General features: G+C 41.9%; 2 protein-coding genes across 2 annotated transcripts; both read left to right on the top strand.

Annotated features, from left to right (window-relative positions):
* Positions 1-106528: 106528 nt before the first annotated feature.
* Positions 106529-239844, top strand: LOC134611804 (protoheme IX farnesyltransferase, mitochondrial). The gene is made up of 7 exons (XM_063456044.1): positions 106529-106673; positions 131022-131149; positions 136605-136896; positions 138801-138925; positions 193627-193697; positions 222719-222951; positions 238288-239844. The coding sequence occupies exons 1-7, from the start codon at positions 106544-106546 to the stop codon at positions 238698-238700; spliced, it is 1392 nt and encodes a 463-aa protein (XP_063312114.1). The 5' UTR covers positions 106529-106543; the 3' UTR covers positions 238701-239844.
* Positions 239845-262731: 22887 nt separating this feature from the next.
* LOC134611802 (heparan sulfate glucosamine 3-O-sulfotransferase 3B1-like) lies at positions 262732-287651 on the top strand. The gene is made up of 2 exons (XM_063456043.1): positions 262732-263313; positions 284687-287651. Exons 1-2 carry the CDS (start codon positions 262928-262930, stop codon positions 285303-285305), a joined length of 1005 nt encoding a protein of 334 aa, XP_063312113.1. The 5' UTR covers positions 262732-262927; the 3' UTR covers positions 285306-287651.
* Positions 287652-288358: the final 707 nt, after the last annotated feature.

The raw sequence follows: 288358 nt of genomic DNA, 5'->3' as shown, positions 1-288358 counted from the left end.
CTTTGAAGGGAATTTTGAAACCCTCGGCAAATCCCGCCCGAAGGAATTCTGCCACGGCCTGATCAGCGTATTGCCTTAGCCAAGGCAACATCGCGCCTACCTTCACTGGTGACACCCCCAGCGGGAGCTGTGGGAGCGGCCGCTCCCGCTGCTCCTCCCCCTGTGGCCGACTTACCTTTCTTGAAGCACCTGTTGACCCCGTGGTTCCCGCCGCACCCTGAGCATTCGTGCCGGAATCTACAAGCGGATCCCCACTTACACTGTCCTTCGTTGAAGGCCCAGCAGGCACCTTTCTTTTGACCTGCCGCCACCGCCCCCCCGGGAGCGGTGCCGGCAGTCCCTGGAAAGGGCGCACTCTTTTGCGCCATCATTAACCGCATCCAAAGCGGCAGGTCCATTTGGTCCCAGCGCATGGAAGGGTTGGCCGCCAGTCGCTGGCGGAACTGCTCGTCGTACCTCCACCATGCCAACCCTCCATAGGTGCGGTATGCGTCCCCGATTCCGTCCAAGTAACAAAACAACTGGGAGCAGCACTCCGGCCGCTTCTCCCCAATAACACTGGCCAAAATGCAAAAGGCTCGCAGCCAATTGCCGAAGGTTTTCGGTATCTTGCGATACCTCCGCCTTTTCTCCTCCTCCTCCTTCTTGGCGTCTTTTTTGTCCTCCTCTTTTAAATCTAAGAATTCCTCCAGGGGAAGAAGGGAAAATATTTCCACGAATTCCCCTTTCGCAATCTTCTCTTTCACCTCCCCTTTCAAATGGCAACCCAACGGCCCCGCGAAGGACACATGTACATTCTGACGTGCTGCCTCCGTAATGTCCCCCCCCGTCACGTCGATTACCCCGTCCCCCACCGATGATCCGTCAGGCTTATCAGTGGGACGCGTTTCCTCCCTAGTACCACCTGTCACTCCTGAGGATACCCCCACCAACCCCGACCCACTGCCTTCACCTGCTGACCAAACCCTATCGAACCTAAGTGGCTCCCTATCCTCTGACCACGAATCTATAAATGATTTCAAACAATGTATGAATGTCCCCGGGTGTGGTGTAGAGGTAGACTCACCGCTGATGCCCCTGGCCGCCGCAGGCCGCGGGGTTGCTGTCCCTCCATCCGCCATTTCTGACACTGGAGCTCCCAGTAGACGCCGACTCCTGCCCGCCTGGTCCCTCCTCGGAACCGCTGGTGAGTTATTCCGCGACCTGTAAGGAGAAGACATCCTGGGTAGTCTGCCCGAGTAGCTCCCTACCCGCCCTTCCTCCCTACGCTCTTCTCCGACTGCCCTGGATCCTCTCCACTGCTCTTTCCGACCTCCCTTGCTGAGCTCTCCCCGTCGCTGCTCCCTGAAGCTCCTCTCTGAAGATCTCGATCCACTGTGCCTTCTGCTCCGCCTCCCCTCCTCTGACCTGGACCTCCTTCTCCTCTCTCTGACGCTGAACCTGGACTCACTGCGGCCTAGCCGTGAATGGCTCCTGTCCCTGCTGTCCCATCCTCCCGACCAGCTCCTGTCACTGCTGCACCTGGCGCTGCTGCTGCGCCGCTGGCCGCCCCGGCCCTGTGCGGCCGCTTCCTTTTCACTAGGCCGTACCTGAGGGCAGCCGGATGGGCCCCCCCGCTCTATACTGCCATCTCTAGTTCCCCGGTATCGTGCTGACCCCACAGGCTCTCCCACAGCCGCTGCGCCTGGCCCCCCACCGGCCGCCCCGTCTGACTCTGCCCTAGCCCCTAAGGATAGGCCGCCTGTCGCTTTCCTAGCTCCAGAGACCCTCTGAGCCGCCCGACCCGCTCCGCTGTCCTCTACTCCTAGTCTACTGCTCTCAGTCCTGGCCCTCCCTCCGGCCGCCCCTTCGGATCCCTTGCTGGCCTGGTCTCCCCGCACTGCCTGGCGGACCGCTGGTGCTGTAGTAACCCGACTAGTATTCCCACCTTGCCCCTCAGTGATACCGCTGGAGGTTGACTCACCGGGACGCTCAGTCCGTTGCCCACTGGCCGCGTGGGTGAACCCATCCGCAGCCGCATGGTCCACTGGAGGTGCCGCAGTCCCTCTTTCCGCTGTCCCGCCGGCCGCCATTACGCGGGGCGCCTTCTGACTTCGTGGCCTCCGTTTTGCGCCCACAGTCGCCTGCCCGGCGGGTCCGCCCGAAGGCGCCTGCCGCATTCCCTCCGCCGTCGCCGTGCCCGGTCCGGCCTCCGAACCGCCGACCGCTGAAGGGCTCCTCCGCCGCCGGGCCGCTGGGGCCTCTCCCGGGCTCAACCTCTGTGGCGGCCTGGTCCTCCGCGCCGACCTCCTCTCCGGTCCCTCCGCGTGGGTGGCAGCAGCCCCGATCTGTTCATGCAGCCACGCCAGCCCTCGATCACGAACCGCCGCCCGAACTCCGTCCAAAATCTCCTCTAGGGACGCCATTACCTGCAGAGGGAGAAAAAGAAAAAAGAACTCCGCCGACCAGCCACAAGTGACAGGTCAGTGCAATTCAGATTAACTGGCTCCTCACTTAAGATGGCCGCCTATTTACACTACCTGACTCCTCCCCTACTTAGCCCCGCCCTGAACATCCCAAACCTTTCCACCTGCCTACTTCCTGGCCTTGTCAAGGCCCACTGTTTCACTGTTCCATGGGCTTCATGATTTCCAGTTGTACCATAAAAAGAGGAAACAAAATCCTACTTAACTCCAAATGTCAATCAAATTCAAGTACTGTTGTATATTACTTTAGGATAAATTCCAGGTGTTGTAATGCACTGCTCGGTTCCCCAAATCCCACAGGCGTCATCCTACCAGCTGCAGAGGAGGTTCACTTAGTTGTAGAATTAAACGACCTCTAAAGTCACCCAGACCACCACATCTCAATGAAGTGGTTTGGGTGCAGTGGTTCTGTTATTTGAATCCTTTAACGTAAAACATTGCAGTTTTGTAGAAATGGTAGTGGCCTATTTTCTTGACATGCAACTACAGGCGGTTCCTCCTCTAGAACCAAGGGAAACTCTGTTCTGAAATTAAATTCTGCTGATAGCAGCATTTGATTTGTGAAGCGTGGCATTTGGCCATGCATGCCTAATTCCAATCCAATGCTTTTCTATGAGAAGCATCGGATTGGACGATATCGCAAGTGACATCAGCTTGGATGCTAACGATAATGGAGAACTTGCTGGAGGCTTCAATGATGTGAAGCCTCATTACATTTTATAGTTTAAAGGTGAATGGACAGTGCTCACACTGCCATAAGGTAACCTATAGTGCCAAAATAAGAATTATTTTTTGGGACTATAAGTTCCCTTTAAGAGGAGGTGAAGATACTCTATCTGCGCACTGTACTGATGTATCGTTGTGTTACTCAGCACAGCAGCAGTAGATGCTGTATGGAACTTTGACAACGTTCCTCTTCAGAGTGCATGCTATTAGGCCCTTGGCATCTCTACTACAAGCTCTGAATATCCAGTGGGTCTTTATTGGCTGTGCATCTGCCTCATTGGCTGTACCTGTTTAAATGGTCTAATTCATGTTCCCTTTCTTCTATACTCACTACATACACCTTTCCTCTGTCCCAGACTGTATAACAGGGGCTTCTGCCTGCTAGTAAGAAGGCAATGAGAGAAGTGGACAAGTTGAGTGCTGGGGAAAGTCCTTAGAAATCGTGGAGCTAGCGCATCATTAGACGCATTTATGCCAAGCTCAGGGTGCTGTCTGCACAGTATGCCCTTTGTTGGTCATCCTGCATGATTGGCAGGCAGCCTGTCATGCATTTACAACAGGTTGACCTTCCAAATCTTCGGGCAGACATGCCCCCTTTTTGGGCGTGATGGCCCCTTTGGGCAGTTCTGGGTACGTGCCTCACTTTTATCCATCCCACTGACATTCTGCTTCACCGGACACTGCTGTTAGGGGATAAGGATTTACTTGAAAGATGAAAGTGAGAGGATATGTGTTTTCTGATAGCTATATCCTGTGAGTTTCCCTCCAGCACCACCACGGCCAGATACATGACGCTTGGGAGGTAGGACTGTTTTAGTGTTTTCTGTCGATAAGATTCTGTAAATAGGCCCATTATAATTGTCAGCACCAGGCCGAATGGACTCGTAATCTGGCTCTGCTTGCAGTATTGCACTTACAATGCAGTTGTTGGCACTTTAATATGTAATGTTGGACACGTTATCTCACATTTAATGTATATTCGTCTTGCATTTCATTTATTTATTTTGTCTTTTTGTTGTGGCACTATAGAGAAAAGTCACACGAGTGTTTTGTATCAGTTAATATTTCATTAATTGTCTTCGATTAGGTCCTACAAGCACAATTTGATTTTCATCTGCCCCGTACTAGATAAAGTAGCCACACTGATTGCATATAGCCTGGGTAATGATGCCGTCTAACATACAATAAATACTTTGTAGAGCATATTAATCAGGCGTAAGTCAAGAAAGTTGGGCGAGCAGCTGTTAAGTTGGAAGGTATGTCTTTGACAGATTAGGGGTGTAGAATAAATAGAGTAAGTAACTGGTTACCATTGGAGAGTGATGTGGAATGTTTAAATTAGTCAGTACTTGGTTATTGAAAGAAAATTAGTGACTGGTCAGAATGTTACAGTTGGTAGATATTAATAGTAGAAGGGAGACTCTTTATGCAAAGCATTCATAGAGGAGAGTGCGTGGCTAATTTGGAGAGGAGTGTCAGTGTTTGATTAAAGTAGGAGTAGGCAACCTTTGGCACCCAAGATGTTGTGGACTACCTGCCCAGAATACTCTTACAGCCATAATGCTGGCAAAGCATCAAGGGAGATGTAGTCCACAACATCTGGAGTCCCAAAGGTTGCCCACCTCTATACACTATAGGCACCCAGACCACTTCAACTCATTAAAGTGGTCTGGGTGCAAAGTCCCTAATGTTCTTAGTCCTGTTTACATCGAGGTACTAAGACAGCCTCTAGTGGGACAGTCACTAGAGATGCTCCTGGGATTTTACCGGACCTTTGGTCGCCTAACTGATGTTGGTCACAGCTTTATTCATTAATTAATTAATATTAACTCCATTGCCAGCAACAACACAAAAAAAAAAATGTCAGATGCCGGATGAGAACCGGCAGGCAGCTTCCTATATAGTTAACTTTTTGAACCATAGTCTAAATCTGTCTGCGTTCGCAATCAGCCTCCCTGCAGACCATGACTTCCCAAGCTGAAGTAAGCAGATCTCCCTTTTCCTAAACTGATCTTTATCAAAAGAAGTTAGAAAACCAAAAGAAAGCAAAGCAACAACCAGCACACACACAAAAAAGCTTGGGGCGAGGAGGAATTGGTCAACCTCACTCAACTGTCCTGCTGCGCTGCCAACTGGTAAGTCCCACCCCTCATTCTCCTTTATTAGCGAGCCAAACACGTTTCAGCGAAGTATACATTTTTTTAAACCTTGCCCAATCCATTTCCTATCTGTGTGTAGCAGCAGTCATGCTCCCCCCTCCCAAAGTGTCCAGGGGGATGCCTGTCTACTTCTCCTGACACAAAATAATTTAAATAACAAAGATTGGGGCCCTTGCCAAGAGCTCTGGACATAGACAGGGCTATTTGCTAAACTCTGAATTCTCACTTATTAAATCTGAATGCAAAAATAGCTGTTCTGGAATAATTCTCTAACTCTGCTATAGTCACAATATAGCTATATCATAGATAGGGCTGTCATCAGGGGGGTACAACCCCTACATACGTAAGAGGCCTGGGCCACCAGGTGGCCTGGCGAGCCGGGGCCCTATATGCACAATATGATCCTGAAAAATACTTGTAGAGGTCAAAACGTCGATCCACATGTTTGTGTAACCAGTTTTACAATTAAAATTGCGTTATTGAAGACGTATGAGTGTACCCTACTTGTGCTATATATATATATAAAAAATTTAAAAAACACCCGCACATTTTTTGTATGTATGTAGCATTGAGCAGTGTTTGGGTGTTTCAATGTAAGCATGTTTTTGTATGGAGTATGTGTGAGTGAATGTAGGGGTGTGTTTGTACGTAGTGTTGGCATTTTAATGCAGGCATGCATTTGTGTGTAGTGTTGGCGAGATGCAGTGGTGTGGTTATATATAATGGTGATGTTTTAATACAGAGGTGTGTTTATATGTAGTGTTTACACTGGAATGCAGGGATGTGTTTGTGTGTAGTGTTGGCAAGATGCTGAGATGTATGCAGATATATACACACACTGACACATGCAGATACAGACACACAGTCACAAACAGATACAGAGACACACATATACACACATGCAGCTACACAGACACACATACAGATACACAATGCCATCCTCCTGTTTCCTACCTGCTGGCTGAGGCTGTTGGGAGTTGGGCTCTGGTTCTCTCCCAATCAGTGCCGCCCTCCATCCTGCGCGTCTCAGTATTAGCTTGGAGGAAGTGACTGAATTTCACTTCCCCCCTGCGCTGCCATTTTATTATGACAAAAGCCTGGTCGCACCATTAAAGCACCGCAGATGGTGACAGAGGGAGGGGTTGACTGTGACAGAGGGAGAAGGTGAGTGTATAATGGCAGGGAGGGTATTATGATTATTTAGGGGTAAATTTACAATAATATCATTATCTTACCATTCAGGGGGTGTCTCTCACCAGGGTCAGGCCGTGCAGTAGGTGCAGGGGATCTAGACAGGCTGACTCTGACCCCCTGCATGTTCAGAGTGGCCTCGCAGGGGAGACACCTGGCAGAATACACACTCTGTGCCCTCCGCTAGTACACTCCATAATAACCTCTGTGGTGCTAAGTGATGACTCAGAACACTGGGCTGGGAATCCCCTCCCTGTGCGCTGTCACCCCCCCCCCCCCCCCCCCCCTGATTGGTACACCACTGAATTCAAGTCTACGATGTGTTAAAGATCGAAGCTGGAGACGTCTATGGACATTGCTTAAAAATCCTTTGTGACTTGACATTATAATATTGCTTGTTTCACCAAGAACACGTTAACTACATTGTTATAATTCCAGACTGGTTAGTTCCAAAATATAATCTCCTATTATTTTGTTCTTAAAACGTCTAAACTCAGCGTGGTCTTGTCAGCAAGTTGCGTTTGAATTTCCTTATCGAAACATGCACCATAATTCGCTTGTGCAAGGTTATCCAACAATGGTACTTACAAGGTTAATAACACAGACACCTATGATAACCTTATTCCCCAGCCATTTAAAAGTTCAATTTCCTTATTTAATTTTCTTGTTGATTTGAATAGGGCACCTGACCCTGTTGTGCATAAGAAGCACAATCCTTTAGATTCCCTCAAAAAGACTCATAAATCATTAATCTCCATCCTTTGCCCCATATCTCTCCCGCCCACACACACACACGCCCGGCCTCCTTCCTCAGGCAGATGTGAAGTTGAGTACCTTTTGATAAATGAGCTCACATGCCATGGACCCAGCTCTAAGACTAAAATCTCATTATCTCCCACATTAATCCGGCTAGAAATTAAAGCAGGCCTGAGATTGCTCTGAGTCACGAAGGGACGTCAGGGACCCCTGCAATTTTGATAGAAGTCAAGCATTTATCATGAAAACGTAGTGTGAGACGTAGGACAATGTCCAGTGACTTCACTTTGAATATTTGGAACCTGATTATATGGCCTGTGAAGCATCATCACTTGGTTTCATATCACCAAATAAATCTCTTGCAATACCAGATTCGGCTAGGACAGTGTAGAAAATTTATTGCGACTCGCTTTATTCACGTTGCATGTGACATGTTTTTTCAATTAAGTGACTCGCACTGCTGTTTGGTTTCAAGTTTAGTTTTATAACATACAGTATGGAGTTTTTCTTTTGTCTGCACAGAATTTATCCTGAGCAAAGCACCCGCTGATAGTGACTGATCCTCATTCCTTCACTCTAATAAATGCCATAGATGAGATTTCTGGTTTAAATTGTGCGTATAAACCACACTTACCTCCCCAGCACTTATATTTCAGGGTAACATCATCACCTACGAGGCTTTAAGCGATCATTGCTTTGCGATAAGCTTGGAAATAGGTTGAGTGGACGCTTGTGTTCCAAAATACCCCAAGCTCGCGTGCATCCTCGTTGAGACGAATTGGAAATATAAGCCTTTGGGATTTATTTAATTTTTTTAAATTGCACAACCAATAGCTAATGTTAAGCTGGATATCAGATTGCGCAAAAATTCCATATGTGACAGTTCTGCTTTAATTACAAAACAAAATAAAAATAGCCTTATATATTAAATAATTTACCTAATTGGCCACATAATGTCATCTTGTATATTCCTGGTTTATATGAAAGTTGCAAGATCAACAGACAAGGCTAGCAAGTAGTTTACTGAGCATTATTTTTTACTTATTAGATTGTTTATACATTCTTAGATGTTGTCTTTGGCCACTTATATGACAGCAGAGGCATCTGATGTGCCCAGAAAAAAATAACAGAGTTTAATGAATAGTTAAAGCCCTTTTCCTGATCTCTAAGTACCATCATATATGGTGTGTTCACAAAAACAGCTAAATAGTGAGCCACAAGCTCAGGTGCTGCGTAATTACATGGCGAGCCTCTTGTGGATTGGTTCCTGGACAGCCTGGGGCTGCTGATTGCTGGGGTATCAGGTGGGACAAAAGGCTGCACATGGCTCAATTATCCACAGTACAAAATCAGGACTGGCTTAGCAACACCCCAATTATTAACTGCAAACAATGTTTCAATAGGTGTAAAATTATCCAATCACATTTCAATGATATTTTCAGATTTACTGAGCAAGGGGAGGGTAAAAATACCCAAACTGCACCCTTTACAATATATCTCAATGGGTATTCACATTCCTTATCCACTCTAGAGGGAATCAGACTGTTTTCTGGATCAGACTCTTGGTTGGGGGCAGGATAAAACTGTTCAAATGTATCCCCCACCTAATGCTCATTGGGGAGGTGCCAGTGCCAGGCAGGTCCCACCAGACTAATTTACTGGTTTCATCCCAAAAAGGGTTTTAATCACAGCAGTGGTTTAGCAGATATTCCCCCAATGATGTTATGGCAGGTTGGGGCATAAAGAATGAAAAAAAGCCTTCCTATAGTTAGATAGGGGGCAAATTGTCCCCATGTACTTTTATTTTAATGTAACTTTTTTCCTGTGGTGGCTGGTTGGCAAGCTCTGACCAGCTACCACAGACTTAATCCTCCCACGGCCAATACCTTTTTTTTCCCCAACACTGGTTAAGAGCAAGTGGGCAGATAGTTTGGATTTAACTATTCAGTCACGCTGAAATCCGGAGGACATTTAGGCTAATTTGGAGCCGGTTTTGCAACATCTGGACGTTGATAAACCTGATGAACAATGACTGGATTTTGAATACCTTTTCAAAGGGGGGCAAAGGGGGAGACCTAAAGAGTGTTTTGAACCCTAAAGTTTCAGGAATACACATTTTAATGAATAGACCAGTACGAGTTTACAGGTCGGAACCTTCACCAGAGATCCTTTAGATTGCCTCAAATACCTCAAATTCTGCAACATCTGCTTCCTCCAGCATGAAACTTGTCTGTGTTAGGGAGGGAGGGGATATATTTGGGTAATGTAATTATTTATATTTATTCCTTACTTACTTTAAATTGTTTATGGGCTAAAGGAACACTGTGTTCAACCTTTGGTTTGGGGAAATAGCTTAAAATGACTTCATCTTGAGACACAAAATGACTGGTTCGTGACTTTCCCACTCTATACAGGAACTAATGGGTTTTCAGGGACACCACTGGGAAAAGGCAGAGAAAATCAAAATGGAGGAGGGGCCCGTGGCTTCCCAGTCTCTTTTTTTTTACCAGAATGTCATATCAGTATTTGTATTTGTATTAGTGAGGCCTTTTGGAACTTGTTATTTTCTGTATAAAGGAATACACAGACATGTCAGAACATTCCTAAAACCAGGCCTTTCTTGTATACAAACACAGAACTGACCCTGGATACCAGAAATCTCGTAAAAAACTAACCATATAAAAGTTTAACCTCTTAAGGACACATGTCGAAAATTTTCCGTCATGCCGGTCTTTTATTTCTGAAGCTGTGTCCTTTTGGGGTTGATTATGTCTTCCCTATACAGATAAACTTCCAGCATTAGAGCCTAACCTTTCTCACTGTTTCGTAACCAAGGCACAAACGCACCTACTTGTTTATTATAATGAATTTAACTTGTAATGTTTAAAAATATTCAATTATGACATATGAATTAAAATTTCGAACCCCCTCAATATCTTTCTGTCCTTTTCACGCTACCTTTTTTTGTTCTTTGTTGAGTCCTTTTTAAATTGCTAGAGGTAGGGAGGAGGATCTATCACGAAAGTTGCAAAAACACTCAATGGAAACTAAATGTTTTAGTGCATTGCATAGAACACCACTGAGCTAAGGGAAGGGTCATGTGTGAGCCTTGTGCACGGGTTATGGCAGGGGAACGTAACTTCTTCCTGAAGCAAAGCAGGTATTACTGTGAGGTCGGTGTGGTTCTTGTGTAACCAAAACTCTGCAAGTTTATATCACTGGGTCTGGAAAAAACTACACATATTTTAGTTTTAAACTCTATTGTCATGAGTGAAGGAAAATTAATAAGTAAGGCATTCAGAATATCACGTTTTAAGTTAAGTTCCCGATCTGACACACACTCATTCATTGACACACACACACACACACACACTGACAGACACACACTGATTGATAGACACACTGATACACACAGACTCAATGACAAACATACTCTCACTGATTTGACAGACACTCACAAACACACACTCACAGACAAACACATACACACACACTCACAGACAAACATACACACACTCACACATACACTTACAGAAATACACACTCACACATACACTTACAGACACACACTCACAGACAAACACACACACACTCACACATACACTTACAGACACACAAATTATTAATATTAAATGTCCACCCAGCCACTCTACCTGGAGAGCTGGCGTGGATCTGTCCCTGGGGTCCAGTGGGGCTTCACTGCGGCGGGTGGCTGTGTTCTATTCAGGCGCGGCGAGGGAGCTCTAGCCTCTCTGCTCTGCTCCTTCGCGGGCTGTCTGCTGATGCCAGGTCATATCATATTCCGGCTCCCGCGGCATCAGCAAACATTGCGCGAGAGAGCAGAGCAGAGAGGTTAGAGCTCCCTCGCCGCGCCTGAATAGAACACAGCCGCGCCGGAGGTCCAGAAGGTGGCCTGGCAGGAGGGAGCATTTCCCTCCTGCCGGTCACTGAAATCTTGCACCCCCAGAGCCGGTGCGCCCTAAGGAGGCCGCCTGTGCCGCCTTATGGACGCGCTGGCCCTGCTTACACCCACTTCAGTGTATTTTATCCCCCCTTTTTGTGTGACTTACACCCCCTTGTGTATCCTTTAGTTCACCTCAACCCCATTGTGAGTCTCTTATGTCCCCTCCCTGAAAACCGAAGGCATTGCAAATGAAAATGATGCGTGAATTTGAGGCCAAAGCCTATCAAATGCACCTAAATTGTGTCGGTGCCTGGAGTGTCCTATTAAGCAGTTAATGACCACTCTGTATTTTAACTCTTTCACCCTTGCACTATAACCACTTGGATACAGCAGTCTCTGCTTCAATAATATCATGTTTCCATGCTCGCGCTATGATTAGGGCACCAGGACCCTGCAGAGAGCGCAAAAACTGTGCTGCCTGCATGATCTGACCTCAGTGGGCAAGCCTGAGTGATGGGCAGGCATTCTGGCATGCATTCACATCAAACTGAGCTGCTATTAACTCAAATGGCCTGGCCCCCTTTCCGGGCACAACCGCCCCTTCAGGGGTGGAGCAAGTGACATGATTGCGTCACTGGCCTGTCTCCTTTACCTGCCGCCATCTGAGTTTGGAGGTATGTATGTATGTATGTAATACTCACAAGTCTATATGGTCTTTTTTTAATGCCATGCTACAAGGATATCTGGAAAAATTGATCCTGGTTGCTCTAATGTAAAACCTTTATTTTATTTTTTTTACTGCGCAGTACTTTTTACTTGCTGTATGGTGACTGTATCTTTAAGATTGAACAGCTGCAGAAGTGAGATTTTCTGACGCACCATATGCCAGGCGAATTTCCATCAACGTGATCGCTCTCCAAGGGCGATAACGCTTGTAGGACAAATGATGATAGCAAGCTAAAAGTGTAATTATTCATTATTGAAACTTTAGATTGCTCTCTGGCCAGTGCTAAAACGAGGTAACAAGAAGAGAAAAGTGCTCCCGCCCTGGCCCCATAACCTCAGCGTCTGGAATAAAAAGCCATTGCGAAAGGTGCAAAAAACTATAAATTCTTGGCACAATGGGATATGTTTGTCAGACAGACTCTTAAGGCTCATGTTAATTCATTGTGATTCTGGGAGAGCAGAACAAATGACCGTTTTCCTTAACCTTCACCCAAACATGCTTTTTAAAAACTTCAAATGAGTGCAGAACCTTTAAAAAAAAAAAAAAAAAAAAAAAAAGCAGCTTTAGCCCCATAAAAGCTACTGGGGGGAGGGGGAGTCATGCATTGCCCTGGTCTTCCTTTAATCTTCAGTGTTTGGAACTCTATGGAATCTAGATGCTCCTTGACCTGATTATGACTAGTACTCCCCAAAAAAACTCAAATGCCCGGGCACAGGATGTTTAGCAGAGGCATCGCTTCTCCGTGACACTGCAACACTCTCATACAACTACTCATGACCATTAATCTTCTTCAGCTAAACCGAGAAAAATAAATTATTTACATTAGGGATAATATAGAGGATTGTCTCTGGATTAAATTTTCATTTGGGACGTGTTAACGCTGGGCTTTTTAGCAAATTAGTAGTTGGTTTCCCTCAGAGTCTGTCTAAAGCATCTGAGTCATTTGTCAACTTCATGTCAACACCCTGGATATGTCTTCTTAATGTGTAGTTTAATGGATGTAGAATATACAGTTTAAAAAATACAGAAATCTGGGGGTTAAGCCACTAGCTTCTGAAGAAGGTACCCAAAGCCATCTGTATAATGATCATCTTGGGTGGCAGGAGACCACATTCAATTCCTGCTAACCTGATAGCAACAAACTGTACTACTTTGGATGAATCTGCCACCTGTGAATTATTTGGAAAGGGGTTTATCATTATTAATAGGAAACAAACTGAATAAACGTTATGGAACATTCCATTCCCATTCCACAGAGTTTTCAGTCTACATTTGTGCTTTCTAAGTCTTTAGAATGTTCAGAACTGTACCAATGTGGGTAGTGTGAAAACCAGGTCTGTTGAGATTCTGACCAACGTTGTCTTTTTTCCAATAGTGCATTGTGGGGGTTGGTAGAATAAGGATATTTGGTGGAGTGCAGAGATATATTGGTTATACTGCTGCAGATTAGGATAATTAATTTGATTTCCCATAATGCACTTTGGGTAGCCCTGACGGTTCTTCCCTATAAGCAGTAGCCAGGACTACATTTTTAAGGGCCTAACCATTCAGGAATATTATCCCCTAACACAGGCACTTGTTTCTTAAACTAAAATACTTATTTAATCTGAACTGATTTAAAGCTTGTCAGATACAAACCTGCAACTGACTGCAGTACAACTCTCATAATGCTTTGTTAGACAAAAGCACCGCCTAGGCTTTGCAAAGGATTATGGGAGTAAGTGGTTTGGTAATGGTTAAAGGCAAGGTGAGGCATCCTCTGCTTCCCAGCAGCTTCCATGATAAGTCTTACTCAGCGTTATACAATGTATAGTCCACAGTAGTATGAATTCCGGAGATTCCGTTTCCCTGGCAGCAGATCCATATTTGGACTTCTCTGTATTAATACATCATGTCTCTCTGCTGACTCATCATATGTGAGGCTTTCCTGTATTGCGACAATCGTTCTGTTACTTATTGATACACGTATGAGATTAAACGTGACACCTTTATGTCACTCAGATCCCCCAGATGCTGTTTAAATAAGACCAACAGCAGCTGCTACATTTAGTGAAATATTGTCTTCAACGCAGGGGCCACCCAAGCAGAACAATCTCATCATGTCTGCCTTGGATATCCAGCTGCAGACTAACGGGAGATCCTCGCAATTTGCAGCCATAATTATGAAATATTAGTCAGCGATGCTGTCTGCAGACGCATCCAATAAAAATAAAAAAATGTTATTGTCTTTTATTTACAAATCACGACCAAAAAAGTTGTAAAGCAAAAGAGTCATAATTAATAACACAAATGATAATTAACCTCTTATTATCAAAGGGAGGTAAGAAACAAGAGATAATGTAAGCCAATAGCACTTTGTGGGGTATGCCGGGCCTAATGGACTATTGGGTTCTCAAAGGTTGATTTACACACAATGACTAATACATAGGTATCACCCTATTTATCATAAAACCAAAAGTCATGTCCCACCAATGGTTCATGTGACCAATATGCTGAAAGTCAAGCGTCGTATTGGTACATACTACTACAAGAACACTGTAGACATCTCATTGAGCAGGGCCCTCAACCCCTCTGTTCCTGTGAGTCCAACTTGTCTGGTTACAACTACATGTTTGTTCGTCCACCCATTGTAAAGCGCTGCGGAATTTGATGGCGCTATATAAATACCATAATAATAATAATATTGGCGTCATGCAATTATGCACGGCATCGTCCTGATTTTTGCTCGATACCAGAAGCATAGTTTTAACAAACCAAGTAACAAGCAAAACTCACGCACCATGACCCCAAAATTTTGTTTTCCACTTTCAAGATAAAAATAATGAGAAAACATAATGGAAAATACAGAAGAACATTCTATTTATATGTATTTTTTTATATCAGTCTTATATTCTTAGTAAGGGCCTGTTGCACATTTGTTGGCTTACACACTAATCATTGGTAGTAAAGACTTTTTGGAGAGTTGTAATAAATACTTTTTGACAGTTGTAAGCAGTTAAGGTTAACATGGGAAAATAAAGGATTGTACATATTTGGAACAAGGTCTGGGGGTAACCTTTAATATACCCCCTTCATCTAATTAATAATCTGTATATAGTAACTTTATGGGTTTTATTTATTGCTGTTTATGATCAATTATTATTTAATTATGTTTTGGAGCTTTAATTCATCACTTTTTCTGTTTGTGTTTATTATTTAGGGATCATTTAAAAACAAAACAGCTATATGCACAAATCGCCATTGATAATCCCCCTTATGCTGTATGAGTCACTGTTATAAATTGGACCATTTCTAATATGGGCATTGTTTATTGGTTTTTATATTTTATCCCTACTATACTGTAGGTGGTAGTAGATTGAGTGGACAATTTTTTTTTTTTGAACATCATGGATACATTTTGGTTAAGTGTATTTATACATATACACACCTTGTACACATGTGATCAATTCTCCCTCATGGCCAGAAATGAAATGTCTTTATATTTCATGAATTAACAGTGTACTTAGTTAGTGAATCTCCCCCTCACAGTACGATCGTGTATGGTTAAGTTACACATTTAGTGACATCATAGCGATTCACTAGATATTATCAGGGCTGGAGGAGGGGGTTTCACATATTCTGTCACCCTGTATTGACTTACTCGTTACTATCAGTGAATAAGGAGGAGTTTCAATCGAAGCTCACCGCCCCCTTCATGTTCCCCCTCCGCCCACGTGATTTGACGATGACGTAGCTATCACGTGGGACGTATGCGAATGGAGTAGGGCGTGTTTCTCCGTTCAGACTCTCAATAGGCGAGCACGCTACATGGAAATCAGCTGTTCGGTATGTCTAATTACATACCGGCTATATAAGAAGTGTGAGTTGCGATAGTGTTTTGTATTTGCCCCTGACGACGGCGTCTAGATACGCTGAAATGCGCGTCGGGCTTTTTTCTTAATTTTATTTTGATTTCTTTCACTATGCACTGGGGTTATGGGTGGTAGAACTTGGACTTCGATATTTTATTTAATCTAGTAGGTTTGGTAAGCATTAGCATGAGGCTATTGCTGAGGTAACAGGATTCAGTCTGGGCAGCATTTAGTTGTCAGCATGGAGCCTTAAAGTGATAACCAGGTCTTTTGAGACTGTTCTATGTATATAGATGGAGTTTTTCTACTTATCTTAATATATGCACTAGGTTAATATCCAATTTAATTAATTATTGTGTTTTTTTTTTGGTTCCTATTTCGGGCTGTCTGTGAAGATACTGCAGGCAACAGGGTTCCCTTTTGGGCAGCATTTGGCTGTCAGCGTTGAGCTTTAAACTGAGTAATAACCAGATTTGTTTAAATTGTGCAGTGTATATAGATGGGGTTTTACTGCTCGCTAAATACATGCACCAGGTCTATATCTACTCTTTAGTTCTCCGGTTGGGTTACCGGTGTAGTTACCTGCAGCTCTACCTTGGCAATCATACCTTACCTTCTTTAGTATTAACTAGGTTGGAGTCTAAGTATTTTTTAGCTATTGGAACTAATAAAGTATTGATTTTTAACTATTTAGCAAACCTGCAAAGGGTTGTACTGCTTCTTCCTGGCACTATACCCATTTGGGCATGGAGGTCGGTGAATTAGTTATTTATTTCTTTTTTTTTGTATTTACTATATTAACTAGGGTTACCCCCTGTGTATTAGTACAACCCGGTGACTTTCATTTTTCAGACTTCAGGTTACCACTGGAACCGCAGTCTACCTATAGACAATTACATATTTGGAACAACCTTCAAGTTACTTTGCTATTCAAAGTGTAGTATGTTCTTTAGAATAATGCCAGTGGAGGTCGTAAATGCTAGCAGTGATGTGGATATGGTAGTAGATACCTGGAATAGACTTCCAGTAGAAGCAGTAAAATAAATTACATTATTTTGGACTATGTATAAAGCTTTTCTAGCAACCTATTTCATTGCCCCTACATCTCAGTGATTACTTTTCTAGCAACCTATTTTATTACCCCTACTTATACCCTTTGCGTCACTTTACCCCCCACTCCCTCTAACATGTAAGCACATTGAGCAGGGCCCTCAACCCCTCTGTTCCTGTGCGTCCATTTGTCTGGTTACAATTACGTGTCTTTTGGTCCACCCATTGTACAGCGCTATGGAAGTTGCTGCCGCTATATAAATAATAAAATAATAATAATAAAGCTCTCCTAAAGGAAACGTTAAGAAAATCAATATTTAAATTAGATTGAATAATTGTTTATTATCTGCTGGGACACTCTGACCTTTTTGCTAAATAGTTGTAGACAATTTATTTTTTACATATAGCTACTAAAACCTATTGCTTCCTACTTAAAAATGAACAGAATGGGAATGACAGGGCCTGAGACATTTTTTCAACCTCAGTTACGAAGTATCTAATCAGAACATGTCCATTGAAGCTGCAGGAGAGAGTTTTACTACGATGGTTTGTCACTGTATAGTAATTTGTTTTAATCATAGCTCCTGTACATGTCGTAACGTTTTAAGGATAAAAGGCAGACAATCAGGATATGTTTAAAAAAAAAAAAAAAAAAAAGACTGGAGTTTACAGGGTATTTTAAAATCCATCAAGCACATGATTAGTCTACAGGGGAGTCTTAGGTGGGATACATCTTGGCTTCCAAATAGCTTCTCGCTCGGTAAGTCAGCAATATTTACCCGATACGTAGCCAATCCATCTATCTTCTCAAGGTTAATGGTAAATATGGTGAGTGTTTGATTGGTAAATGACGTGTTACATTAATAAAGTCTTCAGAAGAAGTGAGACATCTGCTTGAAGCTTTCAAACATGTTCTGTGTGTCCCCTCTAAACGCTATGATTAATGCATCCTCTGTATATACAATCAGCAGCCAATGTTAAGGTTGAATAATTATTAGTGTGTTCTTTGTTTAAACTGTCTCTCAGTAAGCAGTGCTACAGTGGCTCTCTCGCACACTGTATTATTCTAGACTAGGAAAAGATTGAGAGATATACTTTTAATAATATGGACGTTTAGAAAAACAGAGAACAAGATTGGCTCTCCAGCTGTCCTTAGACTAAAATTTCCCTAGTCCTAGCAGAGAATTGTGGAAATTATAGTCTAACGCAAAGTCTAACACAGCTAAAAGGCGAATCGTGGACACTCGCGTTTTAGAGTGCAAGCTAATTTACAGGACCGCCTTCCTCTCCTGTCCCAGAACATCTAAACTTGTAATAACGCCAGTTGCATCTGCCTTTCTTACAGGCACTGACGGAAGCAATTCTTTCAGTAGCCTGAAAAATAAAACCTGTGTCTAAATGTAAATGAAATATATTTTTTTCCGATTGTGTAATTAAACTATAAATACACGTGAGATAGTTCGGCGTAAGAGAGTCTGCTGTTTCAGTCAAAGGTTTGATTTCCACAAAGGTCTTGTTTTTGCCTCTACAAAGTTGATCAAACTGCAAGCAATACGATGGGTAATTTCTAGAACCATGAATTGTACTATAGAAAAATGAAATGTACTTTGTCCTCTGGGATAGGAAAATTTGAGCACAAATATGGTTCTGAAACATTTTCCTGGCTTCTTTCATCCATGTTTAAAATGTAATTGAGAAAGAGTTGTCACTGCCCCAGAATCCCTTTTTATATTCAATTGTTACACACAAGGCGCAAGGTGATGACATCACAGGCAGATTTCTACAGCTGAGACTTGACGCATGTGGGTTTTTTTTTTTAGTTTGTTTTTATTGAGCCACTGTCCTCACCCATTATAAACAATCAATTCAACAGCTTTGGTCAATTAAAGATCATTGTATTAAGAAATCGGTCTTTTTTGATGTCAAGCTTGATTGAAGACATACGGCTTGGGGTTTCTTTTGTTTGTAGTCTGGAAAAAAAATGGCCTAATGATACTTTCAGCAACTCATCCGAAGCTATTTATCTTTCCTCAAAGCCCGACCATTACTTTGCCTCAATCATGACGTAAACAGATTATTTTTCCCTTTGAGTCAATAAGTGTGATAATTAACGTATTCATAGAGACCTTTAAAATTCTGTCTTTTGGGTATGAAATGTCAGTTATCAATATTTAAATGTAGTGATGATCACAGCTTGCACTTTATCTGCAGTAAAGAAATAATGTCTGTAATAGAACAATTGCAGTATCTATTGGGGGTGTAATTACCCCAATCCCTTGAATCTTATTTATTCATGAAAATTGTTGAGAATTGACAAGATACATTTTTATCTAATACAGCTAACTTGGGAAAATTCTCAAACTTAACTAATTTTACAGTTTGGCTCTGGCTTCGAAATTGCACTTTTTAAATTGCTTCGCCACAATTCCCAATTTAGTAAATTAACACATTTGCGCTCCGAAATGCTGGACAGTGTTAAAAATCCAGGACTGATTGCATTATGAGTAATACATTTATGATAACGCTCTATAACGTAGAATGCAAGAAATAATCAGATCTGGTATTTTTTTTTTATACTAAATAGCCTCTGTAGGTGACATTGTAGCAAATAGTTGTGTTCAGCCAATCAAAATACAACCGTCAGTGACCTGAAACACAACGATGAGGATAGGCTAATGGCAGCCTCCAGTCTTCCTTAAAATGTTTAAGTCCTGACAAATTAAGAGCAAATCATCAATAATTTCTACGTATCTATTTTAATTCCTTTAAAATGCTCTGTTATATAGACTAAATTTAAGTTGAAGTAATGATACGGTTTAAATTCAGTCGATGTAAATGTGAAATCTTTAAGTGAAAGATGTGATTTAGAACAAAATCATTAATGACTAGTGATGTCGCGAACATGAAATTTTCCGTTCGCGAACGGCGAACGCGTACTTCCGCAAAAATTCACGAACGGACGAACCCGGCGAACGGACGAACCTGGCGAACGGACGAACCCGGCGAACCGCCATAGACTTCAATAGGCAGGCGTATTTTAAAACCCACAGGGACTCTTTCTGGCCACAATAGTGATGGAAAAGTTGTTTCAAGGGGATTAACACCTGGACTGTGACATGCCGGAGGGGGATCCATGGCAAAACTCCCATGGAAATTTACATAGTTAATGCAGAGTCTGGTTTTAATCCATAAAGGGCATAAATGACCTAACATTCCTAAATTGTTTGGAATAATGTGCTTTAAAACATCAGGTATGATGTTGTATCGATCAGGTAGTGTAAGGGTTACGCCCACTTCACAGTGACAGAACAAACTCCCCGTTTAACGCACCGCAAACAAAGGCAAACAGTCCATTTGCACAACCGCAAACTCCCCATTTGCACAAGGCTGGATACCAAGCTAGCCATGTCCCGTTCCTTGTCCTCACTGATGTCATTGAAAGTCTCTTCCTCTACCCAGCCACGTACAACACCAAGGGTCCCTGAAAGGTGACAACAAGCCCCCTGTATTTTTTTTTTAAATGTACACTACTGTTACACCAGATATGAGTTGCACTGGTGTGACACTGTGCCCTGGCAGGCCCTGAAACGCACACGTGTGAAGGAAACTGACTACTATTATTTCACAGTCAAAAAATTATTATTTTTTTTAAATGCAAGCTATTATGACACCAGATATGAGTGGTGGCACTGGGACCACCTTAAAAATATTGGATATCGCAAAAAATCATGATCACTATATACTAGACATGTGCAATTCGTTTCAGTCCGAATTAAAATTCGGCCGAATTTCAGATAATTCGGACATTTGGGTGCTTCCGAATCTCCAAATAGTTGAATTTGCGAAGTGCCGAGTAGCTGAAGTCCCAAAGTGCCGAAATTACCGAATTTCCGAAAGTGTAGTAGTGCCGAATTGCTGAAGTGCCGAAGTTCCGAAGTTGCCGAAGTTCCGAGGTGTCAAAGTGCCGAAGTTCTGAAGTTCCGAAGTTCCGAAGCACAGTATTGCCTAAGTACAAATATACTTACGCAGTGAAAGAAGAAGAATGTTACACTGTATACAATTTCAAATAAAAAGTATACAAACATAGACAGGATTCAGCTGTAAGCATTTGCAACATTTACAACAATCAAGTAATACACATTCATATAAAATGTAAGTTACTAAGCCAGTCAGTGTAATGACAGAAATTAATAAGAAGATAACTCCCTAATTCCCACGGTATTAGGGAGCTATCTACTAAAAGGCTGAAAGACCTAAATTGGTCTTTCAGCCAAATTTACTAATACTAAGTAAAAATTACTTAGTATTAGTAAATTATGCCCCTACTCGCTATACCGCGAGTAGGGGCATGTCTATTAAACAGTGAGCAGTCTGTGGCACTCTGATTGGTGGATTAAGTAACCAATCAGAGAGTTATGAGTCAAATTACACAGCGTGGGAAAATTCCAAAGAACTTTCCCAGACTGTGTAAAATGACACAGAGCACTCTGATTGGTGGATTTAAAACCAACCAATCAGAGTGCTGTGACAGGTAAATGTAGAGACTTACCTGTCAGTCTCTTCATTTACCTGTCTGAGCATTCTGATTGGATGGCTTAAACCCACCAATCAGAGTGCTCTGAGCCTAATTGCAGGGTGGGGCAAGGCTTTATAAGCCTCCCCCCGCCCTGCAGAGATCAGTCTGCGCGGAGCCCTCGCCGGGTGAAGATGGATTATTTTTTTTTGCGCTTTTTTTTTTTTGTTTTTTTATTGCGTCGGTTATTATGGATTTTTATTTGCCCTTTTTGGGGCTGAAAAAAGATTTTAGAAGAAAGAAAACATCAAATGGTAAGTGTATTTTTATTTTTAAAGGTACTTAGTTAAATGGTCCCCCCTCATTATTTTTAGGGTGAGGGGGGTAGGTAGGAGTTTATTTTTTGGGGGGGAGGGGGTGACTAGGGGTTTGGGGACCCCTAGTCACCTGGGGGGGAGGGGGGTTAAATTTTCATTTAGGGCCCCCACCCACCGCTCAGGGGTGGGGGCCAGGGGGAGGACATTAGGTCCCCCCCTTATTCTTGTTTAGGGCCCCCACCCACCGCTCAGGGGTGGGGGCCGGGGGGAGGACAATAGGTCCCCCCATTTGTATTTAGGGCCCCCACCCGCCGCTCAGGGGTGGGGGCCAGGGGGAGGACATTAGGTCCCCCCATTTGTATTTAGGGCCCCCACCCGCCGCTCAGGGGTGGGGGCCAGGGGGGAGGACAATAGGTCCCCCCTTATTTTTGTTTAGTGCCCCCACCCACCACTCAGGGGTGGGGGCCAGGGGGGAGGACAATAGGTCCCCCCCCTTATTCTTGTTTAGGCCCCCACCCACCGCTCAGGGGTGGGGCCAGGGGGGAGGACATTAGGTCCACCCCTTATTTTTGTTTAGGGCCCCCACCCACCGTTTAGGGGTGGGGGCCAGGGGGGAGGACATTAGGTCCCCCCCCCATTTGTATTTAGTGCCCCCACCCGTCGCTCAGGGGTGGGGGCCAGGGGGGAGGACATTAGGTGCCCCCCCCCTTATTCTTGTTAGGTCCACCCCCCCAATTTTTATTAAGGGCCCCCACCGCCGCTCAGGGGTGGGGGCCAGTGGGGAGGACTATAGGTCCTCCCCCCTTTTTTTACTTTAGGGCCCCCACCCGCTCAGGGAGGGGGGGGCCTTTTTTATTTTTTTAAATTTTTTTTTAACAGTGAGCAGCCACAGGCTGCTCACTGTTTAATAGACATGCCCCTACTCGAAGTATTGCGAGTAGGGGCACAATTTTTTTAGTATTAGTACATTTGGCTGAAAGACCAATTTAGGTCTTTCAGCCTTTTGGTAGATAACTCCCTAATACCGTGGGAATTAGGCAGTTATCTACCAAGCGGCTGCAACAAAAGTCCTGAAAAGTCTGGAAATGCGGGAGGGATAATGTATAATAAACACAGGTTACTGGCTATGGATGGAAAATGTATAATAAACACAGGTTACTGGCTATGGGGGGGATAATGTATAATAAGCACAGGTTACTGGCTATGGGAGGGATAATGTATAATAAACACCGGTTACTGGCTATGGGGGGATAATGTATAATAAACACAGGTTACTGGCTATGGGGGGATAATGTATAATAAACACAGGTTACTGGCTATGGGAGGGATAATGTATAATAAACACAGGTTACTGGCTATGGGGGGATAATGTATAATAAACACCGGTTACTGGCTATGGGGGGATAATGTATAATAAACACAGGTTACTGGCTATGGGGAGATAATGTATAATAAACACAGGTTACTGGCTATGGGGGATAATGTATAATAAACACAGGTTACTGTGTTTATTATACATTATACATTTTTTATTTTTTTTTAACAGTGAGCACCCACAGGCTGCTCACTGTTTAATAGACATGCCCCTACTCGAAGTATTGCGAGTAGGGGCACAATTTACTAATACTAAGTAATTTTTACTTAGTATTAGTAAATTTGGCTGAAAGACCAATTTAGGTCTTTCAGCCTTTTGGTAGATAACTCCCTAATACCGTGGGAATTAGGGAGTTATCTACCAAGCGGCTGCAACAAAAGTCCCGAAAAGTCTGGAAATGCGGGAGGGATAATGTATAATAAATACAGGTTACTGGCTATGGGGGGATAATGTATAATAAACACAGGTTACTGGCTATGGGGGGATAATGTACAATAAACACAGGTTACTGGCTATCGGGGGATAATGTATAATAAACACAGGTTACTGGCTATGGGAGGATAATATATAATAAACACAGGTTACTGGCTATGGGAGGATAATGTATAATAAATACAGGTTACTGGCTATGGGAGGATAATGTATAATAAACACAGGTTACTCGCTATGGGGGATAATAAACACAGGTTACTGGCTATAGGGAGGATAATGTATAATAAACACAGGTTACTGGCTATGGAGGGGATAATGTATAATAAACACAAGTTACTGGTTGTGGGGGGATAATGTATAATAAACACAGGTTACTGGCTATGGGGGATAATGTATAATAAACACAGGTTACTGGCTATGGGGGGATAATGTATAATAAACACAGGTTACTGGCTATGGGGGGATAATGTATAATAAACACAGGTTACTGGTTGTGGGGGGATAATGTATAATAAACACAGGTTACTGGCTATGGAGGATAATGTATAATAAAAAAAAAATGAATGCAGCTTCAGACTTAATATAAATTGTATGCTGTCTAGGAGGTGGGAAGGTCTGGGAGGGAGGGTCTGCTGCTTATTGGCTGGAATGTGTCTTCTGACTGTGAGGTACAGGGTCAAAGTTTACTCAATGATGACGAATAGGGGGCGGACCGAACATCGCATATGTTCGCCATCCATGGCGAACGCGAACACGCTATGTTCGCCAGGAACTATTCGCCAGCGAACCGTTCGGGACATCCCCATTAATGACCCTTTAACTAATCAGCCTGTTCTTTGTTATGAGTATAGATAAGTGAGTTCAACACATGTGCCGTTTTCCTCTTTTGTAAAATACAGCACATAACCAAGGATTAGATCAAGATTGGATCATCACAATCCTAACACAACATTATCTCAAATTGAATCACACTCTTGACATCTCAATAGGTGACGAGTGTTCTTAATTTCTGTGCCAAAGCTTTTTTACAAAAAAGGGTATTTGGGCTATTCCTATATTGCTGCTGCCTCTCCCCTATCTGTAACTGGGATCATGTCAAGAGATCTTATAATAAACCTAGGATAGATAACTAAACACAATATAACATGAAGGTTAACATTGCTAGAGATGTATCTTTTAAAGGGAATTGAAAAATGCAGCAATATGTCTAATCATACGTAGCTTAATAATGACACAGATGGTGAATATAGCTGTCACTGTCCTGTCTAATTATTACCCGAGGTTGCTGAAGTGAGTCTGGGTTTATTTGGTTCTAGTATTTATGAACATCACTTAGAGAACACTCCAAGAACCATAACAACCTAGTTTCTTACATAGGTTGTGGTGCATGTGTCCCTGCACACAGAGTCTTATCATTGCAAAATTACTGAGCTCTAAGCCCCACCCATTGTTTAGAGACTTCTAAGGGGAAAACTTAGCTTCCTCCTTGCCCATACAAGTATTGGTACTTAGTGAACCCACTGGGTATGACACATCATAAACATACCTACCTCTTTCTATTGGATCTATGATACCTTGCCCATACAAGTATTGGTACTTAGGGAACCCACTGGGTATGACACATCATAAACATACCTACCTCTTCCTATTGGATCTATGATACCTTTTGTAACATTTTCATTTATGAACTCAATATCCCAAACTGGTTATAGCAGGGGGTGGGCATCCTTCGGCATCCCAGATGTTATGAACTACATCTCCCCTGAAGCTTTGCCAGCATTGTAGTTCACAATGGCTGAAGTACTAAAGTTGAAAAAAACATGGGTTAGAGGTTTATGGACTAAGCTTAGTTCTGCAATTATAGACATGGATTGTCAGGATTGAATAAGCATTATCAAGCTATTTCCTGGTGTGAAATTGAAGGTTTATTCCACCAATGTGGGCCAGTTTGACCGTACATGGAATATTTTAAAACCTTTTGAGAATTGAGCTGACTCTGAGACCCTGCAACCAGAATCCATGCATGGAGTGTTACCTTCTACATTGCTTTATCTCATTTCATGATCTGGTAAAATCTCACTAAGGCGGCTGCAGATTGTTTTATTTTTATTTATTTTTTCCTTTTTTTTCATAGTAAATTCGTTATCTATTTTATTCTTTTTTTTTTTAAATGGACGTCAACTCTTTCTTAGATGTGACAATCATGTGCTGTTAGATTAGATGTTTCAGCGTTGACATCCATTTTTGTCCATTATAGGGGATGTGTCATGCTATGAGCTGAAGTACCGGAGGCTTCTTATCCCTAGTACCGGTAACCCAATCCCAAAATAGACGCAGCCATTATTCTAACACATAGATATTTTCCAATACAATAAACATTTCAATCTCACCTGCCAAGCAACCATCACAACAGGCTGTCCTCGAAGAGCTAATCTCCTTTATCCCCCAACTGTATACAGCTTTTTAATCAAATTATAATTCCGCCTTGAAAACATCTATCAGTTTACATAGAAATCAGGCTGGCTTCCTTCCACTATGCGACCAATTTGAGAAGCTGATCCCTGTGCTAGCTATCAGTAGATGAAGGACAGAAAGGGGGCTTATTCGCTAAACAGCAATGGCTTACGAATTGATAACTTTTGAAAAAGTTTTCGAGGGCAAACTGTGTTCTCTCATTTTTGCTGATTGGTATCTGGTGTCCTCTTATAGTGCATTGCATGCTTATATTCTGTTTAATTAATTACTAGTAATATGGGGCAAACATAAATCAACAATAACGTTCCTTTATTATAGGAGATCTTCTCAAACGTGAATGTCACAGAACTAATCATTGAGTGCTTTGCTTTTATATATTTATTCTACATTATATTTACCCAGTTTGAAAGGAATAATAGCAGGTTAAATGAACATTCCAACATTAAAAATCTATGTTTGGTTTCATCATTAAGAGTTTTTCTTTAACCTTTTACATGCCAGACACCCCCTTTGAAAAAGATAATCACCTCCGCTTCACCCCTGTCCAGGTGAAATTGGCGCATGATCAGCAATAGCCGTTAACGTACCAGTCAAATGCAGTGATCACCCAATAGAATTTTTTTTAAAGGAAGCATTAGACTAATAGTGCTCTATGGAAGCTTCTCACGTCACATGATCATTCAAGCAGAGAGAACCAGGAAGCCCTCCAGGCCATCAGCTTGACTTCCAGGGGGCCTTCTTAATTTAATTCTCTTAAATTCTGCTCTGTTATGAATTGGGACAAGGGGGGCATGCAGTCAACTTATAAAGCACTTTAGCAAGCTGAAGTGCTTTATGGGTCTGAAGTGCCTGTGAGTAGAAATCTTTATGAAATACTTTTATCGACTATGTTAGAATGTCACTGAAATGAAAGTCAAAAGATATCACTTTATCTTATGCATTTTTGCTACACTTGATGAAGTTTGAAAAAGACGGAGCTTCCCCTGCCGAGTGTCGTCATTACCCCCAGCCGTCACTAGTGACAACTTGATTTAAAAGGCATTGTCTATAGAGGCTCTCATGGGATCCTCCATAGACGTATATCACTGTGCTCTTGCGCACTGCTGAACTGGGCCCTTGCATTGCAAGCGGCAAAGTCACCATTGGTTGTCCAATACACAGACCCCAAGAAGGTGACAGAGTTGCTTTAAGTATCTGAGGAGCCAGTAGCATCTCTATAGCACCAACAGACACTGTTCCGACTTAAATGAGAAATCTTTATGCAGAAATGTCTGGGTCATGCAGTTTTCCATTTCCTGCTCGAAGTTTGACTACTTACTGTTTGAAGTTGGACTTAAAGCTGTGCAGGAGATTTTTAAATTTTATGTATTTATTTACACAGTTACATAGTTACATAGTTCCATAGCTGAAAATAGACTTGCGTCCATCAAGTTCAACCTTCCTCACATTTGTTTTTGCTGTTGATCCAAAAGAAGGCAAAAAAAAACAGTTCGAAGTACTTCCAATTTTTCAACAAGCTAGGAAAAAAATCCTTCTTGACCCCAGAATGGCAGTCAGATTTATCCTTGGATCAAGAAGCTATTACCCTGCATTGAAAAATTATATCCTTGAATATTCTGCTTTTGCATGTATGCATCTAGTAGCTGTTTGAACATCTGTATGGACTCTGATAAAACCACTTCTTCAGGCAGAGAATTCCACATCCTGATTGTTCTTACAGTAAAAAAACCTTTCCTTTGCCGTAGACAAAATCTTCTTTCTTCCAGTCTAAACGCATGACCTTGTGCCCTATGTAAAGTCCGGTTTGTGAATAGATTTCCACACAATGGTTTGTATTGGCCCTGAATATATTTGTATAATGTTATCAAATCCCCTCTCAGGCGACGTTTTTCTAAACTAAAGAGGTTTAAATTTGTTAACCTTTCTTCATAGCTGATATGTTCCATTCCTTTTATTAATTTTGTAGCCCGCCTCTGCACTTTTTCTAGTGCCATAATATCCTTCTTTAGAACAAGTGCCCAAAATTGCACGGCATATTCAATATGTTGTCTTACCAGTGATTTATAAAGAGGCAAAATGATATTCTCATCCCGAGAATGAAGGTCCTTTTTCGTGCATGACAATACCTTACTGGCCTTGGCCACTGCTGATTGACATTGCACATCGTTGCATAGTTTGTTGTCTGTAACAATTCCCAAGTCCTTTTCATGTGTTGTTATCCCTAATTCGCTTCCATTAAGGGTATACCTTACTTTTGTATTCTTTATGCCGAAGTACGTAACTTTGCATTTTGCAACATTAAATTCCATCTGTCATTTTAGTGCCCAGTCCCCCAGTCTATCTAAATCCCTCTGCAGCAAAGTAATATCTTGCTCACATTGTATTACTTTACAGAGTTCTGTGTCATCTGCAAACAATGAAACATGACTTTCAATGCTTTTTTCAAGATCATTTATAAACATGTTAAATGTAAGGGGTCCCAGAACTGAACCCTGAGCGACACCACTTACCACCTCTGTCCAGCTTGAAAATTTACCATTTGATTTATTCTACAGAAAATGTGCATCTGTCATCATTTAAGTTCTTTGGGATAATGCTTAGTCCTATAGTACATATATCCATGCACGTTTGATGCCTGGAATGTGCATTTAATGATGATATTTATTTGACGTAGTGTCTAAACTTTGTTTTCATCACTTCATATTATACAAAATTCAGTACTCTGTGAGCGCAGAGCAGGGGTTAGCCATGGCCAAGCTAACGACCATTAATCTTTCTTCATTGTCTAACATCAATCAACGCAGATTTATTGGACACACGTCACGAAAATGGCTATTTATTTCTCCGCTGGTACTCTTGACGCGATGCACAATCATTTGTTCTCATCTTTTGTGTCCTGAGTTTTTAGAGCAGCGCTCGGCACTTGGAGGCACAATGCTGCGTAAGCACTCTGCCCGTTCTTAATTAATGTTTTCCAGCATAGCACAAGGGCCTATAATTTAGAAAGATGAAATAGAGCACACCTTCATGTCTAGCAGCGATGTTTGCTTTGACAACACAAACGCAGGAAAACTGCTCTCCAGCTGAGATCGTGATTCCTAGCTAATAATCTGCCAAAATAATCATTGTTTTCTAGAAGTATCTGCCAGTTTAAAGCAGATTAAAGTTTATAGATCACGTGGGTGGAGAAGATGATATTGGGTGGGAGGGGGGAACTTATTATTATTATTATTATTATTTAATTTTTTATCATTAAAGCAATACTCCAAGTAACTAGTACAACAGGCTGTAGTGGTTATGGTTCTTGGAATTTTTATATAAGACTTGATGTGTTTATTCCTATATGTTTTTAAAGTAATACCTGCATGAATGGGATTACAAGGGAGATTACATTTTCTGAAGCTGTTAATATTAATAATAATAATAATAATAATAATAATAACATTTGTCACTTGCATTTTTTTTCTCTTAACTCCTGACAAAATCAGGAGACAGCAGCCATTGTAATACTTTACTGGACTGCACTCAATATAGCTAGTTAGTACAGGGAGGAATAATGCATTCAGTATCCTCCACCACACGAGACTACAGCGGAGTCTGATTTTTAAGAAGACTAAAATCGTGTGTGATGGGTTCTTTTTTTGCAGACTACAAGCAATGTATTATATAACATATAATGTTTGGACTTATGTTCCCAACACAATAGCTGTCTTTCTGATAGATTTTTGTTTTGTTAGATCTAAGGTTAGCCAAAGTTAATGAATATCAAGAGAAAGATATGTCATTTTATTTAACTCAATAATTTACATGATTTCCTTTTATTTTCCACAAGCAATACTATCACCAAACATTACTTTTGTGTGGCTTAAGTATAGTCAGGGCTGTCATCAGAAATTTTGGGGGCCCTGATACAGCTTAGGTCTGGGCCCCGAGGGCCTGGCTCTGAATCCACCCACAGAGCCTGCCCCAAGTCCGCCCAGAAGGATGAACTGTGTGTGTATAGTGGATGTAGAATGTGTGTAGTGGATGCAGATTGTACATTGTACAATTGCCTCCCAGGCCGCCCGCATCCAGCAAAAAAATGAAAATTCAGAATCCCCTGCCTCTGCCTCTGGCTGGGGACTCAGATTTTTCAACTTACCTCACTCTTCCTGCAGCCAGTGGAGTCGGCCTCTCCTGATGATGTCAGGAGGAGGGGGAGTGACTTTCACTGCTCTTCTTCCAGGACAGCTGGGGAGTCTGTGGGGAAGAGCAGAGGAAGTCACGCCCCCTCCTCCTGACATCATCAGGAGAGGTCGACTTCACTGACTGTAGACTGCTGCTCCTGGCTCCTGCCCACCACTCCCTGGCCTAAGGTAAGACTCAGGGTAAGACTACCCTCAGCCCTGTCCCCTTAGTCAGCCCCTGTCTACTGGTTTTAAAAGTGTAAAGTTTGGGTGTATGTGTGTGTGTGCCAGTATGTCTGTCTGTGTGTGTGTCAGTATGTCTGTCTATGTGTGTGCCAGTATGTCTGTCTGTGTGTGTGTCAGTATGTCTATGTGTGTGCAAGTATGTCTCTGTGTGTGTGCCAGTTTGTCTGTGTGTGTGTGTGTGTCAGTATGCCTGTGTGTGTCAGTATGTCTGTCTGTCTGAGTCAGTATGCCTGTAACAGTGTGTCTTTCTGTGTGTGTGTGTGTGTGTGTGTGTGCCTGTCAGTGAGTGTGTGTTAAGGTGACTGCCCCCCCCCCCTTTCAATCACATGGGAATGGTGTTTACTCTCCTCTTGGTGCAATGGGCCACTTGACTGGATTTGCCCCCCTCCCCTGGTTTTGTGTAATGTATGTTTGTACGCATTAGATGCAGTCAGGGGCGGACTGACAGGTCGGGCAGATCGGTCATGGACCGAGGGCCCGAGGCAGTCAGGGGCCCGGCAGCACAGCCATGATCTGGCTGAGGAGATCAAAGATCTCCTCAGCCAGAACAACAACATGATTTCTCTGTTATTCCAGTGATATGCTGCAGGACCCCTGCAGCATATCACTCTGTAGTTAACCCCCTCCCCACCTCACCCGTTTCTCCTCTCTTAGGGAGACCTGGCAGTGAGTATTCAGTTCTTGCTGCCAGGTCTCCAGCCGTGCGGTGCTGTGTGTGAGGAGGAAGAGGCGGGGCCAGGAAGTGACATCACGTCCTGCCCTGCCTGAAGAGCAACCGGAAGATATGGAGCTGCAGCAGCCTGGCAGACAGCACAGGTAAGCTAATTTTCATTCAGCTTAGCACCACCTGTCTCCCTGTACCCACCTCAGCCCCCACTGTACCTACCTCAGCCCCCACTGTACCTACTTCAGCCCCCACTGTACCTACCACAGCCCCCCTGTACCCACCTCAGCCCCCACTGTACCTACTTCAGCCCCCACTGTACCTACCACAGCCCCCAGTACCCACCTCAGCCCCCACTGTACCCACCTCAGCCCCCACTGTACCCACCTCAGGCCCCACTGTACCCACCTCAGCCCCCACTGTACCCACCTCAGCCCCCACTGTACCCACCTCAGCCCCCACTGTACCCACCTCAGCCCCCAGTACCCACCTCAGCCCCCACTGTACCCACCTCAGCCCCCACTGTACCTACCTCAGCCCTCCTGTACCCACATCAGCCTCCTGTACCCACCGCAGCCCCCCGTACATACCTCTGCTCCTACCTCAGCCCCCCTGTACCCACCTCAGCCCCCCTGTACCCACCTCAGCCCCCCCAGTGTCCACCTCAGCCCCCACTGTACCCACCTCAGCCCCCACTGTACCTACCACTGTACCCACCTCAGCCCCCAGTACCCACCTCAGCCCCCACTGTACCCACCTCAGCCCCCCTGTACCCACCTCAGCCCCCCGTACATACCTCTGCTCCTACCTCAGCCCCCCTGTATCCACATCAGCCCCCCTGTACCCACCTCAGCCCCCCTGTACCCACCTCAGCCCCCCCAGTGTCCACCTCAGCCCCTTGTACCCACCTCAGCCCCACTGTACCCACCTCAGCCCCACTGTACCCACCTCTGCTCCCACCTCAGCCCCCCAAGTACCCACCTAAACCCCCCTGTACCCACCTCAGCCCCCCTGTACCCACCTCTGCTCCCACCTCAGCCCCCCAGTGCCCACCTCAGCCCCCCGTACCCACCTCAGCCCCCCGTACCCACCTCAGCCCCCCGTACCCACATCAGCCCCCCTGTACCCACATCAGCCCCCCATACATACCTCTGCTCCCACCTCAGCCCCCCTGTACCCACATCAGCCCCCCCCAGTGCTCACATCAGCCGCCCCCCCAGTGCCCACCTCAGGCCCCCTGTACCCACCTCAGCCCCCCAGTGTCCACCTCAGCCCCCTGTACCCACCTCAGCCCCCCGTACATACCTCTGCTCCCACATCAGCCCCCCCAGTGCCCACATCAGCCCCCCCAGTGCCCACATCAGCCCCCCCAGTGCCCACATCAGCCCCCCCTGTGTCCACCTCAGCCCCCCTGTGTCCACCTCAGCCCCCCAGTGCCCACCTCAGCCCCACTGTACCCACCTCAGCCCCCAGTACCCAGCTCTGCTCCCACCTCAGCCCCCCTGTACCCACCTCTGCTCCCACCTCAGCCCCCCTGTACCCACCTCAGCCCCCCTGTACCCACCTCAGCCCCCTGTACCCACCTCAGCCCCCTGTACCCACCTCAGCCCCCCCTGTACCCACCTCAGGCCCCCTGTGCCCACCTCAGGCCCCCTGTACCCACCTCAGCCCCCCTGTACCCACCTCAGCCCCCCTGTACCCACCTCAGCCCCCCAGTGTCCACCTCAGCCCCCCAGTGTCCACCTCAGCCCCCCAGTGTCCACCTCAGCCCCCTGTACCCACCTCAGCCCCCCGTACATACCTCTGTGCCCACCTCAGCCCCCCAGTGCCCACCTCAGCCCCCCAGTGCCCACATCAGCCCCCCAGTGCCCACCTCAGCCCCAGTGTACCCACCTCAGCCCCCAGTACCCACCTCTGTTCCCACCTCAGCCCCCCTGTACCCACCTCTGCTCCCACCTCAGCCCCCCTGTACCCACCTCAGCCCCATGTACCCACCTCTGCTTCCACCTTAGCCCCCCTGTACCCACCTCAGCCCCCCTGTACCCACCTCAGCCCCATGTACCCACCTCTGCTTCCACCTTAGCCCCCCTGTACCCACCTCAGCCCCCCTGTACCCACCTCAGCCCCCCTGTACCCACCTTGGCTCCCACCTCAGCCCCCCTATACCCACCTCTGCTCCCACCTCAGTGCCCACATAAGCCCCCAGTACCCACCTCTGCTCCCACCTCAGCCCCCCCTGTACCCACATCAACCCCTCTGTACCCACCTCAGTGCCCACCTCAGACCCCAGTACCCACCTCAGCCCCACTGTACCCACCTCAGCCCCACTGTACCCACCTCTGCTCCCACCTCAGCCCCCCAGTACCCACCTCAGCCCCCAGTACCCACATCAGCCCCTAGTACCCACCTCTGCTCCCACCTCAGACCCCCTGTACCCACCTCTGCTCCCACCTCAGACCCCCTGTACCCCCCCTGTACCCACCTCAGCCCCCCTGTACCCACCTCAGCCCCCCTGTACCCACCTCAGCCCCCCTGTACCCACCTTGGCCCCCACCTCAGCCCCCCTATATCCACCTCTGCTCCCACCTCAGTGCCCACATCAGCCCCCAGTACCCACCTCTGCTCCCACCTCAGCCCCCCGTACCCACATCAACCCCCAAGTACCCACCTCAGCCCCCTACCCACCTCAGCCCCCAGTACCCACCTCAGCCCCCCTGCTCCTAGCTCAGCCCCTAGTACCCATCTCTGCTCCCACCTCAGCCCCCAATACCCACCTAAGCTCCTCCTCCACACACCACATCTCCCCTTGCACCCACCTCAGCCCCTGTCTACCTGTACCCACCTCAGCCCTCCTGTACTAACCACAGCTCCACCTGCACCCACCTCAGCCCCCCTGTACTAACCACAGCTCCCCCTGCACCTGCCTCAGTTCCCCTGCACCTACCTCAACCACCATTCCTCCTTACACTCACCCCAGCATCTACCTATCCCTGTACCCACCTAATCCCCTATGCATCAACCACAGCCCCTATGCCACCTCCACCTACCATAGCTCCTATGCCTTCCAGTACCCACCACAGCCACTATGTCCCATCCTGTGCCCACAACAGCCCCTTGTCTATCCGCACCCACCACAGCTCCTTCTTCACCCACCACATCTCCCCCTGCAACCACCTCAGCTCTCCCTTTACCCACCTTAGCCTCCTGTCTCCCTGCACCCACCTCAGCCCCGTCTGCATCCACCACAGCTGCTCCTGCACCCACCTCAGCCACCATTCCTCCCAACACTCACCCCAGGATCTATCTATCCATGTTTCCACCCAAGCCCCTATACTCCCACCACATCCCTTATGCCACCTTCAACTACCATAGCCCCTATCCCTTTCAGCACCCACCACAGCTCCTATGTCCCCTCCTGCGCTCACCACAACATCTATGTCCCACCTCATACTCTGTCCAGTCCCACCCGCACTTCAGTCCCTGTGCCCCTCCGCGCCCACCTCAGTCCCCGCGCCTCACAGTGCCCACCACAACCCCTGTGCCTCCCTGCACCTATTTCAGCATTTATCCCCCTACACACACACTACAGCCACTATCCAACCTATACACAGTAGAGCCTCTATTATCCAAGCACGCACACACTACAGCCCCAATAACCACCAGATGCCTACTACAGATTCTATCCCACACACACTGCAACACAGCCAGCCCTCTCTACTCACATAATTCACTGCAAATAGCCCCATTCACACATACAAAAACCCACAAGGAGCCTCACTGTATAGACACACCACAAGCAGCATCCCCACACATACAAAATTACATGCAGCCTCCCTTCACATACACATCACAAACAGCATACTCACCATTGCAATACTGCACACAGCCTCCACACACACAACTTTTACAATCACTTATATAGCGCCAACATATTCTGCAGCGCTGTACAATAGGTAAAACAAGAGAGAGGATTAATCTAACACAACACTTTGACATACAGGGACATAAAATCACTAGCAACATCCCCACACACACAACCCCACAAGTAGACTCTAAACACATGTGGCTACTTGTAAGGTTGTACATGTGGGGGATGCTACTTGTGATGTCCTAAGCAAAATCAGTGGAAGTGTGTAATTAAATTTGCTTTATTTTAATTGCTGGGGAGGCACGCCAGCAAGGGTTACTCCATCTAAACACAGTGTTTATTAAAACACTGGTTTTGGTTGGATTAACCCCTTAAAAGTAAATCTGGCCATTTTGGGGGGAACTCAGGGATGTGGGAGTCAGGGATGTGTGGTTCTCACACATCCATTCTGTGTGCTGGGCAGCCTACACATAATATATGTGTAAAAGCAGCAGAAAGAAGGGGGAGAAGAATAGCAGGGGACCAGAAAACCTTGTACCAGGACCAGGAGGGCGGGCCCTTGATCACCCACTGCCCGAGGGCCCTGTGAGGTGTCAGTCCGCCCCTGGATGCAGTGTGTGTGTGTGTGTGTGTGTGTAGTGAATGTAGGTGTGTATAGCGAATGCAGAGTGTGACTTTGTATAATGACTGCAGTGTGTGTGTTTTTGTAGTGGATGTAGTGTGTGCATAGTGACTGCATAATGTGTATAGTGAATGTAGTATGTGCATAGTGACTGCAGAATGTGTCTAGTGAATGTAGTGTGTGTAGTGAGTGCACAGTGTGTATAGTCAGTGGTGTATATAAAATAATATGAAATAATTCCTTAGCCCTTCATCTACACCAGGGGTCCTCAAACTGTGGACCTCCAGATGTTGCTGAACTACAACTCCCATGATTCTTTGAATTACATTGATAGCCAGAGAATCATGGTTGTAGTTCAGCAACATCTGGGGGGGCCGGAGTTTGAGGACCCATGATCTACACACTGTACTCAATGAGCCATGTACAGAGTGGCCCATACGTCCCTACCCATCCAGCACACAGACACACTGGATACATAAGATTAATGGAAGGGGAGAGACTTATGGGCCATCGTGTATACTCTTGCACAGCGGTGTAGGGCCAATCTTTGAAAGTTTCTGCTTGAGTACTGATTAATGTCCTAGTGGAGTAATTTGTCTCAAACAGGATAAGATTGGTGCTGGAGTATAGGGAAATAGAAGTTAGATTTTGTTTTGCATTGCAAAGGAATGCAAAACTAAACCAGTCCTGTGTATATACATGTGGTTGTGAGAGAAGGGGAAGCTGACTACAAACATTTTAAAATAAATTAATGTATCACTTTAAAAAGTAACTTTTATCTTAGATTCTCAAAACTTGTAATGTGGGATGGGGAGTATACATGAAAACCTTTACCAAAACTTCATGATAATTCATCAATTAGATTCTGCCCTTTCTCACTATGAATGCCATTCTACTGTTAGAGAAGCTTCTGGGAAAAATCATTGGAATTGTGTCCGCAAAGGAGTGATTTCTACTTAAATGTTCTCATTAATCAAAAAAGCACAACACCTGTCTATGATGTGCTAACTTTAAATAGCCTGGTGGGCTTTAGCAACCTAACTCAACCTACTTGTCATCAAACTTTTCTATCAGGGGCTTTTATGATATAGCATCTCTCCTAATTAGAATTTTGCACCAGTTGTAACAAGGGTAAAAAAACTAAATAAAAAAGATATACAAAATAGAACATAGAAACATATCGGCAGATAAGAACCATTCGGCCCATCTAGTCTGCCCAATTTTCTAAATACTTTCATTAGTCCCTGGCCTTATCTTATAGTTAGGATAGCCTTATGCCTATCCCACGCATGCTTAAACTCCTTCACTGTGTTAACCTCTACCACTTCAGCTGGAAGGCTATTCCATGCGTCCACATAAGCAGTCTATTAGGAAGATGGGAAATCATAGATTCTCAACAATGAAGATGAGACTTCCCAGTAGCAATGTATTATCAAAACCATAGTTAGAGTTCAAAATGTCCACATGCCACTAGCCATAGGCTAGTGAAAATCCATCCTTCGCAATTATAACATCATCCCTGGTGAGAGTGTCATGGACCCTCCAGTATTGCAGTGGCAAGCAGCTTTTAGGCCTGACTAGTAACTAAGGATTTGGAACAACTCCACTATTTGAAAAGGATGGACAGAGGGACAGCACTCAGGAAGTCATTGTACCATAACCACTGCAATACGTTGTAGTAGTTATGGTGCTTGGAGCATTCCATTAAACATGGAGTTTAAATTGTCACTAAATGGGTTGAAATCTATTGTTGCCAACTTGCAAACCACCATGGTGAAGGGTGTTGCCATCACCATGTCCGACTCATTTACTGATTCTTGTTTCGCTGATTTCCATGCACTAACATAATCTGTGATGGCAAGACATAACTATGGAGGTATGAAGGAATTACAAATTTTCGCAGGGATTTCCCCTGTCTCCACAAATCCTGATTTAATAAACCTCCCTTATTTAGAGGCACGCTGTCTCTGGCCAGCGTATGTCATAGAACCCTGTGGGCACCGAGGGGAAATCCAATGTTTGTTTTTAATAAGAATACGTTCCTGGATCCCTGGCTATAAACTCGTTATCAGTGACATGTAATCACCCCTGCCTAATGACAATAATATGTGCTTATTTACCAGACACAGTGTTCTTGTACAGTTCATTAGCGAGATGCCATTATTAATGCACTCTAAATCACAGATGCAGCTGTTCAGTGGACTCAAACCCCAGACCTGTGGCCCCCCAGGAGATTGTTACCTAACATAGACGCAAGGTCAGTTGTGATGGTCAACTGATGGATAACACAAAATCTTAATGGCACAAAAGCAGAAAGTTACCAATGGTAGTTTATCTCATATCTCCAGAAAGTTACCATAAAATGAGCTAGATGCAAACGTACAACATGCTGAGCTTGCAGAATTGATAGAAATGTATGCCTTACTGTATAATCAATGCAACTAAATAACTAATATTTTTTTATTTTCAAATCAAACATGGCAAACAATCTTTCTATTGCAGCATGAGACAAGTCGATATATCTGGGCAAACCCCTGATGGCAAACTCAGATCATATATAATTGCATGTCTATCAAACTAAGGGTAACAGGTATATATTTATATAATTCCATTAAACACTATAGTATAGTATATGTTATATAGCAAGCAGATGTGCATTCATTCATGAACAGACCTTCATTTTTGCTTGTTAATTTGTTTCTGTTTAGTTTCGTTTCTCAGACCATTTGGAGATGAGAATAATTGTGGGAATTGTCACGACTAGTAATGTGGTCCAGCACGCAGAAACTATGTAAACATATACATAAGTAAGAAAAGGAAAATAATAGGATAGAGCGTAAACCGGACCTTAGAATGGGCGGACTAATACGCTAGAGACAGAGAATGGTCAAAGGGAAAGCCGAGGTCAAGGAAGCCAGAAAATACTCAATACCGATTAAACAAGCCAAGTCAGGGAAACCAGAGATCAGAATAACCAGGGAAACGCCAAGGATCAGGATACCAGGAAATCAGAAACACAGAATTAGCACTTTCAGGAAACCAGGAAACTGAAACCACGACATGGCAAAGTAATGGGGAAAGCTAGGGGTTTAAATACCCCTCTCTAGGCTATGATTGGTCAGAGGGCGACCTCTGACCCCAAAACGTGCGTGTGCGTTGACGTCGTGACGTCACGCACACGTTAGTATAATTTTCGGGGGCGGAGCTACTCTTAGGCGCGACCACGTGGTCGGCGCCATGTTTGATTCGGGCGTGATGCCCGGAAGAACGGAAGGAGCGGTTCCCGGCTCGCCGACGAGCAGGTAAGCTCGTGTTGTCGGCGTGGCCTTGCCGGTCGGGCACGGCCGTGAGGCTCGGCGGGCCGGTAACCGCAACAGTACCCCCCACTCGAAGACCGCGCACCGGGCGGGAAGGACCCGGCTTAAGAGGAAAGCGGTTGTGAAACGACCGGATAAGACGGGGCGCATGGACCCGGTCAGCAGGAACCCAACAACGTTCCTCGGGACCATAACCCTTCCAGTCAACGAGATAGGACAAGACACCTCTGGATAATTTGGAGTCCATGATAGAATGGACTTCGTATTCTTCTTGATCACCCACCACCAAGGGCGGAGGAGGAGTGGCTAACTTGGTGTAGCGATTGCAAGTAAGGGGCTTGAGCAGAGACACATGGAAAGTATTTGCAATTCTCATATGAGCCGGAAGTGCCAAAGAATAGGTCACTGGATTAATACGTTGGGTAACTCGAAAGGGACCTATGTACCGAGGGGCAAATTTCATGGACGGGACCTTAAGCTTGATATGTTTTGTGGAGAGCCACACCCTGTCACCTGGAAGATATACAGGATTAGCGCCCCGTTTTTTGTCAGCTTGGGCCTTTGCTCGTAATGAAGCTTTCTGCAGAGCTGAATGGACGGAATCCCAGGTGTCATGAATTGATTCCAAACGGGTGTTCAAGGCAGGAATTTCCGTGTCTGAGAATTCAGAAGGAAAAACAGCGGGGTGATAACCCTGATTTACAAAGAATGGACTGTGATTAGAAGATTCATGAGTGGCGTTGTTCCTGGCGAACTCAGCCATGGGTAAGAGCTCATACCAGTTAGATTGATTGGCATTTATAAAGCAACGTAAATAGGCTTCTAGAGACTGATTCGCCCTCTCTGCTGCTCCATTAGTGTGAGGGTGATATGCCGACGAAAAGGAGAGTTCAATGCCTAATTGCTTACAAAAGGAACGCCAAAACCTAGAAACAAACTGGGTACCTCTGTCAGATACTATGCTTTTAGGTACACCGTGCAACCAAAAGATCTCTCTCAAGAATATTTGAACTAGATCTTGTGCAGATGGTAATTTTTTAAGGGGGACAAAATGTGCCATCTTTGTGAACCTATCGATAACCATAAGGACTGTATTAAACCCGTTTGAACTGGGTAGATCCACAATGAAATCCATGGCTAAGTGGGTCCAAGGAGCACTGGGTATGGGCAGTGGTTGTAAGAGTCCAGGAGGCGATCTAGGAGGAACTTTAGAAACGGCACATATTTGACATGCCCCAACATATTCTTTGATATCATTTCTAAGAGCAGGCCACCAAAACCTCCGGGAGATGGCAGAGAGGGTTTTGTGAACTCCAGGATGGCCTGCTGTGAGGTTGTCATGGAACAAATCTAGTACCTTCTTTCTAAACTGAGGTGACACATACAGTTTGTCCGGAGGTTTTCCCACAGGTGCCTGAGTTTGATCCGCTATTATGGCACAGAAGAGTGGAGAAGACACTTCGGTAACTGTAGTGGCAATGAGGCATTCAGGAGGTATAATAGGATATATCACCTGTTCCGGAGCTTCATCTGTCTCAAACTGCCTAGAAAGTGCATCTGCCTTGGTGTTTTTAGTACCAGGCCTGTACGTAATTATGAAATTGAATCGGGAGAGGAACAATGACCATCTAGCCTGACGAGAGGACAGTCTCTTAGCGTCCCCGATATAAGCCAAATTCTTATGATCCGTAAAGATCAAAAGTGGCTCTTTGGAACCTTCTAAGAGATGCCTCCATTCCTTAAGGGCAAGTACAATGGCCAAAAGTTCCCTATTCCCTATGTCATAATTCTTCTCTGCAGGTGTGAGTTTGCGAGAGTAAAATCCACAAGGATGTAAAGGTGTATCAGGACTTTCTCTTTGAGACAGAATGGCTCCAACTCCTGTCTCTGATGCATCCACCTCTAGGATAAATGGTTTGGTTGGATCAGGATGGGTCAGGACAGGTGCTGAGGAAAATAAAGATTTTAACAATTCAAATGCCTCTCTTGCTTCTTTGGGCCAAGATGTACAATTTGCTCCTTTTTTGGTTAAATTGGTTATAGGGGAAATCACGGAGGAAAAACCCTTTATGAATTTGCGGTAGTAATTCGCAAAACCTATAAAGCGTTGAGTGGCTTTAAGGCCCTTGGGTAATGGCCACTGTAAGACTGCCTCCAGTTTACGGGGATCCATCTGGAAACCAGACGGAGATATAACGTATCCAAGGAATTGTATCTCCGTTTGGTCAAACTGGCATTTTTCCAGTTTACAGTAAAGGCCGTTCTGTAACAGGGTTTTCAGTACAATTCTCACATGTTCGTGATGTGTCTCTAGGTCTGGGGAATAGATGAGAATGTCGTCCAAGTACACTAGAACGAACATGTGAAGGTACTCTCTTAGGACATCGTTAATAAAATCCTGGAATACCGCTGGAGCGTTACATAATCCAAACGGCATAACCAGGTATTCGTAATGTCCCATTCTGGTGTTAAATGCGGTCATCCATTCGTGACCGTCCTTAATCCTGACTAGATTGTATGCGCTTCGGAGATCGAGCTTGGTAAAGACTCGAGCTCCCCTCAATCTGTCAAACAGCTCTGATATAAGGGGAATAGGGTAGGCATTTTTTATGGTAATCCTATTCAAACCCCTATAATCAATACAAGGGCGTAGGTCTCCTTCTTTTTTAGAGACAAAGAAGAATCCAGCCCCGGCTGGTGAGGAGGACCTACGGATATGACCCTTTCTGAGAGCATCTTTAATATATCCTCCAAACAAAGATTTTCCTGGGGGGACAAGGCATAGACTCCTCCCTTGGGAGGCATAGTCCCTGGTAATAAGTTTATGGTGCAGTCATAAGGTCTATGAGGAGGTAACCCTTCTGACTGGACCTTGTTAAATACCTCTTTCAAATCCATATACTGCGGTGGAATTTGTGTGGTCAAGGGAGGTGCAACAGGAACATTAATGGTACCAATAGGTTGTGGGATTTGCTTAAAGCAAACACCTTTGCATCTCTCACCCCAACTCACAATCTCTCCTTCAATCCAATCCAAACGTGGATTGTGTTTCAGGAGCCAAGGGAAACCGAGTATTATCGGAACTGTAGGTGAAGATATGATTTGAAAGGTCATTTCTTCAGAGTGAAGAATACCCACTGAAACAGTGATTGGCAGAGTTTCGTGTGTGATGAAAGGCTGGGTAAGAGGCCTTCCATCAATGGCCTCGACTGCTATCGGTTTCTCTTTATGTCTTAAGGGCAGGAGATGTTTTGCAGAGAATTCTTTGTCTAGGAAATTCTCCGCTGCCCCAGAGTCAATCATAGCCTCACACTGAACAGTAGTGTTCTTGAAAGATAAGGTTACTTTGACAAGGAAACGGTTCTTAGTCAATTTAGGGGACATATACATCACACCTAAGGTCGGTCCCCGTACGTGCCTTAGGTGTGCAAGTTTTCCGGCCGAACTGGGCATGACGATCTTAGATGTCCCTTCTTGCCACAATACATACATAACCCCTCGTTACGTCTGTGTTGTCTCTCTGCCTCAGTGAGTTTAGCGCTACCCAATTGCATGGGTTCAGGTTCTGGAAGAGGCGTTTGGCTACTCACCACTGGGTTAGAGAAACGAGGGGCTATGGACAAATTAGAACGTCTGTTACGTTGTTTGTTTTTCTCTCTCTCTCTGAGCCGGTTATCAATGTCTATCATGTATGCAATAAACTCATTAAGATTAACCGGAAGGTCTCTAGCCGCAGTCTCATCTTGTATACTCTCAGCTAGACCCTCAGAGAAAGCAGCCACCAGACCACTATTGGTCCAATCAACCTCAGACGCTAATGTCCTGAACTCTATTGCATAATCGGCTACAGAACGACTGCCTTGCTTGATTCTCATAAGGGCTTTGGCAGCGTTCTTCTCCCTGCCTTTAGGTTCAAACGTAGCCTTAAAGGCCGTAAGAAAAGTATTGTAATCACGGGCTACTGCGTCACCACTTTCCCATAAGGGGTTAGCCCAGGTCAAAGCTTTTCCAGTTAATTGGTTCATCAGATAGCCTATTTTTGATCTATCTGTTGGGAATGAACCTGGGGAGGCCTCAAAATGGTATTCAATTTGGTTTAAAAAAACTCTGAATTCCTTAGAATCACCTCCATAGCGAGGGGGCGGTGACAAGGTTATGGACGGTGGTTTATGTGGTACGGGAACCACTACAGGTGGCGGAACCACAGTTGGTACCGGAGGGACCTCTAAATAGGCAGTCCTCTGGAGCAAGGTCTGAAATGCCTGGGCAAATTGGTCTAACCTGTGGTCCATATCCTCCACCCTACTCTCACATGCGATCATATGCTTGCATAGTTCTGCAGGATCCATGGCCATGTCGTAATGTCACGACTAGTAATGTGGTCCAGCACGCAGAAACTATGTAAACATATACATAAGTAAGAAAAGGAAAATAATAGGATAGAGCGTAAACCGGACCTTAGAATGGCCGGACTAATACGCTAGAGACAGAGAATGGTCAAAGGGAAAGCCGAGGTCAAGGAAGCCAGAAAATACTCAATACCGATTAAACAAGCCAAGTCAGGGAAACCAGAGATCAGAATAACCAGGGAAACGCCAAGGATCAGGATACCAGGAAATCAGAAACACAGAATTAGCACTTTCAGGAAACCAGGAAACTGAAACCACGACATGGCAAAGTAATGGGGAAAGCTAGGGGTTTAAATACCCCTCTCTAGGCTATGATTGGTCAGAGGGCGACCTCTGACCCCAAAACGTGCGTGTGCGTTGACGTCGTGACGTCACGCACACGTTAGTATAATTTTCGGGGGCGGAGCTACTCTTAGGCGCGACCACGTGGTCGGCGCCATGTTTGATTCGGGCGTGATGCCCGGAAGAACGGAAGGAGCGGTTCCCGGCTCGCCGACGAGCAGGTAAGCTCGTGTTGTCGGCGTGGCCGTGCCGGTCGGGCACGGCCGTGAGGCTCGGCGGGCCGGTAACCGCAACAGGAATGATGAATCGCAAGCTGATTTGCATGAAGTGCCCTGGTTGTGCCTTTTTTCAGATGACAGACATGACTACAGAGCAAAATTAATCCAAAATTATAAAAAAAACTAAACATTATGCATTATGCAAAGAAGCAACAGATTATTTGATTTGCTAGGTTGAATATATTCCTATTTCAAAGATGACATCCTTTTTACAATTCAGAGGTAAGTGTCTGGAACTTATTCCTCTACATACCACTAAATGTTGGAGTAGATAATTATTACCATAGATAATAGTAGCAATATGTGTCCACATAAATGAACAACAGAATTTAGGGGAAAAATATTGTTTCTATATTTCCTACATTAAGTCACTTGGGTCTAAGAGCTATAAATCAAGCTGTTAACAGCTTCGACGATGATACAGTATTCTGACGATATGATGACATGTCTTGATTCATGTCAAGAAAAAGGAATAATAAATTTTATTTCCCAACAATGAAGCCCTTTTATTTGTCAGTAGAGCATACAAATGTACATATGATGTGTTAACTTTTAAAACAGTTCAGTAATTTTTAAGATGTTTTTGTCACACATTTGTACTATGACTTATCTCTAGTGCATATAACATAATCATTCCCAGCATGCTTCTGGTTTTTACACCTGATTGAACGCTTATCTACTAAAAAAAAAAAGAAGAAAAAAGTAGATGGTTTACAACTTTTCCTGAACTTAGGGCACACGAGAACGATTTAATATTAGCCTAATAAGCTCTAATATAATACATTTCACAGTTGATGGATGAAATTTCATTACTGCAATATCTTAAAAACTGTAGAACGGTTACAGAAAGAAAAAAAAACATGTTTTAATATGAAATAAAACACCGTTGTATTAATATATGTTTTTTTTTTTTTTTTTAATGTGTACTGGGAGAAGCCTGTGACTAAATTGGAGGTGCCCTTATTCTTTGTAAAATAAGCATTATAACAGAAACACTTAAAATAAACATGACTTACGGGAGACATAAATGACTGCAGATAGACGGGATATTATCTGCTGTTGATCTAAGTCCTGAGTGGCTCGTTGTGTTAAAAATAACAAAGATTACTGACAGCGAGGACTTGAGATTTCCATAAATAAACTGTGAGGTCTGTTAATAATTTCGAGAGGCGGCACAGCCTGAGCAATATTCTCTGACCCAGCCACCATTTTAAGGATCAACGAATTTGCCTAGCTCAGAAGACGGGAATGTTTGCCTTGGGTCAAGTCCACCGATCCTGCAAACATCTTCTTGTGTGCAAGAGCAGATGGCATTAAGACTGGTCAATGTGGTAACAATTGGGGGCCACTAATAACTTCCGCCTGCTTCGGGGGATCAGGAAATCGTCCGGCACGGGTTCGACTGGAATGAATTGGGGGCCATTGTTGATTATTCCACCATTCATCTGTTTCAAAAACATTACAACACGTACATGATTTTATATAAATAGACACAGTAAGACGGTACTGTATTTTACTCAATATAAGACTCACTTCAATATTTCAAGTAAAATGCGCCTTGTAAAGTTCCCCATACCTTGCATAAAGAGTATTCGCAAATATCTGAGGAGTCCGTTATTTTCCTTAAATGTTTGTTCCTTAATGTTTAGAATCAGCATTTTGTCTTCTTTTGTGTCCTGCAATAAAATACATATTGTGTATTTAGTGAGAGAAGGATATATACATATAAATGCACAAACAAATCTGTTTGTTTTTTTACAGAGAAATGAAAGGTAACTTTGAGAAAGAATCAAAGAATGTTTTTTTAAAATTCTTTATTTTCATAATATTTTGTCATAAATTAGATATAACCCAGAAGTATCAACAAGCAGAGGTGGGAAGGAATATTCTCAGTTTCAAATACAAGTGGGAATATTTCAACATCTGCTATCTAAGTGTTGGGAAATCATACCCGCGCATACTCAGGACCTCATCGTCAATAGCTTGTGAAATTTTCTAAGGGTAGACCGTAAGGGAAGGGTCACAGGACAGATAAGTGTGACCTCATTATTGCCCCATCCTCAAATATTGGTGCTTTTCCTACATCTCATTGCTGGCTCATTTTCACCAGTGCGCTGCCTTAGTCCTAATTAGTCCGACTATGAGTTTATTTACTGCCTATGTTCTTTGTGATCGAGTCCTATCATATTATATTCTCATTTCCTGGCTGAGGTTTTCAGCATCTTCCAGCTCAGGAAGGGCCCCAGTAGAAGAATTTGTCAATAACATTAAAGGGTTACTTCAACCAAAAACTATTTTCATAAAACTCTAGTTTTGGTTATAGTAACCCTTTCTGAGGTGGTCCGTCTTTCGGAGTTCATCTCTCCTTCGTTCCAGCCCAGAGTCCAACTTCTCCCTGAAGCCGGATACTCTTTGCCTGATGTCACTTTGTCATCATTGGCTGTCTGGCACCAACGCGGCGTCAGATGCCACTTTAACTCAGACACACCTCTAGCAGCTAATAGGTTAATCTCCGCATGTGCAGCATTTCACATACAGACTCCAGGAACCATAACCACTTCAAATCAATGAAGTTGACCTAGTGCTTGGAGTAACTATGTAACAAAGAGGTTTAATTACTTAACTATGAGTTGTAGAGAATTAAATTTGAATAGCAAAATTCAAGCTAAAATAATGAAGCTGCAACTGTACCGGAGTTGGAAAAATATTTTTAAATCAGCCATTTTTACTGAAATTTAACAATCAGCATTATAATTTGATACAATTTGAGATTTAGTGAATAAACTGCAGAATTTGAAATCACAGACAGAGGTCTTCAAGTCCAACCGTTTAACGTTGGAGCTGTTGATCCAAAAGAAAACAGAAACCCCATATTACAGAATTCTCATATATTTTTTCATGCAATATGTTATTGATAACAATATTGATGTGTATGTATAGCAAAGTTGTTTAAAGTGGCACTGTCCCCCGCATCCCCCCGAAAAAATTGTATTTCATAAAGATCGAATCTGAAATTTATTGAAAATTCCAATCTAGTCAAGAGATTTGCAGAGGGAAAGTAGGGACTACTATGTCTCTGTATATTTCCTTCACCTGACCTTCAAAAACTCTGTGCGGAGCTACAGTGTCAATCCTGATAGCCCTCTCCAGTGACGACTGTAGTAAATTGGATCTGTATATGGTGGAACCTGCGGTCTCGCATGCGTGAGAGTACTGCAGTGATGTTGGCTCCTGGGCCTGCGACGGACAGTTTCAGGTAAATAAATGTTACATTTACCTGCCTACCTCCCCCCGCCACCGGACCACCAGCAGTGATGTCATCAACGTGGGTCTTTGCAAATTCGGCAAAGTCCTCAGATGGTGACAATTGGTGGTTTGCTCACAGCTGCAGCTTCAACGTCCGTAGTGCAAGACATACATCTCTGCTTCTTGGCCTTCAAAACTGAAATTTTTTCACGTTTTGTTACATTTTCCACTGTGTCTGTGATATCCCCCTACAGGGAATTCTATGTCTGGGCTTCACTCAGCTGAACCTTTTTCTTTCCTTGTGGCATATACCTTCCTTCATGTTAATAGATGCGTCATGTCACCCTGAATGTCCCTTGATTGACAGGAACCTATAGGCTACTGACATAGAATATATTTGTATAATATTAATCATATCTCCCCATTTCTAAGATAAACAAAGACAGCTTTACTCGGTTTACTCAAAGCCCAAATTCCTGTTATTCCCAGGGGAAAGTAACTAATACAGAGTGTGTAATTAAAATACAGACTATTTCTATAATATACTGGATTTCATTTAAGGTCTGTCTGATGAATTTCAGAGCAAATGTCATTGTTACATTCTTCATATCATACCCTAAATATGTTTATTCTAGCATTTACAGTGGGCATTATAATTATGTTACACCCTAAAAAATTATAATTTCCACATATCATAAAAGAAATGTCCTGTATTATTTGCCAAGATTTCTGTCAATAGAAAGGTTACTAGAGAGCCGATTCGGCAGGACAACTTGGCCCGACATCACAGGTTTGTTCCCTGGTATTCCACAAAGGGAACTGCTCACATCATGCACAACTCTGTGAATGTGCAGCTCTGAATGGTGTCTATCTGGATTTTGCGGTTTTACATAGCAGTATCGAGTATAGCGTGATGTGAAAACAAAAATGATTTAGAATTTTATGCAAGGCTAGTAAAGAGCTGACCAGACATTGCTACATTTAAAGCAAAAGTGTGAAAAGTATATAATGTGATATCTGAATTATTTTTCACAAGGTATGTTTTTAAACAACCAGTGCAGTGTTTTGGCCAGCCATCAGAAATCCTTCTAATTATTATTATTATTATTATTATTTTATTATTTATATAGCGCCATCAGATTCCGTAGCGCTGTACAATAGGTGGACTAACAGACATGTAATTATAACCAGACAACTGGACGTACAGGAACAGAGAGGTGGAGGGCCCTGCTCAATGAGCTTACATTCTAGAGGTTCTAATATCTTGATGCAGATTTAATCATGAGAGTACGTTTTCCCAGGACTCGACGACCTGCCCTTTGGTCTCATCTCCCAATTGTATCAGTCTACAAGTATTTGGTTTACCCATATGTCCTGCATACCCCTATTCCAGCACTTAGTCATACCCCTATTACAGCATTTAATCATAGGTATTTGTGATGGACCTAATCCAGCAATGTCATTTCGCAGGTGTGCTTAACTACTGCAACAAAAATAAATTTGGCAAATCATCTTCCTTCCTGGAATGCATTATATTAATTACATATTTAAACAGACATTGGATGTTTACATAGCTTGCGCTGTGGTCTGGAAGCTAAACTGTGATTTGCATGGTTTTGGCTCTTAGCATACGGACTGCACTGCAGGGAACAGCCTATATCTGGGATTCATTACAATCTCCCCAGCTCATAATTAGTAGCCAGGTCATCTTTATTGTCATGCCAATGGACAGATCAGCACTTCCCGACGAGAAGCCTGTTTGAAGTTAGCCGCAGCAGAAGAATCTGCATCATATGGCTGAATACATCATTACAGTGGATGCCTAACCCGGCCCCCATTGAATAGACCTGGGGTATGGCGTACAGTCTGGTTTAATGGCTTTCTGATTATAGATGATCAGTCTCTTTTTACGCTGTCTGAATTATTACATGCTTTGCAGTCATCAATCTCAAAATGTTTCACATGCAGAGAGCAATGAGCTGTCAATCCTGTCCCAGAGAAATTAGAGTTATTAGCCGGTCTTTTTATTTATTATTTTTGGGGTTTCTTATTAATGTGGATGCAAACGGGGAACAGGTGATGTGTAAAAACTCCAAGAGGACTTTATAAGTAGAATTCTGTAGACTTGATCCAGATTGATTGTTGATCCAAATAGTGTTATCCCAATTAAAAAGTATTACATAATGCTCTGTTATTCTGTATCTCTGTATCACTGGACTGATACACTTACTTCAAATTAGAGAAAGAGGACAAATTCATGTCTGTTTCCTTAATACATCATCAATAAAATTATTAAAACTTAAAGGGACCTGCCAATTACCAGGATTTTTAATATTATGTTTATGAATCTCCTCTATTTAACAAATGTGTATTTTGTAATGTGTGTAAAAAATAAAATGAAATGTAGAAATCCGCACTGCTTTATTTGCTCGATCTAGAACAGGGCGCCTCCATCTTGGCTTTGTTAGCTATCCTTCCAAACTCCGCCCTTTTCACCTGCCAGTCAGCATACAGGAAGCAGATTGAACTGGGTTGTGATGTCAATTGCTAAATCTTTGACATACATTTAAAGTAACGAGCCTCACATGGGAAAAAAAATGCAAGTTGTAAATGATTTTCAATGTTTTATTCAATTATGTAATTTTAGAGAAATGACGGTTACCCTTTAACTTGGTTTAGTCGTTGTAAGACGACTTGCAAACTGTTCGATTTTTCAACCTCCTGGTGTTTTATAAAACAAGTTGTAGGGTTTAATAAGATAAATGTTTTAAGCACAAGAAACATGAAATATTAAAGGAACTGATATAAAAAGCTGCCTTAATTTTTTCAATATTTAAGTGACTCTTTTAGGAATAGATTTATACCTTCTAATTTCTAAAGAGAAATAACTGCCTCTTTTGGTCACACGCAGGTAACATACCTCTGTAGAGGATCGAACATGGCAAATTAACTCTCAGCCTCTGGAGAGGACCGACCACAACATATTAATCCTCAGCCCATGGAGAGGCCCGACCACGGCAGATTAACTCTCAGCCTGTGAAGAGCACCGTTTTCAGCAGATAAACTCTCAGCCTGTGGAGAGGACTGTCCACAGTAGATTAACTCTCTGTCTTTGGAGAAAACTAGTTGCTGCGTATTAACTCTCAGCCTTCGGAGAGGACCGTCCACAGCAGATTAACTCTCAGCCTCTAGGGAGGACCATCCGCAGGAGATGAACTCTCACCCTCTAGAGAGGACCATCTGCAGCAGATTAACTCTCTGTCTCTGGAGAAGACTGGTTGCTGCGTATTAACTCTCAGCTTTTGTAGAGGACCGTCCACAGCAGATTAACTCTCAGCCTCTAGGGAGGACCATCCGCAGCAGATTAACTCTCTGTCTCTGGAGAGGACCGTCCACAACAGATTAACTTTCAACCTCTGAAAGTGGACCAGCCACAGCAGATTAACTCAAAGCCTCTGGAAAGGACCAGCCACAGCAGAAGATTATCTCTCAAGTAGAGGTTCAGGTCAAGATGACGTCTTCCAGGAGAATATCCAAGTCAACTGTGTGAACGAAAAAAAACCCAGGGTAGAAATGATAGGTACCCAGAAGAACACATTGGGGGTGTACATTAAAAACGCTGTAGTTGAAACAGCAGGTTTTACATTTTGGAGTATCACTTGAGTGATGCTGAAGTGCATCTGCATTAAAAAGAACCCAGTGTCGTTACAGTGCCATTAATAACTAGCTACGGTTAGGGTTAGACTTAGGAGTACTTGGGTTAGGTTTGGAAAATGTTGTGGGATAAATGGGCAAAGGGTTAAGGCATGTTTATGATTGAGGGTACTTTGAGCTAAACTGTTCTTTAGGCAGGGGTGTCCAAAAGACAGATCCCCAGATTTTTTAGAACTACAGCTTCCATGTCATTCTAAAGGCATGCAAAGCATCATGGAAGTTGTAGTTTTACAACATCTGGGGATATACCTTCTGGGAACCCTTGGCGTAACGGAGCACCTGGTATCAAGATTTTGTGAACTGCAGTTCAAATTAGTCTCAGTCTTAACCCCATAAAAAGGCGTAGCTCAAGCCTTTAACTACTCTCTCTTTTTTACTATTATCTACTTGAAGAAGCCCTTGAGTCGAAACGCGTTTAGATATTAATTTTATTACCTTATAATAAAGAAATTATTTTGACATAAAATACTTTATAGCCATTTTCTTTCTTCCTTTTTCACCTGACTATACATATATTGCCTATCTGACGAGAAGCCTAAAGAATCCTTAGGTGGGATTATACCACCCAAGCGCTTTCATTGAGCAGTACAAGTCTGCCCTATATACTGTGAGTAGTATATTTATACTTTTTTTACACCTTTTAACTACTATACAGAGAGCACTATATATTTTATTTCTCTTTCCTGGGTCGGATAATACCAACTTTGACGTCGAATCTGAGCCAGATAATCAAATATTACTCCGCATATCCTTGAGTGGGGATTATTCCACTTCACGTGCGCTATACCAGAGCTAGATTTCAGCTCTGAAAAGTGTGAGTAAGACTATTTCTATTTTGTATACCATTTTATTCATCTATATACTGTGCCATTGGAGTTCCTTTTGTCTTTTCTCCACATATTACTCCACTGGATTTCAAGCACACTACTGTGAAGACACACTCCATTTTACGTCTCAGGATCCCTGTTCTTACACATGGCATCTACCATTACGGACTAATGATAAGTGTGATAAGTGTTTTGGACTATTGCCAACTATTTATTTTATAATTCATTTAATATTCTATATTAAATTGTACTATTTTATATCACTTACTATATACATTTTTATATGTTTTATTGTATATTTTCGGCGCAACCTTATTTTGTTCTGCTTTGTATCTTTATACTAATGTCTGAGTTAACATCTGTGAGCTCCCACTGGTATTCTCATTGGCACTGCACATCTATTCCATTTCTACCAAAAGCAATTTATATAGTGCATTTGGGTTCGTTATTACACCTAACACTGCAAGTCAGCGTATCACTGCCTTCTGTGGGAGCCAAGTTCTTTACTTCATCATTAAACGCAGCTCTTGGTTGAGCTAGAACTTCATCATTACCTTAAATTCATTTGTTTGCATTCCCATCCTGTTTACATTTTATGGATCTGCTATGCTTCCAGTAAAGTTTTTGTACATTGTCTTTTGTATTTTTTTGTATTTATGTTTTGTTTTTTTTCGGTAGTACAAAGCTACGTTAATGATGAATATCTGTAAAGGAAGCCCACTTAGAAGTCGAAAAGTCTTCTTTGACTTAATAACGTATTAGTTCAGACAGGATGAGTCAATGGTTTTTCCCCAGTGGTTCGAAAAACCTTTAAAGCAAGACATTTAATTACAGCTCTAAACACTTGTTATAGCATTCTGGATAGCATCAAAGTTGCAGGCATCCGGCCTCAGGGCTAAGCCAACTAATAAATCTCCGCTCACTCTCAATTTGGAAGAGGAAAAACAATTCACATTTAAGCAAATCAAGAGGAACTTCTGTAAGTGGAGGAATTATTCATTTCATCGATCAAAACCCTGTCCATACAAAGCTAGAGAAACACTGGTTTCATTCAAAGATAATCCTTTAAAGTGTACGCAGAGATGATTGCGTTTTCGTAGGTAATAAAATGTTATCTATATGTTATGCTACTATAAACTCAGTACTGCCGACTCTCAAACAGGACAAAAAACTGCATCAGTTCTGGCTTGGAGTGTTTATTAATAATATTTTAAAAATCCACACATTTAAAGAATTTCAGGGCTATTTACTAAAGTGTGAATGTAAAGTGAATTTCAAATTTAAGGCCAATTGGAATTGGAAACATTCTCTAATACAGCTATCAGGCCCAGACTGGCCATCAGGTAAACCGGGCAAAAGCACGGTGGATCGCGATGACCATGGGCCGAGGCCGGCAGGTGAGATCACCTAATTTGGCAAAATAAAACATGCCTGCATTCCTTCATATTACAAACACACACACAAACACACAATTTGCAATCAATTAACACATTGAGATATCGAGATTACTTTTTAACCTGAATCTTGTACCTATTTTTGTCAGCTCTTAAAATAATTGGAGTGTTTTGCATTCTACTTGCATTAATTGCTTTTAGAATGTCTTGCTATTACACCCCCTGCTTCATACCATGTATTAACCCACTACACCCCCTGCTTCATACCATGTATTAACCCACTACACCCCCTGCCATCATACCATATATTAACCCACTACACCCCCTGCTTCATACCATCTATTAACCCACTACACCCCCTGCCATCATACCATATATTAACCCACTACACCCCCTGCTTCATACCATCTATTAACCCACTACACCCCCTGCTTCATACCATCTATTAACCCACTACACCCCCTGCCATCATACCATATATTAACCCACTACACCCCCTGCTTCATACCATATATTAACCCACTACACCCCCTGCTTCATACTATCTACTAACCCACTACACCCCCAGCTTCATACATCTATTAACCCACTACACCCAGTAGTAAGTTAGGGGGCAGTGTATGTGTGAGAGAGCTTCAGTGTGTGTGTGAGTGGTGCAGTATGTGTATGAGGGGGCAGTGTGTGTGAGAGTTGCAGTGTGTGTGAAGCTTGCAGTGTATGTGTTTCGAGCAGTGTGTGTATGGGGGCAGTGTATGTGTGTGCGTGTGGCAATGTATGTGTATGTGGGGCATTGTGTGTGGGGCAGTGTGTGTGGGGGGGGCAGTGTGTGTATGGGGGTAGTGAATGTATGTATGGGGGCTGTGTATGTGTGTATGGGGGGCAGTGTGTGTGGGGGAACTGTATGTGTGTGTGAGCAGTGTGTGTGGGTCACTGTGTGTTTGGGCAGTGTTTGTGGGGCAGTGTGTGCATATGAGGCAGTGTGTGTGTGGGGCACTGTATGTGTGTGAGGCAGTGTGTGTATGGGGGGTAGTGTGTGTGGGGCTGTGTGTGTATGGGGGGGAAGGAGAGTTGGGAGGCTTTATAATAATATATTTTTTTTATTTAATAAAATTCTGTCCCCCCTCCCTCAAGGTAAGAAGGGAGGGGGGACATTTCTCCATCCCTGGTGGTCCGTGGGGATTCCCTGGTGGTCTTAGTGGTGAGAGTGAACTCTAGCCCGCAGCTGCAGGGCTAGAGTTCACTCTCGCGAGATCCAGGCATTTGCCGTGGTAACCGCAGCAACACTCCGTGCTCGTGAGAGAAGGACCTGCAGGCTGAGCTCCCGGGTCCTCACTCCCTCTCTCCCCTGCCAGCACGGTGCCTGCGGACCGGGGAAGGAGATCTCTGATCTCCCCTCCGGTCCGTGAAGGCACATTGCAGGGGTCACATTAGCCGGCAGGGGAGAATCTCGGCCTGCCTTGTAAAATTGCCCCGTTGCCTTTCCCCCCTCCCCCCGGATTCGCCACTGCTATGCACACACTACTCTATATATGCGTACACACACAATTAACACATCCCCTTTCTGGCCCCGCCCCTCGCAGTGGGCTACTCTACCATTAACTGCCCGGCAGAGGCGGCTCTAGACTTTATGAGGCCTTAGGCGAAACTCAAACATGAGGCCCCACTAACAAAAAAGTGTCACATATACACATTGATGCACAGTTTACCTGTGTATGTGCCTGAGAGTGTGTCTGACGGAGTATCCTTGTGTGTGAATGTATGTCTCTGTGAGCATGTTTGCATTTTTGTCTGAGACCCTATGTGTATGGGGTAGCTGCTTGAAGTGTGTTGTGTGTATAGGAGGGTGATGGTGAGAAGGAGAGGCGGGTGATGGTGAGAGGGGGTGATGGTGACAGGAAAGTGATGGTGTGGGGGGTGATTGTAATGTGAGAGGGGTGATGGTGATGTGAGAAGGAGGGGGGGTGATGTGAGAAGGAGTGGGGGGTGATGTGAGAAGGAGGGGGGGGTGATGTGAGAAGGAGTGGGGGGTGATGTGAGAAGGAGGGGGGGTGATGTGAGAAGGAGGGGGGGTGATGTGATGTGAGAAGGAGGGGGGGTGATGTGAGAAGGAGGGGGGGTGATGTGAGAAGGAGGGGGGGTGATGTGAGAAGGAGGGGGGGTGATGTGAGAAGGAGGGGGGGTGATGTGAGAAGGAGGGGGGTGATGTGAGAAGGAGGGGGGGTGATGTGAGAAGGAGGGGGGGGTGATGTGAGAAGGAGGGGGGGGTGATGTGAGAAGGAGGGGGGGGGTGATGTGAGAAGGAGGGGGGGTGATGTGAGAAGGAGGGGGGGTGATGTGAGAAGGAGGGGGTGATGTGAGAAGGAGGGGGGGTGATGTCAGAAGGAGGGGGGTGATGTCAGAAGGAGGGGGGGTGATGTCAGAAGGAGGGGGGGGGTGATGTGAGAAGGAGGGGGGTGGTGATGTGAGAAGGAGGGGGGTGGTGATGTGAGAAGGAGGGGGGGGTGATGTGAGAAGGAGGGGGTGATGTGAGGGGAGGGGGGTGATGTGAGGGGAGGGGGGTGATGTGAGAGGGAGGGGGTGATGTGAGAGGGAGGGGGGGTGATGTGAGAGGGAGGGGGGTGATGTGAGAGGGAGGGGGTGATGTGAGAGGGAGGGGGGGTGATGTGAGGGAGGGGGTGATGTGAGAGGGAGGGGGGTGATGTGAGAGGGAGGGGGGTGATGTGAGGGTTGATGGTGAGGGGGGTTGATGCTGAGGGTGGTGAGGGGTGATGCTGAGGGTGGTGAGGGGTGATGCTGAGGGTGGTGAGGGGTGATGCTGAGGGTGGTGGGGGATGGTGAGGCTGAGGGTGGTGGGGGATGGTGGTGCCTGATGCTGAGGGTGGTGTGGGGGGCAGTAAGGCTGAGGGTGGTGTGGGGGGTAGTGAGGCTGAGGGTGGTGTGGGGGGTAGTGAGGCTGAGGGTGGTGTGGGGGGTAGTGAGGCTGAGGGTGGTGTGGGGGGTAGTGAGACTGAGGGTGGTGTGGGGGGTAGTGAGGCTGAGGGTGGTGTGGGGGGTAGTGAGGCTGAGGGTGGTGTGGGGGGTAGTGAGGCTGAGGGTGGTGTGGGGGGTAGTGAGGCTGAGGGTGGTAGTGAGGCTGAGGGTGGTGGGGGTAGTGAGGCTGAGGGTGGTTGGGGGTTGTGATGCTGAGGGTGGTGTGGGCGGTAGTGAGGCTGAGGTTGGTGTGGGGGGTAGTGATGCTGAGGGTGGTGTGGGGGTAGTGAGGCTGAGGGGGGTGGTTGGGGGTGGTGATGCTGTGGGTGGTGTGGGGGGTAGTGAGGCTGAGGGGGGTGGTTGGGGGTGGTGATGCTGTGGGTGGTGTGGGGGTAGTGAGGCTAAGGGTGGTGGGGGGTGAGGCTGAGGGTGGTTTTGGGGGGTAGTGAGGCTGAGGGTGGTGGGGGGGTAGTGAGGCTGAGGGTGGTTTGGGGGGTAGTGAGGCTGAGGGTGGTGTGGGGGGTAGTGAGGCTGAGGGTGGTGGGGGTAGTGAGGCTGAGGGTGGTGGGGGTAGTGAGGCTGAGGGTGGTGGGTAGTGAGGCTGAGGGGTAGTGAGGCTGAGGCTGGTGGGGTTAGTAAGGCTGAGGGTGGTGGGGGTAGTGAGGCTGAGGGTGGTGGGGGTAGTGAGGCTGAGGGTGGTGGGGGTAGTGAGGCTGAGGGTGGTGGGGGGGGTAGTGAGGCTGAGGGTGGTGGGGGGGTAGTGAGGCTGAGGTTGGTGTGGGGGGTAGTGAGGCTGAGGTTGGTGTGGGGAATGAGGCTGAGGGTGGTGGGGGTAGTGAGGCTGAGGGTGGTGGGGTTAGTGAGGCTGAGGGTGGTGGGGTTAGTGAGGCTGAGGGTGGTGGGGTATTGAGGCTGAGGGTGGTGGGGGTAGTGAGGCTGAGGGTGGTGGGGGTAGTGAGGCTGAGGGTGGTGGGGGGATGGTGAGGCTGAGGGTGGGGGGATGGTGAGGCTGAGGGTGGGGGTAGTGAGGCTGAGGCTGGTGGGGTTAGTAAGGCTGAGGGTGGTGGGGGTAGTGAGGCTGAGGGTGGTGGGGGTAGTGAGACTGAGGGTGGTGGGGGTAGTGAGACTGAGGGTGGTGGGAGGGTGAAGCTGAGGGTAGTGGGGGTAGTGAGGCTGAGGGTGGGGGGTAGTGAGGCTGAGGGGTAGTGAGGCTGAGGGGTAGTGAGGCTGAGGGTAAGGCTGAGGGGGTGAGAGCCTACCTTTCCTGGTGGTCACCCTTCCCTGGTGGTCCAGTGTGGGCTCCCTGGTGGTCTGGTGGCCATTGCTGCCTTCCGGTCTGCAGCTCCACAGAGCTGCAGACCATGTAATCTCGCGAGATGTCAGAGCGTTGCCGTGGTAACCCGCGGCAACGCTCTGATTGGCCGGTTCTCGCGAGACACATGGTCTGCAGCTCTGCTGACTGCGGAGCTGCAGACCGGTGTCTGCGGTGGCCGGGCAGCCAGGAGGGGCCTCGCACCCGGCGGCATACCGGGCAAGCCGCCGGGCCCCCTCCTGGTGTCAGGTCCTCGGTCACTGACCGAGGACCTGACACACTCTGCCAACAGGCGGTTTAGGCGGCCGCGAGGCCCCAGCCAGCGCGAGGCCTTAGGCGGCCGCCTAAACCGCCTAATTAGAGGGCCGCCTCTGCTGCCCGGGCTGAATTTTCATCCCAGTCCGGCCCTGACAGCTATGCTTCCAGTTCTGCCACTTTGTCCTAAAATGTGATATTCTGTTAGAATTTTCTCTTTAAATTAATAACGCAATAGGTGAAAGAGTTTTTAGAGTGTTCTTTATACATATGTTATTGACATAGAGATAACCTGAAAGCATGATGTTTGCAACAATTATGCACTTCTTGCACTGTCATAGTGCCAAGTGCACCTGGTGTATGTGTGTGTGAGTGTGCTATCATTGTGCTGTGTACAGCCGGTATATGTATCTGTGCTGAGTGCAGCCGTTATATGTATCTGTGCTGAGTGCAGAGGATATACATATCTGTGTTCTAATTAGAATGGGTATATGTGTGCTATTACAGTGCTGAGTGCAGCTGGTATATTTATCTGTGCTGAGTGCAGCCGGTATATGTATCTGTCCTGAGTGCAGAGAGTATATAAATCTGTGTGCTAATTAGAAGGGGTATATGTGTACATTGCCGCAGTGCTGAGTGCAGCTGCACACTACCTTTGTGAATACTGCATTTGATATTTGGTAAGTACGCAATTCATGCACCATACGCAGCACAGGAAAAAGTGAGCTTCGGGCAAGTGTACGCGAATGTGCTAATGAAGTCACTAGCACAATGTATGGTTTAAATTCTATTACTCGGCCTGAGCAGAACCTGTGATTTACACATATAAATAATGAGAAAATCACTTTAAAGTGTACCTGCCCTGGTGCATGCAAATTTATGTTTAATTAAAGAACATTAAGTTAATCTATTCATTGTGCTAGCAGGAATGATAGCAGATATATAGCTTTTGCAATGATTCAATATAAACATTTTGTGCTCTCACCTGTCAATCAGGGTTATGCCAATGACACAATATGTAAGCCTGGGGGGGAAATACTCACAGGCTCTCTGTTAAGTGTAGTGCACTGTCCTGTATGAACGAGAGACACGACACTCAAGTATAAAGATGTTGTGCTGGTGTCATGGATGACATGCACTGTGCCTGCAGTGTAACCAAGCTGGGGCAGTCGGGTAGAAGGGTGTGTGGGAGGTAGGTATGCAACGTGTAAAACGTGCATGATGGTGGCACGGCTGGAGAAAAGGTATGTTTGTCATGTCTTTTAAATGATGAATCATATTTTGACTGCATAAGGTAGGTTACAATGAAGCTCTTGTGATATGTACACTGCAAGAAGATAATAACTAAAAGAGACCATTATATAATAGAAATTATAAAGACATAATTATCAACATGTTTCTTTAAGCAGAAGTGGTGTATGAATGAGAGAGCCTTCCAGAAGGTGTGATAATGGCAGGTGATCGAGGGACAGTTAGCGTTCTGCTAGAGCAGCTAGACTTTGAGCTCTCGAGAGCAGAACCTTGAACTCTGCGTGCATCCATTCTATTGTTTTGGTTACGTATCAATAAATACTTTTTTGATAATGCTGCACAGGATTTGATTGCTTTTTGTGGGTGCAGGTATATCAAAATAGAATTAACACTAGATAACAATACAGAAAAACATGGTGATAAGTTACAAAAGTACGCAAAGAGACTGTACTGGAATAAATGCGCCTAGATGAAGTCGTCACGTTTTACAGCGTTTGAGAAATAACATTAGTACTGTGAACATGTTAGTTAGCGCCTGGAAAAATCTTTAAGTTACATAGCGATCGAGAAGCCAATAGAAGAATTATGTGTGGCATGTGAGTTGTTATTTAACATAAGGGAAACATTTGCCATTCACTGTCCAAAACAGTAACATATAGCTATATTGTGACCTACTCTCAAAGAATTTTTGCTCCTCATTGGGGAAGTCCACTTTCAAAAGAAGAATAAAAGTATAAGGTAGAGAAAAGAGGACGAGAGTGTCAGGATCGGGACAGGGATCCAACACGCAGAGTACAAACAGGTACAGGGTACGTATACCGGACCTTAGAATGGCCGGACTAACGTAAGTAGTAGTAAAGAATGGTCTAGAGACAAGCCGAGGTCGAGAGAACGAGAGAGCAGGTAAACGAGAGACGAGCCGAGTCAAAGGGTAATAGAGGTAAACGAGGTAGAACAGACAAGCCGGGTCAAAACCAAAGAAACTAACAGAATACAAGAGCACTGAGTGACTAGACAAGCTAGAACCACGACAGGGCAATGAACAAACGTAGAAAGCCCTCTTTTATACCCTGATTCTAAACAGGTAATCACGCCCCCGACGAATCCTCATTCATGCTTGGGGCTTGATTGACAGATCGGGTTGGGTTGTCGTCATGACGTCGGCTACTGAACGCCGCGTCATAAAAGGAAGTGGATCCCTCGCGGCCGGCGTGTAAACGACCGAGGGAACCGCGAGGAACGAGTGATTCAACCCTTTTGCGAGGAAGAACGTCCAAGTGTCTCACCTCCACAGAGGTAGAGACAGCAGGTACCCTGACAGTACCCCCCCCTCAGAAACGCCCACCGGGCGGAAGGAACCGGGACGAGATGGAAAACGGGAGTGAAAAGCCCTGCGGAGGCGAGGCGCATGCACATCCTACTGAGGTATCCAAGACCTCTCCTCAGGACCATATCCCTTCCAATCAACCAAATATTGTAACCTCCCCCGGGAGATACGAGAATCGATGATGGAATTGATTTCATACTCCTCTTGTCCCTCAACCTGAACAGAGCGAGGAGAGGATGCAGTGGAGGAAAACTTGTTACATATTAGGGGTTTTAACAAGGAAACATGAAAGGAGTTAGGAATGCGTAAGGCAGATGGAAGAGCCAGACGATACGCAACAGGGTTAATTCGAGTCAGGACCCTGTAAGGTCCAATGTAACGAGGAGCGAATTTCATAGAAGGAACCTTCAAGTGAATGTTTTTGGTACTCAACCATACCCTGTCCCCTGGAACAAAGACTGGAGCCGCCCTTCTATGTTTATCAGCGTGTTTCTTGAACAACATGGAATTATGCAGAAGAATTTGTCGAGTCTGATCCCACAACTTCCTCAGATTGGCAACATGAACATCAACCGACGGTACTCCTTGGGAAGGAGAAACCGAGGGAAGAATGGAGGGATGAAAGCCATAATTCATGAAAAAGGGGCTAGAACGAGTAGAATCACAAACAAGATTGTTGTGTGCGAACTCTGCCCAAGGAATCAGACCAACCCAATCGTCCTGGTGTTCGGAAACGAAACAACGCAAATATTGTTCGATCTTTTGATTAGTGCGTTCAGCAGCTCCGTTAGACTGGGGATGATAGGCAGAAGAGAAATTCAATTTGATACCCATTTGAGAGCAGAATGACTTCCAAAAACGGGAAACAAATTGGGAACCTCTATCAGAAACAATTTCGGAAGGTATCCCATGTAAACGAAATATCTCTTTAGCGAATATCTCAGCCAATTCAGGAGAAGATGGAAGTTTAGGTAAGGGCACGAAATGAGCCATCTTAGTAAACCTGTCAACCACCGTGAGAATCACAGTCTGTTTTTTAGAAACAGGTAAATCGACAATGAAGTCCATAGCCAAACAGGTCCATGGTTTCTCGGGAATTTCCAACGGATGCAAAAGCCCACATGGAAGCGTCTGAGGTCGTTTAGTCTTCATACAGACCTCACATGCTTCGACGAAATCCCTAATATCTTTACGTAAGGTGGGCCACCAGAAATCTTTGGCTATTAAGGAACATGTCTTACGAATGCCAGGATGCCCAGCCACCTTACTATTGTGAAAGCATTGTAGCAGTTCTAGTTGGAGTTCAGCAGGAACAAAATGCCGTGACTCAGGACTCTGTCTAGGAGCCAGATGTTGTAGCTTCATAATCTCGGCAAGCAACGGAGAATTAATCCTGAGGCTAGTGTTGGCGATAATATTGCACTTGGGAACTATAGAAGAGAAAACCGTCTCAGATATAGTAGAAGGTTCATGTTGGCGAGACAAAGCATCGGCCTTAGAGTTCTTAGAACCAGGTCTATAAGTGAGCACGTAATTAAAATGGGTGAGGAACAAGGACCAACGAGCTTGTCTGGCGGATAAGCGCTTGGCCTCCCCAATATAAGACAAGTTCTTGTGATCCGTCAGAATAGTAACAGGATGCAAGGTCCCCTCCAATAAATGTCTCCACTCCTTTAAGGCCATGATAACAGCTAGTAGTTCCCTGTCACCAATATCATATCTGCTTTCAGTCCCAGATAGTTTCTTGGGAAAAAAACCACATGGATGTAATGGTTTATCCACGCCTAACCTTTGAGACAAGATGGCACCTATACCTGTCTCTGAGGCGTCTACCTCGAGTAGGAAAGGTAAAGTTGTATCGGGGTGAACTAAAATTGGTGCAGAAGCAAAAAGTTCCTTAAGTGTCTTGAAGTCAACGAGAGCTTCAGTAGACCAAGTCTTAGTGTCAGCCCCCTGTCTGGTCATATTGGTAATAGGAGCAATAATGGAAGAGTATCCTTTAATGAAGCGCCTATAATAATTGGAGAATCCAATAAACCTCTGAATGGCCTTGAGACCCCTAGGTAATGGCCAATCTAAAATAGACTGGAGTTTATCCGGATCCATTTTAAAGCCTTCCCCAGAAATCACGTAACCAAGAAAGTTTATCTGAGATTGATCAAAACTACATTTCTCCAATTTGCAGTACAACCCATGTTGTAGGAGTTTGCGCAATACCCTTCTGACTTGTCTGTGGTGGGTCTCAATTTCTCTAGAGTCTATTAGTATATCATCTAAATATACAATAACACACTCCTGTTGAAATTCCCTAAGAACTTCATTGATCAGATCCTGAAATACTGCCGGTGCATTACAGAGCCCAAAAGGCATTACCGTGTACTCATAGTGCCCATATCGAGTATTGAACGCTGTTTTCCACTCGTCTCCCTGCTGAATTCTGGAACCCTTTAAACGATCAAAGAGCTCAGTAATCAAGGGAATTGGGTATGCATTTCTGATAGTTATTTTATTCAAACCTCGTAATCAATGCAAGGCCTTAACATGCCATCCTTTTTATTCACAAAAAAAAAAAACGGCCCCGGCAGGCGAGGATGATCTCCTAATGAATCCCTTGTCTAGATTCTCACGGATATACTCCTCTAAGACTAAGTTCTCCTTAGTGGATAAAGGATATACATTGCCCCTCGGAGGCATAGTACCAGGTAGGAGATTAATCTTGCAATCAAAGGACCTGTGTGGAGGTAAAGTATCAGCATTCTTCTTGTCAAAGACTGCCTTTAAATCTATGTACCGAGACGGTATTTGTAAGTCTGTAGACTGGGTGGAGTTAACCGGTGTATTACCTACGCAAAGTGGTGAGACTTTCTGTAAACACCTGTCCTGGCAATCCTGACCCCATGAAGTTATCTCCCCTAGCTCCCAATCAATAATAGGGTTATGTTTCTTTAACCATGGATACCCCAGAACTATAGGAACAGACGGGGAAGAGATAAGCATAAGAGATATACCCTCCTCGTGTAAGATACCAACATTCAAACTAACAGGTATAGTCTCATGCGAAATCACAGGTTCAGATAATGGTCTACCATCTATGGCCTCAACGGCCAAGGGAGTATCTCTTAGCTGAGATGGGATAGAGTGTTTAGAAACAAAAACTTGGTCGATAAAGCTCTCAGCAGCTCCGGAGTCTATCAATGCCATAGTCTTTATTACTCCCTTCTCCCATGCTAAAGAAACCGGTAGTAGAAGCCTGTGATCTTTATAATTGTGTATAGAGGACAAAATAGAAACACCCAAGGCCTGTCCTCTAGAGAAACTTAGGTGCGAGCGTTTCCCGGACGATTAGGACAATTTAGGCGAAGGTGCCCTCTTACTCCACAATACATACACAATCCCTCCTTTCTTCTGTACTGTCTCTCCTCTTCTGAGAGGCGAGTATTGCCTATTTGCATAGGTTCAGAAAAAACTGGGATAGTGGTTTGAGGACTTTGAAATAAAGGAGCTAGTTTAAAGGAAGGTCTACGAATATTATCACGAGTGTTCTGTCTCTCTCTTAAACGTTCGTCAATACGAGAAAAAAAAGAAATTAAATCCTCCAAATTTTCAGGGAGCTCTCTAGTAGCCACCTCGTCTAGAATTACATCAGATAATCCGTTTACAAATACGTCTATATAGGCCTGTTCATTCCACTTAACTTCTGCCGCCAAACTTCTGCCGCCTGAACTCTAGTGCATAATCCACAAGGGTTTGGTTATCTTGTCTAAGGCGCAATAGTAATCTAGCTGCATTGACCTTTCTACCTGGAGGGTCAAAAGTTCTTCTAAAAGCAGCGACAAAGGCATTATAATTATAGACTAACGGATTCTCATTCTCCCACAGAGGATTGGCCCATCTCAGAGCCTTATCAATGAGGAGTGTAATAATGAATCCAACCTTTGCCCTATCTGTAGGGTAAGAGCGAGGTTGTAGTTCAAAATGAATACCAATTTGGTTTAAGAAACCACGGCACTTCTCCGGAGAACCACCATAACGTACAGGAGGTGTAATACGGGAAGAAGCACCTACAGTGGCTACTTCTAGACCTGAACTTACAGGGGGGATGGACGTAGCTCGCATCTCTTCCGGTGGATTACTAGATCGAGATAATAAAGCTTGCAGCGCTGGAGCCATCTGGTCCATTCTGTGATCCATGGCATCAAATCTAGAATCGGAAGGACCAACCTGAGTGTTTGTACCTGCAGGATCCATGGCCCTGTCGTAATGTCAGGATCGGGACAGGGATCCAACACGCAGAGTACAAACAGGTACAGGGTACATATACAGGACCTTAGAATGGCCGGACTAACGTAAGTAGTAGTAAAGAATGGTCTAGAGACAAGCCGAGGTCGAGGGAACGAGAGAGCAGGTAAACGAGAGACGAGCCGAGTCAAAGGGTAATAGAGGTAAACGAGGTAGAACAGACAAGCCGGGTCAAAACCAAAGAAACTAACAGAATACAAGAGCACTGAGTGACTAGACAAGCTAGAACCACGACAGGGCAATGAACAAACGTAGAAAGCCCTCTTTTATACCCTGATTCTAAACAGGTAATCACGCCCCCGACGAATCCTCATTCGTGCTTGGGGCTTGATTGACAGATCGGGTTGGGTTGTCGTCATGACGTCGGCTACTGAACGCCGCGTCATAAAAGGAAGTGGATCCCTCGCGGCCGGCGTGTAAACGACCGAGGGAACCGCGAGGAACGAGTGATTCAACCCTTTTGCGAGGAAGAACGTCCAAGTGTCTCACCTCCACAGAGGTAGAGACAGCAGGTACCCTGACAGAGAGAAGAAAAGAGACAATGGAAGATTAGAGAAGGAAAAGTAGGGTTGGCGCATAAGGAGAGCAGAGTGGCACCATGACACCCCAAAGACACACATACAAGCGCTCCCCAGAACGCTGTCTCTCTGGTCCTAAGCCCTCAACATCTGAGCAAAACTATATTTAAAAAAAAAGGCATGTTGGTGTTGTAATTATCTGCATACAAGTGGTAATATCCTTCATTCATCATGGGGTGGACAAGATCCCAAAATATCCACCCTGGTGAAATTAGTGTACAATATGAAAAGATCTTGAGTTTCTCAGAGTCACTTTAACAAAGTGATTAGTTCATTAAAGAATGAGTTGACTAGCGAGATTATAAACTTAAACAAACAGACACAATTCCTTAACAGCGAACCTGTAGACTTTTATACCAACTCTCGTAAATAATCACAATGATTTATAGTCTTTACAACAACGTCAACCCAGTGACGACTAAGCATCATGGGAAATGCTTTTTCTTAAACATTTGTATTGCTAAAATTAGCCATCTCTCTGCTGGTTTCCCTTAGAGTGGTAATATTAGCTTTTATGTGAAATTATTCACCGATATGAATTAGTCATGCTCCATGTATGGGTCACTGCCAATTTAGCACAGTGCTGGGCAATAGCAAGCCTGGTTTTATAGCCGGTCATATAGTGGGAGCATTGGCTAACGCCGATCTTTTCCCACCATTTTCCTGCATAATTCGCTGTACACTATTATAGGAAAATAGAAAACTATGAGAGATTTGCAGCCAGGAAACTTTAGTCTATAATCCCAAATAAATTAAACTTTCTTGCTGTTCTCATAGAAGAGAAAGAAATAGCATTTATTTTTGTGTGACACAGTTATGTTGTTCATCTCCTGCCTATTAAACACCGTGGTAGCCATTTTTAAATGGTCCCAGGGGACCGATATGATGGAACTCATTTTTAATGAACTTTTGTTTAAGCATTCTGAAATTAATCTTCATAAGTATTATAAGTGTGAGTTGTTAGGTTTGCGGGTCAGTGGCTTTTTCTAGATGGATAGTGTGATGCTTTAGCCCTTCCCGTTGGGATAGGTAATGATTAAACCTGCTGAGCCAGGATTAGGCGGAGTGGAGTGGGCAGAAACCCAGCAATTCCAGAGTTCTTAGCAATTCCACGGACAATTCCATTCTATCCAAGTATGGAATGTGTTTGTTGTTAACCTCTTATTCAATAAAACATAAATTGTGGTGAACTGACAAATAATTTGCAATTCAGTTCAAAAATTCTACTTTAACCTCCCTGGCGGTATGATTATGTCAGGAATTTTGTACCAAAAGCGGTACCATTTTTTTGCATTTGAATTACCCGCCCAGTTCCGCCCCCATGTCAGGCATGTCAATCAAATTTTAATTAATCAAATCACATAATTACGTTAAAAGATTATTTAAATATACATGTAGAATTTTAATATATATGCATTTATAGGTATTTAAATTCTACGTGTATACTAATGTAATCTTTTATGTAATTATATGTATTTATCTATATATATATATATTTGCGGTTATTTGTATTTTATATATATATAGATATATATAGAATGTCATTCTAAGTGTATTTTGTTACCGATATATATAGATTAATAACAAAATACAGTTAGAATGAAATTACATATGCATATATAATTTATATTAAATTTTGTTTCAATATTTTATTATTTTATTTATTTATTATTTTAATTATACGTATTTATATATAATATATATATGTACATCTATTATATATATAATATATATACATATTATATATATGTAACGTCATTCTAAGTGTATTTTAATATTAATATATATATACTTACATTAATATTAAAATACACTTTGTATGACGTTACATATATATAATATGTATATATATTATATATATATAATATATATACATATTATATATATATAAAAATATATTTAATTTATTTTTACACTTGTCTTTTATTTATTTTTTTATACTTCCCACCAGCAGGGGGACTGTCTGATATTTCAAACAGTCCCCCTGCTGGCAGATCCACAGCCAGCTATAGAGGGCCATGTGATCGCTCTTTGAGAGCGATCACATGGCCCCCGGGGGCCTGATTTGCCGTGGGAGGGCTGCCTGGGCTGTGAGGCAGTCCTCCCGAAGCGGATCGCGGCGAGGTAAGTACATCTTACCTCCGGGGGCTCTGTTATCTACCCCGAGCGTGACTCGGGGTTACCGCTTCTGGCAGCGAAAATTAACCCCGAGTCACGCTCGGGAATACCGCCAGGGAGGTTAAAGGGTAACTGTTACTTCCAGGGTTATTCAATATTATATTTACTTGTCCCTAAATAAAACAAATATGTATTTACGAGGCGTGAAATAAACTCAGATGTAGAAATCCACACGTCTGTATCCTGCGATTGGGAGCCGCCATCTTAGCTCTCTATGAGTCATTGTTATAAGCTCCGTCCTTTACACCTGGCAGTCCGCTCAGAGAAAGGAAAAAAGGGGAGACATTAAACAATGTTTTTATAAAACATTTGCCCTGGCTTTGTCTGAACTGGATAATGATGTAAAATCTTTATTAGAAATTTTAAAAGAAATTAAAAGCATCTCAAGAAATAAAGGTTGACATAAATTATAGGTGATTTTCAACGTGGGTAACTCTAAGTTGTCTACTTACCACTGTTTATTGAATATTCTGCAAAGTATGGCCCCTTAGAGTCAGTGGTTAAAGGGACACTATAGTCACCTGAACAACTTTAGCTTAATGAAGCAGTTTTGGTGTATAGAACATGCCCATGCAGCCTCACTGCTCAATCCTCTGCCATTTAGGAGTTAAATCCCTTTGTTTATGAACCCTAGTCACACCTCCCTGCATGTGACTTGCACAGCCTTCCATAAACACTTCCTGTAAAGAGAGCCCTATTTAGGCTTTCCTTATTGCAAGTTCTGTTTAATTAAGATTTTCTTATCCCCTGCTATGTTACTAGCTTGCTAGACCCTGCAAGAGCCTCCTGTATGTGATTAAAGTTCAATTTAGAGATTGAGATACAATTATTTAAGGTAAATTACATCTGTTTGAAAGTGAAACCAGTTTTTCATGCAGGCTCTGTCAATCATAGCCAGGGGAGGTGTGGCTAGGGCTGCATAAACAGAAACAAAGTGATTTAACTCCTAAATGGCAATGAATTGAGCAGTGAAATTGCAAGGGAATGATCTATACACTAAAACTGCTTTATTTTGCTAAAGTAATTTATATGACTAAAGTGTTCCTTTAACTTCTAATGGTATGGGTGCTGCAAGATCACAGCCTTGGGGTGTATGTACAGTACATCATGTACTGAGAGCTGGTGTGTGCCTCTCAAGCATGTCTATATAAATATATATCCCTTATCAACATGTTATAAAGTCCCATTATCTCAGTAATGTTCTGTGCATAGCCTGTTGTTTAGATCTGAAAGATTGATTTTTTTTCTAAGCTATTTACAGGCTACACCGAGTGCATGCCAATTAAATCGTGTATCTACTCTGTAGTTCTGCATATTATTATTATAATTTACATAGCGCCAACAAGTTCCATAGCGCTGTACAATGAGATATCTAATAATGCCTCTCTGCTTTAGATATCACCTTGTGCAAACTATTAAATCAGTACCAGGACCTGGACCCACATTAAATACAGTTACCTAGATGCCAAGAGAGCCTTATATTTAACAACCCCTATTGGGGGCAAGAAGGCACAATGAAATGTTAGTAGCGTTCAAACCAACAATTACCCCTTGTATATGCCTTGCCTATTGTGGCTTTCCTTGGTGGGGCTCAGTTAGGAAGGTGGCTGTAGAATGTATTTATATTTTATTGCCTTTGCAAGTATCTGCTCATACAATCACTATGGTATCAGAAAATTCAAATGTGCTTCTCAACAATACTGACACGCGTACTCTGTATGTCCGACAGTTGTCCTGACTGCTGAGCTGTAGGGGTGCCGTAAAAACAAGGATAATGCCACAAAACAGACAAGAAAAATAAATTACTTTTATTGCCAAAGAATGTTTTATACCTTAGTCAAAACAGTAAAAGTTGCAGTTTTTATTTTCTATTTTATGTTTTATGATAATCTGATTGTAAAAGTGGGACGTTTCTTTCAATTCAATCCTATGTCAAGTACATTTAAAGGCTGAAAGACGAGCAGTCTCTCCGTACCTTATTGCACTCCCCTGATTCATTGCCTGACCTTCTACTTTAGAAACTTGCTTTTCAATAAGGTGCTGTGCACCGTCTACACCTCGAGGAAATTAAAAGCCACTTATTACTTTTGCTGTGAGGTATAACAGACTAATATTCGATGCACTTACTCTGACATCAAGTAGATTCCGACGTCCTGATATCAGTGACACTTCTATAAGAAAATACTGCTTTCAATTTTCCTGCAGAAGAAGACCTGTTGATTGACACCATGTTTATGCCAGTGAATCTAGAAAAAAAAACCTGTGTATTCTGAATGAAAAACAAATCCAATTTGTTCATTATTTTCAAATACATGTGGGCAATGCTTTCTTAACGGTTTGCACTCAGAGTTGAGATAAAAGCTTGGCTCATTATATTGAGCAGAGTAAGTGATGAGAACCGCACTCAGTCCCAACGGCCAAGGGTGCTCCAGAGCAGGACCAGCAATCCCAGTACAATAATCCAAGAAGAAAAAACTCACAGGCACTCCAACTTCAAGCCGCAGGCAGATTTATTATGACAGAATGCAACACAACGTTTCCCCCCTCTGTTGATGTAGCTTGAAAAAGACCTTTCCGGTCGAAACGTTGCGTTGCATTCTGTCATAATAAATCTGCCTGCGGCTTGAAGTTGGAGTGCCTGTGAGTTTTTTCTTCTTGGCTCATTATATTGTCAAACAGAGAGAGTTTGTTCCATGGTTGTCGCAATCGGTTTAGCGATAAGTCCGTAAGCACTAGTATGGCTGTCTCTCTCATTAGCGATTACTGGTTATTTCTGTGCTAACAAAAAATGTAATGTTTAACGACTGGGAAATAGCAAATGCCGAAACCTTAAATGTCTTCCACCCAATTTCCGTTCTAGATGTCAAAATATACCCTTGTTGTTTTTTGACAAAAAAATACACCCAGTGTACCTGCTGTGTAAATCTGCATATTCTCAATATTCCTATAACAAAAAATACATTTATTCTATATTTACATTCATTTAATCATTAAAGCTATGTATAGACATGTTCTGGCCTTCCAACCGTCCAGATTTTGGTGGGCCAGTCCCAATTATCAGGTCCTGTGCCCCTGTCCAGACTTTATTCCCTGGTGTACCACTTTAGGTGATATCCTCCTTTTGCTCAGCCCATCTATCTATGTCTCCCCTTAACCCAACCCTACAATGAATAGTGACCCTGGGAGCAGTGCTTTGAGTTTGTGCAGATTTTGTCGGGTCTTCATTCACTGCGCTGCCATATTAGTGTTTCCAAGATGTTGGCCATCGGAAATCTCTGCCTTTGCCTTCCTGAGAAGGACCTCTGGTGGCTTGCTTGGAGCTGTGTAGAAATAATGACGCAATACTGCCAGAAGCGACACATTGTTGACGCTAGGAGGGAGGGGAATAATAAGTTAATAGCCAATGACAAAGTTGGCAAAGGACGTGGAACTAGATTAAAACTTCACCCTTTGTCGACTTTTGTCAACCTACAGGCTATACATAAGGAAAGTAGTCCCCACTTTTCCTCATGTATAACTTTTAATATAATCATTAAAATCGAACAGGCCTGCACAGACACACTAGCACAACAGTAAACATTAATCTAAAAAAACAAAAAGTGACAGTGCCTAACTTGCATGAAAATCAACCCTGATTTAGGTTACACCGTTTTTTTTGTTGTTTTTTTAAATACCAATACTAGACTCTTCTAACATTTTTCTAGAGTTAATAAAGACAGCTTTATTTTTAGTCTTCACCACATTGTTTTTCCTTAGTGGATGATTTTCAATGAAATTTGCAGCCTTTTTTTCTCCTGATGTACACTATTTCATGAATTGAGCCAGTTATCCAGTCATTGATTGGTGTTTACATTTTACGTATACTTTGTGTCACCAAGTCTTAAGGAAATGTGTAGATTGTACGTAATAATCAGTCTTTACGTTTTCTGGTTTTAGCTGAATGCTGTCAGTTTAGTGCTCAGTATTAATAAAGTACCAATTATTATGTAGCACTGGGGAAAAGCCAACAATACCAGTTATACATACACTACAAAAGTAACAGAAGACCCTGCTTTAGAGGTTAAAGTGGCACTCTAACACCATAACCACTACAGTTCAGTGCAGTGATTATGGTACTATGAGTTTGTGCATGTAGTTGTAGTTCTCTCGTTTTCTGTCACAGCATGATAGAGCTGTTTGAAAGGAAAGGTCTCCCCTATGAACCTGCAGCCTGTCCCCCAGGACTCCCAGCCTTTGATTGGAATGAACCGATGAAGTAGGCCGCTCCAGTATAGCATACGGCAGTCTCGTACGAAGGCTTTGGGAGAGTACGGTGGAAACGAGCTCTTTGCAGCTGTAGTGGTTATGGTGCTTAGATTAACCCTTAAACCATTCATGCCCTATTTTCATATCCTGTGGTTATAACAGTTAGAAAAAGGCAAACATTTTATTTTTTTATTCTTAGTGGGATCAGTACATTTAATCTTTTAGGTGCAGCAAACAGTAGGGTTAAAATCTGTTTTCAGGACAAGCTTTATTACGGATAAACTATATCCTCTGCACAATTTACATTTATTGCTGCCTTAATTCCAGTAATGTAGAGTATGTGTCCCAGAGACCCCCGTTTCCCCCCCTCTGTTGATGCAGCTGCGAGACTTTGACGGATGTCTGCAGTTATTTACTGGTCTCTAAAATGGACCTGTCAGTTATACTAATGTCACACTTTGCGGCAATATTGCTAATGTCTATGTGTGATGAGATTGCAAATTTAACAGGCATCCCTTGTTGTCTCAAGCAAATTAGCTGAAAGTACCGGCAACTAACACGCAGTTTGCCTTCGTATCACAATGTGAAAAGGCCCAGTCTGAGAGCAACCATAGCTTCTCGCTAATTATTATGTGACAACAGAACACGCTAATGGCTTAAAGCAGAACATTCCCCCAGTGACGGAGAGGCACTGCAAAAGGCTTTGTTTTTGAGTTGTGTTTATTTCAGAAGTGACATCTGACAAATTTGTTTCATATCAGTCTTACACTGGAATTATTTAATCATTGTTATTATCATCAGCATTGATATAGGACCATCATCACTTTTCTTCAAATACAAAATAATCTTAGAAATCAGTGATAAGAAATGCTCTGTAAACCCATCTGTGGGTTATAGTCATGTACCCGCCAACCCGTGTTGCTAGTCGCTTAATGTGGACAGATAAAGTGCTATAGACTTTCGGGCAATTCGGACATTCGGATGCTTCCAAATGTCCGAATTGCAGAAGTCCCAGATTTCGGAAGTGCCGAACCGAATGGCCGAAGTGCTTTGGATTTCTGAAAAGTGGCAAAACAAGAGAGGGAGGGAAAATTATGTGAATGATGACAGGGTTAGGGTAGGGTTAAGGTAGGGTTAAGGTAGTGTTAGGGTTAAGGTAGGGTTAGTGGTATTGCCGAAGAACTGAATTGCCGAAGTCCTAAATTCTCTAACCCGAATTTCTGAACCGAACCGAACCAAATTTTTGGATCATGCACATGCCTAGTGTCAATATCACTTTTCTGAGAATTATGGGAATTAAACATTTTAAGCTTTTATAAACAACGCTATCATGACACTATTCTCTTATGAATTCTTAAAAATTATATTTACACTTTATATCATTTTATTAAAGAGCACCACAATAATAATATGATATAGGAACACAAATGAGTAAAGAAAACCATTAGACATGTGCACCAATGAAATTTTAGTTTTCTACGAAAGATTTTGTTTTAAATTAAATTTTTTTTTTTTAAATTCTTTATTTTTGGTGCAAATAAGATTAACAGACATTCCTGTGGTGCCACGACAGCAGGCACAGGTGAAGTGATGCTTACAAAGTCGTGGTAATATACAGTTGCACATTTTTTTTTTTTATGAAATAGGATAACATGTTAGAAAAACAGGCTAAAAACATAAGCTTATTTCACAAGGTCCGCATAATAACAGTGAGTTGGATCATAAAGATCTGTGTTTATAAAGGTCGTAGTTAAATTCTCGGTAAAAGTAATCAGGTCGCCGCAGTGTGCATACTGACACCAGCTTTAAACTCAACAGAACGTACAACATATAGCATGAGTGATTAAGGAAAATAGTATAACGATTAGCACAGATATAACTTGAATGGCAATAGTGCTGCACGTGTTATAGACAATAAGCATTTCTCGTGAACCATTAGGTAAAAATAATGTACAAGATAGCAGTAAAGTAGTGATATATGCATAGCTTTTTGAGGAAATAAACATACTAGAGCCCTTGCTTATACCCACACGCTGGGTCTCCCCGTGGCTGCTAAGGAATACAGGGAGAGAGCAGGCCATATAATTCTGGGTAAGATACAAGAAATGCACGTTTTAAATTATAGAATACGATAATTTCAAGTGAAATCTCAGGCTAGGCATGCTAAGATTAGTAGCGGCAGTACTAACAGTATGAAGTAATTAAAACATGCAAATTCAGCTATGTATTCACACTCCGTTGTAAAAATAGAATAAAATAAAATAAAAAAGGAGAGAACAAAAAACAAACATGGAATGAGCAGTGAGTGATCTGTCCCGATGTTCAGCCCATACCCTTTGGGGGTAGGATGTGATCATGCTTACGATCACCGATTCGGGACGCCTGGCTCTTGTGCGAGATTCCCAGTCCCGGTAGTACACGTGAGTGAGGGCCTGCTATGGGCATCAACCCGTCGGTAGCCTGTCTGAAAGTCGTGGGTACCTGCCAGTAGGTTCCATTGGGGAATCTCCCCAGTTGCCCCTCTGTATCCTGTGCTTGCTTGTATGCATCTCTCAGGCAGGGGATTAGGTTCTTGCCGGTTCCCATACGTTGCTGCACTTTGATTGCTTGATTATGTCCCTTTACTCCGCTGTCTCTGTTGAAGAGGTCGGCTCTCACCGTAGTAGTGGAGGACATGTTTGATGAGTGGAGGAGGCTTGGAGGATGCCGCCCGAGTCCCTTCGATGATGCAGGTTTCTGTCTTTGTGCTAAGTGTGGGGTCCTGGGGATTCCCTTTACTGGTCCGCAGTGTGCTGAGCGTCTGGCTCGGCGTAGCCCTGTCTGCTGCCAGGTCTGTCGTTTGAGGTTAAGGGCCCGTCTGGTTCGCCGACTATGTTGGTGTCGCTTGCTAGCTCCATTTAGGTGAGGGAGCTTGTGTCTGCTTTGAGGGAGTATTGGTAGTACCTTAGGCGAGCTTGTGGCTTGTCTGTGAGCCTCTGCTTGTCGCTCCCTGGCCTCCATTTTCTCCCAGAATGCGGCTATGATGGCATCCATCTTGGCCATGAGGTCTGGCTTGTCTGCTATGTGAGCGCACGGGGCAACGGCCATTTTGCAGGGCCGCGCCTCGTCTCCCAGCCCACATGTCTCTTTCTTGGGGTTCTGTGCCCGCTCGTGTCCTCTTACGGTCGGGCCGGGATAACCCCCACCGGCCCAGGGGGGGGGGGGGGGGTGGCAGGGTGCTTGCGGAGCTGTTTCTCCAGTGTGTTAACAGGGAGAGCGGCCGCCTCTCCCTGTCTCCGTTGCTTGTAGGCCCCAGCCATCTTGAGTTCCCCTACACCGAATCGCTTGTGGAAGGTATCAGGAGTATCACCGGGACATTCGTGATGCAGGTAATATGTTCCGGTTTAATATTTGTCCCGTTTTCGGTAAGTTATCGTGATAATCTGTTAGTCCAGCGGGAGCTCAGCTTTCATGCGACTGCTCCGCTTGCTGGCTTGGCCCCCCGTTTTCAATAAAAATTTTATTCGTCAATCCCGAATTTCGTCTTCAGACGAAAATCGTTAAAAATATGTTTGTTTTCATCCATTAGGACGAAAACTGCACTGCACGTGTGCCAAAAAAAAAAAAAAAGTAAGGAGGGAGCCGGCATCTCTACCAACTCCCACCTTGTGAAAACAATTATTACTACCCCCCCCGCATTAAAATCCATCCGCAAGTAGGGGCATGTCAACTAAACAGCGAGCAGCCAGTGGCTGCTCACTGTCATTACACACTAATTATAAATCAATATTGGCATATCTCGCGGCATATCGCCTAAACAAATTTAAAATTACAAGTGACTGGACAGCTATTGCTGCCCAGTCACTAGTACAATAAATGGGGTGGGGGGCTGGCACAGGTAAAATCCTGCTGCCCCTACCTGTGCCAGCCCCACCCCCCCTCCCTGCAGTAGGGGCATGTCACCTAAACAGCGAGCAGCCAGTGGCTGCTCGCTGTCATTTAAATCAGTATTTTACATAAAAGTGAGTGAGAGCTATGGTAAGAGAGAGTACATGTAACAAAATGTTATAGTAAAACTATAACAATGTTGCAATAGGAAAAAGTAGCTATTTAGATCTAAATAGCTACTTTTCCCACAGTACTCTTACCAGCTCTCTCACTTCTATGTAAGTTTAAATGACAGCGAGCAGCCAGTGTCTGCTCGCTGTCATAAAACTAAATATAAATCAATATGGGGGTCAATAGGACCCCCATATTGATAAAAAGGTTAAACCCTCCCCAATGTCCCTACTCGCGGCATACTCTAAAGCAGTGTTTCCTAAACCAGTCCGCATGGCCCACCAACAGTCCAAGTTTGTCAGTGTCGCCATTGGAATAAAAATGGAAAATGCATAAATCTTGGTCAGTTGCTGGGCCATGGGGACTGGTTTGGAAACCACTCCTCTAGCGGAAAGCCCAGCTCTGGCCATATGATATTAAAGAGCTAGGAGTCCAAATACCTCTATATGAAATTGGTTTTAGTTAGGAGAAGCTCTTCAGAGAGGCAAAAGGCATTAAAGAAAGAGCCACGTGAAGAAGTCATAGTCCATTACATAGTCGAGGAAGAAGGTATGTGTTGGCCCAAGTCAGGTGTGGAGACAAATAGGGGTACCTCAGGTACACAGACCTCAAACAAGCAGAGGGTGATGCAGTGTGCAAAGTGGAGCAATAGAGATTTTCTTAGATTTCTCTCAGAAAGGCTTACAATGAAACACTCTCAGAAGCTTCAAGACATACATCAATGATGGTGCTGGATTCATAGGGTAAGACACTGGACCTTAGAGAAGTCTTGTGTGTCATGTTAGGCAGTCAGGCCATGCCCTCCTACCTGTTATTTTCTTCATTTTCCATACATTTGTGTTTCTTGAAAGAAATTGAAAATAAACTACATAAGCATGGCTCAATTGGATTTATTTGCTAAACAGGAAAATTAAAAAAACATAGACAAGATTAGAAGGCTTTACAAAAACTCTTCAACTCAGATTATTTGAGTTAATGGGTGTCTATTTCATGGGCAGGACTTTGTGTTGTCTGACTATCCTTGGATAAGTGTTTATTGATATATTAATGGGACATTTATTACTTTTTTTTATTGGAGTTAACATTTAAGCAACGTTGCCTTCATGCATGCGTACATCTAGGTATGTGGGTAGGGAAGTATCGACTTCATTGTTTTATAGTTGTTTAAGAGGCACTTATTCCATAGGAAGGGGGCTCACTGTTTGGAGAGGAGACGGCATGAGTCCTGCCCATTCAGGTAAGTGACAATAGGTGGTGGCACTCTGGTGGACTCAGGGACCTCTGTGCTCAATAAGATCCAGTTGCACATCCATTGGCATGAGAAAGGAGTAAAGAGGCACATAGAGTGAAGGATTGGAGATGGTCATTTGCTTGCCCCCATGGGTAATAAAGAATCCTAGAGACCATTTTAATATAAAAATAAAAAAATAGATATAATATTATTTTGCAGCTAGGAGGACTTTTGGTTATTTAAGTTTGATTTCTCAAGGGGTATTAAAAAATATGCCTGAATCAGACTTTGAATTCCTTGCAGTAGACCAATTCAGGGACAGTTGGTTTATAAACCAACTGATGATAAAACAGGTACAGTTCTTATCGATTTGCTTTAATTTTTAATTGAACCTCATCGAAACAACAGCAGTATGCAAATTCATGCAAAATAGGCAAAAGGTCAATCAATTGGCATTTAATGAATTGCTGACGTGGTCATGGTTTTTATTTGGATACTGTCCGCAAATTACATCGTTCAACTGTTTTTAATGAATAACCCCAATATAATCTAGATATCTAAAGAATGGAGTACCTTAATATGGGCGCCTTTTCACTCTCCGCGGATCTCTGGTTCCCAGTACACAGTCCCAGAATTATTTTGAAAGTAGTGACTGTGAGAAATGGCATTGCAGATGGTGGTTTGGTAAAAACAAAATGCCTATGGTTCTACAATGGAATGCTCGCCTCGGACATTCCATTTGGTTGTTTTTCGTGCTATTTAATTCTGAGCATGTTAAGAACCAGTGATTTGGGGGGGTTGGTATTTTAACCTTTTTGCCCTGGAATCAGAGCTCCCAGCCTCATTCTCCGGCATAGGTCTGAACGGCTTATTAAAGTCCCATCATAGATCTTAATGCAGAGACCCTCGATCCCAACAGATGTGTCCTCTCATTAAATGTGCCTGTAATATGCTTTAAGCCGAGCCTTGCTCTATTAATGCTTTGTTTGTCTTTAAGCACAGATGGATATTTTTATGAGCCTTACTTTGCTGTTGTTGCTACCCCTTAGAGGTTCGGGCTCGGGCAGCTGTCTTTCCAGTGACAAGATATTTCCCCTCCGGCATCGAGTGACACATTATGGGGGCCTTATATTATTCTAGTGTGTGTAGCATGGCTGACCATTAACCCTCTGAGTGCCAAAAACGCAAATGCATTTAAAAAAATAAAATATATATATATATAAAATGAATGTTAATATGATATTATTGTACTCAAGAGGTACATGGAGTCCCAGCTAATGCCCAAATTAGCCAGTCCTGAAGTTTAGGTGCAGTTTATGTGTGTGAGCAAAAAAATCACCACATATTTGTTGGTTATAATCCTTTGCAATTTCATTTATGGCTGTATATACCCATTGTACAGCGCTACAGAATCTGACGGCGCTATATAAATAATAATAATATATATATACACTGATCAGCCACAACTTTAAAACCACTGACAGATGAAGTGAATAGCATTTTAGATGATATCGCTGCAATGGGATATATGAAGGGAAATTCATGTGTTGGAGCAGGAAAAATGGGCAAACGGAAAGATCTGAGTGACTTTGACAAGGGCCAAATAGTGATGGCTAGACCACTGGGCCAGAGCATCTGCAAAATGGCAAGCTTCATAGGGTGCAGCAGCAAAATTGGGGGGGGGGAGGGAGGGGTGGAAGGTGGGGGGGCTGCATGCTCAGGGAGCCCATTGGAGGTCCAAGCACTTAGGGCCACCAGATTGCAAAGTGTTTTCAGGAGCCCGGATGACCCTGTAATCTTTTCAATGCTGGGAAGAAGTGAAAGCCGGTCAATTCCTCCCAGATAACACAGAGTCACTGACTCCCAACAGCCTCAGCCAGCATGTGGATCAATATGTGCCCAAGTGTATCTGTGTGTCTGTGTCTTTGCATGTGTCATGTGTACCTGTGTGTCTGTATGTGTATTAATGTGTGTATGTGTATCTGCATGTGTGTTAGTGTGTATATCTGTGCATCTCTGTATCTGTATGTGTGTCTGTGTATCTGCATGTCTGTCCCTATGTGTCAGCATGTGTGTTAGTGTTTGTACCTGAATGTGTGTCAGTGTGTTTATCTGTGTGTCTGTGTATCTATGTATGTCTGTGTATATGTGTGTCTATGTGTATCAGTGTGTGTCTGTGTCTATGTGTATCAGTGTGTGTATTTGTCTGTGGCAGTGTATATGTGCATACATCTCTGCATTCAAACTCCATTACACACAAATACAGCCCTACGTTCATACCACAACACTTCATACAGACACACCACTACATACAAAGACAAAAAGTACACAATAGCAAGCAAACCACGGCTTTCAAATGGCAACAGTACATAAAAACACACAACACAACTCTATACACAAATACACCTCTAAATTCATACACACATACTCCATACAAAACATGTCTACATTCACACATATAAACACTACTCACTGCTAAATGCAACCCTGCAAGGATGTGCAAATGGTAGATGCCCAGCTGGCAATGCACTGTGGGAGTAAAACGACAGACATACTTGGGATAGGGAGGCCCCCCCTCCTGGGATAGGGAGGCCCCCCCTCCCCCAAAATCTTGCACCACTGAACTCTCTACTTCAGCTACCCCAGTGGTGGAGTGCTCCCAGTATGCAGTGGTTAGTACCTACCAAAAATTGTGCAAGGAAGGACAACCAGTGAACCGGTGCCAGGGTCAAGAGCGCCTAAGGCTGAAATGCTATTGTAGCTCAGAGTACTAAAAAAACTTAGTGTTGGCCATGATAGAAAGATGTCAGAACACAGGGTGCATCACAGTTTGCTGTGTACCTGCAGACCAGCCACAGTATTCACCTTTAGCATTGTCTGGTCTGAAGAATTGCGTTATCTTCTTTATCAGGTGGATGACCAGGTGCGTCATTTACCGGGGAAGAGATGGCAGCAGGGGGCACTATTGGAAGAAGACAGGCCGGCCGGCCAAGGACTTAAAATATCTGCTGCTAATGTCTTGGTACCAAATACCACAGGACACGTTCAGATGTCTTGTGGAGTCCATGCCTCAACACAACAGAGCTGTTTTGGCAGCACGTGGGGGACCTACATGATATTAGGCTGGTGGTTTTAATATGGCTGATCACTGTATATGCGTATGTATATATACACACATATACTGGGCCATAAGCTGTTAGCCATGCCTTAGAAGTTATTTGCCACTGCAATATATAACATACTTACCAGGGGAGAATTTTTGCTCAGCAGGGCTAAATCTTTACTTGCCAGTGGCTAGTAGACAGTGTAAATATTATGCACTGCATAAGTACAGATTAACACATCTGCTGGTAATGGAAGTGGTTGCTTAGTGTATGTTGGACCTGATACCTATTCCCAAAAAAATTCTCCGCTGCTGGGTCAGTGGCTCTGAATCTGTGAGTGTCTCTTAAGGTAAAACTTTTACATCACAAGCAAAGAATTGGTGAAATGAAGGTTATCTTTCTTCAGCTACAATACAAACGGTATTTTTTTTTTCATACACAAATAATATATTGACACACTGCATGGCTGTATTACAATAACCCGTGCCCTGCATGCAGTATGCAAGCTCCTATTTAAAGGGGCAGTGTATGTATTTTGTAGAAGGCATGCAGCAATACTGACAGCTTAAGAATTTCTTTAATGCAGAGAAATTCCCGTCACATTCTCCTGACATTTCCCACCACCTTGGAACATCGAATTCAGAGCACAAACTGCAACATTAATATTCCTCCCATCGTCAGCTATATGTCACAGCCTTTAAAATGTTCTACTTTGTGAGAAATCCCTGGAACTTCTCACCTTCTTCTAATTAACAGCAGGGGTAGCTGCTACCTGCTCCAGCAGCTGTACTTCAGATGAAAATCTAATTAATGTGTTTTTTCCCAGAAAAAAAAAAAGATTTGTGTTTTTTTTTTAATCTGAATCATAACAGATTACGTAAATATGGTTATCAGCTCCTGTTGCAATCCTAAGTGATGTTCCCAAACTAGGTGGATGGCCCACGTGCCCTTGTCTGGGTTAGGCTGGTAAGCTACTCCAATTTAAAGAACCTCACCCACTACCACAACTTTTTTTTTTCCCATGCAATTTTAAATATTACTACAGGGGGCGATCTTGCCTCCTGGGTTCACGTTTCTGACTGGCCTTCAAGTATGGACTGCTTTACATGTCCTATTCAAAGAGTTTTGTTCTGCAATGGCCTGTCTACAAACCAGAGGACAAGAAAAACCTGTACTCAGGCCGTATCTAATTTTGATGTTGCAATTCTTCTCTGCTCACAGGTTTATTGACCAAAGCGAGAATTCAAAGTGAATTTCAAATTTAAGACCACAATAGCCCAATGGAAAGAATACCGTTAATGATCATTTTAGCAAATAACCCTGAAAGTCTCATTTTCCAACGAGATTCTATTTTGACTTCATAAAAACAAAATTGTTAGTTTTGCTACCCATTTCATAACTCTTGAACTCTTTATTTGTATCTGTAACATTATTGGATCCATGTCTTGCTCTGTACATTTGCTTTCTCACTGACTGACGTCTCTCCCCTGTCTGCTCTTACAAGTTCCTTCAATCTTTGTTTTTTCCTGTCCTTAGGACACTCTGGTCTTTCTCCTGTCTTGCTTCCTTCTTCCATTGCTGTGTGAGGGCAGTGATTTCACAAATGAGTTTATTTGGAATTTTTAGCTCCCCCTGCAATGCCGGCCTGTAACGTTTCATAAATAATTTATTGACAAAATATATTAGATGTTTTTATTATACGACATACCTGTCTTCGGTTTCACAGGGTAGATTACAGTAGCTTTAGCCTATAAATATAACACTAATGCTTTTTTGGATATGCGTTCGCAGTCTAATGACACACGACACAGGGATGAATTTGGCCCAAGTTAATTTCTTGTGGGGGTGCGTTACACAAGACAGCTGCAGCAACAATTGAGTTTAGTAATCTAGAAAATCAGTTTGCATTGATTCTGGTAGAGATCTATAGAAGCACAAGCAGGGGGCAGACTGGAGACTTTCAGCTTTGAGGGAAAAGATAAATATTATCCAGTAATATAGTGAAGCAAACATATTTCTACCCATTTCTAACTGGCTAGTTTTTGTACATTAAAGGGACACTATGGTCACCAGTACAACTACAGCTTAATGTAGTTGTTCTGGTGAGTGTAGTATGTACCTGCAGGCATTTTAATGTAAACACTGCTCTTTCAGAGTCAATGCATCTCTACAAGGAGATACTGATTGGCACACCGGTTATTATGGCTTTTTATTTGGCCTTTTTTGGGGCTGAAAAAAGAAGATTTTAGAAGAAAGAAAACATCGAATGGTAACTTTTTTTTTTTTTTTACAGGTTCTTAGTTAAAGGTCCCCCCCTCATTATTTTAGGGTCATTATTTTTTTTATTTTTTTTAAGCAGTGAGCAGCCACAGGCTGCTCACTGTTTACTAGACATTCCCCTACTCGCAGTATAGCGAGTAGGGCAAAATGTACTAATACTAAGTCATTTTTACTTAGTATTAGTAAATTTGTCTGAAAGACCAATTTAGGTCTTTAAGCCTTTTGGTAGATAACTCCCTAATACCGTGGGAATTAGGGAGTTATCTACTAAGCGGCTGCAATAGAAGTCCCGAAGTCCAGAAATTCCGAAGTGCCGAAGTTCCAAAGTGCCGAAGTTCCAAAGTGCCGAAGTTCCAAAGTGCCGAAGTTCCAAAGTGCCGAAGTTCCAAAGTGCCGAAGTTCCAAAGTTGCCGAAGTTCTGAAGTGTTGAAGTGCCGAATTGCCGAAGTCCCGAATTGCGAAAATCCCGAATTTTGGAATGCCGAACCGAACCGAAAATTTTCCCCATGCACATGCATACTGACTATTCTTTGAGTAGTAAGACAGAGTCACAGGGCATCCAACTTGTTGGCCATTTATTTCTAGGCGCACCAAGACCAAATCACACAGCACCCATCTCTGTCCTTCTTTATTGGTGTTACATTAACATCACAACATATTATTCTGTAAAGCATTAAAATCTTTTAAAAACTGGTTTAGCAGTGCTCATACAGTATAATAATATATATAATAATATTATACAACTAATACAGTATATTCGACATGTTACCATTCCTACCGTAGAAGCAATAAACACATAGCTTTTTTCGGGCATGTATCTCTAAATCCCCATGTATTTGTAGAGTCATGCGCCAGTTGTTTGTGTTGTACAGATGAAAAGGATAGAAATTGAATAGCCAGCCAGAATGATGAAATTAAACGTACGATGGGGAATATTAGGCAGACAGTGGACGCAAATGTGTTTTTAAACAATTTTAAGAATGCAGACATAACACAACAGGCCCTACAGACTTGTTTAGCGTTTTTAATGCAGGGTTTATGGGCAGGGCGGCTCTAGAAACAGGATCACTTTAACTTAAAAGTAAACCCATTTATTTTAAAGCTGGGTAGGTGGGCCTTATCAGGTCTCACCCTCTATGTTCCCATTTTATGTCTCCCAGTAAAGGCTTTAAAGTGTCTTGACTTCAAAACAGCTTGAAAATAAACAGTCCTAAAAGAGAGTCAGTTCTCAAGCAACAGAACAGGTACTGTGTCCCTCGCCTCCCCTTCACCCATTTAAATGGCAGCCTAATAGTGCACTCAGTGTTACGAATACACTCAGTGCCAACATTCATCCCATAAAATCATGTGAATGTCCCATACTGTTAACAGGCATTCCAATCCACTCAAAAACGGACCAGCGACAGAATGCAGGGCCCATGTGGAAACATTTCATTCAACACTAACTAACTGATAGCAAGGGGACTGAGGAGGGACGTTCAGGAGAGATGTACTTTGTAAGGGCTGTATGGTAACAAAGTGTAGTTGAAGGGATAGACATTCTTACATTAATATTTTCGATTCAGAAATCCTATTGTCCAGTCTGGATACGGTAAGAAAAACTATTATCTACCCCAAGAATGCCATTTAGGAGTAACAAAATATTTACTTTTCTGAAAAAAATATGCTTTTAGGGTCTAGTATAGACCTTCAAATATCAAATCTTAATGTTTTTAGTCATCATGCACTGCACGGTAAAACCAAACGTGGGTTTAGTGGGTAAGTGGGGTATACTGACAGAAAAGGTAAGGGTAGGGTAGAAAAGTAGGTTGCTAGGATAGTATTCACTGAGGGTTTAGTATTTTGTTTTAATGACAGTTGCAGGAGAGGAATCAAGGTGCGTGAAGAGGAAGCTGTTACAAGTTTAATTGATAGTGATGTCGCGAACATGAAATTTTCCGTTCGCGAACGGCGAACGCGAACTTCCGCAAATGTTCGCGAACAGGCGAACCGCCATAGACTTCAATAGGCAGGCGAATTTTAAAACCCACAGGGACTCTTTCTGGCCACAATATTGATGGAAATGTTGTTTCAAGGGGACTAACACCTGGACTGTGGCATGCCGGAGGGGGATCCATGGCAAAACTCCCATGGAAAATTACATAGTTGATGCAGAGTCTGGTTTTAATCCATAAAGGGCATAAATCACCTAACATTCCTAAATTGTTTGGAATAACGTGCTTTAAAACATCAGGTATGATGTTGTATCGATCAGGTAGTGTAAAGGTTACGCCCGCTTCACAGTGACAGACCAAACTCCCTGTTTAACGCACCGGAAACAACCGCAAACAGTCCATTTACACAACCGCAAACTCCCCATTTGCACAAGGCTGGATACCAAGCTAGCCATGTCCCGCTCCTTGTCCTCACTGATGTCATTGAAGGTTTCTTCCTCCACCCAGCCACGTACAACACCAAGGGTCCCCGAAAGGTGACAATAAGCCCCCTGTATTTTTTTTTAAAATGTACACTACTGTTACACCAGATATGAGTTGCACTGGTGTGACACTGTGCCCTGGCAGGCCCTGAAACGCACACGTGTGAAGGAAACTGACTGCTATTATATTACAGTCAAAAAAGTTTTTGTTTTTTTTAAATGCAAGCTATTGTGACACCAGATATGAGTGGTGGCACTGGGACCACCTTAAAAATATTGGATATCGCTAAAAATCATGATCATTATATACTTTCTCTACAAACCTCTAAAACGGACCAAACTACTCATCCATCCGCTATACCACTTTATCCCACCTAGAACTAGTGCCCAGTTAAAATACTTGACTCTTACTTACCCACACTCAGTCATGCCACACACATTTCACCACTACTCTCACTGAATCCCTCTGACTAGGGCTAAATTCATCTTCTACATCAGAACACTACTCCTAAGATTGGGTCGTATTCATGTCTCGGGTCTTTCATTTAGAATAGGGGCAGTGTGACAGACCCATCCGGCGGGACTAAACCTATTTGGGTTCGTCTGATTTGCCCAGTACTTATGGTCCCTGAGAGATTATGCGAAGGGTTGCGACTGTGTACAAATGACATTTCAAGTACAGCGGAAACTAATGAAACGCCCAAGCTACCAAAGTCCTCGAGGTGGCCGACATCGGACAAAGGACCACGTGGCGGCGGCCATTTTAACTTCGAACCCGCCGACCCGTACTATCGACGATACTTCGACAGTTCAACGAAAGTCGAAGTACCGACCCACCTCGAACGGGACTTAGCCATTTTTAGGCCAGCAAGTGACCGACCGCACAGCCCGAATCCAGGGAACTATTTTGGGCAAGAAAAGGTACCTGCGGTCGGTCATAAACGGACTTTCGCGTAACTTTTTATTCACTGAAGGGATTGATGTGATTTTTGAGAATGTTTATGTTTTAAGTATGCTGAATCTGAATATGTGCCTCTTATGTGAATATGATGGATGGATTTGAAGTTATGAAAGTTGTATAAAAGTATATTTCAAACTGTATGTATAATAGGATTATGTGTCACACCAAGGGGAGGGAATGTGTGGGATGTACCATCGATGCCAGTGGTTATTTTATGCCTCCCCTTGGGTGTGGCCTGTGTGTGTGAAATGCAAATAAAAGGCAGGCTGGCTGATCCAGTCCTCAGTTCATGTTTTACCCTCATAATGGAGCTTGGTCTCGTTATTGGGGGAACCGGGAATACAAGTGACTAACGACTGTGTCTGGAGCTCGGAAGGTGGTACCGTAACAACTGGTGGCAAGCGACGGGATGATCTTCAACGCCCAAAGAAACCGCTACGACCAAGAATAAAATGGAACTACAATACCAAAACCTGAGAAGAGCTACCTTAAAAGACTTATTGGAACAAAGGGGCGGACAGGCCAGTAACCTCAAGAAGAGGGACATTATTGCTTTATTGCTGGAAATGGATGGAGTACCAGCGGCAGAGGGAGCCAATGGACCCAGCCCAGACGACCGAACCCCCGAGGAGGCAAGATTTGACCGGGCGGTAAGAATTCGGCTGGCCCATTATGGCCCCAACCCCTCCGCAGAGATCATCACCCAGGTTCAAGCCGCTGTGGAGGCCAGCCTGCTACGCCAAAACGGTACTGCAGCGGCCCCAGTCACAGCAAACCCGGGGGACAAACAGAAAGTGCCATTTGCGGCCTTCAAAGCCTTCAGTGAGACCGAAGGTGAGATTGACGGGTACCTTGCGGATTTTGAGCGGCAATGTGCTCTGCACAAGGTACCCCCGGCAGACTGGGTTGCTATACTGTCCGGCAAGTTATCCGGCCGGGCCAACGACGCTTTTCGGGCTATTCCGGATGAGGAGATCGGGGATTATGTTACCGTCAGGGAAGCTTTACTTGCCCGGTATGCCGTTACACCCGAGGCATACCGGAGGAGGTTCCGGGACACTGCAAAGACCACTGGGGACTCATACGTGGAATGGGCCTGCAAGGTACATCGCACAGCCGCCCACTGGATGGCAGGATGCCAGGCGGTGTCGGGAGAAGAGGTGCTGCAGATGTTTTTATTGGAACATTGTTTCGACAAATTGCCGACAGGGGTCAGAGAGTGGGTACGAGACCGTAAGCCTTCCACTCTACACGAGGCGGCTCGCTTGGCCGATGAGTACACTGACGCTCGCAGACTGGACAATTCCATCACCAAGGCCACAGCCCGAGCGGAATACCAACCAGCCGCTGCCACGTATCAGCCTCCCATAAACAGACCATCTGCACCCTCTCCGACTGCCCAGTACCAACGTCCACCCCGGTTTAACGCCCGAGAGTACTCTGAACCCCTTCGGTGCTTCCTGTGCAATCAGCTAGGGCACCGGCGACAGGAGTGCCCGATGAACCGTGCCAACAGGAACCAGTCCTGGAGGAAACCCACGGGGGCCCCTTCCCCAGCACCTCTTCCAGCAGTCCACTGTGTAGAGGAAGAGGAATGCTGGGGCATATTACATGAGGCGGACCCTGTTCAGGCTGCCCACCAGGACAATCGACAACACCACAGACAGAGTGTAAAGGTCAACGGAAAGGAAGCCAGTGGGCTACGAGACACTGGTGCAACCCTGACTTTGCTCCAAAAGCACCTAGTGTCCGAAGCTCAACATACCGGGGATACCGTGGCAGTACGAGTAGCCGGGGGTGCAGTATTTCGACTACCCGTGGCCCGGGTACATTTGGATTGGGGAGTAGGCGCTAGACACGTGAATGTGGGGGTCATTAAGGATTTACCCGCTGATGTTCTTCTTGGCAACGACTTGGCCCCCCTGGTTTCGGCCTTTGCTCCCATGGGCCCCGCTGCAGTGGACGCTGTTACGACCCGTGCCCAGACCCGTGCCACTGAGGCCGGCCCACCTGCTGTTGAGACCCAGGTAAGACTCTCTACCCCGACTTGTACCTTAGACCAGGCCCCGTTCGGCTGGGATACCCCAGAAATGTACGGGAAGGAAACTAGGGAGGACCCGACGTTAGCCAAGTACAGGGCCAGGGCCGACGCTGGGGAAGAAGGAGTAGGTGGGGAACACTACGAGTGGGTGGGGGATAGGCTGTACAGGATCCCGAAACCTTCCCCGAAACCGAATGCCCCTCCGCAGAAACGACAACTAGTAGTACCTGCAAAGTATCGGCAGGAGATTCTGCGGATTGGGCATGACGTGCCGTTAGCAGGTCATCTAGGTTCCCACCGCACAGCTCATAGAATCACCCAAAACTTTTTCTGGCCCAATTTTAACCGAGATGTGCGGATGTATTGTAGCACGTGCGACACTTGTCAACGGGTAGGTAAGCGGGGAGATCATCCAAAAGCTAGGCTACAGCCGATGCCTATCATTGGAGAGCCCTTTTCCCGCATAGCCGTTGACATTGTGGGTCCACTGGCCAGGGCTAGTCCATCCGGTAAGAAATATATTCTTACTGTGGTAGACTACGCCACCCGTTACCCAGAAGCAGTAGCGCTGTCTAATATAGAGGCAGAGACGGTTGCTGATGCCCTGGTTAAAGTTTTTACTAGGGTCGGGTTCCCTCAGGAGATCCTCTCTGATCAGGGAACCCAATTTACCGCTGTGCTCACCCAGCAGCTGTGGAAGGTGTGCGGCATCAACCCGCTACTTAGTTCACCTTATCATCCACAGACTAACGGTCTCTGCGAGCGATTTAATGGTACCCTCAAACAGATGCTGAGGACCTTTACTGACTCTTGCAGAGACTGGGAGCGATTCCTGCCTCATCTGCTATTTGCATACAGAGAGGTGCCCCAGGAATCAACTGGATTCTCCCCCTTTGAGTTACTCTATGGGAGAAGGGTCCGTGGACCCCTAGATCTCATTAGAGGACACTGGGAGGGGGAGACGGAGCAAGAAGGGACCCCCATAGTACCATATGTTCTGGAACTCCGGGACCGCATGGAGAAACTATCCCTGATGGTAAGGGAAAATCTCCGGGCGGCCCAGGGGAGACAGAAGCGATGGTACGATCGGGGCGCTCGACAGCGGGTCTTCCAGGTTGGGCAGAAGGTCCTAGTGCTCAAACCTGTGAAGGCAAACAAGATGCAAGCATCTTGGCAGGGCCCGTACAAGGTGTTAGCTCAGGTATGTGATACTACCTATCTTATAGCCAGCTGTTCGGATGAAAGGGTACAACGATCCTTTCATGTGAACATGCTCAAGGAGTATCAGGAACGACCCGAGGATGTTGCAGCAGTTTGTGCCCCAGCTACTGACGACCCAGAGAACTTACCTTTACCTGACCTGTTAGAAAGGGATCCCCAGACCGACCTTATTAGCCTCGTACAGTTAGGTGACCGACTAAGCCCGGCCGAGAAAACCCAGGCCAGACAGCTTCTGTGGGAGAAGCAGGCGACGTTCTCCCAAGAACCCGGGTACACCAACCTAGCTATACACAAAGTCGAGACACCCGGACAGAACCCCCTACGACAACCCCCCTACCGTATCCCGGAAGCAGTCCGAGAAGGAATGCGGAAGGAGATACAGGAGATGACCCGCCTGGGGGTTATTGAGCACTCAGATAGTCCGTGGGCGTCGCCCGTAGTCCTAGTACCCAAGAAGGATGGGACCACCCGGTTCTGTGTGGATTACAGGCGGCTCAACGAGCGGACTACCACTGACGCCTACCCGATGCCCCGGATAGACGAGTTACTAGACCGCATTGCCAGGGGGCGCTATCTGACCACCATTGACCTATGTAAAGGGTACTGGCAGATCCCCCTGGCCGAGGATGCTATCCCCAAGTCGGCATTCGTCACCCCGTTTGGCCTATACCAGTTTAAGGTTATGCCATTCGGGATGAAGAATGCTCCGGCTACCTTCCAGCGTATGGTGGATAGGCTCCTCGATGGCTTCCAGGGATTTGCATGTGCCTACCTGGACGACATCGCGGTCTACAGCGAGTCTTGGGAAGACCACCTAGTACACGTAGGGGTAGTGCTGGACAAGATTCGGGCCGCCGGCCTGACTCTGAAACCAGACAAGTGCCATTTAGGCATGGCAGAAGTACAGTACTTGGGTCACCGGGTGGGTTGTGGGAGCCAGAGACCCGAACCTGCTAAGGTGGAAGCGGTAGCTAACTGGCCCACACCTATCACCAAGACCCAAGTGCTTGCTTTCCTAGGGACAGCAGGGTATTATCGACGTTTTGTCCCCGACTACAGCACGATTGCCAAGCCCCTGACTGACCTGACTAAAAAGAACTTACCTAGGCAGGTCCTGTGGTCTCCAGCTTGTGAAGCCGCGTTTCGGGCCCTGAAGCAGGCTCTTGTGAATGCCCCTGTCCTGGCTGCCCCAGTCCCTAACAAACGTTTTCTTGTCCACACAGACGCTTCCATGTATGGACTGGGGGCTGTGCTGAGCCAGGTCGGGGAGGATGGAGGAGAGCACCCTGTCGCATATCTCAGCAGAAAGTTACTACCTCGAGAAGTGAGTTATGCGGCAGTAGAGAAAGAGTGTTTAGCCCTGGTCTGGGCACTGAAGAAACTGAGCCCTTACCTATACGGACAAGAATTTTCTCTCGTAACAGACCACAACCCCCTTGTCTGGCTTAACCGGGTCTCTGGGGACAATGGCAGACTGCTGAGGTGGAGTTTGGCATTGCAGCCTTACAATTTCACTATCAGCTACCGGCCCGGTAAGCAGAATGGGAATGCGGATGGGTTATCCCGGCAAACAGACGTCCCTATTCTCCCTAAGTCCGGTCATCCCCAAGTTGACCCGCCACAGGGTCAAGCCGGGTCTGCCGGAGTGTTCCACAAGGAGGGAGCCATGTGACAGACCCATCCGGCGGGACTAAACCTATTTGGGTTCGTCTGATTTGCCCAGTACTTATGGTCCCTGAGAGATTATGCGAAGGGTTGCGACTGTGTACAAATGACATTTCAAGTACAGCGGAAACTAATGAAACGCCCAAGCTACCAAAGTCCTCGAGGTGGCCGACATCGGACAAAGGACCACGTGGCGGCGGCCATTTTAACTTCGAACCCGCCGACCCGTACTATCGACGATACTTCGACAGTTCAACGAAAGTCGAAGTACCGACCCACCTCGAACGGGACTTAGCCATTTTTAGGCCAGCAAGTGACCGACCGCACAGCCCGAATCCAGGGAACTATTTTGGGCAAGAAAAGGTACCTGCGGTCGGTCATAAACGGACTTTCGCGTAACTTTTTATTCACTGAAGGGATTGATGTGATTTTTGAGAATGTTTATGTTTTAAGTATGCTGAATCTGAATATGTGCCTCTTATGTGAATATGATGGATGGATTTGAAGTTATGAAAGTTGTATAAAAGTATATTTCAAACTGTATGTATAATAGGATTATGTGTCACACCAAGGGGAGGGAATGTGTGGGATGTACCATCGATGCCAGTGGTTATTTTATGCCTCCCCTTGGGTGTGGCCTGTGTGTGTGAAATGCAAATAAAAGGCAGGCTGGCTGATCCAGTCCTCAGTTCATGTTTTACCCTCATAATGGAGCTTGGTCTCGTTATTGGGGGAACCGGGAATACAAGTGACTAACGACTGTGTCTGGAGCTCGGAAGGTGGTACCGTAACAGGCAGCTTCGGTCTCCTTCAACACTGACACTCCAGTGCATATTATTAAAAGATTGGGCAGATGGAAATCCTCAGTCTACAACCGATATATTCCTCATCCCGAGAAAGAAATGAGGAAAGCTTTTAAAAGTTTGGCTTTGTAAATTTGATGCAGTAAGTGTGTTTTTCTTTAATACCTTTTCACCCTCTTTGCATGAACCCGATTTACATATATTACTAATATGTTTCTGAACATATATATTATATTATTCACTCACTCACTCTCTGGGCCGGCCTAAGACATCATTCTGCCTAGGTCCAACGATAAATGACTATGGGGGATAATGTATAATAAACACAGGTTACTGGCTATGGGGGGGATAATGTATAATACACACAGGTTACTGGCTATGGGAGGGATAATGTATGATAAACACAGGTTACTCGCTATGGGAGGATAATGTATAATAAACACAAGTTACTGCTGGCTATGGGAGGATAATGTATAATAAGCACAGGTTACTGGTTGTGGGGGTAATGTATAACAAACACAGGTTACTGGTTGGGGGATAATGTATAATAAACACAGGTTACTGGTTGTGGGGGGATAATGTATAATAAACACAGGTTACTGGCTATGGGGGGATAATGTATAATAAACACAGGTTACTGGCTATGGAGGATAATGTATAATAAACACACAAAAAAAAAGAAAAAAAAAAGAATGCGGCTTTAGAATTAATCTAAATTGTATGCTGTCTAGGAGGTGGGAGGGTCTGGGAGGGAGGGTCTGCTGCTGATTGGCTGGAATGTGTCTGCTGACTGTGAGGTACAGGGTCAAAGTTTACTCAATGATGACGAATAGGGGGCGGACCGAACATCGCATATGTTCGCCATCCGTGGCGAACGCGAACATGCGATGTTCGCCAGGAACTATTCGCCAGGAGCTATTCGCCCGCGAACCGTTCGGGACATCACTATTAATTGATATGCTTTCCTGAAAAAGTGAGTTTTCGATAATTTTTTGAGTGAGCGTGTAAAAGACAAGGGAAGGGAGTTCCACAGGAATGGTGTAGCCCTACAGAAGTCTTGAAGGCGACCATCATAGGTGGGAGTATGGACAGAGGATAGACGCAGGTCTTCGGAAGAGTGCAGGGGCCTAGATGGCACATACTTGTATCAGACTGCAAGAGCGTTGCAATTCCTGTGCATGCGCAACATTTTTCAGTTCTTTCTGCTTCTGTAAGTGTGTTGTTTTTACCACCTACAAAAATATAGCTGAACCTGGACTTAAGGGTCTTGCCATTAACTTTTTTTTCGTACAAGGGTCTCGATCTCAATCAGTTCAATCTGAGAGATTTATATACCGGAATAGAAATATGCTACGTTCCTTTTCAATGTTCAACATTTAAATGACGGTTATCTATCTCCTGGAAAATACCAGGTAGACATAATCATTTAACTGCTCAGGAAGGTATTAGCGAGAGATGATTGTATGTCACTGCTACCGGGTCTTGCTTCATCCGAAGCTGCTTCTGACCTTTAAAAGTGAAGGCCGCGATATTGAGGCAGTTATGCTTTTTGGATTTAAATTAGATTGCCGGTGCTATAAAATTTCATCCAGGCTAATGGCTACATGGTAATTAGCCCAACACAAAATCGTTTTGACATTTCCATAGAAGTTTGCTTGCTAAAACGAGCACTAGCTAATCCAGCAATATGAATCACCCCACAAGGTTTTTTATATGTAGATAAAACTGTCCTAATCCTTTTTAATCATGTCCTGTGCTTATACTAACCCTGATAACCTTGCCATTGCCTGTACTAACACAGACTGCCCTGGCTACTAAGCTGTTATTATTATTATGTTATTATTTATGTAGCGCCAACAAATTCCGTAGCGCTGTGCTAAACAACTGCTCATATTCTTCCAGTAGTGATCCTATTGCCTAAACTGTGTTAACAATCTTAAAAGTAAAGCAAAAAAATCTCAAGATCTAGGCACCATCTCTATGATTGCTAAATTACATAAACAATCAATCATATAATGTTTTAAATCTATAGATAGAACAAACATTGCCATTACAAAACCTGTCTGTGCCTTTCGTGTGTGTGTGTGTGTGTTCGCGGATTTGCAATACTTCACAACAGGTTGTAGGTTTACGCTTTTTTAAGTTTATAATTATATTGATGGTAAAATTTGTTTATAATCAGTTTTTTTTTATAATATTCAAAGTTTATTGAATTAAATGTTGAGAATACAGTAAGTAGTAAGGAACCGTTTTTGCATGGTTTAAAACAAAAAAACAGTGAAGACAATGTACATGTACTATGAAACAACAACAAAAAAACTCTATTAGCAGAATATGTGTTATTTGTATTGTTTGTGCTGTGAGGAGACAGATGAGCTAATGTAGACTGATAAAAGTGATCTCCTGTCCAATACAGACAAAATGATCATTAACTGTTAATGGTACTTGTAGGTGTAGTCTGTGGTTGAGATCTGGGTTCTCAATTAGAATAATCTCTATATTTTTTGATTTTTTTTTTATGACAAATTATAATTATAAAATAATTGCTATTATTTATTTTATTTTATTTATTTTATTTATTATTATTATTATTATTGCACATTGCTATTTTATATCCCTGCTGCAGTGTTTTCAAAATTTATTATTTCACTACATTTTCTACTGCAAATCTTATGACGTCAGAAAACATGCAGTGTAATGGGGCGTAACGCACCATCTATCGATTTAATGAGACATGTCAGTTTTTCTTACATTTTCCCCTAAATTAAAATTTGCATTAAAAAGATTAATGGGTTAACTATGGTAAACAGAAGCAATTTACAGATAAAAGCATGCAAATAAAGATTAGCCTTTTTTTTTTTCTTTAATATGCATTTTAGCCGTGGGCTGGCAAGGGACACGGTGTTTCAGAAAGTTAGACCCCAAATTATAATGCGGTTTAATTAAGTTTAATTGCTACAATGAGAAGGAAGACTGCATTATCCAGAGGAAACAACTACTCTCAGCCCTAGCTAATATTCAGAAGAGCTGGTTTTAAAGGGGACATAAAGTAAGATGTTACTGAAACCGTGTACTAACATATAAAACAAATAAAACAATAACATGCATAAATATAGACACCACAAACTCGGAAAACATAAGTGGAGATCCAACTGTTTTATGGTCTGTATAATTCGGCTCCTTTTCTTTACAACGAGTTTTTATTTTTTTATGAGTTTAATTTGTTGAGATTATCTACACTATTTTTTTTTATTTATTTTTTTTACATTCTCTCATCTCAACTCTCATCAACACAACTCCTCAGTACATATTGTAAGTTTAATGTTGGTAGACTATGTGGTTGTGCATCTGTCCATCTTGGTATAATAAGAGCCAGTGTTTGGCCATCACAGTTTGCCTCCCCTGATCTGCAAATCAGATTTGCCCAAGTTGAGTTATAGTTGTCCCTGCGTGACAGTCAGATTGATTTTTCTACTCAGTGTGATTGCAGATGTCATTATACACTCAAGGTCAGTTGAGCTGTTATGGACTACATTTACCATAATTCTCCGCGAGCCTAAAGGAGAAACATCATCCCCACTCTTGCCTGTCCTATGTAGTAGACGTATAAATTTCATCAAAATAACACAATAAATACATAAACTGCTACTACTGTACTTATGTTCAATTTCTGTATTTAAACTTCAGCCTCATATAGTAGGTTAATACCTCACCCCTGGTACCTCTCAAAATTCAAAAGCCCTCTACTTCTCTTTCTGTATTTAGGAGATTGTTGAGATCAGTAGGGCATGGTTGTCAGCTTGTGAGTAAGCGTGACTGCAATAATCTATAGACAAGTAACATAAATAAATATTTATATTCATATGTATGTTGAATTCTATTTATATTGCAGCAACTGTGTACACACAGCTCAACAAAGACACAATGGAAAAGCATTCAAATGTTGAATTGCATTTGATCAAATTGATTTCCCTTTTTGAGATGCGTTTACCTGGCAACCAGTTAAGTGGGGAAAAAAAAAAAAAAACGTCATTAATCACCAGAGCAATACAAAAACTATGCGTATGCCATGTGGGTGCCATTTTTTTTTTAATCCATTTATGTTGTTTTTAGTGTATTCTTTTTAATTAAATTGTGTCTTCTATGGGAAATTAGGGCAAGCATCAGATCTTTTTTTAAAGGACCACTATAGGCACCCAGACCACTTCAGCTCAATGAAGTGGTCTGGGTGCCAGGTCCACTTATGGTTAACCCTGCCAGCTGTAAACATAACAGTTTCAGAGAAACTGCTATGTTTACTTTAGGGTTAATCCAGCCTCTAGTGGCTGTCTCATTGACAGCCGCTAGAGGCGCTTCCGCGCTTCTCACTGTGATTTTCACATTGAGAATGCTTTCCTATGGACTGGCTGAATGCGTGCCTGGCTCTTGCCACGCATGCGCATTCAGCCGATGACGGGGAAAGGAGGAGGAGAGTCTCCAGCAACGAGGGAGCCCGGCGCTGGAGAAAGGTAAGTGTTTAACCCCTTCCTCTCCATCCAGCCCGGCGGGAGGGGGACCCTGAGGGTGGGGGCACCCTCAGGGCACTATAGTGGTCCTTTAAGTAACGCAATCTCCCAGTAGTTGTTAGTCAGGAAGATGAGCTTGGCTGCAGCATACATTACAGACTGAAGAGGGGCAATGAGGGTATCTGGAAGCACGATAAATAGTGATTTGCAATAGTCAAGTAGGGAATTGATGAGCGCATAAAAGTGCCCTAGTTGCATCTTGAGTTAGAAAAGGACGAATTAGGGCAATATTTTTAAGGTGGGAGTTATAGGATTTGGAGACAGACTGAATGTGAGGAGCAAAGGTAAGACCCAAAAGTAGCAGTGAGCCTGAGGGACGGGGTCATAGGTGTCCAATTGAGTTGCAGGGAAATTGATGGAGGAGGACTATTTGATGGGGGAAAGATGAGGAGTTAAGTTTTTTTTTTTGGTTTTTTTAATTCTTTATTTTTGTTATGCAGGTGAGTACAAGGCGCATACATACGCCACAACAGCGTATATTTATGGTTAAACATAGGTTAAACTGTGGCATGGAAAAAAATTGCACATTTTTGTTTTAAATAACATATTAAGCTAGGCAGACATGTCTAAGTGATAACAATCCGTATGAGATTGAACATGCTTGAAGCATCTTGACCGCCTTGGTACTTAGAGATTGTACTTAAGAAAAAAAAACAGTAACATGGTATAAACAGTTGCACCAGTTTGCGATTCTGTGCCATGATGACTAATGTATTTGGATAATCAGGCATTGACTATGGCAGTGACAAGCTATTTAATAAACTGTCACATTTTTGTCATGAGTGACTTCAGAGACATGTCCTAGGAGGACAAAGCAATAGCTCTTAGTCTGCACTTTTTTTGTTAATTATGCACCAAGTGCTACTGCTGGTTTGTGGAAAAATAACAGGGTGAAACTGGGGATCAAGCACGGCTTGCATAACCTGGGTTAGATAAAGGGACCCATGCCTATATGTACATGCTCGGGGACGATGCCATTGTATGCTGAGTGAATGAAACCACTAAGCTATGCAGAGAGTGGATGTACATTTATAAGCTCTATGTTGGTTGCCAGTGAGGGGACACATAAAATGCACAGTACAATTAAGATTAGGTTAAGATCCAGACAGGGATGACAAAGTGGAATGTAAGTGGTTAACCTGGAAGTACTCTTGAACTGGGGATTACTAAAGAGCATGTTAAGCTTACATTCAGCTACCATAGTTATAGCATGTAGCATAGTGCTTGACTTGTTTGTTAGCCTATCCCCATCATTGGGAATTTACTGTCCCACAGAGCATGGGCTTGCAGGCCGACAGCCGGAGGTGGCAGCTGCTGATCTTGCTTGTGCCTTTCTCCCTTCTCCTCGGCTCTCCGCTTGTCGTTCATGTGTTCCAAGGGGCTGGATGGCTGTGGAGCTCCACAGCTCACCGCTTGTCTGCTCATTGCCTTTCGTCGCGCGGCTCGTTTTGCGGCACGTGGGCGCTTCCTCCGCCGTCTCAGGCGTAGCGGGCCTCTGGAAAGTGCTGTCGGGCAGCTTGGTGTGTGGCAGGTAGGTCGCATAGGAGTTATCACGGTCTCGTGTAGTGGTTGCTTGGCCCTCAGCTTCTCCCAAAATGCTTCGATGAGGGCATCCAGGCGCTGGAGAGTAGTGGACACCACTCCTCCTTGGGTGAGGGCCACCGCAGCGTCTGCCATCTTAGGGAGACCTTTGGCAGTAATGTCGGCTTCTGAGGTACTGCCGTGGCTCCTTAGTGGGTCACGAAAGCCTGCCGGGTGGGGACCGGGATAACCCCCACCGGTCCAAAGGGGGGGGCAGCGGGGTATCAGTAGCTCGCTTGGGGCTCCGCCAGTGCCTGTCCGGGAGAGCGGCCGTCTCGCCCCCCCAGGGCGCCCGCTAGGCCCCATTGCAACTTGGCTACCAGATCGCGTGAGAGGGCCGCAGGTTGTGTTCCTCTGTCCCTCTGTCATGTCGTAGGACTGAGAGGATGTATCAGGCTTAGGTATAGTTGCTGGATTAGCTCAGGATTTCAGTTTGTACATTGCGTTCCAGGGAGCTCCCCAGAAACACGTCTGGTCGCCATGCTGGTCAGGCCCCGCCCCCGAGGAGTTAAGTTTTAAACAGATTTCGTTTCACAAAATGGGAAGACATCCAGGCCGAGATGGAAGAAAGGCAGTTAGGAGTTAAGAGAAATAGCTTTTAAAAGTCGCCAAAATTTGTGACTAATTACTTCTCCTCCCTGTTTAGTAGGCTACCAGGGAAAGATGCGGCTCCATTGGTTGCACCTATGCCTTTTACAAGAGGCTGATTTTTTTTATCTACTTTCCATTGAAGTGGCCATTATGGACACTTTTAGCTTGGGTTCTCCTGAGACCTCCTAGGACAGGCCAAGAGACTGAAGAAATAGTGGAGCTTTTGCAATGTCTTGTAAGGAGTGCTGCATGTTATCCTTGATTAGGTATCAAAAAGACCAGGGGTTTTAGCCCAAGGGTACATTTTACCTCCTACATTTAGTAATTTAATAAGGAACATCCACTCCGCCTAACCACCCCCCACCACCTACATAGCACTCGTGCTTTTGTATTTTACTTTATGTAAAACCCACTGTCATAAGGAAATCATGGTGGGGACGGACGGTCAGATGAGGGCCTGACAGACCCCCTTCAATCCCGTCCTAAAACCCCACCCTTTAGAATCCCAAATTCTAACCCTAACTTTCTTTGACTTAAATTATGGCATCAAATCTTTGAACTGATTCAGACTTGCATTATACCTGCAACCACACTGTGCTGTATAAATAACTCCCAATATAGTGCTTTAAAGTGGCACTGTCACTAAATATGTAACCAGGAGCATAGGCGTGCGCAGCCTATTGCATTAGGGCATGCACCCTAAAGCACAAACACACACACGCTGCGTGTTTATATATATATATATATATATATATATATATATATATATATATATATATATATATATATATATATATATATATATATATATATATATATATATATATATATATATATATATATATATATATATATATATATATATATATATATAGTATATATAAATACATATACACACATACATATATATATACACATCAATACACACATATACACACACACTCTTGCATACATACATGCACAGACCCGCACTCATATAAATATCAATACAAACAGGCTTGTAAGGTGGTGGTGGGGCTATTAATGTGGGGTGTGGGTCTAGTAAGGTGGGAATGGGGAATGGGACTAATAATGTGGTGGTGGGGGGTGGAACTTGTAAGGTGGTGGTGGGGCTATTAATGTGGGGTGTGGGTCTAGTAAGGTGGGAATGGGGAATGGGACAAATAATGAGGTGGTGGGGAGTGGGACTTGTAAGGTGGTGGTGGGGCTATTAATGTGGGGTGTAGGTCTAGTAAGGTGGGAATGGGGAATGGGACAAATAATGAGGTGGTGGGGAGTGGGACTTGTAAGGTGGTGGTGGGGCTATTAATGTGGGGTGTAGGTCTAGTAAGGTGGGAATGGGACAATTAATGTGGTGGTGGGGAGTGGGACTTGTAAGGTGGTGGTGGGGCCATTAATGTGGGGTGTAGGTCTAGTAAGGTGGGAATGGGGAATGGGACAAATAATGAGGTGGTGGGGAGTGGGACTTGTAAGGTGGTGGTGGGGCTATTAATGTGGGGTGTAGGTCTAGTAAGGTGGGAATGGGACAATTAATGTGGTGGTGGGGAGTGGGACTTGTAAGGTGGTGGTGGGGCCATTAATGTGGGGTGTAGGTCTAGTAAGGTGGGAATGGGACAAATAATGAGGTGGTGGGGAGTGGGACTTGTAAGGTGGTGGTGGGGCTATTAATGTGGGGTGTAGGTCTAGTAAGGTGGGAATGGGACAATTAATGTGGTGGTGGGGAGTGGGACTTGTAAGGTGGTGGTGGGGCTTGTAAGGTGGTGGTGGGGAATGGGACTAGTAAGATGGAAGCTAATGTGGGGTGTCGGTCTAGTAAGGTGGGTAGTTGGGATTGTAAAGTTGTGATGGGGAATGGAACTAATAATGTGGTTGTGGGAAGTGGGGCTAGTAATGTGGAAAGTGGGGCTTGTAAGGTGGTGATGGGGAATGGGACTAGTAAGGTGGAGGCTAATAATGTAGGTGGTGGGGGTAGTAAGGTGGGGAGTGGGGCTTGTAAGGTGGCGGCTACTAAAGTGGGGAGTGGGGCTTGTAAAGTGGTGGTGGGGAGTGGGGCTATTAAGGTGGTGGGGGTAGGAAATAGGTCTAGTAAGGTGAGGAGTGGGGCTAGTAAGTTGGTGGTGGGGAGTGGGGCTAGTAAAATAAATTTGTCAAGCACTTACTTTGTTAAAAAAAAGAATTCAGGGGTACCTGCTTAGTGTCTGGACTTCAATGCTTCTTAAAAGCTTTCGCTGTCACACAGTTGGAGCACCGCCCGCACTCAAGGCCCATCTCTCTAATTAGAGATCCTTCCGCAACTTCAGGGAAGACCGTGAAGGCAGAGCACGGCAATGTCACGCTGGTACGTGCGTTGCGCATCATTAGGCTACTCCTCCATGCTTTGTCTTTCTCCACATTAAAGGACCACTCTAGTGCCAGGAAAACATACTCGTTTTCCTGGCACTAGAGTGCCCTGAGGGTGCCCCCACCCTCAGGGTCCCCCTCCCGCCTGGCTCTGGAAAGGGGAAAAGGGGTAAAACTTACCTTTTTCCAGCGCTGGGCGGGGAGATCTCTGCCTCCGATCCTCCTCCGTTCCGCCCCGTCGGCTGAATGCGCACGCGCGGCAAGAGCTGCGCGCCCATTCAGCCGGTCGCATAGGAAAGCATTTACAATGCTTTCCTATGTACGCTTGCGTGCTCTCACTGTGATTTTCACAGTGAGAAGCACGCAAGCGCCTCTAGCGGCTGTCAGTGAGACAGCCACTAGAGGATTTGGGGGAAGGCTTAACCCATTAATAAACATAGCAGTTTCTCTGAAACTGCTATGTTTATTAAAAAATGGGTTAACCCTAGCTGGACCTGGCACCCAGACCACTTCATTAAGCGGAAGTGGTCTGGGTGCCTAGAGTGGTCCTTCAAGTAGTGCCCTGTCTGCAAGAATGAATATTCCTGCCTGACGCTTGCTGAATCGCTCTTTTCACCCCTCTCTTTTCAGCGCCACATGCCTCCACCGCTGAGGTACTTGTAGAAGCGCGCAGCACTTCTACAAGTGCCGCAGCGGTGGAGTCATGCGGCACTGAAGAAAGAGGGGTGAAAAGAGAGATTTAGCAGCGTGAGCAGGCACAGTGGCACCCCTTACAAATGTGCGCCCTAGGTCGGTGCCTCCTTCTCCAATAGGTGGCGCCGGCCCTGGCATCCTAGATTAGGCTGTGCCCATGCACACCCGGCACACCCAGTGCGCACGTGTCCTGGAGTGCAATTTCTCTCTCCAAATTACTGGGGATTATGGAACAACAAAGAAAGGGTACTTAAAGACACGTTAAGCAGCATTTTAAATTTTGATCATGTCTGACATTTTACCACGAATATTCGCTCCAACTATCACTTCAGTGTCCAGGGGGATGTTTGTAATTTGAGAATTAGAATGAGCATTTTTTAGTAAATTCTCTCCCCTTTCAGATGTTTATTTGAAGTTATACTGTGCTATTAGGGTATAATGCCCTCCTCTATACCTAAATACAAATTAAGACCACCCAGGTGCAGTGTAAAATAAGAATAAAAAGAATAGTTACTTCCTTTTATGGTCAGATATAACAAAAGGATTCCTCTCAATCCTCACAGTACATATAAGGTAAAACAGAATATATCTAGACCTATAGAAAAATAAAAGAAAGCGCTCATAGGGGATTAACGTTAGACCATAAGTGTCCCCTTGGATTTATATCACACTTACAGAATATCTGTATTTTTCAAGCTCATCAAATTGGTGGATCTCCCCAGATTCCTCGAAATTAGGATAGTAGATTAAGCATGCAAAAGATAAAAAATATCATAGTGCAGCACTGTTTGAAAAGTAAAATCACAGCTTTTAATGGTTACACTTACAATATAGTAGTAGTAAAAAGGCTCATCAAAATGATTCTGTTTTCTTCCATCAATGTGGGGCCAAAACGTCCTTATAAAGAGGTCAGGCAGGCAAAACAGATATACAGTTATAAAATAATAAAATGCCAATCAAATAAAAAGTCTCAAGTCTCTACGCGTTTCGTCTGGGTCACCAGACTTCCTCAGGAGTAGTGCTTCAATCCCTCTGGGGGCTTCAACTTCCTTATATAGGTCTCCCCGCCGGTATTTCAATCCAATTTTCGAAAAGCCGATCAGCTGTGTGTCGGTTTGTTCATTCGCTCCATATATGGAGTTCCGGATCCTGCTTGTGGAACGCACGTGCGCTCCATAGACCCGGAAGCATCCATTTCCTCCTCATCTGAGCGGACGTGCGTCACTGGAACGCACGTGCGTTCCACTTCATCCGGTTTACATATCGACATCAGAAGGTCCCCATAATGCAAACAGAAAAGAATAAAATGGAATTGAATAAAATAGAATTACATCATATTAGTGTTAGTGTACAATCATTGTAGATAAGTTTGTTTCGTTCTTTGTATATACAGTGTTATTTCTAGCCCATATCTGATTTGGTCTAAGACATAATAGAATCAGGATTTTGTATTCCCACAGCTAATATTGGTCTATCAGGACCTGAATGCTATCCATTAGTATGTTAAAATCTCCTGCTCTATAACATTACTGAGCAATTCATACTATATATAGGGTTGTGTGTTTTAATCACACTTCTCTTATTTACATGTTAAAAGTATATAATGTTGTTTAAATGTATAAGAAAAACAAGCTTATTACGGGGGCAACAGAAAAAGGGGGGAGGTTTGTGCAAGAGGTGATGGTGGCAAAGGGAGAGATTCTGGAGTCACTGGTCAAAAATATGCATATTAAATATACATATTTAAAATAAAATATACAAAATAAATAAATAAATAAATAAATAAAAAAATATATAAATACAAATCAAAATAAAAATAAAAATAAAAATAAAAATAAAAATAAAAATAAAAATAAAAATAAATAAAAATAAAAATAAAAATAAAAGTAAAAATATATGGATAGAATTAATAAAAATTGATGTTATAGAAAAAATTATTATTATAGAAAAAATTATAAATTATAAATTATAAAAAACAAATCAAATCAAAATCCACATTTAATCCTAGTGGTTGTAAAGTTTTGAGCCTATGTATCCAGAATCCCTCCCTCTGTCTAAGTTTGGTGATAATGTCCCCTCCCCTTGCATCCAAAACAACTTGTTCAATGACAATCCAGGACAGACTATGTGTTCTGAAGCTGGGACACTGATTACAGTGTGTGGGGACTGAATGGTTCTGAACCCCCTTCCTTATATTGTTCAAATGTTCCAAAAAACGTATTTTGGCTTTCCGTCCGGTTCTCCCCACATACTGTGCCCCACAACCACACATGAGTAAATATACCACATTGGTGGATACGCATGTTATATTTCCTTTGATTTTGAATTCTTCTCCGGTGGTTGTGCTTTTAAAGGTTTCAATATGGCTTGGTCTCAATTTGCAGGCTTTACATTGCCCACATGTATAAAAACCCTTTCTACTATTATGTCTTCCAGTTTTATTAGGTAATTTAAAAAAACTAGGTGTGAGATGTGTCGAGAGATTTCTCCCTTTCCTATATATAACTTTGGGAATATTTGGTATTCTACGTCCCAAAAATTCATCAAGCTGAAGGATGGACCAATGTTTTTTAAAGATTTTGTTGATGTGAAACGCTTTTGAGTTAAACTGCGTGTTAAAAGAGTACTCAAAGGGATTTCTTTTGTTAATTAGTGGTTTGGATCTATCAACCAAAAGGTCCCCCCTATTGGTATTCCTGATCTTTTCTGCCTCTGCCTTTAGATGCTCTTCTCTGTACCCTTTTTCTACAAACTTTTTAATCAAAAGGTCTGCTTGCTCTTCATATAGTTTTTCATTCGTGCAGTTCCGTCTCAGCCTAGTGAATTGGCTTTTGGGGACTCCTGAGAGCCATTTGGGATGGTGTCCACTATTTGATTGAATGAAACTATTTACATCTGTGGGCTTAAAAAAGGTCTTGGTTTTTATTACTGAATCTTCAATAAAGATTGTCAGGTCCAGAAAATCTATGCTTATTGGATTGTAAATTGGTGTAAACACCAGGGACAACATGTTGTTGTTGAGATAGGAGAAAAAATCATCAAGTTGTTCATCAGACCCTTTCCAGATTACAAGGATATCATCAATGTACCGACGCCAGAGCACCAGGTTTGCCCCAAATGGACTGTCAGTCCAAATGAATGAACGTTCCCAGCTGTCCATAAAGATGTTTGCATAACTGGGGGCAAACCTGGTGCCCATAGCCGTACCCTTGACTTGCAGAAAGAAATCATCATTGAACATAAAAAAATTGTGTGTCAAAATAAACTCAATTGATTCAAGTAAAAATAACCTAAATTTGGGATCCAATGTTACATCTCCCTCGAGATTTTCCCTCACGGCCTGTAGCCCTTGTTTATGATCTATTACGGAATATAAAGAGCTAACATCCAGCGTAATCCAGATGTAGTCTTTGCACCATTCGATCGAATCCAGTTCTTGTAATAGATGTTTTGTATCTTTTAAGTAGGACTTCGCTGCTTGGGCATATTTTTGTAGTGAGTGGTCTATAAATTGTGACAATTTGGATGTGAGGGAATCGATGCCACTTATTATGGGTCTCCCAGGTGGATTAGTTTTGGACTTATGTACTTTCGGGAGAAAGTAAAAAGTTGGGATTCTGGGATGTTCTTGGAAAAGAAACCCATAAATGTTGGCATCGATTATGTTGTCAGTTACGGCTTTCTCCAGTAATATTTTTAATTCGCCCTTAAAGGGTACATTAGGGTTACTAGAGAGTTTGGTATATGTGGTAGTATCCCCTAACAATCCCCTAACAATCTATAGGCCTCTCCTAGGTAAAAATCAATAGACATAACCACTATCCCTCCCCCTTTATCTGAGTTCTTAATGACTATGTCGTCTCTTTTTTTCAGATGGTCTAAGGTTTCCATCTCTTTTTTGGTCATATTATTGCAAAACTCTTTTTTGTTAGTTAACATATTATTTTTCTATAGGTCTAGATATATTCTGTTTTACCTCCTCTATACCTCCCTGCTTAGGAGGGACAGTCTATATTTTGGACCCAAATCTTTTTTATGAGCTCCATATCGTTGGTGTGTCTGAGTGTATAACAGAGCTCCACAGCAATACTACTCGCAGTAATGTATCTTTAAATGTGTTTAGAAATCAGTCATTATTATTAATTCAGAACTGCACTGCCCCGCCCCTAAAATTAAAATGTCCCTCCTCGTTTATTTTAGATGTTGGTAGGTATGTCAGACCCGGCTGTCTAAATGACAGGATGGTGCAACCCAGAAGCTTTATAAAAGTGCAGATTTCTCTTGAAACCTGCAATTTTCTAAAGTGAGAAAGGACACACTGTTAAAGGGACACTATAGTCACCAGAACAGCCACAACCACAGCACACCGCTATACAAAAATAAAGTGTCTCTATCCTCATTTTCCTACAGAGCACCGCAATTATGGAAAAACCTCAAGGACACAGTCTAATCTTCATTCAATCTAAAATCCTTTACGTGATTTATGGCAATATACCTCAATACAGAATGCACCTGTCATGGTTGACTATATTTATTACCTGTTAAATGTATTTATGTGTGTGTGTGTATATATAATATTGTATTATTTTTTGTAATATTATATTCTACCCTATTGTAACAAAGCAGTGTTTGTGGGCCCAGGACATACTTGAAAACAAGAGAAATCTCAATGTATCCATCCTGTTAAATATTTTAATAAATAATGTAGTTGTTCTGATGTCTATAGCTTGTTCCTGTAGGCTTTTCAATGTAACTAGTGCCTTTTCAGATAAAAAGCAGTGTTTACATTGCTGCCTAAGAACACCTCTAGTGGTTGTCACTCAGATCACACTGTGCAGCACTGACGTTCAGCGTCTCTGCGCTCTTCATGGAGATGCTGAACGTTCCTAATAGAGATGCATTGATTTAATGCATCTCTATGAGAAGCTGATAGGCTCAGTCAGCGCAGCGTTTAACCACAAATCTGTATTCCTAACACTATACAATCCCCACCATTTGCAGTATATTTTAAAAAATAATGTCATAGAGCAGGCTTCCCCAAACTCCAGCCATCCAGATGTTGCTGAACTACAACTCCCATGAGTCTCAGCCTTTTTCATTCATAGAATCATGGAAGTTGTAGTTCAGCAACATCCGGAGGGCCGGCGTTTGGGCAAGTCTGTCATAGAGCATCATTGGGGTTCGTAGGTGCATGGGCGCCCCACCGCTGATTCTGTCGTAGAGAGTGACGTAATGCGATGATTCTACATGACGGCACTGCACACACACTCACGACGTCATTGTATGCCTTGGTATGATGGGAGCTAGGAACTTACATGTCCCCTCTCCATAGGATAGCCGCGCTTTCAAGCCCTCTAATAAAATAATGTATTTTTTTTAGGCAAATTAAAGGGGGGGGGGGGGGACTACAGTATGCACTGTGACAGCTTTAAGTGGGTGAAGTGGTTATAGTGAGTACAGTGTTCCTTTAATGGGAAGAACATGAAAAGGGATTCCTTGCAGTGTGTGGCATTCACATGCTGCAGGATTTCATGTTTATGACTGATTTGGTTGCCTAGCAGCAGCATTGGAAGCCTGCATACAGGGCAGTACACAGTGTGGATCTCTGACCCTGGTCTGCTGGAATGACCCAGAGTAACCCTGGGAGAGGGACCGGAAGTGCGTCACTGGACGTTTCACGTCTGACTTCCGGGAAAGATGGCGGCGCGCATGGACTGAGAGGGCAGAGCGGGCAGAGCGGGCGCAGGATGAGAGGTAGCAGCCAGCAATGCGGGAATCACAACATTCACTGAGATTATCGTGTGACAGAGCGGGCTGGGCACAGTGTGTGACCGGTATAACCCGCACGGTGTCCTGCAATGTCTGCCTGTGTGCTGGGAATGGACCTGAATAAAATATAATGCTGGGTGACTGACCCACAATGCGGCTGGTTTGACTGTATAGGACATAACATACAGTTTACATGTCTGCAATATGGCTGTGACCTAGTGTGCAGCTGGTGTGACTGTATAGGACATAACATACAGTTTACATGTCTGCAATATGGCTGTGACCTAGTGTGCAGCTGGTGTGACTGTATAGGACATAACATACAGTTTACATGTCTGCAATATGGCTGTGACCTAGTGTGCAGCTGGTGTGACTGTATAGGACATAACATACAGTTTACATGTCTGCAATATGGCTGTGACCTAGTGTGCAGCTGGTGTGACTGTATAGGACATAACATACAGTTTACATGTCTGCAATATGGCTGTGACCTAGTGTGCAGCTGGTGTGACTGTATAGGACAGGGGTAGGCAACCTTCGGCTCTACAGATGTTGTGGACTACATCTCCCTTGATGCTTTGCCAGCAATATGGCTGTAAAAGCATTAAGGGAGATGTAGTCCAAAACATCTGTAGAGCCGAAGGTTGCCTACCCCTGGTATAGGACATAACATACAGTTTACATGTCTGCAATATGGCTGTGACCTAGTGTGCAGCTGGTGTGACTGTATAGGACATAACATACAGTTTACATGTCTGCAATATGGTTGTGACCTAGTGTGCAGCTGGTGTGACTGTATAGGACATAACATACAGTTTACATGTCTGCTATATGGCTGTGACCCAGTGTGCAGCTGGTGTGACTGTATAGGACATAACATACAGTTTACATGTCTGCAATATGGCTGTGACCTAGTGTGCAGCTGGTGTGACTGTATAGGACATAACATACAGTTTACATGTCTGCAATATGGCTGTGACCTAGTGTGCAGCTGGTGTGACTGTATAGGACATAACATACAGTTTACATGTCTGCTATATGGCTGTGACCTAGTGTGCAGCTGGTGTGACTGTATAGGACATAACATACAGCTTACATGTCTGCAATATGGCTGTGACCTAGTGTGCAGTTGGTGTGACTGTATAGGACATAACATACAGTTTACATGTCTGCAATATGGCTGTGACTGTATAGGACATAACATACAGTTTACATGTCTGCTATATGGCTGTGACCTAGTGTGCAGCTGGTGTGACTGTATAGGACATAACATACAGTTTACATGTCTGCAATATGGCTGTGACCCAGTGTGCAGTTGGTATGGCTGTATAGGACATAACATACAGTTTACATGTCTGCAATATGGCTGTGACCTGGTGTGACTGTATAGGACATAACATACAGTTTACATGTCTGCAATATGGCTGTGACCTAGTGTGCAGCTGGTGTGACTGTATAGGACATAACATACAGTTTACATGTCTGCAATATGGCTGTGACCCAGTGTGCAGTTGGTATGGCTGTATAGGACATAACATACAGTTTACATGTCTGCAATATGGCTGTGACCTGGTGTGACTGTATAGGACATAACATACAGTTTACATGTCTGCAATATGGCTGTGACCCAGTGTGCAGCTGGTGTGACTGTATAGGACATAACATACAGTTTACATGTCTGCAATATGGCTGTGACCCAGTGTGCAGTTGGTATGGCTGTATAGGACATAACATACAGTTTACATGTCTGCAATATGGCTGTGACCTGGTGTGACTGTATAGGACATAACATACAGTTTACATGTCTGCAATATGGCTGTGACCTAGTGTGCAGCTGGTGTGACTGTATAGGACATAACATACAGTTTACATGTCTGCAATATGGCTGTGACCCAGTGTGCAGTTGGTATGGCTGTATAGGACATAACATACAGTTTACATGTCTGCAATATGGCTGTGACCTGGTGTGACTGTATAGGACATAACATACAGTTTACATGTCTGCAATATGGCTGTGACCCAGTGTGCAGCTGGTGTGACTGTATAGGACATAACATACAGTTTACATGTCTGCAATATGGCTGTGACCCAGTGTGCAGTTGGTATGGCTGTATAGGACATAACATACAGTTTACATGTCTGCAATATGGCTGTGACCTGGTGTGACTGTATAGGACATAACATCCAGTTTACATGTCTGCAATATGGCTGTGACCCAGTGTGCAGCTGGTGTGACTGTATAGGACATAACATACAGTTTACATGTCTGCAATATGGCTGTGACCCAGTGTGCAGCTGGTGGGACTGTATAGGACATAACATACAGTTTACATGTCTGCAATATGGCTGTGACCTAGTGTGCAGCTGGTGTGACTGTATAGGACATAACATACAGCTTACATGTCTGCAATATGGCTGTGACCTAGTGTGCAGCTGGTGTGACTGTATAGGACATAACATACAGCTTACATGTCTGCAATATGGATGTGACCTAGTGTGCAGTTGGTGTGTCTGTGTAGGACGTAATATACAGCTTATCTGTCTATAATGTGACTGTGATCTATTGTGCAGTTGGCATGGCTGTATAAAACCCAATGTACAGCTTGTGTCTGTGAACGGTTGTGCAGTTGGGCTGCAGAATTCAAGGGTCACCATAAGAATGGTTTGATAGTGCAATGTTTGTAAAGCATAGAGTATCCTGCTCAGCTCTGAAAAGTTTATTGGCAATGAATATAAATTATCCAAATATAAGCCAGCCTTTAAGAGATGACAATTAGGCAATTTGAACTCCTGTCTTCTAGGCTCTTTTTTCTTTTTTTTTTTCTTTTTTTTCCTCAACGTGGGCACACCACATGCACAACTTGGACTGATCTCTCTTGGTGGTTTAAGAATATCAACACTGATAAGGAAACCAAATAGCTGTGAACATATGGCATTTTCTAGATCACTGTATTTTACTACAATTCACTTCCTTCAGCGTAATGTAGTTGTTCTGGTGTCTATGTCCTGCCTCTGTAGTCTTCTCAGAGTTTACATTGCTGCCTACTAACACCTCTAGTGACGTCACTCAGACGGCCACTAGAGGTGATTCTTAAACCAGTGCTGCATAGTGGGCAGCACTTGCGTTCAGCGTCTCGACACTCTGCATGGAGGTTCTGAATGTAGATGCATCTATATGAGGAGATGTAGAATGGCACAGCATTATGTCACGCTTGCACAATAGCTTCCCAATGTTTTCCCATAATAAATCATAAAGATTGATTACCTCAGCCATAGAGGTGGGGCCAGAGGTGGCGAAACAAGCACAGTGTGGGGAAAAAAGGGGAGTAAAAACACCTTTCCCATGTGACCGGAGGGGACTGGTAACCTACACACACTTACTGTAAGACAGATACACATTTTCTCACACACTCACAAATAATCTTTTTTTTATTTTACTTTATGCTCATCCACCCTACCTTTTGAATTGAATCATTTCCCTGGGGTCCAGTGGGGCTTGTGTAATCTTCAAGCCCTTCTAGCTCTGCTCCGTCACGTGTTGTTTAGTGATATCTGGGCCAGAGTGATGTCATATTCCAGCTCCCATCATCACAGCAGAGCAAGAAGAGCAGAAAACCTTCTGCACCGCCAGCTGGCTGCCTCTTCCCTCCCTCGGCTGCCCAGCTACACTCTCCCACGTCTGGACATCCTCCCTCCATTGCCTGCCCAGCTCTACGCGCACCCGGCTGCCTCCATGCTCCCTCAGCTTTTGAATGTGTATTGCACAGCATTAAACTGTGCCTTTAGAGTAGGCTATGCTTATAAACAATAAAATAACAGAAGAAGAAAATTAGATTAAATAATGCATGTGAGTCAACCGTTTAAATTAACTACAGATTATTTGACCATCGACAATGACTAAAATAAAGTGAGAAATAATTTCCTGCATGTATCCAATTCATGAGTCTGGCATCTCACAGTCTCTAATACAGTATGTCAGGGGCGACTGCAAATTCTCACCACAGCAGGAGGGTAGTTAGGCTGTAGCCAAGCTCTCCTGGTCGTTCCTTAGAGGGTTGGTACCTCGGCTTGTTTGCAATCCGGTTGTTCGTTGCCTACTGGCATTGACAGGTGGAAGCCGCTCCTTCAGTTGCCCGCATTGTCGCCTGGTATAGATTGGACATTCCGTCTATCATCGGACTCCCAGAACTGGATACGTATTTGGTCAAACGTGTAGAGCTTTGCGTGTGTAGTCGGCTTTTTCTCCCTGTCTGCTCCTCGCGTAGTGTCCATCATTTTGCAATATGGAGATGTGTAGCACCACAATGAATTCCCAGTTCCTAATAGTCTTTCAGCATGTCGGTAAAGACTGGCATAACCTTCTCTAGTCCAAATAGGAGGGGGGTGTTTTGATGGTTCTATGCTACAGTTCTATCTTGGTCTGGGATCGTCCACTTCCTTCTCTGGAACGGGCAATTAGGCCGCAGACGTCAAGACACAGTGAAACAAATTTTTGTCAGCAGTCGAGGTATCTCAATGGTTGGAAGGACCTGTAGATCTGACAGGGTCTGAAAATCAGGCTATTTATGTCATGTCCATAGGAGCTCCAGTGAAACATGTCTGCATGGCAGTCAGCCCCACTCCCCCCTCCCATTACAAATTTATATTGAACACAGGAGGCAGGGAAGATTTTATAAGTCGTTTTGAATATCAAATTGTGTTAGAATTTTTATAGCTACAAGGTATGTGATTCATTTGATAGCTTTAATATTCACACCTTTTGTATTATTACCATGAGAGTGATAATTTGTGCATCTCTCTGGGATTATGTTTGTTATTATTGTTTACGTCATGGATTTTGCAACCACAATGCCTCAACTATGTTAAACAATTATGCCTGCAAATATTTTTTACAAGGTTGTACATTGTAAAGCCAGTTTCTGCTTGCATTGATTTACAAATAGGCTGTCTGTTTTCTGCTAGTAGTAACCATTCACAATTTGCTGGTAAGGTGTCTCCCTAGAACCCAAACTGAGGCAATGAAAAAAAAAAAAGAAATACATTTATAGACTGGCAAAACATTGTGCGAGGTATTCTGTTCCACAAAATCAGAGCTACCGCTCGATGGTGAGTCAAACATTATAAAATGGAATATGGCAATATTCCAATATGATGAAATGGTTATAGTACCTGCAGTGTCCCTTTAACCCCTTAAGGACACATGACATGTGTGACATGTCATGATTCCCTTTTATTCCAGAAGTTTGGTCCTTAAGGGGTTAAAGATATAGTGAGCTGCATGTTTCAGCATTAAAGGAAAACTGCAATGCCCAGCCACCCTAATGTAAGTAGTCAACCTGTCTGCTAGGCGCTGCTCCGCACCTCCTTTCTGGAGGAAGGAACGCCAGAAGTTCCTGAACTTCTGTTAGCTGTCCTGTGTGAAGGCATGCAGGGACCTGTAGTGGTTATGGTGGCAGGAGTGCTATGCCAACCTAATGGAAGTAGTAAACCTGTCTGCCGGGCACTGCTCAGCACCTACTTTCTAGATGAAAGAGCGTAGATAGCTCCTGAATGTCTGTTAGCTGTCCTGATTGAAGGCATGCAGTGCACTGTAGTGGTTATGGTGATAGGAGAGCCCTGTCACCCTAATGGGAATGGTAAACCTGTCTGCCGTGCACTGCTCAGCACTTCCTTTCTAGAGGAAGGAGCGTCAATAGCTCCTGAATGTCTGTTAGCCATCCTAAGTGACTAGCATGCAGTGCACTGTAGTGGTTATGGTGCTTGAAGTGTTCCTTTGAAGGTGCTTTAATCTTTATGAAATATTCACATTCACTGTGCTGGGATTTCACTGAAATTCCAACACAATCAAGAGATCTAAGACAAAGAAGGGACTGCTTTGTTTATGCGTTTTTCCTATGCTTGACTGCCGCCATGTTTTGTCATTTCTCCCCAGCTATAACTAGTGATGGCTGTGAGGAAAAGCACCCTGTATATGAACGCTCTTGCGGTCTCACGGGATCTTCCATAGACATCAGTGAAAACAGATTTTTTTTTTTTTTTAAGTTTTAAGTAAAAAATAAAATAAAAATAAATTTAAATTCTCACGTTGTGTTGGAATCCGTTCCAAAAATTGTTGTCCACTTGTTTTCAAGTAGTTTGGCAAAAACAGCCAATGCCTGGTCCCTCAGCTGCTGGTCAGATTATAGGAAAGTGAAAATTTGCATTATTTGTCCAACCTTGAACAGAAACAATACTCTTATTTCTTCCAGATTTCTTCAGCCACATTGCTACTATTTGTTTTGGAAGTAAATATTTTACGCAGCAGCACAGACACAATCTGGTACAAGTTGTCTCAGTGCTGCTTTTACCTGCTTACATTTCCCCAATCCCATTTCTTCCCTCTCCTAGTGTCACCGTTAGGTGCTACTTTAGGGCATTAGCCACAGATGCTGAATTTAAATTCCATGAAAGGGAGCTAAAAAACTAAAACATATGCTATGGCTCGCTATCTATACGCAGAACCTGGAGATCTTTTCTGCACAAAAATAAATCCCTATATTCGTGGTCTGGATACCCGTATCTGTAGGACTCGTTTAATATGTTGCAGCATAGTGAAAATAAACGTGATGTCAGAACTGGATGAGGTTTAGAAGGATCTGAGCGCATGTACTGGCAGTGTATCCAGGGTCTGTTTTACGATGGCAAGAGATTAATGTAAATAAAATAAATGCCAGCTGGCATCCTTATTACTCGCTACATATAAATGTTTAGTTAAACCCTTTGCGGCTAAAGGCATCTACAGTGAAATCCAGATTATTTTTGTTGGGAATGTATCAAAGCAATTGTCCTTGTCATCTTCTATGTTCCAATTAATCTGTATTATAACTCATTGATTAGCCTAGAAGTGTTCGGTCCACTTATGCTTATTGACTTCTCTTTACACAGGATCTTGCCAGAACAGCGTCAGTCTCAGTGATTTGTTATTTATATCTTGGGCCCTATTAACTAAACAGTGAGATATTTTTGGAGACGACAACTAACTTGCAAACAGATTAAACCCGACTTTGGTTATCGACTCATCAGAACTGTATATAGTTGATAAATGTCCCCTTTTCCTTTCAGTGGGAAAGGAGTTAAGGAAAGTTAAGGCTGCCCTATAAAAATGCCTAATGTTTTTATTAGGTTTTTCGCTACAAATCCAACATGGGCCCCAGGCAGCGTGACAATGGAAACTTTTATAAATTTGCTCTCGTATTTTTTTCTAGGATCACACTAGCTAAACAACGCAGTGGATAATCCCAGCGACCAGTAAATTTTTATTTTAGAAATGCTCAACATGTTTTCTGCGTGCAGATCAAACTTGCAAATGATCATAAATTTGTGTTTTATTGGCGCATGGTTTACCAGCTTCACTGTCCGTTTATGATATGACAGCTGCCACTAATAAAATTGATTTTTTCAAACTGTGTTAGAAGTGAAATTGTGTAAGGTTGATATTGCCTTTCTTTACTGCAGGGCTCTAAAACGTGAATTTTTTTAAAACGTGAATTTTAATTTTTTTTGTTTTTTGTGGGCATTTCTGTGGATGGAAAATTGTTACTTTTAATGCATTATTTTTACATTTTGAAGGCCCATTCAAGTGACTGCTCGATGTTTCTCAATGATAAGTCTTTTGGAACCTCTTATAATATGTTGCCTAAAGAAACAGTCAAAGAACCATAAGCACTGCAACTTAATAGCTTAATGGTTATTTTGCTGTGAGTGTTCTTGCACCTTCCCAAAAGTAATTTATCGAACTGGTAATGCACAATGTGACACTTACCTGGGTCTCGCTGGGGGGGCCATGCTGTTTTTAGTTTTTTTCAGAGCTGGAGAAAGCCAGAAGTTGTTTGACTTTGAGAGTGTTCAGCAGACAATCTTAGTCAATGAATGAACACCTTCATTGGCTATATTGCTTCCCCTGCTCAAGAAAGCTGAATGCAGCATGGTGCCTGACAGGACTCAGGTAAGTGTCAAACCATGCTAAAAAAGTTTGCCAGCTGCCTACTGATTTGAGGCGCACTCCTTGACGTTCTACCCCGACCTGCCTAAAGCCATGATAGACTGGCAGAGATCGCTGAAACTCCTAACTACGGAGTTCTACCCCGACCTGCCTAAAGCCATGATAGACTGGCAGAGATCGCTGAAACTCCTAACTACGGAGTTGGCGACATGCAAAATCCCATACAGATGGGGAGCACCTCTCCGTCTTGTCATTCCGCACAACTCCAGTACTCTCAGCGCATGTTGGAGAGCTTTGTGTGCAGCCCTGGCTGGGACTGACCAATGTGACTGTCAATCCGCGTGATGTGGTCCATCCACCTTCTGGATGGGGCTGTTCGCTCACTGACACCAGGTTCTGGCTCAGCCACTTCCTGTAAACACAACCTTACCTGCCAGTGTTGGGTATGTAATGGTATCCCCAGCCATCAACAGTATAATGATATGCCAAACCTACTCTTACTTTGGTGGCATCTTTTTTTCCTTTTTGAGAAGAACTTGACTGCAGTTTGCTTCAGCTATTTTCAATCGTATCTCTTTGCATCACTGCGATCAATTTGAGTAAAGCATAAATCCGTGCAGCTCTATTCAGTTTCAGTTCAGTTCCCAGTGAATATAGGAAATCTCGGAGGAATGTTATCAGCCAAATTGAGGAGAAATGAACTCCGTGACAGTGACCAAGTTTTCTGCGGATTCGCCATTCAGTGAACAGACCTCCTGAGTATTTGCTGAAATTCTATCACAAGTTCGCTTGACTGACTCATATGTTGATGCCTAAAGCAGAGTCTTTCTAGGTAAAATAGTATGCTCCCTTGACAGAAGGGAGACTTGACTTCAACCTGCAAATTCAAACCTGTATTTCTTTTTCAGGGTTTTTTAAAAATCCCAAATTTTACAGCCTTACCGTGTGTCTCATAGAGTCTCGAAGGTACACAAAGTTTGTGTTTGAATTTGTACTTCATTTAGCACTGCGCTTGTTTACGCAAATTGCATGATATTTCCCATTAATCTTTCCAGTGAGGTAACTCACCACTTGCTAAAATAACAGGACTTTATATTTTTGTAACAGCAGTTCAATTTCCTCACCCTTCCACATTAACAAGGCGTTCTAAAACTCTGGTATATGGCTGGCGATTTTAGGAACGACAGAGACTGGAAAAATCTGAGCGAGTGTTTGTTTAATACTTGGCTAATGATCTTGTGAAAGTGCTCGTCCAGCGTGTTTTTTTTTTTTTTTTTTTAATTCTTTATTTTTGTAGTGCGTATTTTAGTTACAGGCATACACATGGTACCCCAACGGCATTCCATATGTAGGTTACGTTACATTAGTTACAGTATTGGGTCGATAAGCAGTGCACTTTTTTTTTTTTCGTGTACAAATATTAATAAACGCAGTATTTGAATCAAGATTGTATAAACATGTTTGCAATACATATCTAAGCTATGCTGCTGACTTCAGTTTGCAAAAGGGAACGACCTAGACATATATACAAACAGGCTGAGTTGAATGTTTAAATAATTAGAGCAGGTCTAACGAATCTGACACAAGTTAAGCTATCTTAGCTGGGTTGTGGCTTGATAAGAAAGCTAGGCATGAGTAACAGGCCAATATAAAGGCTATGTGTCTGTTTATGCTATATATTGCAACGATGTGGGCTATATTTACCGATGGACAGCCTTGATGTATTTAACTAAAGATTACTGAGGCTTAACATATTATCAAGGTTGGTTTAAATGCTTAATGTCACCCTGGCTGGTCTAACTTGCACGGGTTGGTGTAGGCCCTGGGGATTGTCCGTGAGGCTGGTAGGTTGCTTCTCCGGTATGCGCCGCTTCATGCTCAACCGATGTCTGGCCTGGCTTGGTAGTGTTGCTGGGTATAACTAACCACCAGAGTGGGGGTTCGGGCAAAGTCCAGTAGTTGGTGTCCTGCGGGTCCTCCGGATCGGGCATCAGCTTGGCAGAGTCCTCTGGGATAAATAATAAGTCGCTTAAAGACTGTCGCTTGGAGTCGTTGGTATCCTCTTGCTTGAGCTGCCGCTTTGCTGAGCTTGTGGTCAGCGGGTAATCCTATAGGTGGTTTGCGGGAGCATGCCGTTGTGTGCAGTAGTCCCTGGTCCTCAAGGTGAGTAAGTGCAGTCAGCGGCTTAGACAAGCTATTTGCTCTGCTTACTCTTAGTAGTTCTCGGTGGTGGGCTAGTGTAGACTTCTCTCGATGGTCCGTGGTGCGAGGAGTGAGGGTCGCAGGCTTCTCCGCCTCCCCAAGGCTCCGTCCGGAGGTCCCGAGCATTGCTGGGGGCTCATTATAGTGGTAGCTCGTCTCTCGCCGCGACGCACATGGCGTCCGCCATTTTATGTAGTGCGCCCGGGTAATCATGCGAAGCGGTAGTGTCCCTGGGCCTAGCTCGCCGAGCCGGTGTGTAGGACCGGGGATCACCCCCCCGGTCCATAGGGGGGGGAGACGGGGCCGGATCCGCCCGGGGTTCGGTCTCTGGCCGGGTGCTGTCAGGCAGGATAGTGGGGCAGCGGCCGTCCGCCCCACTCACCGCCGGCGAAGGCCTCGACCGGTCTGGCGGCGACCTTCCCTCCAGGGGACTGAAACTTGGGAAGCCGGCCTCTCCCTGGATCCAGCACCTCCTCGGCACTGATTACCGTTGCTGTCGGTCCATAATTATTATTTTTCGTCGAATATTGGCTTTTATGGCCTATGATTAGCAGGAGCTGCTCTTTCATGCGACTTTCCCGCTCGGCGGTCCGGCCCCGCCCCCCCCCGTCCAGCGTGTTTTTACACCAATTACGGTTTTGGTTGATGACAAAAGAATATCTGATGCGGTGAACGTTTGCTTTTTTTTCCTGGGGATTGAAAAAGCCTCACTGTTTTCCCAAATCGTTCTTCCATGTTTTGATGAATAACCATCTATTTAAGGAAATCTTTTAACACCAGAGAAGCCTTTTAACTATGAGCAGAACATTATCAAAGGGATTACAGAAATTCTAAAAACAATTGAATGCGTTCTGTTACAAAATTCAGATTTTTGTTTTGTTTGTAATGGTGAAATTCCACTTCACATTAAATGGCAGACCAGACCACATAAGCGGATTTAGCATTAATAATTTATGCCACATCATTTAATTCTGAGCAGCACTAACTTTATCCTATTCCCTCTTGGCTCTATTTTAACAAACACGTGGTGCTGATGGTCATCTTTAATAATTTTTTCGTCAGAGGGACAGCTTTTCAAACCAGAAACTGTGCAGGTAATCAACAGCTCTCCTTCCAAGAACACATTGTATAGCTCTATGATCATACGTGGGGCTGGCTTTAGTGTGCATGGTCTAAGATAATATGTGGTCTTTACTAAAGATGGCCATCCCTTTAGATGCTCTGAAGTGTTGTTAACATATGTATTCATTACAAAATAATACTCTACAAATCAGTATTTTTTGGGGGGGAAGGGGGGTTAGCCAAAGTTCCGAGTGAGTGTTTTTTATTTTTGGTTATCCACTGAACATGGATTATCCTATTTTATGTTTTTTATATGTTCAATAATAATAAAAATGAAAGTCTTCCTTGTGTTGGAGAATATGACCGTGTGTCGCTTAATAATGAATGTATAAACCGACTCCTAATTTCCGTGGATGTTTGCCATGCCTGCTCTATGAATATCTCATGCAAATCCTTATTGACATATTTTGCTTGACACTATAGGCACCAAGACAACTTCATTTAATTGAAGGGGTCTGGGTGCAATGTCTCTGTCCCCCTTAATCGTACAATGTAAAACAGACAAAAAAAAATGTTTGCATTGCAGGATTAAGACTGCCTCTTGTGGCTGTCTCGCAGACTGCCTCTAGTGGCTGTCTCGCAGACAACCTCTAGAGTTGTTTCCTGCAACTTCACAAAGTTTAACTCTATGGAACGACTTTGGATGTCGTCTCGCTTTGCATGAGGATGTTTAGCGCCTTGAAAATCCCCAAAGGAAAGCATTGATTCAATTGTAAATGTCATATTTGTGGGGGTTTTGTTTGTTTGTTTTTAATTCTTTACTTTTGGTGCATAGAGTATACGTTACGTAATTGCTCGCAGTGCCCCAACAGATGTTGATAGCGTTCCAAGCGACATATAATAACAATGGTTAGGCATGAATAACGTTGCACATTTTTAAAAAAATATAATAGAGTAAACAGTAGTGTGATCCAAGTCAAAAATACTAACTAGACGTAGGGACTAACTATTCTTACAGAAATACATGAAAATGAACTGGTGGTGTTGTAACGTAAATAGGTGAATAACCCTGGATAGCTGTGTTCACATTGTAAAAATGCCCTCTCACTTTCTGTGATTGTTCTGTCAATACCCTCCCTTAGTTACTAATAGCCCTTTCGTTGAGTGCACAGACAGAGCAAGGAGAGTGTTGACGTGTGTGTGTGTGGTGTCCGGTAGTGGGTAGGTCTTGTGTGGAAGTGTCGGCAGTGGGGGGTGTACTTATGGTGCTGTGTAAGCTCCTGTCGTATATCTTACAACTGACGTGTGCTCTTGAGAGGTCCTTAACTCTCTGGACGAATAAGGGGAACAACAAATCAGTGAGTTTGAGTGCAGGCTTCATTGTCATGGGCTATCCCATCGTAAGGGTGACAGTTGGGTATTGTCTTAGTGCATTATGTCACTAAATGGAGAACTTTTAATCGGTTTAATATACCCAACATACAATGTTATATTTCTTTAACCATGCCATGTAATATGTTTTAGCTGCATTTATTACATGAAGTTCTGACAACATGTAGGTGACCATCTTGGAATCAAATCACATTTTTGAAATCCTCTGCAAGAGATACTGAATAAAAAAATTGCTGGTAGAGTTCATGTGATTTTAGCAGCCAATCAGGATCTGTTACTCGCAAAGTAAATTTACAGGTTCAGGAAATCTGTTACAATGATATAAATACAAAAGTGAAGAAAACAATAGTATACCAACTAACCATAAATAATCAATCTGCTAAATTGAAGGGGTTCCAGGTGAACCTCACTAACACACAAAGTGATAAAACAAGAAGCAAAAAAGTGGAAAACACCTTCAAATGAGCATACAATTAATACAACCTGGAGAATATATCCAGAGTATGAATATTCTATATAAGAATATAGTGAAATCTGAAATAATAAAAAATATATATCATAGCGTAATACAGTTTAAATATAATAATGAGAGTGTGAAGCAAGTATTGAACTCACAAACGAAAATGCAAATCAGGCCTCTCACCCCCCTGGGGTATATGTGATATTGGTCTTGATAGTAGATCAAAATGGAAGTATGTCTTTAAAGAAATGGATAAAAAGAGCCATACATAGTGAAGTATGTATAAAAATGTACAAAAAGTATTTATTGGAAACACTTACAGACATAAAATAGTAGTGGGCATATCTCCACTCTCAGTGGAACTGGATGGCAGTATGGAAGCTGAAGGCACAAATCCAATTTGAAGTTGCAGAGAGCAGGAACAATAAATGGACATAAATTAAAATCAGATTTTAAATAAATATTGGTATATCTTACAAAGAGACAATGTACTCAAAGAAATTATTCCTAATAGACCTATGATTATATATAAACGAGCAGCCAATCTTAAGAATAAATTGGCCCCTAGTCTCCTTCCCGTATACCCTTCATCTACATCTGGCTCTGATACCGGAGAAACTGACGGAAGCCAAGCACAGAGAGATGGACACAGGTTTCTTCAGGAAGGAAGAGATTCTTTATTGGATCACCGATCGGGACTCAGAGGGACTAGCGTCACCAAAATACAGCAAAGTCTGAGTACTGAATACATAGAGTACATTCCTTATATAGCACTGTAGCTCCTCCCACAATTAACTACACCCACACATACCCTTAACCTATTTAATAAATAGAGTCTAAACTCATCCATCCGGTCTAACCACGTGGCTCATCTGATACAAAGGAGAGGGACGCGTAATTCCAGTTCTTACATTCCTGCACCTGGTCAGTACAGTGATAACAGTATCTTAGCTACGTGTAATTAACTAACTGATACTACAAACACATATACATACATATGCCTTGTGGCAATCTTAGCCTGCTAAACTTGTATTTTACTGGAATTACATCACATTCCCCCCTTTGATGCCTCTGATATTTCACAATTACTTGAGGCATCACTTAACCTTGGTTTGCATATACCTCAGGTTACCATGAACCAGACCAGACTTATCTTATGATGTGAATCTTTTAACACTCATCTTCCTGCATTGGTTCTCCTTGATCTAGAGCCTTATACTTATATATCGCCATTATCTGTGCAGCAGCCTTCCTCTCTGCTATACTTCCTATCAGGCTTTGCACAGACCTAACTACTAAGGGTATAAGACACGGTAGGAGTAGACACAACAGTAAAATCAGTAGGACTCCACCTACCACTGCCTTAAGCCCTCCAAACCACTCATACCAGCTACCAAACCAACTACTTGGATTGTACCCTTTCCATACCTGAGTAGGCACATGCGCTAGTTTAACCATATGGCTAGTAAGCTCAGCTATTGCTTGCCCTTCGTCATCTATTTGAAGACAGCAATTGCTCAGGTTAAACTTCCCACATACACCTCCCTCTACTGCCAAAAGGTAATCCAAAGCTAATCTATTTTGGTAGACTGCTGTCCTCATCCTGGTGTTATGCTTCGCTAGAAGATTGAGTGCTTGTGAGGTCTCATTAGTAATAATCTCAACCACCGCCTGTAATCTTATAATACGGTTGAGCATATAAATTGGGGTTCTATAACCAAAGGTACCATCTTCTGCCCACGTGGCTGGCCCATAATAATCTATGATACGCTGGGGAGGCCATTCATTATCTTCCCAGGTGCCTATCTCTAAGGGTCCCCTTTTCTTCCTATGATTCACATCATACACTTTAACACCTAAAGTCTCACCTGTTTCAATCGGTAACAAGAAGAAGGATGGTTTGAGCATACCCAACACACATGCCCCTTCCCAGTCCTGTGGCAACTCCGAATAGGCTTTCTTACCACAGATCCAGTACAAATTTGCTGGGGCTCTCCAGGTAGATGTGATGGATAAATCAAACCACACATCCTTTAAACTGGCATATCTAGCAAACGGGTTAGATGGTTCTGAGACATTTGAAGCCGACCACCAAGTTGTATTTTTAGTATCATCATCATAAGCTTTTTGCCCTAGACAAGTTAATTCTCCTACAGAAGTATTATACATTATTCCTTTCCTTGCTATGCAAACATAACCTATGATGGAGGTCTTTAATCTCCACTCAGATTTACCTCTAACACTCAAATGATAATCGGCTTGTGTAGATATTAGTTGGTCAACTGCCTCAGAACCGGACATTACCTCCTTTGCTTCCCAAGGCCATTGGTCTCCCATGTTAGTACCTCCACACACATAGCAGTTGGTAACATTAAGACTACCGGCAATACTTTCAGCTAGGTCAATGAACAGGTTTTTAGCGTTATGGGGGATCTTATTATCTATACTCATCTCTTCATAAAAGGAATGGTATACTTGATGAGTCTGGGAGGATACCGTATCAGTCTCTATTCCTATAAACAATAATGTCCCAGGATCTAAACCCGTCCCGTATATCTGAAACCCAAATAAATTTCCATACTTATCTAGGAACTTGTCGGGGTTATTAATAAGTATATGGACTGGGTTGCATTCCATAGACTTACAATAAGGGCTAGTCGGCAACTTAGTCACTATCATGTCTTTATCTACTGTCTGTCCCCAAGTCGCCCACCCCACACAAGACCAATATGGACAAAAGTTATAGTCTTTATTTGGGCATCTAGGACTCACATATTTATTTTTACTACTGGGACAAATATATTTATCATTAGACCCATACGTCCTCTCCCATCTAAGATCCCCACATACATTCCACGGTTTTCTACCACTTGATATCGCCTTACATGCATCAAATAGCAGAACACCCGAAGAATGTACGGATTCTAACACCGTCTTATTAATTAGGGTCCCCTGAGGATCTCCATTCCTGAGAGTCAACCAAATTGTACGAGGTTGATACTCTGGACTGAAGCACTTAGGTTCTCCTACTCCTAAATGGCACACACTATAGTCTATATTTAGGTATCTACATCTTGATACCTCTCCTTTACATTCGTATTGTGAATGCCAAATTAGGGTTTGGGAAATATGGTTACCTGTTCTCGTAGTCTTAATGCATACCTCACAGCTAGGAGTGTCGGTACCTCTACCTTCCTGAATATAAAAACACATATAAATAAACACAATCAAAAGCACATCTTTCGCCGTCATCCTCAGTCTTCGTCCGTGCGATGGAACCTCAGCTTCCAGGATGTGAGGGCTGCAGGGAATGGAGTTCTGCTCGTCTTCACAGGTGTCCCTTCGAGACTTTCCTGGCTTATACACTATGTGTTGGTAAGCGGACAGGCTTTATTATGGCCTTCTCACTCACACCTGTAACAATAAAATTTGTAATCCACAATAATTCCTCGTTACTCCGACTGAGTAGTGCGTTTCAACCGGATCTTGCAGGGATTCTCTGGATCTGCTGTAATTTGCCAAGAATCGACTGCTGCTGGTTTAACCCTGGAGTGATGTATCCACGGAGTTACTTCGGCTACTTTTATCGCTGTAGGGGTAGACAAAAGAACAACATAAGGACCTCTCCACTTGGGCCCTAACGGTACATTATTCCACTCTTTAATCCACACTTGGTCTCCTGGATGATAACTATGAACAGGGGGATAAATATTCACAGGTAATCTATCTTGTACCCATTTCTGTACCTCCTCCATAGTCTTACCCAACTCTACAACCTGCTGCCGGGTAATTCCTTCTCCCAACTGACTCAAGTCCCCCCTTAAGTTACCAAGTACGGGAGGTGGTCGCCCATACATGATTTCAAAAGGAGAGAGGCCCATCCTTCTGGTAGGGGTACTGCGGATTCGCAATAAAGCTATGGGTAAGAGAACGTTCCACTTAAGTTGGGTTTCCTGACACATTTTAGCCAACTGGTTCTTTATAGTTCTATTCATTCTCTCTACCTTACCAGAACTCTGGGGTCTATATGCAGTATGAAGCCTCCACTTTATACCAAGCATATGAGTCAGTTGTTGTAGGCACTGATGAACAAAAGCTGGACCATTGTCCGATCCTATAGAACAGGGTAGTCCATATCGGGGTATTATTTCTCGTAGCAGGAATCTTACAACTTCTCCTGCTTTCTCTGTACGAGTAGGACATGCTTCTACCCAGCCTGAATAGGTGCACACAATTACCAACAGGTAACGATGTCCACCCGATTTAGGCATTACTGTAAAGTCTATTTGTAGATCGGACATGGGGAGTCCCCCCATAAACTGGACTCCTGGTGGCTTTACTGGTCCTTGTCTTGCATTATTCTTAGCACACGTTACACATCTGCGTACAATGGCCTGAGTCAAGTTGGACAATCTTGGTATGTAGAAATGTTTCCTGAGAGATTCTTCAGTACTGTCTCTCCCAGAATGTGTCCCGTTGTGATAATTTTGGACAATTTCTACCGCTAGTGATGCTGGTATGACTATTCTTCCATCTTCTAGCTGATACCACTTGTTCTCCAAATACTTTCCCGGTTCAGTCTTTAACCACTCCTCTTCTTGAGCTGTATAAACTGGAGTCCATTGGGACAGTGGAGTTGGTATAAGAGCAGCTATATGCCCCACATACTCCTGTCTTCCTGATTCAGCAGCACGCTTAGCTGCACTATCTGCCATCCGATTTCCCTTGGTTACATCACCATCTCCTCTCAGATGCGCTCGACAATGTATGATACCGACTTCTTTCGGCTCCCACACTGCTTCCAATAGTTGTAGGATTTCAGCTGCGTACTTGATTTCTTTGCCTTCTGAATTCAGTAGTCCTCTTTCTTTATACAAAGCTCCGTGGGCATGAGTGGTTAAAAACGCATACTTAGAGTCCGTATAGATATTTACTCTTAAACCTTCAGCCAATTGTAACGCTCGTGTTAGTGCTATTAATTCTGCCTTTTGTGCTGATGTTCCTTTCGCCAGTGGCCGAGCTTCTATCACCTTGTCTATTGTTGTCACTGCATATCCTGCATAGCGGATCCCTTCTTTCACATAACTACTGCCGTCGGTGTAATATTGAACATCGGGGTTCTGGATGGGAAAATCACGAAGATCTGGTCTACTTGAAAATACTTCATCCATTACTTCCAAACAATCATGTTGACTTTCAGTAGGTTGTGGCAAAAGGGTAGCTGGATTTAAGGTGTTTACAGTCTCTAAATGCACTCTTGGGTTTTCACACAACATTGCTTGATACTTGGTCATACGGCTGTTACTAAACCAATGATTTCCTTTGTAATCCAACAACGTCTGTACTGCATGTGGGACTCGTACATAAAGTTCTTGACCCAGAGTGAGTTTATCGGCTTCAGCTACTAGCAGGGCGGCTGCAGCTACGGCTCTTAGACAAGATGGAAGTCCGCTGGCCACTGCATCCAGTTGCTTAGACATGTAGGCAACAGGTCTTTGCCATGATCCCAAGTACTGTGTCAATACTCCCACAGCCATTCTTCTTTGCTCGTGTACATATAAGTAGAATGGTCGTGTGTGATCAGGTAGACCTAATGCTGGGGCACTCATCAAAGCCTTCTTCACATCTTCAAATGCCGTTTGCTGTTCTTGGGTCCATAAGAAGGGGTCGTGCTCTGTACCTTTGATGGCTGCGTACAGAGGTTTTGCCAGTATCGCATAGCTGGGAATCCATATCCTACAGAAGCCTGCTGCCCCCAAGAATTCTCGCACTTGTCTTCTATTCTTGGGTATTGGTATTTGGCAGACAGCTTCTTTTCTCTCTGGCCCCATAATCCTTTGACCTTCAGAGATATGGAATCCCAGATACTTGACAGTTGGCAAACACAACTGAGCCTTCTTCCTGGACACCTTGTATCCTGCCTTCCAGAGAATATGTAGTAGATCGTGCGTTGCTTGCTGACATTTTTCTTTTGTAACTGCTGCTATCAACAAGTCATCTACATATTGTAACAATACACATTCTCCTGGGATAGACTCGAAATCCAGTAGATCTTGACTTAGAGCTGAACCAAATAGGGTAGGTGAATTTTTAAACCCTTGGGGCAGTCTTGTCCAAGTCATTTGGCGTTTTGAGCCCGTTACAGCGTTCTCCCATTGGAAAGCGAAAATACATTGGCTTTCTGCGGCAATTCGGAGGCAAAAGAAGGCATCTTTGAGATCTAAGACTGTGAAGTAAGTAGCCCCGCCCGGAATTAAAGCAAGCAGGTTATATGGATTGGGTACAACTGGATGTATGCTAACAACCGCATCATTGACTGCTCTTAAGTCCTGTACAGGTCGATACTCATCTGTACCGGGCTTTTGAACAGGCAGCAATGGGGTGTTCCAGGGGGAAGTACAGAATTTTAGGATACCATACCGTATGAACTTATCCAGATAGGATTGGATGTTCTTCTTAGCCTTCTGCGGAATGTGATATTGTCTTAGGCTCACTGGATAAACCCCATGTTTCAGTTCAATTTTTATTGGTGGAATATTGCGGGCCAGTCCTGGTGGGTTGTTCTCTGCCCAAACTCCTGGTATGTTAAACAATGTCTCATCACTCCTAGGGTTTTGGCTAGTCAACACTGTATAAAGTCGCCACTCTTCTTCCTTTGGTACGGATAAAGTCATAATACCTGAAGGTCCATTAAACTTTAAGGATGTTGTTCCATTTGGTAGGAACGTAATCTGCGCTTGTAATTTTGATAGCATATCACGTCCCAGCAATTGGACTGGACATTCAGGCATATAAAGGAATTGGTGTTTTACTACGTGGCCTCCCAATGTACAGAGTCGACTTTTAAGAACCGGTTTTTCAGCACTTCTTCCAGTTGCTCCTATCACAGTAATAGTCCTTCCAGATGGAGGAGCAACTAGATTAGTCACCACTGAATGTTCAGCACCAGTGTCGATCATGAACGCACTCCTTTTCCCCCCTATTGATACATCGACCATAGGCTCCGCTCGACCAAGGGGGATGGAGCCCGGTCGGTATCAATAGTCCTCCATGACAGTGTCAGCCAATCCTACAAAGTCCCTACCTTCTCTATCGCGGGACCTTTGCGCTGCTGGAATATACCTGTCTTCCCTAACACTTCCTCTGTTCCCATTACTCCCTCTATAACCATTACTCCCTCCGGGGCCTCCTCTACCTCTCGCTCTACCTCTAAAGTTTCTGTAGCCTGCCCTGGGTTGGTCTCTCTCGTACTGCTCTCTTTGCGGACATTCGTTCCTCCAATGCCCTTCTTCCTTGCAATACGCGCATTGATCCCTACTCAAAGGCTCCCTACTCCATCTATTATTGCCTCTATCTGGGCCCCGTTTATCTACGCCTGCGATCGCTACCGCTAGCATATCAGCCTTTTTACGCATCTTGCGCTCTTCCTCTTTCTTACTTTCTGTATCCCTGTTCATATAGACCTTATTTGCTACCTCCATTAGTTGGGTGATGGACATACCTGCAAACCCTTCTAACTTTTGTAGCTTGCGCTTAATATCTCCGTATGCTTGGCTGACAAAGGCGGAGTTAACCATTCGGGAATTGTCTGCGTCTTCCGGATTAAAGGGGGTATACAAGCGGTATGCCTCCAATAATCGGTCATAAAAGACACTGGGCGCTTCATCGCTTTTCTGGATCACCTCAACTGTCTTCGACATGTTAATGGCTTTCTTTCCTCCGGCTTTCATGCCAGCAATTATAGCGTCTCTATAGGCTCTGAGTTGAACCATATCAGCACCATTTACATTCCAATCGGGATCGGTGTTGGGATAGTGTGTCGCGGCCCATGCTGCTGGATTAGCTTGGTTCAAAGCACGGGCTCTATCTTCTAATGCTTTAATGGCTGCTTGATTTATTCTTGTCCTTTCCTCATTGTTAAATAAAGTCATTAGTAACTGCTGGCAATCAGCCCATGTCGGATTATGCGTCTGTACTATTGAGGTGAACAGATCAGTCATGGCTTGTGGTTTCTCAGTATACGAGGAATTATGGGTCTTCCAGTTTAAAAGGTCGGTAGTGGTAAATGGGACATATACGAAGACTGGGTCAGCGTGTGCCATTTGACCTGCGGCATCGATATAAGCTGACCCGGGATTCAGACGAAGAGGCATCTGATAGTGCTTTAATTGTTGGGCACCAGTCAACTGTCGGGTTTGGATGGGGCTACGTAGAGAGGCGTCAGTCATGGGTTCCGGTCGGGGAGAGATAGGGTATGGGGATGTGGGAGGTCGGTTTTGGGAAAAGGTCGTAAATAAAACACTTCGAGCCGAGCTAGATGAAGCTTGACCGGAAGTCTGAAGTGGCGCCAAATCAGGATATTCGTTTCTAATGGGGGTGGATTCTGGTTCCGGAAGGGGAGATTTAGTACGAGGGGGGGTGGATCCTGTACTGGAGGAGGAAGCGGAAGTGGATGAGGGTAATGAGGGGAGGGGTGCAGGACTTCCTGCGTTTGCGTCACTTCTTCTTAACGGAAAGTAAGGGGGCGGCAAAGGGATCTCGGACTCAGGGGGCGTGTCCAAAATGGGCCTAACACCAGTCCTAGTGGACGAGCAAGTCCTAGCTACCATGAGGCGACACTGCTCCTCGTGGCATGTCTGGAGCCATTTTGGCGAGTCATTTACGGCCTGTCTCCAACAGTCAATATAAGGAAACTGGCCGTAAAGTTCAGGCCTACCCGATACAGCCACGTGTAAGCGCTGTACCAGAGTTGGATCCAAACTGCCACGTGGCGGCCATGCCGCAACCAAAGTAGGCCACTCCCTAGTACACAAAGTGACCAAACGTACAGGAGACATCTTTACCCCAAAATCACAAACTTTGAATCCCTTTTTAAAATTCTTAACCATACATCCTAAGGGATCCGGAATCGTTGACTGCGACGCACCCATACTTAACAATGGAACGTCGTCGACAACGAATACTATACACGCGTACTATTCAACAGTCACACCCGTTTCCTCTGGCAACAGCACCACGTGGTACGGTTACCAAGTGAAACGTACACAATAACAATAAACACTCAGGGAATTCCCGTACACACACAGCTGTTACACCAGTCACTATATAATCAATATTATGCCCTTTGGCGTAACTATACAGTCACCCACGCTATAATTCTCTATATACGAATTACCCGTCTATAACACACCCCAGTAACATCGTCTTTTACAAATAGCGGTTACAGTACGGTTAGCATAGGTCAAAGCACAAGTTAAGGTCACAATACAATTATTAGTGGTTATGGTGTTAAACATGCAATGGACGACAATGATTAGTACTTATTATATAATGTCAGTAAATATACAGGGTTATGGTACCGTGCACTATAATACAGCAACACACTATTAACACTCTCGCTAGACGGCTGAGCTCGCGCTATCTAACAAGATATACACTTTACTAAAACAATCGTTAACACATTTACAATTCCCAACTAAACTATTGGCCAGTACCTTGAATGGACTACCTAAAACTATATACACCCGTTTTGGTTAGCCACACTGCCCAATCACCACATATATAGCGAGCTAGAGAACCGAATTTACACAGGCGCCTCTTAGTCGCACTATCAAAAGTCTAGTGGGTTCCAAATTTACACGCCTTCCCACTTAGCCCAGATAGGATGAGAACTAGCGAACCGAATTTACACAGGCGCCGCTTAGTCTCCCGGTCCCTCCGACCTAGCGAACGTAATATACACCCTAGAACGCTAGTCTAGACAAGACACCGGTGTCCGGCTAGGGCTATTTACACCAGGACCCCGCCTGACTAACCAAATCAAACGGTCTGACTAAAGAGCGTTCGATCGAGCGGTGCGCCTTCGCTCCTTCCCTCCGACAGAGGGGGCAGATACACAGATTCAAAACCCCTTTGGGCCTACCGCACAATCGGTATACCCCTAGTGGGTCCTGCCGTCTAAAACAGCAGTTGTCTTACCTCCTCGTTCCTGAACCTGAGTTCACACTCATCGACGGGGACACCCCAGCACTTCTTACGTAGAGGCCGATGATCTCCTGGACAACAGACCAGTGGCGCCGAGACGAAGGGAGGTCCACGCAGAAGTTCAGGGGTGCAGCCGTAGAGAACGTGGGCAAAGATAGACCGTCTCACGCCTCTGCCTCTCAGCTACCGTTGAACGATGAGCTTCCCGGCCAATGCACCAAATGATACCGGAGAAACTGACGGAAGCCAAGCACAGAGAGATGGACACAGGTTTCTTCAGGAAGGAAGAGATTCTTTATTGGATCACCGATCGGGACTCAGAGGGACTAGCGTCACCAAAATACAGCAAAGTCTGAGTACTGAATACATAGAGTACATTCCTTATATAGCACTGTAGCTCCTCCCACAATTAACTACACCCACACATACCCTTAACCTATTTAATAAATAGAGTCTAAACTCATCCATCCGGTCTAACCACGTGGCTCATCTGATACAAAGGAGAGGGACGCGTAATTCCAGTTCTTACATTCCTGCACCTGGTCAGTACAGTGATAACAGTATCTTAGCTACGTGTAATTAACTAACTGATACTACAAACACATATACATACATATGCCTTGTGGCAATCTTAGCCTGCTAAACTTGTATTTTACTGGAATTACATCACAGCTCCTTTCTTCAACCTGTAAAGGGCTTCTATTGCTGTGGACATTGTTCCACGTGCAAATATCAAAAGAGAAAAATCACTAATTTTACTCAAACTACCAAAACATATCTTATTAAGAAACACATTCAATGTTCTACTACCTTTGTGATCTATTTACTTCAATGTGGGTGCGGAGCCCAAAATGTGGGCCGCACCTCTAGAAAACTCCATATTAGACTCTTAGAACACTTCAATAATATCAGGAAGGGCAAACTTGATCATAGTGTTCCAAAACATACTTCCATTTTGATCTACTATCAAGAATCACATATACCCCAGGGGGGTGAGAGGCCTGATTTTCATTTTCGTTTGTGAGTTCAATACTTGCTTCACACTCTCATTATTATATTTAAACTGTATTCCGCTATGATATATATTTTTTATTATTTCAGATTTCATTATATTCTTCTATAGAATATTCATACTCTGGATATATTCTCCAGGTTGTATTAATTGTATGCTCATTTGAAGGTGTTTTCCAATTATATAAATACACCTTGCCTTGTTCTGATGGTTCCTGTGTTTTTTTTCTTCTGGTTTCAGGTGTGACAGGAATGTGCCTGGCACGGCTTCACAGGGCACTCACAGCACCGCCGGTAAAATGCAGAGGGCTCTACATATACATGAGGCAGAGTGAATGCTGGCTTTTATTTCATCTTTCCAAACGCAAGGTGGGTATACAAATCGAAGAACAGACTTTACCTGCTGCACCCCGACATTATGCGATAGGTATACCATTAACCCATTGTAATGCCAAGGAATCCTCTGTGAAGTTTAATTTCCTAAAGATTTTTATAAATTATTTCAAAATAACCAGTTTAGAAAACTCCCGCCTTTATCTAATTTGGACTTTTACCAATTCTGCTTTTCCCCCATAAAATGTTCAGTATTTTCACAGCACTATAACTCCCTTTAATACTACATCATTGGAAAAATTATATTTAAAAAAAAAAAAATAATAATAATAATTAGGATTAGGATGTCTCTATTCCTACATTAAGCATTAATGCATTTTTTTTTTTTTTTTACAATTCTTTATTTATGAAAAATAAATTTTGTTACACACGGTAAACATTGAGGGTTCTGAAAAACATTGTGTAGTACGTTATGATATCACATAGATGCAGCATGGGTATCCGTAAACGACAAAACGTACATGAATGAACTGTAGAGGTAAATAACAATAAACATGAGAGCTTGCAAACTCTTTTACATATACGCCCTGCTCGATATGGGTTTACTGGACTTCATTATAGCTATGGCTTTTGGCTTCAGAGAGGCCGCCACATCTAAGTTGTACCTCTAATATAATGTCAGGGATCTGAAGTATTGGGGTTGGAGGTGTGGTGTTGATGGTGGGGGCGTATGTCCTGTTGCGCATCGGCAGCCATATCGGTTAGGGGAGGTTGTCGGGGGGGGGGGGAAGAGCGTGTCGAGAGTGCTACGTTTTTCTTCAGTTGATTGTGTTGTGGGGGTTGGGGAGGTGCGTATTAGTGGTGAGAGAGAGAAAAAAGTATGGGAGTGAGAAGATGGGGAGAGAGATAAAGAGTAGAAGAGCAAGGGCAAGAGAAAAAAGGAGGGGGGGCTGGGGAGTGAGGGGTAAAGGGAGTCTGGTGACGGGGGATGGGAGAAGCTAAGGAAGTTGCAAGAAAAGAGGTTTCGTCTTCCCTCTGTCCCCCAACCCCTTGGTGGTCAGCGGGAACTCAAAGAGCAAAGGGTCCCATATATTGTTTAAGTGGGTTGTGGCATCGTGGATCGCTGCGGAGAGTTTGGCCATCTTTCTAGCATCCTGCACTTTGCGCAGAACTGTGTTTAGCGGTGGGATGTCTGCCCTACCCCAATTTTCTGCTATTGCTTTTCTCGTCGCTAGCGCTACCTTGGCTATTAGTTTATTTTGGAATCTTCTATCCAGGGGTCAAGTGGTACGTCTGTATGTAGTACCCTGGATACTAGTTTAGATAATTGGAAACACAAATTTGCTATCTTGGTGCATTCCCACCGTAGGTGGAGGTATGTGCCTCTGCTCCCGCAAGCCTTCCATCGTAAGTCTGATAGGCCTATTTGTTTTAGTCGGAGAGGGGTGAGGTTTTGTATGCTTGTTTCTTGTGGTTGACACAAATGTAAATTGTGGCAGTGGCTCCCCAGTTGGCCACCCAGTCTGTCGGGTCTTCCAGGGGTCCCAGATCCCTCTTCCAAGCCGACACATATGATAGTGAACCTTTGTAGGAGGTTGTGAGTATGGTAGAGTATAGAGTGGATATTTTGCTCTTATGGATTGGGGCTTACATGCATGTGCGTTCGGAGGAGGTGAGGGACCTGGTACCTGCTTGTTTATTGGCACGTGTGTCCAGGAAGCTACGTATCTGGAGGTGGAAGTGGTCAAAAGTGTTTAGTGGAGTTTGTTGGGGGAGGTCTGGGAATGGTATGATTTTTGGAAGAATTGGTGGAATCGGAGGAGGTCGTTGATTTCAAATCTAGCAAAGTGTTGGTGTCATCCCCGGGGTAAATTGAGTGTTGCGTAATACTGGGCTGAGGAAGCATTTGGTCGCAAGCTTGTCCCATATCCTAACTGAGTTTAGGAGCGCAGGGAAGGTGGCATTCAATGCATTTTTAATAAACATTCTGCCACGCTGGGTTCAGCTGCGACCGCTCCTGTTAATTACCTATAGCTCGCACTAGGATGCCCTGCACCCTACATGACACCACTACATATCAGCTGGAGACTCTTTCACGGATTTCTTATTTTGCCTTCCCTTTCCCATGCCCTTTTCTAATCATCTGTTAATCCCATGGTGTATCTCCCACACACCCCCTTTATTCAAAATCAAATCATTCTACAAAATCTCCAAAGCTGCATCCTGTTTATAAGGACCCGTTCTCTGAGCGGAAACTCAGACTTTACTGCAAATCCACATTTGTGTAGTATGGAGTGACCGATAATCCTTTACCACCATTGATAAGGCTGGAGGGTTAATTGTGGCTTTCTCTATGAAACTGCCATGTTCCCATCTACTTGTTTAGTGTCTGCTCTGCTTTATGGTATTTATTCCAAGCATAGATTGAAATAACACATCTTCCTTCCTTCCTTGGGAGTTTCACTTCTCAGCAGAGACCAAACGATACTGGTGGCTCAGAAATATGTGTCTGGTGGAGGGAGTGTGTTGGAGATGTGAAATAGTGCAGTTGTTGTCTGTGTATATATTATATTGAATATATAAGCGCTTCCTTTCACACCCCACATTGGTCCCTTTCCACAAGTGCTCCATATTAATCGAAGCTATACCTAACATGCTTTTTAGATATGACATCGCTTTTATTACCGTATATACTCGAGTATAAGCCGAGTTTTTCAGCCCATTTTTTGGGCTGAAAAACCCCAACTCGGCTTATACTCGAGTCAAGGTCTGTATTATGGCAATTTGCATTGCCATAATACAGACTGGGGGGAGAGGGGGGCTGGCAGAGCTGTACTTACCTGTTCTGCAGCTCCTGTCAGCTCTCTCCTCCTCTGCGCCGTCCGGTCAGCACCTCGGTCAGCTCCCAGTGTAAATCTCGCGAGAGCCGCGGCTCTCGCGAGACTTACAGTGTAAGCTGACAGAAGAGCAGAACGGACGGCGCAGAGGAGGAGAGAGCTGACAGGAGCTGCAGAACAGGTAAGTACAGCTCTGCCAGCCCCCCTCTCCCCCCCACTGAACTGCCACTGGACCACCAGGGAAGGAGAGCCCCCCTCCCTGCCATATATCAAGCAGGGAGGGGGGACGAAAAAAAAATATATAAATTAAATAAGAAATAATAAAAAAAAAATAATAATAATAAAATAAAAATTAATAATAATAAATATGGGAGGGAGGGGGGGGATAAGGACCACTATGGGAGGGAGGGGGGGGGATAAGGACCACTATGGGAGGGAGGGGGGGGGATAAGGACCACTATGGGAGGGAGGGGGGGGATAAGGACCACTATGGGAGGGAGGGGGGGATAAGGACCACTATGGGAGGGAGGGGGGGATAAGGACCACTATGGGAGGGAGGGGGGGATAAGGACCACTATGGGAGGGAGGGGGGGATAAGGACCACTATGGGAGGGAGGGGGGTATAATGACCACTATGGGAGGGAGGGGGGGGGATAAGGACCACTATGGGAGGGGGGGGATAAGGACCACTATTGGAGGGAGGGGGGTATAAGGACCACTATGGGAGGGAGGGGGGGTATAAGGACCACTATGGGAGGGGGTGGGATAAGGACCACTATGGGAGGGAGGGGGGTATAAGGACCACTATGGGAGGGAGGGGGGGGTATATGGACCACTATGGGAGGGAGGGGGGGATAAGGACCACTATGGGAGGGAGGGGGGTATAATGACCACTATGGGAGGGAGGGGGGGGGGATAAGGACCACTATGGGAGGGAGGGGGATAAGGACCACTATTGGAGGGAAGGGGGTATAAGGACCACTATGGGAGGGAGGGGGGGTATAAGGACCACTATGGGAGGGGGTGGGATAAGGACCACTATGGGAGGGAGGGGGGTATAAGGACCACTATGGGAGGGAGGGGGGGGTATATGGACCACTATGGGAGGGATGGGGGGGGATAAGGAACACTATGGGAGGGAGAAGGGGGATAAGGACCACTATGGGAGGGAGGGGGTGGAATAAGGACCACTAGGGGAGGGGAGGGTAAGGACCACTAGGGGAGGGGTGAGTCAGGACCACGGGGGGGGGGGGAGGGTGAAGGAACACGGGGGTGGGGAGGTAAGGACCACTGAGGGAGGAGGAGGGGAAGTCAGGACATATGGGGGGGGCGGCAAAATGTTTTTTGCCTACGGCGGCAAATATCCTTGCACCGGCCCTGCACACACTGCATTCACACACTGCATTCATGCACACACACACTGCACTCATACACACACTGCACTCATACACACGCTGCACTCATACACACACACATACGCACACACTGCATTCATTATACACACACTGTAAATAAATATTCAATTAATATATTTTTTTTAGGATCTAATTTTATTTAGAAATTTACCAGTAGCTGCTGCATTTCCCACCCTAGTCTTATACTCGAGTCAATAAGTTTTCCCAGTTTTTTGGGATAAAATTAGGGGCCTCGGCTTATATTTGGGTCGGCTTATACTCGAGTATATACGGTACATCTTTTCTCAAGGGGCCTCCTGTTTTACGTCATGTTATAAATGGAATTGTACGCGCTTTTTTTTGTATTAAAACTTTTATAATAAAAAAACAAACAAACCAAAAAAAAAATATATATATATATATATCCAAAGATCCTTGCACTCAGACTACACAAAAAATATATTAATTGCCGGGTGCTAGAAGTCAGGGTCAATAGATACAGATAAAACAAAATGCAGAGTTAAAACTTAGTACTTTATTAATGAACCATTAAAACTTGATCAACATTTCAGACCGCTTGCGGGACATACATCTGGATCCTGATGAAAGTCCCGCAAGCGGACTGAAGTGTGTGTGTGTGTGTGTATGTGTGTTTATATACACCCACACATATACTTACATACTTTTCAAAAACAAATTAACCAGCATAGGTTCATCTTAACAAGGTACAATTGCAGATCTAACAAAACTACTTACTATTCCCCGTTTCAAGTAAAGATATGGGGATTTAGTTACACCGTATAGGCATGTAATGTTCAGCCCACTGCTTTTTGCAAGTACTCTGATGTTTGTGGCTCCTACCGGAGTTTTAGGATTTGAAATTGCACATTGCTTTTATTCTGCATGCAATGTTTTTTTGTCTATTTTTAAATAAATGTAGGTATTTACATGAATGCACATTCTCAGTGTACCTCCAATATTTTTATCCTTCATTCTGAAAGTGATGGCAACAAAGTCTAGCAAAAAAAAATATTATATAGTTTAGTCCTTGGCCACCCAAAAGATATATATATATTTTTTTTTTTTTAGCTGTTGCAGTACTTCAAGTCCAATGATGCAGTGGGTGTGTTAAGGCTGTCTGTTCGTCATGATATGTTGTAGATTGCAACTGCAGGGAATCTAGACTTTTAGCACCCCTTGTGGTAGTGTGTGTAGCCTGTTGCAGTGTTTAATAACATGGCTTTCCTCTTTGTATTTTAGTATGTTACGCAATGCCATCACCTATGCCAAAAAGCAAAACCAAAGCAGGAGTTCCTGGAGCCTGCAGTGCAGGAAGAGTTTATATCACAGGAGGTGAAATCAATAACTCCTGTACACACCGTGCCTCCCCCTGATTTGTCCGAACATGATGGCACTCCGGGTCCGTCGGACAACGCTGCAAGTAGTGCCCAGCCCCCAGCAGGCCAAGAAGAACGGGGATGGAAGGAGATGAAGCTGCAAGTTTCCACACTCCCTGGAATTCTGTCTCGACTCTCCAAAATCAGACTGTCTGGTGGGTACAAGATATGTAGCTTGGGTCTTTCTTAGCAAAGAAAATAGTACTAAGATTGAAAACCACAAAGATTTGTCAGGGTAAATCTAATTTTATTTATTTTAATTTTTTGTGATGTGATGTAAAAAAAAATATATATATATATATATATATCTATATATATATATATATATATATAAACTTGCCTCAATTATATCTGAGAAATTCACATCGAGAAGAACATAAGAGTATGTTTATCTTAGACCGGAAGTCTTTTTTTTTTTTTTTTTTTCCATGCTTATTTACTTTAATGCAGTACATCGGGCACATGTTAGGTTGGATAATTTTTTTTATTAGTATTCCTTTAAAAAAAAAAAAACAAAAAAAAAACGTTTGCTCCATAGCATAGCATTTCTCTGTCCCCTTCTCCCTCCCGCATGCCATTTTTCTCTTTTTTTTTTCTCCAGTAACGCCTGTGATGCCAAACATTGGCTTTTGCAGTACGAAGTATAACTACCTGATATCTACTGCTGCGCTCAAAAAACAGTGAGGGGCAATATAGGGATTGCAACCGATGACATCAACATGCAGGGGTGTTAGTGCTTGACAGGAAGACCTGCTAAGGGACACACCATAAGCTCCAGAACCACAGCAGCCTAATATAGTGTGTTTGGTGCAAAGAGATTGTCCCTGTTAACTCCTATTAGTAAACACAGCATTTTCTATGAAAAGGGCCCCTGCTACTACAGCTGCTTCCTATTACGGTCCTACAGTCTTTGCAGGACTGATGTTTGGCGTCCTCGCACTCTGCATGAAGAGACTGATTTCTCCCCATAGACATGCGTTTGAATAATGCTTCTCTATGAGGAGATGCTAATTGCTGATCTCACTCAGAGCAGCAGCCGAGAAGAGACCAGTAAAGGATGAAAAGTAAATAAAACTTAATTATTTCACATTTACATGGGGCCCATAGATCTAGTCAAACAGGAGAAACTCCAACGTTAGAAATACGTGTTTGTATTGCTCCTTTAAACCGTGTAATGTATTGTGATTACATTTACTCGTTCCTGAAACAAAAAGGGATTAAAGGACCACTATAGGCACCCGGGTGCCAGGTCCCTCTAGGGTTAACCCTGCCTGCTGTAAACATAGCAGTTTTAGAGAAACTGCTATGTTTACATTAGGGTTAATCCAGCCTCTAGTGGCTGTCTCATTGACAGCCGCTAGAGGTGCTTCCGCGCTTCTCACTGTGATTTTCACAGTGAGAAGACGCCAGCGTCCATAGGAAAGCATTGAGAATGCTTTCCTATGTACTGACTGAATGCGCACTCTGCTCTTGCCGCGCATGCGCATTTAGCCGATGACGTCCAAAGGAGGAGGAGAGTCCCCAGCGCCGAGGGAGCCCAGTGCTGGAGAAGGGTAAGTGTTTCAGCCCGGCGGGAGGGGGGCCATGAGAGTGGGGGCACCCTCAGGGCACTATAGTGCCAGGAAAATGAGATTGTTTTCCTGGCACTATAGTTGTCCTTTCAATGCCCCCGAAGAGCTATTCTGTCTTTTTCTATTCTGTGGGCACTAACACACTTGAGGCACTAAACAACAACTACTAGCACCAAATAAAAACTACTAGAGCACCCAGATTGGCTAATCATCTGGTCTGGCCAGTGCTCACGGCAGGTACGGCTAAATACTTTGTATAAGGTATCTTCATTGGCTAGATCTCTGCACCTGGACAGCGTTCTCTACCTTATCTATTGGTCTGTTTATATTGTACTGTCTTTTTACCAATTGTACAGAGCTGTGGAATATGCCAATAACAAGATAAAAAAAAACTATGCATAGTAATGATATAATTAATCTACTGCTAATTAATTAAAATACACATCTGTGTTAGCCAAGGGACCAAATGTTGCACTTTTTGGTTGCAGCCTTGGTGGTGATCACCGCGTCTGCTGGTTATGCCATGGCTCCAGTGCCCTTTGACCCCACATGCTTCGTATTGGCGTCTGTTGGTACCGGACTGGCTTCCTGTGCTGCCAATTCCATCAACCAGGTAAAGCTCATGTCTTGTTTTTTCACCTGTTCTGTCAAGCAATGTTGTGACTCCTGAGTTATAATTTTTCAAGTTCCTGTTTGTTACAGATTGAGGCGATTTTGCTTTGCATTTGTACCACTGTGATATCACACTTTTTCTGTAAGCGAATGTTGTGTTTTTTTGTTTTGTTTTTTTGCCTCCATAAAGGTCAGATAGAGCTTTGTTACGGTATATGTGTACATAACGCAAAAAGAAATATGAATGAAATGTATATGAAAGGAAAAAAGTTTTGTTTTGGGACCTAAATACTTTTTGCACCATAACTACTACAAAGATCTGCTGTTTTGGTGCTTAGAGTGCCAGTTGACCCCTTAAGGCCCAATGATGGAAAATTCCATCTTAATAAACCAGCCTTTAAAGATTCTTTAATGGAATGTACAGGATGTTCTCTGTGGTGGCTGTACAGAGCTGCAAGGGCCAGATAGTGACAATACCCTTCAATCTTATTGGTCCTGAACGGTCAGTAGATTAATTTCGGATTTTTTTTTTTTTCAATATTTATTAAAGTTTATACATGAAAAAGTAAAGCAGAAATGCATGATACTAGTGCAGATAAATAACTAACTGTTTTCGCATAATATTACCGTATACATAAATTTAAACAGTTTCACATATGAAAATGACATAATTATCTGTGAGTCACATCAAAGCATATAAATAGTTCATTTTAATGCTAGAGATTGGTGCAAGCTGTAGTATTGGGGACCGCCAGGGTGGCGTTGCAAAGAGTAGTCCTATAGTGGTAGTAGACACCTTGTTCCATCTATAGAGTGTCAGTAATCTAGAGCTGAGAGTGTGCAGGGAAGGATAGAGGGAGAGAAAACGTGTGTGTGGGGAGGATGGAGTCCATGTTCACCTCACGAGGAAGCGGGAAAAAGTCAGCGTAATACCTGATGGGACCATAGGAAAGTATATTTCATGGAATAGAACATAGAGTAGGGGACCCTGCAATAAAAATTATTAACCATATAAATGCAAAAGGAAAGCCCTAAACCGTGTGTAAGCATCCAGAATTGTTGTAAAAGTTGGGTCTATGTTTGGGAAAATATTGATTACGTGACCTATAGAAACATTCTGGAAGACTGATGGATTCAATCAGTCCGCGTATGTAGCCAGTCGAGAAACCATTAAAAGATCTAGGACCTACTGTTGTGTGTAGCCCTGGTATTAGATGCACTAATACCCAGTCCATATGTCGGATGGATATGAAGCCAAAAACAGAGTTGACATGGATCAGTGAACAAGGGGTGTCAGCAGGACCTAACTAAGAAGGCCAAAGGAATAGTCAGGGTTTATGGTATCTCCCTTGTAGAGGGGGATTTGCCAGTATCTGGACTGACCACTCATGGTGGTATCAGTCTGGTACATGACTGGCGGAGAATCTCTCTGTCGTAGGTGAGCTAAAATTTGTATGAGGCATGAGAGACTGCTTGGGAGTAAATGGAGTATGAGAACGTGATAATGGAATAATCCAGAATACTGACGTCTCTAACAGATCCGACTGAAATCTCAAGGTAGTGATGTGTATCATTTGCCTTGATGTAAGTCTTGCTAGTGGAAAACCGGAAGAATGTGCAATGGTTCAAGTGTAAAGGTAACAGGGGATCTCCTCTTCCAGGATGATTTGTTTGTAGCGATTAATTAGATAAACATGCATGTCTATTCACAGTTCAGCTGATGACATCATGCCCATGTCTCACACTCTTTTTCCATGGGTTTTCTCTCTGTGCAGAAGCAGTAGAGCTATGCAGGTGAAACTATTTGCTGTTAGATATCTGAATGGGAAGGCATTTTAATGAGCTGCCACAAATTAGATAGAGCCTAGTTTGGGTAACAAAAAAAAACCTCATCTAGTGAAAATAGGACTTTACAGGAAGACAACAAGGCCAGTAAGATAATTTTTATTTTATACTTTTTTCAATATGTGCTTAAGATGGTAAGTTCAAATTGTTTGCTCGGGGAGAACTGAATGTGCTTTTGTTGTCAAGATTTTTGTTGTTCGCTTTTACTATTCCACTGGATGTCTCATCTAGGTATCAACTACCCCTTCTATATCATTATTCACTTCTTAAAAATAACATATAGTATGTATTTGTCAATTTTAGGATGTGTTTTCTTTAACATGGATTTGATAATAAAATCAAGGTTTGAGACAATTACAACTTGCTAGCATATGTCACTACAGTCTTTAACATATCTAAAGTGAAAAGTTTACAATAGTCCTGCTGTAAATTTTTTGATACGATTGACAGATTCGTTCTGAGCTTACAGTGTTTTTTGTTGTTTTTTTTCCTTGCTTGTTAGGTTGTTTTTTTTTTTACATGCTATAAGACATTTGGAATTCCCTGGAATCATTTGCTTTTATCTAAATTCTGACCCGAACTCCATAGTTATTGTCTGGGGAATGTCATCTTTGTTTGATTCTGTGTATGAATGCAAGCTTAACTAGCACTCGGTGTTAAAATATGCTAGTAATTGTATTCTTTTGATTACCAAATTCAAAGCCTTTGAGGCGAAGTTGAGAGTGGAAAGGCCTTTTGAAGAGCAGCTGACTGAAGGAGATTTGTTATCTGCCTGTAAGATCAGCAGATAAGCCAGTAGACAGATCATATACATAACAGGAGTAGGCGACCAATATCCTATTATCTTTTTAAAGCACACCTTTCAGTGTTTTGGTAAACGTATTCTATTAATGGGCTCGCCACCAGACACAGCCTTGATTTGCTCCTCTATGATCTCCTTGCCTGTCCTCCTCGGCTTTTCATGGACTATTGGTGTGTCTGAAGGATTGCGCATTCCTCGTGTTTGTGAAAGGTCTTACATGATTTTATGTTTCAGTCTGTCTGTGTCTTCCATTCTTTCTTGTGAATCTCATTCAATCAAAAAGCATAGTGATCTCTATGTTACTGGTCAAAACATAGGACCAGTTAGTCCATCTAGTCACTCATTTTCAAATCTCAGACTGAGTTAGTGTATTTGTTCCCAGGGCATTAAAGTGGCACTGTCATGGCCAAATCATGTTTCTTTTTAACCCCCTCCTGACTGCACTACATCTAATTGTCCCCCTTGTCACCCCCAAATGCCACTAAGCCCCTCATACTATTTTTCAATCTTTATTTTCCCGGACCTAGGACCTGGGCGCCGCCATCTTGTGTGGGTAGAGGAAGTCCCTGTGGGACACGTCCTCTGCCCACACTAGATAGCGCTGTGAAATTACCACGCATGCCCAGTTAAACACCTGGGCATGCAAACGGGAATTCCATCTATTTATTCGTCAGAAAGACAAATAAATGAATAGAAATTTCAAACGAATGAACAAAGACCTCTTTGTTTGTTCGTTTGGTTTATTACAAGGAGGGAGCTATCGGTGCGCAGCTCCCTCCTTGTAGAATGTAAAAATAGAAGCGGCAGGGAGCACTGCTCCCCGCCACTTCCTAGGCCCACCATGTCCTCTCTCACTATGGGGGTCAATATGACCCCCATAATATCATAAGGGAAATTAAAATCTCCTGAATGCCCTTACTCGCTATGCCGCAAGTAGGGTAATGTCTACTAAACAGTGAACAACCATTCACAATGTTATGAGTCAAATTACACAGCATGGGAAAATTCCAAAGAACTTTCCCACGCTGTGTAAAATGACACAGAGCACTCTGATTGGCTGAAGTGGTAGTGGTAGAGGTTAACACAGTAAAGGAGTTTAAGCATGCGTGGGATAGGCATAAGGCTATCCTAACTATAAGATAAGGCCAGGGACTAATGAGAGTATTTAGAAAATTGGGCAGACTAGATGGGCCGAATGGTTCTTATCTGCCGTCACATTCTATCTTTCTATGTAAAGTGCTGTGACAGGTAAATGTAGAGACTTGCCTGTCAGACTTACCATAGTCATTTAGGGCCTCCACCCACCGCTTGTGGGTGGGGGCCAGAGGGACGACAATAGCCCCCCCCCCATTTTTATTTAGGCCCCTACCCGCCGCTCATGGGTGGGGGCTGGGGACGACGACAGTAGGTCCTACCGCTCATGGGTGGGGGCCAGGGGGAAAGACCATAGTTCCGGGGGAGGACAATAGGCCACTCCATCCCACTTCATTTAGGGCCCCCACCCGCCGCTTTCAGTTAAATAGCCCCAACTCGCTCGGCACGGGTGGGGGTTCGGGAGGGGGGACACTAGGGGGCTTTTTTTTAACTGTTTAGTAGACATGCCCCTACTCGTGATATAGCGAGTAGGGGCTGAATTTACCAATACTAAATGATCTTTACTTCGTATTAGTAAATTTGGCTGAAAGACCAGTTTAGGTATTTCAGCCTTTTGGTAGATAGCTCCCTGATACCATGGGACAAGATGCAGCCGCGGCACGAATCAGATCGAAATTTGATTAATTCAAATGAAATTCCGATACGAATATCCCAAATTGCGTCCTTACACGAATGGAGAAACTGTTCTCATTCTGTTAGGACGAAATTCGTCAGTTTTACTTTGTCTTATGTTTTAAATAAAACTAGAGCAGACAGGAAAAAATTAAGAACTGATCCTGACAGAGGGAGAGAAGAGGAAGCGATTGGGGAAAGGTACGTTCGTCATGACTGTGCCGCTTTAAGTACGGTACTACTAGCAAGGCCCTAAAAGTTTACTGTATGCCATAACACTCTTACCAGGGGTGAATTTCTACTTGCCAATGGTTAGTGGTAACTGGAAATTGTGATCTCTGCTTGCTCTTTAGAATACCCTCATGCACATCATGTGCATAATTCAATTACAGGGTGAACATTTAAGTTTCACAACTTACATCTCACAGTAACCAATACGCTTTGCTTCAACTAGAAAAGGCTGTTTCACTACCTCTTCTGTAATGTCACATATTGACATATTGACCCTTTATCTCTCACTTTTTAACTTATCATGATGTCCACAAGGGAGCCAAAGACAACAATAAAAACTGGATAGTGGAGCTTTTTGTTGGGAGGCTTGGTAGTTATAGTTCCTGCTGTGCCTCGTTCGATCACTGATGTGGGCACGGTCAAAATGTAACCCCGCGATTCATAGTAAGTCCGGCTTACGGTCACGGAAACCATACATCTAATGCATACTGAAAATCCTACTTTTGTCTTGCTCTAAAGCAGGGGTAGACAACCTTCGGCACTCCAGACTTTGTGGACTACATCCCCCATAATGCTCTTAAACTCATAATGCTGGCAAAGCATCATGGGAGGTGTAGTCCAAAACATCTGCAATGCCGAAGGCTGCCTATGCCTGCTCTAAAGTCTTAAGATAACATGGGACCCATGGGGTTAATCATTGCCTGTTAGCCTTTGTCTCTGATACGAAACCATGTCTGCAATGTATTTGTCATATTATTTTACTTGCTAAAACGATGTATTACTTGAAATAGCTTGTGCTATTTACTGCGCTGGTATGAAGGCACTTTCTGATAGGATTTCTGCATTGTTTGAACATTCTAATGTACTGGGCTCATCCTGTGCTTCTAAGCTGTCTTGTATAGGACAAGCAATAGGTGCATTTATCAATCAGCCCTATGTATTATAATACCAGATAACAATCCTGAGAGAGACAAGGATTCCATATAGGGTTATAGGTCACATCTTAAGCAGGAGCACTCCTTTTTGTCATTTAATTACTTTTTTCCTGGTGCCCTACAATATATCAATGGATTTCCCTGCCCTTGCAGATTTTTTTTCATGCATAATAAGCTATTCTGATTACATTACATGGATAGAGAGAGACCCACCTGCTCCTTTGTAAAATCCGTGATATGACTCTCATTGTGGGGGGAATGGTGTGGCAGTGTTGGGGGTGGGTGCGGAAACCCACGCCGTGAGTGTCCGGAACATGACAGTGTATCTGCTAATAATATCACCTTTACATTGTGATGACTAAACAGAAGCAATATATATAGATTTACAGAGTCTTTACCCTTTGTTCCCTGCATAACCTTCCGGTGTTTATATTTAAAAACCTTGTGTAAATAATAACTTGCAGCAGATACAAATGTGGTTGTGTCAAAACAAATATTTTTACATATCAGTCTGGACACGATCATTTAAAATTTCCTTCCCGGTTTTAATGATAAACCATGCAGAGAAACACAACGTTGGACTAGTCTGACTTGGGCAGAGTAATTCCGATAATCTCAATTCTCCCAGAATTCCTTACTCCGTGTGCAAAAGAGCACCGATGGGTATCTTGTTTTAGACTCCTTTCTGCAGGTTTCCTTAGAAATGGAGCACTTTTGTGAGGACAGCGTTATAGGGTAAATCATGGGTTGGGATCCTGTGAAATCCATGGACTGTGCAGTTTCAACCTTTTAGGTCTCTTCAGTATGGTACGGATTATGGTTTAGTCTATTTTTTCAGCATATAGTAAATTGTGTTCCTAACTCTGTAGTGTCCCTTTGCAACCCACCCCCCCCCCCCCACACACATCCATGAAAGGGTTAAAAAAAAACCTTTTCATTCACTTACCTGATTCCAGGCTCGTAGCCCCCGGCACTGGGTTTTGCTCCATCTCAGCAAATAGGAGGACCTAATTATTATTATTATTATTATCTATAAAGCGCCAACAAGTTCAGTAGCGCTGTACAATGGGTGGACTAACAGACAAGTATTTGTAACCAGATGAGTTGGACACACAGGAAAAGAGAGATTGAGGGCCCTGCTCAATGAGTTTACATGCTAGAGAGAGTGAGTTAATGTGACACAAAAGGTAAGGGCAGGGTAGATAAGAAGGTTGCTAGACATAGTGTTCATTGAGGGCTTAGTGTTTTGTTTTGATGACCGTTTCTGGAGAGGAATCACTTAAGGCGTTAAAATGTTAAATATTTAGCTTTTATGCTAGTCCAATGCATAGACAACCGGTATTGGAAATTGAAATAGAACTTGTGCCATGCAGTAAAGAGTCATTTTGTATGGAACTCCGGGTGTTATCTTTGGTCTTGGCATTGTAGAAATTCATGAGCTGTCTGTCTACCTCTGTCTGTCTGTATATTCGACTATTGATGTATTGGAATGCAGCTTATGTGGGCCGAGTGTATCATTCTAAAAGTTGAATGAATGGGAGAGTACTTCATACATATTTATTATAAAAAAAAATCTTCAGGAATGGTATTGCATATTTCTATTGGTTAGTAGTGTCTGCATTAAAGGGAATTTGTTACTGTGTCTCTCTGTGTAGCCATATCTCCATCTCTCTGAAGTTTGACTTATTATGACTAAATCTACAGTCTGTAGACTGAACACTTTCATCTCCCTGTAATCTGGAGTGTTTACGAAGTACTCTTTTGCCCAAAACACAGGTTAACCGCAAAACCCTGTCTCCGTTCAAATGCCTGTGGTGTTGAGCTGTTTGCGATATCGTTGCCATCTACTCCATTTTAAGCTCCCTTCGTTCAGGGTTTTTCTGCTTAACAGTATTCCATACTTTATCTTATGGTATCGTTTGGATTGCGTTAGAATTCCAGTGAAATTCCATTGCATGCTTGATCAGTATTTTATGTAAAAGCATATACCTTTATAAAATACTGCAAAGTTACAGATCTGCTTTATCATTCTATCCCCATTCCTGTCCACCTCTCATGCTTCTGGATAGGGTAGAATCTGTTGTCAGCTTCTAATTTCGTCTTTGTTTCATCAAATTGCTTCCCTCCAGCCTCCTTATCCTTGTGGTGTGCACATGCATCTTGAATGGACAGGGTACTTGGACTTCACTGTCTGTGCTTGCAAGGCTTTTATTGCACTTTCACAGGATTTGGGAACCAAAGGGAATTATACATATAACCTCTTAAATGAAATGAAATTTCTTTTCTTTAAAATGTTTTTACAACTGTCCTTATTGACGTGTAAATTAGGTATCTCTCACTTTATCGATGTTGCTTAATTTTATAGTAACAGAGACTTTCCCACTCTGAGACGTTCAGTTTCAGGCATGTGACTCCTGCCGTTGAACTGTCAGGGAATTCTGTGATTTGTAGTCTATTCACAGTTGTAAGAGCATGGTTAGATACCCCTGTTGAGTGGGCCTGATCACAGCACCCCTAGTTATCTTTTATTGACTAACTCTTTGGTAGTGAAAAGGTTACATTCCTGTGACCCCTTTTAACTTGTCTTAGAGAGTTTAAACACCCATTATGTGTGCCTTTTTTCTCCTCTGGTGCATCTTGTGCTTTATCAGCATAAACCCCCCCATAAAGTTAAAACAGGTTTCTCGTTGAAGTTGTCTGAAAGCGCTATCTGGTGTAGATCGGCTTTTACAATCTGAAAGTGGATATAAATACTGGCCAGGATCTGAAGCTCTGAGCTGTTCATTTCTCAGACATCAAACACGTTATCTCAGTTCAGGAAGTACTTTTCCGGCTCTCACCTTCCTGAAAGGATTTCACGGCATATATATCCTCTACCTGTCTGATAAAGTCTCCATGTTAAACCGGCCCAGCATTTTTGTCACATGTATGACTGGGAGACGCTCTATTGCCAGTTCAGAGAGACATTGAGCCTCACAAATGTATCCCATAAAGGTGGTGTGTAGGTTAGCTGTACTGTGCGTGAACTCTGGTGTTTTTAATTTTATTAATAATAAAAGATTATAGCTATGGATAAATTAAAACTAAAGCAAACATTAAATGTATTATTAAAAATCATTAACTGTTACAAATACGACGTCAATAAAATAGTAATATTTAACATATTTTAAAAAAATTATGTAAAAAAGCAAACTAAGTGTAAAATAAAAGCTAAAAGCACAATACTTTGCAGTAAACAAAATATAACGCTGTGAATTAAAAATTAAAAGAGGATTTATAGTTTGAGGGATACATTGTGCATTTAAAGGGACACTGTAACTGTTATAAGATATCACTATAGTTTAATGTTGAGATTATGTGCAATGAAGCGGTGGTTACACCGTATGTTTTTCTGTGCCGCTGATTTCAAGCTTTTGACTCAAATCCCGGCCGCTGAACCCCTTTCACTTGTGCGCCATTGTGGTGAAATGTAGCTTCCCCATTCACCTGTGCACGTCCTTGGCGTGAGTGAGTGAGTGTACATGCCTATACATTCCTGATATCTGCTCGGCTCAGAGTGCTGTGCATGTAACTAGCCTTTGACTCTGTCTCTGAAACACATGAATTTCTAGGGCAGAATGGCCCAAAATTAGATCCTCGGCTTTCACTTTTGTCGCCTAAAGCTTGCACAGTTAAGATAGGAGTTGTAATTCCTCTGGGGATCTACCTTTTGTCCATTCTTACTTTAAGAAGGATTTTCAGCTTGTACTCCAGCACTGAAAGTGTTAACAGAATACATTTTTGCAGCCCAGAGATCAAAAGCAGAAATCCATCGACCTGCCCCCCCTGGAGCATGTCCTGCGAGGCAGAGGGGATATAATTCACACAGCACTTCCATGTGAAAGATTATATGGTTAAGCGAAAGATTCACTAATCAAAGTCATCACTCTCCTTCCTAACCCTGCACGCTGCCTGCGGGTCACCTGTACGTCCACACACAGCATTCCAGCCAAAGGCTTCCCCTGGAGTAGATAGTGTGCAGGCGGAAATTAACTCTTCCAGGTGCAGTCATAATGCAGGCTGGTAGGCTGACTGCATATGGATTGTAACCATTTCTGGGTTTGAAAGCCCAGATGGAATGTAACCCATCCTGGGTAGTACAAATGTAGACAGCGGTGACACCTATCTCGGTACACAGGTATATGGATTCCTTATTTGGTCTATACACCTGATACTCCGTACATATGCTGGTTAGTCTACACATAAATGTGTATCGCATAATCCCATACTGTTAAAACGGAACTGTCATTTGCCAGGACTTTTAATGTTAGATGCTGTATGTGTTAGAAATGTCACTACCAGCATGTTTCTAACCCATTTTATTTCTCACACAGTGCCACTATTACATTTTCTTCATTGGTGGATGCTAAGAATGTATTTTATAGTCGTTGACATATTTGTAAAGTAAAAATAAAAAAATATATACATAAATAGAGATATATTACTGTGAACCATGGAACATGGGACAGCCATGCATGTACACATTACGTTCCTATGCTTAAAATGAGGATATGGTCATTTATCCATTTCATTTCTCTCTGTGCTAATTGAACCGATCAATTACTATATCTACTAAACAATTGAAGGCTGCTATTGTAACTAGAATATTAATAAATGTACACAATTAAACAGTATGCGGTTAAAATATATAAAAAAATCTTTAAAAAAAATCATTATTGCTTTATTAAATACTTCTCACCCAGCAAATCTGTCATTTTACAGTCCAGGTAGGTGGTCCTGCCCCAGAGAACTAGATTAAAATGGGACACGGTGGGCTAAAGTCCCCAACGATGTTGATGCTATGAGTCAGCTGGTGCCATTGTTTGCTTTGCAGTCTTTACCCTCTGACTGTCATGTTGCTCTATGCTGGAGAGGTTTCTGCGTGGTGTTCAATTCAGGTATGACGAGCGGATGAATCAGGTGGAGGATGTATATTGTCACAAAGCTCTGTGTGTGTGTGTAAGGTGGAGATCTTTAGCTTGTTTCTCTCCAGTCTGCAGCTGGTCTGGAACAAAATGTCCAAACCTTTGTTTTCAGTTCGAGAGATCATTGTATCATCATTCCCTTTGTTCATTCATAAGAATTACCTAACTTTGCATGACTGGCTGATGTCGTCATTGCTGAGGCAAATACAAGGGCAGCCTGGTACAATCAGCACGTCTTATCTCCTTTAATATGTTTACCCTCACACTGGCACACAGATGGTTGTTCTGTTATGTTCTTAATCCATTGATGATTTACCTTTCCATGTCGTTACTTTATTCCCATAAAATTTGCCCAATCCGGTCTGAAAAATATTCACTTGAAATCCCATAGATTTCCATGATTTAATTTACTATTTATTACTCTGAGAAGCAATGCCATCTTGTGCAGGGTATGGGTGGCACTGCCTGCTAGTCGGCAGGGAATGCATGTATTCCTTAAATATAACATTGTTACATATGTCTTTCTCATCCTCCTGGATAGATATATATATATATATATATATATATATATATAATGTCTGCCCAAAACCAGATGTTACACCATAGGAAATAGGCTGCATCTCAACAAGTATTAAACTCTTTAGAGAAAACATACCCAGAATTGCAGCTTTTGTATAAAGGATTTTGGATCCCTATAACTGGTGCTATTAAACATTTGTATAATGAATGTTTCCAAGTTACGTTATTACTATCATTATTATTATTGTAATATTAGTTCTGTATGTTTATATGTCCGTTTATGAGCCTTCTTGTACAGGCGGCAGTTTATTTTCCAGGAAGCGGTGAAAATTGATGAACAAATACTCTCGTTCCAGAGCTGAACGTATGAAACTGTATCCGCTGCTGGATCAGGTTTATGGGGTCCCTGTGTGTTCCTGCTGCTTGATTTGGAAATATCCGCAGAACAGGTGGACAAAACCAGACCACCACAACCAATAACACACAGAATGGAAACCAGTCCCCAAATCAAACCCATATGAAAGCGAATTAACCTCTTCATTGCTTCACCTCTTGTCCCCTCTATTGCCCATGTGAGTGGGATTTAAAGCGGCGGGTTAAATTATTATTTTTTGGGGGACTCTCGCTTTGGCATGCCAGAGCATATGTGAGTATTTTAAATGAGAAAATGTTTGTTTAAAATTTCACAAGAGCTCCTGTTCCTTTGGTCATTGTGTATCCTGCCATGTTTGGATTTGTACCTGGATCGTAATCATGAAAATAATGAGTGCTCTTCTAATATTTTGGGTTATGTATGTGTTTGTCTATCTATAATTGTTATATACATACACACGTGTGTGTTTGTGTACAATCTAGATTCTAGTGTATGGGTATGCCTGTATTCACGCTCAAATAATTGCTACATCTTGTGGCTGAATTAAAATGAACAATTTTAAAGAGGACAGATCTTTAAATGCGTAGTTTTAAAAACTTTAAGATCACCAATAAGAGTAGAATGGTCAGAGGATTGTTTTGAACGTGAATGAGCGGGATTTCTGGTACTGGGTCAGGTTTTGTCGAAAGCGTGGAATATGGTCTGCAGGTGGTTCCACTTTATACCATAAGGTACTCTTAATCCAGGGAGATCTATAGGGCTTTCCTAAATTACATGTTGTATATCCCAGTAGATCTGAGGTTTCACAGCAGGTTGTAAATGTCAGACCAGGTGGAGGTAGGCATCACACAACATACTTCTTATCGCAATTAATCTAATAACAAAGAAAGACCAATGGCTTTTGATTTACAAGAAGAATATTCATGTTTTTTTTTTCATGTACTACGTACCTACTGTAAAAAGCTATATGTTAGAACTGAAGTTTTCTGTGTAATGATCCAGCTCTTCAAATGTCCTTGATTTGTTAGAGGTTCAGAAAGCCCTTCACATCTAATGTTCTGGCCTGCATAAGACATCACCTTTAAAACACTTATTAGTCTATAACTGACGAAGACAGCATCTCTAATCATATTAAGTGCAGCCTCTAAACTCTCAGAGGAACGCATAATTAATGCATTGTTTCACATCGGCAATTCTCATATTGGAGGCCATGAATGTGTCCAACACACTAGAGATTATGCTTCATTTAGTGCTTGGTCTGCAGAGATTTCGTACTCGACCCTCCAAATCTTGTTCGCTACACCTCTTTCACGGTACCCGGAATCAGCAGGGAGCCTCGGATCAGAAAAAGACAGCGCGGCTCATTTTCTCACTGGGGTATTCAATGCTAATTCTATGTAAATTCGCCAAGTGTTTCACTGGTTGGTTTTGCTGCCATTAAGAAAGCTGTGTTCCACCAAGCGAAGCTGTCTTCTCTCCATGGACATGCTGTCACTCTGCGCTCATTGTCCAAATGTTGTTTTGTTGTCGTGGTAAATTTGTTTTCTTTTTTTGTTTTGTTTTTTTCTGATCACCCCCTACATTTTATCCCACACTCGGAAATCTGAAAATCCTATTTACAAACGAGGAAGAGAACCTGCAAAGAGCTAGGACTGTGTGTGTTGATTAAAAGCAAACAAGAGTGGGATATTGCTACCGATTCAATATATTATATTTGTATACATTGCGGCAGTACTTTGTCTAGTTTTATCTACATTTACAGGTAATACGTATGAGGCAAATGTAGTTGATTGTTGCAGAAGACACGGAGAGCCTTGTTGGTGGCTAGCCCGACAAAGTAGATTTTATGGGAAATATATATCCCTTGATAATCAGACAAACCTTAATTAAATGCAGTAAATTAAACTATTTAAAGGGACATTCTAAAATCTGGGGCTTTCTCCTGCACGCGAAATCTGACTCATCTGCAGCCATTCAGATTATTTGGAAGTTTAATTTACGCATTATCTGTCTAACATTGTCTATCTATGAATGGCAGTTATAGGTTGTTAACCTCGGAGATGCAAGGGACCACCACTTTCAGCCTATTAATACTGTCCAAGCTTAGGCAGTTTTGGGAGGCTAATGCTGCCTTAGGGGTCAGGACACCGTATTTTGTCACACCTCTCTAAAATAATTTGACAGAAAATAGGAGAATGGCACCCATAGATGTATAGTATCACAAGAACTACAATGATTAAAGTGCCCCTTTAAGATAATTTGGCACATCATACTTAGAATATGTAGGCTATAGAATTTGTTATAAGAAAATCAAGTTAGCGCACTCTTGGAGATGGTGTAATTAATGTATAACCACTTGTAACAGCCTTTTCATAATGAATGTTTAAGCCCTGTTAGAACATAGTGAGTTTCATATTCAGGATGTGTGCACAAAGCGATTTTTTTTATTCTGCTTTTCGCCAACATAATTGCAGACAGAATGATCCATAAATAGACTTTAGTTTATCTTATCTGCAGTACTTCCTTGTATTTCCAAATTCAGGGCATGACCCCTTGTTCTAATATTTGCATCTGAAATATGTTCCTTCCTGTGTCTTGTTACAAATGTTTGATGTAAATTTTATACCATTACTGCCATCCTCTCTAACCTTTCTATAGCTATTTTCTTAACATCCTCCTCACTGCTAGCGTCAAATAATCGTTATCTTTTCAAGTATCTCTCTTGGAAAATACCACCGATGACACCAATCCACTCTTTGAAGCATCAGTAATTAACACTCAATTAGCAAGTTGCCAATACTAATAATCCGATTTAGACAGGTTTTGCTAAACGAGAAGCCATTAGATGTAACCATGTTTATAGAACGTACATTCAATGATCTTTCCATCTGACAATTGAAAATATGGTTATATTTAATGGTATTATCTTATTTTACTCACAGCAAATATTAAAAAGGATTACACAGTACGTACATACTTCACGATTACTATGGAAATAAAATTAGCTACAATGTATATGGTTCAGGTTTTGTTTACTTGAACAACCATCGGATTTGCCCAGCATTGCCCGTCTGTTTGCATCTAGACTTCATTCCCCACAATGCTCAGCCAGCTTCGGGAATTCTCGAACAGTAGCTTCGTAACACGTATCCACTTCCCATATTTCTTGCTTTTTTTAAATACATTGGTGTAGCCACTTGAAGTGCTCTTTCTGCTTGTTGCCGTGATATTGTCTCCAGTGATACTGGGATGTACTGTGCTATATTTAACAGCAGATGCTGGGATATGCAATCTTATTTAGGTGCCCTCCAAGACACAGTTTATTTTTTTGAATCCTAGATTTATTGCACGCCAATATCATGTTCAACTGGACAGGTTACCTCTCTGCGGAGGAGAAAAAAACAAAACGGTGGATGAATATTTAACTATGTTAAACCCAGCTTTTTGAACACTTCTGTAGTTGTGCCTCTCTCTTCTCTTTTTTTATGTGTTTCACCATTTTAGGAGTACGAACACACAGAGGTGTTGTATGGAAATGGTGTTGGCAAAATACGTAAATATAATGGCTTATAGTGGAATGCTGGTGAAGCCTCCAAGTGCAAGTTTTAATCATTACGTAGTCGTTACTTTTTTTTTTTTTATGTAATCTTACAAATGTCCCATTTTTTTGTGTAAAAAAACAAAAAAATGCTAGTGAAAAGTATTATTTGATAAAGAATTCATCTTTTTAAAAAAATTGCCAAGTGACAGGTCTGATTTTATTTTGCAGTTATTTAAAAAAAATACTGAAACATACGTTGACGTTTCGGGGCTTAATAATGTGAGCACAGAATGTGTTTACAATTTAGGAAGTATATTTATAATAATCTCTGGTCTCCCATCAATCCGGGAAAAGTTACAATTTTGGAAAAATAATGAAAAGATAAGATGGTATCGTGGCTTTGATTTATGACCTCTTTTGGAACATAAATTAAAACCATTGACTCCTTATATTAAATAAATATATATATATATGATGTTGTAGATTGCTTGAACTCGGGTTTATGAGTCAGTGACATTAAAAAATGTCATTGTTATAAACAAGGATTTATGGCCGTAGTTGAGGAATTGTGGGTAAAAGTGAAGATGCTATTGATTTTGTGATCCATTTCCTGCCATAGTAATACGTTAAAGGGGAAGGCTGGTGAGTAACAGCCTTTTTTTATATTCTGTTTTTTTTTTTTTTTGCCACTTGTGTATTTTTTTTTTTTTAAATATATATATTTTTAGAATTGTCTTAAAGATTATTTGAAACTTTAGCATAAGTATAATAAAAAAAAAAAACACACACACGATAACAGGAGAGTTGAGAAAATATTTGTTATTAAGACACTCGAATGCTCACAATTGAGAAAATACATTTTTTATTTTTGCTCATCTCCATGAAAAAGAAAATGTGTAAGTAGTACAGTATCTGAGTCTTCAATGCAATTGTGTCACCAAAGGTGGGTTTCATAAGTGTGTCCTGGCAGCCCTGCCTAGTCACTGCCAATCATTGTATGCGCAAGAATGGAAACGTTGTTCTGTGTTACCTCTAAAATCCATGGAAACTTAGCATTCCTGCACTGTATATATCTAAAGGAAGCTTTTTTTTCTCATGGTGTACACTGCCATTAAATAAAAGTGCTTGCCAGCAGTTCATCCAACTAGTGTCCGCTTTAAAATTCTCTTTAAAACAAATTAGTCTGTGCTGTCGGTTACCTATAATCTTTAAACAAAATGGATATGTTTTTTTCCCACACGACCTAATAAAAATACTATGTAGCAGTGTGTATATGAACGTAATCATCTAATCTTACTGGCTAGAAGTAAATTAAAAATAATATAACGTACCTTTTGTATGATTTCAGCTTTTAACGTAGAAGAAGTACTATGAAGGACCATGAGAAAAAACAACTTGTTTTAGGCAAAATCTCTCTGTACAGATTTAATATATAATGGTGGTTTTGCCCATAATGCGCCCACTTCCTCATATTTCAATAATTGTCTTAAGTGTGCTGTGTCTCTGGGTTAGGCCTGGATGCGTTGTCTTTCTTAGTCCATTTGCCTGTATAAATTCAATGTTCTGCCAACTAAAACTGTATACGGCAATAGACAGTAACAGACTGGTGTTCTGAATTTTTATCTTATGTATAACATTTGCACTCACTCATTCTAGCTTGTCTTTATTGGTTGGCTTTTGTATGTGTTGAAATCATTACAACCTCTTTTATAAGTGGAGGTAAAATAAAAGGAGAGTTTTTTTGTTAAGGGTAAATTATAATAGTTTGCGCAAAGCATTTTATTCTATTAAGTCAAACTTGTTTTGTTGAATTTACTTGTATGCCTTTGCCTTTTCCACTCATTGTCCAAGACTGCAAGACATGTCCGTGTTATAGAAATGATGCTAATTGTGCAATTTATCTTTTTATAGATGTTTCTTGGGGTGTAGCATCTTCTTTGTAGACTGATTCTAGTAGCTACAGCCCTGAATCATGTTTTGCATTGTTTGTTGATTCCAACTTCTGTAGCTGAACCTGTAACCTTGCATATTTTGTCGACTCTTCTGATGGTCTCGTCGTGTCACTTGGCTTAGGAAATGTAGTGTGTGTAGCTCACGAAAACTCTTATCAGCAGAGGCTCATCTGGCGATCACATATCCTCTTCGCCATCAACTTCATACGTTTCAAATTCACTACTGTAAGATGTAGACTGCCTTTTTCCATTTAACACCTAATTCATCCGGTATCTCTCTTGGAAGAAGACACAGTTGTCTGACAGTTTTTGTAAACGTTTAGTCGTGTTTTTGAAGTCCCATGTCTTAAGATCCTAAAGATAATTTTTCAGACTTCTTTTTTTATTTAATCTTCCAATGAATCTAAAGTTGACACGAATGGCTCCCCAACATAAAGAATTCTATTTTATCTCTTTGCTGGGCAGGGCAAATTGCCAGTAAATGTAGAGATCAAGAGATATTATGTAGGAGATGAATTCTTTGAGATCTCGGAGTTAAAGAGGTGCTCTATACGCAGCCTATGTCTAAAGAACTAGTCTAAAGCTCATCGAGCATGGAAAATAGCTCCAGATGTCCGGCACGTAATGCGTTAAAGGAACACTAAGACGTTTGGAATACAAACTTGTATTCCTAATGCTTTAGTGTCCTCCATGTTTGTGAGAAAACAGGACACTGTCTACCTCTCCTCAATGTCCAATTGGTTCAATCAATTGGTCATCATAGAGGAGCATTTGGACTCTGATGTGTGTGCATGCACCACAGGCATCCAAGCTTACCCTTGGAAATTTATTGAATCAATGCTTTCTTGTAAGGCCTTTCGCGTAACCTAACCGAGTTTTTCTTGGTCAATGCCGCAGAAGCACCTCCAGTGAATGTCAGTAAATAGCAGTTTAAAAGAAAAAAAAAAAAAAAGTCTAAGACTCAGACCATATAGAATGATTCACTAAACAGAGGGCATTATTTTTGAAAGTATGGAGATCACACAGAAGAATAAATTATTATATACTTAGGTTTTAACACGTGTATGTTTTTTGCTAGTACCTAATTGCTACTAAAGGATTTGGGAGGACACGTGTTTACACTATAGAGTAATTTTTTAAATTTTTTTATTTAATTGGTAATCCTTACCAATTAAGAGTTGGCCAAAGCTAACGCTCCCTTCTATAAACTATCCTGTAGTTCTCTGCAGTGTCCGTCCATAGTAGAGATGCAAAATCGTGGCCAATAGCAACTTCTGAAATCTTTTCTTCTCTAACTGTGGTTAGTCCAATAATGCATAGCAGGGGAATTGTATGGTGAAATGGATGCCTTAGCTTGTCATGCACTGTACACATAATGCATTAAAAATATATATAATAATAATAATAAAAAAAAAAGATGCAAATCTTCCTTTTTGGGGGGGGGGGGGGGGGGGGGAGGATCAATGCTTAATTAGGATCTGTGTGCAGCTGCAGGCAAACCCCTCATAACAGTTAAAGGTGCTCATTCTTATCTATAGGGTCTATTCTTATCTATATCCACTGGCCAGCAGAGATTTAGGGGATAAGTCGTATATCCCCCACTCATCACATCAGGTAAGTGGAAATATTCTAAAAACAGTCAGTAGCCACACCGCACCCTGCGTGATCCACGACCAGACTTTCTCCTGGGAGGAGAGCATAGTCCACAATATATAGTGTGCATGGAGAGCTCTGGGCTGTCTGATTGTCAGCTCTGAAATTTAGGCTTAAAGCTGTACCAGTTTTTACAAACTACTGCATTTCTAAACCTCTCAGGTTGGCTCAGGGCAATCATGCAAAGTGGTGATGGTACTTGAGCAACACTTCATAAACATTCGGGATGCCTCTAAAGTAAAACTATTTTAGACATAGCAAACCTTTTACAAGCAAGAAAAATAGATACTCCAGCTATCCTTAATGTTCAGAATATGTATGATTTAAAATTATGTGCGCTTGAACCCAATAAAAGCAGCATTAAGACGACTCCTTCCTGTGCGCCTCATTCTGAATCACACTTCCTTCACGCTAACTGGATTCATGGTGTATGTCGCTGGAAGTAAAGTGATTGATGGAGAGCCCTAAAGCAAGGAATACTCAGAGATCAGCTCTTCCTGTGTCTGAGTAGCCCGTCACTGTTCTTTAATAATAATAATAATATTTTTTTATTTTTTTAAAAAAATACTTCTTACAGATATTTTAACTAAATTAATGAATTTTATTGGTTAGCATTATATGGTAATATTTTCCAGGAGATGGGCTAAAATTCTACTGTCCTAATGTGTCGTGGGTTTTCGACTCTGTAAACTATACATTTGTTTTAGCATTTCTACATCTCATTCTGCCCCTCAAATAACATTCAAGGAGTGGAGTCTGCTAGTGTAATGGTTGCTGATCTGCCATGCATTACAGCATCATCACCGCATATCCAATGGCTGCCTTCGTATTCACAGTTACTGCGTTAATATGCAACCATTAGAACAGAATGAACAAAAGTTGCTGTAAAACCAGTTTTTTATAGTCACAGGGAAAAAAAATTAATTACCTTTGTTCATATATATATATATAAAAAAAAAAATTTTTTTTTGAATGCATAAGGTATATTTTGGACGTTTATAATATAGCAGAATTCTGTTCTGGTGTGTTTTCCACCTATATTGTAATACAATATAGCTAAATAGTATTTTATTTTTTATTTTTAAATCATAGTTCTGGAAATCTGCTTTCTATCGCAAATCGAAGTATGATTTGTAAGTCCCACACTGAAATCATTTCTGAAACTGATATGTCTAGGTAATCTTGGGACCAGTTTCTCCCTATCCCAACCCACATTATAACCACCATTGAAAGATGTTTATGCTGGAATGCTAAATTTAATGTTTGTATATGATCACCGCAGACCTACAGTCTCTCCATTACGGAGACCTGCTAGGACATCATTTGGACACTCCTGGGAGAGAATGAGATCAGCCTGGAGCCATTTGAGCCTCGTAGTTTTTGAGATAATATGAGAAGATAGACACCAGGCTTATTGCTGGATTATTTTATGTAGCGCAACACCACAAGAGACCCTCAAACCTGTTTTTGCATTTTGCCAGACTTTGACAGTCCAATGCTCGCAGGAGCAAACCTTTCCCAACTTCCAGTTCTTCCTGGAACGATGGAATTTTGCTAGAAAATATGTCACTGAAACTTTCTTCCTGTCTGCTTTGTATCCTTCTTTACTTAACCTTACGTCTTCATATTGTATGGCAGGCTGTAGTGTTGTACTTCATGACTGAAGACTGCAAGTCTTTCATTAAAAAAAATAGATTTTAAAAAATGGCGCAAGAATGAACAAACATAAATGTTTTACATGTATAGTGAAAAGAAAAACTATCGCAACAAAAAAACATGCCCTAAAGTGGGGTTTGAAGTTGAAAATTTAAAGTTATTGTGACATCCTACATTCCATCTCTTCTAAGGCCTCAATTTAATATGTTTAGATAATCTTTTTAAATGAACACAATCTGTTACAAAGAAAAACGTTTCAAATGATTTACCTACAAATATTACCATAGACTTGGTGACTTCTGTCAATAAATAATTTGAAAACCTTTTCTAACAGATTGAGATCACTTGAAAAATGTATCTAAAGATATTAAACAGAGGCCAAGGTTTCATCACATTTACCCTAGATATGCAATGTTTTTAAAAGGGGATGTGACAGAGCTTCCTGTACCCCAATTGGGCATCTCCGCCAAGCTTGCTTTCTAGCTGGAAAACCTGAAACACTTCTGCCCCAGTCGCAGCAGCTTCACTGGAGTCCTTCTAGAGCTTTGCAACCAACCAGGCTGCAGCTCTCCTTCCAGGCAAGTACCATCCCCTCTGCGTATTCCGCTTTCGTTTCAGGCAGGGATCCTCCTCTCTGCCTATTGATCTGCAGCTCTACTTACAGTGATTGCCTTTACAAAGGCATTGGCGGTTCGCGGGCCTAGCACTCTTGATTTTTCACAGGGCTAGAGAGATCATGCAGCCAGCCAACAGGTCTGAAGACTATGTCACTGGGATCCTGAATAATCCACACAGGACACCTAGTTCCAAAGGGAACTGACATGCAATACTTTTTCTCGTGACTAGCCCATATTTTCATTACACTTAGATTGCTGTGACAACTTAAAAAAATACAAATAACCAAATCATTGCAGACAACATACAGCAACTAATTATAACACAATTACTTATTTGTAAGGGGTTGGGGAAAACAATAATTAACAAAAAAAAATATATCTGCTGCCTGCAGAATTGGCAATATGCAAATCTACCCGAATATGCAAATGAACACGCCTTGCTATTCAGGTGGTGCATATAGCTGTTGCTACCAACAGAGGGCGCTATACAGTCTCCATAGCCAAGTCCACATAGTTGATAGCGAGCATCAGCAGGACAGGAGAGAACACAAACAATTAACAATGAATACATAATACACACCGTGCACCTATAATGGGCACAGTATGACTTAGACATAGGAGTAGACCAGGGTCCTACATAAAGTGTTTGTAACTCCAGATGATGGTGACTACCGTCACAGGGGACATGAGGCAAAAAGGTTAACTTCAGAATGCACATTTTAAGCTGTTTTTTTCTATTTCACTATCTAACATTACTTTACTCGTTCTGAGTATCTGCTGGTCTTTATACTTCATCCAGTTCTGCACCAGCCATGTTGACACACACTACATTTGGATACTACCTCTAGAAAGAACCTTGGCACAGTCTACATCTTTCGTACATAAAGACAGAATTCTGTAGAATAGACATTGAGACTAGGGAACTAACTGACACAGCATAACTATAATGGCAATTAGAAGTTCCGTATCAAAAAAAAAAGAACTGTCAGGTCCCAGACACTTGAAGTTGATCTGGGAAAACTGCATAGCAGAAGAATGTGCATCTCACATCCTGTGATCTAAGATGTGCCGGCAAGTTTTGGATGCCTGGAGGTTAGTACAGACTAAAAGCTAGTTTATCACTTAGATGACTCACTTATTTCCACCGTCCCACATTCCCCGAACGTTATGTTCCTTATCGACAACACAAAGCAGAAAACACATTTTCTTCCCGCTGTTTGCCTGTTTGAAGGCAGCGATAGCAGCCTGGAGATTTTATATTGAAATACTCAGTCATGGGTTTTAATGCTTTTATCTGGATCTCGGTATTAGTGTCCATATCAGTACAAAGTATGTTCTTATCTTTAAACCAACAGTAATTTATCGACAGATTATTGAAGCAAAGAGCTGATTTAGCCTATTGTTCAATCTGCTGTATCTTTTGGGTTTTGTTTTTTTTTAACTCCAAAATCAAGCTCCTTATCTGTAGCAGTGCTGGATAGATCCTGCTATTATTCGAAAATCTAATAATCTGCAAATTATCTTTTTTTCTTAAGCAGGCGAATGATTGATTATAGACCTGACGTGTTCTCTAGGCTGTTTCGCAAACACTTAGTCTTTATTTCTAAACCGCAGGTTGACAAGGAAAACACAAGATTATGCCTGCTTTTTTGGGATATCCTAAATGGTCTCCCGCGATACACCTGCAAGGGGAGGTTCAGAATTACAAAGTTCAAAGTAAAATTAAACTTCCCCTAACCCTCTGAGGGACAGTCGGTGGTGTGTGTTATATAGTCTCTCGTGACGACTTATGGACGCCACACAATTGCAGCTTATACAGTGACAGTTTGATAAATGTGGGTCTGTCATAAGCAATCATCTACTCCTCATCATATAGCATTTTAAAAGACCGTCTGTACATTGATCATTTTTCAATTTGCTCTGTAGTTTTAGTAAAAAAAAAAAGAGGAAATTTGCACTTGTTTTATTCCCTCAATGTATTATTATAAAGCGCTACAGTATATGTTGGCATTATATAGACGATAATTTAGGACAAAGGACACAGAGCATCTTCTGTGAATCCAATTAACCTGTTTAAAGCAGAGTTCTGCGCTGCTAATCACACGTTTAGATTGGCTGCGGATGTTCTGATGTTAATTTACCACAAAGGTTTTTACAATTTCCACCATAGCTACCACTGTACGGAGATACCGACAGGTCTTCAAGTGGTTAACTCAGCAGAACATACAATACCTTGATTACATGAAAATAGCATCAATATATTTGCATTATTAATTTAAACTGATTTATAGAAAGAACTGAAATGTATTTATATATTTATAAAATGTTTTACCAGGAAGGATACATTGAGATTTCTATGATATGTAATAACTGCTAAAGATAATTTCACAGTGTATCACTAGTGAATACTGCATCTACAGTGTATCACTAGTGAATGCTGCATCTACAGTGTATCACTAGTGAATGCTGCATCTACAGTGTATCACTAGTGAATACTGCATCTACAGTGTATCACTAGTGAATACTGCATCTACAGTGTATCACTAGTGAATACTGCATACACAGTATATCACTAGTGAATACTGCATCCACAGTGTATCACCAGTGAATACTGCATCTACAGTGTATCACCAGTGAATACTGCATCTACAGTGTATCACCAGTGAATACTGCATCTACAGTGTATCACCAGTGACTACTGCATCTACAGTGTATCACTGGTGAATATTGTCTCCATTGTATCACTAGTGAATATTGTCTCCATTGTATCACTAGTGAATACTGCATCTACAGTGTATCACTAGTGAATACTACATCTACAGTGTATCACTAGTGAATACTGCATCTACAGTGTATCACTAGTGAATACTGCATCTACAGTGTATCACTAGTGAATACTGCATCTACAGTGTATCACTAGTGAATACTGCATCTACAGTGTATCACTAGTGAATACTGCATCTACAGTGTATCACTAGTGAATACTGCATCTACAGTGTATCACTAGTGAATACTGCATCTACAGTGTATCACTAGTGAATACTGCATCTACAGTGTATCACTAGTGAATACTGCATCTACAGTGTATCACTAGTGAATACTGCATCTACAGTGTATCACTAGTGAATACTGCATCTACAGTGTATCACTAGTGAATACTGCATCTACAGTGTATCACTAGTGAATACTGCATCTACAGTGTATCACTAGTGAATACTGCATCTACAGTGTATCACTAGTGAATACTGCATCTACAGTGTATCACTAGTGAATACTGCATCTACAGTGTATCACTAGTGAATACTGCATCTACAGTGTATCACTAGTGAATACTGCATCTACAGTGTATCACTAGTGAATACCGCATCCACAGTGTATCACTAGTGAATACCGCATCCACAGTGTATCACTAGTGAATACCGCATCCACAGTGTATCACTAGTGAATACCGCATCCACAGTGTATCACTAGTGAATACCGCATCCACAGTGTATCACTAGTGAATACCGCATCCACAGTGTATCACTAGTGAATACCGCATCCACAGTGTATCACTAGTGAATACCGCATCCACAGTGTATCACTAGTGAATACCGCATCCACAGTGTATCACTAGTGAATACTGCATCCACAGTGTATCACTAGTGAATACTGCATCTACAGTGTATCACTAGTGAATACTGCATCTACAGTGAACTATCCCCATAGAGATGTATTGATTTAATGCACCTCTATGAAGAGATGCTGATTGGGATTGGCCAGTGCGACATTTGGCTCCACCAAAGAGGAGGATTTAACCCTGCAAGGTAATTATGGCAGTTTATAAAAACTGCATTAATTACACCTGCAGGGCTAAGGGTAGTGGGAGTTGGAACCCAGACCACCCTAATGGGCAGAAGTTGTCTGGGTGCCTGGAGCGTCCCTTTAAAGAAGTCTAGTTACTTAATAGGAATTTTGTTACTGGCGATGAAAATAAGCAGAATCAAATTGCTACATTTTTAGAGCTCTATTACATTGCATATCCTCACCATCTTGAAGCTGGCGTTACCTGTGACACAGTGTGTCAATATATGAATTCCCAAATGAAAATTTTCATGGAAACATTTATCTGTAGTTAATTTGATTTTATTACATTTATAATAGATTTTTGTACTTGTTTTATATGGCAAGGCACCATTTTAATGGTCACATAAAAATGAATACTAAGAAAACGACACTTGAACATTTAATACAGTACTAAACTATGAACAGTTTTATACAATCCCCAAATCTCAATAAAACTACCAATCTGTGAGAAATGTTTGGGTCTACGAGAAGCACACTGGTACTAACAATTAAATAAGTTATGAGCAAAAATGGGGCGGATCTTTATTGGCTGAAGAGACCAGTTCTGCAGCTAATGAAAGGTGCCTTCTTGGGACTTGTAAAATATTTGGGCAATTTTTTGTAAATATAGTTATTTATTTGCAACCATTTATTACGTGCATTTCAATTTAAGTATGTACCGTTATTATCAAGTCCTCTTCTAAAATGAATATGGCGTTCTGGTGATTAGTGTCACACGTGACGCTGTTAATGAAATTAAGACCTTAGTTACTTTTATTAAATCACTGTCTGCTTAAGGCCACCCTCCGATGGGACTCGTGTTTGGGTTCTAAGACTTGTTTGTCAGTGTTTTGTGCCTCCCATGTGAGTGGATAATGAGGAATTACAGGCTTATTTAAATTATATTTAAAATATTTTAATGAAAGAAATTTGCAAATGAGTTCGTAATTGCTTGTTAATGGTAATTTGCATAATTGCTGCTGCAGCCGTGCTGAATTTTTAATATCTGCACCTTTACCTGTGCGTTATTTTATTACATCAATCCATTCACAGCTAATGGTTTCTGGTTTCTGTTCCCCCGCTGGATAGCAATAAATCAAAACCCGTGCAGATTTTAGTCCTCAACTTAAAAGTTAAAAGTAATTAAAGTTATGATTTGGTTTATTTATTCATTTATTTATTTACAGTATATTCATTAAACATTGATTGTGTTACAGGACCACTCCACAGTCCAAAACATGGGGACACAATTTTTTTTTTTTAAAATCTCTATTTAGTACATGTATAACTCCCATGAACACATACATTAAATATACACCCAATGAATATATGCATGCATTTTTATTGAATGTATTCGTTAGGGGTATATCTTAAAAGAGTTTGCAAAAACTGTAGTTCTTATGAACTGCAGCCTTAGCACACCCTCCCCTTTTCCCTGGGAGAGACGTTAAGTCACTTTACAGGGTTATAACCAGTTAGAGGCATCTCATTAAGAAGCCTCTACAGCTATCTACCCATGCATGCATGCGCGCATACGATGCTCACCATTTCGGGAAAACATGTCTGGATAGAGCTCCTAATCCTTTCTTTATCTATTGAGAAATAGCCGATGCTATTCCATCTTAGATCGCACTTCAGTGCATACTTACTTGGCAAAGTACACAGTGGGGCTCTCTCGTGTTGAGTTTCCTGGTTTGCAGCCTAGGATGCGAGACTCTGAATCTCGGTGCACTTTGGGTGGGGAGGAATGGCCAATCTTTTGGCCTAGAGTTGCAGGTGCCACTGAAGGCTCTTATTAGTGCCTCCCCCCACACCACACACCCTGGGTTATGCCAGTACCTAGTAAAAATTAAAACAGGTAGGCACACTCAAAATGCTCATAAGGAACAGAAAATATCCAAACAGAAATGGGCAACTGGTATTGGGTGCTCACTCGTATAAGGCCATAGTCCCAAAGGCCAAAAGAGTTACATCTATTGCTTAAACAAGGGGCACGACCACAAACGTATATGAATTTTTTTTTTATTAAATGGGTCACAATAATAGGCTATCTCATAAAATGTATCAATGAATGAAAAGGACACAAAATGTCAAATAGAGAGTAATACCTACAAGTTCTGGAGTTACATATAGTCAAACTACATAATGCATACATCACTGGATACAAGTATACAAAAAAGCTACATGAGATACCAAATTAAACAAACCCAAAAATAATTAAATCTACAAGAAAAAGAAAAGCATACCAGACCTAGTGAGAAGGACAAGAGTCAACCAATAAGCCCCCAACGTTTCGGCAAAATGCCTTTATCTATTTGACATTTTGTGTCCTTTTCATTCATTAATACAGTTTATGAGAGAGCCTATTACTGTGACCCATTTAATAAAAAAAAAAAAAAATGAATATACATTTGTGGTTGTGCCCCTTGTTTAAGCAATAGTTATCCCAGTACCTAAGCAGGGACAGGGTGCAAAACTTGCGGGGCCTAACACCCGTGGCGAGCATTTCACAATGCTTTTTTTAAAATTATTATTTCAGTTTTTATATGCTTTCTGCTTAAAACGTAAATTTCAGTTGGTACTAGTGTAATTCTTCCTCTTATTCAAGAGCAGTGTGTTTCCAATCGTGTGCAGTACTAGTTTCATCCAAGTTTAACATGAATAGCAAATGGGGCATTGTACAAACGGCTTATGTTTATCGTCAGTTTTTTTTATCAATGAATATTGCATGCATCTATGCCTTCCTTAATCGCCTCGTCTAAACTTAATAAGCCCATGCTACCTTGGGGGGAGATCTTAGATTGATGTGTAGTCAGCTTATACCTAATTCTACTATTTTTTACAGATTCTGTACACTGTGCTGACGTTTCCTGCAGTTGTATAGATTAAGAGACATATTTACTCAGAGAGGTCTTCCTGACACATCATCCAAAGCTCGGAGTTCTATATATTTTCTAGCACAATGTGTGGATGGATTGCGATGGCTTTTTAAGTGGCACTAGGTTACTTTTTAATGACAGGTGCAGTTTAAAGGCAGTCTGCGTTGGGACTTTATACATTCTTTCTCATATTACTAAACAAATAACTCCTGACTCAGGATATCTGGGATGCTCTACCTATTCTTTTTCTAACGTTTTAGCGGTCTGAAACTGTACTCAAAGAAAAATTAAAAGTCTACTCTAGAAGCTTTGTGTGCACAGCATGGAAATACATATGCAACGACTTTGGAAACTGTTGAAAAGTTATATTTCAGAAAACTGTTCAATAACTTTCACGGGGTTGTGTGAATCACAGGTAAAAATACAGGTACTGGGATTAATATTTTAGTAGGAATTTATGACGCCTTAGCAATACTTAGCGTCCAATTACTAATGGTCTTTACCGCCCCATTAATTGAAAAGATTCGTAAATAGTGACTTGGGTTTTTTTGGTTGGCAAAGAAAACTGCAATTGGTGGAAGCTACCAGATTTGGGCTGTTGGAAAGTCCTAACACGACGTAGCTTAACCTCGTCATTTAAAATTTTTAGAGCCCCATACAAACATTTTTTATTTTTAATATTTTTGACATTTATATAGCAGTAACATTCTGCAGCGCTTTACAATACTATAAAAGGGAAAAATTTAACAATAAATGAGACCAAAAAAGATATATTACAATTACAGGAACAATAAGTTGACATGGTCCCTCTCCTCTGTAAGGTATGTAGGCACGTGGAAGGCCGGTCTTCTCTGCCGTTTCTAATGATTGTGCTCTGTCCAACCATAAGATATCATAACATTACACCACTCTGTTATACACAGAGGCCATTACTTTATGGCATTATGGTATTGATGCTACTGTATGACATGATGCAATGAACATATCTGTATTGCACTGTGTAATTACTACTCTGCTGTATGGTGTGTTATGTCATGAGATGATAGCAATCCAGAACAGATGAGAAGCACCACTTTATTCCCTAGCTGGGCACTTGGTCTGTATGGAAACAAACAAATTCACACAAGTTCCGTGTGTAGGTGCATTGATCGATATGTTCTAATTTGTATCTCTGTGGCTCAATCTAATTATATACTAAATAGAAATACTGGCTGGAGCAATAATCAGAACTGATTGTGGCTCTCGGGGAAATAAATTCCATATTTTAACCCTTCTCTAAACTCGGACCAACAATTTCAAAGATTTCGGCTTTTGGCACAGAGATGGTTAACGGTACTCGTGCTATCAGCCTTGACCTTTTACTGCAACACAGGTGGGAGGTTTGGTAACTCCAGGTGAGCAGGTTCCTCTATTACAAAGCAGAGAGGTTAAGGGGGGTGTTCTCCAGGGCTCGAAGCTCTTTGTTTCCAAACTGGTTTTGGCTTCTCTTGAAGAAGGGAAAAAAAAAAGGTGCTAATTAATCAAAAAATTCACTGCTGAAGCAGATATCATTACAATTCTCCAGTACAGCTGATGTGTTATTGACACAGAAATGTGATAGCCTTGAAGAAACAGTTTTGGAGATTAAAAAAAAAAAAAGTGGCTCTTTTAAAGTGCCTGTGAAGGTTTCACTCTATCAGAGGTGAAATGATCCCTTTTTGTAATATATCAAGAGATTAAAGGATTTGTACCCGTAACACTGGTGTAGGTTTTCAGCTCGATATACTTTTTCTATTTTGTAAGAAGAACTATCACTTTCTGCTTATGATCAGTCACAGCCTTGTTGTCGTCAAGGTATTATTTAATACAGGGATCACAAATATTTACACAGTCCAGGAGAAAGTCTGTACAAACCCATACAGTGCTTTATAAAATAGTTTTAGGGGGCAGTAATTCACTTTTCTACGATCTAGGGATTAGTAAAATCATGTACCTGTACAGGTGTTTAACTTTTGAGTAAGATTGCAAACATTTTCAAATTGTTGTCCGCTCTGATTTTAAAAGAACCAGGTGCCTTAAGTGTTGTGATCCTCTTTGGGAAGAGGAGTGAAACATTTTAAATCCAGTCTATACAATGCATATAACTAGTAAATTCAAATAGGTTCGTCATTTTGATTCATCATCATGAAGCCTCACTTGTAATTAATTTTAATTTAAGACAGTAATGAAACTTCCCACACTCAATCGCCAGAGTATGCCTCAAATTTCTGGAGATACAATCATCGCAATATCGGACCCAGCCTGGGTAGCACAGCGAGCACGATTATGCCAACCCTTCATAGTATAGCCAGGACTCATGCCCAAAGTTAAAATGTAGGGATAAAATCACTGGTTAGTATGCTAAAGTACGCGGAAGAACAAACCAACATGCATCCGTCCGTATTGCAGCCAGGCCCGCCGCCCTTAATAGATTCTTTTTACTGGTAGATTTATTCTGATTAAAATATTTTTGAATATTGCAAATAAAAATATTTGTGTGTGTATATAAACATCATGGCATCTCATGATCCCCTCTTCTGTTTCATCTATCCATCACCCCCTTCTTATTGTGTTTATACATTAGTTTATACTTTGTGATAGCTAGACCACGCTGTTGAATACGTTGATGCTTATTATATAAGAATAATGGTAAATATGTATGTATTTAATATTAAAAATATTTACCGTAACTGTTCACTTTCAATTTTGCCAGGTTCCATTTTCGAATACAAGCTGCAAATATAACTGCCCATAGCTTCCCTTCCAGTGGCCTTTTTTAAAAGTAATGTCCGGGAAATGTTATCTGTTAACCGATACATTTCATGTTGTTTTCAGTAGAACAATGTAAGGATTACATTTGTATAACCACCTAAACTTGACCTTGTCTTCTGCATAGTTTGTGAGTGACAGATCCCTCTTAACCATCTCCCCAATCTGCCCCAGAGCATCACTTCTCCCATTATTACTCTGGCTAGCATCTCAGGTGAGTGCGTTTTCTCTGAGTGTTCACAATTCTTTTGTGTATTTAAATATTTTAACCCAACGTGTCCCTCGTCACATTCCCGTCTCTAGATAGACCTGACCTGTTTCCAAGGCCATGTCCCACTCCTCTCTTTAGGAAGAGCTTTCCTTTCATCGCTCTGAACTTCCTTTCAACCACGTACTTTGTGTGATCGCTTTACATGGCAACTATGTCAGGGTGAACTGTTTTGCGATTCCTGCTTCATTCTCCCACCCCCTAAAATCCCGATTCAAAACTCACATTTGGATTCTTAGAGTAAACAAGCAGATTCTGTGCTTTTGGATCATTTGTGTTTTGTATAAATATGGTTGATCCAGTCACGATGCATATGTTTAATTTAAGGAATGCTAATTTTGTTGTGGTTATTGTCTGTTTTTTGTTGTGTTCTCTTGTAATGATTTTGAGATCTTTGTGAGAGTTTTGTATTTTAAACAGTCTCTTGGTTTGCTTACTGAGAAAATACGTATACAGATTTGCTACAGATTTTTTGTTATTTTTATTCTTCATTGTGCATCAAAGAAAGAGGCAAAATCTGACATACAGACTGAGATGCAATGAATGCTATTTATTTTATTATTTAATTGAAATGTTTGTGGATTTAGAAGAATTCAAGGCATTTGGCCCTTGCAGTGCTTGGACATTTCATCTCATTCTCTCACTGAGGCTTGGCCTGTCTTCTGAATGTCTCTAGATTTCAACTCTTTCGGTGAGTGCAGATCTTCATGTGGTCCTTCTCTTCTCGCTCCTGCTGAGCCGGCTGCCAAACTCTGACAGAGTCTACTCTGTTTGTGTGAATAGAGTTCTGGCTTACACATTGTCTGTTGGAGGTCATATGAATTTGGATCCCATCAGAGGCACACTAAGTGGCCATTGGTTAACAGCTGTGAAAGCCACTACTCCGCAGACCAAGTAGTTTAAACGGGGTGATACATAGGCAAGCAAAACACTAGACATCACTCAGCTGTGACAATACGTTAAAGAACTGACAGATTCCTCCTCTGATGTGTTTGTTTTCCTGTGATCCCTTATTTAAGCACATATCCATAAAGTGACCATTAAACCTGCGCACAACAAAATAAATAAAACCATTAACAATAAACTCCGTGGAACAGACCCTTTATCTATCTGGTTTTCATTCTGTAAAACAAAGGTTGCTGAAAGATAGGTCCCCAGCCATTGTAGAGTTAAAGGGACACTATAGTAGCCAAAGCAACTGTTTTGGTGTACAGATCATGCCTCTGAAGTCTCACTGCTCAATTCTCTGCCATTTAGGAGTTAAAGCGGCACTGTCATGCCGAATTCCGTTTTTTTTTTTAACCCCCCTCCCGCCTCAACTACATCCAATTGACCCCCTAGTCATCCCCAAATGCCCCTATGCCCCCCACATTACCTATTTTTTATTCTTTATTTTCTGCCCCGATCTATATTCAGGGCGCCGCCATCTTTGTGTGGGTAGGTGAAGTCCCTGTGGGACACGTCATCTACCCACACTACACAGACTGTGAGATTCCCGCACATGCCCAGTGAAACACCTGGACATGCGAACGGGAATTTCACCTATTCATTCATTCATCAGACAGACGAATGAATGAATAGAAAAAATCAGACGAACAAACTAACACTGTGTATCAGTGTTAGTTTGTTCGTTCGGTTTATTACAAGGAGGGAGCTACCGGCGTGCAGCTCCCTCCTTGCATTATGTAAAGACAGAAGCGGCAGGGAGCAGTGCTCCCCACCACTTCATTAGCCCCCCAGGTCCTCCCCTCACTCTATGGGGGTCAATATGACCCCCATAATAGCACAAGGGAGATTCAAATCTCCCCAATGCCCCTACTCGCTATATCGCGAGTAGGGGCATGTCCACTAAACAGTGAGCAGCCTGTGGCTGCTCACTGTAAAAAAAAAAAAAAGGGTAATAAGGGGGGGACGGGGGACCTAATAAGAGGGGGCCATAATAGTAATAAGGGGGGGGGACCTACTGTCCTCCCCTCAGGCCCCCACCCCTGGGCGGCGGGTGGGGGCCATAATAGTAATAAGGGGGGGGGGACCTACTGTCCTCCACCCCCCGGCCCCCACCCCTGGGCGGCGGGTGGGGGCCATAATAGTAATAGGGGGGGGGACCTACTGTCCCCCCCCCCGGCCCCCACCCCTGGGCGGCGGGTGGGGGCCATAATAGTAATAAGGGGGGGGGGACGGGACCTACTGTAGGGACGGGACCTACTGGGGCCATAACGATAATGGGGGGGGACCTACTGTCCTCCCCCCGCCCCCACCCCTGGGCGGCGGGTGGGGGCACTAAGTAAATTCCCCCCCCCCCCATCAAGGTGACTAGGGGTGCCCAAGCCCCTAGTCACCCACCCCCCAACCAAATAAAAAATGCCCCTACCTACCCCCCTCACCCTAAAAAATAGTGAGGGGGGAATAAAATTGCTAACCTGTAAAGTAAAATTAAACTTACCATTCGACGTCTTCTTTTTTCTAAAATCTTCATTTTTCAGCCCCAAAAAAGGCCAAATAAAAAACCATCATAGCCGTCGAACTAAAAATAAAATAAAAAACCCGAGCGCAAAAAAAAAACCCGACGAAAAAGAAAAAACCCGAGCGCACAAAAAAAATAATCCATCTTCACCCATGGAGGGCTCCGCGCAGACTGAGCTCCGCAGGGCTGGGCAAGGCTTATAAAGCCTTGCCCCGCCCTGCAATTAGCCTAAGAACACTCTGATTGGTGGGTTTAAGCCAATCAGAGTGCTCTTTGTCATTTTACAAGCGTGGGAAAGTTCTTTGGAACTTTCCCACGCTTGTAAAATGACACAGAGCACTGTGATTGGATGGCTTGAAATCCATCCAATCACAGTGCTCTGTGTCATTTTACAAGCGTGGGAAAGTTCTTTGGAACTTTCCCACGCTTGTAAAATGACACAGAGCACTGTGATTGGATGGATTTCAAGCCATCCAATCACAGTGCTCTGTGTCATTTTACAAGCGTGGGAAAATTCTTTGGAACTTTCCCACGCTTGTAAAATGACACAGAGCACTGTGATTGGATGGATTTCAAGCCATCCAATCACAGTGCTCTGTGTCATTTTACAAGCGTGGGAAAATTCTTTGGAACTTTCCCACGCTTGTAAAATGACACAGAGCACTGTGATTGGATGGATTTCAAGCCATCCAATCACAGTGCTCTGTGTCATTTTACAAGCGTGGGAAAATTCCAAAGAACTTTCCCACGCTTGTAAAATGACACAGAGCACTGTGATTGGATGGATTTCAAGCCATCCAATCACAGTGCTCTGTGTCATTTTACAAGCGTGGGAAAATTCCAAAGAACTTTCCCACGCTTGTAAAATGACAGAGCACTGTGATTGGATGGATTTCAAGCCATCCAATCACAGTGCTCTGTGTCATTTTACAAGCGTGGGAAAGTTCCAAAGAATTTTCCCACGCTTGTAAAATGACACAGAGCACTGTGATTGGATGGATTTCAAGCCATCCAATCACAGTGCTCTGTGTCATTTTACAAGCGTGGGAAAATTCCAAAGAACTTTCCCACGCTTGTAAAATGACAAAGAGCACTCTGATTGGCTTAAACCCACCAATCAGAGTGTTCTTAGGCTAATTGCAGGGCGGGGCAAGGCTTTATAAGCCTTGCCCCGCCCTGCGGAGCTCAGTCTGCGCGGAGCCCTCCATGGGTGAAGATGGATTATTTTTTTGTGCGCTCGGGTTTTTTCTTTTTCGTCGGGTTTTTTTTTTGCGCTCGGGTTTTTTATTTTATTTTTAGTTCGACGGCTATGATGGTTTTTTATTTGGCCTTTTTTGGGGCTGAAAAATGAAGATTTTAGAAAAAAGAAGACGTCGAATGGTAAGTTTAATTTTACTTTACAGGTTAGCAATTTTATTCCCCCCTCACTATTTTTTAGGGTGAGGGGGGTAGGTAGGGGCATTTTTTATTTGGGTGGGGGGTGGGTGACTAGGGGCTTGGGCACCCCTAGTCACCTTGATGGGGGGGGGGGATTTACTTAGTGCCCCCACCCTCCGCCCAGGGGTGGGGGCCGGGGGGGGCAGTAGGTCCCCCCCCCTTATTACTATGATGGCCCCCACCCGCCGCCCAGGGGTGGGGGCCGGGGGGGGAGGACAGTAGGTCCCCCCCCCCCCTATTACTATTATGGCCCCCACCCGCCGGCCAGGGGTGGGGGCCGGGGGGGAGGACAGTAGGTCCCCCCCCCTTGTTACTGTTATGGCCCCCACCCGCCGCCCAGGGGTGGGGGCCTGGGGGGGGGGGAGGACAGTAGGTCCCCCCCCCCCCCCTATTACTACTATGGCCCCCACCCGCCGGCCAGGGGTGGGGGCCGGGGGGGAGGACAGTAGGTCCCCCCCCCTCTTATTACCATTATGGCCCCCACCCGCCGGCCAGGGGTGGGGGCCGGGGGGGAGGACAGTAGGTCCCCCCCCCCTACTACTATTATGGCCCCCACCCGCCGCCCAGGGGTGGGGGCCGGGGGGGGGAGGACAATAGGTCCCCCCCCCTCTTATTACCATTATGGCCCCCACCCGCCGGCCAGGGGTGGGGGCCGGGGGGGAGGACAGTAGGTCCCCCCCCCTACTACGATTATGGCCCCCACCCGCCGCCCAGGGGTGGGGGCCGGGGGGGAGGACAGTAGGTCCCCCCCCCCTTTATTAACATTATGGCCCCCACCCGCCGCCCAGGGGTGGGGGCCGGGGGGGGAAGACAGTAGGTCCCCCCCCCTCATTATCTTTATGGCCCCCACCCACCGCTCAGGGGTGGGGGCCGGGGGGGGGGACAATAGGTCTCCCTCCCTTATTTTACTTAACGGCCCCCACCCGTCATTTAGGGGTGGGGGGCAATATTTTTTTATTTTTTTTTCTACAGTGAGCAGCCACAGGCTGCTCACTGCTTACTAGACATGCCCCTACTCGCGGTATAGCGAGTAGGGGCATATTATTTACTAATACCAAGTCATTTTTACTTGGTGTTAGTAAATTTGGCTGAAAGACCAGTTTAGGTCTTTCAGCCTTTTAGTAGATAGCTCCCTGATACCGTGGGAATTAGGGAGTTATCTACTAAGCGGCTGCAAGATGCAGCCACAGCAATGAATAGGATCGGAGTTTCATTCATTTGAATGAAATTCCGATGCGAACAAAGTACCGAATTGCATCCTAACACCAATGGAGAAACAGTGCTCATTCTGTTAGGATGCAATTCGGCAGTTTTGCCGGCGTTCTGTCTAAGTGACAGGACTTTCGGCAATACTGACAGGAAGCATTGTGGGAACAGGGAGGAAAGCTAGGGATCATGGGAAAATTGCTCTGACCAGCGGAAATGAAGCACACTTTGCTCCTCCGCTGGTCAGAGCTGGTCAAGCGGAGGAATCCCATAAGACAAAGAGTCCCTACTTTGTCTTATGGTTTTAAAGAAAACTAAAGAAGAATGGAAGAAATGAATAACAGATCCCGAGAGAGGGTGAGAAGAGGAAGAGATTGAGGAAAGGTAAGTTCGGCATGACAGTGCCGCTTTAAATCACTTTTGTTTCTGTTTATGCAGCTCTGGCCACACCTCCCCTGACTGTGACAGCATGCATGAAAACAAAATTTGGTTTAATTTTCATTAAGATGTAAGTTACTTAAAAAGTTTTTATCACCTGCTCTATACAGGAGGCTCCTGCACGATCTTGCAAGCATCTAGCAGAGCAGGAGATAGGAAATTCTAAATTATAAAGAGTGTGCAATAAAGGAAGTATAAACATTAGATGACTCTTTAGAGGAAGTGTTTAGGGAGGCTGTATGAGTCATGTGCAGGCAGATATGCTTAGGGCGTGATTTAACTTTTGAATGGCAGAGAATAGAGCAGTGAGACTGCAGGGGCATGCTCTATACACCAAAACTGCTTCATTCAGCTAAAGTTGTTTTGGCCACCCTTATTATAAAGTGTATACAACCTCTCTGCTGTATGCTTCAAAGCCTTGCTGGTTCTGATTGGCTGTAAAAGAGAAAACAGGCTGAGCATTTTTCACAACTTTAAAAAAAAAAAAATAATTTCAAGAGTACGTTTCGTATGCAGGGTTATTTATCTAATGGTATCTCAGTGTTTAGTCTGTTTAGTAATGATTTCGTTTTGAGAAATGGACTGGATAAAAAGCCTCAGATCAAGTACACATGAATGAATGGGCCCCTTAATGTTCTGTTTTTCTCAGGCCTGGCCTGCTTGGCTAAATCCTACTGGAAACATGAAAAGCCAACAATCCCCCCCGTCCGCAATACGCTAAGATCCGGCTTGCACGTGTGCTCCTCTGTGTATAGAAGACCTTTTAACGCTGGCTAGGCGTTTTGGCCAAATTGTTGTAATGATGAACACAGTGATATACAGTCCAACAGGTGTCAAGTATGTGCCTTGGTTTTCCATATGGCTTTTCATTGTAACTCCTTACTGAGAGTATCTTATAACATTGGAGAGTGCTGTGTTTCTTTATCATGATTCCTTATTTAAATCTCATACTTGGAATCCCTGCGGATTAACATGTTTTCCTTTTTCTTTTTTCAATTCTGTTCTGCACCACTTCATGTTTCCCCCCTTCTACTCTCCCTTTTATTTATTTTTTATTTTTTTTGATCCGTCTCAAATATCTTTTTTTTTTTTTTTTTTTTTGTGGTCCAGATGTAGCCAGTTGTATATTAAGCGTCCGTCTGTAAGGCTGCAGAAATTTAAAATTCGGGACGATTACTTTCAAATCCCAGCCCTGCTTTGGAAAGTTCAGCAAAGTATTTTCTCTTTTCACCAATAGCGTTTGCTTCCTTCAGCTGTATTCCCATACTGTGGCGTCAAACCTTCAGAGACTTCTCAGTTGTTGGAGGAACGATTGATGTGAATTACCTTTTGTGCTCTTTTCATGTGGTCGCCATTGTGGGTTTTTGAGAATTGCCCAATTAGAGGATTAGAATGCAAAGTATCAATGCGGGTTATATTTAAAAGCCCCCCAAAAAGGGATTAATTTTCCTTTGTGTAATATCAGAACTTGAAACCTGCCGAGCATCTCAAAATACATATCCATATATTTTAAAGTTCAAGCTTGTGCACCTACTGGAATGTACATTATTCTTTCTTTGGCTATATGGAAAGCGGGCCCACATCTTTATTTTTACAAGAAAGTTTGTTTAACTTCCCCTTCTCTTTATATTGTAAGTCCAAGCCCTGTGTATTTGTGCCAACCAGTGAAGGCTTAGTTTGCACTAATACGTGTGTGTGTATCTCACTGTTATTTTAATGGGCAAATCAGTGTTAAAATCCTTGTGCACAGATGATGACATCATCTGTGTGTTTATTTCCTATAATTAACTGGTAATAATGCACAGATCACCTCCGTGCAGTCTGTAGAAGACTGTGAATGCGTTATTTTCCTCTCATTCAAGCATCACCTTTATATATATTTTATGTTACATGACATTGACTGCTAGGATTGGGACTCCATTAATCGTATGATCAGAGGCAGTGAGGTGTGTCTGGGATTAATAGGAGTTATACTTCTGGGTGGCATCTGCTTGGGAAATTAAATTGGCAATAGCGATATGTAGCATAACTCCCACAAATCTCAAACAGACAGATAAATGCCTAAGCACTCAGAGACTATGGGTTCTCTGCGTGGTGGCTGTCAAACCAAGCGTTAAGGTGAATAATGCACAGAGGAGGTAACAGTATGGAACTGAACAAGTCCAGTTGGGTTGTGTTTCTCTATGTTGCTCTCCTTCCATTGTACCTCATTTCTGCCAAACCCCCTGTTCTGTTTCTAGTCAGTAGATCTGCTTCAGTGACAGGGTAATCTGAGAGAGTTTATCTGCATTGATCTGTCATGTTTTGTAAACTAATTTTCACATTGAACTCAACAAAGGCACAAAAAACATTTCAAAGGGTCAGAGAGCACATACTTAAAAAGGAATACTTTAAAAATACGGCATGGGTAATGGCCTTCATAGAAATACATGTGTAGCCTATCCTGCAGCTATGTTTTTTTGATGTGCAGAGCAGCAATCTATTGATCTACACAGCTATTGTTACCAAGCGCTACAGGTGGCTGACGGCTACGTCTTATAACTATTGTAGGACTGCACTTTATATGACACTGTGGCATGTAAAGCATGCATGGGGAGAGCAGTAACAACTAGCAGTGAAATGGAAAGGGTAGTAGATACATGGAATAGTTTCCCAGCGGAAGCAGTAAAGTTTTGCAGCCTTTTAGAAATAGTGGTAGAAGCCGTAAATGAGGGTTGAATGTTAGGGATGTGTATATTAACATAGGGTTCTAATCCGCTGTAGTGCAATATAAAACAATATATCTGTATTATGTTTTTGTTTAATCACACACCTGCTAAAGGACAGTTAAAGGAGAATACTTATGATTTCCTCAGGCAGATTATGTCAGGTGGAATTCTTTACCATCCCTTTATGAATGACTTGCTAATTACGGCATGGAGAACCTACTTCTTTTGTTAAATCACCTGCAATTTAGAGCATACTTTACATGCACCCAGGCCATTTCATCTCATTGATTTGGTCTCAGTACAGTGTTCCTGTCCCCCTTAAGCCTGTAATGTAGACATTGCAGTTTTAGAAAAACTGCAATGTTTACATTAGAAAATGGAAAGAGAAAAAATCAGCGCTAGATTGCCACACAAGAAAATAATAGTAAGGCTGCAATCCTTAAAGGGGAGTCCCCTATAATCCCCTAATGGTAAGAAATTATGCAAAATAGAACAAAAAAAGGTTGCGCCTAAAATATACAGTAAAACATATAAGAGTGTATATAATAAATAATATAAAATAATACAATTTAATATTAAATGAAATATAAATGGATAATTGGCAATAGTCCAAAACACTTATCATAAGTCCATAATGGTAGATGCCATGTATAAGAACAGGGATCCTGAGGCGTAAAATGGGGTGTGTCTTCACAAAGGTGTCCTTGAAATCCAGTGAAGTAATATGTGGAGAAAAAAACAAGAGGAACTCCAATGGCACAGTATATAGATGAATAAAATGGTAAATAAAATAAAAGTAGTCTTACTCACACTTTTCAGAGCTAGAGCCTAGCTCTGATATAACGCACGTGAAGTGGAATAATCCCCACTCAAGGATATGCGGAGTAATATTGATTGGCGAGTATCTGGCTCAGATTCAACGTCCAAGTTGGTATTATTCGACCCAGGGAAGAAAAATAAAGTATATAGTGCTCTCTGTATAGTAATTAAAAGGTATAAAGAGAATAAATATACTACTCACAGTATATAGAGCAGGCTTGTACTGCTCAATGTAGGCGCTTGGGTGGTATCATCCCCACCTAAGGATTCTTTAGGCTTCTCGTCAGGTAGATAGTATATGTATGGTTAGGTGAAAAAGAAATCAAAATGGCTATAAAATGTTTTATGCCAAAGTATTTTCTTTATTGTAAAGTAATAAAATTAATATCTAAAACATTACACTTTACATTAGAATGCTAAGACTGCCTCTAGTGGCGCGCACATTAGTTCGCCCCATCGGCTGAAGTCGGCAGAGGACCTCAACCCATGTTCTTTAACCCTTTCATAAACGAGCGGGGGCAGGGGGACACTAGTGTTAGGCATACATTTTTGTGTGCCTAACACTAAACTGTACCTTTAAGCTCCTTGTGGCAGGATTCAGTAGATTTCAATGATCTATTATTCTGAGCTGATGTATATCAATCTCTTTAGGGGAGCTATATCAACATTACAAAACAGCAAAACTGTGTGATGCATTTTCCGGGTTATTCACAAAAGTGAGAATTGTTGGGAATTCAAAGTGAATTTTGGATTTAAGGCACAAATAATCAGCTGTGCTTCCATTTCAGCTATTTTGGTCCTAATTTAAAAATTCACTTTGATTTTACTTTGAAATTCCAACAAATTGTCCCGTTTAGTGGAGTAATACAATAAAGGTCAGTTTGATCATCGTGTGCTGTTTATTCCTACAGACACTTGTTCACCCCTGCTGTTACCTCCCTGACCCTGTTTGATCTTTAGCCTTTTTTTTATAGGGCACGAAGTTGGTCAGACGGGACCTCACCGAGTGTTGTCTCACAATAAGTGCCACCTTTTTCAGCCAGTCACACTCTATACATTGCCTGTGGAGGAGGGAACTAAATCGAAAGCAAGGGTGCAATTATTCACCTCCTATGTTTAGTACACTTACTAGTAATGTATCTGGTGTTAATGCTACATGATCTGACTTGTCATGTACCTTGTATTTATACCAAGACTTAACATTTTTATGCCTATGCTACTGACTCTCTAGTGTCTGGCCCTTTTTAAATAGTGTTAAAACGTAACTTTATTCCAGCGCCACACTGGTCGGCCGGCGCTGACCCCGCCCCCCATTGACTAAGATTATCAGAATTGACTATCTCAGCCAGTCCAATACTCTCCCATAGGAAAGCATTGGGAGGCTAATGCGCACACGTGGCAAAACGCCACGCTGGTCAATCACTATTGAATCAATGCATCTATATGGAGTAAGTTCAGAGTCTCCATGCAGAGCATGGAGACACTGAACGTCAGTGCTGCCTACTGTGCAGCACTGCCCCAGGAAGTACCTCTGCTGGCTGTCTGAGTGACTGACTGCCACTGGAGGTGTTTATAGACTGTAATGTAAATGAAGTGTTTACATGGAAAGTCCTGTAGGCAAATACTATACTCACCTGAACAACATTATGTTAAGCTTTAGTTATTCTGGTGACTATAGTGTCCCTTTAAGTTACTCGCCACTGCAAGCCATAGTATACCCTCCAAGGATGGATTTCTACTTGCCAGGGCTACATTTTCACTTGCTATTTGTGATTGGAAATTTTAAGCACTGTTTATACTATACTCTCACGATAGTCCTTAACTGGTATTATATATTTATATTGTATTTATAGTACACTCCTGGTTAATGTGGCAGATTATTCAGTTGCAAATCAATCCATTTGCTAATTATTTAATTCACCTTCTCGAAACAATTTTTCTACACTAGGTTTAAAAAAACTAAATGCATATGGCTTTATTGTGCCAGTTCTGGGCAGGGAAAAGAGAGATGTAAGAATAATATATTACCAGTCGTGTGCTTTGATTGCTGACACTGCCTGCTGGAGGATTTCAAACCTTGCATGTGGGCTTGGCGGTTAATATCTAAGACTGTGTTAAGCCCCGAGGAAGAAGCACATGTCACAATGTCCTCTCCATCCCTTACCTGGAGCTTTGGAAAGCAGGGACACTGGATTGACCTGTCGTCATATGGTGGTGCCCTTTCAACATTTAAACTGTTATCGTGAAAATAGGGCAACCACAAAATGCTGTGCCTTGTGAAAAGCAGTCACAATGGAGTATGATTTTATCTGGAGGCCCCCGTGTGTCTGGCTTTTATGCTTCGATTGAGATATCTTCAGGAACCTGTCATCAACTTGTCATTGATACTGGGCCTTCCTTGGGAGCAGGTCATGTGCTAAGTGTTGGATCCAGGACACTCCACCAGCCACCGAGCTGTCATTCTCAAATCATAACGTGCACAGACTGTCACGGCAGCCTGATCTTCTAATCTCGTCTGCACATCACTGTAACACTTTCTTAAATGAAAAAAAAAACTCTCGGAAGTCTGCACGTGAACATTAATTCCAGTCTAACTAATCCAGATGTGCTTTTTAATCCTTAAACAATAAAGCAGCCTCGTAGCACAACATATAGCATGTGAGCAACAGCTGTTTTTATAACGAATGATCGCTACCTAGCAAGGTACATCCAAACTATAACCACTGCAGGCATGGGTGTGCGTGCTATGAAGACAAAAAAGTTTGACCCTTGCAGGTTTCCAGATAATTTATGGTAATTGTAAGGTTTACAAGTCTAGTTTGTGTCCAAAGAATATATATTTTTTTATATCACTAGTTTTACATACAAGGTTTAAGGTTATGTTTATGGTATCTTAACACCTGTCCTCTAACACACAGTCCATAGTCACACTCAAGATGACAGTAATCCTTATGAGTGTCATTATAATAATGTAACTTTCAATGTATTTTCTCCAATTAAGTGCAGTCTGTTTGCAGGAGAGGAGAATTGATTCTTGTAAATATGTAAACATATGACCTACTTAACTTCCAATACATTATCTCTACTGTAATGTAATTACACGTGGTACCTCCAAACAATATAACTCTACATACACTGCAAATATTGCGGTTCAAAAGACCTTTGCTTTTAGGCCTGACTAGAATCTATTTGCCACCTAAACCGCCGATGTCTATCTGTGAATGCAGGAGGTCTGTTTGTGTGGAATCTTGTATGAGAATAATATATAAATAAAATATACACTTAGTATACCTCCCTCCACTGTAATGTAACCTATATATATACACTCCCACCTCTGATGCTCGCCTTCAAGCCTTCTCGAAGGCTGCCTAGTCCCTATGGAACTCCCTTCTCCGTTAGACGCTCACCCAGTCTCCACTTCTTCACAAAAGCGTATCAATTAATCTGTTAATGGCTCCCAACTGATTCCTCTCCTGTCATTTTAAAGAAACCACACAAAGTCTTCACTGAATACTATTCTACCAATCTATTTCTCTAAGACTACCCTTTCCTCTTGTGTCACTTTACCCCACTCCCTCTAGCATGTAAGCTCATTGAGCAGGGCCCTCAACCCCTCTGTTCCTTTGCGTCCAACTTGGCTGGTTACAATTACATGTTTGTTAGCTCATCTATTGTAAAGCGCTACAGAATTTGTTGGCGCTATATAAAAATAATAAAGTGATAAGTACACCTGTTAGCACTATAAAAATATAACATACATACACTATAGAACTAATGCACTCATTGTAGCTCCCTCTACTGTATTGTAATCTGTAAAGTACTCCGCACATATGCTGTTCTTATTCCTGCCTCTATTATACAATATTCTGTGAATTTACACACGTTGCTTTTATAAATTTTACATATTCTTGATTTTACATCCATATGCCACTTCCAGTGTCACGTGTAGAGCAGTGTGACTTCATGCCACTGATACGGACATTATCGTTTCAGATCTGTAAATGAACGCGGTCCTGATTTTTTGTTTAGTGTTAGAAATCTAAAATAAATACTTAGTAACCTAGCACCAACATATTCTACAGCCCTGTGCGTACCAGTAAACAATCCTGAATGACCATGCCTTATCTGGACCCACTTGAAATGTAACAGATTTTAAGCCCATTACAAAGCCCTGTCTGTGTCCTATCTGTGCTTTCCAAGTATTGATTTGAGCAGGTCGTTTAGTTGATAGCCTCTGAGTGTGAGGTGAGAGACTCTCCTCACTTTGAGGGTCTGTTTATAAAGTCCCTAAACAAACACTTGGTGCAGACCCTACCCTGACCTCTGTCCCAGCTAACCAAACCTCCTCCAGACAGGAGGGAGGCCCAAAAAAACAAATTGCCCCAACTAATCCACACATACCTTAGTTTGCTGGTCCACACCAACATGTTGCGTGCAGCCAGGCTAATATACATGTCTGACAGTGATTGACTGGCTAATGCTGTGTATATCGGTATTTATTACTGAACTTAACCAGTCAGAAGAAAGTGGCTGGTCACATGGAAAAGTGTTACATTTTCACCCCCCTCCCAAATAGACAGGGAAGGCATAACAATTCAGTCACTTTTATTTATAAGCAAAATCTTTAATGAGACGGAAGTGGGTATTCTTATTGCATACTACAAACTAAATTACCCTAATTTGAAAAATAGTAATATTGTATTTCATAACGTTCATAACCTGGCGTGTTTGTTCTAAGACTATTGCAGACCAGCCGTCACAGGGGGAGGGGGGGGGCACTTGGTGGCTAGGGGCACTATGTTGGCACCTGCGTCCCTGCCATAAATGTACCTTATCTACAAACAGATGTGATTTCATATCAACACATGTTCTGAAAAGGGTGCGAATGTCTCTTTAATAAAACATGTTTCTGTATCAAAGCTCTGATCGTACCGAACATCCTGGAGAGACGGCTTAGAGGAGATAACCAATTATCACCTAGAATAACGTTAATTATCTCTGACACAAAGAAAGCCTCATCTGTTGTCTATATATCATGGCGTTTGTACACACAGTTTTTAACTTTGAAGAATAACAGTAGCCATCCACACAATGATACAGTTATTAGGATGTAGTACCAGGTTATATGATTAAATTTAATTTATATTAATTAATATGATTTAAGCAAGGACCCCACTGGTTTTTGTTGGCTAAATTTGCAACCAGTACGCCGTACGGCATATAGAGAGTTAAATCTAGAGCAGGCTAATTCCTTTCTTATCACAGATGTAGCAAAAAAAGGAACAGAGAAGAAATGAGATACGATATTGGGGAGCCGATACTGAGAGAACCTCCTAAATGGGGGATAACCCCTATAGAATAAGTAGCATAAAAATATTCTGACTGAATTAGGTATCTTTCCACTTACACCCAAATCACTATAATAATATCATCTTCTCCATTACTATGTTAGATACTCAGAAATCCACCTATTTTTTTTCTTTTTTTTCTATTTGTGCTACTTATCACAGATGTATATTGAGCTGGAGAGGACTGTATGGTACATCTGGGTCACAGCACCATCCATCTATGCTCGGTACTGGCTCTCCGTTGTTTAAAACGCCAAGTGTCACATTAGGGAGGTTAATTAGGCCTGTGACATCCAGATAGGAAGCTTATTAATCGCATGAATCAATGCAAGGTGCCTTACTCAGCCAGCCAAGTCCAATATGTATTCATTCCTAATTAGCAAAATTCCATCAATATCTCTATTTTTAGCCCAATGGTAGCCTCATTTAATTAGCCGATGGTAACCAATTTTTTAACATTGCATTTTGTACCACGACTGCCCAGGAAGTGCTGTTTATCCCTCTGAATATTACTACAGCTTCACAAGGTGCTCCCGCGGGTTATAGTGCCAAGATTTGCCCACACAGATCCTCAGAGCCTCTGGGCTACCTGCTGGGTTTAAACTGGTGTAGGACTGTAATTCTCATCACTTGCAGCCAACTATTGGCAGAGGGACCAGCTGATTGCCATTGTTTTATAGAAATTCATTTCTAAACGCATTTATTGTATTACAAAACATTATTCCTCTCAGTGGGGCTCTGTGCTAGTCATACACACTAACTATCTGTAAGTCATATTACTAACGAGTTATAGTCACTCTGTGATAGTCGCATTACTGTGAGTTTTATTGCAATGGACTTCTGATAGCCGTACTCATTGTACATGAATGCAGGTTGTATCTCCATCTTGCTCTGAGTTATACTGCACATACTTGTGTTCATTTGTCCCGTGGATCTCTTCGATACACTCATATCTACAAAGCATTCGGAGCTGCAAGAAAAGAGCGACCCTTATTTAACCTCTAGCTCGGAGCTCGATGTAGTGTGCGCGAGTGTATCACGGAGACCCTCAGCACCGTCTCACATAATTATTTGTATAACAAAGCACTGTCTGTCTTAAAGAGGGGAACTTTACAGATCTGTTATTAATCTCTTCTTATAGGTACAGATCAGGGGAGCAGATCTGTTTTTTATTGGTCACCTCCCACTATTTGCTAAGCAATGCAGTGTCTGTTTAACTCCATGACCAAGAACCATCAAACCTTTTGCAGGGTAATAGACCTTGCGACCTACGTTTGACACTCCTAATATAGATTTTTTTTTTTTTAAAGTGTAAAATAATTGGAATCTTCGAATCTCTTGGAAATGTTCGTTGTTGATCTGTCATTGTTAAGGATGGAATTTCTCAAGTGCGACCTCTCTCCTGTGGGTTTTCCCAGTGTGGTCTAAGACAGGGACAAGCTGCAGGCTTCCCAACCCATCACCCAAATTGTTATCAACACAAACAAACTAACCTGTGCTCAGTCAAGCTTAAGCCAACACTAAATCTGCTTTATTACAAGCTGCAGTTGCCTCCAGCTTTGATGTGGTGTTTATGGTGTTTGCTGTGTCATTAAGACTGGTGTAATTGTCTTTCTTTAAGGACTCTTTAATAGGGAGATGCTAATGCAGCCACATGCACTCCTATTCATCTTCAAACAGCGCTCATAATTACACTGAAACTGACAGAAGCAGCCAGTGCTGGCACCTTGGCCAAGAAACAAACACAAAACATGGGAAAATGACAGGATGTCTGTGGGTCTCTGTCACTGGCTAGAAGTGGATAAAAAATTGCAAAAAGATGGAATAATCGTGCAGATTTCTGTGGATACAATTTATAACATAGATGGACATTTATAAGGTCCTAGCATGTTCAGATTGGAACCTTAATAAGGGAACCAGTGACCAATTGATGCTTTGTGCCCACTCACTGGCAGTGCCAGAATACTTCCTGCTTGATATTCTATATAACTAGATACTACTGCAATCCTGTCTCAATCTGTTGGACACCTATATAGTCTGGATAAATTCTCTATAGTACTTCATGTACCCACGCGTTTAGTGCGATGTCTCGATTAGGCTACAGGTTTGCTTGTTTCTCCCCCATTCTGCACTTTTTTGCAGCAATGACACCGTTGCATGTGATGTCTTCAGGCCGCTCAAGCCAGGGATTGTAGGAGATGTAGTTCTGTTGTCTTTCTTGAGTAGAAAGCCGTCATCGTAACTTCCAGACCCCACTGATTCCATAAAGCACTTCCTGATCTTGGATTGCAGAAGCCGTGAAGCTGGGGGATTAACTGCAAAGGGACTTCGAGTGTACCTTATGATTAATTCATGTTTTCGAATATATTATCAACTTCAGCCCGAAGTGTTCCATTACAATGAGGTAATGAAGGGATAATTGTTTTCTGTATTAAGAACACAATGATGTAATATCATAGTGTACCCTGCGTTCTCTGTCTGTAATTAAAATGGAATCTCAGGAAAGTAGTAGTTGGCTTCCACATGCTCTGTTTCTGACCTTCTTCTTGTGATATACCCCCCGCAGTCATACACACTGACAGTCCACACTGATATACCCCAGCAGCCATACACACTGACAGTCCACACAGATATACCCCAGCAGCCATACACACTGACAATCCACACAGATATACCCCAGCAGCCATACACACTGACAGTCCACACTGATATACCCCAGCAGCCATACACACTGACAGTCCACACAGATATACCCCAGCAGCCATACACACTGACAGTCCACACAGATATACCCCAGCAGCCATACACACTGACAATCCACACTGATATACCCCAGGAGTCATACACACTGACAGTCCACACAGATATACCCCAGCAGCCATACACACTGACAGTCCACAAAGATATACCCCAGCAGCCATACACACTGACAGTCCACAAAGATATACCCCAGCAGCCATACACACTGACAATCCACACAGATATACCCCAGCAGCCATGCACACTGACAGTCCACAAAGATATACCCCAGTAGCCATCCACACTGACAATCCACACTGATATACCCCAGCAGTCATACACACTGACAGTCCACACAGATATACCCCAGCAGCCATACACACTGACAGTCCACAAAGATATACCCCAGCAGCCATACACACTGACAATCCACACAGATATACCCCAGCAGCCATGCACACTGACAGTCCACAAAGATATACCCCAGCAGCCATCCACACTGACAATCCACACTGATATACCCCAGCAGTCATACACACTGACAGTCCACACAGATATACCCCAGCAGCCATACACACTGACAGTCCACAAAGATATACCCCAGCAGCCATACACACTGACAATCCACACAGATATACCCCAGCAGCCATGCACACTGACAGTCCACAAAGATATACCCCAGCAGCCATCCACACTGACAGTCCACACATATATACCCAGCAATTATATTCTGTGTTTGGGAGCAGGCTATTTGTAGGCCTACCTTGATTATAATTACAATACTGTGAATGGGTTTATCGTTTGTGATGATTTACACATAAATTGTGTATGTGATGATTTACACAGGTAAATTATTTAGATGTAATATCAGACCTTCCCTGTCTTTTTGATTTAGCTTCCTGTAATCTAACCTAATGTAAATATGAGGCTCCCTTACACAAGGACTCCACGAGATGGAGAAGTACATGTTCTAGAGAAGACATTGTAAACCTGTTCAGTTGATCTGTTGACTCTACAATGTAATTTCTGGTGAAGCCAGCAAGACTACTTTGATATTTTCTTTTAGAAGTCCTCATTCTAAATGGCACTGTTTTTTGGCATCCTGAAAGCATTCAAGGCTGAGTTTGATTACAGGAAGCATTCTTTGTAGTTTCTCAGTGTGCGAAGACAAGGAGATAAAAGGCAGGTCCGGGACAGGTTCCTCATGATCCGTGTTATACGGGATGAGTGGATTAAGGCACATGATGGTGTCTTTGAAATGGCAAGTTAAAGGGCTATCAATCTGGGAACGTTGCATGTTTGGCAAACAGACTCCCACTTCTCCCGACCGCAGTGTGTCCCCTGCTTAAACCCACTGTGTAATCTTTGGTAATTAAAGCTGTTGTGGTGGGGCAATTTATTGATGAAAATACCATCCCACAAAACTAGACATAGACTTCAGGGAAACATTATTTATATGTATATTTATATGTGTGTGTATGTGCAATACCATAGTACCTTTTAATTTATTTATTTTTATGGACACACATAGCATTGACGGTTTGTGCCACTCCCTCGCCCTGTCTGTACATTGTAATAAAAACAAAGAAAGGGTCCATAGTAAGTGATATCTCCTGGTATAATAGGAAAGCCAGGTACAGAAAATGACATCTAGCCTGCAAAATGTGGTCTATATCAAGTCTACACACTTGCGCTAAATGTACTCTTTTATATAGCTAACGTTTCATTTATGGTTAGTTATAGAATCCCCCTGCAGTTCACTTTTTTGCAGTTTTTTTTTTTGTATCCTACAGAGACCTTTTTGCATATGTGAAACACGTTCCATAGGTATATTGTGGGAGAAGATACCATTTCTCATTAGGTGCTGCGATTTGGGGTCTGCTCAGCTATAGAAAAGCAAGGCTTCTGGATATTAATCCACTTTATGGGTTTGCTATTTCCATGTATATCATTTAAATGGACTGGAATTTCAAAGGAAACTCCAGTACAATGCATAATTAACTGTTCATAAACATTCTATATTTATGTCAAAATGTAAAAATGTAACAGGTACCTTTTCATTTTTCACACATATTGCAGCCCTTGAGTGCAATAAGAAGATTCTGTGAGAAACTTGGCAGATCTGTTTCTATTTATACGTGTGCCAGTAAAACCCCCATTTGGTGTACATTGATTTGTTCAGGAGACCCAGTCCTTTAAAGCGGCACTGTCATGCCGAACTTACCTTTCCTCAATCTCTTCCTCTTCTCCCCCTCTCTCGGGATCTGTTATTCTTTTCTTCCTGTCTTCTTTAGTTTTCTTTAAAATCATAAGACAAAGTAGGGACTCTGTCTTATGGAGGATTCCTCCGCTTGACCAGCTCTGACCAGCGGAGGAGCAAAGTGTGCTTCATTTCCGCTGGTCAGACCAATTTTCCCATGATCCCTAGCTTTCCTCCCAGTTCCCACAATGCTTCCTGTCAGTATTGCCGAACGTCCTGTCACTTAGACAGAACGCCGGCAAAACTGCCGAATTGCATCCTAACAATGAGCACTGTTTCTCCATTGGTGTTCGGATGCAATTTGGTACTTTGTTCGGATCGGAATTTCATTCAAATGAATGAAACTCCGATCCTATTCATTGCTGTGGCTGCATCTTGCAGCCGCTTAGTAGATAACTCCCTAATTCCCACGGTATCAGGGAGCTATCTACTAAAAGGCTGAAAGACCTAAATTGGTCTTTCAGCCAAATTTACTAACACCAAGTAAAAATAACTTGGTATTAGTAAATAATATGCCCCTACTCGCTATACCGCGAGTAGGGGCATGTCTAGTAAGCAGTGAGCAGCCTGTGGCTGCTCACTGTAAAAAAAAAATAAAAAAAATATTGCCCCCACCCCTAAACTACGGGTGGGGGCCGTAAAGTAAAATAAGGGAGGGAGACCTATTGTCTCCCCCCCCCCGGCCCCCACCCCTGAGCGGTGGGTGGGGGCCATAAAGATAATGAGGGGGGGGACCTACTGTCCTCCCCCCCGGCCCCCACCCCTGGGCGGCGGGTGGGGGCCATAATGGTAATAAAGGGGGGGGGCCTACTGTCCTCCCCCCCGGCCCCCACCCCTGGGCGGCGGGTGGGGGCCATAATAGTAGTAGGGGGGGGGGACCTACTGTCCTCCCCCCCGGCCCCCACCCCTGGCCGGCGGGTGGGGGCCATAATGGTAATAAGAGGGGGGGGCCCTACTGGCCTCCCCCCGGCCCCCACCCCTGGCCGGCGGGTGGGGACCATAATGGTAATAAGAGGGGGGGGGGACCTACTGTCCTCCCCCCCCGGCCCCCACCCCTGGGCGGCGGGTGGGGGCCATCATAGTAATAAGGGGGGGGAGACCTACTGCCCCCCCCCCGGCACTAAGTAAATCCCCCCCCCCCCCATCAAGGTGACTAGGGGTGCCCAAGCCCCTAGTCACCCACCCCCCACCCAAATAAAAAATGCCCCTACCTACCCACCCCCCTCACCCTAAAAAATAGTGAGGGGGGAATAAAATTGCTAACCTGTAAAGTAAAATTAAACTTACCATTCGACGTCTTCTTTTTTCTAAAATCTTCATTTTTCAGCCCCCAAAAAGGCCAAATAAAAAACCATCATAGCCGTCGAACTAAAAATAAAATAAAAAACCCGAGCGCAAAAAAAAAAACCCGACGAAAAAGAAAAAACCCGAGCGCACAAAAAAATAATCCATCTTCACCCATGGAGGGCTCCGCGCAGACTGAGCTCCGCAGGGTGGGGCAAGGCTTATAAAGCCTTGCCCCGCCCTCCAATTAGCCTAAGAACACTCTGATTGGTGGGTTTAAGCCAATCAGAGTGCTCTTTGTCATTTTACAAGCGTGGGAAAGTTCTTTGGAATTTTCCCACGCTTGTAAAATGACACAGAGCACTGTGATTGGATGGCTTGAAATCCATCCAATCACAGTGCTCTGTGTCATTTTACAAGCGTGGGAAAGTTCTTTGGAATTTTCCCACGCTTGTAAAATGACACAGAGCACTGTGATTGGATGGATTTCAAGCCATCCAATCACAGTGCTCTGTGTCATTTTACAAGCGTGGGAAAATTCCAAAGAACTTTCCCACGCTTGTAAAATGACACAGAGCACTGTGATTGGATGGATTTCAAGCCATCCAATCACAGTGCTCTGTGTCATTTTAGGGGCTTGGGCACCCCTAGTCACCTTGATTGGGGGGGGGGGGATTTACTTAGTGCCCCCACCCGCCGCCCAGGGGTGGGGGCGGGGGGAGGACAGTAGGTCCCCCCCATTATCGTTATGGCCCCCACCCGCCGCCCAGGGGTGGGGGCCGGGGGGGGGGAGGACAGTAGACCCCCCCCCTTATTACTATTCTGGCCCCCACCCGCCGCCCAGGGGTGGGGGCCGGGGGAGAGGACAGTAGATCCCCCCCCCTTATTACTATTATGGCCCCCACCCGCCGCCCAGGGGTGGGGGCTGGGGGCTGGAGGACAGTAGGTCCTCCCCCCTTATTACTATTATGGCCCCCACCCGCCGCCCAGGCGTGGGGGCCGGGGGGGAGGACAGTAGGTCCCCCCCTATTACTATTATGGCCCCCACCCGCCGCCCAGGGGTGGGGGCCGGGGGGTGGAGGACAGTAGGTGTCCCCCCCCTTATTACTATTATGGCCCCCACCCGCCGCCCAGGGGTGGGGGCCGGGGGGGAGGACAGTAGGTCCCCCCTTATTACTATTATGGCCCCCACCCGCCGCCCAGGGGTGGGGGCCGGGGGGTGGAGGACAGTAGGTCCCCCCCCTTATTACTATTATGGCCCCCACCCGCCGCCCAGGGGTGGGGGCCGGGGGGGAGGACAGTAGGTCCCCCCCCCCTATTACTATTATGGCCCCCACCCGCCGCCCAGGGGTGGGGGCCGGGGGGTGGAGGACAGTAGCCCCCCCCCCCTTATTACTATTATGGCCCCCACCCGCCGCCCAGGGGTGGGGGCCTGAGGGGAGGACAGTAGGTCCCCCCTCATTCCCATTATGGCCCCCACACGCCGTCCAGGGGTGGGGGCCGGCGGGGGAGGACAGTAGGTCCCCCATCCCCCCCCCCCCCTTATTACCCTTTTTTTTTTTTTTTTTTTTTTTTTTTTTACAGTGAGCAGCCACAGGCTGCTCACTGTTTAGTGGACATGCCCCTACTCGCGGTATAGCGAGTAGGGGCATTGGGGAGATTTTAATCTCCCTTGTGCTATTATGGGGGTCATATTGACCCCCATAGAGTGAGGAGGGGACCTGGGGGGCTTATGAAGTGGTGGGGAGCACTGCTCCCTGCCGCTTCTGTCTTTACATATTGCAAGGAGGGAGCTGCACGCCGGTAGCTCCCTCCTTGTAATAAACCGAACAAACAAACGAACACTGATACTCAGTGTTAGTTTGTTCGTCTGATTTTTTCTATTCATTCATTCGTCTGTCTGATGAATGAATGAATAGGTGAAATTCCCGTTCGCATGTCCAGATGTTTCACTGGGCATGTGCGGGAATCTCAGGGCTATCTAGTGTGGCTAGATGACGTGTCCCACAGGGACTTCACCTACCCACACAAAGATGGCGGCGCCCTGAATATAGATCGGGGCAGAAAATAAAGAATAAAAAATAGGTAATGTGGGGGGCATAGGGGTATTTGGGGGTGACTAGGGGGTCGATTGGATGTAGTTGAGGCGGGAGGGGGGTTAAAAAAAAAAACGGAATTCGGCATGACAGTGCCGCTTTAACTCTACTTGGAGATATATACAAACGTGTTTGCAAGTGCATAAAATAACATATCTGGTGTTAAAGGCTTAGCGGGGCATCATTGCTCCATGAAATGCCGTTTTCTGTACATGTATAGTGTTTCTCCTCATTTCCAATCCATGGAGCTTTGCTAAGATGAACACCGACGGTATATTATACATGATAATGGCGATGTTGGAATTCCTACTTGAACAAACTGTCTTCACAGCAATCGCTAGCTAGCCACCCTTTCTTTCCTATTCCCTTAAGCCATTAGCACAAGCAACGCATTAATCTTCGGTGACAGATCAAGCACTAATTAAGCTCTTGTAGGTTCCTTCCTGGGCTGGTGGCCCAATAGAGGGAGATTCTTCCAAAGCCCAACGTGTTCTCTGACATTAGCAGGACCAGTTCTACAGTTTTAACCGGTTAATTGTGACGTGCGCTTATTATGTGCATTCAGCCCTCGTTTCATTTGAAATGGTACAGGTTTTTATAGTATGTACCCAATTTTGAGCACGTACCATAGACATTCACAGTATGTTTTGTGGCAGGAAGACGTAAAATGCTGGTAGTCTTTGTTTTGTTTTTTTGTTTTTATCTGTATACAATTCTATGCTATCAAAAACCTAAATAAATTAATAGTGGGTTGAGGAGATCCATGTGACTAGATTATTATAATCGTGCTTAAATTTGTGTTTTGTTTTTCCTTTTGAGATGTTTTGTGTTTGTTATATTGCTGTGTGCTCAGGGTCATTACCTTGTTGTAGTTCATTGTTTTGTAATCTGGATGTGACATCAAACGTAGCCCGACCTTCCTTTAGCTCAACCTGTGTTAGTGTCTGTTCTTCCAGGTATGAGTTTGCTTTGTTGCGTTTTTCTGTTATTTCATCTTCCCTCTCCTCTGTCACCCGTTCACCCGTCCGCAGCATGTAGGATTAAGCAGCTCCATTAGGAGGCAAAGCAGCATGCCAGCCACCTAAAGGATGTGTTGACATGACATGATGTTCTTTTGAACAGATGAGCCTTGTGAGTCTTTGAAAGCATCAGCCCACTGTTTGCAATATTATCTCATATGTTTTATAGGCTGCAATAAAAGCTATTCATTATATGAGTGTATTATTATGTTGGTGATCGGTTTTTCCATGTTGCTAATGCCATGTCCGACTCTCTTGTTCCCCTTGTAGTTTTTTGAGGTACCATTCGATTCAAACATGAACCGGACAAAGAGCCGACCACTGGTGCGGGGACAGATCAGGTAAGAAAAGCACCTGCATCTATAAGTCTGCAGGATCACTACTGTATAGGCCTCTCCTGTCACAAGACTGGATATATGTGGGGAGCACCCAGAGATGGATTAATCCTGCAGGGTTCTCTGCATACTATTCGTTTGGGATGATGAAGGATGCCAAGCTTGACGAAATTTCTCCATGGTGCTCATGCCCCTGTCTAACCACTTGATAGCGCCCTACGTCTTTAACACCAACACATACTTAGTAATTTTAAGATTTATAAATTGCATTCAGAATACGTATATTAGATAGAATACAAAGGGACAACCTGGTATAGGTCAAATATCCTTGAATGGAATAAACAAACGATTAATCAGGCCTTTCACCCTCCACAGGTGGTTGTGAAGTTCACCTGGAGCTATCACAGTATACGTGTATTTTCTTAGTGTATATACTTTGTTTCTTTGTTATAAATTGCATTGATTTATTTCTGCAAGAAAAGCACAGTGTATCCTTTATAAGGAGCATATAGGCTCAAAAACAACAATCATTTTTGGGGGGACTACCGGTCTACCCTGGTCTTTTGTCTACCCTGCTCTGGTATTGAATAAATTAAAGCCAATTTAAAATTAAAGACTCTTTTTTTTTTTTTTTTTTTTCCTGTTTCCCAAGATATTTCCACTGCTGCCGCCCACCCCACTCGTTAAGATGTCATCATGTCTGCTGATATTTTCTGCTTTCTCCTCCAATCCAATGCTTGTCGTAGAGAAATAATGGATTGCTAATGGGTGTGCGTGCCCAAACGCCTCGCTCCTCAGATCAAACGCTGCTATGAGCAGCATTTGGTTCCAGGTCCAAGTTTCACTTGGTTCTGGAGGAGAAAGCGCCTCTAGTGGCTGTCAGGAAGACTGCCACATTGCAATTTTTTACAAAACTCCAATGTTTTACATTGCAGGGTAAAAATGACAGGTCCACTTGGTGACTTTGGTGGTCCTTTAATGATTACAGGTTATTTAGGGCAGGCCTGAGGTTCTAAAATTAATGTAACAACAGATTAGGCTCTGCAGTCTAATGATGAAGATATCTGGGTGAATGCAGTGTTTTTTTTTAAATAATAAAACTTGGTATGTAATGAGATAATTAAAATAATATGCAATGCTGACACACAGGCCGTAAGTGGGTAAGGAGGAGTGAATGTAGTGGTGAACATGCATATCAAGTGTGCAAATATTTTTTAAAGTGTTTTGTCGATGTTAGATTGTGCATATTCTGAATTTTTAGGACAGAAAACCAGGATACAATGCTTTGGAAATGATTTTGCTTCCAGCTGTTTTTTTTCACATGGCGTAAAATTGCTTTGTAATACTTTTTGTTCCCAAGGGGTTAAACATCATTCTGTATGTTCGTTTGTTTATGTTACATTGCTTTTTAATTGGCAAAATGAAAGATATTTCAATGTTAACGCTGTTTTAATATTCGCGTATAAAAACATGTGATTGTTGAATGCACCGCCAGTGAGAGGGGCCTTTACTCTTTGTGTTCAGTAATTAGTGTCTGTGATAATGTGTAACACTTTTCCTTAGGGGCCCTTCTATCAGTCGGCCCATTGCGGCGCTTGCCCTGGGTTTGTATTCCGACATTCAGAGGCGATGAAGTGTTAAACCGTATTGCGCTAGAGTCGGCCGTGTATTGTATGGACGTGCCCTCCGGCTATATTCAGTATTATTTTCATAAACTCTTTTAATGCTCCATCGAAGCCGCTCCTGGAATTGCGTCTTGCTAATTAAGGACATTCAGATTCGGGGTGTTTTACCTAAAAGCTTCATGAGATGTTCATAAGTGTGGCTTTCTCTAACCTCAGGCTACTTTATTTTGTTTGCAATTAAAATCTAAATAGTTTTGTGTGTTCTGAGGTTGAATGGGTTTTGCTCCTTTGCCACTGATTGTCGGCAAAACACCTCATTCCAAACACCTGTGAGGTTCTACCGTGCATGTCAACACATTCTTTATAGGAGGAAGCAATCGTTTGTGTTTTGTCTATAAGGTCAGATACAGTTTATCTGGATATTAATTTTTTTTGTCCATCATCCTCTATTTTTTCTTGAAAACACTTCAAATGGACACTATAGGCGCCAGAACAACTTGAGCTTAATTAAGCAGATTTGGTGTATAGATCATGCCCCTGCAGTCTCACTGCTCAATTCTCATTTAGTAGTTAAATCCCTTTGTTTATGAACCCTAGTCACACCTCCCTGCATGTGACTTGCACAGCCTTCCATAAACACTTCCAGAAAAAGAACCTAGATATTTTAAGTTCCTGTATTGCATTCACTATATACACATTACACAAACACACTGCATTCACTATATACACATTACACAAACACACTGCATTCACTATATACACATTACACAAACACACTGCATTCACTATACACACATTACACAAACACACTGCATTCACTATATACACATTACACAAACACACTGCATTCACTATATACACATTACACAAACACACTGCATTCACTATATACACATTACACAAACACACTGCATTCACTATATACACATTACACAAACACACTGCATTCACTATATACACATTACACAAACACACTGCATTTACTATACACACACTACACAAACACACTGCGTTCTCTATACAAACCCTACACAAACCCTACACAAACATACACTGCATCCACTACACAAACACACACTGCCTTAACTAATCAAATACTCTCACTGCATCCTCTACACACACATATATTCTTAAAAACATTTAAAAAATTGTGACTGGCATTTACCTTAATAAAAAAAGATTTGCAAAAAAATAAATAAATAATAAACACGTTCAGTTAACAGTAGATTTGTGTAGAAATAATTTATTTAAAAAAAATGGTAGGGGGGCGGGGCCCGGACGCCATACTGAGCAGTCGCATGGTCGGTGAGCTCCTCTCTTAAAACTAAATTAAACGACAAAACCACGGGCTCACCGACGCCTTACCGACACTAAAAGGGACCCAAGAAAGCTGAAAGCACACCGGATTGTTACCGGTGCAATCGAGTGACGCACAGAGAGTGAAAACCAGATGCTGGAAAACTGCGGCCTAGCGAGACCCGGGCAGGAGGAACGGCCGACCTCCTGGACGGGAATCAAAAGACCCTGCAAGGTATTGAGCTTCGAGCTTAACTCTCCCCCCCCCCCTTTGGACCGGTGGGGGATATCCCGGTCTGCACAAGCTTGCAATCAGTGGCAATAGCGATCCCCCCGGCTGCAACAGACCTTGCCAACCCACTACCGCACAACACAAGATGGCAGCTGTCTTCTGGCAGAGTGAACCCAGACACACACAGTCTGAAGCGCTCCAGCTCAGCCCCACGGAACAAGCCTGGCGGAGGCTGGAGAAATTCATTGAGAGGCTCTGGGAGCCAGTGGCAATACACCCGCAGCCCACATCACCTCAACTCCGAGGAGTGACTCGTGAGAACGGGACCAGGCTGAAAGAGAAGCCCTCCCTAAGCATTATCACCCCGCGGCCACCACAACCCACGACGGTGAGCCCACCAGCGCCGGGGGCCAAGGGACGCAAAAACCCAAAGCACCATGCATACAGATCGCAGCCTAACCGCTGCAGACAGCGCCGGCACAACAGAGCCACCAGCCACTCCCCTCCACAACAGAATACGTACCCTCAGCGACACCAAGACTGTGGTGTGCGGAAACCAAACCGCCACCAGAGCGGGAGAAGCGACCCGCGCCGAACACAGGGTGTCCCAGCCAGCCTACAGCATTTGCAGCACAGCCTGACCTCCCATACGCCGGACAGGGGGACCGAGATACCCGAACATGGAATGAACTGTCCACGATGGCATGCACGGGGTATTGGTTGAAGACCACTAACACTGCCTCCCTCTGCGCCCCTTATGTTGCCTGCCAAACGGACTGACCTGGGACAAACCTCATGGGAACCCAAACAGTTCCTTTCAAGCTTGTGGTTTATATTTGATCTCTCATAACCTAGAAAGCAATGTTACCTTGTTAAATTTTTATTTCAGCGTAGTGATGCCTTAGTTTAACCATATATGTTTGAAGCTCAAGTAATTTTCAGCATCCCAGAGGCTTACTAGTTCTTAACACTTGGGCAGACCCTGTTCAGTAAAGACGACTAATCATGCTTCCCTAGTATCACAGCGCTGCCTGATAACCAATCTGACACGCTGATATTCTGTGGCAGCCTGCCCTCGTAACACCTAGCAAGACACACAGTTCCCTACCCAACTACTAACCTGTTTATCTTACCATATGCTCTTCCTACATTTAAACATATAAAAATTGTGCAGAACCACTACCGCAATATTTGCAATGTTATAGTATTCTAACGCGTACTACTGTTTTTGTGGCAAGCCAAACCTATTATGTAAGATGTGCACAACAAAAATAAAGAATTAAAAAAAAAAAAAAAAAAAAAGGTAAATGTATAAAATATCGGTAAGTTATCTGCTTTAAAAAAATCTATATCGGTCAATCCCTATTATCAAAACGTTAAGCTAAACTTATTTTGGTGACTATTGTATACCCTTAACTCGTACACGATAAGTGTTTCCCTGCAGTAAGTAGAATTTACATGCTGCAAGAATAAAATAATTTCATTAAGTTTGAATAGTTTTCAAGAATTTGGTATGATCAGGTAATGGATATGCCTGTAGCATATGAATGCAACATACTGCAGAGTTAGAGGTGTGTACAACACAGCATCTCTAAGCATGGTCATTTAACACCGTTTTTTCCAGTGTAGTAGCCTTTGCTGTTTCAATTCAGCGACATGAACAATAGTTTAATATGGATTTATCAGAAATATTACTGGAACTGTAGATCCATGGAAAAACGGCTAGGTGTAAAAAAATTCCTTGCAGATATTCTCATCACCTTTTGTCTTTAAAAAAAAAAGAAAAAAAAAAACAGCTTTGTATAAACTCATTAAAAGGAGTGTGCCCAGGCACCTTACTTCAGGGTCATGAGTTTAGTTCCAACATGTGTCTGAATCCCCTTCTTCTCCCTCCCCCCCCCCAGATTGTTTGTTCCTTGTAATGACTAATCAATCTATCAAGCAACTTGTCAACAGGCCGTTTAAAGTTCCTCTGAGTGCCGTAAGCCTTGAAAGATGGCCACGCCGTCCCCATCGGACGTTAATTGAAGTTCATTTATTAAATTTCCCAAATTGTACTTAAAATCTGTTGTGGTTAAATGTTATTTTGAAATAACCAGACTGTGACTATAGTGAAGTTGGAGGATTTTTAGCCTCAGTTTGGAAGTTAGGGAATTTACTATATTTTGGGGTTTACTAGTATGCCTGCATGTGTCATTTAATAGATTTACCATCAGCGACTAACCCTGTCTATCGTATCATTCCTTATAGCATGACAGTTCTGTTGTCACAATTTGGCTATTCACAAAATACAATTCTGTTATTTTATCAGAATTTGCTTTTCCATGCGGCTGCAGTACTGTTAAAATCAGCCCATTCTCCATATAATGACTGATTCAGCTATTCACAGATAGCCGAACTGCTGCGAAATGGGCTTCATTCACATGTTCCAATTCCCCTTAGGGCAAATTGTACCTAAAATTCTAAGCCGCCTTGTCCCATTCCAAAGCCCCATAATATTCTAAGGATGCCCCAACCTATATCTTCCCCAAAACCTGACTCTTACATTAGCAGCATCTTTTTTAAAAATCTTTTTTTTGTGGCAGGAATTTATTCGGCTCAATTTAGTTAGTGTCCAATTATTGGTGATTACAGCCAAGATTGCATGTTTTCCTATACACATACCGACTTAACATACTGAAGAACAGCGGGTAACCATATAAATGCTATCGGTACAATTCTTAAGCTGCATTAAAGGAGACGTTTCTTTAACAGAGGGGGACCTCTCAAAGAACTGCTTTTACGGCATAAACCGTGCACTGTGAAGGGCAAGTGACCCGGTAAATATGGAGGGTTTGGTTATCCCTTATCCCTAGCTACAGAAGTACATTTACCTAATTAGCCTTTTCAGTGCTCACAGGTCTGTATGGCAGTATACCCTCATCTTAGAGTACTGATGGCAACTTTTTTCGGACCACCATGCTTAGCTGGCCATATGACTAGCTTAAGGCAACGGGAGAGGTAGTTTGAAACTGCTCGACATCATGCAGCAGATACTGGGGTTTACTCTCCTATCGCAGACAGAGACTGCAAATTATAAAAAGGCATTAATGTGATTTATTTTATTTTTTTTCTTGACAGCTTGGAAAGGATTTCAAAGCAACCCACGTAAACGTTTTAACGGTTTAATTTAAAGAACACAATTTTTTCTTTCTTTCTCCTGCAGGCAGCAGCCAATTCAGAGGTGTGTTAAACTTTCATTTAATAACAAACAGTTTTGCTGACTGCAAATAATGGGAAATTATACGTATAGGTGTATGTGTAGTCCATATCGCTTTGACAGCTCACCTTTCACGCGCCCCTTTCCTTGGCTGATGATTACGAAGCCAGAGAAAGGTGGAGAGGAAAGTAACAGGCAGCTTAGAATGTACGAACACGTTCTTTAGATTTTATTTTGTGACCTCTTGCATAGTGCAGCAGAGTCAGGGTGGTGTGTCATGGCTTTACTTACCGTAATGCTATTCCCCCTTAACAGCTGGCTGGTGTAAACGCACCTACAGGAGAATTCACAGAAAAATGTACTGATAATTCATTCAGGTTTTTCTTAATGCAATTTTAAAAGCCATTGCCTGTGATTCCGTTACTAGGTGCTAACAAATGTGTGTGTCTGGCAGACTGTCTGTGGGATGTTGGATATAATGCTTTAAATATTGCTATACACATAGTAACAGGTGTATGGAGGGAGAGACTTAAAAACAGAGCAATACATTTACAATCTCTAGATACAATGTTTGTTTCAGTGAAATTACACAGGGTTGCTAACTTTCAAAGTGAATTTCAAAATTAAAGGGACGCTATAGGCACCCAGATCACTTTTCTCATTGAAGTGGTTGGAGTGCCGTGCCCCTGCCTCCTTAACCTTGAAATTTAAAATATTGCAGTTTCAGAGAAACTGTAATGTTTATATTGCAGCGTTAAGCCTACCTCCAGAGGCGCTTCCTGCTGTTTCACGGAGTTTGACTCGAACGATGCTGGACGGCTTCACGCTTTGCGCACAGCAATCGCTGCACATGCACATTAGGTTTCCCCTCGGGCTGACCTTGGAGGAGGCGGAGATGGAGCCAGCGCCGAGGGGCGTCAGCGCTGGAATAAGATGAGTGTAAAAAGGATTTTTAACCCTTTATGAGGGGGGGGTGGGGGGGGGTGCAGGTTAACAACGTTGCATTCCTAACACTAAAGTGTTCCTTTTGTTATAGCCAAAACTATAACAATAGCAGACAGTTTGGCTATTTTTGGCCTTAAGTTTGACATTCCCTTAGAATTCTCACTTCAGTGAATAACCTGGTCAATCAATCTATAAAATGGTACCGGGGAGCTTGCAATCTAATAGTATTCTGGTAGCTCTGGTGGTTCAGTCTAGGAATGCAGTGCAGTCCTATCATCGTTTAATGCTCTTACTCTAAATATGGTGGTCTAAAAGGCTGTGTGTGTGTAGTATAGATGGAGTTAGACATGTGCGGATTGCTGTGTTTTTTGCATTTGTATGCATGATGCACAAGAAGATGTGCAGGTAAACCCCGCTGTCTTATTTATGGGCCAAGCTTTTCAGTGAGCACATTCCCATATACGTGTGCACGCTGAGAAGGGGACAGCCGATAAATCTGTGGACTTTGTAACCTGTCATATCAGGAAGCCGACCAGATGGCCGGAGTACAATGAAATAGTCATGGTGCATTTGGGTAAAAGGCGTCTCCATCTGCTTGCAATGAGGAGAAGAGTCGGGCCAGCAGCTAGAGTGCAGCCATCCAGCTTTGCTGTTTTCAGAGCCATGCAGGGGGTACAGTCGTATCGGTGGGATGGGGCCGAGGTGGAAATACCAATATACAAGTTATATTCTGTCTGAGCTTACACAGGAGCTTATTAGTACCCTGTTTGCATTCAACAGCATCGTAGTCCTATGAACCATTCGTTAACCAATCATTAACAATGGGCAGTTAGGTTATTAAACTGTTTGTAAAATATAAAGTGAATTGGACATTATTTAAAGAGATAACGGATCTACATACCTGTTGCAAAATTAGTTATGTTTAATGGAATGTAAAATATATTACAAATAGTGGTTTACAAAACTAATCGCTTTTCTGCAGAATGACCTCACTCTAGTCTGTATAAAAATCCTACCGCTGCAATAAGGACAGAAGAGGGGCTGACTAGACAGGTGTCAATATTTTAGCCAAAAATTGCAAAATTTGGCACTGATGCTGGTGAGAATGAGATTTCCCATGGTGCTTTGGAGCAACAATATGGAGGAGACACATTAAACCAACCCTCCCGTAGATGTCATTGTGACATTAACTGCTTACGTTACCTGTAACGGAATGTTTGTATGTTAGTTTCTTGTGTTCTGGGGTTATATCAGATAGATGGTTCTATATTCTAACTGGGAAACGCGCTATTGCTCAGAAATCTTTGCATTCTTATTGCCTGAGAAGTTCAAACTCTGCTGGAATAAAGTTCTTCCACCGTTTATCCAAAACCCCTAAGATATTTGTCTGTCGATGGATCTTGAGCTTGATTTAGTTGACGCTTCACTGGTGGAGCTGGTTTAGGTAATCTGTTTGTAGCAGAGACATGATATACAGAATATCTAGGGATAATTTTCCCCATTCATCATTTCCCTAAACTACACAGGGGACTTGGCATCGTCCATCCTGATAACTCCTTGACCTCTCAGTGGACCGGCGGCCGATCTACAGCCAGTGACACTGATGGCGCATTGTTTGTAAACAAGTCGCTGGGGGCATCCATCAGAACAGCGGGAGATGTATTGCCACGCTGAAGGCTGGATGGGAGTCTGGCTGCAAATCACTCACCGCTGACAGCTAATGATCGCAGTTAATTGAGACACCGCACCTGGGACATTAATGTCAAGAAAATCGGTAACAGACTTCAGTTTGGAAACTCTATATATAAATCTCTAAAACCAGAGCAGAACAGAGATCGGTTCAAAGATGAACCATAGAGAACGCAAACTTTTCGTCACATGTGAAATCTTTCTTTATATTGGATAAATGAAACTCATCGTACCAATATTATTTTCCATGAAAACCAGTTATTGTAGTAGTATATTATTTTGCAGTTCTGAATTTTTGCAGAGATTTACTTTTTCTACCTTACACTCTTTCAGTAAATACGATGCGTTAAATCTTTGGAAAATTCTTTCTAACGGAGGAGGCCTGCATACAGTTGGATAACTAAGGTTGCAATAGTGACTAAACTTGTGCCCGCATTTAAGCTGCAAGCTGCTCTGGTAGCATGGCATTGGGGTAGATTATTAGTAGACCGATGGCTGACAAGTCTGTTTCCCCAAGAGCGTACGTGGCAGTCACAGGCTGTACCGCTTTGATTGGCACGGAGCGTTTCATGGATAGCTCATACCATTATATTGGCACCAGCATCTGATGGTAAACTCAGATTCAGACTTCTTAAAATATCAACAAAACATGCCAGGGGTTCTGTGTATCATATAACTAAAGCTGGCTCAGTAAATGTTATTACTATTAAGCTATCGAACCACAGACAGGAGGTATGTACTAAAAAAACCCTTCTGCCTTTGTGCGGTGGTTTGCTTATAAGGTGCTGTGTTTTATTGTGTGAATAAGCATTGTATTTTTTGGCTTAAAACAAATCCTTTCTTTATATAGACTTTTATCACCAACTATATTTTGCCTATAGCAATATTATATGCAATAGGGACTTTCTTCATATGTTTTGTTGTAAGATATATTTTTGGAATTGCTCCTTTCTCTCGTCGAGAGAGGTTTTGTGTCAATTTGGTCTCGACAAATCTTTTTTGTAAACTTTTTTTTACCAATACATGCTCCGGTCCCAGTAAGCAATATTCCTTAGAATAGTGTTTTGTTTTGTTTTTACAGGAGAGACGTATTGCATGGGATTTGTTTTAAGGTATTTTTCTCAAATTATTCTGCAGAGGGATCTCTACATTCTATTTGTACAGGTTTTTTTTTATACTGCTAATAATAAATCAGTTGGCATAAACTACTCTTTGACATACGTTATTTTGTATTCTTCTTTTGAGTGAGTGCTGCGTCTGTTTTATTTTTTATTTTTTATTATTATAATTATTTTTTGGTTGTCTGGTTTGTTGGAGTGTGGGGATTACTGCTGGATACCAGCACCCGTGACGACTGCGTACCATCGTATTTGGATATTTTTGTTTCATTTGTGAATTGTTACCCATTGCAAACATTAAATCAAATTTTAATATCTTCTTTATGTGCTCTCCGTCTGCGAGTTAAGCCTACTGTGGGGATCCGTACTGCTTCCTCTTGTGCCATTGACACATGCCCACCGGCAGAGTTTTCTTGCTCCTGTGACCTTCTCTTATGCCATTAGAAGCCTGGAAGTTAGGAATTGTTCTCATTTAAAAAAAAAAATAATAATAATAATAAAAATAGTAATCTACAGAGTAGACTGGAAGGACATGCAGCTGTCTTCAGTATGTTCTGTCTAACACCCCCCATGATTGTTAGCATGGGACAATGGTTATTAATGGAGTGAATATCACTGTGCGTGACTTACTCTGTGGACCTCATTATGGAATCGCCCTGAAGCTCTGCACAGAATGAATATATTAAAAATATTAGGGTTTATTAGAGATTCTCCAGGCTCCAGAGCTAACACCCGCACTCCTATGCTTGAGAAAGGTTGGGGGGGAAAGGGGATCATTTCTCAATCACATATCTTTCTTGACTCCTAGATGAATGTTAAATGCATCTCTGGCCTAGACGCCATTCTGAGGACACAATGAAGTCGGGCTTTAGTCTTAAGGACATAAATAACAACAAAAAGCCTTTTGTTAAAATAAATGAGTAAAAAAAAGAGGCCCCACTGATTGTTTTCCAGATTAATTTGAATGACCGAGAACATTGTATATTCTGTTTAAATTCTTATAGGCATCTGCTTGAAGCTTGTTTATCCAACCTTAAACTTGTCAAAATCAGTCAGTAATCCTGGTTCATACACAATGTTTGCCATCCCACCTTGCTGTCTAATTACAGCAAATGGTGGTTAGATGGTAAGACATCATAACCAGATGGTTCACTGCACTGCTTTATATTGACAATATTATCTAATACAGTAATACAAAAAAGATGCATAGACTGGGTTAGGCCAATATATATGGGATTTGGCTCTAAAAATTATTTTTAGTAATGAGGAAAAGGTAATTGCTAGTCCACTTTTAGTATATTCATGGGTCAATCTGTCTTAAAGAGAACCTCTGGGCACCAAAGCAACTTCATCAGAATAAAGTTATGGTGCTGGGATACCCCAGACACAATTTTACCTTTAGGTATTAATAAATCGGTCACAAAGAGTTTAACCCCAAAGTCTTCTCTCCAGTGCATTTTAGCTCTCCCCCTGTCCTTCCATGTCTCTGTACAGGGGTGCCGCAAATTTGGCAGCTATTGATTGGCTTAGAGTGTCAGCTGTTGCTTTCAGCAATTCACAAATCGACTTGAGAAAATGTACATATTTTTCTATAGCCGTTTTATTATGCATGGGGATCTACTGGTTGGCTACCCTGTCTAAAGATTCCTGTTGGAGGAGGTGCCCGCGAGAGACATGTTCAGGTAAGTGCCACTCACCTTTGCCTGCCCCTGCAACCCCCAGGTGCAATGTCACCGTTAGGGGATCTTTGCAAATCCTGCAAAATCCCCAGACTGTGACAGTGCCGCTTTAAAGGTGCCTTGTGTGACCAATGAGCATTACTTAACCAGGAGCATTGATCCGGATTCCAATAGATTTGACGGAAAAGTCCCATTTTTATCTGCATGATATATGTTTGGGGTTTAATGAAATTACAGCTCTCCCTGCTGAGATAACACAAAAATCATCAGCCTGTCCAATCCTGAGTGATATCGAAGTGTGCTCAGCTGAAATTAAGAGCCGATAGCATCTCCTTAATGCTAGTAAAGTTTGTGATTAATATTTGTTCCAGCCCCCTTCAGCTGAGTGAGATACGTACCCTTAACAACTTCCCCCTGCCAACCCGCACGGCCATTTTTCTTTTAATTAGGAAGACATATCGAACCAGAAAGAGTTGCACGCAATTTCTAATTAAAATGGAAATTGAATTTAAAGGCATTGTTTATCATTTTCCCCTACTTTTTCTTCGCATTCCACGTCGTGGTTAAATGCTCGACTATAAATAACCTTAATAAAACTTTGCCTGCTTGGATCAATTTTACGGCCACAGCGATAACAGATTTCTTCACATCAAATATATTACTGCAGAATTTCATTAGGAAATAACACAGGCTTTAAACCTGAAAGGAAAAGAGCCTAATAAATTGCCGTACCAAGTTAAGTGCTATAATATAGCTAGTGAGGCAGGAAATGTCTTGTAGTGCCAGTGTTCTTTTGTATCATTTCTCTATTTGGTTTTACATCAAGAAATGTTGAAGAGGAGGGCTTCTACAGCGCAGTATGCAGGTAAAGATTCTGGTCCTTGCTTTTAGAACACATGCATATTGTCTTAGGAAAAGGCACTTCAATGGCTCTGTCTCTGTGGGATAAACTCCCACATCTACTTTCAAATAATTTAAAAATATATTCTTGTTTAAAGGGTACAACCACCATCCAGCCACACGCGTTCCTCATAGTAGGCCCTGGTATATTTGGGTGCAAGAGAAGTCACAATTTGTTATAATTCTTTGTGAGTTTCACAGGCCAAACACCAATATATGTACGGCTGTGCATAAAACACAGTTCGTGCTGACGTCACAAACAATTTGTGTATTATGGATAAAGGGTGGACATGCAATGCAATATATTTTGTGTTCAATAATCCTATTTTTAATATCCTAGAATGTTTGCATGGGAAGATGCTACTAATGTATGTGAATGCAGGATGCCCAGATTACATCTTTGGTAGTCAATACGAGGTTATATCCAGAACCAGAAGCCCACATTGCTGAAACTTGTGTGACTTGCTGAAAGCTGCTTTTCAATATTAACCCCTTAAGGACACATGACGTGTGTGACACGTCATGATTCCCTTTTATTCCAGAAGTTTGGTCCTTAAGGGGTTAACATTCCGAGTGAAGTTTGTGATCACAGGAATACTGGTCAGTAATTGCTGTCTGCATGATGGTACTTGTGTCCATTGATGGCAAGATATAAACAGCTTGACACGCAAGTCCTAAATTGTGTTATTTCTATTTTTGAGCACTATAATAGCAGTGTTGTAACCAGTGTAAACCCTAGACTGAGAAACCAGTAGTTTAGAAAGTAGAGTGACATTAAGAGGATGCATGAGACAATTAAGGATTTAATTAATTGTAAAACAGCCATAAAGCTGTGTAACATATAGGGAGCTGTAAAAAAAGGATATTCTACTGTGTAATATACACTGATCAGCCACAACATTAAAACCACCTGCCTAATATTGTGTAGGTCACCCTCGTGCTGCCAGAACAGCTCTGGAGAGTTGAGGCATGGACTCCACAAAAGCTCTTGGTGATGTCTTGGTAACTGGCACCAAGACATTAGCAGCAGATCCTTTAAGTCCTGCAAGGTGGGGCTTCCACGGATCGGATGTTCAATCTGGGGAATTTGGAGACCAAAGCAACACCTTGAACTTTTTGTCATATTCCTCAAACCATTCTCTAAACCTCAACAATTTTTGCAGTGTGGCAGGGTGCATTATTCTGCTGAAAGAGGCCACTGCTATCAGGGAACACAATTGCCATGTAGGGATATACATTGTCTGCAATAATCTCTAGGTAGGTGGTACGTGTCAAAGTTACATCCACATGATTGCCAGGATTCAAGGTTTCCCAGCAGGACATTGCCTCCGCTGGCCAGCCTTCTTCCCCTAGTGCATCCTGCTGCCATCTCTTCCCCAGATAAATGATGCACACGCACCCGGTCATCCACCTGATCTTAAAAAACATGTAATTCTTCAGACCAGGCGACCTTCTTTCTTTAGTCCATGGTCCAGTTGTGACGCTCACGTCCCCATTTAAGACCTTTTCGGTGGTGTACAGGGGTCATCATGGGCACTCTGACTGGTCTGGGATGCTACACAGCCCCATGCACAGCAAACTGTGATGCCCTGTGTGTTCTGAGACCTTTCTATCATGGTCAGCATTAAGTTTTTCAGCAATTTGAGCTACAGTAGCTCTTTTGAGTGGTTGGACAAGACAGGCTCATCTTTGCACCCCATGTGCAGCAATGAAGCCTTGGACGCCCATGACCCTAATACAACACTTTTGTTGGGTACTAACCACTGCATACCAGGAACACCCTTCAAGACTTTTTTTTTTTTTTATGAGATGCTCTGACCCAGTCGTCTAGCCATCACTATTTGGCTTTCGTCAAAGCCACTCCGTTTCGATTGCCCATTTTTCCTGTTTCTAACACGTGAAATTCAAGAACTGACTGTTCACTTGCTGCCTTATATAAACCACCCCTTAACAGGTGCCATTCCAACGATATAATGCTTTTCACTTCACCTGTCAGTGGTTGTAATGTTGTGGCTGATCAATGTGCATGTGAAAACAGAAAATGCAGTGAATCTGCAATACTGTTCGAAGGCAACTTCCATTTTCCATATTTGCTCCAGGCCAGCTCTGATCGGAACGTCATATTTGGCAACATGACTAATACGTCCCAAGGTCTAACACCTGAGCAGGTGGGTGTACAAACCATCTCACATAACCCTTGGTGAAACCTTCCTCACTCTAAGTAACTACTTTATAGATGCCAGCTGTTTATACACCCATTGCGTTATGTCGCTATATCCCCACCATAAAACAACCTGGCTACAATACAAGCTGCAGTAGGTTCATGCATTGTGAGATTAGATGTATATTCTTTCTCTCATTTTAAACCCCCATCACATCCCAAACAGTTTGAAAATTCCACTAGATTCTGTAGTCCTTGAAATCCACCTATCGCAAAATACCAGAACTTGACATTTTTCAGAAGAGCATAAAATGCAGTCTATTTCACGGCTTAACTCTTTTTTTTTTTTTTTTCTTTTTTTTTTTTTTGAAATGGTACAGCCAGTTTTACGACATTTTTTTTTTTTTCAATTTGACAATTTTTATTCTTTTTGGGGTACAGAAAGGAAAGTGGGGAAGGGGGAAATGTCAATAAATCATTACAGTATGAGCGTAAAAGTACATTTACATAGTTATAGCGTTGACAATCTCCTTTATAATCCCGCATAGTACCAACATATGTTTGCGGCTTATTTGTAATACACTTTCTTTTCCTTTTAGTTCACAATGTTACCGGTTTTATGTCCAGAGATAATTAAGGGTCCAGAACAGAAACAGGGGTGGGATGTAGATTACCCAACATCCGATCGTTTGTATATCTATATGGTGTGTCTAGTCTGCCACCTCTTCCCCATTGCATATCCCTCATCCCATCCACGTGCGGTGTTACCCCTGTTATCCTTTTGGTTTGGTAACACTGGCGTGGCTCGGCCAGTTTTTGCCCCGTCCATTGACTGTATCGGCCCCCCTAGAGGGGTCTCTCAGGTTGGGGATGTGCCAATAGGGCCTCAGGTGTTTAGTTGGCACTATTGTACTTTTGTAGGGGGAGGGGGGGAAGAGGGTGAGGGGAGGGGGGGGGGGGGGATTGGTGGGAAGGGGGGGGGGGGAATATCCGGCACCTTCTTTCCCCACCTAAGAGAGAATTCTTGACCTGTCCCTAGAGCTTGTGGGCTTCGCCCATCTTCAGTATGTTGCTCAATCTCGTTTTTAATGTTTGTCTCTCTAGCTTGGTGGTTAGTAGGTAGTGTTCCTATCTCTCCGTGTGGGCGCCGGGTGTCTCCCAACACAACTATTTACAATGTGGGTGTCTTTCGACACAACTATATACATCATGGGTGTCCATTCCTCTGACCTTTCTCTCAAAGTGAGCGTGGGCTGTCTCAAGTGTGCTCATATACCTCCATTTGCTATCTCGCCTTCCCCGCATTTCCCTGTCTCTCTCCGCCTACCGAGGCGGCTGTTGGCTAGTTCCTTTCCCTGGTCCTTTATTGAATCCCTCCAGGAACCTATCCCACTCATTCTTTGCGTTCATTCTGTACTCTTGCAGGTTTTGCCCTGTGTTTATTCTTGTTTCATAGTCTATGTTCATCGTAGTTTGTTTAACCACTTTGCCTACATCTGGGGCGTCTGTTTGCTTCCACGCCTTTGCTAAGTGTAAATTCGCGGCTATTAGTATGTGGAACATTGTAAATGCCTGGGCTTTGGGGAAGTCGTCTAGGGTCATAAAGAGTATGCCACACTCGGGCTCCAATGTGATAGGCTGGTGCAGAGCGGTGGAAAGTATGTTGCCTACCTCTGCCCAGTAGTTTGTGATGCGGGGGCACGTCCACCATATGTGGTACATCGTGCCTTTCTCTCTCCCGCATCTCCAGCATTGCACAGGTGTATGGGGGTAAATAGTCGCAAGCCTGACCGGCACCATGTACCATCTATAGTGTATTTTGCGCAACAGTTCCAGGTGGGAAGCGCATTTGGATCTGCCTTTGTGTGCTTTAAATGCTTGCTGCCAGTGTTCGTCTGTTAGTGGTTTGCCTATATCCATTTGCCATGCCTCCTGGAATTTCTCTCTATCTCCGTCAACCGTGTCAGTCAGTGCTTTATATATGGTCGAGATTATCTTTCTTGGAGTCATTCTGGCTATACACATCCGTTCAATACCCTGTGCTTTCTTTGGTGTGAGTACCCCTGTGTCATGTTCTAGGAGCGACTTAAGTTGGAGATACGAAAACAGTGATTGGGGCGGTAGGTTATACCTGCTCTGTAGGTCCGGGAAGTGCAGTAATGAGTCGTTTTGATATAGGTTTTTGACTATCGTGCATCCCCCTTTTTCCCATGGTTTATAATTGAATGTAGGGTTGGCTATGTGTATGCTCTGAATCGGGGTCGCTAGTGACCACTGTTTATCGTAGCCTACCAGGCGTTTGGTTGTGTCCCATGTTCTCAATAGTAGTGAAGTGGTTTCGGGAACCTCTTTTGGTAGTGGGCGTATGTGGTGGGGTATCCAGAATAAGTAGTGTAACCCTTTTGGGCATGCCCCCGTCGATTCTATGTCTACCCACTGCGGCCTGTCGACTGCCTTGTGTGCTTGCACCATTGTGGCTAGTAAGGTCGCCCTGTAGTATGCGTCTACATCTGGTAGCCCCAAACCCCCTTCTGTCACTGGTTTGCGCAATATTTTTCCTGCTACTCTGATTTTGCGGTTCGCCCAGACGAATCTATTTAGGGTTTGTTGTAGTTTTTGTAGGAAGATTTTGGGGAGTGGGATCTGCAACGTGCGCAATAAATACTGTATTTTAGGCATCACCATCATCTTGATGGCTGCTATCCTTCCCACCCAAGACAGGTATTTGCCTTCCCATGTTTGTAGGGTATCTATTATGTCCCTCCTGAGTTTCCCGTAGTTGTGTTCATGGAGTCCAGCTATCGTCTTTGTGATCTTGAGGCCTAGGAAAGTGAGATAATCGTCCCTCCAGTCTAGCGGGAACGTGGCTTTTAATTGTGTAGTGATGTGGCTCGGTATCCCCACCCCCATTGCCTGCGTCTTTGCGACATTCAGCTTATAGTACGACTGATCTCCATATAGGCGGATCTCATGTAGCAGATTTGGTAGTGACACCTGGGGTTGTGTGAGTGTGAGCAGGATATCGTCCGCGAATAGGTTGGCCTTATATTCGTTGTTCCCCACACTCACCCCATGTATGGAAGTGTTTGCTCTAATGTTTATTGCCAGGGGTTCTAGTGCAAGCACGTACAATATCGGGGACAAGGGGCAACCTTGCCTGGTCCCGTTTGTGAGCTTAAAGGGCTCCGATAGGAATCCGGAGTTCAGTACTTGCGCTGACGGCGCGCTGTACAAGGCTTTTATTACTGCCGCTACTTCCTCTGGTACTCCGAACCGTTCCAGAACCCTGTGGAGGAATCCCCAGTGCAGACGGTCGAAGGCCTTTTCTGCATCCAGGGAGACCAAGATCCCCCCTCTGTCCTGGGTGTGTATTTTTTTTTTTTTTATTTTTTTTTTTAAATTCTTTATTTTTGTTGTGCACGGAATAACAAAAGATGCTTGCAATGCCACGATAGCAGTTACAGGCGATTTAAAAACAGGTATATGTTAACAGTTGCATGGCATGTGGAAAAAGGCACAATTTTTATGATGTGTGAATAAGCTTAATACACGCTAACTTTGTATGTCTGTTGTAGCGGTTAATGTTATGATCATCAGGCTTAAGACTGCAAACATACAGAGAGTATATACCAATAAGTAATAATTGTTAAACATTGCTTAGCTAGCTAGAGTGCCCTGTTTTAATGGCTTAACCTAAGTTTAATCAAGAGTGTCAGACAGGGTTTCAGGGGAATAGTTAAAGGGTTATCAAGCTTAAGTATCTCTTGCTGCCTTAAGTCAGGGAGTTTTGCAGTGCTAAAATCATAAGTTAAAAACAAACAAAGAGAAACATTAAAGGCATGGTTCGGTCATGTCAGGATGGCTGCCCTGTTCCACCTGGAGGATAGTCATCCAATACCCTGGCTGGGTTCAGAGCGTCCGCTTGTACATAATGCATGAGGGTGGGTGTCCTCTTGTGACCGACTGGGTTCAGAGTGTCTGCTTAGGTGAAGGACATAAGGGTGGGTGACCTTAAAGGGCAGGCGTGAGGTGACTCTCTTGCCGCCGGCTGGAGATGTGACCAGCGGCACGTTTTTACCAGCTCGGTTTCTGCAGGAGATTGCGATCCGCGTAGCTGGTTTGTTGCTTAAGGTTCTGCTTCTGTGCCCTGGGATCGGCCCTCGTTTGCCTAGAGGTGTGAGAGTGGTCGGCTTAGGGAAGGCGGATACCTTTGGGTTTGATTTTCCTGTGTGTGGGCCCGCATATCTCACCTCGTGTTTTTGTGGTGTTTTAAGTAAGGGCCTTTTGTCCTTTACATTCTGCTTCCTCCGTTCCTCCAGTGCCTCCCAAAAACGATTAAAGATCGCGTCAAGTTGGTCTCCAATTTTGTCTTGGGGCCCAGTGAGGTCCGCATTATGTGAAGCGTGGCCTCTTGGCTCCTCGGTGTGTGCGTCCGCCATCTTGCTTGGCCTCTCAGCCCCCTTTGTGCAGTCTGTGGTGATGCAGGCAAAAGATGGCAGCTGTGGGTTGTGTGGACCGGGATGACCCCCACCGGTCCTGGGGGGGGGAACGGGATTCGGCCGTTGTATAATCAGCAGTTCCCGCTGTGGAGGTCGGCCGCCACTCCCAGCCAGGTCTGCAGTAGGCCTCAGTCGCTCCGGGCCCGTGATCCACCGCATTATGCCCCTCGATTGTGTCCGCTTGTGCCCGCTGCACTCTCAGTGCTCCCCGGTCTGGTGGGAAGCCTGTTGCAGGTCAGTGTCAGTCTGGTAGCCGGTTTTAGGGCGATGTATGCGGGGAGCTCTAGCTCCGTGCGACCGTTCAGTCAGCTGGCCAAGCCCCGCCCCCCCTGGGTGTGTATTTTATGCAGTAGAGTTATGACCTTTCTGGTGTTGTCCGATCCCTGCCTCCCTTTCACGAATCCCACCTGGTCGTTGTGTACGATGTGTGGTATTACCGATCCTAGTCTCGTGGCGTATATTTTCGCGAGTAGTTTAGCGTCTGTGTTTAAAAGTGATATGGGCCGAAAGTTTTGTGGTGTTGTCGGCTTTTTGTTTGGTTTCGGCAGTGTTACTATGTGTGCTAGTAATATTTCCCTGGGGAGGGACTGGGCAGCGATTGCCTCGTTGAAGGTTTTGACTAGGTGAGGTGCTAATGTGTCTTTAAATTCTTTATAATATGCGTTGTTGAGGCCGTCTGGGCCCGGGGACTTCCCGTTTGGTAGTGAGTTTATTGCGTCTATCATTTCCTGACTCGTGATCGGGTTACTGAGTGTGTCCTGTTGCGATTGTGTTAACGACGGGATTTGTGTCCTGTCTAGGTAGTCTGCTATGCCCTGTGCGGTCGGTTGTGTAGTGGAGGCGTTGTCTTTAAGGTTGTATAGGTCCGAGTAATATCGAGCGAATACATCACTGATGTCCTTCGGAGTCGAGGCTTTTTTCCCGTTCTGGTCTAGTAAGTGGTGTATTTTTTGTTTTGACTGTCTGGTTTTAAGGCGGAGTGCTAGCAGTTTGCTAGCCTTGTTGCCTTGGACATAGTGCGTTGCGTTTAGCTTGTTCATATGCCTGTTAACTTGGTCTATAGCTTGTTGATGTATGAGCCGTGATATGTGGGTTATGCGGTGTTTTGCTGTGTCTGTCGGTGAGATCTGATTTTGCGTGTTTAGATCGTATAATTCTTTCTGCCAAGCCCTAAGTTGTGTTTGTGTGGATTTCTTCACAAACGCCGCTCTCCTTATCAATAGGCCTCTCATGACTGCCTTATGGGCTTGCCATACTGTAGTGGCTGCTATGTCTCCCGTGTCGTTATTCGCGAAGTAATCCCTTAGCTCTGCTTTAAGTTCCCCTGTAAATCTCCTGTCCCGCAGTAGTGAGTCGTTTATTTTCCAGGGGCTACGGTGTCTGAAGTCATAACTATCCTTGAGCTCTAGTGTAACCGGTGCATGATCCGACCACGTTATTTGGCCTATGTCACATGACTGTATTTGGTTGAGATGTGAGCCGGATATCAGTAGGTGATCTATCCTGGAATATGAGTTATGTACTGGGGAGTAGTGGGTGTAGTGCCTTTCGGCAGGGTGAGCGAGTCTCCAGGTGTCGTAAAAGTGGTGTGTGTGTAAAAGTTTTTGTATGGCCTTGCTTTGTCTTTTCAAGGGACGGTGCCTGCGACTGTGTATGGATAGGGTAGTGTCTACTTTTGGGTCTAGGACGTGATTGAAGTCCCCGCACAGTATCGTGATGCCGTGTTGTATGTTTGCTAATTTGTGTAGGATTTTGTGCAGAAAATTCCTTTGGTTTGTGTTGGGCGAGTAGATGTTCACGATTGTATACTCTATGTCATTCAGCGTCCCAGACACTATGGCATATCTGCCATTGGAGTCAATGTCCTGGCTATGTAGGGAGAATTTAACCTCCCTGCTTATCAGGATGGAAACGCCTTTTGATTTCGTACTAGTAGTGGAGTGGAACTGGTGTGGGAATTCCAGTGTCAGTGTGTTGGTAAAGTCGCCTGTGCGATAGTGTGTCTCTTGTAGGCAAAGGATGTCAGTGCGGGCAGCGCGGAGGTCGCGGGTGAGGAGGTGTCTCTTTGCAGGGATATTCAGTCCCCTTACGTTAAATGTACATATCCTCACGGTGGTTGTCGTGTGCGAGGTTGTGTGTAACTCTTTGGAGTGTATATTTGTGCGAGGATCCCTGCTCGTCCCAGCCGAGTCAAGCTGAGCAGGGTAGTCCTCAGAGTTTTGCGTGAGCTTCCCCTTACTGAAGTGTGAAGGTGTCTGTCGTGTTTAGGATATTGCGTGCATTCGTTGCCCTTGAGGAGTGGTGTGGGGCCACCCATATGCCCCATGATGAGTGCAGTCACATTAACATAATAAACATAACATATAATAACCAAAAACATATAATACATACAATCCTGAGCTAATACTATGTATGCCATACTTATGGCTAGGCACTGCGTGGTCGTGCCTTGGGGGTAGAGGTATCAACCTCTCGTCCTGTGGGAGCTCCCTCCCTCAAGTGCTTCTAAATTGGTTTATATCATCACGCAACCCTGTTACTTTTTTTTTTTTTTTTTTTTTTTTATATATATTTTCTGATTTTCTTACCCCTACTTGTGCAGATCGTACTCTCTATATCTCTGTGTCTCTCTCGTAATGCGCCTTTCTTTAAAGCGGCTATTATATTTGGGAGAGCTCGCTTGAGGTCCCTATTCTCCCCGCATCCTACTATATTTTACATATTTCTCCCGTTGCCAAAACGGTACATTACCCAACTGGTTGCACATAGTCTGTCTGTCAAGCTGAGTGTTTAAGGCCGTAGCGGCCTATAGTCCATGGAGTTTCGTTCTTATATCCTTTTTGAGTTTCTCCACTCCGGGGTGACCTTGGACCTTTCTCCTGAGGGTGGAACTGTTGCCGGAACAATGTCCCATGTCTTTAATATTCGCTCCCCTTCTTCTGGAGTAGCAATTGCCGTTGTTTTCCCTCCTCTGGTGACAAGCAGTTTGGTGGGGTAACCCCATCTGTACGGCAGTTTGTGGTCTCTCAGCGACACTGTAATCGGTCTGAAATCTCTCCTTCTTTTCAGAGTGTAGGCTGAGATGTCTGCAAAAATTTTATGATTTTTGTATTCAGCAGGTAGTGGTTTTCCAGCTCTGTTTGCCGCCAAGATAACCTCCTTGGCGTGGAAATAGTGGAGTCTCACGAGTACATCTCTCGGGGTATCTGGTGGTAGGAATGTAGGTCTTGCTGTGCGGTGGATCCTGTCTAGGAGGAGCACATCTGCGGGCAGATCTGGAGCTAGGTGTCGTAGTAAACCCGTGGTGTGTGCGGTAAGGTCAGCAGTGCCCACCGTCTCAGGAATTCCTCTGATCCGCAGATTGTTCCTGCGGGCGCGGTCCTCCATGTCTGCTATTTTGGTATCTTGTGCCAGTACTTGTGCAGCTAGCCCCTCCACTTTGTCTACCAGAGCATTGTGAGCTGCTGAGATGTCCTCCATTTTGTTTTCTGTGTGGGACGTTCTGTGTCCTAGATCTTGCACCTCCTTCTTGAGGTCTGTCAGCGCAGTGTCTAGCTTTTGGAGGAGTTTGTCAGACATTTCCTCAAGCAAGACCTTCATCATGCTGTGGGTAAGTGGGGGTTCTCCTACCGGGGTGTGTGTAGCAGCCTCCTGGTCGCTTTCGGCGCCATCTTGGGCCTGGTCCGGCGGCTGCCAATTTTTGCCGTGACCGGCTCGTGCCGTAAAGAAATTAGTTTTGTCAGCTTTTTCCGTCGTCCGTCTGCCTTTAGACTGTGACATGTCCTCAGTGGGCGCTGGGTTTTGCCGTTATCGCCGGGTTAATTGCTCGTTTGAAGCCAGCTTGAGCGGAGCTCCTAGCACATGCGGCCGGTGCGCTCGGCTTCCAGGACACGCCCCCCAGTTTTACGACATTTTTAATGACATATCACCTCTTGTGCTTTGATATTCCCAGCATGCACTTGGATGCTTCTCCCTGCTTAACTGCTAGCTCTTTAAATCCTATTTTCCAACTGGTGTAGGAAGTCTGCAAGGGAAGTTTAATTTCTGCCTTAAATCTAGAACAAAGATCTTTTAAAACAGGTAGTTATAACATGTATTATTTAAACCTCTTCGCTGGGGAGCAGTTGGCAAAAGTATGTTTAGCTAAAAAGTCATAAGCCAACCACTTTACAGGAGATGATGCAGAAGCAATTAAATGCAACTGCTAGTGCAAAATAATTATTATTATGGCTTATAGGGACACTTCATGATGGTTATTACCCCAAAATGGTATTAAAGGAAAACTATAGTGCCAGGAAAACAAACTCCTTTTCCTGGCACTGTAGCTTCCCCTTCTGTCAAGGCCCCCTCCCGCGGCCCTAAAGGAGATTAATAACCCCTTCTGTCACTTACCTGAATCTAGCGCCGATGTCCTTCTGGGTCTAATTATTATTTAATGCTTTCTTATGGGGATTCTGGCGACGCTGGAGGTGGACGTCCAGCGTCGTTTAGATGACTAAAAGTCGTCTAAGTACCCAGAAGTCCCTCTAGTGGCTGTCTGGTAGACAGCCACTAGAGGAGGATTTAACCCTGCAAGGTAATTATTGCAGTTTATAAAAACGGCAATAATTACATGCTCAGGGTGATGGGAGTTGGCACCCAGACCAATTCAATGGGCTGAAGTGGTCTAGGTTTCTACATTGTCCCTTTAATAATACACTGGTCAACCACAACATGAAAATCACTGACAGGTGAAGTGAATAACATTGATTATATCCATACAATAGCACCTGTCAAGGGGTGGTTTATATTAGGCAGCAAGTGAACAGTCAATTCTTGAATTTCATGTGTTAAAAGCAGAAAAAACGGCAAGCAAAGAGATCTGAGTGCCTAACTATTTAGCTCTCCAGCCCCCTCAGATTACTTTGAAAAGATTTTCAACGTACCTTTTCTCCATGCCTTGTCGGTCTTGCCACGGCTGGCCCTCCTTTCGTGGCTATTATCAAAACGCAGTGCTGCGCCAGTCAGCACCTCGTAATAGCGATGCCTTGAATCAATGATTCTCTATGGGGAGTGTTCCGTGCCTCCATGCTGAGCGTGGAGACACTGAACGCACTGAGATAGAAACCTAGAATGTGACGGCGGATAAGAACCATTCGGCCCATCTAGTCTGCCCAATTTTCTAAATACTTTCATTAGTCCCTGGCCTTATCTTATAGCTAGGATAGCCGTATGCCTATCCCACGCATGCTTAAACTCCTTTACTGTGTTAACATCTACCACTGCAGCTGGAAGGCTATTCCATGCATCCACTACCCTCTCAGTAAAGTAATACTTCCTGATATTATTTTTAAACCTTTGTCCCTCTAATTTTAGACTATGTCCTCTTGTTGTGGTAGTTTTTCTTCTTTTAAATATAGTCTCCTCCTTTACTGTGTTGATTCCCTTTATGTATTTAAATGTTTCTATCATATCCCCCCTGTCTCGTCTTTCCACCAAGAGATAGGAAACACCTCTGGGTGCTGTCTGAGTGACTGCACCCAGAGGTGTTCCTTGCCAGCTATGTAAACACTGCCCTTTCCCTGAAAAGGCTGCATTTACATTGAAATGCCTGCAGGGACAGGCTACAGACACCAGAACCACTACATTAAGCTGTATTAGTTCTGTTGATTATAGTGTCACTTTGGAGGATCTGCTGCTAATGTGCCAGATACCATAGGTCATGTTCCGAGGTCTTGTGGCGTCCATGCCATAACGCATCGGAGCTAAAATAAATCAAATAAAATGAGGAATTGTTTCAAATGGCTTAAGCTGTAGCCCTGGCCCTGTCAGTGTCCTGGGTTTGGACCTATGTCATTTGTCTACGTGGCATAGTTAATTAGGTTTGGCTAGGGTTATAGTGTCTCTTATTAAAACCATTCAGGGTACCTAGTGGCAGTTACTGAAGTATTTCCCAAAACTAACAAACTGCAAGAATAAAATAGTAAGGATGTTTGTGGATTGCTTTTATCTTTCTTAGTTTTTTTTTTTTTTTCCTCTCTTCCAAAATTTGTATGTTTTACCACTTAGCACTGTGTGAAGTTTTCCAGCCACGACGTGTGCCTCTATTTTGATTGAGTATATCTAAGACATGTATAGCCTGCAGTTTGTAACTAGGAAGCAATAAAACATGTATATCTGACATGATACGTCTGCAGTAGCCATGCGTTTTGGCTGAGTTCTTGTGTTTCTGGTCCCATCTCCTCATTAATTTTTCCAGGAAGTAGAACTCCTAATCTCAGACCGAAGTGCTTCCCACGTGTAAAATCTGACTTTATTACATGGCGTATCTGCATGAAAACTAGCTTCTCCTCCCATATCTGCCCGGGTCAGCACTTTTAGGTTCATGTACTAAAGCCCAGCAACATTTTATTGTGTGTCGCTGCAAAATTACACCTGAATGCTATTTACGAATTGCACTAAGCCGAAACCCAAAAACAGGGCTTTCACTCTGGAGAAATAATGTTATTTGAGTTGCGAGTTGGTATAGTAAATATCACAAGTCTGAGAGGGCGTCAGAGTGCAGAATGTTACAGTGGATGTAATGTTAAGATCTGGAGTTCTATAATGTATCACGGTATGAAGTATGTGACTGTAATATCCAGATACAGAGGAAGCTGTGACTGCAGTGTGGGGGCAGGTGTTACATTAAAGGTAACTTTGAGCCTCTGGCAATCTGCTTATGTTACAGGTCACCGATCCTTTGTGCAATCCCGGGCTGTGAGAAATCCCCACGTTTCCAGCCTCCCAGGGTTTCAGAGTCAGCACGTCCAGGAGCACAGAGCAGTGAAGGCCAAATCTATTACTGCCGACATTTGTGCTGCAACTGCTCAGTTAGACTAGATGGGCATCATGTTAAATGTATTCATAGATTTACCATCACTGGCCTATAGAGATACAAAGTGACTTTAATTGTAAAAGCCCCAGAAAGACGTAGCATTGAACATACAGATATACCTTTCATGTATTTAGCATCTGTGTATTATAGAAAGCAGAACTGCTGTCTCTAACCACTGAAATTATTTTATAATTTATATAGCGCCAGCAAATTCCGTAGCGCTGTACAATGGGTAGACGAACAGACACATAATTGTAACCAGACAAGTGGACGCACAGGAACAGAGGGGTTGAGAGCTTACATCTCCCTAGGCTCTTGTTACATAGATTAGTTTGCAAAAACTCCAATTTTTTTCTCTAAATTACAATTATTTATATAGTGCAAAACATATTCTGCAGGGCTGTACAATAGATAAAAAAAAAAAATCAAAACCATCACTAAATGATAAATAACAGATCCAGGGAACGATCTGTAATGCAATGACAATAGATTTACATCAGATTGATCATGCAGGACACTAATTTAATGTAAAGCCTCTTCCCTTTTTTCACCCCACCACTCTGCGAACCAGCCTTGAACAACAGGTAAAGATGTGTTAAGGATCCATGCCGAGTGCCATCTTAGATTGCCAACCAGGGGTTAAGGGAGATGTAGTTCAGTGTAGAAAACTGGCATTTCAACTACAACTCTTAAAGTCCAGCTGTGTGGGTTTATGGGTTATGCTCAGTACAATAAGTGGGCATCAGAATTAGATGAGCAATTAAAGGAAAACTCCAGTGCCAGGAAAACAATCCGTTTTCCTGGCACTGCAGGTTCCCTCTCCCTCCCACCCCCCAATCCCCAGTTGCTGAAGGGGTGTAAACCCCTTCAGTCACTTACCTGAAGCAGCAACAATGTCGCTGCCTCCTCCTCCGTGCCGCTCCTCCTACTGACTCCATCGGCCGGTGGGCGAGACTGATCCTGCCCAGCGGCCGAGGAGATCTAATGCGAATGCGCGGCAATGCCACGCATGCGCATTAGGTCTCCCCATTGGAAAGCATTGAAAAAGATTTTCAATGCTTTCCTATGAGGAAATGAGCGACGCTGGAGGTCCGCACACAGCCTGAGGACGTCCAGCGACGCTCTAGCACAGAGTCAGGAAGTTCCCTCTAGTGGCTGTCTAGTAGACAGCCACTAGAGGAGGAGTTAACCCTGCAAGGTTATTATTGCAGTTTATAAAAAACTGCAATAATTACACTTGCAGGGTTAAGAGTAGTGGGAGTTGGTACCCAGACCACTCTAATGGGCAGAAGTGGTCTGGGTGCCTGGCGTGTCCCTTTAAAGGCATCCTACAGTGCCAGGAAAACAAAGCCGTTTTCCTGGCACTATAGAGTTATTAGGTCCCCCCCCCCCCCCTCCCGTAGTGCTGAAGGGGTTAAAACATTTTTTTTTTTTTGCAGGAAATGTTCAGGTTTAGAATATTAGAAATGTTTATTGGACTTATAATAGTGAGATAGATTCCTAATGTCACCACCACAGAAACCTGATGTCTAGAGAGATGTGCAGAAAGAATACATTAGCACAGACTGCGCGGGGTTAATCTGTGCACTTACTGAGCACAACGGGAAGACTTGCCTAGATCGGTGTCATGCTGGGTAAAACGTACATGGCACGGTCAAAAGGACACTTAAACCGCCATAATAACCACTCCAGCTCAATGTAGTGATTATGGTGCTGTAATTCTGTGGAAGGCATTCATTGTTTTTTTTGTTTTTTTTTAAATCATGAATTGGCTTAAGTGGGACATTTTACAAAAGCCAGGACTCTACCCCACTTCATTCACACTGATAACGGGAAGACTCCTCAGCCTGTCAGTCTCACTAGGTTGGGTAGAACCATGTGTGATCATGCCGGGGGTCTCATTGCTGTTTAGCACAAACCCATTACAATGTTACTCAGATTGTCCTTTTAATATTTAAAATCAAGCATATTTTTATTTAAATTTAATCAATTATTTGTTTGAGGTTATATCGTATCTCGTATGGCTGAGGCATATTCTGTTCTATAAACCTGTGCTCAGTGAGTAGAAATGGCAGATTTACATAATTTACTTCTGTCTCTCAAAAGTATTACGAAAATCTTGACGGCTAAGAAATATATTTAAATACAAATATGCTTGTTATTAAATGCCTTAATACAATGTAAAAGAACCACTCCTGGCACCATAATCACTCCACGTGAATGGCTGCCTGTAGCGTGTTAATACTTTAGAAACTACTGCCCATGCAAATGCTTCTTCATTTCTGAGGACTGCAAGACCCAGACTTGCAATTGGACAGCTCAACGTAAAGGGACATTCCTACCCCTTTAATGGCTTAGGCCTATTTAAGCTACTATGGGACAGGGATGTCTGGGTGCTGTCTTCACAGGTTAAACAATTTAACCCCAGAGTTGGGTAAAGCAGTATTGGTTGCTGGAGTTGCCTTAAAAAAATGTAATCTATGACAGTAACACGTTAAAGATAACCTGTCGTATTTCAGTTTGTTCTAGTGATTCTACAATATGTTTGTGTGAAAATATAAAACTAATCCTTCTGGTAACTGAAACAAATATATATAATATATATTCCTTGAGTGTTTAAAGTTTCTCGATTTCTTTCTTTTGTTAAATATACATTTTTCAGTGGGTGTATTTGGATACAGTGCGGTTAGTTGTATAATATATGACAATCTCTTTTCTGTATTATGACTTTTGAAATCTGTCATTAATGTGCTGTATAGTTCCTTATTTCGTATTTTTACCTTATTGTAACATAAAAACCAATGCAAGTCTCCTTTGTATCGTTACAGTCCCTTAATGGCCGTATCCTTTGCCGGAGCCTGCACTCTTTCCGGCATCTCCCTGCTGACTTTTGCTGTTAATCCACTGACTGGGGCCCTCGGCGCCTTCAACATATTCCTCTACACATGCTGTTATACGCCCATGAAGAGGATGAGTATCGCCAACACTTGGGTGGGCGCTGTGGTGGGTGCCATACCACCCATCATGGGCTGGACAGCGGCAACTGGCAGCCTGGATGCTGGTGAGTATTTTCTAGGCCAAGCTGCCCAATTTCACTGCCAGTGATGAGAGCTCTGCGCTGGCTGCACGCTTTAGCGCATAATCAGAACAGAAGATATACACCGTTAGAGCCCTGGAGCTAAGCACTGCTGTGCAGAGCCGGCTCACTGGCTGAGAGTGTGAGCACCGTCAGGCTACCTCAATGTAGAGAGCTTCTGTCTCTCATAGAGGAGGTGACTGACGTCCGGCAGACCTCAGGTAAGTTGTCAAATGGTTTTACTACTTACCTTGGGAGGATGCTGGGGCGATCCTGGCAATATAACCCTACAGTGCACTGTACATGTAGTTGATATGGTGCTTGTAGTTTTCCCTTAAAAACAGCATTTGAACTAATGCAGCCATAATGTATGATTTATTTCTTATACAAATCTCTACTTCTCAATAAAACTACCCATCTCTTTGAGAAGCTTTGGACGGGAGATTTGTCCTCAGTGCATCTCTATGAGAAGGATAACATCAGACAATGCTCCGCACGAACAAGGAAGTAATTGATGGACAAAAAGAGGTCAATTCTGCAGCTAGCAAGGATTTTAATTGGGCTTTTAGTACCATTGCGTAGCCAGAAGAGTGTAAGCTCAATTGCCAATGTCAATACAATCTTTAGGCAAGTCCTACTGTAATTTTTTGTTGAAAAGCCTTATACACAGCGATATGGAACTTGCTGGTACTATATAAATATTAAAAAATAAATAAATAATACACTCGATGGTAGTTGGGTCCATATCTTCACTGAGCTGTGGGTGACTGAGTTAAAAGCAGAGATCTGGATCCTGATTGGTTAGAAAGGTATGTGGCTTATCTGAGAGGCCATTAGTCCATACCTCCTGATATTTTTCAACCTCGTTGTGATATGTGTAATACTGTCCTTATAGACCTACAAATTTCACAACTCTGAGCATTTTGGCTGCTTAAGGTCCAATGGCAGATCAATCCAACCGTGTCAAAAGTGAATGACTCACAATGTTTTATTAACAGATAACCAGGACATGTGCGTAGATGGTCTATGAGGACCTCAGTTACTCCTGCAGTTTGCTTGCTCGTTCCCTGAGTTGATGAAGCAATCCCTGAGACGGAAATCTTTTCCTAGTGACAGTTGTGGATTCACAGCATGGCCTTCCAGCAGAGATGGGTTTTAAACATAACATAAAGCAATTAATGGAACGGGCAGAGGCTGGCAGGCTAGACTCTGCATGGAGCATAATTATTGTTGTTAATCAGCAGCCATTCTTTGACTGTTGCAGAGAACTGATTGAACAAATACCGTTTTCAGGCCTGTGTGTATTTGTCTTAATTGGAAGAGCTCGGAGTAATTTACAGGGGACCCTGTTATCAAAGGCTGGCATTTGGCACTGGGCCCTGATTACATTATTCATAGTATGCACATAGTAAGAGGAGGCAAAGCTCTCACAGGCTCCAACCAGATTGTCTGAGTACAAACAGATTCACCGACCAGCTTTTAGCCGCTACAACTGTATCACACACCCTACATCGGGTATGGCCAAAAGGTAGATTTCCCACCTTTACAGATCCTAGGAGTTATAGTTAGTTTATTTAACCCTTTGTTCTAGCAGCTTGCTGAGCTTTATACCTGTGATTTTCAAAGGATTGTGGGGTTTTGTGTTTGGCTCCCTAGCTATCGAGGTTATGTTAGCAATTATGGAGTTGGTCGTCCTCCAGTTTATAATAAAACCATTAGAGTGGTCTGACTCCCAAAGCCGGCCTTTGCTGCTGGGATAATAGGCTGAAATTTTTGTAGTAAATAGCACCTCCAGCACTCCCTGTATATCATTGTCCTGCCAGCTTGGACAGGCTTACACAATGAGAAATTAAATTCCTTCTAATCTCAGTGTCCAGCTTTGGGTGCCTTGAACCATAACCACCACAGTAAAGTGTTGTGGTTAAAGTGTCCTTAATCAATTCATATTGTGTGCTGGGCAGAGGCAAGTGGTTCCTCTAAGCAGCACTCACGGCGTTCCCTCAATCAGCCGGAGTAATTTGTTGTACTCAGTGCAAAAACATGAGGAGCTGTAACAAACAGGACTTAGTGGTACAAAGATTAACCATATCTATGCTGTAACACAGACAGTGGATGATCGAGATAAGGTCAGGGATGAAGTGTAGAACATAGAAGCATAGACATATAGAGAATGGCATCACTTGGCCAATCGTAATACATGGCCCTGGCTGATCTAAATGCAGCATGATCACTTTAAGTGATAACTTCTTAAGCTATGAATATATAATTTATCATTAAGATATATAATATATGTATATTACATTTGATTGCAAGGTGCAGTATATATGTTGTATATGGAAAAAATTGCAGATTTATTTATAGATCTATACATTTGTCAGCACACTGTATAAATGAAAGTGACCATTCTTGTGTAGCTAAACTATGTGAGTACCACAGGTACACTTAGTATACAGTGCTAGAACATAGGACCGTTTACAGACATGGCTGCAACTCCGGGAATCATTTATTATCTGAATGTTTTTTTCAGATTATATACCGCGACATTTTTTTACATTTTTTATTTTTGTTGTACAGCTACAGATAATATGGGTAACATCAGTGTTACTCAAACATATTGGTGCTTTTCATCGTAGCACTGCGGGGGCGTCATGACGTGTGGGCGTGAGTGCGTGCGTTCGCCGTGATGACGGAGTAGGAGGGGAGCCCGCCATGCCTCGCCGAGGTAGCCGCGCCTGAAACTCTCCCACGCTGTGCAAGAGATCGATCATACAACCTGTTTATTTTCCCCTCAAGGAGTGTCCCCATGCTGGCCTTTGGTGTCGGAACGGAAGCAGAACCGAACAACAGTGCCAACGATAACCGCCGAAAACTGTGTGTCAACAGCCGCAGCTCAAGACTCGGAGTGCTGTCTCTCTAAAACATACTTCGCTTTGTGTCCACTTGGTTGACGTTTTGAAGCCCTGCTGGAAGTGTACTATGTATCCCTATTGTACATACGCTGGGAATAATACGGTGAAGTAGAACTTTATATACTTGAAATCTTTAAATTTTTTCTGCACTCCGTAGCAGCGAGTACAAACGCATACCTTAATTGCCTGATATTGAGTGTAAACCCAAAAGTGCTGACATTTATACCCTGAACTCTCTATACTCTGAGCTTAATCCAGCTCAATAAGTAAAAAAGGCAAAAGGAAAAATACGGGGAAAAAAAAAAAAAAAAAAAAAAAAAAACAAGAGAGACACGATATCGCTATAAGCACACAGGTTTTGTATTTGTTTTTTATTTTTTTTCTCTTTCTGGCTATGGTTGAGGCACCAATTACCGTGCAATAAGGGGCAAAGGCTGAAAGAACCTTGATCACAGTATAGATATCAGGCAAATTCGACAATACATTTAAAAAAAAGAAAGGACGAGAGGAGGGGAGCAGTGCTGGAAAAGGGGGGGAAAAAAAAAGTTCACAGAAGGTTGTAGGTAGCAGGGAGAAAGAGAAAGTAAGAGAAAGTAAAAGACAAGCAAAAGAAAAACTAAAAGAAAACGGAAAAGACTTAAGGAAGATCTAAGCAAGTCGGACTAAAGACTGAATAAAGATTGATTGGTGGGCTTGTTCTCTCCATAAGCTGTGAATTGCTATAACATGGCTACGAAAAAAACACATGAAACCAAACTCTCTTCTAGGAAAGACAAAAAAGACCTCTCCCAAGATAAATCTCAGGATAAATCACTCACAACATATTTTTCCCCCCAGCAACATAAGAACTCCAAACATAGATTAAATGAGATGGATGTGACCTTGGAAACTTTGGATCCAGGACCAATAAGTAATCCTGATAAAGAGTTAATAACCATTTCCTTGCTCCAAACTAGTTTTAAGACCAACCTGGATGAGTTCAAAGCAGAATTGGCTTCAACTGCCGCAGAAATCAAACTGGATATTAAAACTGAAATAAAAGTTCTCGCTGCAAAAATGGAAACTTTTGAAGACCATCTCAAACAACTAGACTCCCAAGTAAAAAATTTAACAGAAGATCACGATAAAACTCAGCGGGACATTCTAAATCTTCAAAACAAATTATCTGATTTAGAAGATCGCTCTAGACGGAAAAATCTACGCTTTAGAGATATTCCAGAAAAAGGCAGTCAAGAGGATGTTAAGCAATCCGTGACGGAGTACTTAATCATATTGGGTGCCCCCTTTAAATCTCCAGATTTGATAATCGAAAGATGCCATAGGACATTCAAACCACAAGCTATTCAAAATGATTCTCCTCGAGACATTATAGCATGTTTTTTTTCATTTGACTTCAAAGAAACCATCCTGAAACTTGCAAGAACCAACCCAGTCTCTGAAGGTCCTTTTCAGAAAGTCAAAGTATTTCAGGACTTATCCTTCGAAACTAGAACAAAACGAAAAACATTCAGCTTTGCCACTCGATCTCTGAGAAGCCACAATATAAAATACAAGTGGCTTTTCCCTCTAAAACTCAGCCTTTCCTTTGAAGGCAAGAGAGAAATATTTGAGACCAATGCATCTCTAATAGATTGGCTCAAAAACAATAAATTATTGCTGTAGATTTATAATCGTATAATATAGGGGGAAAAACGCCCTTAAGGGTGGTCAGAAAGTGGAATAAGAGAAATGTGATGAGAGAGAGAGAGGGAGGGGAGGGTATTTGAAAATTATATTAATTAAGGCAAATTTTTTTTTTTTTTTTTTTTTTTTTTTTTTTAACAATTTAACATAGGAAAAAGCAACATTCACTTGTTTTCATTGGGTCTCTATAAATATGCTAATTATCTTACTCTTTGATAATGTAGACACTGCCTGGGCGTCCCCCACTAGATGGATATCCATGTGTAAATAACTCCAATATTATTCTACATGTACTAAACATAGAAACATAGAAACATAGAATGTGACGGCAGATAAGAACCATTCGGCCCATCTAGTCTGCCCAGTTTTCTAAATACTTTCATTAGTCCCTGGCCTTATCTTATAGTTAGGATAGCCTTATGCCTATCCCACGCATGCTTAAACTCCTTTACTGTGTTAACCTCTACCACTTCAGCTGGAAGGCTATTCCATGCATCCACTACCCTCTCAGTAAAGTAATACTTCCTGGTATTATTTTTAAACCTTTGTCCCTCTAATTTAAGACTATGTCCTCTTGTTGTGGTAGTTTTTCTTCTTTTAAATATAGTCTCCTCCTTTACTGTGTTGATTCCCTTTATGTATTTAAATGTTTCTATCATATCCCCCCTGTCTCGTCTTTCCTCCAAGCTATACATGTTAAGATCCTTCAACCTTTCCTGGTAAGTTTTATCCTGCAATCCATGAACCAGTTTAGTAGCCCTTCTTTGAACTCTCTCTAAGGTATCAATATCCTTCTGAAGATAGGGTCTCCAGTACTGTGTACAGTACTCCAAGTGAGGTCTCACCAGTGTTCTGTACAATGGCATGAGCACTTCCCTCTTTCTACTGCTAATACCTCTCCCTATACAACCAAGCATTCTGCTAGCATTTCCTGCTGCTCTATTACATTGTCTGCCTACCTTTAAGTCATCAGAAATAATCACCCCTAAATCCCTTTCCTCAGATGTTGAGGTTAGGACTCTATCAAATATTTTGTACTCTACCCTTGGGTTTTTACGTCCAAGATGCATTATCTTGCACTTATCCACATTAAATGTCAGTTGCCACAACTCTGACCATTTTTCTAGTTTACCTAAATCATTTTCCATTTGGCTTATCCCTCCTGGAACATCAACCCTGTTACATATCTTAGTATCATCCGCAAAAAGACACACCTTACCATCAAGACCTTCTGCAATATCACTAATAAAAATATTAAAGAGAATGGGTCCAAGTACAGATCCCTGAGGTACCCCACTGGTGACAAGCCCAAGCTTCGAATATACTCCATTGACTACAACCCTCTGTTGCCTGTCACTCAGCCACTGCCTTACCCATTCAACAATATTCGAATCCAAACTCAAAGATTGTAGTTTATTGATAAGCCTTCTATGTGCAACAGTGTCAAAAGCCTTACTGAAATCTAAGTAAGCAATGTCTACTGCACCACCCTGATCTATAATTTTAGTTACCCAATCAAAAAAATCAATAAGATTAGTTTGGCATGATCTCCCTGAAGTAAACCCATGTTGTCTCTGGTCTTGAAATCCATGTGTTTTTAGATGTTCAACAATCCTATCCTTTAACATGGTTTCCATCACTTTCCCCACTACTGAAGTAAGGCTTACTGGCCTATAGTTGCCCGACTCCTCCCTATTACCTTTCTTGTGAATGGGCACAACATTCGCTAACTTCCAATCTTCTGGGACTACTCCTGTTTTCAATGATTGGTTAAATAAATCTGTTAATGGTTTTGCTAGTACACCACTAAGCTCTTTTAATAGCTTTGGGTGTATTCCATCAGGTCCCATTGACTTATTTGTCTTTACTTTTGACAGTTGAAATAGAACCTCTTCCTCTGTAAACTCACGTGTAATAAATGACTCATTTATCCTTTTTGTTAACAGAGGTCCCTTTCCTTCATTTTCATCTGTAAATACCGAACAAAAATATTCATTGAGGCAGTCAGCTAGACCTTTATCCTCATCTACATACCTTCCTTCTTTTGTTTTTAATCTAACTAATCCTTGTTTTACTTTTCTTTTCTCATTTATGTATCTAAAAAAAGTTTTGTCCCCCTTTTTTACTGACTGTGCTATTTTCTCTTCTGTGTGGGATTTGGAAGCTCTTATAACTTGCTTAGCCTCTTTCTGCCTAATCTTATAGGTCATTCTGTCTTCCTCACTCTGGTTTTTTTTATAATTACTAAATGCTAACTTTTTGTTTTTTACTATTTTGGCCACATCTGCGGAGTACCACAGTGGTTTCTTGAATTTTTTGCTTTTACTGACAAGCCTAATGCAATTTTCTGTTGCCTTCAGTAGTGCAACTTTTAAATAATCCCATTTATTTTGGACTCCATATAAATTGCTCCAGTCTGATAATGACTCCTTTACACATATTCTAATTTTAGAAAAGTCTGTTTTTCTAAAGTCTAAAACTTTTGTTTTTGTGTGGTGTGACTCAGTCACTGTTCTTATATTAAACCACACTGACTGATGATCACTGGATCCTAAACTTTCACCTACAGTAATATCTGATACCAAATCTCCATTTGTTAACACTAAATCTAGTATGGCCTCTTTACGAGTTGGCTCCTCAACGACTTGTTTTAGAGACAATCCCAGTAGGGAGTTTAGAATATGTGTGCTCCTGGCACAAGTAGCTATTTTTGTTTTCCAATTCACATCAGGAAGATTAAAGTCACCCATGATGATAACTTCCCCCTTCATTGAAAATCTTATTTGATTTAATTAATATGTCAAAAAAGGGGGTAACAAAAAGCAAAAAAAAAAAAAAGACAGGTAATGCTGTTCTCAATGCCCTAGGCGGTGGTATATAATATACTATATATTTGTGAATGTATACAAATGTAACATATTATATAGCAATTGCAAGAACAAATTAGATATATATTATAGGCATTAAGATTAAGGTATTGATAGATAAAAGAATGCTCTGTTTTTTTTTTTCCTTTTTTTTTTGTTTTTTTTTTCTTTACAATTTGTCCTTATTCTATATTCGTGGGTAAAACCACCCGGAAGGGGGAAGGAAGAGAAAAGGGGAAGAAAAAGGGAAAGAAAAGGGGGAAATAACATAGGATATCACTTTTTGCGCTCACATATTGCATAATGTATTAAAAATATAAATTAGTCACCATAGGTATCCTATAGGTGTTGTATTATAAGAAGGATACCCATGTCTAAGTAAATTCACTATCACTTTATAGGTCTTATGTAAAACTGCTGCTAATCAATTAACACTTTAAAAGCTAACATTAGGGAGTGGTCCCAAGTGAGATAATTCACCACAAACTCACCAATTTTTCCACAAGCTTAAGTCACTAGCAATTAACGTTTACACACAAAATATTCTTATTGTGTGCACTATGTATAAATAATGATAGACTAATTAAGATATTTATAAATTAAATAAAAATTTGGGGATTTTTTTTTTTTTTTTTTATTTTTTTTTTCCTCTCTTTCCCTCTCATTGTCTCTCTCCCCCTGCTATATAATGGGAGAGAAGCAGCACAACAAAGGGAGGGCAATTCAGGGGCGGGTTTCTAACTCAGGCATGGTTCAGGGTTCCCCTCTTGTGTAGCTATGCTACTCGATTTTCATTGTACCTATATGGCTTTCAATGACTACAATAGCATTAGGTTTTTACCTAAATGGTTGAATGTAGATGGGGGGCTTATTCAGTGCCCTCCATCAGACGGTATACATGTTGGGTGTTGTATTCCTTTTTTTTATTTAAATGATAGCGTGACAAGCTATCTTTGGTTTTGTTTTTTTCAGGAAGTCAAAAAATATTGTCTATATGTATTTCTATGTTGAACTTTTTATCCCTGAATGTCCAGGGGCTTAATACAAATAAGAAAAGGCACAGACTGTATGATTCATTGATGAAACTAAACATACAGGTAGCGTTCCTACAAGAAACGCACTGGCTTAAAGACACTAAACAAACTTGGGGTGGAGAAAATTTTGCAACGGTGATTCAGGCCTCACTAACAGAAAAAAAAAAAAGAGGTGTGGCAATTATATTCAGAAAAGATATTAACTTGGATATTCTCCATATTGAATTGGATTTAGAAGCGAGGTTTATTATTCTATTATGTAAGATTGAAGATAGAGTTTATACTCTGGTTAATGTTTATTTACCTAATGTCGATCCAATGACCAAATTTTCCCTGATAATGGATAAAGTCGATAAAATCTGCAGGGGACATTTGATCATTGCCGGGGACTTTAACTGTGTTAGTGATCCAGCTATGGATAGAACTTTTTTATCTCCCTTATCAAACAACAAAGGAGCTATCAAACAAGCAAAAAAATTGAATAATATTTGTAAACAATATAATCTATACGATATGTGGAGACTACTACACCCTTCTGAAAAAGATTTTTCCCATCTATCCGGGGTGTATGGTACTTACTCCCGGATAGATTTTTGCTTAACAAATGCCAACACCATTCCGATCTTTAACCATATTAATCTAAGGGAAAACACTTGGTCAGATCACAGTTTCGTCCTATTTGATCTTGGGGATTCTCCCCCTCTACATCGTAATACTTGGAGACTAAATGATAACATTTTAAAAGACCCTAGTAATAGGGAGGACCTTACCAAATTATTGAAATATTTTTGGGCAGAAAACGACCCGGGAGATACCTCTCCGTTAATAAATTGGTGCACTCATAAATCGGTAATGAGGGGCTATCTAATTAAAATAGACCACTTTCTTAAGAAAAAGAACGGCACAATACTGCCTGACTTATATATCGAATTCTACTCATGTTCTAAAAAGAATAAATTAAAATCTTCTCCGGAGTTGAGAACCCAATTAAAAGTTTTACAAACTCAAATTAACTTAAAAGAAGAGGAAAAAATTAAGCAAAATATATATAAACTAAAATTAAATCATTATGTCTCGGGCAATAGAGCGAGTAAAGGCTTAACTAGGAGATTACGCAATCAACAAGCAAAAAACAGGGTAGAAAAGCTGGTGGTTGACCATATTGTATACTCCACTCCATCTGAGATTGGACAAAAGTTTAACCAGTTTTACCAAGACCTTTACAATCTAAGGCTATCCCCAGAAACTAAAGACATCAAGGAATATTTATTAAATTCCCAATTGCCGAGAATTTCTTCCCAGGATTTGACCAATTTAAATAGAAAGATTTCAACCGAAGAAGTACAATTTCAAATTGAGAGATTAGCTACAAATAAAACCCCTGGTCCTGATGGTTTTTCAAACTTATATTACAAATATATGAAATCCTATCTTTTAAAACCTCTTATGGAAATGTTTAATCAACTCGCAGAAAATGAGGCCATACCTAAGGAATTATTACAATCCAATATCGTCCCAATTTTAAAATCTGGAAAAGATAGTAGGGACCCAAGAAACTACAGACCGATCGCATTAATTAATGTAGATATGAAAATATATTCCGCCATTATTGCTGAGAGATTGAAAACGGTCATTACAAAACTGATCCACCCAGATCAAATAGGGTTCATCCCCGGAAGATGGGCATCAAATAATACTCGAAAGCTTATAGATATTATCGGTTCAGCAAAAGACCATAAGGAGCCCCTCCTGGCCCTGTCCCTGGACGCAGAAAAAGCGTTTGACAGGGTCGGGTGGGACTACCTTAGAGAACTCCTTAAGGCATACGGCTTTAAAGGTTGGATATATACTGCAATTATGGTACTGTACTCTTCCCCCTCGGCCAGAACTGTAGGTCCCAATATTACTTCGTCCTGGTTCGATCTTAAAAACGGAACAAGACAGGGGTGCCCCCTGTCACCGATTTTATATATTCTTTCTCTCGAACCTTTCGCGGTTAACATTAGAAACAACCATTTAATTAAGGGGGTCCCCACTAAAACTCAGGAGATAAAGATTGCACTATACGCTGACGATGCCTTGGTTATTCTCATATCTCCGGAGGAATCATTAGCCGCACTCATGAAAGAAATAGATACATTTTCTAATATTTCTAATTTCAAGTTAAATGTATCTAAATCCACAGCTTTAACCATCAATTTATCTTCGACACAGGTTGAAAGACTATCCCAAAAATACCAATTTATTTGGACTGACACAGAAATTAATTATCTGGGTCTTAGTTTTCCAGCAAATGCCTCTCATATAATGGAGAGGAATGTAATGCACTTAATGAAAGATATGAATCAAAATTTAAAAAAATGGAAAAACCTCGAGACCTTATGGACAGGTAGAATCAATATTATTAATTCCTATATTTTACCGAAATGGCTGTATCTGTTTTCAATGGTCCCTCTCAAAATCCCTAAAGGTTGGCTTTTAATGATCCAATCGGCTATTAACAAATTCATTTGGAATAATAAAAAGCCTAGAATAAGTCAAAAAAATATTTCAAGAAAACTGTCCCAGGGAGGGCTAAACTTCCCAAATATCATAAATCTTTATCATGCGAACATTATACGACATATTTACATTTTACAAGAACCACAATTTTTTACTGAACCCTGGTATAAAATGGAATCCGAAGCTATACACGCTTCTAGCCTTTATTCCTATATCTGGTCAGATACTGGTAAGCTCTCGAGAGTGCTACCGTACTCCCCAATATCGCTGGCCCACACTTTGGAAATATGGACAGAAATTAAGAAAATCTTGGGTTTAACCAATCGAATCCTTAGAACCTGCAAATTAAATATATTAGAAGCTAATGTAGAAGATTTATCATTGAGACACTGGCCTAATAAGGACACTTTAACCATAGCGGATATTATGCAGGGTGATAATATTTTACCCTTTCAACAGTTAGTAGATAATTTGCATATTCCATCTAAAGAAATATTTACTTACTTTCGTATCAAACACTATATTCAGAAACATGTTGTTCAATCTACATTCCCATGCGTTAAAGAGCTGCAAACTCTATTCTCTTTTCAAACTGTACCCAAGATTATCTCGGTTGCCAACTCGCTACTTAAAGGCTTAGATCCCTTCCCGCATAGACTGGTTAAAACATGGGAAAAGGAACTTAATCTAGTGATCTCCCCAAACGACTGGTTTTCCTCCTTAATTTGGGTAAACAAATTTGTTCATGGATTGAACCTGACTGAGTGCCACTTTAAGCTTTTATATAGGTGGTATTATACTCCAACAAGGTTGGCTAAAATGTACACTTCTCAAGACTCAACTTGCTGGAGATGTGGCACCTATTCAGGCACATACATTCATATTTGGTGGTATTGCCCAGCACTTAAGCCATTATGGGCCTGGACCTTCAATATCTTTTCGGAAATATCAATGAATGAGGCTTCGTTTAATGATTCAAACAAAAATCCAGCCTCGGCCCTCCTTCATCTGAATTGGCCTTTCAAATCAAATAAATATAGATGTTTAGCTACTCACTGCTTTATTGCAGCCAAAGTTACCATTGCAAGACAATGGAAATCTTCCGAGCCTTTTCAGAAGGCCTCTCTAATTAAACAAGTTAAACTTCAATTAACAATGGAAAATGATATTCTTAATACCTGGTCACTGGCCTCAAAAAAAAGAGACTGGTATTTACTTTGGTTAAACACCTGTTCCCTACTATATGGCAATTTATAAATTTTTCATGTGACGGGGGAGGGGACGGGGGTCTGACCACTCAGTAGATATACCTCTATGGACAATAGCTTTCTTAGTTTGTGGTTATCTTCTAGGGATATACTCCCTATCATATTTCCACAGACTCTGCGTATATAATATAATAACGACTTCCTCAGTTAATTTTTTTTTTTTTTTTTTTTTTTTTTTTTTTTTCTTATTGGCATGTTTTCTTTTTGTGTTTGCGTGGGGGATGGCCTGTTGCACCTTAATTAACGTATTCTCTCTATACAGTAGGAACTATTTATATCATTTGGTGTAATATGCAATATGTATGTTTGTAATGTATGTATTTTTCGAATTGTATTGTAATATAAAATATGAAAAAACATTTTGAATAAAGAAGTATTGAAAAAAAAAAAAAGATTAACCATATCTATGCTGTAACACAGACAGTGGATGATCGAGATAAGGTCAGGGATGAAGTGTAGAACATAGAAGCATAGACATATAGAGAATGGCATCACTTGGCCAATCGTAATACATGGCCCTGGCTGATCTAAATGCAGCATGATCACTTTAAGTGATAACTTCTTAAGCTATGAATATATAATTTATCATTAAGATATATAATATATGTATATTACATTTGATTGCAAGGTGCAGTATATATGTTGTATATGGAAAAAATTGCAGATTTATTTATAGATCTATACATTTGTCAGCACACTGTATAAATGAAAGTGACCATTCTTGTGTAGCTAAACTATGTGAGTACCACAGGTACACTTAGTATACAGTGCTAGAACATAGGACCGTTTACAGACATGGCTGCAACTCCGGGAATCATTTATTATCTGAATGTTTTTTTCAGATTATATACCGCGACATTTTTTTACATTTTTTATTTTTGTTGTACAGCTACAGATAATATGGGTAACATCAGTGTTACTCAAACACAGCATGTCAAAAGCAGTACGTGGGAAAGTGGAACCAGTGAAATACTGAGAGGTATAAGTTAGGTTAAGTTACCAGCTATCAAAGCACAGGCATGCTTAACCATCACTGCACAGTTTTTTTATTTTGTTAGAGAAAAGGTATTAACAGCAAGGCGAAAATAGAAACCATTAACTGTGTGATATAGCCACTTAATAGACATTATGAAGGAAAAGAGTAACAACTGCTTATATAAGTATTAAGTAACATGCTGATGACATCATCTCCACAATCAATTATAAATCTTGCAATTAGGCAATCAATGCAGTTATAGCACAAAAATCAATCATATTGAGCACAAGGTGTGCTCCTAAATAGTTCCCTGACTGTTAGTAAAGGGATTCATCACAAGCAGCAGTTGATGGAACTAATATAGTATTTTAATATTTAAAGGGACGAGTTAAAATGGAACTGTCACCTTCTGGGGACTTTTCATAATTCCATCACATCACCACTGGGGGTCAGGGGCAGGGAAATGTGAGTTCTACTTCAGCTCTAGCTCAAAGAGCTTACAATCCACTCATAGAGTAATGATTTAGAGAGTGGGAACCTAACTAATGAATTTGTCAGAGACCCAGAATTCCTTTTCTGTACCTCATGGAAACATGTGCCGCTTGCACTTAAACAGGGTCATATCCCAGCACTCACTGCGACACCCTTAGCTGTCACTATCAGGCAGGAACCCATAGCTGTCACCTCGTTCTAAACACTGGCGTGATGCCGGAGGAGCCCCGCTATGAAAGACCTTCCTGTGGGGTTAGTTTGATTTGTTTAGATAACAAAGAAACAAACATCTAGGCTTGATGAAGGACTGGGTCCCAACCCCCCCATCCAATTTATTTTCTCAGTCTCTTCCAATGGCCAAGTGGCTCTGTGTTTACGTGCGCCGATGTTCGAGGTCTCTGCTGCAGACTGTTTAAATAACATGTTCTGAGAGCTTGCCCTCGGGCTAGAAGTGGATTAATTAGAATTGCAGTCGAAAGTCGCTCTGCAAAATGAATTGTGCTGCTGCCGCACTGACTGTGTTTGTTATCAATGCTACATAAGAGGGCTTTTGTTCTTTTCTACACGAGAAACCCTAGATTTTCCATTTTCTGCACCTACCACATTTAGGGCCTTATTCACTAAACTAAGACTTTTGTAGAATTGCCCAGAGCATTGCAAAGCCAAAGCTGAAATAGCCAAGATGGAGAATTGATCCAATTAATCTATTGTGGCCCAACATTTTCTGTTACTTTGACAAAGTTTGGGGTTGTACAAGGTCTCAGAATAGGATTCAAACGGAGTAGACTCTGCTAACTTAACCTGTCCAAATTCAAAAGGTTATCTAGACTGAATTTCGTGCTCTTAAAGGAACATTTACGGCACCATGACAACTTCATCTCAATGAAGTTGTTGTGGTGCCTGGTGGTCCTGGGTTAATGATCTCAGCCTTTCACCAGAACCCATTCCAAGTCTTCATCATTGAGGCCGAGGAACTTGGCCAAAATATGTGCAGAATAAACAGTCTCCTTCTACACAACTTTAGGTTTAGCCCAAAGTAAGATGGCCCCTAGCACCTCCAGACACCATAACAACTTTATTAAAGTAAAATTTGCTATGGTGCCCAAAGTGTTCCTTTGAAGCAGCTCTGTCACCTTCTGGGGTCTTTGCATATTTGGTGACATTCCTGCTTGTGGTGCGGAAGCCTGAGGAGGATCCCACAAGACCACGGGACCCCTTACAGACCATGTCTTGCAATCTTCGGGACACAGACTTGTCCCCACAGGCAGCGCTAGCAAAGGCTGGGGGAATTGACAAGACTTGAAGGCTGAAACTCTGCCTTTTGTTAATCTCGGATATACCATGAAACAAAGCAATTCCCAAATTAAATCAATTTAAATGATTAGAACACAGGGCTCAAAATTTCCACTAGCCATTGGTGAGTGACAATTTTGCCCTGGTGAGCATACTATAGCTTGCAGAGACAAATAACTTGGCAAGCCTTAGAACATTCCGTTTCCATATAGGATGTTTAAAGGCTGGTTTGTTGAGATGCATAATTTCTCCTGTGTTATGGCCTTATAACAAACACCGTATCCTTATGTCTTACAGGAGCGTTGCTATTGGGTGCCATTCTCTATTCCTGGCAGTTTCCTCACTTCAATGCTCTGAGTTGGAACTTGCGTGAGGACTACTCACGAGGGGGTTATCGTATGATGTCTGTCGTCCATCCACTTTTGTGCCGCCGTGTGGCCTTGCGTCATTGCTTGGCTCTCATTGGACTGTCCACCTTGGCACCTGTGTTTGATGTCACCACCTGGACTTTCCCCATAATCTCGCTGCCCATCAACATGTACATCTCCTACCTAGGTTACCGCTTCTACAGGGACGCTGACCGTTCTAGTTCAAGGAAGCTCTTCTTTTGCAGCCTATGGCATCTCCCTATGCTTCTGCTTCTAATGTTCACATGTAAGAAGTCTGTAGGTCAGAAGACAGACAAAGAGATGATCCAGGCACCAAGCTGAGACTTGGGGCCGTGCCTGAAGGACTATGGACTGGACTGGTCTAGTAGGATTATGTGATACTATGGAGGTTGTTTATACCTATCATGCGTAAAGCATTGAGAGCCTTAAATAATTGGGAAGGGACTTGGTGATTTTTTTTTACTGTTCGGTAAATCTCCCTAACAAGGGTTACAGTAAAGCAATGTTCTTTAAACTTGTTCTTCGTGCCCAGAACTAGACCAGAGCTTTAAAAACACCAGGTGATTTTATCTGTGATTTTACTCCATAATCAGTGTTATTTAAAAAAGTGAGAATTCAAAGTGAATTACAAATTTCAAGCCAAAGTAGTCAGACTGAAGGCATAGCTGACTCGTTTTCCATTTTGGCCATAAATTTTAAATATACTTTGAATTTACACTTAAATAGCTCAGTTTGTCAGATCTCGGCTGGATGGTAGGTCACATGGACATTTCACTCAGGGATCTCCAGTTATCATTAGATCGCACCTGATTTAATAACATGACTTGAAGTATTCCTTTCTTCTGATCGGAAAGAATGTTTTTATTTTAATTAGAATATCTAACAGAATGAGAGCCAGGCCATTCTGTTAGATCTAAATGTCATACCCACCTAGAATGTATCATGGAAACAGGGATAATGTTCTGTCTGATTTGGTAACCCCCAATTATAATTATTTTTATTTTATTTTTTTAATTACAATTTGTTGAAATGTCATTGGTTGCTTTTAATGTCGTATCGTATTTAAAATCCATGGTAGAGGGAGGGCGGGCAAATCTGAGAGAAACTACCAAGGCTAAAGCGAGAATTTAACAATTCAAAGTGAATTATACAAATTTAAGGTCCAAAAAGTTGAAGTGGGAACATTCTCAACTATTCTTTCAGTTTAGTTATTACTGCCTTAAATTTGAGACTTACTTTAAATTCTCAATTTAGTAAATAACCCTACATAAAATGAAGACCATTATTAGCAAAGATCCATTTCTGTAGGATCCAGGCCAGCACCAGGAGTGTGTATCATTACAAACTGATTCAAGTCTGACGCCGCCATGCATTTGCACACACTGTATACTTGAATCTACAGGGCACTGAAGCATCTACATACTGTATGAATTCTCTTATTACATTAAAAGAAATCTTACCTGTTCTAAGCTGCGTGTGATCGGTTATGTTCCAATAGGACGTTGTGTTAAAGAATGTTGGCAGTTGGCGATGTGCTTTTTGATCAAGCTGTACAGGACAGGAAACTTGCCATTTATGACAAAGGATCTAACAGTGACACCGCTAACAGGCGGCAACTTCATGTGCATAAGTGTCTATTTATTTACCCATAAATAACTCGTACAGGGTATCACAGCAAATATAATGCTAAACCCTAGCTGTACTGTTTAATTGCAAGATCCAGAAAGAGTTAAAAACAAAATAATAATTTTAGCATGTTCCACGCACTGAGACGGATAGAACAGCTTTTACTGTATACATTTTAACCGTCAATACATCAATGTCTAAATGCTGATAATCTTAATCACTTCTTCGCATCTCACTCAGCCCTGGGTTCCTCTCTACAATGCATCATGGGGGAAACTGGCCCTGTATGTCAAAGAATGGCTGCACTTTGATGTACGGTATGTGTACGGATGGTATAAAGCACAGTGTTCTCTTTTTACCACCTGACTGTGTGGGCATCATATCGTAAACAATCCAAACACTACGTGGGCATCGTATCAGTAGTTTAGTCTTTACATGTAAAGCAAACATTCCATTTGAATTCATTTAAAATTTGGCATCAATAATAACCACAAACCATAATTAAATTCACTTCTTTCTCTGGAAAACAATAGTGGCCTGAAAACATAACCAATAAAATGTTTGCGCTGAGCCTCCCTGAGTGCTGCTAGTTAAGATAATCTCTGGCTTTTGTGGGGATTTTTTTATGAAGATACATAGAAACTTTATGGAAACTGCCAATAGGATGTGTTATATTTTCAATAAAATGTCAGCATTATGAAGCCAAATTTTCCTGTAAATATATTTGGGAAAGACAAAACCACAGCTCTGCTGTTCCTTTTCACCGCTCTACCGTTGCATGTGATGGTTGATGAGGAACGGCACCATGTCTAGATATGCGTTGTGGAAGTCAGCGGCATATCATGGTACAAATGTAAGGAAATAGATGAAAGATCTCAATAATCACATGTGATGCCAATCATGGCAGCATTGTGTTACAGGAGACAAAGAAAATTATTAAAAACCTACTCGGTGCCACCATCTAGTGATGGTTCAATGAGCTAGACTTACCAAAAATTGAGAGTTTTGTGAGGAATTGCCAGATCTACAATGGGATATGAAAGCATGATCCTTCGTAACACGATTCCCCCCCCCCATAGACTTGTTTCTGGTAAACCTAGAATCTAAATAGGCATTACACATCTGCACATATTGCAACGTTCTGTACATGGTCTACGAATTGTACATGATCTCTTGTGATTGCTGGTAACGTTTTATGAATAGGTGTGTATTTGTAAAATATAAGCGATGGTAAACTGAAGTTGGGGGAGAAAAAAAAATCCCATATTCTGTTGATATGAACATTCATTTTTTTTCCTGATCTGCGATTTTATTCTCAATGATGCATTCACAATTCTCAACTCACCGGTTTAAAGAACAAACCTCAGAACTGTGCTTTCTCTCATGGTTTCTTAAAGATTTAAAGAAAGATACGGAAAAAATATGTGGAATATTAAAACAAATATGGGCCGTCCAGATGCCGCCAAATAATTGCTTTACTGATCTATATCTTTTGGTGAAAATTCTTCTAAACACAGACACGGTAATGAATGTGCTCCTGGATTTTTTTCTAACTGCAAATATTGTAATGTATATTTATATTGCATAACTTCATGATTTGTTTCTGGCATCTAGCTCAGCCCTATAGAACACGAATACAGAATATCACGTCACAAACGAAGGGGGGTTTCAAACAGGCCTTTAACAAGCTGTGTTCCCCTTTTACAATCGTTAGCAGGAAAGAGTGAAATCTTTGGATAAAGCCTTTCAATAAGTCTGTGCCCTATGAACAGTTCCGGGAAAGGCTAAGCATCTACCAGAACACATCTGCAATTTAAATGAAATCTGGCCATTAAATCTCATTGCTCTTTATTTAGAAAGTGACAAAATATTCCCTGCAATCAGCTGTGCATTATAAGAGTATTAATTATTATGGGTTGGATGCAGAGGTGGTTCTGACAGGTGAACGCCAACTGCATGTTTAGAATGTTTTGTATTTAAATTACTGTAAAATCATTGAACCTTTTTAACTAGGAAAGATGTACAAACCATGGGAGTGGAGGTGATGTATCAAGCTCTGAGCTGGTTACATCCATCATTTCTCCCCGGTGCCCCATATCAGCTTGTGATATTCCAGTATGTGTCCGAATTTCCCTGACCGGAGCTTCAAGAGCCGGATGATTCAGTTCCCATATACTCTCCTTAACAACACTAGCCAAAGGGAAAGGGAGATCAAAACAAAAATTACAGGAAACATGATCCATCATAACCTTACTATTTTACTGATCAAATATATATTGGAGCCAACAATGTTTTTCCCCATTATATGGAACAATTGGAGGGAGGGGGTTGTCCTCTCACACCATGCAGCCCTGCATTAGTTGAAGGAATAAGGTTTGTTATAGACCAGAATGTTATTACAGGATCATCCGTCACTAGCCCTTAAAGTAGATCTGTCAATCTCTGATGATTTGCTTAATTTTCAAAGACCCTCAACGACGACTGCTCCATTGGCCATTTACCTGAACCTGTCTCTTGCAGCTGCCACTATGCTCTTCCTGCTGGTCCTAACTTTGCCTCTCTAAATTTCCTCCGCCTGGGCTGCCCAACAGGTAGATCCCCAGATGTTGTCGAGCTACAACTCCCATGATGCTTTGCATGCCTTTAGAATGACAAAGCATCATGGTATTTGTAGTTCTACAACATCGGGGGATCTACCTGTTGGGCAGCCCTGCACTAAGCAGAGCTACAGTGTCAATTCCGACAGGTGTCACCAGTGACGGCTGCAGGGAATTGTCTTGAATTCCGCGATCTCTCCGTGGATCTCAGTGCTCTACTACAGCAGTGACATAGGCTCCGATGAACTGAAACACCAGGAGTTGAAGAGGACCCATTGGAACAAGATGGCCGCGCCGTGAGGAACAGGGTGAGATGGGTAAATCTCACCTGGCTATCGGAGCCCCAGCAGTGATGTCACCGTCATGGTTTTTGTAAATTTGGCAAAGTACCCAGATGGTGACAATGCTGCTTTAAGATGGTAAATAACCTTTATGGGCAGTGTGGGGCTTTCTAGAAACTGTAGTTCAGTTATCAGCTTTACTTATGAAAACCGTTATGGGAACTACAGCTCACACAAATCTTTGCTGATGTCCTTAACAAAAGAGCATGCAGAAGAAATATATATATATATATATATATATATAATTACTTAGACAATATAAGTGTCTCTGTTACAAAATTAGTGGAATTAGGATGGAAATAATTAGTGCCTGTGCTCACATATCAAGTAATTATTGCCAAAAATACATGTCGGTGTCCTAGCTGCACCAAAATACATGAGCAATCTCATTCCTTTTCAGGACTTTCAAATAACAGACTGTACACGAAATGAAAATAGAGGCATTCGGGATCGGGTGTTCTTCGGGACTGGATTCATTCAATGGCCAAATAGGAGATAATTTTGCGCACTAAATAGAAGTATGTAAGAGGCTTTGGGGGTACATTGTGTAGGAGGCACAGTGAACATTTAGGTGGCATTAGGAACATAATAAGCATGGTTTATAGTAATTCACACCGTTTTAGTTCTCCAAGTGGTTTTAGAACGAATAATGATACTTTAAAAAATAAATAATTTTGGACAGAATAACAAATGTTTTAGAATTTGAATGCTATTAAGGAACTGTAAAAAGAGTAAATGCTGGACGGCGAGCCGGAGCCTATCACGTTACAGCAGATAATTTGTACTTACAGGAACTGTGGCCAGAGGTTATATTATAACCATCTGACTTCTTAGTCACAGCTGGAACAAATGTTTCTGGCAGAGATACCTGGTGACTAGTGGCCCTTACAGGTCCTCTGTGTATACAGGCAGGAATGGCCAAGCCAGAGGTAAGATATCATCCCTTGTTCACACTTTGAAGAGATAACCAGGGCAGGCAGCATAGTTTTATAACTGCAAGGATTTATTTGCCTTCTGGCCCTGCGTGCCACTGGCTTTTATTGTAGTGGAATGTACAGTAGAATTGTGCACAGTGATAAAAAAATGGTCTGTCCAAATGAAAATAAATTGATTTGGATGTACTAAATGTGGTTCATCTAAATCAAGGGTCCTCAAACTCCGGCCCCCCAGATGTTGCTGAACTACAACTCCCATGATTCTCTGGCTATCTATGTATTTCAAAGAATCATGGGAGTTGTAGTTCAGCAACATCTGGGGGGCCGGAGTTTGAGGACCCATGATCTAAATCAATAAATGATTTATTAAATTCATAGAACCACAAGCAGAAATGGGATACGGCTGTACAGTCTATGGAGGGAACATACAAAGAAAAAAACAATAGTGTGATACAGTATATACAGTGAATAGTGCGCTTAAATGGATGCACTCACGAGATAGTGGAGATAAAAGAGCATTCAAGATGCCTCCCCAGAAGATATGGGGGGATACTGGTATCCTTTGCAAATGTCGAGCAGCCAATGGGACACAGGACTCCAGGTGAGTAGTAGTAGAAAATATTCGTAATTTTTATTCTCTTTAAAAGGTGGAACAACACCATAAAGATAAAATATAAAAGTGCAGCAATAGGTCAAACGCGTTTCGTTCAACACAGGAACTTCATCAGGGACCGCACAGTAAAAGAAATCACCAGCAATATTGCAGATTGTAAAAAAATACACATTCTGGATGTGTATTTTTTTACAATCTGCAATATTGCTGGTGATTTCTTTTACTGTGCGGTCCCTGATGAAGTTCCTGTGTTGAACGAAACGCGTTGGACCTATTGCTGCACTTTTATATTTTATCTTTATGGTGTTGTTCCACCTTTTAAAGAGAATAAAAATTACGAATATTTTCTACTACTACTCACCTGGAGTCCTGTGTCCCATTGGCTGCTCGACATTTGCAAAGGATACCAGTATCCCCCCATATCTTCTGGGGAGGCATCTTGAATGCTCTTTTATCTCCACTATCTCGTGAGTGTATCCATTTAAGCGCACTATTCACTGTATATACTGTATCACACTATTGTTTTTTTCTTTGTATGTTCCCTCCATAGACTGTACAGCCGTATCCCATTTCTGCTTGTGGTTCTATACATATATTACGATCGTTTTTGGGTGGATAACGATCTTGGGAGGCTACAGATTGATTGGAAGTTAAGTAATTTATACGATATTTAGCACTTTACAACGGTGTTGTTTTGTTTTGTTGTTTATTAAATTCATGCCTCAACTAGTATATTGCTCTTTAACCCCTTAAGGACACGTGGCATGTCATGATTCCCTTTTATTCCAGAAGTTTGGTCCTTAAGGGGTTAACTTGGTAGTCCTACATAAGGGTACCAAATTACAGAGCTGAAAGATCAACATTTAGAATAAGGCTTCTCTTAATTTTAAACTTTTGTTGTTCCGAATCAGCAAATGACTGAATCGCATAAAAGAATTGTGTCCATCACTCAATTTGGGACTCGCTTGATTCGGTTACCTAGCAATTCGGTTAACCCGAATGCACAAGTCTAGTGTACAGAGATGAAAAGAGAGTAGATGGGTGGTGCATAGATGTGACATTGACTATCACTACACCGATAGTGGTTTTGGAAGGCATTTATACAAGGGCTAGAGTCTATTTTTCTTCAAATGCTAGGAAAGGTGAAAAGAGTGCTTGATGGGGAGGGGGAAAGGAGGTGGATATCATCTTGAACCAGATAGAAGAGATGGAAGATCCAACTTGGGGCACAGAAATTAGAAAATATATTTGGGGGTAACAGACAGATGAGATTAATTGCTTAGATTCAATGTAAAAGGGAACATCAACTGGCTGTACAGGTAAAAGGATATTAATATGAGGATAAACAATATTTACTAGGACAGGAAAATTATAAAAGGGAGGACCAGAGAAAGATAAATAAATAGAATCTGCCACCATTAACCACAGCGTATAATTAAACGCTTCCTTCTAGTCCACATGGAGCGCCATACAACCAGACTGAGACTACATACTATCTGATGGAAATTCTGCTGTACATATAACCTGATATCATGTGATCAGTTAACGGAATGATGGGATGATGTAAACATCAAACTGAGCTTTATGGGTTTGACACTACTACATATTGACAAACAACTCCAACCTGTGCTCAAGCAGGAATGCACATTGTTTACCTGTGCCTGAGACCCCTCAAGTCAAATTTGACATCAAATTCTACTGCTCGAAGCCAGGGGTGCTCAGAAGGTAGATCCCCAGATGGTGTAGAACTAGAACTACCAGGAAGTTTTGCATGTCTTTAGAATGACAAAGAATCATGGAAGCTCTAGTTTTAAAACCTCTGGGGACCTACCATTTGGGCACCACTGCTCTAAGCCATGGTTGGATGTCCTATATCCCACCATCGGTTTCTGATTTACAACATTACAGCTTATAAAAGTTGTGGCTTTTAAACATTTCTATTTACAAAAGATCACAAGTACAGCAGATTTTTATAACAAAGATAAAAAGGAGTACAAAAAGCATGCAAACACTCCTCTACAGCTTACTTATACAATTAGAATAATACAAAAGAACTACACATAAATTAAAAAAATTAAAAGAACACAAATTAAATGAACAAATTATAAGAATTTCTCCCGTGTCGTGTGTACAAAAACTAGTCTGTATTGTAGCCATGGATGGCAATTTTTTTGAAAGATGGAAAGGTTTGATACATGTTTCAGCACTATCAATAATTGTTGTACGTTTTACTACTGTTGTGCTCATCACCAAGCCAGCAGGTTGTGACCGATTTCCTGTCACCCAGAGAAAATTTTGGTAATCTCCCGTTTCTTCAAATTGTCCAAAGGCAGGGACAACAATGAAGCCAGGAGTCCAGAGATCGCTGGCTGTTCTTTACATGTGGTTCACTAGGACAAGGGTTAGGTACCATTTAAAAACTATTTTGAAGCATTGCTCCTGCAAACCTGTTCAAAACTATCTCTATGTTCTTGACAATATCTTGTACCCATTTAATTGTGTGGGGTAGACCCCAAGACTCAGACAGGCGACAGATAAGGTAAGAATAAGAAGCTCTGTGCCACGCACATACAATCCCATTCAGAATAGGTAAGATGCTTACTTAATGCATTAGAAAAGGATACAAAGGAAATAAAGAACTGATCCCGAAAAACGAGATTAAACTAATCGGATGGCAGAAAGGACAATCTTACATCTCAAGGGAGAGAAATTTCTCATAGCTAATTGATTTCTATTTACATTGTGATTTGGGGTCAGAGGTGTGAGTTTTAACCCACCAAGTGCTAGAATGAAGCAAGGCCTGTGAATTCACTATAACGGTTTTCCAGGACCCAGGGCAATCTCCTTATTGAGGTTCCACATGATGCTGTTAACACATCTGCTGACACCGAACTGAACCCTGGTCATTGCCAGCGCTGGGTTTCACCATGTGCCCTCTGACCTGCAGGGTAACAAAAAGCATTGTGATGGTAATGAGAGGCCACAGCCTAAACAGATGTGACCATGGGTGGAACCACATCTACAGACTGAAATTTAACACCATCTCTTCCAAAAAGGTGCTAACATACACTGAAAATGGATAACAAAAATACACTCCAGCCATTTCACAAACCATTTACAAACAGCGGGGGACACAAATAAGTCAACAACTTGCAATATTTTAGCGAACATAGGTGAGCTCGGAGAGCAACCTGTTATCATTCTGTGACCGAGTTTTTTGCAACTTGACGATAATGGACTACATGTTATAAGCCGAACGTCCAAGAACCAAAACTCATTATTTTAGTAGACAAATCGCCTTAATCTCCGGCAGTGTACGCAATGTGTGTGCAGCTCCATGCAACGGAAAGAGCAGAAATCCTTAAGTTGCTTTTGCACAATGGATACTACAATAATATTTATATAATCAGTTCATTTACATAGCGCTTTCCACTGCACGGACTTTGGCTATGATCTTATCGTACGCTACTCTCCGCTTGCTATAATGACCATTATAAATCAACTTTTTTGAAACCCACTGAGGATAGCACAACCAATTAACCCTTCACAGCAGAGCATATAGCAAAAACCTGTTGCATATGTAGTAAGAGTAAATTCAGAATATGCAGAAAAAACTAATGGCTGAAAAGCTGGGCCTGCGGGAAACTATGTTCCAAAAGCATCTTTTATTATACTTTTCGACGGCAGGACAAATAAGCTTGCACCAATTCAGAAAATGATTTTTGCCTACAATTTGCATTTTAAAAAACCTATTCCTTAAATGTAACAGAATGTACCAAGACCCTAGTTTACATTAAAACAGACCCATTCCTGCCTAACTGTGTTGCCAAGCTTCAATTTCGTTCCTACAGTTTTTGGATATTTCATTTTTATCGTCTGAAGTAAAGATGTATATTCTGCAAAAAAAATTATTTTTTGATGATGATGAATGATCATTATCTGAAAGAATATGGTACAGTATTAAAAAAAATAATCCCAAAAAGACAATTCTATGCATGACGAGGCATGGAACGGTCACCCATGGCAGATATTGGAAAAGGGAGTGTTCTACGTGTTCTAAAAACATTGCACGTAGTAAATATGGGATTATTCAGCACTTAACCCACTCTCCATCAAAAAGGTTTCAATGAGCAACAGACTCACGCTACCATAGAAAGCTTGGAAATGATCTACAGCAGGGGTGCCTAAAAGGTAGATCCCAAGACACCGTAGAACTACAACTCCCATGATGCTTTGCACGCCTCTAGAATGCCTTTAGAATGGCAAAGCATGTTAGCTGAAGTTTAAACACATCTGGGGATCTACCTTTGGAGCACCTGTGATCTACAGCTTCGAGTGTCTACATAGCAGTGCTGAACAGGGACTTATGGGATGTGTGGAGTATCACGATTGGCTAACTGGCTTCCTGGTCTGGGCAGAAATCAGAATATGCAAACTCTCGGGATTTATAGCAAAAGTGAGTGTATTTTGGTTGTTGCTATGCAGTAATGCATTGAAAAACAATGGGTCAGCTTCAGTGTGTAATGTACATTTCAGTAATTAGTTCCTAATATCACAGCTATGGGTTTTGTTGGTAATTAAAGAAAGTTTCGCTTTAGTGATTCAACCTTCTGAAAATGTATCTAGTAATACAGGTTTGTTCTGTAATATGATGGGTGTGTATACATCGTGCATAAAAGAGAACTAATGAGGCCTTTTACCTTTTGGGAAGAATGTTAATAATTAGGGAGAATGAAGAGAGACTATGGTACGGTGGGAGTGGTAAATTTAAACAGAAGCTCAATCTATGTCCCTACTAAGCTAACCATCCAAGGTAAACTATGTTCACAAGCATCTATACTATAAATGTATTGCTATTAACCAGAATATGTGTACAATGTGTGCAGACATGACAAGTGTGAAAAGACTGACAAGGATTTCTGGGGGAGATTCAAGGGGGGCGATACATATGCACCAGGAAGTCAGGTTGCTTGGTAGGGTAGCCAATCGAAGGTGTCCACACCCTGAGCGCTGCTAAGGAACTCACATCTGGCATTACATAACAGTTATTTTTAAACACGTATGTGCTGCGTGTTTGTGTGTGTCACAGGATAAAACCAATCGCTTACGGTAAGATTGTTAGATAGAGTCAACTTATCATGATGGTGCCAGCTACCCCGGACACAGGGAAGAGAAAGAGCAATCAAAATGGATCTCCGCCTTGTGGATTTTTATTGTTGAATAACCATGCTATGTGTGTTCTACATACCCCCTAAAGTGAAAAGTAGTATGGTCCAGGCATTTTGAGTCGCTTAAAAGGCAGTTGTATTAGAACAATACAAAAATAGCAACATTTCAACCCACACTCTGGCCTTTTCCAAGCTTGACAAAGACCCCTCTGTGTGGGTCGAAATTTTGCTATTTCTGTATTCTAATAAAACTGCCTTTTAAGCGACCTTGAGTGCCTGGACCATACTACTTTTCACTATGTATAGGGGTTGCCAGCCCCGGCTCTGGTTGCACCAAGGACCAGCAGCTTTTAAGTGTGCGGATTCCTCATTTTCAAACGGGTTAGTAGATACCTCCTTACACATTCGGAGAAGGATCACGAATAACATAGGATGTTATTGGAACCTAAAAATCAGAAGGCCAGTCAACTCCATACACTATTTCCTTTCACAGGAAATAATAGGAGAAAGATACCTTTCAGGATTCTTTAACCCTCACAGAGTTATTCAGTAAAGTGAGAATTCAAGATAAATTTGAAGTGATTTCAAATTTCAGGTAAAACTAGCCGAACTGGAACAGTCCCCTGAGCCAACTATGCTTTTAGTTCGTCAGCTCTGGCCTTAAATTCACTTTGAATTCTCACTTTATTGATTAACCCCGTATGTGTTGCTGGAGGGGAAATTAACCGGCCATGAATAGGTTAAATAAGAGGAGAACAGCTCAGATTGGCAGGCACTATAGCAGCAATGAGAATAATTAGAGTGTTATATCCATATAAGACGCCCCTAAAGGTAAGGTTAGGGTTGGGGGACTGGTTTAGAACTAAGAACAGGATTTGGTTTAGATCTGGGCTCATGGAGTACCTGCCCCTAATTTACTGAAAGCTTATTCTTCCATTGATTCTCAGCCAGGCAAATCCTCCAAGCCCTAAAATCCCTCATAATGCACGGGACAGGCCGCTGTACCATGAGTTGTAACAGCATTTGGAACAGCGGTTATGTACTGAGTTATGAAATATTATAAAATTGAATAATAATAATAATAATATAATTTTCAATGATGAAACATTATAGAATTGTTTTGTGAAATTTTTTCAACTTGACTTGTTCAAATGGACGTTGCTCTGAGAACTCGGCCTCAGGAATGCTGTTTGTACAGAACCACCAATTTATTTTGCATCACAAAAAAACTTTTACCCACTGGCGCGCATGCATCTGGAACGCAAATGGTTAAAATGCAGCGCTGTAGATTCATACAAGGACAGATTAAATCTATGAAAGCACTAAAATAAACAGATAAAACCAAAAATAGAAATAGTGTAAGCCTGCGGAACAGAGGCATTCCTGCCATTAGAGGGGTTAAAATTTAACATGCTGAGTCCCGTTTCTGGTTTAACTCCTCGGCTCCCACGTCGTATCGTATCAGATTCCCTGTTTTTATGGCACAGCTGGTCCATGTTACAGGGTATTGTTTAATAGTCTCACGACAGATGTGTTTTATTCACATCTGGCTAAGCAAGGGGTCACCGGATCGTGTGTCTGATGAAGCTATTTATATTATTATATTATTACTTACCTGCAAGACCCATTATTCCGCCTCCCCCCCATCCAAACCCTTTGGTGCTGCTCCAATGAATGTCTGTGTACCCCTGTGGGAGTTAAGAATAGAGTGGAGAGACCGACCATCCTTACTTTGCCAAGATGTGTGTAACCTCACGCTGTACACAACAGCCAACCTCTCTGTGTGTCCAAATAGTCACAAACCACAGATTACAGGGACCGTTTATCCAATACATTAACAGTAAAAGGAGATACACGGCTTCTATTAACTCCTTCAGTGCTGTTATTTTTTGTAAGCCCCTGATGCGTGCTAAATTTGGTAAAGTTCTAAAAGTGTTGCAGTTGAATTCCACAGATTGCTAAACTTTTCGTTTGCTGCAGAATTGATCTTTATACATTACGACCCCTCGTATTTTTCTGAAGGAGATTTGCACACAGACTGCTTGCCTTATATTGAAAAGTAAGGGTCTAGTTTTTTGGCCTTTTGACCTAGATCTGTGTTTGTATACAAAGAAACCACTGCAGTAAAGGAACCAGTCTGTTTTTTTAAAGGACCACACCAAGTGCCATAAACGGCACTAGGAATTCTGCGACAGCCCCTCTGAGTAATTTGTAAAACCATATTAGAGCCCTGCATCTGGTTTATTTTATATATTTACTACTTTATAACATATTCCGCAGCGCTGTACAATTGAGGGGGAATGTACAATAAAAAGACAAATACAGGGGGGACGGAGCCTGACCTCGGAGCCGTGCGGACGCGAGCAGCACAAGCTCCTGGCCGACGGAACACTTTTGCGGCATTATCGGCAGCTATATAGCCGCAAAACATACCGTAGTGCACTCCTGAGAATTGGGGTGCACTGCGGAACAGAGTGACATCTCTTGGGAGCCCGTCGGGGCCGGGAGACCGGGACGCCGCATGCAGCCTACTCGAGTTGGAGCTGGGGAGAGGCGGCCGCTCTCTCCAGCTCTGGACTCACCAAGCGACTTTACAAGCCTCCTACCACCTCCCCTTTGGACCGGTGGGGGTTATCCCGGTCTTCACTGGGTGAACAGACCTGCAAACTACCCTGTGGCACTCCAGACTGCAGTCCTGAGCAAGCAACCAACAGCGCCCGGACCACACAAGAGGGCGGAGGCTCTCCTACAGGAACTGCACGCCGGCAACCAGACACAGGGGCCCAACCAAAGCACCCTGGAATCTAGGCTGGACGCACTATTCCAGGACGTTTGGAATAAGCTACAGACAAGATCCACAGCTGTTCAGCACAGCCTGAAGATGGAAAAAGGTCCATGGCAGAAGTCTCAAAGCCGACAGAAGCACGTGGGGACGAAAAGGCAGCATGTAAGTGAGATACTCCAGGCACCACACAACGATGCACACCTCAAGCATTTCCAAGCCTCACGTAAGGCCTACCCACGCAAGCGCCCCAAGCAGAGACCCCAAGCTCCCCACTGGCATACAGGCTGTGCAAGCCCAAATACCCGAACCCGTGCTCTCAGACTGGGGGTCTTAAGGGGACTTAACACCGCTCCGCACTCACGCACAAGCGGGCAGCGACAAGACACAAGGAACCCCAAATCAGCATCCCTTGCAAAGGGAACAAGGACTTGACCTTTAATAAAGCTGCAACCTACAGAACAGGGGCACAAACCGGAGGCTGGAGCAGAGCTCAGACATGGCGTGATGCCACAGTCACACACCTGGACATTTCTGCCCGTGTACCACCTATGCCACCAACAGGAATGGGACCTGATGAACATGACAACCAGGACACTGTGCATTCTCCGATAGGTATAGGCTAAGCGGGTCACCAACCGCAGCCACCCCCGGGCCCTCTGTTCCTATAAGATGCACTCTCACACCCAGTGGACTTTGTTATATGTTTTATGCTATCCTATACTGTTTTGCGCAACACGCTGGGAAACCTTTATGGCTTATTGCTTGTATTGAAAAGCTTAAACACACTACTGGTCAACCTAACATGTCACACACACGTTTGCCATTGCACACATAACTCATAGGACCAGTCAGATGTGAGGCTCACCAGCTTATCAATCTATCTCTCAAGCACATCACACATCTCCTCTAGTTAACACACATGTATAGTCAGCCAAAACAATTGGAACGCTCACCTTATGTTATGTTACTACACCACTGACTATTACTCTGTTTCTTCTTGACAACTTTATAAAAAAAAAATGTGCAACCAACTCTTATGCCACAATTGTAGAATCTTGTTTATGATGGTACATACTAACGCTGTTGTGGCGAAGCATGAATGGCTGTTATATCATCTTTTGCATGAGCTCACAATCTAAAGGATTTGCCCTGGTTTATCCTTCTGGATGCCTTCGCTGAGATACAGGATGGTGCTCATTGGGTGAAAAAAGCACGGGACAATGAGATCGACCCTGCTTAGCTCACTGGAGCAGGCTGTCTGTGGCTACGGACACCAGATGGATCTAGGCAAGTTATCAAACAATTCTGTAACTGCTTGACAAATGACACGTTCTGTAGTGGTTAGGGTGCTTGGTTCCTTTAAAGCATTTTTATATTTTAGTTTTTGTATTACCCATAACTGGGAGGATTTGAACCCTCAATACCTATTTATTCTGCACTTTACCTGCATGCCACGGGTTCACATCACAAAGAACTATGTAAACCAATAGCAAGTCTCATGCTCTCCCATTGACCCTTGGGGAAAGAGCCAGAATTAATACAAATATAGTTATTTGAGCATCAGAAGAACATGGGCATTCACACACACTATACATATTATATAGGTAAGACGTTACTGCTGAATGTCATTTTATATCTGTATTCATACCCTGTGTTGTATTGTAAATGCTCTGGTAAACAAAAATTTGTCCCAAAAAAATGTCAAAATTGAAAAAAGAAAAAAAAAACACACACGCACACACCCCTCGTTATACTTATGGGGAGTTTTAAAATGAGAGACTACCCACTGATGAGTCCCAAAAGGTGATGTTTGGATTCTAACTAGAGCATTGGCTAAACAGCTGTTATCGCAATGGACATCTATAGTAAATCTGAAAAACTCAATGTTGTTTGTGCTTATTTGCATATTTTGCAAAGCATTCTGGGAACGTTGCTGCCACAAAGCCTTTCACAGCTGCTTTGTCCGGTACATTTTGTTTTGTAAGGTGTGGCATGTGCGTACGTAGCACAGAGGTAAATATACACAAACACGACTCACGTCACATGCAAGGCATATGAAACCCATGTGTGAGGTATATGTATACAGACTTCATGTGCTGCCGCGGTCCCTCATTCTCTGCGCTACCTTGATCTGAATGTGGACACAGAGACGCAAACCGTTTAAAGGAAGGAACTGTGAGCCTCTGGGGGGCTGGAACCTGAACAGCAGAACTGAATGGTTCAATCAGTCTCCCAGGCTTTGATATAACAGGCAGCCTGTTATGAAAGGAAGAGAGCTTTTATTGTGTGGCTGTGGCTTGGGGGGGCAGGGGGGGGGAGAGAGGGAAAGGAGCTCTTTTCAGTGGGGTGGCCTTTTTGGGAGCAGACCCAGTGAAGTGTGTTTGTGTGGGACTATTAGTAACATAACATTGGTTTTTAATTGTCCTAATGCCTCTTTGTGTAGGGTTTATAGCGGTCATAAAACTCTCCGATATTGACCAAACTCAGACTTTATTGTCCTGCTGGGATATTAAAGGGACAGGAGTGCTTTGTATAAACATAGTGGATCGTTCTTATTGCACTAATTATACTGGAATTCCTCAGCCACAATGTATTTACCTTCTACACATATCCAAACATATACACAAACACATCCAACAGTATACTCAACATTTCCAAAGGGACATAAAGAGGGCAATTGAAGAGAGGACACTTCACTTACTACTAAAATAACTGAAAGACATGAAAGTACATGGCCAGGTAATGAATGAGCCATTCTAGTAAATTAGCCACAAACCAACCCAATACTGGCCAAACCCAGAGGGTCATTGCCGTTTGAGTATCATTTGACATTCGTCACTCACGGATGAACCATGCACTCAACTCACTGTTCAAAGCACTGAGCATACTCAAAACTGGTCAAACGTATATATCACATAAGCATAACACCAGCCATTGCTGGCTCTCAGCAGAATCTGGGACAATATCCCGGGCCACTTTCATTTTATAGATCCACTGTCACGGAATGTCACGGATTCCCCAGCTCTGAGAGCCATTTTATTAGCATTATAAACTCTTGTCCTCTAGACGGTAAGCTCATTTGAGCATGGTCCTCATCAACCTATTTTTCCTGTAACATTTTGTAATGATCCTATTTATTGTTGGCGCTATAGAAATACCAATAATATTAATAAAAATTACAAATTTTTATTTTAGTATTGTACAAGGCTCTAATGGCTAAACTTGGCAATCAAGAGATTTGTGGACAAGTTTCCCATGATGCTACGCAAATCGATCCTTTTAGATTAAGGCTTCTAGGCTAGCTGAGCATTCTGGGTAATTCACAAACATTTGCAGTGAATTGCATCTACACATAATCTGTATATAGCAAGGAATCTTTCTATCTTTAATATCCTGCAATTATCGGGTGCTCATCAGAAAGAAAGAAAAATATCAGACAGAAGAGCTGCTAACAAAAATAAATTGAATAATGCAACACAAATGATCTATAACATATAGAAACATAGAATGTGACGGCAGATAAGAACCATTCGGCCCATCTAGTCTGCCCAATTTTCTAAATACTTTCATTAGTCCCTGGCCTTATCCTATAGTTAGGATAGCCTTATGCCTATCCCACACATGCTTAAACTCCTTCACTGTGTTAACCTCTAGCACTTCAGCTGGAAGGCTATTCCATGCATCCACTACCCTCTCAGTAAAGTAATACTTCCTGATATTATGTTTAACCCCTTAAGGACCAAACTTCTGGAATAAAAGGGAATCATGACATGTCACACATGTCATGTGTCCTTAAGGGGTTAAACCTTTGTCCCTCTAATTTAAGACTATGTCCTCTTGTTGTGGTAGTTTTTCTTCTTTTAAATATAGTCTCCTCCCTTACTGTGTTGATTCCCTTTATGTATTTAAATGTTTCTATCATATCCCCCCTGTCTCGTCTTTCCTCCAAGCTATACATGTTAAGATCCTTTAACCTTTCCTGGTAAGTTTTATCCTGCAATCCATGAACCAGTTTAGTAGCCCTTCTCTGAACTCTCTCTAAAGTATCAATATCATTGACCGGGGTACTTACCTGACAGTACAGCAATGCACACTGTACCCGCTTATCTTGTTTATGACGTATCTGTGATACACTTCCATCAAGAAAACACAAGGATATATCATCATGTATTTATTTATTACTGGCATTTATAAAGCGCCGACATGTACCGCAGCGCTGCATAAGGATATATAATCAATATACAGATCATTTTGCAATGTTTTACATTTTGTTTGTAGTGCACCCATTTATTTTATATCTTTTTTTTTTTTTTACTTAACATGATGAAATGCCAATGCAATTATAATTTGTAGGACATTCTTGATTATTATTTAGCTCTCGATCAGCCGTATATATGACTGGAAAACAAGGGATAAAGTAAACACTACTGATATACACGATTTTGTCAATTAGTGAGTACGGCTGTATATTATTATTAATTATAGAGAATATAAGCAGAATTGCTGTAAAAAAAAAAGGCATATCAAAGAAGCCAAACAAACACTTTATGGCAAATAAGTTAAGATGAAAACAAACATGGGTCAGGAAAGCCCTAACATACATATAGCTTCTTACAATACCGAATAATAGGCACCACCATTTTAAATAATTGATGTTCAAAATTTCCTGCTCTATATGCAAATCAACATATTTTTCCCATTATCCCCTTCTCTTGCTGATTGAGTTAGCTCAGGGAGACAAGGGCACACCAACATCTACAGAAACTCTTTTTTGGAACCTTGCTAAGTTTCTTTGCCCGGGATGTGATAAGCATTATGGAACATTTAAGTTAATTTGCATTAAATGCCTTGTCTGTGCCTTTTCAAAAGGGAGAGTTAAAGAATAATTAAAACATGTTATACAACAGAGCCATTTAAATAAATAATTGAAAATAAATTGACCTTTTATGCCGGATCTTGTGAATTCAACTTAATTTGCAATAAATTCCTTTTACCTTTTTAAAATGACTTATTATAAACACAAAACTCTCCCTATTCTCCCTACAATACTGTAAAACTGCATAGATTTGCGATATATTCCTGGTCCAACACTAGTAATTAGATTTAAATGAAGATCATTTTTAGTAATAATTAAAAAAACAAAAACCATTATTTCACAGTGTAATCTAATTATAGAATTTCCTATTGCAAATAAAACTGTGTATCTTACTGAGAACTATACTTTAAATGAATAACTGTGTCTACGTCTAAAAATCTATATTTTTAAAACATTTAGTTTTTTGTTTTTAATAAGTTTAAACTGTGACAGTGCTACAATCACAAGTGGATCACTAGCGTGACTTCAGCCATGCAGAAAAACTTACAAAAACACTTTGCGGTTGTTTAATGTGTATTTTTCTAATATTTACAAAGTGGTGTCAGGTTTAAAATACTATAAAAAGTGTTAAGGTTTATGGACTTTAAATCAGAAGGGAAGTGTGATGGGGGGAACTTCCGTTCCTGAAATTTAATAACTTGCTCTGTGTTCATTTACCTACCAAATGAGCCTTTTAATTCTGTAGATATATTGGAGTGATTAAAATAAATATTATTAAGTATATCAAGTGTGTACAAAAATTTGTATTATTTTTTTAAAAGATCCAGAGTAGAGCAAAATGTATTTAAAGGGACACTCCAGGCACCCAGATCACTTCTTCCCATTGGAGTGGTCTGGTTGCCAACTCCGATTCCCCTTAATCCTGCAAGTGTAATTATTGCAGTTTTTAATACCTAAACAGGGTTTTAAACGACGCTGGACGTCCTCACACTATGCTTTCCTATGGGGAGGTCTAATGCGCGCGCGTGGCCATTGCCACGCATGCGCATTAGGTCTCCCCCGACGGCTGATGTCGACAGGGGAGGAGCTTGGGCAGAGCATGTCCCAGCGCCGAGGGACATCGGCGCTGGATTCAGGTAAGTCACTGAAGGGGTTTTAACCCCTTCAGCAACATGGGATGGGGGGTGGGCAGGAGAGGGGCACTGCAGGAACCTGCGGTGCCAGGAAAACGGATATGTTTTCCCGGAACTGGAGAGTCCCTTTAAGAAGCAGCATACCCACAATGTGTTTCTGAATTCTAAACATAGTATAGCACACAGTTGTAAAATTATGGTGGAACTATAGAATAAATCTGATGTAATAACACACACAAAGTTTATGTAGATGTATGTAATAAAAACTATTACCACCAAAGAGGAAATCCTGGAATCATTATATCCTAATTCCTCTGAACAAACATATCTTTCTGTGTCTCTCAGGTTTCATAGTTAGCAGACAAAGTTACTAGCCTAGAAGGAAATGTTACTAGCCCACCCAACGATAGGTATATAGAGGAGCATTATTTTTTGTCATTTTATTTATCTGCTAAATTTTCCAATAAGTCACAGAGGAATGAACTAGAAGTGTGTGTGCTATATATCAATATATGTAATATTAAAATAAGCAAAGTATTGCAGTATACAATGATACCATTTATATTGGACTGACATCATTGTTAAATGGAAAGCTTTCAAGAGATTTCCTCTCTTCCTCAGCTCTGAAGCAATACTGATCAATAGTAGTGATTGCATATTGATCAGTATTGCTTCAGACCTAGGGACCTAGGGAAGAGAGGACATCTTTCTAAAGCTTGTCTTTTAAATATTATGTCAGTCCAATTATAAAGGTATCATTACATACTACTGGTTATTTTGGCATCCTGTCTACTGAACTAATACGGCTTATCCTATATATACTTCTCATGTTCTGTCAGGATAGATGGGGACCGTCAGTGCAACGCCATATTCAGGTCCTATCAGAGATGTTCGATTGGTTTCAGGTCTGGACTCTGTTGCACCACTTATGGACATTCACAGAGTTGTCCCTAAGCCACTCTTGAGTTGTCTTGTTTGTGTGCTTACAGTCATTGTCATGTTGGAAGACAAATCCTTGGCCTAACATGAGGTCCTGAGTGGTCTCCACCAAGCTTTCACTAGGAGAATCTATGTATTTTGATGCACCCAACATTTGCTCAACACTAACTAGTCTCCCGTCCTTGCAGCAGAAAAACATCTCCGAAACATGAATCTACCAACACCATGCTTCACCATTGAGATAGTATAGGTACCCGAGAGGTGCCTGGTTTCCTCCAGATATAATTATTTGACTTGAAAATCTTGTTTCTCACAGTTTTTTTTTTTTTTACCGATACCAAGTGGGCTTTCATGTGCCTTGCAATCTGGCCAGTCTCTCATACAGACAAGATCGGTGGTGTGTTGCAGTTACGCAACACACCACCGTAGTTGTAGTCCTTCTACAAGTAACTTCTATCTCCACACATGACTTCTGCAGCTCACAGAGAGTGGGAGTGCTCACTTCTCGTATCAAGAACCTTCTCCCCCAAATGCTCAGTTTTAAATCTTTTCCATTTAAGAATTATGGAGGCCACTGTAATTTTGGGAATCTTTAATGCAGTTGAAATGTTTTTGTAGCCTTCGCCAGATCTGTGCCTCGACCCAATCCTGTCTGAGCTCTGCAGTCAGTTGCTTTGACCTCGTGGATTGTTTTTTTGACTCTAATATGAATTTACAGTTTTGAGACCTTACATAGACAGGTACGTGTCTTTCTAAATCATCCCCAATGAATTTGCCACAGGTGGACTCCAGTCAAAGTGTAGAAAAATCTCAAATATGAATCAGAGAAATGGGATGCATCTGAGCTAAATTTCTTTTGAGTTTTTTTTTTAAATAAATTTGCAAAGTTTTCAAAATCAGGTTTTTCCTTTGTCTTACGGGGTATTGAGCGTAGATTGATGTGAATTTTTTTTTTTATTTATTTAAACAACTGTGCCATAAGTGGATCGACTTTCTGAATTCATAGTATATTGTGTGTGTGTAAATTTATATTGTGTACACGCCTCCAGAAATGTATGTACTGCACGCAAAAAGCAGCCAGCACTAAGAAAATCGTGAACAGCCCACGTATTAGATTTTACCCAGATCATGCTATATCGATTACCAGATAAGATAGATTATTGCAAAGGTCAGCATCTAGCACTGCTATACAATAAACCATATATTTGATTTTAAAGTTCCATAGAATATGATAGATTGATCAATAGATATATTATTAGTAAACTGGGCAGGGATCTACTTAAAAGATACAAAACTCCTTTGAAATCCCAGTTCATAATCCCCTCTTTCTTCTGCGTCTTAAAACTACAAAAAAAATTTCTTTGTGAAGCTTTTTTCGTATTTGTACTTTTTGATCATCTGTCTCTTATTTCCAAAAGATGAAACAGAGTATTTTAAGCAGAGAGAGATCTTTAAACATTAAAACATAGTTTGCTTGTTACCCCTCCTTACAGAACCTGGGACCTTTGTTCTGTTAGAATCTCTCACTGTGAGATCATGGATTCAAAATATATTTGTAACTGCGTCGTACAAACAGCCTTCGTCTTTATCTACTTCATGGCTATGGTTTGTTTAAAGAAAAAAAAAAAATACGAAAAAGATTTAGCTGAGCGTCGGTGAAACGGCTCAAACATCATGACTTTTTGTACCTACACTGCATGTATGAGTATCACGTAACATATAGATATAGACATATACACAAACATGCATAAAATGACAACAAAATGCAGTATATATTCCGTAGAGTACAAAATGGGCGACTTCTTGGTTTCCAATATATATCTGTATCTACAAGCACCCAGGCATTTAAGACATCATTTACAGAGCTATCGCTTCAGTGCAAACATGTATCAAAAAGATTCGCACTGCATGTACACTGTGATTGCTATAGACAGACAGTTAGGTTTTTTTTAAATTAAGCTTTAAATAGTTTTGAATTAAAATCTCAATGGCATAAACAGCAAAGGTGGCAGAATTGGCAAATTTGAAACAGGTTATTTATTTTATTTTATTTTTTAGCCTAAATTTTGATTCCACACAGTTTGAATATTATATAATATATTATATATATATAACCATTGCTTCTGTATATTTGTCTGCAGTTCACCCCCAAGAAGGAAGCATATTGAGCTTGTCACATCTCAATGGACATTTAAAATAAATAATTGTACGTTTCTAAAGCCATCGATCAGATTCAGACACACAGTTGGTGACTTAAAAGCTCTTCACAGGGAAAGCAAAAGAAACACAGGGAGAAAAAGCCTGTCTTTTCCCATATTGATTCACTTAGAGAGGGGGCCGGCAGTGAATTATTAAATGAACTGATTTATCCTGTGCACTTAAACCCGGTTTGCATACAAATACTTAACATTTACCAAACTCCATCCATTGTGAGCTCTACCAGATGACACAAGTGTCTTTTTAATTTCAGCTATTTTACTCATTGCTTAACTCATTATTGAATTTTTTTTCTCCCCCTTTATTTATTATCCAGATTAGAATCTTAGCATTAAATTATTGGATTTTTGCCCCCAATTTTTTCTCCGTGAAAAAAACAACAAAAAACAAACAAACAAACAATCAATCAAAAAAACAACAAAACAAGCAATATTGTTCTCAGTGGACTCAAATATCTTAAAAATCGTACTTTTTCAAAATAAAATAGATATGTCTCTGAGCATTATGTGTCTGTAAATATTTTATTTATACATATGTCTATATATAGATTTATTATTTATTACTGGCATTTATAAAGCGCCAACATATTCCGCAGCGCTGAATATATATATACACACACACACACTATATTTATAATGCACCAATGATTTAAATGTTTTAAGATCCACAATAAAATGATGATAGCAGAATATTTTCTAAGTGTCCAACAATGCAAACATGCTATTTAGCTATTTATTGAATGAACTTATAAATCACCAAGTTACTGTGTTTTTATTTCACATGACACAGCGCTACGGAATTTCCTGGCGCTATATAAATAATAAAATAATAATAATAATAAAATAATAATAATAAAGGGAATCTTGCAATGCTGATCCGCACAGAAATCCTGTGTAAGCTGGATACATAGCCTGCTACCTTGCCTCTCTCAGCACTGACTGCATCATCCCAGTGTGGTCAAGGTTCTATATAAAAGTATTGACCAATCAGAATGTGCAGGCACCTCCAAGGAGTCCCAGCTAGTGGCTAGCCTTTATCAACAAATGGCTAATTAGCATAGAGTGCAGCTCTCCTATTGGCCAGCAGGAATGCCTGTCAGTGCAGGGATGCTCCCCTGAGCCCTGGATCAGAGTGAGCTCGCAGGATCCTGGCATTAGACAGCAGGAGCAGTGAGGAGTTACATTGTATCACTGGATGTATGGGCTCCATGCTGCGCTGCCAGGGCTGAGTCCTGGGAATGTGCAGCTGGACCCTGGCTGTTAGTTCTAGGATTAGAATCCTGTGAATTCCCACAAGGAAGGATTTGGGCCCCCTGGATGTGCTTTAGGATGCAGCTGTGGAAGAAGGACCCTGGCTGGCGGTGCTGAATGATGTCCCTATGGATGCCACCCCCGTGTCCCCCTTGAGAAGAAGACTTCTCCTGCCGATCGGCACCATGATCTTCCTCTGCCTCTACATGTTCTACTCCTGCACTGGATCCTGTACCTCCCTGCCCAGCTCCGGCCCCCCTGGACAGCCCGGGCTCCTCTCCCAGCTCCTGCTCAGACCGCAGCCCAGAGCTCCCGGGGAGGAAGGGAGCTCCATCTCTACCCTGTACAACGGATCTGGCAGCAAGAAGCTCCCCCAGGCCATCATTATTGGGGTGAAGAAAGGAGGCACCCGGGCTCTGCTGGAGTTCCTGAGAGTGCACCCCGATATCAGGGCGGTGGGAGCTGAACCCCACTTCTTCGATAGGAACTATGACAAAGGACTGGACTGGTACAGGTGAGAACCTCAGAATGTGGACCTTTCTATGTGTCTGCCTGCTACTGGAGCTATATTGTAACCATCACTACATTGTATCTATCTATCAGGGACTGCTGGGTCTCACTATTACTATTATTGGCATTTATATAGCGCCAACAGGCTCCGTAGCGCATTACACTATAACTGATGCTTCTAATATCATTATGTAGCTATGTATCATTTTAAAATGCATTTATATGATTTTAGTGAGCAAGTAGAGGAGTATCTGCTTGGGGTGATATTCTTTGAGGAGATTTTAAAAATCAACCATCGTTTAAACAGTCTATTACCCCCTTCTCCGATACCCCAACTTTAAACAGTATGCTAGGACCCATCCATGCCAGGTGACTTGATGTAAAGCGTCCAGTCCCATCACCTGAGATGTAATGCTGGATTTTAACACTTGGTCCTTGGAGATTTCTTGGTACAGCAAGCCTCCAATAATCTGCTCTCATCCTCACACTCTCTCTGTAGGAAGATAAGGCTGCGGGCAGGGGGGTTTACTTCAAGGGTTTCCTAAAAGCTGGGATTTTTATTTTTTTAATTCTGTACAGATTCATAATTCATCAGCTTTGCCTTCTAACACAGAGAGGGGTCACTTACCCGTGCCAAATGTGTGCCAATTATTATTGACTTGGAATTAGATCTCTTATTAGGAATCAAAAGAGAGGTGTTCTGGGTCTAAATAAACCACTTAAAATACATTGAAAATGCTGTGTTTTCCAACAAAGCATAACAAAAATTATTATTTTTTTATGTTATATTATTAATACGTTTTATGCTTTGATTTTTATTTAGTTTATAGTTGGGTATCAGTGAGAACTGTGATTATATGATACTTTTACACTGAATTAAGGAACAATCTTTGCATTAATAATGCTGCCATACCCTCCTTTCATCTAAGTGCAGTACATCAGCTTTCTTCTCCAAACATCAAAAAACAAAAAAAACAAAATGTTTTTTTTTTTACACTGATCTTTAATGTATAGGTGTTTCTAAAAAAAAACTATTAGTAAAAAAAATAAAAATAGTTATAGGCAAAATAATATGTCAAATATGGGATAAATGTACAGATCTTTCAGTGCTGTGTCACTGAAATGTACAGAGCTTTTACTGTGAAATTACATAATGCATAAAGGATTGATCCTTTTTTTCCCCAATATCTTTGTTTCCTTTTAATCCATCATTAATTTGTGGTTATTTTCTGTTGAATCGCCTCTAGCAGCTAGCTGCATGGTTTCAAAGGGACTCTCAGAGTGAGCCTTGCCTTTGCACAGAGTATTACTGATCCCTATTGGGCAAATTCAGCACTGCAGTTTGCTATGAAAAAAACAGTAAAACCAGGACTTCAGACAGATGTAGAGTTTTACAGATTTATGGATCATATAATATATATTTATTGGAAGGAATATTAGCCTGGTCTCTTGTCGTCCCCCCTCCGTCGACCTATTTATCTTGGAAAACGCAAGGCTTATTTTATTTGAAAGTGTCTACCAGATTGTGTCAATCTATTTCCTTCCTAAACCTTTTAAGTGTCAGATCACCAATATATATTATACAGCATTCTCTCACCATTGTACAGGCTTGGCACAAACGTGATGATATTATCCACCTATTTTAGCATCTGGGTGAAAAACATTAACAAGTAGATTTAGCATGTGGCTCATACATCATTCCAAATAAGATATTGGCTGTTAACTAACATTTGAAATATATACCAGTTTGCTCGCTGTACACTGTGACACTCTATGTGCCCCTGGGGCCAATGACACTCTCTTCACCAGAGGAGGCCCAGTGACACTCTCTGTGCAAGAGGGGGCTCACTGACACTCTCTGCGCCAGAGGGACTGTTAATATTCTGCACAACAGCTGGTGTCCCCCATAGCATAAAAAGTGTTAACAGGCTTAAAAAGCTATATAAAGCTTGAGCTAACTAAAAATATTAAACAGTCACAATCGATGTCTGTTAAAACATAAAAAAAAAAACTGCTAGAAATTTTGTTATATTTTGTTTGCCATTTTAATGCCAAGAACAGTCTGATTAACTATTAAACTTCAGAACTACCGTATGCACGTGTGAAAATATTAATCTTTTAGATATTTTAACGATTATTGAAATAAAAACAGAATATAAAAAAAAAAATTAAAATTATTTCTATTGGCAAAATACAAAACGTATATGTTTATTTTCTCGAAACGCATTATTTGTTATTTTATTTGCTCTTTTTCATTTTATATTGTTTTGGGTTTTGCATTCATTGCCTTTGATTTCAGAGAGAACTTTGATGTTTTGTTTTTCTTTAAACACGAAGACTTCTCAAAGAAAATTACATTTTCTTTCCGATAATGAGCTTTCAAAAATGCTCAAACATCATAATAACACTGTAACATGTGCTTTGAACTTCTCACCCAAGACGTAGATCAAATTGATAGCCAGGTAGAGTCGAGGATTTTTCCTATATCAATAAGGTGACACTTTTTTTCATATTCAAATTTTTTTGCCTCTCTTCAAAAAGAGATGCATGATTAAACAGGATTAAAATGAAATCCTTACTTTAACATAGGAGGGGAGTTAAAACATCCAGCCACCATTCTCGAATATATTATTGTAATACACTAATAGTATATATTTTATATAATACTGTACAGGGAATCATTTGTCAGAAACACTACATTGCAAATTTTGTTAATGGTTTTATGTAACCTAAAATCAATGCCAGAAGAGGCTTTTTTAATCTATTTCTGATTACCGTAACTTTTTAAATTATTATTATTATAATTTTTTTGTTAATAGATTTTTCCCTACTGATCACATAACTTTTTCAAATAAAACATTGTGCACATTTGTGACTGACTGGTGAAATGACATGGACCTAACATTGACTGGACTGGCTTTTAACTTACATAATATATATATATATAAAAACAAAAAAATCTATCCTACTTGCTGAGGTTATTGAATAAGTGAATAATTCACGTTTACTCTTGTAAAATGATAATTGTTTTCAAAATTGGGCCTTCTCTTAAAAAGTAATTATTATATGAAACCTCCTCTGTTAACCCTCAGAGAGCTGGAAGACAAATAAGTAAATATCTTAATATATTTATCTGATAGATCGGGTAGTGAAATCAAAATCTGGTACACAAGAAAAATAAATAAAAACTGTAGCTAGCATTGACGTGACAAAAGCACAATCCCAGCTCAGACGTAGAGAACTTACTAAAAGGCCTTCAAACAACCAAAAGAGCATCGCTTCTGCTAGGAATTAGAACATTAGCTAAGTTACAGTAAAGTGTGTCTCTGTTTCTTTTCCCTTAGAAAATACGTGTTTGCAGATTCTTGTTATAAAAAAACCTGCAATTCACACATACTACTATTTTAAAGCACAGATCCCGTTTAATTGCTCTCAGTGCAATGGGACACAGTATGTGTGAGAGATACTTCGAACGTGGCTTGCAAGGCATTCTGAAACACAATTAGAAAAGCTGACAATTAACGAGCAGCGTTGTTAAGGTGCCAAAAAAAACAGAGACGTATTTTATTAATCTCTGTGGCAAGTTGAACGCTGCAGCTTGAGGGGTTAATTGCCTGCAGCAGGGCTCACACCCCTGTGGTGGTTGCTGCTTGGTGCCGGGGAGGGGTTAAATGCCCAAGTTGACCCCTCAAAAAGGGGGTTCACAGGTTTATATACATTGGTTAATCTATTCTGATTCTGAAGGCTGGGACAGTGTCCCAGAATGGCTTATGTCTTGAGTAAGTTGAGTGTTAAAGGCCACAAAAGGTAAATGGGTAGACTATCCTCCCCCATCCCATCACTAAAAGCAGTGATCTGCCTTTTCAGGCTTTTAGAAACAAAATCACTTTCTTTCAGAACTAGAGAGAAATAAAAAGGAGCTATTGGCTGTGGGAAGGGGAGGTTAACTCTTTCATAGAAAGGGACGCAAATTTCCATTTAGAATTCCTGAGACATCCATATCTTGTAGTCGTTGTACTTTAACCCGTGTTATGCCAGAGGTAGCCCACAAACACACGCTGACACAAACTCAACACTTAGAAAGGACAGGTTTGGGTTTGCATATATATCTCTAGGAGTAGAAATTGAAAAAAAATAAAAAATAAAGATCATATAACAAATAACTACTTTACCATGAAATATTATAAAAGATTTAAGATTTGTGAAGCGTATCTATATTTTATTCATGTAACTAAACATGATAATAAATCAGAGATTGGCAGACTTTTTAAATTTATTTTTTTACACCAAATTATGAAGTGTGGCTCCTTGGTTATACCTGTGCTAGAAAAATTGTAAATTCTACAGCGGACCTTGGCACAGCATTTTATAAAACATTTGGTTTTACCTCGAAAAATAGATGCCAGTCGTAGGCTGTAAAATAATCTAATATCTGTCCTTTTAAAGTTTTCAAATTGTACCTCCAGACCCACAGATTTTGTAGAGAACTAAATAACTGATATGGACATTTCTGAATTTAGGGTGTATATAAAAAAAAATAAAAAATCAACCCAAAAACATACTTGCTCAGTCTAACTTAATCTGCAAAGACAAACTGTGACATAGAAAATGAGCATTTAATCTGACTGACAAATGAGTACAAATTAATTGGCACTGGAAAATAATTCTCCAATAACTGCAGATCTAAGGTTACAGTACCATGTAAAATAATCCATCTGGAATATTAAAAAGAAAAAAAAAATTTTAATTTAGCTAAACTACTTTAAAGCTCTGGTCATCCAGCTCAGTAGATTTTCTTTATAATGCACCGTTAGTCCGACTCAGTACATAATGAACTTTTTTTTTTTTTTGTAAAACTAAACCTGGATTTGGGAAGAAATGACCAGTAAATGCACATTTTAGGCTGACCTCCAATTTCCTGTTCCCTTGTCAGTTCTCCCCACTTCCTGTAAACCCAAAAGTAACAGACTATTAAATGAATCGTTTTTTATAAAGATGACGTTTGTAGCACTTGTGATTATAAAAAAATTTTTCTCTTGGCTGCTAACTTTTTTGCTGGTTAGAAAAATTAATTCTTCTCAAACAAGGTTATTTACTTAAGTGAGAAATCAAAGTGAAATTCAAATTTGAGGCTAAAGTAGTCAAACAGAAAACATAACTACTTGGAGAATTTTTCCAGTGCGACTATTTTAGCCTTTAATTTCACCTCGAATTTTCACTTCAGTAAAAAACCCTGTAGCTCAAATGATGATCCGCAGATGATTCTGAGAGAGGTGTAGATTTATGCAGACTTAATATAGCATAGCAGTTGTTTTTCTGTGTTCCAGGTTTCTGTTAGAATAATTATCTTGCTGCATAATGCCAACAACCTATAATCAATATTGGCTTAGGATGCAAGAGGTCACGAGCTCAGATACATAGTGTTTAGTCACAATTCTCGATTTAACGAGGGGGGATAGATAGACTTGTGTTAAACTGACAAGAGCGTTGTCACTACCGATAAGGGACCTTTGAGTGCAATGTGAGGGCCCCTTGTCGTGAAAAATGGAATTGGAGAAGGGTAAACTTAGCCAAGTTTACTTGCTAATTGACATTAGTATCACTGATGATCATGTGTCCAAACCAACTGCAGTAATCCTTATTCCAATTCCCTCAAATGCTCTGAAAATTTGGGCAATTGATGAGCAGAAGGAACGCCTGGGGCCAGTAGGAAGATAGTTGTATTAAAAGACAGACATTAACGTTCGTGATTTTCTGTGAAGAATGTCATGTCTTACTTTATTGCCTTAAATTCTTGGGACGGAGGTGGATTTATCTGAAAACATTTTTTTTTTTTTTTAAGCATCACTGTAACCTCTCGTAAGGTCATGGAGCCCAGGCAGCCAATAGAATCTCAGAATGCCATTAAAAAGTGTCTGGATTGAGAAGCCAAAACTTTGTTACAATTTATAAACAGATAACCAAAACAAAATAATACCCAGAAGTGGCATAGAAAAGAAGGGTGTCAGGCCTAAAACAACCATGGCATATTTGACAAGCTCAACAGACATTGCGGTAATTTCTAACTATATAACTTTATAAAAACATCATACAGAGTCATGTTGCTTATCCCGAGCAATAAAGCCAATGCAACATAGTACAAAACTACCTTAGAAACACTTATATTGTGTACGAAAAGGAAAAGATATCACTGCTACCTTTCTAAAGGGATGTCTTCTAACACACCCCACGCACCATGTGCTTGATGTGGCATCCTTTGCAATCTGTCCCAGAATGCTTAGCACACAAGAACATGTGCGCACACTTGGGGCTAGCTGTGCGACCCATGTGAAAAGCAGAATTCGGATAAAAATATTTTTTTTCAACATGTGCTCATTCACTTCCTAGCTTTCTGGATAGCCTTACCTAAAAAATTGGAACAATAAACAGGACTCAGTCATAATATGTATGATGGAGTTATTTTAAGGGGAAATGAATGGACATTAACGTTTATTCAAACTATATGGCTTAAATTATAAACCATGTTAAACTAGCCACACGTTTTATTTTTCTATCCTTTCTTTCACATTTAAGCAGTGACATCACTATTAACCCCTTAAGGACACATGACATGTGTGACATGTCATGATTCCCTTTTATTCCAGAAGTTTGGTCCTTAAGGGGTTAAGCGTTGTAATTTATAACACTCACTGCCAAATTTACCTTCAATAAACTAAATTATTTGGATTAAAAAGTTGCTATTTTCTTAACATTAAAAATTGAAAGTGGTGCTATGTTATTTTTTTTCTCCCCATACCCTCTGTAATGTTTTTTTTGGAGGCTGTTTTTAACTCGGTGCCAAAATCCATGTTTCTATTTAACAAATAACAGAAATGTGAATCGATTAAAAGGTGTTTCGGTTTACAAAATCAATACGTTTATGTCACTTTACAAAATTTAAATTAATGCCACCTTTTTACTTTTTTGTTTGAGGCAAAGTTTGCTTTTTGCTCAGAATACAGATTGAAAAATGAATTATTAGCATTTTTTTTGCCAGTATTTCTAACTATAACAGAAAAAAAAGCCTACACAGTTTTTCATTAAAAAAAATAAATAAATAAAATGGAGATTTTGAATGGCATACTTAATTTGCAATTCTAACTATATCCTGCCAAAAAAAAATTAAATAAAGTCCCCCAGAGACAGTAAAATATTTTGAAAGTATACACATGGCGAGACACACAAAGATTTTGCATTTTAAATACTACAAAAATCAAAGAATAATTTTCATTTTTTTGTATTTTTTTTAAAATCTTTCTTCCTAATTTAACAATATTTATTTTCAGAATTATTATTTTTTTTTTTTTTAAATCACACCTCAAGTTTAGTTCATCTATATATTTGTAAAAAAAAAAAAAAAAAAAATTCTACTCACCATTTCAGCGAAATTTTCAATTAATTTCCTGAAAAACCAAAAAGATAAAAATTGGACTGAGACACTTAACTTTTTGTATGACTTTTTTTTTTTTTCGTGAACAAAAAAAGATAAAAGCAAAAATAAATTTTAAGGGATAAAACAACTAGCTCTGTATTTCACAAACTATGGCACCAACCAGAGGAGGATCAACAAATGTTTTATTTTTAAATATCAGAGGAACTTGTGTTGGATACTATTCTGATTTACTTTTGAATAACTTTTTTTTTATTTATTTTTTAAGTTTGCTTACTCCTATTTATTTTTGAAACCATCTATAGATAGCAGACATGCATCCCTTAGCATTTCAGAGCCACTTACAGGCACGCAGTTCATCTGAATGAGATCATATCTCTGAATGATTCCCCTAAGTGCCCGGCAATGCTATCCCCTCCACTTGAAATTCTCATATTTACCATGACGGAAGGAAAACAGATTCACGAATTACGGCATGAGCCATTTATAAGTTGCGCTGGCGAATCGACAGCAATTTGAAAAGCGTATTTTTATTATTAATATATTATCATAGACAAACTCCCCTCCCCCATTTTTTTATATGGAGTTACACGTAAAAAAAAAAAGCTGCCACAGAACTATTTTGAATGTTATTTTTTTCCCCAAAGATAATCAGCTTTGTCTGTAGCAGTCATATGGAATCTGCAGTGTATGATTATTTAAAAAAAAAAAAAAAAAAAAAATATTTATAGTTTGAACTATTCTGTTTTAAAGTGGAAATGTATAATATACTCCAAGTTAAATACTTCACCTGCAATGGTATAAAATTGTGTACATTTTATTAGTACTCTGGTTTCTCAAAATAGGATCTCCACTATTAAAGGTTACATAGAGCTACCATTTGTGTAGTTTTTGTTACATCAAAAGAAAGCCAAAAGTATTCGGATCTCTGTAGCCCAATAAATGCAAGCAGGAAATTAGTATAGTGGTATCAAGCATGTCTGAAGCCAGTACTATGATATACCTGGATAGCTTTGAATTAATCTAGCACAAAAACAAATGCACTATCAATACTCCTGCATTATGTGCGCTGCCACAAGGGGCACTGGAGAAAAGAGGGATGTATCGAAAATGCGCATGGTGGCACAGCACCGATATCAAAGGTTTTTTTCTAAACATTTTTGTACTTGAGATATACGATATTGCTGCAAATATAATAATAACATTATTTTACTGCTGACTATACTACATTGCCATTCAACATCCTGAGGCACATTCCCATTATCCATTAATAAATAAATTAATTAATTAATTAAATCCAATATTCCACTATTCCTCCTGCAGTCTGGGAGTTAGACAGAAATTGATTGTTTGCTATTAGTAAATTATAATCAAGTTGTTGCCTTTGCTATAGCAAGTCAGTATTTTAATAGTTTAGGCTGATGTTGTACGTGGCATGATAAGAAATACAAAAGCAATCACAGATAATTCACCTCTATGAAAATTAGAGAGCTGCTTTTAAAGGGACACTATAGGCACCCAGGACACTTCATCTTATTGAAGTAGTTTGGGTGCCGAGGCCCTGTCCCCCTTGTTCCTGCAATGTAAAAATTGCAGTTTCAGAGAAACAGCCACTAGAGGTGCTTCCTGCTGGTTTATGGAATTAATGCTTTCTTATGAAGAAGGCCTCATGCACATTAGCTTCCCCGCGTTGGCTAGGGAGAAGCGCGACCCAGCGCCGAGGGATATCATCGATGGAATCAGGTAAGTGAAAGAAAGGGTTTTTTAACCTTTCTTGGGTGGAGTGAGTGGAGTGCTGGGGACGAGGAACACTGGTTTTAGAAATACACTCTATTCCGAACACTCAAGTGTTCCTTTAACTCTTAAGAATATAAGCCAATAGCAGATTTAAGGAGGAGGGGGAATGGCAATCTCCTGTCACTTAATAGGATAATTATCAGCAATTAGGAACTTAATTGGTTTTCCAGCTATCTAATCTGTGAATATCAAGAGAAGAACTCTTTGTTGATAAGACTCTTTTGTAGATAGCAATTTATTTGTTTCCAGGCAAATTAACAGCAAACCCGTAGACTCCCCTAGATGGACTGCGCCTTTTCCAATGAGATGACACATAGCAAAATAACCTAAATAAAGCATTGTGATTAAAAACCCATGATGTGAAGATTGCTATCAAGATGACGGGTCTGTGAACTAAGTAGTAAACCAGCAACGGACTCAAACAAATGTAAACTAGACTAGCAGAGTGTACAAATGTTTCCAATTCAGTCAAGTTATGGGGATGTTTTCTTTTTTTTTTTTTTTGCTAATCTATTATGCTCTATAATGATTTTGTAAATCAATTGTAAACTTCTACGTCAAGTGACTCTTGTAGTGACCTCTTTTTCATAGTACAGTGGTATAGCAAAAAACAAAAACAAAGTATCTATACATTTTGGGAGTAAAATAAAATAAAACGCACCATTCCCTGTAAATTTGTGGCTTCAGTGTGGGAGATAAGCAGTTTTTGAGAAGCTACAACCATCATGAATTCCACTAACAACCATACCACAGTCCACGTTACTTAGCTTAGGCCTCATCCGCATTCTAATCTAATCTGTGGTTGGAAAAACTCTAAACTTGTGACCATATCTGCATGTTTACAGTTGAGTTGCAGATGCAATTGATGTTTTACTATTTGTTTTTGAGGCCGGTGTCCCTGATAAAGTGGATGTTGAGTATAATAGAGTTAGTTTGGTAAAACGACAAAAGCCACCAATAAACCTTTCATTTTTGCAGACCTTCCAAATAATGTAGCATTTTAAAATCCGTTAAAGGGACACTATAGTCACCTGAACAACTTTAGCTTAATGAAGAAGTTTTGGTGTATAGAACATGCCCCTGCAGCCTCACTGCTCAATCCTCTGCCATTTAGGAGTTAAATCCCTTTGTTTATGAACCCTAGTCACACCTCTCTGCATGTGACTTGCACAGCCTTCCATAAACACTTCCTGTAAAGAGAGCCCTATTTAGGCTTTCATTATTGCAAGTTCTGTTTAATTAAGATTTTCTTATACCCTGCTATGTTAATAGCTTGCTAGACCCCACAAGAGCCTCCTGTATGTGATTAAAGTTCAATTTAGAGATTGAGATACAATTATTTAAGGTAAATTACATCTGTTTAAAGTGAAACCAGTTTTTTTTTTTCATGCAGGCTCTGTCAATCATAGCCAGGGGAGGTGTGGCTAGGGCTGCATAAACAGAAACAAAGTGATTTAACTCCTAAATGACAGTGAATTGAGCAGTGAAATTGCAGGGGAATGATCTATACACTAAAACTGCTTTATTTAGCTAAAGTAATTTAGGTGACTATAGTGTTCCTTTAATAAAATGTTTGAGCATCTTGTAGATTATGATCGACTCTATTTTGTTAGTTTTTTTTGTCTTCAACAGTCATCGATATAACAGACCGTTTTTTTTTTGCTTGTAATATATTGGGAAAAAATCCTTTTAAAGAAAACAATTCCTGATATCATGAACTTGTTTGAGAGGCTGCAATTTAAGATAGAGATATTTGCACAGATGGCAAAGATAATCTGACTTACAGCAGGGGGACAGATCTTCAGCGTGTCTTCTGTTGCTCCCCATTGGACAATTCCTAGACGCTGGGTTTTTTAGCAGAAAATCTCGGACATTGTCTCCATAGCTCGGGTTTCTGGGCCTCTCTCACCTGTTGCGTGGCTGGACAGCCTTGTAAGCCTAGCACATTCACGAGTGACGTTTGGAAGTGGCCTGCTAGTGATGACTTTGAGATGTCAACGCAAATGACAGGATTTTCACGTTGGGATCAGACTGGATGTGAAGATGTCCCTAATAAAAATGCCTGGGTTGGTCATCTACGAGTTTTGAGAGTTTATCTTGTGATATCAGTTACATATGGGACACACTGATCTCGAGACAAACATTAAATGAGCATGCAAATTATTGTCACCTGCCTGTAGCTAGGCGTCTTCCTCTCGCACCATGGGAGATTCGTAAAATGGTGTCAAGTTCTAACAGAGGAGCGGTCACCAAATTAATCCATTGTTTCTATGGTGATTGCGCCACTTTTAGAACTGTGAGTGTGTGTTGCAAAGACACACCATAACTTTCAAACACTGAGGGTCACTTTAACATGAGCTTAAGAAATCCTAAACAAAATGCCAGTCCTATTATTTCAATCTTTATAATTAAGAGGTTCTTTTTGTTGTAGTTTTGTTTTAAGTACCTGTTGCTGGACGACTAAGGAGCTGAGAAGTGATTAAAGGGTAGTTTGGTGGCTAATTAGGGGCACTGTGAAGGATTATCCCAAAGGTGGGATGGAAGAATTAACCTAATGGAGGAGAAAACCTTCTACTAAGGAAAATAAACAGCTGCAGGTCATGAGTATAAATGTACCCTGTGCTTTCTTCACAATCCTATTGTCCTTTGGTATTAACTAATTACTTCAAGGTACGCAGGTTACAGCTGCTGCTTTAGGAGGGCAACCAAGGTAACATATATTATGAGGCATGTTATAAGGGGAATACTATACTCTCTCTCTGGCTCAAATTCCACATCTTTAAAAATGCAAATAATACAAATATTTTATCAGTGAGTCTAGTGCAGCTGCGTGTTAGTTGTACATAACATAGGTTAATGAAACTTGATCTATGAAAGGCCCAGCCGTACTCTGCACAACTACGCTCCCTATTTCTCATTCTAGATAGAGATAAACACCGAATTGTAGTGAGCGGAAAATCAAATCGGAAAATTTTAGACAAAAATACACCTGCCAGGCTGTGAGTATAGCTCAGGGATTTTTTTCACTAAATCAACTTTTACTGCTCTTTTTGCAATTCATTAAAAAAAAAAAAAAAAAAAAAAAATACAACTTGGTGTGTAGTGAATAAATCCCAGATATGTCTAGCAAGCGGCATATGTTTTATTTTTTTTCACTTAAATTATACATAAAACACTACTACGGTAGGACGTAAACTTACGCCAGACCCATGAACACGCTTTGGCCTTAGGACAGACTGACGTAAAATACGCTACTGTCATTAGCACACTCTGGCTCTATGAGAGACTGCTCCTTGAATACGCTACTGTCATTTGAGCACTGTAGTTGAACCTTAAACATTTTCGTGTTGTTAGTACATATTGCTTTTAGGATGGACTACCCCTTAAGCATGTCACTGTTCTTAGTACACCATTGTCGTAGGCAGGAAGACCCTTAATATGTCACCGATTAATTGTGGTACTTGGAGGAAAGCAACCCTTATACATGTCACTGTCATGTGTACTGTAGTTCTAGACGATAATGATTTTTAGACATGTAATATTAGGACACATGTATTGCAGATTTATTAGTCAATTTATGTTGGGCGGTAGCATTACTTATTAGATCCCTGTAATGTATTCTAAGATTCAGAAACAGTGCATCAAATGTAACTGCTTCAGAGCAAAACGGATCTATACACTTCTTCTATAAAGTTCTCTTACTGCCTTCAAAGTGTCATTAACAATATATCATATGTATACAGTAGGAAAAACAAATAGTGATACTGGCTCATTCAAGGACATTGACAACCCTCCCCCCAAAAATACGAGAGCCAGTTCGTTGACAAGTCTGTATTTTGTGCGTCTGAAGCTCACCCTTTAAAAGAAGCCATTGCTACAGGAACACACAGCCTCTTATTACATCCCAGACTTGTAATTAGCTGCGATAGTTACCCCTTTGCAGCCCGGCACCATCCTCTCCAATTAAACAGGTCACTGCTAAAGGTGCACTTTTCTCAGGCAGTAAATATTCTGCATGTATTAACATGTTTCCTAAAAGTCCAAATTAAGGAGTCATGCTGGACTGGTCACTCATTCATCATTTTCCAACGGTGAGATGTGATATCACCCGTCAGTTTTCTTGCAAAAAGTTTAAACATTATAATTTATTAATGTCCAGCCCTCCACCCACCTTCTGTATAAGAACACACCTGTTGCTATTTGTTTTTAACTTTTTATTATGTTTAGTGTCTGAGAATACTGACCTGCTTTGTAACTAGCCATAGTGAAACCTCTGTCCCAGACTACCTATGCATTCATTTATTTAGCCCATATGCAGCGCAATCGCCAATTCTAAGTGCTTGCTAGTTCTCCAAATTATCTGTTCATAATATAATGTAAAAACAGATATCTGAAATTCTTTAAAACGTTATATTTAGCAGGTAGATATCAGTGGGATTTAGTGTTTACAATTTAGCGCTGCAATGGTAGCAAAATTTGCAAATACAGTGGGACCTCGGTTTACAAACGCTTCGGTTAACATAATTTTCGGTTTACAAATGAAAATCCATTGAAAATAATGCCTCGGTTTACAAATTTGTTTCGCAATACACAATTGCACCTGGGAGGTTTATAGCACCGCCCCCTGCATGCTGGAGCCTGTGGGTAGCATGTGGCGTCGAGTGTGGAGGTGTTGGAGCGGCTTTTGCATCAAGGTTTGGTGCCATTCTGGAAATTGTTTGCAGTGGTTTTGGGACTTTTTGGAACTTTTTTGGTGCATTTCTCAAGCACTGGAAAGGTAGGGAGCTGAGCTTCATCGTTTGCATGCCTTTTATTGTGTGTTCTGCATTGTGGGTTGGTTTCCAAGCCAACTCATTTTGACTTATTTCTGACCTCCAGAACGGATTAATTGGTTTTCAATGCATTCCTATGGGATACCGCGTTTCGGTTTACAAATGTTTCGCAATAAGAAACGTCCCGGAGAACGCATTAAATTCGTAAACCGAGGTCCCACTGTATTATATAGTTTGTTATAATTTGATTGTTCTGTAGTGGGAGATCTGACACAAGAGCTGGCTATCTAGTGGTATAGTGGCAAGTCTAATCACAAAGTTCTTGCTTACGTGTGTAAAGTAAGGTTCTAACACAGAGAGCTTGCAATCTATTTGTAAAGCAAAATATATACTATCCTACATACCTCATAATTTAACAGTACAAGGGGATACAGAGTATTTCTGGATCCTGTGAATTTAACTGTATATAACACAAGTGAATAGAGTACGCAAACAGCGCAAATCTTTTAGAAAACTATTTCCAGGGGCCCCATTGATTTTGTCTGGAGTCAGATACATTTTAGGCATCTTGCTGAGAATCTTTACATTTTTACACTCGATAACACTCGGCAGTATTCATCCCGTACATTCGTTGCCAACTTGATGTGGTGAGAAGGTTGGTTAATCACTCTTTCGGTAGTCAATGGCATTCATTATGTAGAACGGCCGAGAATTTTTTTTAAATTTTTTTTTTAGGGGTACATAGTTCAGCTTTTCTGTGAATATAGCAGCTCAGAGGAGTTGAGAGAACACAAAGGAGGGTGTTGTTAAACAGAGTGTTTAAGTCTAATTCGAACTGAGCATTAATCAGTGGTGTGAGAAAAAAAAAAAAAGAAAAGTCTATTCTACATGTTAAAAGATAACTTTCTTCTGTTCATTCAACCAGTACTCTCTACGGAGGATGGTCTTCAAAAATGAGCAGTGGGACGTGATCACATGACTCACCAAATCCCCACCAATCATATTGCAGCCATTTAATGGCTCACAATGACTAGAGCAGCCATGTTGGGAGGGGGGGTTGAAGGAAAAGGGTACTTTGGTGAAGAATTGTTTTTGTGTAGAATGCAAAAAGAAGGGGAGGGAGGGTTTCAATGGGAACTGCTGAGACCAATTGTGTGGGGCGCATGTAAAGAGACTGAGAGCAAAGGGGGGTGTCCTTTATGTGGATGCATGGTCAGGCGTGAGAGGCCTAGGTTCACCCCAGCTGAATACAACTTGTAACAGTTGAGAAAACATATCTGTGGGGGACAGGAATATCCTGCTGCATATTAAAACAAAACCTGGTTCGTCCCAACAGGATCTAACATGTCAGCCTTTTATGTTTCCCAAAAGCCTTTGCACACACGGACAACCAAGCCGTATTGTTCCCAACCACTCATGCTGCTCCTAAGACCCGTGGAAGATTTCGCTAATGACCCTGAGCTGTAGATATTCAGATATTTGTAACAGGAGACCTGCAATTATTTCTTCATCTGGTGTGAAAAGGAAACACACAAAAATTATTTAATTACGAAAAAAGGAACCTTTTTATTTTTTTGCAGTGCACGACCCTTACACACTTCAGCTGCTCAGTTCATAGATTTTAATTTTTTTTAATGTTAGATGGGTTGAAAGGGAAGAATGCGGAAAAAAAAAAAAAAAAAAAGACTTCTTGCAGACAGAAATTGAGGATTACTGCATATTTCCTGAGTATTTTCTAAGCTGTTCCCTATGTGCTCGTTCATTTGGGAGCAAATTGTAGTATTTCATATTGCAGAACCCAAATGTTGTATGATACAATGTTTCCTAATAACCTAAATGCTTTTGGTTTAAGGGTCTCTTCAGCAATTAAAGAATGGTGTATGTAAATGTGACCGCCTCAGCTGAGACTGCATGATCAGACCCCAATAAACTGGACCTACAGTAAACACTGATAGGGAAAATGCCTTAAGGGAAATATAATTCACCAACACCCTGAATTGCCAACTGTACCAATCACTGGCCTAGAAGATACAGGGCAAGCTCTTCAAGCCTACCCCTAAAATATCTCATGTCTCATATCTCATGTCTAAAAAATATACCATAATTTAAAAACAAATAGTCTAAAAATATTATAGTAAAATATTATTTATGCCTTAAAAATGTATTGGCAAAGTATAACCCCCCTCTCCACACACTTACAGATATTGTTTTAACATATCGTTGTACAGATTGTGGCAGCCATGTTTGTTTTAATTCCGAGTACTCTGTATAGGCCGGAGCCTCTCATTGGTTTTGATGCCTTATCCAGATCCCTTATTGCTACGATGTACATTAAAGAAGTGACAAGGGACTGCAAATTTGTTGCAAAAAACAGCAACATTGAATAAATTCTCACAAAGTCAGCCATTTTTTCAATTCGATACCTTGGTGTAAAATGTCGAATGCCCTGTAAATTCTCAAATTCTCCATATTGAATAACCTCCAATATATAGGATGCAATGTGAAAGACGTGGGGGAGAGAGATTGGAATGAGTGCTTGGTTTGGGAAGCTTCAAACACCCAGCACAAGGCTGCTCAGGTAATTACACTGATTAATGGCCTCCAGCGTTTTCCTGACAGCAACAAGTTGCGATAATGACTATTATTTGAAAGTCACTATGAAGGATGTTTGCAAAGGGTTTGCTGATAGGAGGAATGTTTGGTTTTCTATAAAAAAAATCTATACTATATCCTTCTTACAAGCCAGACTATGGAGCAGCAATGGCTAAGTGAACCCTACATTATAGGACACCTCCATCATTCTAAAGAGAAATTAAAATGATACGTGGTGCATTTCTCATTAAGCAAACCGGAAACACGACCACTCAATTTGCCTTTGTCTTGCTCAGCATGATGGGAGTTGTAGTTCAATTCAGTTGGGGTTCTGGATATATTTGGCTTGAGTTATTTGAGTGCAGAGGTTACCCCTCCTCACACAAATGTTTTTTTGTTTTTTTTTATCAGAATATTGCTATTAGTCTATTATGCAATCTATTCTATCAGTTTCTGAATTCAATGATCGTATGTAATGTCTCTAGTCACTACATGTGAGAAGGAAGCCAATGGTAAACTGTGGCAATCTTTTTAATAAACTACTGTTAACAAAAATCCATATAGAATGTAAATTACTAAATTGTTTAACCCCTTAAGGACACATGACATGTCTGACACGTCATGATTCCCTTTTATTGCAGAAGTTTGGTCCTTAAGGGGTTAAGTCGTAGACCATTCATGGAGTGCTTTGCATCCCTTTAGGTTACTTCTTCTTAACATCTTTAAAAAGCGGCCATTGTTTTTTTAAACAACACATTTTTTTTTCAGCTTTAAAAATAGATTTATTTCTCTATATCACTTTATTTTTTTATATAATTATCTCCAGAAACAAAGCATTTCTTGAGATAAGGAACTTATGCTTAAAACCATAAAATAATGATTTCAAATCACTTTCCAAGCCCAACTACAACCTCAGAAGTGAAATTGAAATATTTTTATACTTCTGAAAATGGCAACCGTTCCCCCATCAACCATGACAGACATTGATACTTTACAACAACGTCTACTTATTTTGAACGGTTTGATGTATTTTCTTGCCGGGTCCTAGTATTTTCAAGGTTATAATGCCTTGTTATAGCTCTGTGTCAGATGAAATACATTTCTTTTCTGGTTTCTAAAAGAAAAAAAAAAACATATATATAATGTTCCTTTTGTTGTGATAATGGCACTCCCTGATCAATTGTATGCCTTTCTTAAATAAATGGCAATTACATTTTTAGGTGGTCTTGTCTCCTCATTTAAACAAGAATGCAGGATTTCATTAAAGGGAGTGGTTCTGCGGTGGTTTGGTTTTGCAAACAATGTTTGCAAAACCCAAAAAAAGACGAGGCCTTTATCTGTGGGGAATTTACAGTAATGTGAAGCAATTTAGCAATCTATGCTCATAGCTATCATCAGAGAGAAGGCTGGTAAAAGGGCTGTAATTGGACATAGAAATGGGCTTCAACTCTAGATTTTCAAGGAGACGATGCAGAGTTCTGTCAGTGCTTGTGTTTTATTGTCACAGTAAGGGATGTGATTCAATTTTAATAGCTTTGTTAATGGGATAACAAGACATAAACTAGATTTAAATACATCAGTTTCACGCTGGCCTTAAGGGAAATGAATACCTTGTTACAATGCGCATGTTCACTGAGAGTCAGAAGAAGGAAATTGAGAAGACATAACTCGTCTGTGATCAGTCCAGATTGTAAATGTGGTTATATTGCTCCTGTGTAAACTTGTGCATTCCTCTTCTAGAACTAATAGTAAGTTCTTTAGACAAGATTTGGATCTAAAACTGATTGCAAGTTCGTTAGAGATGACATGTTTCTAAGACAATCCTAAAATCTGTATCAATGTAGTACTTTATGCTACTATTATAAAACATTTCTGTGTTTCCATAGAAATTTCAGCCGATCCCACCGAAATTTACTTAGTTTTTTTTTTTTTTTTAGCTCTTTCACAAAACAACGACTATTCTCTTCCATATTGGTAATCAGTAAACCCTTCTGGGCTGGGGGAGGAAAATGAGTCCTCATTTCTTTTGTCAGCATCTCCTCCTCTGCATGAGAAACCGACTGAATCGCGTGCGTAATGACAATACGTTCCAGGGCAACTCTCTGTAGGGGAACAATTAATATCTAGACTGAGCGAACCTCGCATTAACCCTCTGCTGGCCAAAGAGCTTGTTTTGGTCCTGTTAAGCCATCCGACTTGCCATCTATATAGCTGCATTATCTATTTTGCCAAAAGGAGAAAAAGTTCCCTCCCTTCAGAACAAAAAAAATATGGAGAGGACATTATATTTTAAACATAATGCAAATTCAGGGAGAATAGAGAACAGCACATTTTCACTCTGTTATATTCTAAAATGAATAATAAATTATTAAATATATTATAAAAATCTTGGCCTTTATCACTTAATGAATCCCAAAAATGATTAATTTAGTGAATAATCCAAAATGAATTAGTATCAAAGTCTTTATAGTTCGGGCACATTGACATTGGTTTGGAAAACACAGTGTAATTGTAACCTGACATTCAAACGGTCTTATCTTTGTCATCTTTTAAAGCAGACAGTAAAAAAAAAAATGAAATTCCAGTATTTATTTCACCATCCATCTTAAAAATGGCTGGTTCGTATGATACTTTGAAAAGGCTTAAAGATTTTCAAAACTATGCATATTGGCTCTATATCCATCAAATAGTAAACTCTGTTGCGTGAACAACTTTGTAGCAAAGGTTTCCGCTAGAACAGAATGGAATCTCGCTAACCTAGTGGTGATAAAACACGAACGTTGCCACTATGATGTTATGCAGTCTTGTTTTTAGTTTTAACATAAAATGACACTTGGTGATAAATAGAATATTTGATTTTCATTAATATCATTCATTTTAATACTGCTGATTATGGACCATTTTCCATAGTTGCTCAAAACGAGATTCTTGGCTACTGTAAAATAAAGTAATATGGTCACAATTTTTTCATAATTCATACTTCAGTGTCTCTACAGATGTCAGGGTTTTCAATAATACGAGCAATCATCATGCAATTTTTCCTGGAACAGTTTTCAGGGAGAATTTGATGGGAGGATACAGCATATCTGTCCATCACACTGATACACATGCTTAAATAACTTTGAGCCATTTGGCATTCGTTCTTTCTATAGAACAGAATCACACACTTATTCACTGTCAGAATACACTGCAGCGATCTCTGATATGAATGAAAGAAACAGCCGAGTGTAACAGTGTTCATTCTATGCTCTGGGATGAAGTGAGTTGAGGATATTACTGATAGCAGTCCGACGCCTCCACCAAGTGTCTTAACCCAACCTCATAGATGAGAAAGAGACTCTGCACATTGTGATGGAGTGTTTGCCAGGAGTAAAGAGCAGGATTGGGTATTGGTGCAAGACAGTAGATTTATATGCACCTTCGGCACTCCAGATCTAGTGGACTACATCTCCCCTGATGCTTTGCCAGCGTTATGGCTGTACAGATGTAGTCCACAATCTCTGAATTGCCGTAGGTTGCTTGATAGCTGGCTTAGTCCTCCACCAGATGTGTTAGAGGTAAACGATGTGAAGGGATGAATAATTACTGTGATATACAGAAGGGTAGTTTGAAAAACAAACATGTAATATTTTAGGAAGATGGTGTAAACCGAATGGCTTTCATCTTCTCTTATAATTAATGTTTCTATTTATTTATTTCATAATGATCCTATTAAGACAGAGGCAGCCAGACATGGGTTTCCCCTAGAACCGACACAACATCTGTACTGTCACATAAGACATTCAGAAAAGGAGAAAAGCAACATTTGCAAACAAAATGCCCTAAAAAACATCATGGTATTTGTCGTTCTGCATCATCTGGGGATCTATGATTTGCCCAGCCCCGTGTTAGGGTAGATTTTACTAAATACAATTTATAATAGTATATACCGTATACACACAAATGCAATTTATGTGCCAAATAAAAACAACTAATGTAAAATGTGACAATGTCTCCGTCAACGACACGGCATTGCTGATACGGTGTATGGGTACTGTCTATTTATCACATCACAAGCATCCGATACTTCAATATGGCATTGGTAAGCTAGGATTGCCAACAGGTTAATGACGTCTTAATACACAGCAGCTGGAGAGGGAAAAAGTGAACATTTTTATTTTGTTTCCTTTAACCCCTTAAGGACACATGACATGTGTGACATGTCATGATTCCCTTTTATTCCAGAAGTTTGGTCCTTAAGGGGTTAAACTATATTTCTTTATTTTTCATATGGACACAAACCTCCTGTGATAAGCATTAACAGCAGTAGATAATTAGTGACATGACTCAATCCATCTTGAGACTGCACAAATTACTCAGCCTGGCGTTTTACAGGCGGATCCTAACGAGATGCTATTTGTCATATAGACAGGGCCCGTGTTTCACATTAACCCTTTGGTCATTTACAGTTAGAGGCCAAAAATACAAAGATTATGAAAGAGAGTTTGACATGTAATAATAATATACCAGAACAAACACACAGAGGTGCAGCAACAGACCATTCCATTATTCAGAGTGCGAAAAGAGGCAGACCTCAATCAATCGGTACTTTGAACTCCTCATCACAACTTCTATTATTTAATTTACTGGGATACATGTGTTGGTCATACAGAAATTGAATAAATATACGTCTGCAAATTATTATTATTATTTTATTATTTGTATAGCGCCATCAGATTCCGTAGCGCTGTACGGTTAACATTTTTCTTTTTAATTTATCTCTGACATTCTTTTCTTTTTCATTGCAGAGAATTAATGCCAAGGACTTTGGATGGTCAAATCACTATGGAGAAGACTCCTAGCTATTTTGTCACCAAGGAGGCCCCAGCCAGAATTGCGGCCATGTCCAAGGATGCTAAGCTCATAGTGGTGGTGAGGAACCCTGTAACTAGAGTCATCTCTGACTATACACAAACCCTCTCCAAACGGCCGGACATCCCTTCATTTGACAGCTTGACTTTCAAAAACAGGACTACAGGTCTCATAGACACGTCATGGAGCGCCATTCAGATCGGTATTTACGCCAAGCACTTGGAGAACTGGCTCCAGTACTTTCCCATGAGCCAGATCCTCTTTGTTAGTGGGGAAAGACTCATCACGGACCCTGCTGGGGAACTTGGACGTGTTCAGGATTTCCTGGGCCTTAAGAGGATCATTACCGACAAACATTTCTATTTCAATAAGACTAAAGGCTTCCCGTGTTTGAAAAAAGCAGAAGGGAGCAGCAAACCTCACTGTTTAGGGAAAACGAAGGGTAGGACCCATCCCACTATCAATCCGGAGGTGGTGCAGAGACTGCGAGAATTCTATAGACCATTTAATATGAAGTTCTACCAAATGACTGGGCACGACTTTGGCTGGGAATGAAAGCCTTTCAAAGTCCTAGTGTTATGTGAAGTAAACGCATATTTATATATGTGTATGTAAAAATGTACAGAGATCTATTTTATTATAATTTATTTGTAATTTTTAAGCAATTAATTCACTAAGCTGCCTAACCACGCAGTCTCTTGTTTGCCCATAGTGTTAACATTCCATCAAGTTTAACTTAATTCTGGGCCAGAGAGGATTGCATCCAGTTGCAAATGGTTGCAGAGGACCCCCCAAAGGCATCTTACGGGTCCGTCCTCCTCATTAATACTTCAGCTAATGGTGCTCTTGATGCAGTCATTTACTATAAAAAAGAAAAGCACAATGATGTTGTTATTTGTTATGTTTACGGGTATTTAACTATTTCTCAAAATGTCTTTATTGGGTTCCCTGTGTCATCTCAACTTCATTTACTTGATGAATTGGGCATTGTTAGTATCGAAGTTTTAAATCCAATGCTTAGAAGGTTACAGATACTCAGTGGTAGATTCCAAACTCCACAGCAGATGGTAAAATGTCTAACTGTATTACTTTCCGGATAATCTGGATTTATACCACCTAGAAACAACTTTGGGTAGGTGATCTGATCTGTTGTGTACTTGTTTTCCATCAGGAAAGAAGAAACCGATCCTTACTTGAAAGGTTTTTGGTTTGACAGATCTTGTTTTCAGAGCTGTGGAACATCTTGCCTGTCTCACAGATTGTCCTTAATTGTATTCGTCTATAATAGCCACAAAATTGAGAAATTCTGTTTGTAGCCCTAACACGAATTAGGAAAGTGCTATGACAACATCCTAGCCACAAAGGTGACCAGACCTTAAGAATCTACCAATCAAAAACATCCGTAAGGGTGTCAAAGTCTGTTTTTGAAAGTTTTTGTTAATCATAGATGAGAATTGGGACCACAGCCACAGAGACTAGAGGAAAGCCCTAAGTAATGTCCATGTCTTCCAGTAGCAAAAAGAAAAATGGAACTTTACTGAAATTTAGAAAGTAACAGTAATTTTGTTTATGCATCCATTTTAAGAGACTCAACTTATGTATTATAACGCACCCGTACAACCATCTAGAGTAGTCAACTCAGAACCATTACATACATCTGAAAGGTGTTGGATAGAGGTTGTGTTACAAAGTTTTAGTACACAAATCATAAAATGGCCTAAATTAAGCCAGGGTGCCTTGATGTTTACATTTGTGTAGTCATCCTGCACTAGAAGGGTGGCCAAACGTTAGACCCCAGCTGTTGTAGTTCTACCAATAGCAAGATGCTCTGGCAGCTTTAAGGCTGCAAAGGGTACATAGGGGTGACAATTTTATCCTTCCTACATTTCAGTGCCACATAACTTTGCACATTGTCTGTGACTCCTAATATGAGGATTATTGGCTGTTGTGATCTTGCCTTTGTTACCTATCAAAAACCCAAGGAAATAGCCAAGAGTAACTTTGTTTTAACTCATGTTTATTGATGGCTAGTTAGCATTTTTATTCACTGCTGCTAAAAATGTTGTTTTTTTTGTTTGTATTTTTTAAATTAAAATGGCTATGCAGATATCCGTAGAAAGTGTTTTTAAGGGGACTTGAGCCATAATGAAAGCATTTGCTTATATTGAATATCTAATGTTCTAATTCACAAGCCTTATTAATTTCTAGACTTCCGAAAAGGTGCAGATATAAGATCGGCGCTAGTGATCATTCTTCAAAATACTGTCCTACTCAATATATCCCGATAAAAATGCTTAAGCACATGTTTTCATTATGGCGTGGGTTCCCCAATTAATATACACATATTCAAACACGGCAAACAGGTGAAAATGCTATGCTATTTTGCCTACAAGGATGGAGCCGTGACAAAAGTGTAATCCAAGTCCTACTCAGTTCAACCAGCTATTCAGTATTCGGGCCTGGTTACCGTGGAGACACAGCCAATTCATAGGTTTTGGAGTCAAGAGTAGCAAAGGCTTTGTCACGGACCTCCATCTTTAAGGCCGAGAAATGTGGTTAGTTTTTTTCGCACATATGATAAAATTGGCTGAGTTTTATTCAGTCAGGTTATACAAATTCATATCTATTTTATTGCTTTCCTCTCAGTAACCTGTTTCTTTAGCATAGCAAATTTATATATAAATATATATATATATATATATATATATGAGAAGAAATTAAAAATGTAAGAAAAAAAAAAAGAACACATGCAAAACAGAAAAGGTGTACAATGTAAAACAAGTATTTTGTGGTATGTACAATTTAAAAAAAATAATTTTACACAGAAAAAGAGGTTTTTAAAGAATATCGCATTCTGAAAATTCATACTATGTCTTTGTAAGAGCAAATAAAACTATATTTTACCAAGATAAGCAGAAATTTTATGTCATTTTGTGACTGTGTGATTAGACTGTTACAAAACCTGCATGTGAAGCTGGCAAAAGTGTTATAGGGTGAAGATACTGCGTGCAAAACGCGCAGTCGCTCTCAACATGAACAGACCATAATCACAGAGACTGGGTTGAATCACATTTTGACTGGGATATCGGTCAGCAGCAAATCTATAAATTCCTTTATTCAACATGAAAATCTCTGTTGGTACGGCTTGCTAAGCATTATGGGAAATGTAGTTGACAAATATTTGTTGTATTAGGCTAGTCTTAACTACCCTATGCCCTGCCAACCCCTGGCAATTTGTTTTTATGTAGGTATCATATACCATAAATACATTATTTAAAATTATGGGCTTTAGTACAAATTATACATTTTACATTTATTTATTATTGAATACAAGCGGGTGATTGTTCATTAAAATGAGTTTTATTTTCCTACCTGCTATTTTGGGCCAGAATATTGCAAGTCGGTGTGACAGTTCATTACGGCTCATGAATAATGTTACAGGGGAATAAGGTGGTTGTCTTTATCTAGATCTATGAAATCAACAGTCTGTAGAGCTTGTACAAAGAACATTTGCGCACATATCTCAATTCAAACACGAATGAATTCTTTCATAAGAGACATCAAGATTTTCAGACCTTAGTAAGCAGGCACACAGCACATATATGGGC

Source organism: Pelobates fuscus, chromosome 5 (genome assembly GCF_036172605.1).
Source record: "Pelobates fuscus isolate aPelFus1 chromosome 5, aPelFus1.pri, whole genome shotgun sequence".
NCBI lineage: Eukaryota > Metazoa > Chordata > Amphibia > Anura > Pelobatidae > Pelobates > Pelobates fuscus.
Note: the sequence above shows the minus strand (reverse complement) of the source record. Positions and strands in the feature narration are given on the sequence as shown.

Bases quoted from the DNA above. Each gene is read 5' to 3' on its own strand.
- LOC134611804 (XM_063456044.1), top strand. From the start codon at position 106,544: ATGACCCAGAGTAACCCTGGGAGAGGGACCGGAAGTGCGTCACTGGAC. The intron at 136,897-138,800 runs GTGGGTACAAGA...TTTTGGTTGCAG, and splicing joins CTCCAAAATCAGACTGTCTG to CCTTGGTGGTGATCACCGCG. The intron at 138,926-193,626 runs GTAAAGCTCATG...TTCCCCTTGTAG, and splicing joins CTGCCAATTCCATCAACCAG to TTTTTTGAGGTACCATTCGA.
- LOC134611802 (XM_063456043.1), top strand. From the start codon at position 262,928: ATGGATGCCACCCCCGTGTCCCCCTTGAGAAGAAGACTTCTCCTGCCG. The intron at 263,314-284,686 runs GTGAGAACCTCA...TTTTCATTGCAG, and splicing joins AAAGGACTGGACTGGTACAG to AGAATTAATGCCAAGGACTT.